General features: G+C 36.7%; 10 protein-coding genes across 36 annotated transcripts in view; 5 read left to right on the top strand and 5 right to left on the bottom strand.

Annotated features, from left to right (window-relative positions):
• Positions 1-12,897: 12,897 nt before the first annotated feature.
• LOC120426308 (adipokinetic hormone/corazonin-related peptide-like) lies at positions 12,898-15,293 on the bottom strand. Its single transcript, XM_039591056.2, has 3 exons — positions 15,154-15,293; positions 13,219-13,411; positions 12,898-13,137 (listed from the first exon to the last, which is right to left on the bottom strand). Exons 1-3 carry the CDS (start codon positions 15,165-15,167, stop codon positions 13,012-13,014), a joined length of 333 nt encoding a protein of 110 aa, XP_039446990.1. The 5' UTR covers positions 15,168-15,293; the 3' UTR covers positions 12,898-13,011.
• An 8,456-nt stretch (positions 15,294-23,749) lies between these two features.
• Positions 23,750-104,012, top strand: LOC120426314 (ecdysone 20-monooxygenase). 5 transcript variants are annotated; one of them, XM_052710284.1, is made up of 10 exons: positions 23,750-24,556; positions 24,651-24,796; positions 52,370-52,399; positions 98,121-98,637; positions 98,701-98,891; positions 98,951-99,152; positions 99,209-99,371; positions 102,487-102,720; positions 102,791-103,015; positions 103,504-104,012. In XM_052710284.1, exons 4-10 carry the CDS (start codon positions 98,147-98,149, stop codon positions 103,609-103,611), a joined length of 1,614 nt encoding a protein of 537 aa, XP_052566244.1. In that variant the 5' UTR covers positions 23,750-24,556; positions 24,651-24,796; positions 52,370-52,399; positions 98,121-98,146; the 3' UTR covers positions 103,612-104,012. The 5 variants fall into 5 exon arrangements, with proteins under 5 accessions (XP_052566244.1, XP_052566243.1, XP_052566242.1 ...); XM_052710283.1 differs by having other exon boundaries at positions 23,750-24,796; XM_052710282.1 differs by lacking the exons at positions 23,750-24,556; positions 24,651-24,796; positions 52,370-52,399 and adding an exon at positions 87,802-88,213.
• A 6,397-nt stretch (positions 104,013-110,409) lies between these two features.
• Positions 110,410-167,868, bottom strand: LOC120426302 (kinesin-like protein KIF3A). Its single transcript, XM_039591050.1, has 5 exons — positions 167,731-167,868; positions 167,459-167,671; positions 111,722-112,860; positions 111,244-111,661; positions 110,410-111,184 (listed from the first exon to the last, which is right to left on the bottom strand). Exons 1-5 carry the CDS (start codon positions 167,734-167,736, stop codon positions 110,927-110,929), a joined length of 2,034 nt encoding a protein of 677 aa, XP_039446984.1. The 5' UTR covers positions 167,737-167,868; the 3' UTR covers positions 110,410-110,926.
• LOC120426303 (uncharacterized) lies at positions 122,445-158,305 on the top strand. 2 transcript variants are annotated; one of them, XM_039591051.2, is made up of 6 exons: positions 122,445-122,733; positions 143,860-143,910; positions 144,293-144,429; positions 157,324-157,484; positions 157,555-157,683; positions 157,743-158,305. In XM_039591051.2, exons 2-6 carry the CDS (start codon positions 143,901-143,903, stop codon positions 157,849-157,851), a joined length of 546 nt encoding a protein of 181 aa, XP_039446985.1. In that variant the 5' UTR covers positions 122,445-122,733; positions 143,860-143,900; the 3' UTR covers positions 157,852-158,305. The 2 variants fall into 2 exon arrangements, with proteins under 2 accessions (XP_039446985.1, XP_039446986.1); XM_039591052.2 differs by lacking the exon at positions 143,860-143,910.
• A 1,629-nt stretch (positions 167,869-169,497) lies between the features above and the next one.
• Positions 169,498-172,065, bottom strand: LOC128093233 (uncharacterized). 3 transcript variants are annotated; one of them, XM_052709291.1, is made up of 3 exons: positions 170,649-172,065; positions 170,287-170,590; positions 169,498-170,187 (listed from the first exon to the last, which is right to left on the bottom strand). In XM_052709291.1, exons 2-3 carry the CDS (start codon positions 170,479-170,481, stop codon positions 169,870-169,872), a joined length of 513 nt encoding a protein of 170 aa, XP_052565251.1. In that variant the 5' UTR covers positions 170,482-170,590; positions 170,649-172,065; the 3' UTR covers positions 169,498-169,869. The 3 variants fall into 3 exon arrangements, with proteins under 3 accessions (XP_052565251.1, XP_052565250.1, XP_052565252.1); XM_052709290.1 differs by having other exon boundaries at positions 170,287-172,065; XM_052709292.1 differs by having other exon boundaries at positions 170,165-170,227; positions 170,287-171,120.
• Positions 172,066-173,974: 1,909 nt separating this feature from the next.
• LOC120426305 (protein OPI10 homolog) lies at positions 173,975-175,215 on the top strand. The gene is made up of 4 exons (XM_039591054.2): positions 173,975-174,150; positions 174,222-174,351; positions 174,411-174,643; positions 174,702-175,215. The coding sequence occupies exons 1-4, from the start codon at positions 174,112-174,114 to the stop codon at positions 174,897-174,899; spliced, it is 600 nt and encodes a 199-aa protein (XP_039446988.1). The 5' UTR covers positions 173,975-174,111; the 3' UTR covers positions 174,900-175,215.
• Positions 175,216-175,259: 44 nt separating this feature from the next.
• Positions 175,260-183,852, bottom strand: LOC120426304 (cysteine sulfinic acid decarboxylase). Its single transcript, XM_039591053.2, has 5 exons — positions 182,599-183,852; positions 181,586-181,773; positions 181,294-181,516; positions 175,561-176,307; positions 175,260-175,499 (listed from the first exon to the last, which is right to left on the bottom strand). Exons 1-5 carry the CDS (start codon positions 182,845-182,847, stop codon positions 175,317-175,319), a joined length of 1,590 nt encoding a protein of 529 aa, XP_039446987.1. The 5' UTR covers positions 182,848-183,852; the 3' UTR covers positions 175,260-175,316.
• Positions 183,853-187,053: 3,201 nt separating this feature from the next.
• Positions 187,054-191,262, top strand: LOC120426306 (uncharacterized). Its single transcript, XM_039591055.2, has 2 exons — positions 187,054-187,402; positions 189,883-191,262. The coding sequence occupies exons 1-2, from the start codon at positions 187,331-187,333 to the stop codon at positions 190,264-190,266; spliced, it is 456 nt and encodes a 151-aa protein (XP_039446989.1). The 5' UTR covers positions 187,054-187,330; the 3' UTR covers positions 190,267-191,262.
• Positions 191,263-196,290: 5,028 nt separating this feature from the next.
• On the top strand, positions 196,291-197,680 carry LOC120426309 (uncharacterized). The gene is made up of 2 exons (XM_039591057.2): positions 196,291-196,888; positions 196,942-197,680. Exons 1-2 carry the CDS (start codon positions 196,483-196,485, stop codon positions 197,586-197,588), a joined length of 1,053 nt encoding a protein of 350 aa, XP_039446991.1. The 5' UTR covers positions 196,291-196,482; the 3' UTR covers positions 197,589-197,680.
• Positions 197,681-203,624: 5,944 nt separating this feature from the next.
• The window catches only part of LOC120426310 (RIMS-binding protein 2), a 214,501-nt gene continuing 151,501 nt past the window's right edge, over positions 203,625-266,624 (bottom strand). For 8 of the 20 annotated variants that reach the window (XM_052710801.1, XM_052710803.1, XM_052710807.1 and 5 more), the window contains 12 exons: positions 260,710-260,900; positions 258,452-258,698; positions 258,230-258,393; positions 257,857-258,118; positions 249,219-249,535; positions 248,777-248,953; positions 239,185-239,625; positions 232,365-232,693; positions 231,809-232,101; positions 230,890-231,063; positions 227,100-227,167; positions 203,625-212,825 (listed from right to left, as the gene is read on the bottom strand). In XM_052710801.1, coding sequence (XP_052566761.1) covers positions 212,148-212,825; positions 227,100-227,167; positions 230,890-231,063; positions 231,809-232,101; positions 232,365-232,693; positions 239,185-239,625; positions 248,777-248,953; positions 249,219-249,535; positions 257,857-258,118; positions 258,230-258,393; positions 258,452-258,698; positions 260,710-260,900 — 3,341 coding nt within the window. In that variant the 3' untranslated portion in view covers positions 203,625-212,147. Of the gene's footprint in view, positions 212,826-227,099; positions 227,168-230,889; positions 231,064-231,141; positions 231,575-231,808; positions 232,102-232,363; positions 232,694-239,184; positions 239,626-248,776; positions 248,954-249,218; positions 249,536-257,856; positions 258,119-258,229; positions 258,394-258,451; positions 258,699-260,709; positions 260,901-266,624 lie in introns of those variants that run through there. The other 12 variants (XM_052710810.1, XM_052710820.1, XM_052710806.1 and 9 more) reach the window with 11 other exon arrangements.

The raw sequence follows: 266,624 nt of genomic DNA, 5'->3' as shown, positions 1-266,624 counted from the left end.
GAATCATGGTAGCTCACGATTGGTTGCGCGCTGACGATTCAAGCGATTGAATCAGAGTGAGTGATTTCTTTGAACCGAAAATCAGGACCCCTGCTGAATTTAGTTTTAAATATCTGATTGCATACTGAAAATGTCAAAAAAGGATGCAATGAAATTGATCAAGGACAATTAAGACCACCGATTTGGATTTTTTTGTTGTTTTTCGACAAAATTTGAAATCAGTCAATACTGTCGACAGATGAATCGACTTAATAGTCTCATTTCGACCTTGTCGTGCATCTTGTCGCTTTTTGACGTTCCGAGAAAAACGCATTTTTATGTTTGACCTTGAATAACCAAAATCTAGAGCACGCATTGTAAACAATAACAAACACATTCTGTTTGGTTGACCATTCTGTGCATTTGTCTCGATGTTTGATAGAAATTGGTTGCTTGATTCCCGAGTTATAATTAAAAATGTTTACGGTAGTTGGGCATGTACGTGTGTCAAACGCGTTCAGATCTGAAATCTCTTTGGCCAGTTGTCACAGCAATTTTTCGGGCTGTGTCAAGATAGCACGACATGATTTAAACTTCTTTCATATAAATAGTGACAACAACCCGGAGTTTTTCGGTCACATTCGGTGACATTGAATTTTGCGGAATCTGTGAAGATCAGAAGGTGAGGCACTGGGAGTTGCACAGAATAACTCAATTTGGCTTAAACTGTACGTGCCACACGATAGCAAAACAACGACGATTTTTAAGAATATTTATTAGGGTGTTACATCCAAACAAAAAAGTTCTAAGAATCAGGCAAACCGAGGTTCCTCTAGTAGAGGATACCCATAGGGACTCTCATGCCAAATATCAGCCCATTTGGTTGGGAATTGGCCTGTCCCCAGCGGTTCAAAGTTTACATGTAAATTACTATGGGATTTTTATGCATTTCGTTCAATCGTTCCTACAGGGTTGGGGACAACATGGATTCACTCCGAATAAGGACAGGTGTGTAGGGGATGGTCCAATGAGCAAATTCCAGAAGGAATTAGGGTTGGCCATTTTGCCCCAAGGTGCGCATTGGATCGACGTCCGTTGTCTCCAGAATCAACGATTCACCCTTCAAATGTACGCATTGTCCTTAGTATGCTATGACGGCTAGCTGAAAATTACTACGCCCCATGTCAGACGGTGAACACGTGGGGAAGCATCGATTGCATTATTATTACAAAATTATCATGTTACGTTATTTGGAATAGTTCAAATTGTTACAGGAACATCAAAAATTATAATTTTATTACTTTAAAGTATGTTTCTGAGCCAAAACTTGAGTGAATGCTCTGCCACGTGTTCACCGTCTGACATGGGGCGTCGTAATTTTCAGCTAGCCGTCATAGCATACTAAGGACAATGCGTACATTTGAAGGGTGAATCGTTGGTTTTGGAGACACCAGACGTCGATCCAATGCGCACCTTGGGGACAGAATGGACAACTCTAATTCCTTCTGGAATTTGTTCATTGGACCATCCCCTACACACCTGTCTTTATTCCGAGTGAATCCATGTTGTCCCCAACCCTGTAGGAGCGATTGAACGAAAAGCATAAAAATCCTATAGTAATTTACATGTAAACTTTGAATCGCTGGGGACAGGCCAATTCTCAACCAAATGGGCTGATATTTGGCATGAGAGTTCCTATGGGTATCCTTTACAAGAGGAACCTCGGTTTGCCTGATTCTGAGAACTTTTTTGTTTGGATGAAACACCCTAATATTTATTAACCCTTCAGCAGTCGCGTACTAATAGGGGGAGAGGGGGTAATATGCACCCCCGGGACAAAATGCACCCCCTGCTTTTCTCGGCATTGGGAAGAATTTTCCGGGAAAAAATCATAGAAATTGGAAGCTTACTATTGCTAAACCATGCTGGAAAAATTTTTAAGCATCGTATTATAAAATCAGCTTAAGTTTTTTGCAAAACTTTAAAATGTTGCTTTTTCGTCTAATTTTAATTGAACTTTCATTATTTTTTTTGGGCAACATAAAAACCATATATTGATATTGTAAGTGTTGAGGTATATAGTTTTTGCCATAATCTTCATTATTCTGTAGATAGATGAGTCCAAAAACATCAAAAAATGCATTTTTAATTAAATTTTCTGCAAAAAGCGTGGTCGGGGCAAAATGCACCGCTGTGAAGCTCCTTTGTAAAAACAGCGGTGTCATCTAGTGGTGACTAGTGAAAACTGCTTTAACCCGGTGCATTTTGCCCCATTGTTGTGGTGCATTTTGCCCCGTTGTTGTAGTGCATTTTGCCCCAATGTTGCGGTGCATATTGCCCCGCATGGTTGTTTGAAATGAATCAGAAATGTTTGCAGAAATTTGATATTTTCGAACAATTTTGAGGTTTTTTAAGACTTTTTTCACATGGATGACGAAGAATAATAGTTGTTTTAGAACATCGAACAAAATTCTTCCACAGTAATGCTGTAATGGTTGAGAAATCACAGTTTTCCCTTAGGGGGTGCATATTACCCCCTCTCCCCCTATTTTGTAACTTTGTACACTTTGTACACTTTGTAAGGACACTTGAAAGAAACTCCCAAACTCACGACAGCCGAAGGTTTTAATTTGAAGTCGCGATTGCGGTTTAGCCTGTTGTTTCGTCTTTTGATTTCTCGGGAAGCATAGACTGAAAGATTTTCATTGTATTTGTTCATGAGTATTCCTTGAGGAAAATCAACATTCTTTTCGAATTGATGTTAAACATTTGAGGATTTTCTTCTGTACTTGGACGCTATTGCCAAAACGCAAAAAAAAAGATTTTTCTATGAATCCGTAGAACCTGTTCATACATTTTCTACTGATTCATGCATTATTCATTACTCGTTTATTCGAAGCCTCGATTATATACAATTTCAAAATATTTGAAATATATGTTATTTATTCTCTTACTCTTTACCAGAGCCGTACCTTGGGTCCACGGCGCCCTTGGCGAAGCATCGATTTGGCGCCCCTCCCAAGTTTACAAGCATTTTGATAAATTGATATTAATTTTCAATGATTGCTTCAATAAGAGTTTTGATTTTATCACTGCAATTTGAGACCTTAATATGGTTAAATTCAGAAACACTATTATTTTTCAATTCAATTCGGTTTTATTGGTGAATAATCAAGATACAATATGTTCTTTTGAGGTTCATTACAGAGTTTTGTAGTTCCTTTCAGCTGTGTGTTACATCATAATCCATTTTGGAACAATTATTGCTTGTAAATAAAGGTGTCACCAAGAGTAAGAAAAGAACACGGTTATTTTATGATTTATTTTTCAAATAAATTGGTTGAATTGACAATTTATTAAGTTGGCTGAATATTTTCTCAGATTTCATTAAATCGACACTGATAGCAGGTTTTTGTTTTTTTTAAACGTATTTTTCAGATAAATGCAGAATTAAATGCCCCATTATGATAAATTTTGCTATAACTTGTTAGCCAAATTTATATTTTTGAGCCTGCATAACTTGATCTGATCTAGTATTAATTTGATTGTATAAGCAAAGAACTTTCCCGGACTCGTAAAATTTTTTGCTGATTTCGAGACATTTCGTTTATTACAACGAAAAAAGAAAAAAAATCCTTCTTCAAAATTGAAATAGTAGTTTATGCAACAAGTTGCAAAAAGAAGATTTTTTCAGCACGAGTTGTACATTTATCCAACGAGGTTTACCGAGTTGTATAAATACGACGAGTGCTGAAAAAATCAAGTTTTGCAACGAGTTGCTTACAATATTTTTTGCAATTCCGAAAAACGCTTATTTAATGGAATTTTATGTCAAACATTCATGTGTTTAGTAAATTCATCGTTCAAAACAAAACAATATTGAAAAATGTTACTTTTCGATACTAGTGCTGAAAAGTTCAACTTTTCAGCACCCATTTCAGTGCTGAAAAGTAGAACTTTTCAGCACTGTTATTGAAAGGTATTAGTTTTCCATTCTGTTATTTTTGGTAGCCGGGACCGTGGTGTAGGGGTAAGCGTGATTGCCTCTCACCCAGTCGGCCTGGGTTCGAACCCAGACGGTCCCGGTGGCATTTTTCGAGACGAGATTTGTCTGATCACGCCTTCCGTCGGAAGGGAAGTAAATGTTGGCCCCGGACTAACCTAATGGTTAGGTCGTTAGCTCAGTCTAGGTGTAGGAGTCGTCTCCCTGGGTCCTGTCTCGGTGGAGTCGCTGGTAGGCAGTTGGAATAACAATCCAAATGTCGTCAGTTCGAATCCCGGGGCGGATGGAAGCTAGGGTGTAAAAAGAGGTTTGCAATTGCCTCAACAATCAAGCCTTCGAACACCTAGTTTCGAGTAGGAATCTCGCAATCGAGAACGCCAAGGCAATGCTGTAGAGCGAATAATTTGATTTTGATTTTGATTTTTATTTTTGGTAGGGAAAAGTAAGCCGTTTCGTTTCTCCAGAAGGGCAGGAAAAGTTGACAGTTTCACAGTGGAATTGCAAAAAAAATAATAATGCGATACCCGTCTGCTCTCTTGTTCTATGTAGATAGAAATCCCAGCAAGCTTAGTTGAAAAGAGCACATCGATCCGATCGGCATCGAAATATAATTTTTTAACATGCGGCGGCAGAACAAAATTTCGTCAAAATCAATTTAGGCCTTTAAAATTTATGTCCCTCGATTCTGACCAAAAAAAAAAAAAAAAGAGAAAAAAAATTAAATTACATTTCAAGGTTTCAACATTTGAATGCAAAAAGTGTTTCAAAATGCATTATACACCTGTCCAGTAGACTGGCTCGTCGTTACATGGAAAATTTAAAAAATGATCAAATCAAACCAGAACAAAGTTTTTTTATGCCTTCTGGGCCTCAAAACAACCCCCTAAACTCTTCAAACCAACACAATAGCGTGCTCAAAACTGGTCTAAAACGTGTTTTTTGCTCGGAAATCACGATTTAGACTAGTTTTGAGCACACTGTATCTTTTGATAGCAGCAAGATAGCACAATACTTTCTTGGGGAAAGTTTTAGAGAATTTTCTCAATTTTAACGCTGTTGTGTTGGTTTGAAGAGTTAAGTGGAAAATATAAGTGATAAAAATCTAAATGTAAAAAAGAAGATTTTTCCATACTAATTCCCATATAAAATTGAAATGCTATGCGCAAAGTGTGGACGCAACAAATCGCTCCCAAATTTTCGGGAGTTGTTTAGAGACCTAAAAGAAAACTCATGTTCTTAAAAATTGACCATCTCGAGCCATCCTACTGTCCAGTTGTTTTGCAATCATAAGTTTCTAAAATTTCTCAGTATTGACAAAATTGTTTTTTGACAAAAATTGTTAAAAAAAATATTAAGATAACAAATTTTTATTCATTTTGAGTATTGGCAGATCCCATACGATATTTGAGAATATATTTCATAATTTATTTTTTTAAATTATCTTTTGTATTGATTTTTATTTTCATCAGTATTAATTTGTTTATTTTTAATTCGTAAAATTAAATTTTATATTGCGCAATACCCACTAACTTGGACTTTGCACTAAATTATTGCTATCGATCGCACTATTGCGACTTGTCAAACTGGCTTGGAAAATTCAAAATTTCCTGAAAAATGTTCAAAGCAAGCCGCTTGTTTTTTAGCTGTCAATCGAAATTTTAAAGTGCGAAAATTCAGTTTGGTGGAAAATGCGATTGAAAATGTAAATAAACAACAACTGGTTGCCTGGTTTTGGAGTTTTTGTTGTCAAAAGTGCGAAAGAATAGTGCGGGCAAAATCCAAGTTACAGTGCAAGGATTAATATTCTAGAAAAATATTTTTTGCGCAAAACTATACAAATGTTTCTAACCTTGATTAAAATATATTTGTTTTGTTCGTAACTGAAAAAAAAATGAATTGTTTTTTATGTGCTCTGAAAAACTTTTTTTTTTCTTGAACAAATATTGTTGGTCTTATTGGAGATACAGCAGTTTTCTAATTTCAAAACTCTAGTATTTTGAAAAACGAGTATGCAAATTTCAATGCACGAAGTTGATTATAAATGGTGAAATCGAGCTGTTTCGTCATCTATGGGACGACCCCCATCGTGTGTCAACTATGTGGGACATTCTCCGATACCTACTGTGTCGGTTAATGGAAGACCCCTAAAAAGCTAGTTCAACCAAATATTACACTTAGAATGAATGGCCCTTAGCTTCTTCACCTCCTTTCCCCTTATGTCTGGATCTATCCACCATGTGACAAAAGGTTTGAAAAAACTGTTGTCGCGATCTTCAATTCTGTCTCTCCTCTTTCTGTCCTAGGTTAGCTTAATATTTCTCGCCGCAAATTGCCAATATAAGCAAATAATTATAATTGACTTCCGGTGATCAAAACAATATTGTAATGACATTTTGTGATAGATCAAACTAAGTAGTTGGTACTATCAAAACATGCGAGAGTCAAGATCCTCATCAAAATTAGGATACCGTCATCTTGGGCGAATCGGGACTATAGTCTGAATAGGGACAGCAGTGTTTAGAGCACTGAAAGGTTTTAAATTTGGAAATTGATGTACTCATTTTGTTGGTCTGAGTCTGTTCTATCCGAAACCAACCAGAAAAATAAAAATATTGTGCTCTAACATGGTTTAAACTGCTGTCCTAATTCGCCCCAGTTGACGATAAGCCTTTTCTTGAACCACGCTTTTTTGTGATCATTGTGAAAAATTTCAAATTTGTGCAGGTTGATATCTTGAGAACCATAAGTCGTAAAAAGTCGATACAGGACTATTTTTTTTAGAAAATTGAAATAAAAATCAAAATCAAAAATATGTTAAAAATTAAATGGTTAAAAAGCTGTAAATATCTAGTTTATTACACTCAAAATTCAAAAACTCAGCCATTTCATTTGTCGGCACTTACTGCCGATCAAACGACGCCAACTATTGCTCACTAAAATCAGCAAAACTCCTCTTGAGGTAACGTTACCCCACTTGAGGGCGGCAAATGAAATGAATAAATCGAAGAAAAAAAGCCGAAAGCAAACGAATTGAACACTTGCTTGAGCATCTCCACCACGAGGGTTCACACTGAAGTTATTATTCCACCAAGCCGAGCCGATCCCGGGTGATGATTGATCTTTTGCGTGAAAACAGGCCGGACGGATGATTGACTACTGGTTAATATAATGAAGAGGCCCCTCTTTTTTGGCGGCTCTTTTCAATGCCGACCATCCAACCACCGCCATTTTGAATTCATTGCTTCTTGGAGCGCGGTTTTGACGAGATTTTAAAAACTGTGTTTAACTTTTGTTTGTGCCGACTCATGGCCACTGCTCACAGCTTGAGCGGCCCGAGAAGAAGATCCGCTTCGAGCCATCAACACCATCTTGGCATTAAGTAGATGATTCCTCCCCGAACCAACCAGACACCTCAAACGTACGTGTGTGTGTTTCTGTATGTGTCTGTTTGTATGTTGCACATTATGCAGCATCTCGTTCGGTTATGCTTCTGAGAGGACCAGAAGCCGAGTCGGAGCTGGAAATTTGTTCCACCATCATTAATGCTCATCACACTCATTCATCATTATCACTCCCCGTCTTTGTTTTCTCAAATAATAAATGTCTTGGAAAATAAATATTTCCCTTTGAAAACTATTCAATTACCGTACACTTCATATAGGTATGGAGCGGGGAAAAAATAAAAGAAATGTTCAAATCGACTCATCCGATGAGTTTGCTCTCGGGGCGGAGATGATTGAGTACATTGAAAACGTGAGAATAAGGTTTTTTTTTTTAACTTCATCAAAATGGAAGGTATGAAGCTGAAAATCAATATTAGTTTAATGTTATCAATTTTATTTGAATATCAGGAATATTTAATGAATACAATATTGTAGTTATTGAATATTTATGTAATTGTTAAGAATATCTGAGTTATCAGTTTAAACATTTCAAATTAATTGCAGTGAATATATGTTAAGCTAAAAAATTTAATTAAATTAAAAAATATTTTGTTTTCTATATTCCTGAATTGAATTTTATGAAGAAGTTTAATAACACCGACCAACAAAATTTCTGCGCAGGCTCAACTCAAGGAAAAGCATGAAGTTTGGGGTCCCCAGAAACACGTGCACTTTGAATTTTTGGAAAATATTTAGACAGGGCCGAATAATTTTTCTCCAAAGTTAGTGCTGTTCGCTACTCCCACATATTGCACGCAATTTTGGGATTTTATGCAACAGCAACGAACCGCCCCATTCTCCATACAAACTTTGGAGAATAACCATTCGGCCCTGTCTAAAATTATTTTTCGAAAATTCAAAATGCATGTGTTTCTGGGGGATTTTGGAACCCCAAACTTTGCTTTCCCTCGAGTTGAGCTAGCGCAGTCATTTTTGTAATTTTTTGTAGGTCAGTGTAATTTTTCTTCTTTGTGGACAATTGAATAAAATGATTATATGTTGATGAAATGCATCTATATTAAATGTCTCTGAACAAGTTTCACAAATTGTTATATTTTATTTTTAATGAATTCCTTGGATAATTTCCTGTACAATGCAACCAGAACCAGTCTTTTGGTCTAGTAGTTGGAAAGATACTAGTAAAAGAATGAAAAGTTTTTCAGAATATCATCAAATAAGAAGGCGATGCCAAATTTGGGATTTCTGTTAACTATTGAATTGATTAAACACATAGGAATTGGACTTGAAACATGTACTATTCAGAGGGTGTTTTTTTTAGAATTGCCAAAAATGCTGTGCAAAACTTGTTTTGTTGCAGTTCCACTGTGGAACTATCAACTTTTCCTGTCCTTCTGGAGAAACTAAACGGCCTACTTTTCCCTACCAAAAATAACAGAATGGAAAATTAATACCTTTCAATAACAGTGCAGAAAAGTTATACTAAAAAGTTGAACTTTTCAACACTAGTATCGAAAAGTAACATTTTTCAATATTTTTTTGTTTTGAACGATGAATTTACTAAACACATGAATGTTTGACATAAAATTCCATTAAAGAAGCGTTTTTCGGAATTGCAAAAAATGTTGTAAGCAACTCGTTGCTAAACTTGATTTTTTTAGCACTCTTCTTATTTATCCAACCCGGTAAACCTCTTTGGATAAATGTACAACTCGTGCTGAAAAAATCTTCCTTTTGCAACTTGTTGCATAAACTACTATTTAAGCACTCGTCGTATTAGTCAACTTGTTGCATAAACTACTATTATGCAACAAGTTGCAAAAAGAGGATTTTTTCAGCACGAGTCGTACATTTATCCAACGAGGTTCACCGAGTTGGATAAATACGACGAGTGCTGAAAAAATCAAGTTTTGCAACGAGTTCCATACAACATTTTTTGCAATTTCGAAAAACACCCATTGAGTGAAATTTTAAGTTGAATTTTTAATGTATTTTGTCAATAAATCGTTTAAATCAAAAAAATGTTGAAAAGTGTTACTTTTCGAAACAAGTGCTGAAAAGTTCAACTTTTCAGCACCCATTTCAGTGCTGAAAAGTAGAACTTTTCAGCATCTATTTTGAAAAGTGTTGCTATTCGATTCTGTTATTTTTGGTACAGAAAAGTAGGCTATTAAAAGTAAGTAAAAGTAAGAAGTTTCACGACGGAATTGCAAAAACTTATATTTTTGTTACTATTAACACTGGAACGCCCAACGCTTGTCCAACTTACACGGACGCCCAAGCCTCCCAAAAAAGGTGGAACGGTATCTTCAACTCGCTGGTTTTCGAGCATTACTCAACCAATCGGGACGATTCTTGTTTCCAGTGATTTGTAAGAATGTCTAGATGATCCTAAAATTTTGCAGAACTTGATTTGAACAAATCTGTAATTTCTGCGACCAAAAACATCGTTCCACCTTTTTTAAAACAACTGCCTCCGCGGAATTTTTGGCGAATTTTTTTTACACGCGAAAAAAAAAGTTGGAACGATGTTTTTGATCACAAAAATTACAGATTTGATCAAATTAAGTTCTGCAAAGTTCTAGAATCATCTAGACATCCTAACAAATCACTGGAAAGAAGAATCATCTTGATTGGTTGAGTTATGCCCGAGAAATATCGAGTTGAATTTACCGTTCCAACTTTTTTGGAGCCTTGGGCGTTATAATGTTAAAGAATTCTACCTAAGTCAAACTTGAACGTTTTTAAAATATTTCCAAAAATGTTTGATGAAAGTTTTGACGATATTTACTAGTTTCACTAACATTGAAACGTGTGAAATTGTTTTAATTATAAAATTTTTTGAACAAATTATTTGTATTCTAAAGTAAAAAAACGAAGTTGACTTTATAGCTGTCGGCCACCTTTGTTTATTGTTTATTGTAAAAAATATCATTTGACTACTTATGGTCTATATGATTAGGCTTATAAAAACTAGCGACGACACCGACACATATACATTAAAACTGACTAGAAAACCAGAGTCGAACACGTTGTTGAAACATGGAAGTGGAAATGTTTGGACGATAGAGTTGAGAAAAAACATTAAAACGACTACACATAAAACGAATCGGCTCATGTTGTCCATAGTTGGTGTTGCGACGTGCGAGCTGCAGGTATGGACGTTGGCGGAGCGGCCTTTCGGGAGCGTAAACTTGGATCTGCGCTAGGATCCAGGGACTGTCGATTTCGCCAGCCAGCACTTTGGCAACGAACGATGCTTGTGAGATGTGCCGCCTTTTTTCAAGTGTGTCCAACCGCAGGATTCGGCAACGTTCCTCGTACGAACTCCAACCAGCAGGATTGTGCGCACGGCGAAGGGCAAGTCGAGTAAATTTTCTCTGGACTGATTCGATCTTGGCTGTCCAAGTGCTTTGGTATGGACACCAGACAACAGAGCAGAACTCGAGGATGGATCTTACCAGCGCGCAGTACAGGGAGCGCAGACATGCGACATCCCGGAAGTCCTCAGCGATCCTGAAGATGAATCCCAGCTGGCGGTTGGCTCTGGACACGATGTCATGACGATGGCTGGTGAAACTGAGTTTGCAGTCCAGAGTAACTCCAAGATCTCGTACTTGGGTCACCCGCGCCAGTGTGCTTCCCGCGATGGCGTAGTCAAAGATCACAGGCTTCAGTTTTCGATGGAAAGAGATGGCGTTGCATTTGTCAATGCTGATCGTCAGGAAGTTACGCAAGCACCACTCGTTGAAACGATCCAGCTGTCTCTGCAGAGTTGAACAGTCCAAAACGCTCCTTACAACTGTGAATATTTTCACGTCATCTGCGTAGAACAGCCGACATCCTCCGGCTAGCAGCAGTGCCAATTCATTGACGAACAGGATAAACAGTAGGGGCCCTAAGTTACTGCCTTGGGGAACGCCAGACAGACTGGTTAATATGTCGGATTCAGAGTTCCCAATCCTGACACGCATAACCCGGTCGGTGAGGTAGGACTTCAACCAGCGAATGAGATTAGCAGAAACTCCAAGTACTTCCAGTCGTTTCAAAAGAACTCCGTGGTCGACCCGATCGAAAGCAGCCTTGAGGTCTGTATACACAGCGTCGACTTGCGCTCCGGCATCCATTTCCTGAAGGCAATAAGACACGAATTGGGCCAGATTCGTGGCAACCGAACGTTTCGGAATAAATCCATGCTGGTCTGTGGAAATGTAGTGTTTACAGTTCTCAAACAGGACACTGTTTATGAGGATTTCAAAAACCTTGGAGCAGGCCGAGAGGGAGGTGATTCCACGATAGTTCTTGATGCTACTTTTGGCACCCTTTTTGTGGACTGGAAACATAAAAGAGCGTTTCCACTTAGCCGGGAAGGTACTTTGACATAAAGACAGGTTGAAGAGGATAGAAAGAGGCAATAGGAGAACATCTGAACAACGTTTGATGACAGAGGAAGGAATGCCGTCGGGGCCGGCCGAGTAGGACAGTTTGAGTTTGTCAATGGCGGCAGTAACTTGGCCATTCCCAACCTTTGCTAGTACCAACCACTAGTGTCTTCCTTTTTATCTACAAGGACTTCACCGCCCTGGGCTCCTAAGTGTATGGAAGTATGGCACGGGAGACGGCGCCGAATACCCATATTTACACAAAGAATTTTAGAGCGCCCGCCGCGGGATTCGAACCAGCGACCTCTGGATTGTGAGTCCAGTGCGCGGTCCGATTGATCCACACGGGTGGGGATCAAAATATTGATAAATCATAAGTTTTTTTTTTCATTAACAAAAAATAAAAAAAAGATTAGCATATAAAAGTTTAAAATACACCTCAATTTTAAAAAAGGATAAAATCACTTTACAAGTAGTCAACGGGCCTATTTACATGATCATTCAAAATGGGTCCGCGGGCCACAAAATATCACCTCGCGGGCCACGTTTGGCCCGCGGGCCATACTTTGGTCACCCCTGTTGTAGACGGACCATCACTCTCTCAATCTCAATCGGGACTATTCTGCACCCAAAATTCCCAGTCGAGAGAATCGTTCCTTCAAAATTTATTGAGGGCTCAGCGCCAAAATCGAGAGAATAATGCTACCAACTCAAACCACCATAAAAAATGTGTTCATTCTTTAATTGAAACAATAAATCTCCAACAAGTGCCATACATCGACATCTGACCACTCCTTGTTCACCAAGCTGTGGTGGCCGAGGCAGTTAAGTCATTGGGTTAATATGTCAGAGGTCTCTGGTTCGATTCCCGTATTTGACACTTTTGGTTTTTTGTTTTGACGGATGAACTTTTTTTGCAAATGAACCTCGAGCGAATAATTCTCTCACCCATCTCAAGCTGTGTTCTATGACGAGAGAATAGTGTTACCATTTACGGACGGTAACACTATTCTCTCGTCTCGAGGCCATTATTCTCTCGGACGAGCACTACCCAATTTCAAAAACTTGTTTTATCCTAATGTGACCTCGTTGTTTGTAATAGAAATTTCGGATTAAAATTTGCTTAAAACAATATTTGAATCAAGTTGACATTTTATTATTCATTCAATTATTGAGGATTTTTGTTTGGGTTTGTTCTCGTACTCCATGATAAACTGATACTAGTGGCCACGTTGCGTCGGTTTAGTTACAAGTGATTGTTGGCAAAAATGGGTCCACCACTGCCGCTGTTGTTCTCCATGCTCATCTCTTCATTTTGCATGCTTTTCAACAGCGATCTGGTCTCGCACATGGTCAAGTGTTGAATGTTTTTCTGATGAGAGAGAAAAATAAAATTAAAATTATTTTCATTTTCTCCACCTTCACAAACACCGCCGCTGGTTCCGCCACTCACCGTAATGGCAGCACATAGTCCGGTAACCGAGCGCCAGATGGCGCCACAATCACCAGCCGGTTGGGCAGTTTCCACTAGTGACCGCTTGCCAGCGTTCCAGTCGCGCGAGAACGTGACCTGCGCTTCGGAAAGCGACGACGCAAGCACCACCAAAAGCATCGCGGCGCAGATGAGCTTTGCCAGGGATGGTTGTCTGGAACGGGATAAAGTTTATGCTTTTATTATGCTTTCTATGCGTATGTTTTTATGTGTTTGATGTTATATGTGGAATCATGAAAGTTTAAATTCTTTTGTATAGTTTTGAACGTTGTTAAAAAAATGTTTTTGAAATTAAAATTTATGATTAACAGTACATATTCAAATAATCTTCAAAAATTGTAAAGGCAAATTTGTTTAATCCAAGGTTAAATCGATCATGAAATATTATTACTGACAGAACAATTGAGATTTCATCATAGAAAAAAGACGACCAATTTTCAATACAAAAAGCGAAGCAGATTTGAAAACATTAAACTATACATTTTTTAAACAAATTGTCTCATATTTTTTTCTACGTCGCTACAGTAGAGAATCGTATGGCTGGTTGACATTAGCTGATTTCTGTCTATAATTTACTAATCAGGCATTTTCAATTGGAACATACAGTTCTGCTGTTTTGGTAATTGCAAACTGAAATTTTATTGGTAAATTTAACAGAATATATTACATTAGAGTGTAACAAAAATGACTTTTTGGCGGGCATTCGAGGGTTTGTTCCGGTGGGCATACTAAGCCCAAATCCAAAATATGAGCTTGATTGGACGTAACAGGAGCTGGCGCTCCGCCCTTCAATTTTAAATAGGATTTAACCCGTAAAAAAAGATTTTTTTCAAAAATGTCACTTTTTGAGGCATTTTGGCCACTGAAGCGTTTATTTTCAACATCATTGGCGTGTAGGCCAGATCCTTGCGTATCTTTTGGTATATATAACATTGAAATTTGGAGCACCCTGGAGCTCGGTACAGGCCTTCAAAGTATGGCATTTTTTCGAAAAATCGGCCCCGGCAAATTCAAATGGCGTCTAGGGCGTCGCGAGGCGCGACGCATATCTTTTTTGCCGGGGCCGATTTTTCGAAAAAATGCCAAACTTTGAAGGCCTGTACCGAGCTCCAGGGTGCTCCAAATTTCAATGTTATATATACCAAAAGATGCGCAAGGATCTGGCCTACACGCCAATGATGTTGAAAATAAACGCTTCAGTGGCCAAAATGCCTCAAAAAGTGACATTTTTGAAAAAAAATCTTTTTTTACGGGTTAAATCCCATTTAAAATTGAAGGGCGGAGCGCCAGCTCCTGTTACGTCCAATCAAGCTCATATTTTGGATTTGGGCTTAGTATGCCCACCGGAACAAACCCTCGAATGCCCGCCAAAAAGTCATTTTTGTTACATCCTAATATTACATTTTGGAAACGGCGGCCCCTCTTCATGTAATCAAGCATGAAAATATTTTTCAAAAATCATGAGCATTTGACTGTTTTTACTCTTTTCGATATTTCGTCTTAAATTCTTGTCATGAAAATCGTAATGAATGTTACGATTTAGCCGTGATTCCAGCATTTGAAGTTATTATGCAATTTTGAAGTTGTATATTTTATTTTTATTTATTTTCAAAAAGCGAATAGAATTGGATAAAAATCAACTAAAGTGTACTAAAATGCTCATTGATTGACATTCAAAGGGTTCAGTTAAGAAAAATCCAACTTAGAAAGATTTTGTTTAAACGTTTATCTGAATTTGCCCAACATTTTGATGGTATCATAACAATTTTCACTTAATTTCAGTTGGAATGATTATATCAGTTAGATTCTCGGTGTACAAAGTTTATCTCATTAAACTTGAATTTTATTTTTCAATCCACTCTGATGAACACTTCTAGTTTTACTTGTTGCATTCACCTTTGAATGAACATTGTCACTTCTAATTTGTTTGATTTCACTGAATACTGCACAAAACTGTTCGTCGATCGTAGAGCAAGATTTGAACTTTGCACTGTAATGTTTGCGATTGAACTGATGATTTCCGTTATCCTTCCGGTCCTTTTTATAGCGAAGATTCAAAGTACAGATTTCCACCACCGTGTTGACAACCATATTTCACCCGTGATAATAGGATATGTAAATACGCCGGGAGACGACACTCTTTTGTCCAGTGGGTGAGGGTCAGGAAAATCCGCCGTGGGAAAAACTTGACCATGGGAAGGTGCTGCTCGTAGGCGAACCCGTAATCGATGTGGACAGCTTTGAACTTCAAAAGAATAATAGGATCTGTTGTTATTTGGTCTCTCATCCCTCAGCGTCGTCTTCGCAGGACGCCTTCGACATCTATATTACGTCACAGAATAACAAAAAAAAAACATCTCATTGGCAGACTCTACAGCTAATTTTAGCAAATCATAAATTAAATGCAAATGAACTTGGATGCTGTGATAAGAGAACAAGTCAGCAGAATATATTTAAATATCATGATTTGAATAATTATTATTAGCAAGAGCAAGCTCACTTCCTGAGCAGCATAGATTCCAATTACCGTCTAGGTCTAGAAGCCTCAGCAAGGTGTTTTCCAGCCAACGAGACCGATAACGACGTGTGTCTGATGGCGAGAAATCTCACGTTACTTACACACGTTGTAATGATCGAGATGATCAAAGTTAATATGCTCCTCGGACGTGGCGAGGTTCTCCCAGCAGAGGTGGATCCCGTAACAAAGAGCAGTGTGGTCAGTTGGACGGTGCAGCCAGTGTCATTACAAAGTAATTGTTCAAGATTGCCCCCCCGCCCCTACCATCCTCACGTTTGATAAGTTATGTTGGAACCTGAAGCGAGCATAATTATGTCGGGAACACGGCACTTGTGCTGATTCGTCCTGTCGAGCCCGCCGGTCGTCGTAGAACGGTTTCTCTTGCGGCAATTATGATCAGCGAAAATGGTTCTTGATTGCAGAAGTAGTGCGGAGAGTCGATATTGCTGGCGACAGAAGATAACAGCACCTGGTGAAAATAGGTGTATGTAATGCTCGTCGGGGACTGGTTTATGTTCTGCTTTATTGATCAATTATATGCGTTTAATTTGTTGATCACCTGAGAAAAAAACTGAAGAAAAACTCATACCATAATCTGTACTGTGTATTTTTTGAAGCTATAATATTAAAAGTTTAAAGTGTTATAATATGCTAATTTTTGAATATTTTATTAAAGGAGAATGGGCGGATTTGGTTCAAGGATGTACACGAACGGAAGAAACTTTATTCGAAAGATCTCGCCGAGACATGAAAAAAAGTCTTCTGGACGAACTCTTTAAACTCCGGGGTTCAAATGTTACAAGTTGTTGAAGTTTGAGTATTTTAGGTTGAAATGTACAAAAAATCGTTTTTTTGCTATTTCTAAAATCACTCATAAAATCCTTATTTTATTGTGGATTTCGATCATCTTGACTTCATTCGACGCGTTTCAGCAAAAACTATAAGTTCTGATATGTCCTACCCAGACTGCTTCAGTTAGTATGGAAGGCTACAGTGCATTATTGTAATAACTTATTGAGATATTCTGGGTCGTCCAAGAACTCCTTGGAGTTAAGACCGGAGGGTCTACCGCCGTAACAAGCAAGAGGTCAGTGATTTTTTACTACTGATCATAACCGCATAGCTTCAGTGAGTATGGTAGACTACTTTGTTAATGTTTTGAAATGTTCAGGATCATCCTAGGACTCCCTTGCTTGTTACGACGGTAGACCCACCGGTCTTAACTCCAAGGAGTTCTTGGACGACCCAGAATATCTCAATAAGTTATTACAACAATGCACTGTAACCTTCCATACTAACTGAAGCAGTCTGGGTAGGATCCGTCTTCAAAATCTTCAAGTTTCGACTTGTTTCTATGGTAAGCCTCTTGCACAAACGGTTCAAACGTAGAAATACAAGAGAAGTCATGTTTCAATCATGCTAAAACATATCAGAACTTATAGTTTTTGCTAATACGCGTCGAATGAAGTCAAGATGATCGAAATCCATAATAAAATAAGGATTTTATGAGTGATTTTAGAAATAGCAAAAATACGATTTTTTGTACATTTTAACCCAAAATACTCAAACTTCAACAACTTGTAACATTTGAACCCCGGGGTTTAGAGAGTTCGTCCAGAAGACTTTTTTTCATGTCTCGGCGAAATCTTTCGAATAAAGTTTCTCCCGTTCTTGTACATCCTTGGACCAGCTCCCATACAAATTTGCCCATTCTCCTTTGTTAAAAATGCCATTGAAAGATTTTTTTGAATTAATATTTGGGGAAATCCGACCAAACCTGACTCATATTTGTCGTGAAAACTTGTCAAATAAGTGTGCAAAAAATCCGATGGTAAAATCGCTTGCCAAAGCATGCACACCACCTTTATGAAAACAGACACTGAATATTACACACTGCATGTACATTTTTTGTAAACCAAAAACTGGCTTGATTCTTGAGGCAATTGCAAAAAAAAAACATTTTCGTCAAAGGAATAAAATGTTGGAATTATTGGTCAAAAGTAACTACCATTTTAAGGTTAACAAGATGCAATTTTCAAACTCATGTTAAATAGTCATATAAACGCAAATAAAATAATGTGACTAAAACACTGAGGGTTTCTATTAAGTTGCTTGGATAAGCATGCCCAACGAATTAATAGAAGGGAAAAAACATAAAAATATTCTTGACAAGTTAGATTTTCAGAAACAGCCTAATCGTAATCCACAGTAATTTCTAGTAAATTTTTACCTTTTCCCGAAGGAAACTATTAAAGAGAAACGAGCCGGCATTTACTAGCCGGATTCAGTGACATTTTTTACTCAACTAAAACCCTCAACAAAATTAGAATTTAGCGAATCTATTTTCACAACCCTGAAAAAAAGTGTCGATTATGAATTTTCACTATTTTATCATTAACTTTCTTTTAATTTAATCAGTTAGAATGCTTCAGTCTTAATTATTCTATAATATGTTTTATTTGAACTTTGAAATTCGAATGAATTTTGCGTAAGTTATAGAAATTTAAAGATTATTTTGACCTGTTAAATATGTGTCTCGCTTTGCCCCGCTTTCTATTGACCTATTTTTTGGGGTTTTATTTTTATTTTTTTGGGGCTTTCCATTGATCTATAAGGCTCATATTTAGCACAATTAGATACCGATGCCAATGTGCTCTCTTGTACTGAGATTGTTGGGATTCCTATCTAGATAGTAGAAGAGAGCAGATGAGTATCGATCAAAAAACAACTTCTGAAAATTTCAGGTAAAAGGTAGTTGAAAAACAAACTTAATCCACCTACGAGTTGAAGTTGATGCCTTCCTCACTACTTACTAAAATATGATCTGGAAATATTTTTAATCTGAATTAAGATGTTTTTTTGAAAAGTACATCATAACTTAAACAGGGTTGCCAGATCTCCAAACTGTTGTGATCGTTTGGGAGGACTCTCGATTATCTATTCAACGAAGTACCGAATGATTGATCTGGACATGGTTTACAAACAGATATTTGAGATCCAGCTTTTTAAAAAAGTACATAAAAATCACCTAAGTCCGGATCCGGCCAGTGAAGCCATTTCCGCGACGGCTTTCTATGACCTCAGGCCCGGTCAGGCTTTTCATGAAATGCTCAATAAATAAATTGAGTGTCAAATTTTTCAAAATAATCTTGAGATCAAATTTACACATATTTCAACAAAACAACACGAAAAATGGTACAAGAAAACAAAATTGTGAATATCGTAAAAAAGTGAAATACATAAAAAAAAACTTGGATTGTTGTTGAAAAGTGTGCAAAAAGATAAATTTAAATTTCTTTAGGTTTTGACTGTTTTTACCTTTAATTTAATTGTTTTTTAATTTAGGGGTTTTGATTAAAATTTAACATCATTTTCATTGAATTATCTGAGATCCGGCCTCCAAAAAGTGTATAAATAACACTTAAGTGCCAATAACTTTTGATAGGGTTGTCAGATCCTTAATGTTTTAGGCTCATTTGAAAGGTCTTTCGATTATCTAACTAACGATGGGTAGCATGATGGACCCGGACATCATTTTCATTGAATTATCTGAAATCCGACCTCTAAAAAGTGTATAAATAACACTCAAGTGCCAATAACTTTTGATAGGGTTGTCAGATCCTTGATGTTTTAGGCTCATTTGAAAGGTCTTTGCATGATGGACCCGGACATCATTTTCATTGAAATATCTGAGATCCGGCCTCCAAAAAGTGTATAAATAACACTTAAGTGCTAATAACTTTTGATAAGGTTGTCAGATCTTCAATGTTTTGGGCTCATTGGAAAGGTCTTTTTAATACCTTTCTGAAAACATGTGTAACATGATAGGGTTTCTTGCAAAAACCACCCATTTTACAATCTTCCGGACAAACGCAAAAATCGTTTTTTTAGCATAACTTTTGAAGTACTTAACTAAACTTGCTGATTTTAAATAGAGACCTATGGGACCCCAAGACAGATCGAATGAGACTAATACGGTCAAAATCCGTTCATCCAGTTCGGAGATAATCGAGTGACATTTTTTTTGTCCACCCACCTACACACATCCACACAGACATTTGCTCAGAACATGATTCTGAGTCGATAGGTATACGTGAAGGTGGGTCTACGAGGTCGAATTAATTTTCAAATTCGGTTTTATTGGTGAATAATCAGATACAATAAGTTCTTTTAAGGTACAAAACAGAGTTTTGGAGTTCCTTTCAGCTGTGTGTTACATCATAATCCATATTGGAACAATTGTTGCTTGTAGTTAAGAGGTTACCGAAAGTAAGAAAAAGTTAAGAAAAAAAACTTACTAAAATTGCAAGGGAAAGGGGATAGAAGTAGAAAAAGCTTAAAACTCGATCACAGTTTTTTATCCTTTATAGATGTGCTTAATCATCAGCTCCCCGAGGGCCAGAAATTGCTCCGCCTTGTTACGGCAGGTCCGAAACCGCGTCATCATCTCCCCCGCTAGAGCAAAGAACTCCGGCAGGGTAAAGAGATCTTCCCCGGTGACTCCTTGCTGGGCCGCATCGCCGCTACCGGCAGCGACCACGCTTGCAAACGACCGCCCCCATCCAGGAGGGAACGCTGGGTTGTCCGCTGGAACCGTACACTGGCCAGCTGCAGGAACGGCTGCGCTCGTACTTCGTTGAGAAGGGTGGGATGCTGCTGCTTTCTTCTTCCTCTTTTCCTGCTCCTCGAGGTAGGACTTTCGCGCGACGCATCCGCGGTAATTACCGGTATGGTTACCGCCACAGTTCGCGCACTTTACGCGCGGCTTGGTTTGTTCTGCGTTTTCCCCCAAGTCCGCCTTTCGTGGCAGTGCGCACACCTCCGAGAGGTGTGACTCACCGCACTTCACGCAGCGGGGCCGGAGGTTGCAGTTCCGCGAGCCGTGGCCGAATTTCTGGCATCGGTGACATTGCGCTGCGTCCGTCGGATTTTTGGAGTAAAACCGCCAGTTTACCCAAAAACCGTCCAACGCCTTAGTCCGCCGCAGGTCTTGAAGTTTGACGGTGCCGCGATCGAAGTACAACAGGTACAGTGTGTGTGTACCTGTGACTGTTGTCTTCCGCGAGAGGACTTTTATGTCTCGCGGCGTTATTCCGACACCCGAGAGGTGCTCCTTGAGGACGGAGATCGAGCGGTCTTGATACCCCTGCAAGACGACCTTAACAGCAGTCTTCTGCACGGGGTCGAATGTGTAGAACTTGAAGTTTTTACGCTTCAATTTCTCCACAACCAGGTCGAAGTTCTTTTGGTCAAACGTGAACACTTGCACTGACGATTTACCTATTTTGAGGCAGTACACGAGGCCTTCCAGCTGCTCGTCAACATCGTCCGCCAACGTGTCCAAAACGAAAATTGGTGGTGGTCGTCGTTCCTTCGGAGTAATTACTTTTTTTGGCGAAATCACTTTCTTCCGTGTACGACCATCGTCGTCGTCGTCGTCGGTAGTGCTACCGTCGGTGTTGTTGTTGTTGCTTTCCTCGTCACTCAGTCTCGCAAACTTGTTACTGGTGGGAATGTTGGCGGATGTTGAAGCGCCATCGGTCGACGGATTGCCGGAAGTAGCTGAACGGAGTCTTATAGGGCTGCGGCCCTGGACACGGTAATTAGGGTGTAATAACTTGGGGTCGAATCCTTTGGCGCACACACTCCCCGGCGCGATGGCGGTCGACGCGGCGTTGGTTTGTTTACCTTTTTGCACACGTCCGGTAGACGAACTTCGCGGGTTTTTCGAGGCCGCACTCGAACTGCCACGGCCACGGCCGGCCCTTGGCATGCTGTTGGAGCAAACTCGCGGCTAATCTCGGTAAATTACGGCGAAAAATTTCGAAAAAACGATGGAGCACTGAGCACTTGACTGCTGCTTGCACTCGTGCGTACACGGAGGTGGAGGTCGAATTAAGAAGTTCATTTTTCGAGTGATTTTATAGCCTTTCCTCAGTAAGGTGAGGAAGGCAAAAACTATGCAATATATATTTTTCTACACCTTTTTTAAATTTTTTGTGTTCAACATCATTTTGAATAGTTTTGTAAAATATTTCAATAAAGGTGCACAACAACGCAAAAAATGTTTAAATGTATAGAAAACTTGAATCCAAATATCATTTCAACGAAATTTATCTTGTCTCGTTGATTTTTTTTTTAAATTTTGCTTTGTTGAGTAAAACTTGCTACGACGAAATTTTAATGTCTTTTTTACTTAATGATATCAATACAATTTTAACCAGAACAAAATAAAAAGAAATCAAATCAACACTTCTTTGAAAATTATTAATTTTTTATCTTTTTCAAAATCAAATCAAAATCAAATCAAATCTTATCTGCAACACTAGTTTATTTATAATAACCTAATAAAATAAATTTTATTGAAAATTGTTTGCTTTTTTAACTTTTAACAAACATTTGTTCCGGCCCGCCACTGCTACAGAAAAATCAGATTTGGCCCGCAGGGCTAAAAGGTTGGGCACCCCTGATTTAAATAAATTTGTGGCCATTTTTCTAACTTCTGGATATATAAGAAAACACATTATTATGCATACTTACTTAGGGGCCATCCATAAACCACGTGGACACTTCAGAGGGGTTGGGGGGGGGGTGATTTTTTTATGTTTCTGGAAGAATTTCAACTATTCTAAATAACATAAAATGATAATTTTGTGTTAATAATGCAATCGATGCCTCTCCACGTGTTCACCGTCTGACAGGTGGCGTCGTGGTTTATGTTTTTGAATGGTGAATTGTTGATTTTGGAGACACCGGACGTCGATCCAATGCGCACCTTGGGGACAGAATGGACAACCCCTTATTCCTTCTAGAATGTGTTCATTGGACCATCCCCTACACACCTGTCTTTATTCCGAGTGAGTTCAGGTTGTCCCCTGACTTGCAGGATCGATTGAACGAAAAGCACAAAAATCTCATAGTAATTTCCATGTAAATTTCAACAAGCTGGGGACAGGCCAATTCTCAACCAAATGGGCTGATATTTGGCATGAGAGTCCCTATGGGTATCCTCTACAAGGGGAATCTCGGTTTACCGTGATCAGAGAACTTTTTGTTTTGGTTGAAACGCCCTAATACACACATACACACACACACAAATAAATTTGTGCAGTTTTCGATTCTTAGTCAATATGTATACTTCAAGGTGGGTCTACGAAATTCTTATGAAAAGTTCATTTTTCGAGCAGGATTACAGCCTTACCTCGGTGAGGAAGGCAAACACTGTTGTGTCTACATTAGGTGCACGATGGAAATGCATGCTGTTCCCACTTCAACATTAGAAAACCGAGAAAATAACTCTACACAGTAAAAAAATGTGTAAATTTGGAAGGTTTAATTTTGGAAGGTTGAATATTACCTCTTTTATGATGTAATTTTACCTCAATTTAGACTGAAAAAGCGACATTACACCAGAAAAGTGGTAAAATTACACACTTTCAGAGGTAAAATTACACATTTTTTCTGACATAAAAGATGTACCCCTTCCCAGATGTAATATTACCATGACTTTTTTTTCTGTGTACCAAACAGTGCATAGTGCACATTGTCTTTGAAAATATTATTTTTCAGCGCAGGGCACTCCACCCCAAAATCTCCTTATCAACATTTGCGTGACCACCGAGCCTTTTCCGCTGCACGTCGTCATCGTTCTTGACGTTCCAAACCAAATCCAACAGCAGGATGCTGCGGTCCCATGCAATTGCAATGCTGCCGCATCAGAGAGAAGGAAAACCTCACACGCTCGACCTGCAGATAAGAAAAACTCGCGAGAGCACGCACTCGCAACACTGAGAGCGAAAGTGATTTTCTCTCTCCCTCTCCGCTCACGCTCTCGCAAGCTCTCAACTCTTATTGGAATCGGCGTCGTTGTTGATACCGGCGCAACGCCGAACAGCACCACGCTTTCCGCGCGCGCAACAAAACAGATGAAAAGCAAAGCCATCCGCCCGAACTCCTCGCAGTTCGCAACTCCGGACGACGGCGCTCGCTCGTTCGCTCGTTTGGCTCTCAAGAGTTTTATTTTGTTACTCCTTCTTTGCGCGGTTTGGTTTGTTTTGGTTTTTAACGCCGCGACGGGGTTCGTTTTGGCTTATTTTCTCAAAGTGCCTTCCGCAAGCCGGAGGTTATGGGATGAGAACTGATCGGAGTGGAGTTTTATTTTGTTTTGTGGTTCTTACTTTGTTTGTTCGTTTGTTTCGTGCTACTGTGTGAGTTTTCGAGCTTTTTTGGACACGAACGCGACGCGCCGAGCTGCGGTGTGTGTTTTGTATTCCTCGGCTAATTAAGCTTTTGTGTGTTAAGCAGCGTCGGCGGCGGCTTAAGTCGGAATTCTACGCCGCGGCGCAGCAGTGATAAGCCGGGCGCAAGTCGTGATGCCCTTGAAATCCGTGTCATTGGATCAGAGAACGCGGGTGCTGCTCGGCGAATGCCGGGGTTATTTTTAACCTTCACGGGCCCAGGAACCAAGTGGACGACGACGACGGCGAGTGATGATGCTCTAGGGTAGCCCGACCAACCTTAGGCCCAACGACAGCAAGGAAGCAAGCAAGGAAGGAAGTGACTTTGGGCTGCTCGAAAGAGGCACAAGAGAAAAGATCAAGTGCGAGATCAGGCGAAGGCGAAAAACAAAAGAAGAGACGCCCAGAAGATAAGCCACGAAAGATAAGTGATATATGTTGGTCGTGGAGTTGGGCACGACGCGAAGCATAAGCGAGAAGAAAGAGAGAACCTAAAGTGCAGAGAAGAACATCGCGCGTTCAAGAAGTGAAACAAAAATCAAAGGTAATTACGCGTACTCCGTGTGTTATTCTTGTGCTGGGAAAGAAGAACGCCGCGAGAGTGTGCGAAAAAAAAGAATATTGTTAATTAACGCCAGGTCAGCGCCGCTATTGATCAAAATTAAACAACCCCCCACCATCGCAGACCGCGTCCCACGTGGTGTGTTTACAAACAAACGCACGCAGGCCGGCATTTCAAGAAGACAAACGCAGCCGGTTGCGTGACGGCAGCATAAGAGTCGAGGTATGTAATGATAGTGCGCCACCGATGCAACGCGGAAAATGTAACATTGCTCTGGGTGTGAGACCATCGGGAAACAGAGGCATGGCATGGGAAAGGTGTGTGTGTGTGTGTGTTTGTCTATTAGTGGAGTACACCGGTTGTATTTATAAATCGGTGCAATTGTTCTAAAGCAGCGTCGTATGTGGTCGAGGTTGCGGCGTGTGAAGAAGGGCATCAGAATCTTCAAGAGCCGAAATAGAGGAGACGGAAGATGGATGCGTAACACGTGTAGTCTAGAAGTAATAGCTGTTTAGTGTTGTAAAGACAATTTCTTTTACGATATATGTGTCTTAACGTCTGAAACTTATTTCTGAACCAGCATTCAAGTGTGACAATAATGTTTAAGACAAATGAAATGTCCCCAAGTAACAATTAAAATTTGCAAACGATCTAGAAGAGATTATTAAGAGTCGATGGCCAAAAATGGTTATCAAACATTTTAGTCCTACATGCTGTATTAAACACGAGTTAAAGCTGAGTTAAGTGCAAAGTGGACCATTTTAGGAGGTTATGAAGATCAATTTTCATGGATGTTTTAAAACGTTATAATCTAGCAGATAAGTTTTAGCAATATCTTCAAAGACTATAGTTGACTTAAATAAATCTTGTGTAAATGATAAATGGTTTTGGAGTATCCTGGAAGACTTCTTAGCGACTGAAATAAATCAAGATATAAATGGAACAGCTCTTGAAGAAAACCAAACGTGCCTTAACCCGATCTTATTGAATTCAAAAATATTATTATAAAAACCATTCTTGATAAACAAGTATTGGAAAATTATACAAGACAAAAATTTACAAGGAAAATCTTATGATATTGAAAAATAAAACATGCATAATTAAGTAAACATATTCAAAGAGTTCATGCCATTTGAAAAATGATCGAATAATTTTTCAAGATGCCTCGAAAAAATACAGCTCGCCTTGATGAATCTTTAAATAACCTACAAGATTTTCATGCCAAAATACGTTTGATTTTTGATATCTCTCAAATGTTCAACATTTTGCCCAATTTCTTGCCTCTCAATATGGCGAAAATCGTTAAACCATTCTTTTCTTGATTAAAACCATGTTAAATGTAATTATTCTAAGCATGCTCTTGGTGGAGGCTTCTGAAGAACTGTAGGACTTGTGAAAGACTTCATATTGCTTTAACTAAATCACGCGTTGCACTGACCGTAGCGCATGCTTGTATCGATGGTGGAAAATAGATCCGGGTAGTGAGAATCTCTGGACTAACACGGGAAAAGGGTGGACAAAAATTTCCACTGTGTAGCTAATTTTCAGGTTCACATTACTCGGACAATCAAACAGCAGCTATCCTCTCCACCTATCTTCGGCAAAGGGGATTTAAATAAATAGTTACCTGTTGTCTAAGAACTTTAATAATTGTTCCAAATTTGTATGCGCCCTTTTTGATTGTTGCTCTGGATTAGTCATAATTTTCTTTATATAAATAAACACATTAATAGCTCTGTTTTTTATTCATATAACATTAACAATACTGCGGAAAAACATGCCACATGACAAGCGTATTCCAAAGTGTCAATTATTTGGTTTGGTCTTATTTCGTCACATATTCTATATTTCACTTGATCATGAACATGATCATGGTTTTTGTCACTTTTTCTATATTTAAGGTGAAGCCGTTGATCATTTTCGGAGATAATTGATCATCACTCTAAAATATTCTGTACAAAATTCAATTTAACGAATTTCTGCACCAAAATGAATCAGCATGTGCCGGTTGTTGCCTTCTTGAAGCCACTGAAGGAATTTTTGATCTAAATCAAATGTGTCTCAAAATTTATATTTTTTTGTGGAACGATCATTGACGTCCTTGTTGGCAATCATTGATTAATGACGATTTCCATAACTTGGCAAGGAATGGGATAATCGTTACCAAAAGGTATCACCATGTGTTGAGCACTATTTTGAACAACTTGTAGAAAGAATTTTGTCAAAATATTGATAGCGACGCAAAAATTATATCATTGAACGAAAAATCTTGGCAATGATGGAAGTCTTCACGTTAACATTCACATATACAATGTCATAAGTTTCATCCGCTACAAAACAAAATAAAGCACTTTTTATTCTCTTATTAATCGATCACCTAACCTCTAAACTGCTCTGAACACACTGAGCGTAGCAATACGTGCAACAAAATGGTTTTAATTAAACCATCTCTAAAACTCAAGAGTTTTAATCATATCTTCAGGAAGCCGTTATGAATTTAAAACATTCTTGAATAAATCAACTTATTCTTAGACAAGAAAATGTCGTTTTGGCAGTTGAAATAGTTGATTTGAATGCTAGTCAAGTAATAATAATTTAACAAAAAAAAAAAAACACATTTGCTGACTCGTTAGTTTTCACAAGGGTTTCCAGAAGCGTTTATTACTTGCCAGTCTGCCAATTAATTACTCAAATTACTGGTCAAAAATGATTAATTACATTAATTACTTAATTACTTTTCACTACGATAAAAAACATTTAATTTAAATTTAAGTATTCATTTCTACGGTTCTAAACTAAATTATTTATCACCTAAACTCCCAAGCTCGAGAAAAATAGGGAATTTGTATGGAAATTCCCCATTTTTCTCGAGCTTGGGAGTTTAGGTGTTTTAAATAGCTCATTCGATAGCTATTTAAAAAATTATGCTGTTTATTTTTTTTTGTGCCAATCTGGATATTATGAATTTTGCGTACAATTTTTATTGAAAATAGCTATAGGCGATCAAACGTCAAAAATGCCCTCCACTAGAGGGCGCTGAAACTTTGGGTGATGTTTACAAAATATCCTACAGCGAATGAATTGGTTTGAAATTTGGAATTGTTTTATTTTATTATAAAATTGACATTTTATTTAATTATACAATTTTCAGGTAAAAAATAAGTAGCTCAATTGATATTAACAATAATATTTGTTTTATGGCCAATTTAACCTGTTCATTATCTGATTCGAAATTCCATTATGTTTCACGTTTCCTTATCAATCAATTGCAAAAGAAGATTATTTAAGTTGACTTACGTGTTTTGAAGTCGTGTTTGTCATAAAAGCAAAAAATAAAAATACTGTACTGTTTAACTTCAATGTATGAATTTTAATTTAATTAATTAATAATTTAAAATGGTTTTCAGTTTATTGCAAATCGAATGCCATTAAAATATAGAAGTTGTTTGAAAAAAGGTCCCCTGATTTTTCGAGCCAAACATAAACTTTGACAAATATTTGCAGCAGCTCTTCATGAAAATTGTGAAATTCATCAAAATAATGTTAAGTTTTAAAATGTTTTTCAAACATTGGTTTGACATTACTTTGCATGTTTTTTTTCTCAAGCAAATTAAAAAAAATCCGTTACTGAAAATACGGATAATGTGAAATGTGACATTTACATTGGATTTAATTTCTGCATCTGAATATTGGTCGATTTTAATTTCACTGAGTTTGATTTTAAACATTGAAACATTTGTCTCAGAAATATTTGGAAATTTTTCGGGGAAATAGCTCTTAATAGAGAGATGTTACAGGACTGTCAATTCCTGCAGATTATGAAAAAATATATTTTTATTTTTATTGATTTTTAAATGGCTATCACTTGAAAACTTTGTTTTTATCAATGTATAAGTATATTTTGGTTTTAACTATTTGATCCACATTAACTTAAAATAATGTTGACTGCCTATTAGAAGGAAAAGCATAAAAAATTAATCAATTCTAAAGTAGTTCTTGCAAAAAAAAGAAACATATTTTCATAATTACTTAATAAAAATGAATAGATTTCGGATTCACAAAACATTTTTCACTGGGTAATATATCATGGCGTTGCCTTTTGTTGTTAATCAGCTTCGATAAACAACATGATTAAAATAATTTTTTGGGGAGTTTTAGGAGAGAACTATGGTGAATAAGGCCTTCCTCATACAGAACCAGTCTATTTTAATCTTTGTGTTTCACTCTTATTTGAAATTAATAAAATACTGTTATAATAGATAATATATAAAAAGCAAATAGTGTTGTTGAAGAAGTACAATTAAAAATAATCAATTACTTTAATTACTCAAAAATTACTTTAATTACCAATTAATTACTTTAAATTACTCTAATTGCATGAATTACTAAGTAATTAAAGAATTACTTAATTACCAGCTGAAAATCAAAGTAATTATTAATTACTTGCCAGTCTGAGGCCTTGCTGGAAACCCTTGAGTTTTCATCCAATGATAGATTACGAATCAGCATAGACATTGCACAACACTAATTTTCTTCAATCCTCAGAAAAAATCACAAACAAGAACGGCATGGTTCGATTACCTAACCACTGCTCCTTGAATAATTTTAACCGCAAATAAAACACTTTTCGTTTTAAACGGTTGTCACAGAGATATCAACAATAATGGCAATGGAATTTTTATTTCATAATCTGTAAATTCACACGAAATGTCAAAATTTAAAAAAAGCGTATTTTTTATCGAATACCCTTTAATTCTTTATGTATATATCATTTTTTGCCTTCCTCACTGAGGTAAGGCTATAATCCTGCTCTAAAATGGAACTTTTTATTTAAAGCTCGAAAACCCACCTTGATGTATACATATCGACTCAGAATCGAAAACTGAACAAATGTCTGTGTGTATGTGTGTGTGTATGTGTGTGTGTATGTGTGTGTATGTGTGTGTGTATGTGTGTGTATGTGTGTGTGTATGTGTGTGTGTATGTGACCAATAATGTCACGCAGTTTTCTCAGCACTGGCTGAACCGATTTTGACCAAACCAGTCGCATTCGACTTGGTTTAGGGTCCCATACGGTGCTATTGAATTGTTTGAAGTTTCGATAAGTAGTTCAAAAGTTATGTATAAAAATGTGTTTTCGCATATTTTCGGAAGTTGAATAAATGGCAGTAAACTGAACCAAACATCATCATGTTATACATCGTTAGTTAGGTAATTGAAAGACCTTTCCAACGAGTCCAAAACATTGATAATCTGGCAACCCTGTCTCGAGTTATAACCACTTAAGTGATAATTATGTACTTTTTTGTAACCGGATCTCACTTAAATGTATGTAAACAATGTCCGGATCCATCATCCGACCCATCGTTGGTTAGGTAATCGAAAGACCTTTCCAACGAGTCTAAAACATTGACGATCTGGCAACCCTGTCTCGAGCTATGACCACTTAAGTGACATTTATTTACTTTTTTGTAGCCGGATCTCACTTAAATGTATGTAAACAATGTCCGGATCCACCATCCAACCCATCGTTGGTTAGGTAATCGAAAGACCTTTCCAACGAGTCTAAAACATTGACGATCTGGCAACCCTGTCTCGAGTTCTGACCACTTAAGTGATATTTATGTACTTTTTTGTAGCCGGATCTCACTTAAATGTATGTAAACAATGTCCGGATCCATCATCCGACCCATCGTTGGTTAGGTAGTCAAAAAACCTCTACAACGAGTCTAAAACATTGACGATCTGGCAACCCTGTCTCAAGCTATGACCACTTAAGTGACATTTATTTACTTTTTTGTAGCCGGATCTCACTTAAATGTATGTAAACAATGTCCGGATCCACCATCCGACCCATCGTTGGTTAGGTAATCGAAAGACCTTTCCAACGAGTCTAAAACATTGACGATCTGGCAACCCTGTCTCGAGCTATGACCACTTTTTTTTTTTTTTTTTTTTTTTTTTCGTTTTACTACATTTTTATTGAATAATATTTTTTTGAGTTTTTTTTTTTTTTTTTTTTTTTTTTTTTTTTTTAAAGTTTTTTTTTTTCACTTTATTTCACAACATTTTTCTTGAATTTACATTTCACCACTTGCAAATAAGACGACAAATAAGCTCGGTAGAGATAATTTAACTTTGGATATTTCTAGAAGATGTTCAAAAAATGCTTAAAATGGCGCTCAAAAATAGCTTTATTATTAAAACGAACGATTCTTATGCTTTGTTTAAATTCATTCAAATCCCCAGAACCTCGTTTTTCTAAATTATAAACTATCGTTTGCACAGTCAGCCAAAGTGCTGCTTTGTATTTAAAGTCCCTATCACCGATACTCAATGATAGAAGCTCATCAGGATCTTTTACTAAAATTTTGAGTCTATTGTTCAGAATATTTTTTAACCATCTCCAAATGTCTTCGGATGTTTGACAATATTTTATTAAGTGACTAACTGATTCTACTAAACCGCAATTCTCACAAAACTCCGAGTCCGTCCCTCTTATTCCGTATAAATGCAATTTCTTTTTGTTTAAAACTATGTCCTTGAAGATGCAAAACAGTACGGTTTTACAATTTGAATTTAAAAAGTTTGAATCTAAATTGTTTAACAAATTTGACCACATTAAATTAGGCATGTCCTCCATTGTTTTACATTTGATGTTTAAATTGTGAATGAAAAAATCATAAATTTTTTTGCTGCTGTTTAAATGGCTTTCAAGTTTGAGTTCATCAGCTTTTACGATCCATTCTCGCATATTTCTAGTTAAAGTACAATTATTGATTTGTCCTAACATAAAGTTGTCCAAAGGTGCGTTTCCATCAGCGTTACTATAAAGAATGTTTTTAATAAAAAGAGACTTTGCTTTTGATTCTACATCTGTTAGAGCGAGGCCACCTTTAATAACCGGTAAATACAATTCATTTCTAGGAACCTTAAAGATAAAGCCTTGCCAAATAAACTGTCCGCAGATTGATTTTATCGCTGCTAAATGTTTATTATTTGGAGGAAATATTTGACAAATATACCAAATTTTAGACAGAACGTAAGTGTTCAACAACCACGCTTTCTGAAAAAGATTTAAAATACGTTTATGATGTAAACTTAATGTGTATTTCAATTTGTTCAAATAACTATCATAGTTAATTTCAACTAATTTATTGAAATTTTGGCAAATTAAAACTCCTAAAACATTTAGAGACTCCACTTCTTTAATTTGATGTGGACCAGATAAGCAACCATTTAAACGAAGATACTGAGATTTTGCAAAATTGAGTTTTATTTTAGAGTATATGCTAAAATAACTCACCAACTGCAAAACAGTATCAAACTCGTGATTGTTTCTTACTAAAATATTCAGATCATCTGCATATGCAACAACCTTCACAAAATTGTTAGCAATGAGACAACCAAAAATATTGTCATATAACATTCTGATGAGTGGTTCAAGGTAAAGGGCAAATAATGCCATGCTTAATGGACATCCTTGCCTTACTGAACATAAGATACGAATTGCTGAAGTGAGAAACCCATTAAACAAAATTTGTGAAGTTGCATTTTTATATAACTTTTTTAAACAATTTATAAAACTAGCTGGGAAGTTAAATTTCGTCAAGACGGCCCATAGGAAGTCGTGATCAACCCGATCAAAAGCTTTTTCTAGATCAAGGCTCATGAGAATTCCTTTGAATTTTTTTGATGCGTTTGCTTTAATGAGAATATTTCGAAATGTGCGGAGATTGTCAACGCACGAACGATCGGTGACACAAGCTGCTTGGCCAGGTCCGATAAGTTTATCTAACAGTGGCTGTATTCTATTCCATAAAATTTTTGTAAATAATTTACTATCTGTATTTAACATGCTAATTGGTCGTTTGTTGGATAAATCATAATTATCTCCTTTCTTCGGGATGAGTGCAATAATACCTGCAGAAAAACTGGCCGGTGGATAAGCACCATGGATTAGATACGAATTAAATAAATTTAAAAGGTCAATTTTCAAAAGTTCAAAGTGGTTTAGATAAAAATTATAACAAAGTCCATCGGGTCCGGGGCTAGTTCGTTTTGATGCTGTTTTTATAACCAATAGTAACTCTCCCTCTTCAATAGGTTTAAGAAGAGCTTGATGATCATCGTTGTCTAGACTAGTTTTAATGAATTTTAAAACGTTTTCATACTCTATATCAGAATTTGGCTGCTTTTGAAAATTGCATTGATAGTGATCAAATATAATTTTTTTTAATTTCGTTGTGTCGGATGTAATTTCCCCATTTATTCTTAATTTCATAACGTTAGAAGTCATGCTACGAGTAATTTTCGTAGAGATTTGGAACAAGCCTAATTTTTCGTCAGATAACAGTGTATTTGCTTTGAGTTTGTAATTGCATAAATTAATTCGTCTATTCTCAATTTCCATCAATTTTGATTTGACTATTTCCAGATCCGATGTGACTTCTGCACCAGATTTTTGTAAATCAAATAATTCATTTAAACAAACATAGTAAAAATTCTTCTCTCGATTAAACTGCTGATTGAACAAATAACTTTCATTCTTGTAAAATTTCTTAACACTCGCTTTAAATACTGAATTCCACCAAAAATTAATATCACTATGAGAGTTTCTTTTTTGCAAATCTCTATACAGACTGCTAAATTTTGAGTTTATTTCATCATCGTTCAATAGAGATGAATTTAATTTCCAGTATCCCCTTCCCAAGTAAGAAACATTTGATAAATCTAAAACTTTATATTTTGCAAAAACGCAATGGTGGTCAGAGAAGGCTGTTGGTTTGGTTTCAATTTTTGTTACAGAATCACAAAAATATTTGGAAGCATAAATTCTATCCAAACGTGACTTTGATCCGTTACGGTAAAAGGTGAAAAATGTATCGTTTCCCTTAATTTTCTTTTCAACATCGATAAAATCCATTGATGAAATCAAGTTTTTCAATCCCGTAGATATGTTTTTCACAGCACTGTTTGAATCTTCTGTGTGAATAATACAATTAAAATCGCCGAGCATAATATTCTCCCTACCTTCCTTGAAGTGAATCAGTGTGTCAACTGTAAATAATTGGTCTCGTTCTTTCTTAAAACCACTCCCTGAATGTGCATAAATGTTGATAAAATTCAAATTGTCGATACATAGCGATGTTATCCTTCCGTTGGTGTTCATTATAAGATCAGAATATTCAATATTGTTGCGTAAAAGCACTCCCGTACCTTTTCCATCAGGACTTATGTTGATCAGAGCTTTGTGAGAATTGATAAATGCGAAATTTTCAAATGCAACTTCTTGCATGAATATAATATCCAAATCGTTGTTCCAAACAAAGTCTCGCAATAGAAGTTTTTTCACCGTAGAGCAAATAGCATTAAGATTGATTGTAGCGATATTACGTATGAGAGCCATTAGAGAAATATGAATGAATTAGAACAAATTGCAAAAGAATGAATAAAATTTCGCGAAACCGACGGATAGAAACATTTTTTGAACATCCCTTCCACACCCTGACGTTGAATGTCTTAGTGATATTATCGTACCGAGTTATCAGGCGTTCGGGTCGATCCTCGTGACCGATCACCGATCGCATCGATCGGGCTGTCCAGCTTGCTCGTGTCTTCGTTCGGGATGGTCAGCTGCGGTTTTTTCTGCTTCGATCGGTCAACCAACGTGAAGGGCGAGTTCGCTTCGTCAGACGAGATGTCCGGATACGACTCCATTCCCTCTCCATCCCCTTGATCCATCGTGTTGTCGCTCAGGATCGTAATGTTGGAAACGCTGCGATCCTGAAGCGTGTTCGTCTCGGCAGCGCCTGTAGCCGCGAAACTCGTGCTAGCTACGCACGCATCGGCTACGCTCGTGCCAGCCGCGCTCGTGTCAGCTGCGCTCGTGCCGATCTGTTGTTCGGCTACAATCGGCGGTCGCTCGGGTCCACCGTCCTTGCATCCAGCACCTCTGTACGGCGGCACTGGCAGTAACGTCATGTTTAGCGATGGAACGTCCTGCTTTGTTCCCGACCCGATGATCGCATTTGCGAGCACATGGCTGTACTGTCCGCCATTTTGCTGCGCTTTGTTACTGGCTAGCTTGGGGCAGGTGGCCTTCAGGTGACCTTCCCCTTTGCAGTAAAAACATTTATTTTTAAGGCCCTCATAATAGAGCCGCGCCTTGTAGTGGCCGATGAACAGATTCGCTGGTATTTCCTTGGAAATCTCCATATGCACACCTCTTACGCCGCTGTACACGGAAAATCCGTACGCCGCCGGGTATTTCTCTCGAACATGTTGCCTGATCACGCCGAACTGTCCCAAAACCGTGGCAATGTCTTTATCTTCTATTTCGGGCGGCAGGTTGAAGATTCGCACGTACCGGAACAGGCTACTGGCCACATCCAGGCGAACGACGGAGGTGCTGAGGTCGATGTACTCGAAAGTGTACTGCTCTTCGATGGTGGCGGTGAACAGGTTGAACGCGACGTCATCAATGAACTTGATGTAAAACTGTTGTTCGTTTTCGTCCTTATAGATCGAATGTACGCTGGCTGCTGATATCTTCAACGTTCCTCCAACAAATCGCAATACGTCCATGTGCTGTGGTATCTTGGCCGCGGTCCCGAAAACTATTTTCAACGTGTTCTTCCTGGTTTTGTCCATTTTTGTTTCCGTAGTAAATTCCGTTTAGAAAAAGGAGGTTAGGTCACAAACGTGTGACAAAGCAACGCTGATGCCGGAGCACAGTCTAAAGCACTTGCGGTCGCTTCAGTGTCCGAGCGTCAACTGACCACTTAAGTGACATTTATTTACTTTTTTGTAGCCGGATCTCACTTAAATGTATGTAAACAATGTCCGGATCCATCATCCGACCCATCGTTGGTAAGGTAATCGAAAGACCTTTCCAACGAGTCTAAAACATTGAAGATCTGGCAACCCTGTCTCAAGCTATGACCACTTAAGATGCCACTTATGAGCCCTTGCGGGCGCTCTAAAATTCTTTGTGTAAATATGTGTATTCGGCGCCGTCGCTCCGTGCCATACTTTCATACACTTAGGAGCCCAGGGCGGCGTAGTCCTTGTAGATTAAAAGGAAGACACTAGTGGTTGGTACTAGCAATGGTGGCCGACAGCTATAAAGTCAACTTCGTTTTTATGAGCCCTTGAGTAATATGTGTGTTTTTTTGTATTCCGGAACTTAACGAAATCAGACGAAATTTGTGTCCAAACCCATCATATCACATATCACCCATTGTTGGAAAAGAGTGAGGAAGGCACCAACCACATAGGTGGATTAAGTTAGTTTTTTGAAATTATTCTACAACTTTTTAGAACATTGTTACACTCTAAATAATATACCGGCAAAGTAAGAAAACACACGAAATTTCAACATCAAAAATTTTGTTCTAGAAGATATACAGAGAATCCTCTTTTTTGCGCGGTGGCGTTACGCTTTTTATTTCGTCGATTTCTCTAAAACCATACAACATTTTTGCAAGCTTCAAAAAGCGTTTTGTAGATCTGAACAAAACCTACAAATTGCTTTTAAAAGATTGCAAAAATGTTGCGTCGTTCCAGAGAAATCGACAAATTAGAAAAAACGTAACGCACCGCGTAAAAAGAGGTTTTTTCGAAAAGTACATTAAATTTCCCTTAAAATCACATGTTCTTATTTTTTTTACATTTGAGTAAAGGAAAATGACAGAGTTTTAAAAACTACTTTTGTGTTTTTTTTTAATGAAAAATACGTTTTTTTTCTAAATTTGGAGTACGCCATCAAATCGGGCGTCCAATTTTACATAAAAGTCCCTTTGACACCAAATTTCCATCTCATCACCTTTTCAGGCTGCAAATTATTGAAAAACATGTCTTTTTTCGCATGTTCAAAAATTAAAGGGGTCGTACCGCCCCTCCGTCACGAGATATCAAAAAACGGACCTCGGATTCGTGATCAGGGACAAAAGTTACAAAGGACAAAGAATTCACGCAAATCCGGGGCAACTGCTGTACATACAAGCAGTGCACGGGCCACAACAATCGTCCAAAGGACCATTCTTATGCAAAATTAGCTGAACTTTTCGAAAAAAATGCATTAAAAGCACAGATCGAGATTTAGGGGTAAAAACTTCGAAAAAATTGTAAAATATGGTCAAAATCATCACTTTTTCGAAAAAAAACTTTGTTGTAAAATTCTGATGATTCGCGAAATTTTTGTTTGCTCTACAATACTGTAGAATAACCCTGCAAAGTTAGGAAAAAACCCGAAATTTTGAAATGAAAATTTATGTTCTAAATGCAAAAAGGTGGAGCAACTTGTCTACGAAAAACTCTCTTGTTTTTTTGTTTTCCTTGCTTAAATTTTAGTATTTTAATTTGCATTTATCATGTTTAGTTTATGTTTGTTTTTGATAGTATTTGATATATTCTACCACCTCCTTTTTTGCTCGTTTTCGCATTTTCTAAAACAGAATGTATCTAGTATCATTAATTTTTTAAACAAAATGTGTAGAGGCATAGTCAGAGACATTACAACAATTTCTGCATAATTATTCATACATAGCCAAAGTCGACCCCTGAAAAAATATTACTCGATGGAATCACATGCTGTTCCTGTAAAATCTCTTACATCAAAAATATTATTTGGATATACAAAATCCATTCATATATGTCTGCAACATAATACGTTTCGCTGAATTATCTTCTTCTTTAAACCCAACCAACATCGTTCTGCAGCAGGATTTATCTCCACAAAACAGTGCGAATATTTTGCTCAAGGTTCCTTGAACCTTCACGCCGGTATCGTTCGTTGACCGTATTGCGCACATTGCAAACTGGAAGATTACCCTAAAATTGCGCCAAACAAACACGCTGATTTACGTTCTCTTAAACAATGTGTGATATTTTTATCTGACGTTAAATACATGAAGTTTGCACCAAAAAATTTAAGATAAACTGAGGTACAACGCGTGACATACGATAACGAGTGTGGACTTGGCCCGGAAACCGTCGTAATAAATCAGCGTCATCCCGTCCAAAATGCAACCAATTACTACAGAAAAAATTACCCTAAATTATATGAGGCATTATTAGCTCCGATGTTCTGACACGTCCTTCCGACTGTCGACGGATGATTATTTCCATACAAGAACTGCGCACCAGTCGACCTCTGCCTGCCTGGTGGTATCGATCGAGCGTTCGTGTATGTGAGCTTTGAACGCCGCCCGCAGAACCAAAACGAAACCATTCTGCAACTCAGCATTGCGCAACAGTTTTCCTCCGTCAGCAGCATCTTCCAGAACTGATCCATCTCTCTACAGGGTTTTTTTTTTCAATAGGGTGTTTTGTTTAAGAATATAGTTGATGCTTCGCTGTAAAAATAGAACACAACTGATTTTTCTAAAAAAAATAGATAACAAGTATGAATTTAATTCTTTTTTGATAAAATGCAGATCAACCCTAATATTACACGAACTTCTACCGCGAAAAGTGGTCTGACAAGCATGTAATTTCCCGTATAAAATCCTCATTTCTTACACCAATAAGTACCCAAAACACACACACACCCGTTCACGACCAGCCATGATACTCCGCTCCCGTTGAAGTTAATACGTAGAAGCTCCTCCATTATCCACACGCAAAGTCGATCTCAAGAACGTCCATCGGCGGAGAAGAACTTCGTGATACCGCGCGCGCAGAACTTGATGCCGGCCGGTAGCTGCTGCTGCTTAGTCACGAATGTGTGTTTGCAAAACAGAGCTTTATATTATTTTTTTCCATGCTCGCTACAAATTGGTAATTTGTGGCGGGAAAATTGAGCGGATCAAAGACGGGCTGCTTGGGCTCACGAGTGGGGGAGACTGATCACGCATTTGTTTTTTTGGTATGATGTTTGGATCTCTTTATTATTTTTATAGACGTGTGTGGCTTTAACATATGAACATTTAATTTGTATTATTTTAAAAACTTAAATTATTCAAGCCCTAGCCGTCATTTTTTTGTGTTTTTTGTCATTTCTATATATCGTCAGCTGTGTGCTATCTTGTGACAACGACCATTTAGTATTATTCGAGAAAATCGATTTTTAAAGTTTGATTATAAATATTTTCAAAACTATGAATGGTAGAGCCAAACCTTTTGAAGCAATCGGTTCGTATACTATCGCTTAACAAACGCTCCAAGTTTCAACTGATTTGGTTACACCAGTTAAAAGATACAGTAAATTATGTAATCAAAAATCTGAAAAGCACGTGTCACAAGTGTGTTTCGAAAGTAAAATTGTACTACGTGTCACAAGTGTGCACAGAATTCCCATACAAACTAAAATAAACTCAAATCAATAGTTTAACCGACTTAATCGGTATATTTTCAAAAACAAAAGATTGCATTGCTTTTAGAAAGTGTGTATCAACATGAATTTGTGGAAAACAAAACAAATTTTCCACATTTTCCAACAACACGTATGACGTGTCACAAGTGTGCACGATCATTTTGATGATAAATTGGTCTATGTCACAAGTTTGTATTGCGATAGCCGGGAAACGGAAGCGAGTTTCCAAAATCGGGTTAAAGCATCTTGTAGTGTTTGTTAAGTATAGCAAAACGTCATCATCAACTCGTTTTCGACCAAAATGGTCTATGTCACAAGATAGCACACAGCTGACGATATGTGGAACTTGATTTTTAGGCTCGTAAATATTTTCTCTAGAAAACTAGTCCAATTTCACATAAGTTTGCCTTTGATCGCATTTCAATTGGAAGTAAGGGCTTATAGATATTAGTTTAATCAACTGAAAATATTCTAAAATGCATTTTTCTGCATTAATAATAATATTTAGAAAGTTTTAGATCGTTTAACACTGGAACGCCCAACGCATGTCCAACTTACACGGGTGCCCAAGCCTCACAAAAAAGTTGGAACGGTAACTTCAACTCGCTGGTTCTCGGGCATAACTCAACCAATCAAGACGATTCTTGTTTCCAGTGATTTGTAAGATCGTCTAGATTTTTGCCTAAATTTTTACAGAACTTGATTTAAACAAATCTGTGATTTCTGCGACCGAAAACATCGTTCCAACTTTTTCAAAACGACGTTTTGGCGATTTTTTTTTCACGCGAAAAAAAAGGTGGAACGATGTTTTTGATCGCAAAAAATACAGCTTAGATCAAATTGTGTTCTGCAATGTTCAAAGATCATCTAGACATTCGTACAAATCACTATAAAAAGAATTGTCCCGGTTACTTAAGTAATGTCCGAGAACCAGCGAGTTGAATTTACCGTTCCAACTTTCTGAGTGCTAATAATTTTCTGACCAAAAAAAAACTTCGGCAATACTTAGATAATTTGGACACTTATGATTGCAAATCAACTGGACTGATGAAAAAAATTCCGTGGATTCCCGAGGTTTCCCGGAAAAAATATTTCCCGTTTCCCGAGATTTTTTTGTAAAATTCCCGGGAATTCCCGAAATACAAGCGGAAGTATACATCTTCCTACCTTTTTGGCACCAATGTTTTGAAATTATACAACAAAAAATAATTAGAGAACCAAATTTGATTTGAGCTTGTCTGTAAATTTCGTGTCAAGGTTAAATTCTGATAATATTCAATTCTGAAGTATTCACAATAAGCAATATTGTTTGGTTATATGTTGCGCAACAAAAATTACGCTATTTCAAATTTCCCGGGAATTCCCGGGATTTCCCAGGAAATATGCTGAAAATTTCTCGTTTCCCGGGTATTTTGTAACCTTGGGAAATTAGACACTCTAACTTCTACCATTGAAATGTTGAAACCGTGGCTTGTAATTTCATTTTTTTACTTGATTATTGTGTTTTACCTTTTTGTTCCAATTTTGATTTATGAATAAAAATCAAAAAATCTCATGTAAGTGTATTTTTTCAGAAAGAAAATTTGACGGGCTTTCTGAAAAAATACACTTCCATGAGATTTTTTGATTTTTATTTAATCAAAATTTGAACAAAAAGGTAAAACACAATAAAAAAATTTAAATTACAAGCCACGGCTTCAACATTTTAATGGTAGAAGTTAGTGCGTCCAATTTACACTGAAATAAAAAAAAAGTATTTCTGCTCCACAAGTGAAAAACGGGTTTTGGGTTATTTTAAGCATCTGTGTAAATTTTGAGCGACATTGGATGAAATTAACCCATTGTTACCCGAGCCTAAAGTTGCTGAAAAAAATGATTTTCATACAAAAATTACATTTTTGCAATTCCGTCGTGAAACTACTTACTTTTCCTGTCATTCTGTTCATTGGGTGTTTTTCGGAATTGCAAAAAAATGTTATATGGAGCGCGTTGCAAAACTTGATTTTTCCGGCACTCGTCGTATTTATCCAACTCAGTGAACCTCGTTAGATAAATGTACGACTCATGATGAAAAAATCCTCTTTTTGCAACTTGTTGCATAACTTTTCAGGATCGAGTTTTACAGCTTTGGTATGTTCTACAAAGTTATAAAGCAATAAAATTTTTATAAGAATCTCACTTTTGTGAATATTTGGATGGAAGTAGCGGGCCATGTAGACCAAACAGTAAGAAAATTGTTTTTTTTTTCATACATTTTTTCAATTCTTCCCATACAAACTTCACCTTCGAGTATCAATAGGTAGATGTTGACCGACTTTGCTCATATTTTGCACAGAGTCCTAACGTAGCTCAAGGAACAATATTCAGCTTGTGGAGCGAGGTTTTGAAAAAAAATCCCTTATTCTGGGCACACAAGTTTTTCTTTGACCACTTTTTGTTTATTGAATTAGCATTTAATTACGAAATTACGAAATGGGTAATTTTTTATTTTAAAATTTCATGTTTTGTAACAATGTATTTTTAGAGTGTAACAAAGTTCTACAAAGTTGTATATCAGACAATTACAAAAAAAATGAGTTGTTTGTTTATTTTAAATCATCTGACCCGGTGGTCTCAATGAAGTTTGGTTACTTAAAACTAATTATGTATAACCATAAAGGTTTGTTTATAACCATCGCGAGTTATTATGATTTACGAAAAAAAAGTTTTGAAAAATTAGGTTGTGTCTAGCATGGACGTTCAAGATCACCCGCGATATGAACGACAAAACAAAGAGAGACGCAAAAAGTTACTAATCGATTTTTGTTTGGTAAAATCGCGGTAACTCGTATACACGCAAATCCCTTATGTTTAGATATGTATATTTTTTGTAATTGATTGTTGTACAATTTTGTCGAAGATTGTTACACTCTATAAAATCCCTGCAAAGTTACAAAAAAAAAAAAACGAGATTTCAAAATATGATGAAAGTATGACCTTTCTGGGTTATCACAGATTATAAAGGTACATTAAATTTTCCATAAAATGAATTGTTCCATTTTTTTTTCAAAGTGCAACTAAAAATTTAAGAGGTTTTAAAACTATTTTTGTATATTTTTTCAATGAGAGATAGTTGGATAGTGGATAATTGAATCTAAAAAAATAGTTCTCTTTTATAGGTCATTGAGCTCGATTATAACATCTAAATTGTTCTAAAGTGATCAGCTCAAACCAGGTCTGAAAGGTTTAAAAAGAACAACAGGTTATTACACCGTGCGCCTCCTTGAGAGTTTGAATTTTTGCAACAGGTTTATTTCTATTTTAAATGTCTTTTTATTTAATAAATAAAACCAAACCGATAAGTTCTCAATTCAAAATGACATTTCTAGTCCAAGGTTAGTCACCGCGAAGTGGTGCTTACCCCTACTTTACTCTACCTGCCTGCATATTCTACGCACAGTTTTAAGCTTAAGTTTGCCCATGTGCGTGTGCCTCTCCCTCTGTGTTATGCAAACAAGTTCTAGCCCGCCTAAGTATTACGCATTCGACGAACGGCAGTTTGCGTGGCGGCCAATTAGGGACACGATTCAGCATGCAGCGTGAGGCAAGGATTCGCTTCGTTCTCGACAGGAAGTCTCTCTTGTGTGCGCGAAAAGGGTTCTGATAATCTGCCGGTTCGTTCTCCATCTCTCTCGTTCTCTCGTGTTGCACCAGGAGATGCACTCGCCGGCGGTAAACAGTCGCGTGAAGGCTAGGAGAACTATCAGCAAATTGCAGCGGCTTCTGCGGGAATGTCTCGCGCGCGCGCACGAATCATCGAGTGTAAAGATGAGAAATTATATGAACACAAAAAGCGTTACAAGGTTCGCCCTCCTCGCGGGTTCATTCGCGTCCAGCTGAGCAAGAGAGAGAGACTTTATACTTTGTTGCACTCACCGACAATGCCCGCGTGGAATGCAGCAGCAGCGTCTTCTCGCGATTGAATTCGCCAATTATTGGAGAAAACAGAACAACAGAGAGCCAGCACAGAACTCTAATTAATGGTGGGAACGAAAAGCTCAGGGGAAAAGAAGAAGAAGATGGGCTGGTTTTCCACGAAGAACTTGCCGTGTGCGCTGAAGAATCGGTCGGGAATTTCGCATCTGCCAGCCGCAAGTTCATTGCCATCGTTTCGTGCAGACACACGAACATCCACAACGCACACACTAGCAAAGCTCCACCGTGGATTCGAGGAGGTGCGTTGCTGATAATTCGCAGAAATTGTGTACGGAGTTGAGTGACGGGTTCGGGATTTCCAGCATTACAGCTTTCTTCGCTTGCAAGCAAAGTTTACGAAAACATCGACTTATACAGCATCATCAAATCTTAACCAGCATAATATTGCGATTTTGTGATTTTTTTTTCAAATCTGAGGTCACTTCACAGTGATGCAATGTATTATAGTCGAAGAACTTCCTGATTTTGAATCAGTTTGGAGGATTCAATGAAGGTGCTTGGTTTCTTACAATGAATACGTAGCATTGAGTGAGACAATAAATTTGGGCTTGTTTTTTCTAGCCAAAATTAAACTTAAATTAAATTCTGTTGATTGGAACAGCTTAAGAAAGCTAAATTCTAACAAACTAATACGAAAAATAATCCGTTATTAACAGATGATCTGTTGTGTGCTACCCTGTGAAAATGACCATTTTGATCGAAAATGAGTTAATGATGACGTTTTGCTATACTTACCCAAATAAATCAGTGTACCTAACAACTAATTCCCCATATAGTGACAAAGTATTTGTGGTATAGTGAACTATACCTCAACTAGTTTTCACTATATGGGAAATTTGTTGTTAGGGTAACAAACACTCCAAGATACTGTAACCCGATTTTGGAAATTTACTTCCGCTTTTTTTTTGAGATTGTTTACATAATGTATTGTAGTCGAGATGGATCACAAACGGTCTTAGACGTCAACTGACACCGCAAAGGAAAAAAATGTATTGTATCTTTTCAATAGTGTAACCAAATCAGTTGAAACTTGGAGCGTTTGTTTAGCGATAGTATTGAGCAATTCCAGCTCAAATCAGGTATTTTTCTGGTACTTTTGTACCCGACCCTCTCCGATTTCAATGAAACTTTTTAGACATGTTATCCTAGGCCTATATAAGCCATTTTTGTGTATATGGAGCCAATAGTACTCGAAAATTACATTTGAGAAGGGCGTAAGGTATTTAAATATTTTTGTATTTTGTAATTTAAAAATTACTGTATCTCGAAGCCCGCCCGTGTGGATCAATCGGACCGCGCACTGGACTCACAATCCAGAGGTCGCCGGTTCGAATCCCGCGGCGGGCGCTCTAAAATTCTTTGTGTAAATATGGGTATTCGGCGCCGTCGCTCCGTGCCATACTTTCATACACTTAGGAGCCCAGGGCGGCGAAGTCCTTGTAGATAAAAAGGAAGACACTAGTGGTTGGTACTAGCAATGGTGGCCGACAGCTATAAAGTCAACTTCGTTTCGTTTCGTATCTCGAAGCCGTTGCGTCGTATCAAAAAGTGGTCAAAGACAAACTTGTAGGAAATTGGACGGGCTTTCTGAAAAAAATACACTGAAACAAAAATACACGCCACATCTATGAGATTTTTTGATTTTTAAGTCTAAAACTTAAATTTAAAGGTGATGTCACGATTTTTTTTCGTTCAAAATTTTTGAGGAAATAGCCTAAAATGTTACCAAAAGACTGACGAAAAATGCAGGATGGTATGTCTCTCCTAAAAAAAATACAAAAATCATTTACTAAAACTGTTTTTTTGAAAAGTGGTCTAAACGTCAAAATTTTTAAAAACCAGTAGTGGGAATCGATTCCCCAGACAATTTTACATAAAAGTCTCCATATTGACCATTGTCCTATGTCCAATCCTTGGGAAGATACAGCGGTTTTAAAAATAAAAATGTTGAAAAAACGTGTTTTTTGGTGGTTTTTGGCAATTTCTATATGACAGACTTGGTTTTTCAGTCTCGTAAATATTTTTACCGGAAAGCTCGTCCAATTTCCCATAAGTTTGCCTTTGACAGCATTTCAATTGGATGTAAGGGCTTACAGATATAAGCTTAATTACATTGCTAATAACTGAAAATAGAATATTTTTTTCAGTGTGGTAGAAACCAGGATAGTAAATTTGCTTACGTAAATATCAAAACGATATTAATCAAAAAACCCAAAAAGGCAAACTTATGGGAAATTGGACGAGCTTTCCGGTAAAAATATTTACGAGACTGTAAAACCAAGTCTGTCATATAGAAATTGCCAAAAACCACCAAAAAACACGTTTTTTCAACATTTTTATTTTTAAAACCGCTGTATCTTCCCAAGGATTGGTTATAGGACAATGGTCAATATGGAGACTTTTATGTAAAATTGTCTGGGGAATCGATTCCCACTACTGGTTTTTAAAAATTTTGACGTTTAGACCACTTTTCAAAAAAACAGTTTTAGTAAATGATTTTTGTATTTTTTTAGGAGAGACATACCATCCTGCATTTTTCGTCAGTCTTTTGGTAACATTTTAGGCTATTTCCTCAAAAATTTTGAACGAAAAAAAATCGTGACAACACCTTTAAATTTAAGTTTTAGACTTAAAAATCGAAAGATCTCATACAAGTGGCGTGTATTTTTGTTTCAGTGTATTTTTTTTCAGAAAGTCCGTCCAATTTCCTACAAGTTTGTCTTTGACCACTTTTTGATACGACGCAACGGCTTCGAGATACAGTAATTTTTAAATTGCAAAATACAAAAATATTTAAATACCTTACGCCCTTCTCAAATGTTATTTTCGAGTACTATTGGCTCCATATACACAAAAATGGCTTATATAGGCCTAGGATAACATGTCTAAAAAATTTCATTGAAATCGGAGAGGGTCGGGTACAAAAGTACCAGAAAAATACCTGATTTGAGCTAGAATTGCTCTATTGCTCTTTAAAAATATTAACCATCAAACTTTAAAAAACAATTTGCTCGAAAAGTACTAAATGGTCGTTGTCACAAGCATACAACAGACGAGATAGTGACTTTCACAATTTCGAGCTGCAATATTTTTAAGAGCGAGTTTTTCACCGATGTTAAACAAGTCGTATCGAGGTGCTCCGATTTGGATGAAACTTTCAGGGTTTGTTTGTCTATACATGAGATGAACTCATGCCAATTATGAGCCCTCTACGACAAAGGGAAGTGGGTTAAAACGGGCATTGAAGTTTGAGGTCCAAAAAACATGAAAAATCTTAAAATTGCTCGCATTTCCGTAAAACTTCATCAATTCCAACTCTCTTAGATGCATTCGAATGGTCTTTTGAAGCCCTTCAAAATGTGCTATAGACATCCAGGATTGGTTTGACTTTTTCTCATAGCTTTTGCAAATTACTGTTAAAAATGGATTTTTTTAAAACCTCAATAACTTTTGGCAACAGCCTCCAACACCCATACTCCCATAGGTCAAAAGTTAGGGAATTTCATGGACTATAAGCCTACGGTATTAACTTTTTGGCCAATCGCAGTTTTTCTCATAGTTTTACGATTTTTCTAGAACAAACATTTTACAACGTTAGTTTTTGCCCTGTAGGCCAAGAAGACGGCACTTTTTGGTCTCAATTTTGTCATATTCGGAATCCTCGGACAATTTCACGTAAGTTAGAAGTATTGGAGTTATAATTTTGATTTAAAAAATAATTAAATAAAACATTTTTGAAAAAAGAAATAGATCTTATTTACCCTATGATTAAGGCTACCAACTGTACGGATTTTTTCCTTACCATACGGATTTTCGAACCTCTTCGCGGATTTTTAACAGGCCGGAATTTTTGTAGGGAATTTTACGCATAATACGGATTTGTACGGAATTTAAAAAAACCTTTTAATCATTGAATTGCTTTTTTGATTTGGTCGAAGCTTTTGTTAACTAGAAATTTTTGGTTTCTGTGAGTTTGATTTAAAAAGGGAGAGTTTTCCGGGGTTTTCTTCAATTCAAACTTGATTATCAATAATTCTAGAGTTTTTAAACTATTGTCTTGCTTATGTTGATAGGACCTTTAAAAAAAACTCTAGAATTGTTCTTTTAGAAATTCCTTACTAAATATATTCCATTTCTAAAAGCTTTCTAAAACTTGTGAAAACATTTGAACATTTAACAAATCTAGAGTTTTTTTAAAGGTCCTATAAACTGTTGTGTTTCACATGCTATAGGACCTTTTCAATAAAAAAAAACTCTGGAAAAGTGTTCGTGAAAACACTAAGAGCGATATTATTCGTAAAAACAATCTTGACATTTCGTAAACTTTTAAACGTTTAACAAAACAAAATTGAAGAACATAATTATTTGATTCAAATCACGGTTTATTTTATGAATACTTTTAAACGTGCAAGTTATAAGCACTCTGATAGCATTTTGTGAAATTTGTTAGCTGTAAAAACGACACAGTTTTATATTTTTAATTCTAAGATTTATTAAATTTAATTTATCTAAATAATTCAATGGCAGTTTTTGTTATACCATGGTGGCATATCGGCATAGTGTATGGATTTTTGCTCAGCAAGAGTTGGTAGCCTTACCTATGATCAATACGTCAAATGCTGTATCAAGTAGGTGAAAACTTGTTTTACCCCTAATCCGACGAAATGCTAAATAATATTTTAATTAATTCAAAATGGCATTTTTTCCAATCAAATTCAAAATTCCAACACCTCAATCTATTGTAAAATTTTCTGAGGATTCCGAATATGTCAAAATTGAGACCAAAAAGTGCCGCTATGGAGGCACACAGGGCAAAAACTAACATTGTAAAATGTTAGTTCTAGAAAAATCGTAAAACTATGAGAAAAACTGCGATTGGCCAAAAAGTTAATACCGTAGGCTTATAGTCCATGAAATTCCCTAACTTTTGACCTATGAGAGTATGGGTGTTGGGGGTTGTTGCAAAAAGTTATTAAGGGTTTAAAAAAAAATCCATTTTTAGCAGTAATTTGCAAAAGCTATGAGAAAAAGTCAAACCAATCCTGGATGTCAATAGCACATTTTGAAGGGCTTCAAAAACCCATTCGAATGCATCTAAGAGAGTTGGAATTGATGAAGTTTTACGGAAATGCGAGCAATTTTAAGATTTTTCATGTGTTTTGGACCTCAAACTTCAATGCCCGTTTTAACCCACTTCCCTTTGTCGTAGAGGGCTCATATTTGACATGAGTTCATCTCATGTATAGACAAACAAACCCTGAAAGTTTCATCCAAATCGGAGCACCTCGATGCGACCTCTAGAACAAACCGAGCAGAATCTACAAATACTGCCTCTTAAAGATTATATTTCGCAATGCTGTTAATCGTTGAAATCAACGGCGTTTATATCATCGATGTCGTTGATCGTTGATTTAAACGTCATCGTAATCGTAGCCATCGTTGATTTAATCGTCAACGTCAACGGAGTCGTTGATTTAAACGGCATTGATCAACGCGTTGATTATCGATAATCAACGGCGTTCTTTCATAGTTTTCTAGAGTTTTATGAGAAAAGAACGATTTTTCATAAATCTTTTGATTGGGAAACATTCTCAAATTGATGTGGCATGGTTATTCGGGGATCCGGGTGTACCAAGAGGACCGAAGTGACTGGATTTTAAACGTAATTTAAGCCCTAGCTAATTGCTGGTCACTTCCATCTCCACTTTGGTTTCCAAGTCCAACCAGGATTTTCTTATGTAAATGACCCAGATTAGCCTACTGTTGTAGTAGTTCATTTTTTTTTTACTCATTGATCACCTACAGTAGGCTACTGGGTCTGTCACGAAGTTTGACATCTTGGCCAATCTTAATCTGGGTTCTGGAACATGGGTCATGTGGTCAATTCAGTATTGTATCATAGAAAAACAAATTCTGTCGATATTTAGCCATACGAAACTCTTACTGAACCCGCCGGAACAATAATTCCGGTGAAAATCCGACCATATCTCGGTTCCCATTTGTCCGTCCTCGGTGTCATTTACATAAAAAAATCCTGGTTGGACTTGGGAACCAAAGTGGAGATGGAAGTGACCAGCAATAAGCTAGGGCTTAAATTACGTTTAAAATCCGGTCACTTCGGTCCTCTTGGTACACCCGGATCCCCGAATAACCATGCCACATCAATTTGAGAATGTTTCCCAAACAAAACATTTATGAAAAAATCGTTCTTTCCTCATAAAATTTTAGTAAACTATAAAAGAACGCCGTTGATTATCGATAATCAACGCGTTGATCAACGCCGTTTAAATCAACGACTCCGTTGACGTTGACGAATCAATCAACGATAGCTGCGATTGCGATTACGTTTAAATCAACGATCAACGACATCAATGACGTTGATTCATCGATTAACAGCATTGATTTCGTAAGAAAAGTCAAAATGAAATTACGTTGGCTCTGAAATAGTGCGTCCATCCCGGGAATTCCCGGGACAAAAATCCCGGGATTTTTCCAAAACCGGGAATTCCCGATTCCCGGGATTTTTCATATTTTGTCCCGGGAATTCCCGAAATTGAAAACATATCAAATTTTGGTCTAGAAATTCAGATTTTGTTGTGGAAATTAGTAATCGATAAGCATTTCAAAGCATTAAAATTTGTATTCGGCATATAACAGCATTAATTTGGCAGGGAAAATTGTTAAAATTTTTGTTTACAGATCCGCAAAATGCTTTGCGCCTTAGATATTTTCTACTAAATTTTATTTATTTAAAAAAAAGACTCATTATTATATTCACGTATATTTATGACTTTAAACTTGAAAAAAGCATAATATTTTAAAAAATATCTTACTTTTCAGCATAAACCGGCATCGGGATCAAATCACGACAAAAGTAACGAATTAAGACAGCTGTTTAAGCTAATTTGTTTTTGAATAATGTTCTGATTGATTTCGATTACAACAGGAACAGATCAAAACAATTAGTACACCGATTTCCAAATTTATTGCTCTAAAATCTCCTGTACCATTCAGACTGCAGTCCCGATTATCCCCAGTTGGTAGTTGGTTGGTAGTGACTCAAAGATAATTTTTAAAATATGTTTTTAAATATAAAACATAAAATTCTAAACTTATTCAAAGTGTTACATTGTCTGGTTTAATTTTATTTCTTTTTGTTTTAGACACTTTCAATGAAATTTTATAAGCTTTTGTAGTTATATTATATAAATAAAAAAATAAAAGACATATATTCAAAATTCTGGTTCCATTAAAAGTGTTTTAAACTATCTAAAGACTGCTGTCCTTGTTCAGATTTAAGTGTAGCTTATCACCATTAACAGTTTTGAACTAATTCTATGATTTAAGCTAGAAAAACGTAACAAATATAATAAAAACATAGATTTTATGACTGCTGCAAAAATTTCCCGGGATCCCGGGAATTCCCGGGATTCAAAAATTATTTTTCCCGTTTCCCGGGAAATTCAAAACCCGGGAAAATTGGACGCCCTACTCTGAAATAAAGATATGACAAGCACGAATCTCTCTTCAAAATAAAAGGTCAATCAACCTTTCCACCCTTTCGCAGAACCTTTCTTCGTTTGATTGTGTGCTGTCAGGAGCGCTTGTGGTTGTCGTGGTATGCAATCTTGGCACTTTCCTCCTCCTTTCACCCAGCGAAAGATGACCAATTCTTTTTCTGCTTCATCAGTTGGTGGGAAGGGGGGGGAGGGGTGTAGAAAGGGGCAGAACAGAATAAACATTGCGCCAGCAGCAGCAACAGCAGAAGACAAACAACTGACCGATGAAATGCCGATCGACACCGACCAGAATGGAGAAGAATTACATAACACCTCACCACCTGCAGCACCACCCACCCACCGCAAGCCACCCTCCCCTCGAAGCAACGTCGCGACCAAGAACGTGTGAGAGATTTTTACTGTTAGCGAACAACAACAGCAAGAAGAACAACAAGAAGAAGAAAAAGGAGAAGAGGTGAGAGAGGCTTATCGTTTGGCCCCTGCCAGCGGGCGCAGTAGGCTGGGCAGAAGAGGCTTTGCATACCTTTTGCTTCGTGCTGACTGAGTGATGTTTACTCTCGTGGTTTGCCTGCCACAGTCAGTGTGGTTGTTGTTGTTGATGTTGTTGATGCAATTGGTTTCGCGCAGATATGTGTGTGCGCGCTGCAGGACGTTGACCTTGGCCGTGGGGAACATCTGCGCGGATTGGTGCGGTTTCTGGCTCTGATTTTGTTGAGGTTCTTGAACCTTGGTATTTATTTTTGTTTATGTTCTATTTTTAGCAAGATAGCATTTGTGTTGCGGAACTTCAATAATAAGTTCAGGTTTCTTATGCAATTTTCTATCCACTGTATTTAAACTTGATTGGATCATTGCAAATATTTTCTTAGGTGCTTTTGTATCTTCCAATTCTTCAAAATCTGAAATTTTATTTTAGAAAAGTTCTCCATTTTCCCATTTTTTTTTGTCTAAAAACACAATTTCAAATTTTAAGCCCAACCTTCAAAATTTTGATGTAAAAAGTATTACGATTTAATGTTAGACTTTAATAAACAAAATCGAAATCACGCAGTGTAAACAATAACAAACACGTTTTGTTTGGTTAACCATTCTGTGCATTGTCCAGAAAATTGGATGAATTTGGTTGCTGGAGTCCCGAGTTATAATTACAAATGTTTACGGTAGTCGGGCATGTACATGTGTCAAACGCGTTCTGACCTGATAACTCTTTGCGCTTTGTCGCACTTACATCAATTTTCAGGCTGTGTCAAGATAGCTCGACAAGATTGAAACTTCTTTCATATGAAAAGTGACAAAAATGCACGGAGTTTTTTTTAGTTTCTATTGAATATTTCAGCATTGAAATCGAGTTTTGGGAATCTGTGAAGGTCAAAAGTTGAGGAATTGTGAGCTGCACAAAATGGCGTTCTTAACTCATTTTGGCCCAAAATGCACGTGCGACAAGTTAGCACACCATCAACGACATGACGTTCCCTTACCCACATATTTCCAGAGAAATGTGTGACGTTTAACTAATAACTAGCAATTGCTGGACAAACGGTGAATGAAGGGGTTTAATCATCATTTAGCTGAGCGATAGCCTCTCCAATGCGGAGTAAAAGTACGAAATAAGAACGACGAAAACAACAGCAAAAACATAGTCCACAAACGTCAGTCGGCCCACGGAATGGGCCTGATGGTGGTGGCCACGGCCAATGAACTCCGTAGCACGTTTTCGTACTATAATCGTTGAACCCGCGCCCGCCCGCGGTCAATGGCCGGTTTTGGCACAAACACAAACACTCATTCACGGGGGAGAATGGGTTTGGGAGAATGATTTGTTTTGTTGTTTTTTTATTCGGGGAACCACAAGCGACGAACCCGAAAATGGTCATCTCTTCGATTGCGTTCTGTTTCTGATGTTGGGATAGGAATGTAGGCGTTTAAATCTAAATAGTTTGATATTTGTTGATTAAAGTTTAATTTTGTTTTCTTTCTTTCCAGAGACATCAACAACATTTTGACGGTTTGACGGTAAGAAATAAAAATTTGTTGAAAGTTCATTTTTGTATGCTTCACCAAACTTCCGGAAATGTGATCCCTGCTCGACCAAACAATAGAGCTCAACTCAGCATCGTCCAATTTTTGTGCACCATCAACCGTATTTTTGTTTTTGCGCCACCATTGGCTGATTCTGACCTACCTCAAAGATTTGCGACTGCCTGTTGGCGGCGGATGGCAACACAAACAGACAAATAATGGCCGTGTGCGAATAGTTCGATGAACCTCGCGGAGCTTTCGCGAATTTTTCGACTGCTCCACGATCTGAAAAATAGAAGTTGTTGCTTCCCTTTGCGAAGAGGGGGGGGTTTGAATGGGAGGGAAAGGCTTTTGGGGTGGCGCTTTTACGGTAATTGTTTAGTTTCTCCCGAGGGCCCCGAATGGAAATGACGTGCTGCGGAGACCATTTGGTCACAATGGTGATCGTGAAAATGGTTAGGTTGAATGACCTTTTTTGCATTAGGATTTTGCATTCACTCCCAGACTCTTGGATAGAAAGTTCAAGCTAAAGCAAAATCTTGAAGGTTAACATCTCACGAAACAAATAAAATCAGAAGCTAGACTGATGTGTTGAAAAAAAGATTGTTTTAAACAAAAATTAATGTGAAATATAAATGAAATAATGTAAATTTATAGAGCAAATGTGTGTTATCCATTTTTGGCTTTCATGAAATATAATCATCAAATAAGCACCAAATCTTCAAAAAATCTAGAGAGATATCAATTCAGTCTTTAACATAGTTACACAAGCAAATTCACTCTTCATCGCCATGTTTAATACAGAAAAGTTCATTGTTTTTTTTATTGATTTTTTCAACTTATTCATTAATTTAATATGAAATGGAAACTACTATACTGTTGAAGACGAAATGAAACTTACAGCTTCGTAGACTAGTGCCTGATGAAAATAAAAGAAAGTGTTATTTAGAAATTAAGAAGAAATAGTATGGAGAAGTATCAGTTTTAGTAATTTATGACTAGTTTTAATTTATTTTCACCTTTATAACTAGACAGGTTCCAAAAGTTTCAACAAAATAATGTATTTATTTTTATTTAATTGAATTAAATAATTAATAAAAGTGGATTAGCCTTCGAACGTTACGGCTGCTTTAGAGCAGTTCAACTTTTTTTTATAAATTATCATTTTTTTACAAATAAAACTTTGATTTGGAGAAATAACAAATAACGTCATGATTCGAATTCCCGGACGCTTCGAAACCCGGACACCTCATCTTGTTTTATCAATTATTTGGATATAAGTTCGCATTATGAATGTCAAAACTGTGTTATTTGATGAATTCTAACATCAACTTTCATTTAAAGTTTGTTTGAACGCTGTAGTTAATGTCAAAACAATTAAATCAAATAAAATTACCAAAAATGCAAAACATTTCACGTGAAATATTTCATAGGCGTCCGAAGCACCGAGAAGGCAAAGCAGAAATTTATGGTTTTGATTTCCTTAAATTCTAGCAAATTTTTATATAAAATATCGATTGTTTTGATGTTAACAGCTTATTTGAGACCTAAAGAATGCCATTTCAGTCCAAATTTGTGCGATTCATTAGCAAAAACGAGTGTCCGGAATTCGAATCAGCTTTTATCAGTGTCCGGGATTCGAAGCACAACAAGTCATATCATTTCAAATTCTGATGAAAAATTGTTAGAAAAGACATATTTTGCATGTTTTCACTTAAAACTGACTGTTCATACTACATCCTGATGATATTTCTTCATTTCCAACTTATTACATGATTTTTTGTCAGCTATAACGAAAATGATATGCTACTAAGTGTCCGGATTTCGAATCATGACGTTATAAATTATTACAGATGCAAAAAAAAAAAAAACAATATATGATATTTTGGAAAAGCATTTCTGCTAAATTGTGCTCCAAGGTGATGCGGCAAATTACTGAAAAGTTTTCGTTGTAACGACTGAAAACAATGTTTGGCGTCATCCATAAAGTACGCCATGCTCTAGGGGGAGAGAGGGGTTTTTGCAAGCGTGACAAAGTGTGACAAGGGGGGGAGGGGGGGTTTGTTAGACTGTGACGTCACGCTAGATAATTTCTTAAATACTGAAAAGTCAGTCTTAAAATAAATGAAAAAAGTTCAATGTTTGATAAACTTATCTCATGAATCCAACACGATACGAGGCTCTAAAGAAACAAAGTTTGTTTTGAATGGTAGATTCAATATGCTTGAATCATCAGATTTTCAAAACAAAAATATTGATGGTGATTTCTACCACTGCAACACTCAACAAAATTCGGAAAAATCAAAACACAACCTTCAACTTCGAATTTTAAAAATAATCATGTTTATAAATCATGCAAAATTGTTTTAAAAAAATCAAGAAGGCGGGGGGGGATCGACAAAACGTGGCGTACTTTTCGAGGGGGGTCGGGGGGGACGAGGGGGTTAATATTGGCCGATTTTAGCGTGGCATACTTTATGGATGACGCCTTTGCTTTAGAACTTTGTTAAGTGATTTATTATTATTTTTGTAAATTTTCCATCACGGAACGTTGTATACAATTTTATCTGTGAGTTTTTTTCCTCTCATCTCATGACATTCTAAACAGAAATTAAAAATACTTGTTGTTTTTGGAACTTTGTTGGATCTACATAATTCATAATATTTACATCTATTCCGAGTTATCATTGGGTAATTCTCTACCAACTCACACGAAATCACCTTTTCGATTTACGTGAAACTTTGTCCTAAGGGGTAACTTTTACCCTGATCACGAATCCGTTTTTTGATATCTCGTGACGGAGGGGCGATACGACCCCTTTCATTTTTGAACATGCGAAAAAAGAGGTGTTTTTTAATCATTTGCAGCCTGGAACGGCAAAGAGATAGACATTTGGTGTCAAAGAAACTTTTATGTAAATTGGATCCCGATTTGATGACGTACTCAAAATTCCGAAATTAAACGTATTTTTCATCGAAAAAAACACTACAAAAGTTTTAAAAGCTCTGCAATTTTCCGTTATTTAACTGTAAAAAAAATGGAACATGTAACTTTAAGGGAAATTTGATGTACTATTCGAATCTACATTAACCCAGAAGGGTAATTTTACATGCAGAACAAAATTTTTCATTTCAAAATTTCGTATTTTTTGTAGAGTGTAGTAATGTCTTACAAAGTTGTAGAGCAGACAATTACAAAAATATTGATATTATATAAACATAAGGGATTTGCTTGTAAACATTAGGAGTTAAAGCGATTTTACGAAAAAATGTTTTGAAAAAGTTACTTTTTGCGTTTCTTTTTGTTTCGTCGTCGTCTGTGTCTGTCGCGGGCGACGATGAACGGCCATGATCACCGACGACCAACTTTTTCAAAACTTTTTTGCGTAATATCGCGATAACTCGTGATGTTTATTAGAAAATTGCTCATGTTTATCTATCAAATTTTTTGTAATTGACTGCTCTAGAACTTTGTAGAACATTGTTACACTCTGAAAACTAACCCTGCAAAGTTACAAAAAACACGAAATTTTAAAATGAAAAATTTGGTTCTAAATGAAAAAATGACCCTTCTGGGTTGATGTAGATTTGAAAAGTACCGTAAACTGGGGTGACATTGATAGCCCGGGGTGACTTTGACAGGTTTTTCAAATGCCCGTCAAATTCATAGCTCAACATTTTTGAGAATTTCGAGCAGGGCTGCGGAGTCGGGTCATATTACAAGCGACTCCGACTCCAACTCCGACTCCGGCTTTCTGAGTTAAGCCGACTCCGACTCCGACTCCGGCTCCGGCTTTCCACAAATTGTTGACTCCGGCTCCGACTCCGACTCCGGCCTACCAACTCTAGCCGACTCCGACTCCGACTCCGACTCCAGCTTTTCACAAATTGTTGACTCCGGCTCCAACTCCGACTCCGACACCTAATCTTTATTTAAAATATTTTAAAAAATTGAAAAAATGATAAATACGAATTAAATATTCAAAGAGAATGGTATGGAACCATACTAAGCTTGGTAGATAAGTGTTCGTTATTCTATGTTACATGTTTTCAGCGTTATTGAAACAAAAATAAAAAATATTTTCAGATTTAAACGCATTTTCAGCACATTAGTTTTCTAAGTAAATTTTGATTATGTTGTTTGAAAAATTGGAACTTTTTATTAAACTACTTTAATTTTACATTCATTTTATTATGTTTATAAGCAAGCTTTATTAATGTTTAATTGTACTTTTTTAATGAAATATTAAAAGAAAGCTAGCCTTCATGATTGATTTGACATGTAAAATAAAAAAAAATCGAAATTTTAAAGAAACACAGTAACTATCAAAGATAGGTTTTGAAATAGACAATTTTTAAAGTAACTATTTTTTAAAGCTCTTATGAATTAATTTGAGAAGACGTACATGGACATTGTGTGATCAAGCCCAGTAAACACTTGAAACATATAAATCAATTCTAATATTTAAAAAAATAAATTAAAATTATGTCAAATATATCACCCCAATTTGAAGTTTAAAAAAAAAGACTTGTTCAACGATATTATTTAAGGATCAACACACAGTTTTTTAGAGAAATTGTAAACACTGAGGTATTCGATATATCTAAAAAAAACAATGATCAATTAAAAATTAGTTGCAACTTATTTTCGATATTTTTTGTCAGTTTCAAATGTTTTCAGCACGTTACTTTGATTTATTTTTATTTACATTCAAAATGAGAGGTAGAGTTGGTAGAGTTTTTTTCGTTTGACACTTTTTCAGTTTGTACCCTGTTGGTTGGTCAAAGTCAAACTAAAAAGTAACGAACTGTCACTTTTTACACGATGCTCACGAACACTATCAAAACAAAAGTTTGTTTGTGTTTGTGAACTCCGTGTAAAAGGGGTTTTAGTGTCAAACCCCGATGGTTTGACACCAACTGTTGTCAAACGAACGGGGTCACTTTTTAGTTTGACACCCCTTTTACAAGGAGTTCACACACACTATCAAACGTTTGTTTTGATAGTTTGCGTGAGCGCCGTGTAAAAAGTGACAGTTCGTTACTTTTTAGTTTGACTAAAAAAGTGTCAAACGAAAAAGTGACCAACCACCGGGGGTTAAGTGTACTATCAATTTTACAAATGTTTTAAAAACATAATTTATTTCGTTAAGTACTGATAGTGAACTTTTATTTATCCTATTCAAAAAAATTATCTACATAAAACCTCCAAGACATTCGCTATCGGACAAAAAGATGACGGTGTTTATATTTTTTAAGAAAGAGTTTGATAAAATTTGGTCAAATTTTAATTGAAAGAATATATAAATACAAGAAAAGATACAGTAAAGAATCATTTAGATATGTTTTAATTTTTTGACTACAAGCCACAATTGTTTACTATTTTATGAGTTATGACACTATAATAGAGTGTATACAAACATTGACAAGAGAAGATTAACAGATTTTCATTCCAATTATTTCCAATCTTAATAAAAATGCTTCGAAGACATCATGGCATGTTAAATATCTTGAACCAGAAAAAAAATAAATAAAAAAAATGTCAGCGCAGTGCACGCGATTCAATGAATAAATTTAAAATATAAAAAAAATGGGAATCAACCTGAATTATAACAAATATTAAACAATAAATAAGTTCATAAATTATATTAAATTTTTAGACAACTCCGACTCCAGCTCCGACTCCGGGTCTATCAGAAATTTACGACTCCGGCTCCGACTCCGACTCCAGCTCATACAATTTAGCCGACTCCGACTCCGACTCCGACTCCAGCTATTCGAGTTTTGACGACTCCGACTCCGACTCCGACTCCAGGTCCCCAAAAATACCCGACTCCACCGACTCCGGCTCCGACTCCGACTCCGACTCCACAGCCCTGATTTCGAGTATATTAGCACTAAGAGCTACCTTATTATCGAACATATATGCAAAAATGTGATTGTTATATTGGATGTATCCAAATTAGTGGCCAAATCAAATTTCTATCAATGTCACTCCGGGCTATCAATCTTACCCCAGTTTACGGTACATTAAATTTCCCTTGAAATTACATGTTCCAAATTGTTTTACAGTTGAGTAACGAAAAATGGCGGAGTTTTTAAAACTTTTTTAAGTGTTTTTTTTTCGATGAAAAACACTGTTTTTTCGGATTTTTTTTCGGTCGGGCAACTGCTGTGTGAGTTGGCGGAGAATTTCCCCTAATGTTTTTTGTTTGTTTTATTGTTAGTATTTTAAGTCACATTTTTCTTGATTAGTTTACGTTTGTTTTCTTTTGTAGTATTTGGCCTATTCTACCACCCCCTGTCATTACATTTTGCCTATCTTATTTTTTCATGTTTTTAAAGTCACCTGTTCTATTTTTTGCTTGATTTTCACATTTTCTGCTATAGAATGGCACCATTATTATTTAAAATGTAAATAAGGCAATAGTCTGGGACACAAAAAATTACTGCATACTTCTTTTTACTTAAAATATAGGAAATGTTAGTAAAAATCAGCTAAAGTTGACCCCTGAAAATGACATTTTTAAAAATTTCCAACTCTATTGTTTTTTGATTTTAAGAGTTCTTCTTTCAAGTGCTTTTTAAAGATCATAAATTTTGTTGTAAAGAGTTTATATGAATTTTTTTACTGTGCAATTAATAGAGTAAAACTGTTCTATAAGTTGCACATACAATTGATTTTTGGGAATTTTAAATGCCAATTTATTGATTTGCTAGCAGAAGTTTTAAATCGCAAAAAAATACAAAAAAAAAACATTTTTAACTGAAAAAACACGATAACTTGATAATAAGCAAACCACCAACTTTTTTCTTATGCTATAAAACTTGTTTAACTCGCAAGAAGCGTCCACTTCATCCAACCCGATAGAACAAGCGTGAGATCGGAATGCCGTTCTTGGCATTGAACCACTGCTCCCCAAGGAGAGGATGCATTCTATTGCAATAACCTCTAACAAGCACGAGAATCCTCGGCGTTCCAAGCAAACTCGCCAAAGTCACCGCCCATTAGAGGCGGAAGATTACGTGCCTGGCAGTCCCGGGGGTTCCCTTCGAGTGCACTGATTTGCTATAATTAAATTCTGCTTAATTAAAGCCCATCCAGCTGGGCAGCCAGTGGCGGCGAGGTCCGACTCCGAGGCCGGAATGCACTGCCGCCACCTGTGCGTCGTAGTTTTTCCTGTCTCGAAACGCATACGCAATGCGACGGCACGAGATCTGGTTTGTTCATTAACACGGCATCGTCGACGTACCTGTAACTGTCACCCGTCTCGCCGTTACATCATCGGCCCCGACAGGGCTCCTGGCCGATGCCCTCACAGAAAAATAATCCGTTCCTGTGAGTGTGATTGCAAACTAGAAATGGTCAGTTTTATAACAGTGGATAGAACGGAGAATGGTGATGCTAGAATTAACGTCCCTAACCTCAACCCGAAAGATTCTCCAACGCAGACGTCTAGGTGCAAAACTCGCGTGATCGGATCGGTCAGCTCAAGCCAGCCAGCCAAGTGTCAGAACCGGTTCCTTACGCGTTGTTTGAATGGCGTTTGCGCTGTTCACCCGTTTGAAGTTACGAAGGCAGCAACTCGCCGTCGTCGTAAGTACAAGCCCCAAACCGGAAGGATACAAACCGTTACAAGGTTTCCTTGCCACAAACAGACAGGACACGCAACTACCCATAGTGCAAGTTCTCGCCTCGAGAAGATCATGTTCTTCTGATCGTGCGGCCGGTGAGAATTTGCCTTTTGGAGGAGTCGTTAGTATTGATCGCCCGATATGGCAGTGCAGAGGCGACATTAGAATTTCAAATTCAATATCAACCGGCTCATTTCGCAGAACCAGGTCGCTAAGCGTGCTGAAATGTCGATGACACTGGCACATTGTGGGGGTAAGGATTCGGACAGGCTCGTTTCATTGCCGTTGGACGCACCATGTGGTGGCATACATTATCAGCTATTTGATGCGAAATTTACTTTTAAAAATCACCCAATATTGTGAAATTGATTAGTTGGTACTAACATAACTCAGCGATATTTTATTGTTGTCAATTAAATAGCAGATTTGTACTGATGTACTGAGTTTACATTGTTGATCCTAAAAGAAAACAAAAGTATAAAACTAGAGAAACCCTAGTCAAGTTCATTTTCCATGATGTACTCTTTGGTAAAAGTCTCTCTGTTGGTATGAACATTTTTGAGCGAAAAATGTAGCGATGGTTATAGCCTACAAACCTCGTGGATATGTTCCTAAATTTGATCACAAATCGACGTAATTGTGCTATCTTGTAGCACGTTGGGTTGACCGTTCTATATACATTGTCCCAATTTGGGTGCCCCTTTCAAGTTTCTCAAAAACATAATTATTGCCGATGATTGAAATCTTCATTCTAAAAAATTGTAAAATTGATGATTAACTTTTTTAACGGCGCGTTTTCTAGAAAAAACTTTACAGGAAAAAAATAGTCATCGCTACTTTCAAAAGAGTTTTATAGGAAATTTTCGCAGCTTTCTTATGTTTCAAAGAGCGAAATGTGTCATCGAAAAATTGTAGAGACATCTTTTTTTAAGTTTTGAAGTATTGAAAATTTAGTTTTGACTAAGTTTTTGGATATGTGGGACCGTTACGAAACATAATTTGGACAAGAAAAAATAGATTTAATTTAATGTTGGTTTACAAATATCACCTGTCTGCTCTGATTTAGCTGATACAACCAGAACTATCGCAGATTTTAGATTGTTAAGGGTAAGGGGGAGGGGGGATTTAGTGAGATTCAGAGCAGACAGGTGATATTTGTACACCAAAATTATGTAAGAATCTATTTATTCTTGTTCAAATTATGTTTTAAAATGGATAAACGAATAAATCCCTCATCTTCAAAAATTTCAAACAAAATTTTCAAAATGATAAGCGATTTGCAACCTTGTACAAAGTTTGTTCTTGACTGTATTGCATATTTTGATGAGTAATTGACAAATTAACACATCCTTTGACAAGTTTCCTTTAAATTTGTTTTAAAGTTTCCAATAAATAAGGCTGGTACAAATTTTATTTAAAGTTTTTGTCAAAGTTGGCCTGAAAAATCAGGGGGCATAACATAATTTTTCAAAAAACTTTAAAACATCAATGGAAATTTAACCCTCTACAACCTAACCCCGCCTTTAGGTGGGCTTCGGTCTAAAAAATCGCCAAAAATCAATTTTCCAACCAATTTGTGATCTTTAACACTGGAACGCCCAACGCATGTCCAACTTACACGGACGCCCAAGCCTCCCAAAAAAGTTGGAACGATAACTTCAACTCGCTGGTTCTCGGGCATAGCTCAACCATTCGGGTCGATTCTTGTTTCCAGGGATTTGTAAGAATGTTTAGATGATCCTAAAATTTGGCAGAACTTGATTTGAACAAATCCCTAATTTCTGCGACCAAAAACATCGTTCCAACTTTTTCAAAAAGACCTCCGCGGAATTTTTGGCGATTTTTTTTTACACGCGAAGTTGGAACGATGTTTTTGATCGCAAAAATTACAGATTTGATCAAATTGAGTTCTGCAAAGTTCTAGGATAATCTAGACATCCTAACAAATCACTGGAAAAAAGAATCGTCTTAATTGGGTGAGTTATGCCCGAAAACCAGCGAGTTGAAGTTACCGTTCCAACTTTTTTGGAGCCTTGGGCGTTGGAATGTTAAAAAGCATTGGAAAGAAGAACTCTTAAAATTTTAGAAAATTTTAGGGTTGGAAGTTTTACTTTGCCTGTGTTTTTTACTAAGATTTCCTGTATTTTCAGAAAAAAAGAAGTATGCAGTAATTTTTGTAGTGTCCCAGACTATGCCTCTACGCATTTTTTTTAACAATTTAAATGATGATGGTGCCATTCTATAGAAGAAAATGTGAAAAACAAGCAAAAAATTGAAAAAGTGACTGTAAAATCGTGAAAAAAAATTAGATAGGCAAAATATAATTATATCAGGTGGTAGAATAGGGCAAATACTACCAAAAACAAACATAAACTAAACAAGATAAATGCAAATTAAAATACTAAAAATAAAACAAGAAAAACATGCTCAAATGACCTCCTGAACACGGGAAAAATAAAAAAATTCGAAAAAAAAATTTAGGCAGTTGAGGGTTAAGTGCAATCAGCTGAAATTGATTTTAAAATACATTCCCCTTGCGTTTAAAATCAGTTTTAGCATGTTTGGGTTACTTAAAACATCTTTTAATTTTTTGAAAATTTTCGATGTTTAGAATCGCAAAAAGTATTTTTTTTTCTTGCAATTTTTTTTGCTAGGGTATTTTAACCATTAGTGGACCCCCTAGTAGAGCCGAAGCACCTTTTTCACAAATTTTCAATATTTTAAGCACTTTTTCATAACCTTTTGTACGAAACAATGAAAACTGAAGTCTTTTGAACAATTTTGACTATTTGTTTCATCAGTTTATAAGTTTTTGAGCAGAAAAATAGCCATTTGAAAAAAAAATGCCACTTTTAGGATAATTTTGAATTTTGAAATTAACAGTTCGTCATGAAAATGTAACAAAACAGTCCTGACCGAAATTCCCAAGGTTATTCTATGCCAATTAACATGGCATCAACCAAAGTTGAACCGACCCACCTTTGATTTGCGTGAAACTTTGTCCTAAGGATTAATTAAGGTCCCTGATCGCGAATCAGAGGTCTATTTTTCGATATTTCGTAATTGTCTGTTTTACAACTTTTTGGATCATTGTTACACTGTAAAAAATAATCCCTGCAAAAATATGAAGTTAATTCTAAGCAAAATGGGTTATTACAGATTCAAATGGTCTGACCCACTTTTTTCAGTTGAGTTTCAAAAAATGGCAGAGGTTTCAAAACATTTTTTTTTTTTTGATAAATTATCAAATCTATCTGACATACAATTTTACATAATAGTACCTTTTATACCAAATTTCCAAAACATCACCATTTTGGAAAGCAAATTATTGAAAACACGTCTTTTTTAATGTTCCATAATGAAAGGAGTCGAACCGCCTATCCTTCACCAGATCGAAAAATTACCCTCGGATTCGTGATCTGGGACCAAAATTTGCTCTTGGGACAAAGTTTCACGCAAATCAATGAGAGGTTTGGACAACTGTTGTGTGAGTTGGCGGAGAATTACCCATGGGTTACGAATTATTTCGAATAACTTAATTATCAAGCAAACTTCATTCGAAAGCTTGCGACATAAACTGATTGTGCCCAAAATTTGAAACTTTTTCAAAGTTATAAAAATTAATTCAAAATTGACAATGCATCCCTTTCCGTGTGAAAATTTGTTACACTAAAAAATTACATTAAATTATTCGGGTAACCCCACGGTACACACATCTTCTGAACAATAAATTGATTACAATCTTGTTATCCCTCTTCATAACAGGGAAAATTTCCCAGGAAGGTCCAATTGAAACGTCCCAACCACCACCAGACCCGGTCCAGACCGGGTCGAACCCTTATCCATGCTTGCTCCCCTCAAAGTGAAAGTGATAAGATCATAAACCCGGCCGGGCCCCGCGCGCTCGTGGTGGCGCGAGAAACTCTTACCACTTGACCCCGCGCTTAATTGAGTTCAAACGTGACAAACTTCCGCGATGCGTCGTCGTCGTCCACAGCACGCAACATTCACAGCTCGGCTTAGAGTGCATTCACTACACTGACTGCTTCAATGACTGCTTCATACGATTTATTGTTGCGCTCATTGAAAGGGAAAAGGCTCTTGACACCAATTTATCTAGATTGATGTCAGATCGCGGTGGTGGCGCGTAAATTGATAAACTGCCACCACGACAACCGTTGCGTTGAGACGTGTGAACTCGGGATGAGTTGTGCTTCTTGTAGAACTTTCTTCTGGAGGGAGGAGAAAACGCACTCTTGATGAGTACCAGCAGCATAATCAATAAAATGATTTGCTCAAAAGTGAAGAAAAGTTTTTGGAATGCTGATAAATCTTGTTAGTGGTACTATTCAGGGTGCATTAAATATGTTTGAAGTTGAACCCAATTTAAAATGCTGACGCACACGCCGGCAGGGATGCCAATCTTTGAGTCTCTTCAACTCTGAACATTTATAAATTTTAAGGCTTTGTTTACATATGGTTCCTTTGCATCTAATTTTAAATTCATTTAGCTAATTTAATCAAATGAAAAAATATACGCTCTACAAATGAATACACTGATCCTATGTTGTAAATTTTGTTATGAAGATTCTACGCCCAAACATGAGCTGTCAAATATTTTGACAAATCTGTCAGAGGTTTTGCAAATGGATGTCAGCAGATGATGCTTTAAAATCCGAATTGACCAAGGTTCCACTAAGTTTGCAGAAATTCTATTTCAATCCCGTTCATCATACGTTTTTATTTATAGTATTTAATACATTCAAGCGGTGCATGTGCTTCAACAAACGTCCAATGGATCATCCTTATGCAGAATTTGCTGAACTTTCCGAAAAAACCTTTCAAAGGCACACGATAAAGTTAAAAAAACTGACACAAAATGGTATAAATCATCAGTTTTGGGTATCAAATTGGGTGTCCAATTTTAAACAAAAGTCCTTTTGACTTTAAATTTCTATCGTTTAACGTTTTCGAGCTGCAAATCACAAAAAATGTGTTTTAGTAAAAAATCAGGAAAGATGAACACAGAAAAAAAATGATGGTAATAGATTTTGTGGCACAAAAAATGATTAATTTTACCCCAGAAAATGATGAATTTTCATCAGTTTTTGATGAATATTCATCAGGTTCACATTTTTACACATATTTTATGTAATATTACTCAAAAAAGAGGTAATATTCAACCTATCAAATTTTCAACATTCCAAAATTCAACTTTTTTTTCTGTGAAGGGGATCGTACCACCCCACCGTCACGAGATATCTAAAAATGAGCTTTGGATGTATGATCAAGGACCAAAATTACCCCAAAAAGTTTAACGTAATTCGCAGAAGGGTCGGGCAACTTTTTTTCTTGTGAGTTGGCGGAGAATGACCCATATCTTAACCAGTTTTAGAACAAATTTTGATTTGTGGAAAATGTATATTCAAATATATTTTAAAGAGAGTAATAGAATATGAATCGTTCTCTACGGCTTCGCATATTTTTAGAGATTTTTTTTTATTTTTCAATTGAGAAGGGATTTTCCTATCTTGGTGTCATGGGCAAAGTTAGAGGTTATTATTTGGATTTTAGGAAAAAATAGGTTAACGGGAAAAATCCGATATTTAATGTATTTTTTATCACTAAAAGTTAAATTCCCAAAATACGTACAATACAAAATACGGATTATCAAAACATCGGATAATCTAAACATGAAAAAAGTGTTTTCGTTGTTTTATTTATGACTGTTGAGTAGGGGAAATTTTGGTAAATCTTATGAGATACCCCCTGGTTCGGTTCTTTAGGTAAAAATAAGTTACTGTGCCAATTGTGAGCCAAATCGGTTAAGGTTTAGGGGTCGCTTTTTATCGTTGAAATATATGTGGGGAAAATTACAAAAATTAATGGGAAATAACATCGCTTCAAGATTTTGGCAGCAGGTCTCGCCCAAATTTGTGCAAGTGTGAGATTCTTGTAGCAAAACTTGAAAAAAAAAAATTGCTAAAAAAACAAGATCCGAGTTGATCCTGATGAGTTATTAGCAATGCGATAAAAAAATAGTAAGTATATACGAAAATAAATTTAAAAAAAACACCAAAAATCAGGATCGATCACAGTTTTGCATCCTTCGGCAAAGTTGTAGGGAATTGAATTTTCTACAAGAATCTCACACTTGGACAATTTTGGGCGAGACCTGCGCCACCTGGCAGAAAAATACTGAAACGATGATTTTCTGTACACATTTTCGCGATTTTCCCCATATTAACTTCAACGATAAAAAGCGACCCCTAAACTTAAACCAATTTGGCTCAAAATTGGCACAGATACTTATTTTTGCCTAAGTAATCGAGTCAAAGAATATTCCTAATGTCGTTTTGTTTTATTGTCTCCGTACTGTTGAGCTCTAATTGAGGTTTTGCAGCGCGACTGTGTTTCAAATGTAGGTGGCGCCAAAATTAGGTTACTTGCCAAAAATCGCATTCCTTTCTGCTGGATTGAAGAACAAAATCGCTTATTTCTCATGATTCCCAGCATCAATCTCAATGAAACTGGTTGCAAAAGACGAGAAAAATTTTTTGCTTTAAAGTAATGAACATCAATTTTTGGGCGCGCAAAAATTTGTGAACTTTTTCTTTAAAAAACATGTTTTGGAACACGAAAAAAATAGTTTCCCGGTATATATCAACGAAATAAGCATTTATATAGTTGATAACAGATGTGTTAACGTATATTCAACAATTTCTATTGATTTTTGATAGACTTTGTTGCCAAATAGTCCAAATAACTATCTTTTACTAAATTTACAATTTTCTCATAGAAAAATCAAACAAATATTGGAATGTTGTACACCAAATTGTTGGAAATAATTTTTCTCATCCGAATCAAGAATAAGTTTTATAAAAATGTTGATTTTGAAGGTAAAAACACATTTTTTCGAAAAATCATAGGTTTACGCTACTTGTTCATAGGTGGCGACATGTGTTTTTTAGCTTTGCTGCAAATCCTCTATGGGATTTAGAATTTTTGAATCCAAGATGGCGGCTTAAATTGGCGGCGATAAACTATTAAAAAATTGCATTAATTAGTTTTTATGGCCTAAATTAGGGTAGCAAAACTCGAATTTAATGTTAAAATTAAGAAAATAAAAAAAACACGAAAAACTTTTTTTTTATCGTGATTCGATTATCCGAAGTCCCATACAACCCTTAGGATAATCAAATTTCTGATAATCGATTCTGGAATGTGTTTTTTTATTTTAAAAATTCTTTGATAGTTTTAGTAGACTAAAAAAGACTTCTTCTGACCCATAGTGCGTGATGGTGAAAAAACTGGTTTAGGAGATATGAATTTTTGAATAAAATCGTATATTTTTAAAGCATAGATAACCTTGACTAAAAATAAATTTTTTAAAGTACAATCGAATAGAACTGTCATTTTTATTTGATAAAATGTAACGTTTTCAAGTTATAGCTACTTTTAAGTTTACAATTTCGTTTTCTTTTTATTTTGCATTTTAAAAATGCTACTTGAATGAAAATCCACCCAGAAAAAAAATGTTTGATAAGCTGAGAAAATTTCCTGCAAGTTTGTCGCTGGAATACTGAAAATCGGGCAATTAGTTTTTAAGGATACAGCCTCACAAAGAATTCGAATCGATGAAAATATTTTTTAAGCGTTTTTACGGGTTAAATCCCATTTAAAATTCAAATGCAAAGCGCCAGCTCCTGTTACGTCCAATCAAGCTCATATTTTGGATTTGGGCTTAGTATACCCACCGGAACAAACCCTTGAATGCCCGCCAAAAAGTAATTTTTGTTACATCTTAATAACCACTCTTAATTAAATTTAACCTCTTGGCCACTCTTAGAAAATAAGATTGAAATGGTATAACTACTTAATAACGAAATACAATCTATTGATGGATTTTTCTTGAAATAATAAAATGTGAGATTTTAAATTTAAGTTTGAAAGGTATGTTTCATGTAGGGGGATTATGCTTTTTATTCATTTAAAAATTTCTGTTAAAATGGCTAATGTCTGTTGGTAAAACATTGTGATATTTTCATTACAAATTGCAATAACCAAAAATTTGTTTTATTTGTTTGGTAAAATCTGGCCTCGCTGCACCGCACCACGAGAGAACCCCGCCTTAAGTGGCCATATCTGAGTCGCACGGTTGACCGTCGTGGCCTCGACGTGGCCAGCCGCGACCCAGTCAGTCTCGTCGTCGTTGAACCTCGTTTATGCGCGATGATCATTCTCTCTCTTTCTCCTGGACGGACATTGTACCGACGATTGGGGCACATTGAAAGAAGGGTGGGAGGGTGGTGGATGCGTCGCACTTTAAACGAACTTAAATCTGGGTTTATGTCGGCGCTCATTGATGTCAATCGTCTGTGGAATAGTTTATTCTTTGCCGGCTGACCCAAAACTGGGTCAACGACGAGGGGGGGGGAAAAATGCTCAAATTTGATCGTAAGTGTTGGTCGTCGTCGTTTGCTGGACGACCCAACTCGTAATCGTAATCAACTTTCGCTGCTGATTTGACCAATTTTTGAATGCGTCTGCTGGGCTGGGCCCAGAGTCCAGAGGAAGTACGCAATGTGACGTCACGAAGCGCTGAGCTGGGGCTTAATTTTTTGGTGCGTTTCCTCGCAAAGCTGGGCCATCGACGTTTCCAGAGAAGCAAAGTTCAAAAAGCAGCGTTGAACAAATTTTCGGGGAACGCATGCAAAATTGAAAAGGTACGCACTTTTACAGGTGGCATGTAAGGACTCAAGTTACGGATTTGTTTTGGCTCCAATTCGGCGGAACCTCCCAAAAAGTGATCGCGCAGCCATCGTTGCGAAAATAAATTGCAAAATGCGTTTTTCGCATGAATTTGCTGAAAGTGCATGCCTCGTTGCTGGACGCGTGCTCATTTTTAAATTTACCTCTTTTTTGTGATTTTGGCTAAAGTGAAGGTGCAACATATGAATGAGGGGATTTCGGTTACAATTTTTACGAGGAAAGTTCTACGTGAATGAAAACAGCTGTTTCGCGGAAATGGACGAACGAACTGCGATCGAATGTCGTCAGAGGTGCAGTTTTGGTTTGTTTGTTTTCTTCTTAACAGATATTTTTTCAATAAACTGCACTTTGATTGATTGAAGGAATCATTTTAATATTTCTTAGCATTTTTTGCTGTAATTTGTCCGATTCGGAGACAAATGACTTGCAAGATCCACCAGTACATTTCACAAAGGACAAGGACACTAAATATTAAAATATCACTAAATACATAAATTTATTTTACATCCAGGCTTGAAAGGTCTTTCAAATACCTTTCCTAAAAAAATTAACCCATTCGGCAGTTTATAACCTATCGAATCTCCTGTTCGACATCGTCGTGCTATCTTGTCGCACCCGCCATTTCAACGTTCGAAAAACGCGTTTTAATGTTTGACCTTGAATAAACAAAAACGCAATGTAAACAATAACAAACACGTTTTGTTTGGCTGACCATTATATGCATTTTCCCGAAGTTTGGTTGAAGTTGGTTGCTGGAGTCCAGAGTTATAATTACAAATGTTTACGGTAGTCTAACTTGAACGTACGTCAAACGCGTTCTGACCTGAAATCCCTTTGGCCAGTTGTCGCACTTACATCAATTTTCAGGGAGTGACAAGATAGCACGACAAGATTGAAACTACTTTCATATGATTAGTGACAGAAATTTTCGGAGCTTTTTTGGTTTTCATTGAATATCGAATTTTGGGGATCTGTGAAGGTCAACAGATGAGGCATTGTGAGCTGCACAAAATGGCGTTCTTAACTCAATTTGGCCCAAAATGCACGTACGACAGGTTAGCACGACGGCGACGTGTTGCCATAATGTCAATACAACATGCTCCCTTCTGCTCTTCTTAATATTTATCTCTTAGTAACTTAGATGCCCCAGTACAAAATTTGCCACCCCGTGACATGGTCACCACCTCACACACCAGTCCACAAACTATAATTACGTAAATTGACCGCGACGACCAAGGCAAGGTCCAAATCAACCAGCCTACCAAGCAATGTCTAGCCGTCGGCGGCAGCCGATCCGATTGATCACCGACAGTCACGTTGTCTGGGGAGGATCCAATCTTCTAGATTGGCGCCGTGGCCGGAGAGTTCACCATTTTTAGTTGATCGAATTTCATAAACATCCAAACACAAAAACCATAGCACGCAAAGGCACAAATACGCTGGCTGTCTGGTGGTCCACAAGAGGGCAAAAAAAGCTCTGCGAAATTGTTGCCGACCGGGAAAGGTGATATTGGGTCGCCGCACAGACTTTGTCGTTCGCGACCGCACGACGGACAGGAAATCACGTAGCTCACCGTTTGACATTAGAACGAACTTTTGGAAAGGAACCGGACGGCGATTATTGGCGGAACACTTCATGAACGAATGTTTAAGGTTTCCGTAATTAATGGGGAAAAGTAACTTTCAACATTTGCAGGTATCGTGCATAAATCCCGTGGAACCAGAGCGGTGATGCGACGTATTAACAGAGTGGCCTTGATCAAATTTCAAGATCAACTCGTACCGTACCGCACATAATTCGTGGAAAATAAGACCTGCAGGTTCAAGATTCGCCACGTTCTTGCCCAAGATTATCCAAATGTGCGGAACGTGATTTTGAAACGTTCATTACGGAAACAATGCTTCACGGCGAAATGCATTCTTCCCTGTCCGCGCATATAGTCCTACATCGTGTATAATCAAGTTCAATCATCATTATGCTTCATTGTTTTATCCTTCGGGCTTTGGTAAAGTGCACTTCTCTGGCATCGACGACCACAACGATATTGTTCTGCAAGTTCTAGAGTTACTCAAAAAAAAAAAAATGCAGTGTAAATAAGTTAAATTACTTCCTATGACCATTTGTGTCCCGGTGAATTTTTTATTTCTAGTCCAGCACTAAATCACAAAAATAAGGTAGCAAAATGGTTGAAATTTGCTCCAAAACGAACAAAAAACACCTAAACATGATTTCAGGACACTTAAAATTTTGGTAACTTTTAAACGTTAGAACGATTAACGTGAAGACTTCCATAATTGTCATGCTTCTTCGTTCAAAGATATAAATTTTGCGTCGCTTTCAATATTTTGACAAAATTCCTTCTACAAGTTGTTTACACGGAGAAAAAAGAGTTCCCAAAATCGTGAACAAGCGTTCATGAAAATGGGAACCAGGAACAAAGTGTTCAATTCTCATGATACGATTTTGAAAAACGTACCATGGCATTTAAACACTTTGTTCGTGGTTCCCATTTTCATGAATGCTTGTTCACTATTTTGGGAACTCTTTTATCTCCGTGTAGAATAGTGCCCTACACATGCTCATTCCTTTTGGTAACGATAATCCCATTCCTTGTAAAGTTATGGAAATCGTCATTTATCAATGATTGTCAACTAGGACGTCAATGATTGTACCACAAAATTATATAAATTTTTAAACGCATTTAGCATTAGCATTAGCATTAGCATTAGCATTAGCAATAAAGGTCGCACAATTCCGGATGGCTGCACAACGCTTATCTTGCTGTTTAACTGTAATTAAACGTATAATAGCACTAGACTCTCATCCGGTTACAATATTCCAACACGGGAGATACCATGTTTTCATCGTTAGATGAGCGTGTAATACTACCCAGTAAGATAAGGGGCTCCTGGCCGGTACCTTGCTAACCTCGGGGATTGGAAGGCATGTTAGTAAACATCTATCTAGAATGCGCAGAGATCTCTACGTCACCTAGTGGTATAGATGTTTGTAGGGAGGTTTTGGACTCAATGTTAGTAAATTGAATGTTCTTATTATTTAACACCATCACCACCACCACCAAAAACAATTCCATCACCACAAAGAACCAAGCTAGATTTTAACACAAATACATTACAAAACGAACACGACAATAAAACCATCATCCTGGTACTGCTGCTCACACGATACTGACGCGCAATAATATTCATTAGCACAATGATCCCCCACCGCATGCATGGCATGAACATGAACACGAACACAGCACAAAGAGAACACCACAAAAATCCATCTCCCCATCACTACTGCTTGCACGATACTCTTTAAACGCATTTGATTTAGATCGAAAATTCATTCAGTGCCTTGAAGAACTTCACAGAAAAAAAAAATCATGGTAATATTACATCTGGGAAGGGGTACATCTTTTATGTCAGAAAAATGTGTAATTTTACCTCTGAAAATGTGTAATTTTACCTCTGAAAATGTGTAATTTTACCACTTTTCTGGTGTAATGTCACTTTTTCAGTCTTAATTGAGGTAAAATTACATCATAAAAGAGGTAATATTCAACCTTCTAAAATTACACCTTCCAAAATTACACTATTTTTTGCTGTGATTAACACCCAGCATATTGCTGATTCCTTTTGATGTTGAAATTTGTTAAATTGAATTTTATACAGAAAATTTTATAGTGATGATCAATTTTCTTCGAAAATAATCAACGGTTTAACCTTAAGGGAAAAGAAAGTACCTATTTCAAAGGTTATCTATCATTGCACAGTGGTCCACATCGAAAAATTAAACGGACAATTATTTTTCCGAAAAATGGCGCAGTTCTGAGCTTTGGTGTATGCAGACGAGTTGTTGCAAATGGGATTAGACAACTTTTGGCTTGGTTTAAAAATAAAGGTGGTTCACGATTAGGGTGTTTTCGAAACTCTCCAGCAATATTTTAAAGATTTTTTGTTGTCTTCTAGAAAGTTGTTGGACTTGCAAATCCAAGCAACTCTGTCGAAGGCACCAACATTTTATCTCGCAGTCTACGCCTTCTTCGACCAAATTTGGAGAAAGCATCTGAGCAAACCTTCAGGGTTAAGTTTCAGAGACATTGAGCCAAAGTGTCTATCTAATTTTGGTCATATTTGAGGACCGAGCCAGGTAGCCCAGTGGTAACGCTTCCGCCTAGTAAGCGGTAGATCGGGGTTCAAATCCCAGCTCGGACCAACACAACTGGTGATCTTTTCCTTTCTGGAATTGATTGCTTAGTAAAGGGAAGGTAGTGTATCGTCACAAACTAGACCTTATCACGACACCTTAGGGAGGCGACCTATGGAATGTTAACATTAACCGTAACATGTTAACATTAAGTTGAGAATGAAACTGCCACTGAATCCGCTTTGTAAATGCCGGCCCCGATACTCTTCAAGGGTGTTCCCTTCAGGAACTGGGAAAGATTTACTTTACTTTACTTTGAAGTTTATATGATAACTTTAGATAGAAACCCAAAACATGACCAAAACACTTTGGAAAACATCTAGTTGGACAATTTTCGAATTTGGTTACAATAGTCCTTTACAAATTTGCCTTGAAAAACTGAAATTATCAAATTTATCGCGAGGCTAAAGAAAAAAATCCCTGCCATTTTCAGCGTTTGTATTACTATATCTCTGCGCTTTTTCAAGATTTGGAAAAATGTCAGAGATTGGTTTGAGCACACACTTAAACTTAAAAAAAAATTGTTCATTTAGTAACAAATTTTATTTCATAATTTCATTTATTAACAAAACAAATTTGAAGACATTTGGTTGTATATATGCCGAGATGTAATTTGAAGTTAGCAGTTTCGAAAAACGGGTGCTACAATATCTCAACAATGCTTCGACCAAATCGGCTCAAAATTTTGATAAAGACTCTTCAAAAAGTCTTGCGTGCATGACGAAGGGCGATTTTTAAAAAGTTTATTTAAAAAAAATAAAAATATTTTTATGTTGTTCATAGTCCCGCCCGTGTGGATCAATCGGACCGCGCACTGGACTCCAATCCAGAGGTCACCGGTTCGAATCCCGCGGCGGGCGCTCTAAAATTCTTTGTGTAAATATGGGTATTCGGCGCCGTCGCTCCGTGCCATACTTTCATACACTTAGGAGCCCAGGGCGGCGAAGTCCTTGCAGATAAAAAGGAAGACACTAGTGGTTGGTACTAGCAATGGTGGCCGACAGCTATAAAATCAACTTCGTTTCATATAAAAAAATCACTAGTTATTTTATTTTTGCTATTTTTTTAAGTTTTCAAAAAGCAAAATTTCATAATCGGACTTCGTCATGCACACGGCATATTTTATGAGAGTCGGCACCCCAAAATTTCAGCCAATTTGGTTCATCCCATCATATCGATATCGTGGCAAACGTAAATCAACTCGGAGATTTCCAAAAAAGTGTCCACATGATTTATGAATGGTCCCTAAAATATCTTTATCAAGCTTTCAGGAGTGATTTAGAATAATCTTTTAATAAATCCACTTTTCTGTTTTATGAAATTTTGTGATTTTCTACATGTTCTACCCTTAAAATGGCTGAACTTTTGACCCCTTAGTCCAAATTGACTATTCAAAAAAAACGATTTATTTTATTTTTTAGAGCTTTTAAAGCCCCAAACATCACTTTTCTCCTAAACTTACCCCTGAATTGATACGTTCATAAAACTGTTATTGAAGCTTTGCTCAGATGCTTACGGTAAAAATATGGACGAGACTGAAAAATCAAGTTTGGTCTGAAATCATCATATTTATTTTTATAGGCCAATATAGAGACTTTTATGTAAAATTCCCGCGTTCGATTTTTGACAAATTTGGACGTTCAGACCACATTCAAAAACGGTTTGAATTAATGATTTTTTGTTTTTTTTTTTTAGAAGAGACAACATCTCATCTCCCAAAAAATTGCACGGAAACAAACCACATTTGGAACTATGTAACTGCTTTGAGATACAGCTATATTGAAATTACGATGTACAAAATTATTGAAATAACTTACACCTTTCTCTAATGTTATTCTCGAGTGCAACTGGCTCTATGTATACAAATATTTCTGAAATTGCTCAAAAGCCTTAATATTTTTATTTATGCTTGTTTACTTCACCCTATCACCAAGGATCCAAGCTACAAATTTCTAAAAAAACATGTTTTTTTTTAATTTGACAATGATGAGACTGAATGCTTTACGAGATATCAAAAAATTGTCAAAACATCTCATTACTGCTATATGAGTTAGTAGACTTTAACTGAATGATAATGATTGAAATCGATCTTTTCCAAATCATAACTTTGTTTCTAAGTATCAACACGTTTCCTTCACAGTAGGGCAACAGTAGCAGCCCACAGTTAAACCATAAAAAATCACCGGGAAATAAAAGCGAAATCTCACAAACTTGTTTCAATTTCCTCCGCTCAACCCCACTGCCTGAGGGCCGGTCAACCCGGCAACAAATTTACGTATCCCCTCCTAAAACTGGTGCCCACTACCCGGCTTGGCTCTGACCGGTCCAGGTCGGTTGGCCCAGAGAGAGATCGGGACAGTCAAACGGAGGGAAGAAGTAAAAAAAAAATCTATGTAAATAGGGTACGTTTACGGGAATTAAAAATGTGGTAACACGATCGCCAGCGTGGTCCACGCGAGTGTCTGGGGCTGGTTGGCTGGCCACCAAAAGATGTTGACGGAATCACTTCCTACATTTGATGGTGGTGGCAGTGGCCTACCTTCTGTGGAGTCAGATACTGGCCGGCGGCAACGGAGGCACGAGGGTCGCTAATTGGGCTCCGATGAAGTCTCTGGTTAGACACATTTCGCTTTCATTTTCGAGACGCAACTCAACATAAGATTTGGAGTTGCGCTTCTTGTAGGGGAAAGATTTGAAGTTGCACAATACATAAAAAAGGATAGTCAAACTTCTCAGGTGAGCAGTTATTTACCAAAACCGGAAATGGATTTTATTTGTATTATTTGATTTAGCTCAAACTTTGTTGGAGCCTTCCCTATGAACAAAGAAGCTATTTTGTGTAATTGGTTCACAAAAACAAGTCTCCATACAATTTTGGTAGATCTCCATACAAAAATGGTACGTAAATACAGTCATGCCTCGGTTTAGCACCGCATATGGGGGATGCAAAACCGAGGCGTGCATAACTGGAGCACAGAGCTTATGGGATTTTGGCTATATGAGTAAAAATGACTATAATCCTATAAAAATTCATCTAAACTTCCTTCCATCTATTTTTCCTATGTTTTTAAAATGCAATTTTTTTACGTAATTTTTTCAAGGTCATATACATTTCAAAAATAATAACATAAATTTTTGAAAAAAAAGAAAAATTTCACAAAACTACGTATCTTCGAACAATATTTAAAACAGTCTTTTACAATATGGGTCTCAAATGATCTAGATTTTTTCTTACATTTCGAAAGAAATAACTTTTTTTTTTGAAAATACTCAAATTTATCACAAAACTACGTATTATCGAAAAAAATACTCGAAATTTCAGTCAGTTCAGTTCAAAACAAAAATGTTGAGCATTTTTTTTTACAATGCTTCGTAGTTTTGTGAAAAAATTGAGTATTTTCCAAAATATGTGTTATAATTTTTGAAATGAATGAAAAAATCCCAATCAATTGATACCCATGAGCAGTTCCAGCTCAAATCAGGAATTTTTCTGGTACTTATGTACCCGACCCTCTCCGATTTAAATGAAACTTTTTAGACATGTTATCCTAAGCCTATATAAGCCATTTTTGTGTAAATGGAGCTAGTTGCACTCGATAATGACATTTGAGAAGGGCGTGAGGGTTTTAAATAGTTTTGTTATTTGTAATTTAAATATTGCTGTATCTCTAAGCTGTTACATCGTATCAAAAAGTGGTCAAAGACAAACTTGTAGGAAATTAGACGAGCTTTTTGAAAAAAATGCACTGGAAGAAAAATACACGCCAATTCTATGGGATTTATCCATTTTAAGGTTTAAAAGTTAAATTTTAAGGTGTTGTCACGACTTTTTTCGCTCAAATTTTTTGTGAAAATAGCCTAAAATGTGACAAAAAGACTGACAAAAAATGCAGGATAGTATGTCTCTCCTAAAAAAACAAAAATCATTTACTAAAACTGTTTTTTTTTTGAAAAGTGGTCTAAACGTCAAAATTTTCAAAAACCGATAGTGAGAATCGATTTCCCAGACAATTTTACATAAAAGTCTCCATATTGACCATTGTCCTATGTCCAATCCTTGTGAAGATACAGCGGTTTTAAAAATAAAAATGTTGAAAAAATAGGTTTTTAGTGGTTTTTGGCAATTTCTATATGACAGACTTGATTTTTCAGTCTCGTGAATATTTTTACCGGAAAGCTCGTCCAATTTCCCATATGTTTGTCTTTGACTGCTTTTTAATTTGACTCGTTTCAATATTTAAGTAAGCTTATTTCCTATCCAGGTTTCTACCACAATGAAAAAAATATTCTATTTTCAGTTATGAGCAATGTAATCACGCTTATAGTCAAGGCACGAAATCGAAAAAGGACTCATTTTCTTGTGTCTAACGGCAAATCGTGTAACAGGCCAGGTTTTGATGGATCTAGACCAGACATGCATCCGCTCTAACTCCTCTTTTAGAAGAACTTGTTTGGCATTTCGCGTAGATGATTCGCAGCATGTTGTGCCAGTGATTAGAGTATACTATTTACGCTTATCTTTAAAGCTCCCAAATACCCTGAGAGGCTATATTATAAACCTAGTGAAATATAGGGTAAGAACTGTTAAGTGCACTCAAAGAGCTTTTAAGAAGTTCTTCTTGAGAGCTTAAGAGAACAATCACATGAAAATATACCTTAAATCGAAAGATTCTAGACTAAATCGACCCTGGCTGAGTGTTATGTTATGTTAAGATTCTCTCTTCGCCATATTGGACGCCATCTTGGATAACACGACCCTGGGTCGCCGTGACCGATTTTCATGGTCATATTCGGGTTCAGCTGCCCAAAATTAGATAAAATTGACACGTCGACAATCTCCATACTGTGATATTGTTGACTTCTTTATATAGCAGCCATATTGGTCGCCATCTTGAATATCTCGCTTCCCTTAAGGAATCCGGCTTCGTGACCGCGATATTTGGTCTCAGCAAGGTCGATTTAATCTAGATCCATCAAAACCTGGCCTGTTACACGATTTGCCGTTAGACATGCTATTTTTGGGTTTTCAGCCTTGACTATTATATCTGTAAGCTCATACTTCCAGTTGAAATGCTGTCAAAGGCAAACTTATGGGAAATTGGACGAGCTTTCCGGTAAAAATATTCACGAGACTGAAAAATCAAGTACACGGAGAAAAAAGAGTTCCCAAAATCGTGAACAAGCGTTCATGAAAATGGGTACCTCGAACAAAGTGTTCATATCCCATGGCACGATTTTGAAAAACGTACCATGAAATTTGAACACTTTATTCGTGGTTCTCATTTTCATGAACGCTTCCTCACGATTTCGGGAACTCTTTTTTCTCCATGCATGTCAAACAGAAATTGCCAAAAACCACTAAAAAACCTATTTTTTCAACATTTTTATTTTTAAAACCGCTATATCTTCACAAAGATAGGACTTAGGACAATGGTCAATATAAAGACTTTTATATAAAATTGTCTGGGAAATCGATTCCCACTATCGGTTTTTGAAAATTTTGACGTTTAGACCACTTTTCAAAAAAAAACGTTTTAGTAAATAATTTTTGGTTTTTTTTTTAGGAGAGACATACCATCCTGCATTTTTCGTGAGTCTTTTTGTCACATTTTCGGCTATTTTCACAAAAATTTTGAGCGAAAAAAAAATCGTGACATCGCCTTAAAATTTAACTTTTGAACTTTAAAATTGAAAAAACCCATAGTATTGGCGTGTATTTTTCTTTCAGTGTATTTTTTTTCAAGAAGCCCGTCTTATTTCCTACAAGTTTGCCTTTGACCACTTTTTGATACGATGTAACGGCTTCGAGATTCAGCAATATTTAATTTACAAAATACAAAAATATTTAAAACCCTTACGACCTTCTCAAATGTCATTATCGAGTGCAACTAGCTCCATATACACAAAAATGGCTTATATAGGCCAAGGATAACATGTCTAAAAAGTTTCATTGAAATCGGAGAGGGTCGGGTACAAAAGTACCAGAAAAATTCCTGATTATGAGCTGGAATTGCTCTATTGCAAAAAACTGAAATTTTGAGTATTTTTTCGAAAACACATAGTTTTGTAAAAAAAAAATAGTATTTTCAAAAGTTGTGTTATAATTTTCGAAATGTATGAAAAAATCACTATCATTTGATACCCATATTGTAAAAAACTGAAATTTTGAGTACTTTTTCGAAAATACGGAGTTTTGTGAAAATTTTGAGTATTTCCAAAAATTTGTGTTATTACTTCCGAAACGTATGAAAAAATCCCGATCATTTGATACCTATATTGTAAAATAATGAAATTTTGAGTATTTTTTCAAAAATACGCAGTTTTGTGAAAACCTTTTAGTATTTTGAAAAAATGTGATATAATTTTCGAAATGTATGACAAAAATCCTGATCATGTGATACCCATATTGCAAAAAAACTTAAATGTTGAGTACTTTTTCGAAAATACGTAGTTTTGTAAAAAAAAATAGTAATTTTTCGAAAATACGTAGTTTTGTTAAAAAAATTTAGTACTTTTTCAAAAATACGTAGTTTTGTAAAAATGTTGAGTATTTTCAAAAAAAAAAAAACTTTCGAAATGTATGATAAAATCCCGATCATCTGATCCCCATATTGCAATAACAATAATTTTGAGTATTTTTTGAGAAACATTGCATTTTCAAAATACTAAAATAAAAATACGTATTTTGTAAAAAAAATACATGTGATTATAACTGCAATGGATAGCTGACATCATCCCGATTCAAAAACACAATATTTTTTTTTTTGAAGTTTTGATGATTTTTCATGAGATAATAGCCAATGTCTCCCATATAGCCAAAATCCCATAAGCTCTGTGCTTCAGTTAAGCACTGGGCCGTGCTTAACCGTGGCAGCTGTACGAATCAAAACCGGGGCAGTGCAAAACCGAGGTTTGCAAAACCGTGGCATGACTGTAGTCGAAAATCTGTAACTTTTGAATTAATTTTCTGATCAATTTGGTGTCTTCGGCAAAGTTGTAAGTATTGTTGAGGAATATCCAGAAAAAATGGTACAAGGAAAAAAATGGCTAATTTTGAATCAATTTTTTTTTCACAAAAACTCAATTTCCCAAAAAAAACATATTTTTTGATATTCGAAATTTTTGATATGTTTTAGGGGACCAAAACCCGCAACTTTTGAAGCATAGAGAAATATGGTCAAAAATTTTGCCGCTGAGTTATAAATTTTAGAAAAAATAGTGATTTTTGTAAAAAATCTAAATTTCATTCATAAAATTTTTTGGACCATATTTTTTCATGTAAAATTGAATTTGCAATAGAAAAGTACTTTACAGATTTTTTGATATAGGGCCTTGTTTTCAAGATATAGCCACCGAAAGTTGAATGATTGACCATTTCTGAAAATATTTTTTTAGAGGTTCAGAAAATTTGCACATTGAAGATTGGACTTCTCGGTGCTGAGATACAGCGGCTTAAAGAAAAAGAAACAGGAAAATTTAAGTTTTCTAAGTCTTTTCTATTCTTAGAGGTTCAAAGAATCCAAAATTGCATCTGATTCGAACTCGTTTTATTTCAGTTTCAGTAGAATTCAATAAGCAAATCCTGATTTCACAATAGTCAGAGTACATATCGTCAAACTAAATTGGTGAATATCGGAACAAGGCTCCTAAAAATGATGTGGTATACTATAATCGGCATTCAGGCTTATTGCGATTGAAATGAGATTACGAGATGGTGTTTGTCTATCGGATGCCATATTTATAAATATTATTTTCAAATTATGTTGTTTAGTTAACTGATATTTAAGGATGAGTTATTCACTAATTAGATGAACTGGCCAATCATTTGTAAGGAACAAAACTTCTTTACCTGTTGCAAATATATCACTCGTTCTAGATTCAATAATTAGCCTAAAACTAAAGAGTTAAATACAGAAAATGTAAAATTCTCAGAGGACTCTCCGAAAAGCTTATTACGTGGATCAATCAGTGCTTTTTTATGAACTCAACTTCCCTGTCTCCGCAGCCAAAACCATGACCAGCCTCCACGGTGACGGCGGCGGTGTTGGCACGGCTGTCTGGAGTTGATTTCCATCGAAAGCATGAATTTGACCGATTTTTTCACCTCTCCACGGGCGCCAAATGTGTGTCACGCATCACCGTCGTCGTAGTCGTTGAGGCCGGGGCCGTAATCCAGCTGGATTTGCAGAGTGACGAACTTTTTAAAGCTTAAAACCGTTAATCTATGCTGGCCGGTGGGGGGCTGGGTTGGAGGAGGGTTGCCAGGGGAGAGTGCCACCACCAGCTGATGCTGTGGGGGAAAGTGACGTCCAAACTAATGGGATGGCTACGACGAGGGGCACGATCGTGACGAGGCTGTTGGAGAAGTAGTGGCCGATCAGCTGAGGCTATTGCGGGGATGAGGTAGGCTTGTGGAGTTGACGGGGAACGGGAACCTATGATCACATTCATTCATCCATTCCGGTCGATGCACTGTGAGAATTTCGAAAGAGATAATCTGCCAAATTTATTTTGTTATTTTTGTTGCTTTAATTTGAGCTGAGGAATTGCAAAATAAAAAACACATAACTATTTTAAAAAAGTTTATTAAATTCATGAAAAACATAACATATGTCTGAAACAGATTAAATCGTAAAAAAAAATTAAAAATAAACTAAAATGTTTGACAAAATTTCCCACCATTTCACCCACTATCCACGGCCAGCTGCCACCGTCGTTCATCGATCCGATAGAAAACCAGATTTCATTTTCATTTCTTGTAACATCACCGCCGTCGTCACGTTTGTCCACCACTTACGAGCATTGCGCAGTGCCAGTTTTCCCTTTCACGTGGGGTCGATTTTCGTAATGAAAATGAAACTCGTCTATAATGTCAGGCCGGGCCACGCGGGACTGCCTGCTTTTCCGTCTTATCGACTGAAGTCTGTTTTTTTTTTGCTTGTGGTGGATGGTCATTTTTTACTTTCAATTGAGAGAGCCCATCGGTGGTGCGCCCAGCAACAGCCGGAGAGGTGAAATTATCGAATCAAATTAAATTCAAAGGAAAGTTTGAAACGTCACCGTGTCTCCTCAGTTGAATTGAACGCTTTTTTGGGAATAAAACCATTACAAATAATCTAAAATTTGTTGAAAATATGACTAATGACTCATACGAATTAAATAACAATTCATTGCACAATCTACGCTTGATAAGCTTGATTTCCCGAAAAACAAATGTTTCATTTCATTGACTCTTCTTATCAAGCTACTATAAACAAATACGGTGTTTATTTCCGCTGCATTTACTACGCTTCAAATGAATGCACCTTGTGAGTTGTGAGAGTTTATGAGTGAAACATAATGCTAATTATGAATCAAACGCGTGACGCAGCCGTAATCTGTTCTCGTAAACATGTCGATTACGTCGCTTAATTGGCTGTGCCAGCATAACAGACCGCACTGATTACAGAGTTCATCGGGTTCAACTCGCAACTCTGGAGCAACATTCTGGGATTGGATGGAGAGAGCTTCCACTTAACTGATGGTCAAATATTTGTAATTATACGGTGTGGATTTTTTTTTGTTGATAAGGCCATTACAATTATTTTTCAAAGTTAATGTCTCTACCCCCCTTCAAAATTTGTCCAAAAAAATTAGAGGACAAATTTTTTTTTTCAAAAAACTTAAAAATTTTGATGAAAAAAGAAGTCGAATCAATTGAAAACAATTTAAAATGCCTTTTTCTGCATTGATAATCATATTTAGCATGGTTGGGCTGGATTAAAAATATCTAGAATTTTTTATAAAATTTCAATACACAGCAGCGCAAAAACTTTTTTTTTCGCAAAAAAAAATTCCTCAATACTTATATATTTTGAAAACTAATGATTTTAATCAACTGGACAGGGGTATAATGCATTTTAAAACAAATTATTCATTCAAATGTTGAAACCATGGCTGGTAAATTAAATTTTCAAACTCCCCCCCTCCCCCCTCGACTTTGGTCAGAGGCGAGGGACATAAACTTCAAAAAATATTTGCAACGGCCTAATACTTGTTTGACCAAGATATTTCGCAATCCGGCAACATTTCAATACCAGTTTTTGGGAAACAGGACCATTATTTTCAGTTCAAATATGCCTTTATACTATATAAACATTACTTAATTCACCTTAAACTGGTTGGTGCCTTTCTGATCTTTATATATTAATTCCGTTTGAAATTTAAATTTCCGATTTCAAAAAATTGCAGACTTTTTGTCAAGAAAAAAAACATCGCCTCTGAAGAAAATGGCAACCCTCTACACGGCTCTTTCGTGGTGATTTGACCCGGCCATTTGAGGTTATGTTGAAAATCACTCTTTTTTATACGTCTAAATAGTTTTTTAATAAGAACTTTTAAACAACTTAATGAAACTTTACGATGTTCAATACCAGGCTGTGGGACCCGAAACTGGACCGAGTAAAATACTTCCGGATGAAATTCGTTCAGCCAAATCTGAAAACAATTACGTACATATTTTTTTTAATAAACATCCCCACATCTTTTAAAAGTGCACTTCTTGAGTGATTTAATAGCCTCTCATCAGTCATCAGGAAAGCAAAAAAAAATCACATGCATTACATGCGTAACGTAATTTCCGAATGATCACACTTTGTTTACATCCACACAGGCTGAGGCTGTTCAAGCACAAGCATGACTTTTTTCCTACGTGTAAATGAGCTACTTTATAATACTTTATAAGTGTTTTATTTTGACTAGTTTATGACATTGTTTGCTGGAAAATTGTGAGTTCTGCAAGATTTGATCGGATAAAAGGGTTTTTTTTTCTTTTTTTACGGTGGCGAAGAACAGCATGTGGTCGAAAGCTCCAAGATTTGGTGTTCACATTTTAAAGTCAAATATTCTGTAACTTTTTGTACAATATAATGTGAGACACAGTTAATCTACAATTTGTACACGAATTGATTAGCGCTGAGTTTTTGTCAATTAGCTCATTATTTTGGTTTAATTTTCTGACGTCTTTCGCCGTCCCAAGATGAAAATTGAATGATAGGGCTAATTGATTAGATAAATTACTAATCAACAATCACCGACTGTTTGCATCCTTGAAAAAGCCGTCAATTTTTTTTTATTGATTTTTGTAATGGTCAACAACAATACTTGCATTTTTTTGACGAATGGAAAAATGGTCCCGCTTTGACATTTGAGAATGGTGCCGCTTTTCACCACCCAGTTTTGACCTCTTATACAATTCTGTGGTCTAAAAATACATTTAAAAAAAGTGCTCTGCAAGCGCTAAAGTGATATAAAATTTTGAGTTTTAAAAAAAAAAAAAGTCCTATAAGCTATTGTGTTTCCTTTAAAAGAAACTATTTTTTTTTTTTCATTTAAGATTAGTTTCTTCATGAAAGGTATAAAAGTATATTCTTAATTTCAACCATATTGTATTAGATTTAACTTTTGTTGGAATATGGAAAACAAACGAAAAAGTGAGGTTTTCTAAATAATTTTAAAATTATTTGCAAAAAAACGGGTCTATACCGATCGCTCCACAAACACCCTATTGCATATCTGCTGACCATACATATTCGCTTGAAAATTTGTTTCTGTAATGTATAAAAAATGTACTTTTAAGATAAGAAAATCAAACCTTAGTAAATAAAAGTAAATTTAACATGAGATTAGTTTCAGACTTGTCAAAATTCAGGACCTGTGACAATTATAAGCCAAATTTGTATGTGGAAATTGTAAAAAAATATTCTTTTTAAGTTTTTTCTGTTGATGGAATACAATTTGGAACGTTTAAGGGCTTTATAAAATCGCTTCACAGTCTCAGCTAATTTGTTCACTCGAACTAGAATTTTAAACTCATCAGGAGTGATTCGGGGACGAATTGAGTTATCCGTTTTGCGTTTTGTTTTAACACAATATTTTGATATTTTAATACAGAATGCAAAAAAAGTATTTACACCCCTTGGGCACAATGCACATTTTGTAATGAAATTTGCAAACAATTTAAAGTTCAACAGAAACGTAGTACACTAAATCCCCTAAATACGCTCCCCCCGATTGCGCCTCCCCCGTTTTGCGCCCCCCGAATTGCGCTCAAACCCCGAAATAACGCTCCCCCCAAATAACGCTCTAATTGGCGCAAATCGGGGGAGCGTTATTTCGGGGTTTTGGCGTAAAATGGGGTTTTCTTTTTAAATGTACTCTATTTATATATAAATGAAACATTTGTATAAGGGGTTATCCACAAAACACGGATAAGGGGCCATCCACAAATCTGGGTATCCAAGACTTCCCGGAAGTCATGTCCAAGATATCTACCTGATCATCGAGGGTCTATATGGGTCTATTAACCATCGGTATAGCTTCAGGTAGCTTCAGTAAACCACGATGGATACTCTGGGGTACGTTGGATTGTTATGGGTCCTCCAGGAACTCCATGGAGTTATGACCTGATGATCTACCTGATCAACGGGGGTCTATATTGGTATATTAACCATCGGTATAGCTTCAGGTAGCTTCAGTGAACCACCATGGATATTCTGGGGTATGTTGGATTGTTATGGGTCCTTCAGAAACTCCCGGGAGTTATGACCTGATGATCTACCTGATCAACGAGGGTTGCTCTATATGGGTCCAACAATCCCACGAACTCTAGAGCATCCATCGTGGTGCAGTGAAGCTACCTGAAGCTATACCGATGATTTTTACACCCATATAGACCCCCGTTGATCAGGTAAATCATCAGGTCATAACTCCCGGGAGTCCCTGGAGGACCCATAACAATCCAACGTAGCCCAGAATATCCATGGTGGTTCACTGAAGCTACCTGAAGCTATACCGATGGGTAATTTATGCATATAGACCCCCGTTGATCAGGTAGATCATCAGGTCATAACTCCATGGAGTTCCTGGAGGACCCATAACAATCCAACGTACCCCAGAGTATCCATCGTGGTTCACTGAAGCTACCTGAAGCTATACCGATGGTTAATATACCAATATAGACCCCCGTTGATCAGGTAGATCATCAGGTCATAACTCCATGGAGTTCCTGGAGGACCCATAACAATCCAACGTACCCCAGAGTATCCATCGTGGTTCACTGAAGCTACCTGAAGCTATACCGATGGGTAATATATGCATATATACCCCCGTTGATCAGGTAGATCATCAGGTCATAACTCCCGGGAGTTCCTGGAGGACCCATATCAATCCAACATGGCGAAGGGTATCCATCGTGGTTCACTGAAGCTACCTGAAGCTATACCGATGGTTAATACATCCATATAGACCCCCGTCGATCAGGTAGATCATCAGGTCATAACAACCGGGAGTTCCTGGAGGGCCCATAACAATCCAACGTAACCCAGAATATCCATCGTGGTTCACTGAAGCTACCGGAAGCTATACCGATGGTTAATATACCAATATAGACCCCCGTTGATCAGGTAGATATCTAGGGCATGACTTCCGGGAGTTCTTGGATACCCGTGCTTTGTGGATGACCCCTTATATAAATATTTCATTTATTTGTAAATAAAGTACAATAAAAAAGAAAACCCCATTTTACGCCAAAACCCCGAAATAACGCTCCCCCCGTTTGCGCTCAAACCCCGAAATAACGCTCCCCCCGTTTGCGCTCAAACCCCGAAATAACGCTCCCCCGAATTGCGCTCTCCCCCGGTGTGCGACCCCCCAAAAAGAGCGCACATGGGGGATTTAGTGTACTACCCGAGCAGACGGAAATAACTTGGAATATTTTTTTTACAAATTAAACTTGGCTTAAATGGCTCCAAGATTAGGCCCAATAATAGAAGAAAAAATTCAAATCTGGCAGTGCGTGGCCGAATGGTTACGCTGTCCGCTTTGTAAGCGGATGATTCTGGGTTCGATTCCCATCTGCTCCAACCTTCCATCGGATGAGGAAGTAAAATGTCGGTCCCGGCCTTGGTTATTAGGCCGTTAAGTCATTCGAGGTGTAGGAGTCGTCTCCATGCCATAAGTACAAACAACACACCAAACCAAGCCTACTCCGGTGGAATCGCTGGCGGCGGTTGGACTCGCAATCCAAAGGTCGTCAGTTCAAACACTGGGGTGGAAGGTTCCTTGGAGTAGAAAGAGGTTTGGGTGCTCTCCCCATTCAAGCCTTCGGACTCCTAGGTTCGAGCAGAAACTTGCAATAGAGACCACAAAAGACCCGGGGGTCGTTAATGTGGATGGTTTGATTTTTGATTTTTTGTTATTTTGCTCCTTCCCCCTCCCTTAAAAATTGGTCTGAAAAAATAGAGGGCAGAAAATATTAGTGATTGCAAAACAACTGGCCAGGTGTATGAAACATTTTAAAACACTTATTTAATTAAAGTTTTGAAACCATGGCTCGTAATCTCGACTTTGATCATGGTCGTGGGACATATATATAACTTAAAAAATATTTGCAACGGCAAATGATGAAATAAAATAAGGATGTTAGCTTTAATATTCAAATATATTTGGACACACATAAAATATTTTGCTATCTTTAAAACTCGTCAAACGAAGGTCGAATTGAAAAAAGAGCTATGAAAATCATTCTTGTATATTCTAACCAAAACCTGTCAAACACGGGATCCTCTGAAATGAACGCTTTATTTGCGTGAAAGTAACGCATCTGAATATTCTCTTCCGCTCACATTCACATGCGCAAATTGCGCGCTTCTCTGTATTGCGAGTGCCTCCACTACACATTTAATTGCTAATCTATTGATAAGCCACTCTTCTCCTGCCAGGGAAAGGCAAAGCATCATCTCGTCACCGCATGCTGCCTGATAAGGAGCAGCATAGCATCGCGTCACATCACACACGCACACACAGCCTTAATCAGTCTTAATCGGCGTCTTGCTTTGGTACCACGGGCAGAAGTCAAACGTGAGCGAACGCGCGCAGCCACCAAAAAAACGAAACAATAGAGAGCAGTCGCCGGGTCGGCTTATCACCGTGCGTGACGTCACCGTTTTTGGTGACTTGCCGAATAATTGAACAAGAGTCTCTTCTAAGGTGTGATAAGCGCGAACTTGAAGGTGGCCAGCAGAGCGGCTAAGAAGCCGATTCAGTAGTGATAAGCGGGTTTGCCTCGGAGGTTGTGTGTTCCTTGAGCGATTCTTATTACGAGGTGAAGATTTTTGTTCCTCCTTTGGCCAACAGGATTCACACGATGGGTAAGTCACAGTCGGCTAGTTGAAGCCACTATCGCGAGGGTCGGGAGGCAGGCAAATTCCACACACGAGCGCACACTTGAGCCAAAACAAATCAATTGATTACCGCGGGTTCGAGCGCACGCGAAGGGGCCTTCCTGAGAGATTTTCTTCGTGAAATCATAATTTGTTGTCCCTGTATAAACATTCTGAATTATTTTGTGCATTCATGTCAAAAAATAAGGTGAAACGTGACGCCAGTTCTAAGCCATTTTCCTATAACCTAAAATTAATTTCCTTCCCCGTTTCACATCGAAACAATTACATAGAATCATTTTCTCGAGCGGTTTTTAGTCTTTGGTAAAAACTTGATGTGAATTAATTTGTTGAAATTTCCTAATTTTTATATAATAACTGTTTAGGGCACTATTTAAAAAACTTCTAGAATGAATTCTGTGAAAATATTGTAAACGAAGAGAAATGTATATCCTGCCAATGATTGAAGTCTTCACCTTAATAAATTTAAACCAAATGTCAAACTTTATGTTCAGTTTTGAAAATGTTCATGCAAAAAGAATAACAAAATATAAAAATCCTGTTAACAATTCTGTTACTGCATAAATTTAAAAAATATCATAATATAATGAACATCCCTAAAATTTTCTATTTTAACAATCGTTTAAAATGTATTTATAACAATAATTATCGATTTTATGTTCCATTTCATGTTTTTTTCTATTTCCATCCAAACCGCCGACTGCCACTTAAAAAAATCTTATCTACCAATACTTTTGTGGAAAACTTGCTTCTCATTAAGCTATGTATAACATGATTTCTGGCGAAAACGTATTTTTGAAGCTGTAATTGCATTTTTGATTGCTTTTGTATTATTGTTTACATCGATAATAGTAGTTTATGCAACAAGTTGCAAAAAGAGGATTTTATCAGCACGAGTCGTACATTTATCCAACGAGGATCACCGAGTTGGATAAATACGAAGAGTGCAGAAAAAATCAAGTTTTGCAACGAGTTCCATATAGCATTTTTTGCAATTCCGAAAAACAACAATTTTAAGTCAAATTTTCATTTATTTTGTCAATAAATCGTTCAAATCAAAAAAAAATTGAAAAGTATTACTTTTCGAAACAAGTACTGAAATGGATGCTGAAAAGTTGAACTTTTCAGCACTTGTTTAGAAAGGTAATACTTTTCAACATTATTTTGTTTTAAAAGGTTAATTGACAAAATACATGAACATTTGACTTATAATTCCACTCAAAGGGTGTTTTTCGTAATTGCAAAAAAAATTGTATGGAACTCGTTTCAAAAGTTGATTTTTTCAGCACTTGTCATAATTATCCAACTCGGTGAACCTGGTTGGATAAATGTATGACTCGTGCTGAAAAAATCTTCTTTTTGCAACTTGTTGCATAAACTACTATTTTGTCACCATATTTTTTAATTGAAGGAATAAAGAACAAATTCCAGTGAATAAATTTATTAGTTAATTTGATAATATATTTTTTAATTACCCATATTTTATTATTTAAGTCTATTTTCAAGTTGCTTGTTTTCAAAATGGCGCAAAACCAAACAAAGCATCTAAAAGTACATACTTTCTGAAAATATCTCCGTGCCTTTCGGTGTCTGGTTTTAGATATCTCAATTTGAATTTGGCGGGTTTCAATCAATGTATTTACAATTTTAACACTGAAATTTATCGAAAATGAGTTGATTATCAGTAAATCGGTGGGTATATTGATTGATGTTTATGGAAAATACATTATTTATAAAGTTCTAAAATGATAAATGAAAACATGTTTAGTCCAAAATATAATAAGGCCGTTGCAAATATTTTTCAAAGTTTATGTTATTTTCGTCAATACCTACTAAGATATTTTGAAAACTAATGATTGCAAAAACACTGGACAGGTGTATAATGCATTTTAAAACACTTTTTTCCATTCAAATGTTGAAACCACTCGACTGGCCGGGGTTCAGGGGAGGGCAACAAAATATAAAAATTTAAGTAACAAGCCATAGTCTCAACATTTGAAAGAACAAAGTTTTCTAAAATGTATTTTAAACTACTTCAGTTACAAATGCATTCTGCTAAAACGCTCAACCAAACAACAACTACTTCAGTTGTTTTGCAATCATTTGTTTTCATAAAAAATGCAAGACTTGACGAAAATAAAAATTTTAGTGAAGAAAAAACTTGTTGCGGTATTGTTCATCGAAAAATTTACAAAATTTCTTACTCAAATGATTCTAAACGCAGGAAATGAATTTTAAATTTATTTAAGTTGATTGTACTTGAATTTCCACTGATTTTGATTTTTTTAGTTTTTAGAAACAAATTGTTTTGCCAATCGATTTTTCGAGCCGATTTTGTAGGGTGGGGGGGGGAGGGTTGAAAAAAAGTTTTAAAATATTTGTACCAGCCTGATACGGCTTAATTTTGGAATTTAGTTTATTCTGCCTCTTTCTTATTTTTATTTTCTTATTTAATCAAATCCAAGTTCTGCAACCCGATTGTTGTCAAATTCCAATGGTTGACCGTTTAAAATTTTAATTTTTTTAGCATTTTAGGGGTCATATTTTAGGTCCACGACCCAAAATAAGACATCGAAAATACCCGCATAACCGAAGGGACATTTTTCCAGGTCCTCGGATAATCGAATTAGGACTGTATAATAAATATTTTTAGAAATAATTTAAAAAAAATTGAAACTTTGAATTAACATCGAAATCAATCAAAAAACGTTACTTAATCCACCCTTAGGTGGTTGGTGCCTTCCTCACATTTAGAGAGTAATGCTATCCAAAATAGATACAAAAGGACGGACCTTTCAGTGTTCTATCAACTTGATTCATACCATCAGATTGGGTAGTAAGATCATCATAATTCAGGGCTCTTATGTGCCTATAACTTTTGATAGGATTGTCAGATCTGCAATCTATTGAACTCGTTGGATAGGTCTTTCGATTACCTATCCAACGACCAGTCGCATGATAAATCCGGACAACGTTCTCGTCAAAATATCTGAGATTCTGCCTGAAAAAAATTCATAAATAACACTTAAGTGCGTATAACTTTTGATAGGGTTGTCAGATCTGCAATCTATTGAACTCGTTGGAAAGGTCTTTCGATTACCTATCCAACGACAAGTCGCATGGTAGATCCGGACAACGTTTTTATCAAAATATCTGAGATCCGGCGTCCAAAAAGTGCATAAATAACACTTAAGTGCTTATAACTTTTGATAGGGTTGTCAGATCTTAGATGTTTTTGACGCGTTGGAAAGGTCTCTTTATTACCTTTCTAAAAATGTATAGCATGGCGGGTTTTCTTACAAAAACCACCCTTTTTACAATCTTCCGGACTTTTGTCAAAATCGTTTTTTTAGCATAACTTTTGAAGTACTTAACTAAACTTTATAATTTTCAATAGCGACTTATGGGACCCCAAGACGGATCGAATGAGACCAAAACGGTCCAAATCGGTTCAGCCAGCGCCGAGATAATCGAGTGCATATTTTTTGGTGCACAGACCCACATCCCTACACACACAGACTTTTGCTCAGAATTTGATTCTGAGTCGATATGTATACGTGAAGGTGGGTCTAGGAGGTCAAATTAAGAAGTTCGTTTTTCAAGTGATTTTATAGCCTTTCCTCAGTAAAGTGAGGAAGGCAAAAAGGCAGCATTTTCCTATAGAATCATGCCTTAAGAGATAGTGAATAAACTCATGCTTAAACGGAGAGGAGGCTGCGCCATAACTGGACCAACGACCGCGGAACATTGACCGTGACAGTGAATCGCTTCCACTCACAGCACGCGGAACGCGTTTTCATCCGCGCTGGTGTTCGTCATTATCAGGCGCGCTTTTGTTGCTCAGTCGCGCAAGCTCCGAAGCTCTTGAATAATCCGCGCATGAAAATACCTACGCAAAGGAGCACGCGCTTGCTTGCGTGTACTCACGCCTCTCATCGGGTTGAGAACTGAGCGGAGCGGAGCGCAGAGCAAAGAGAGTGAAACGAAAGTGCAAGTGCAAAACAAAACACGGCGGCGGCGCAATCAACAACAAGTGACCAGCTGATTGCTGCTACACTTGCACACTCACACAACCAAGCGTTGCTCTCGCTGACCGGGGGACGCCGTAACACGTTTGGACAGGTTTGCCCAATGAACCATTGTTTGCAGCGGGTCGGGCAGTTCTATTGAGTCAGTAGTACAAGTGGCCTCAAGTGGACGACACGCTGCAGCGCGACTCAAGTGTAATACTATCATGTGATTTTTTTAAGCAATACAATTTACCCGAAATAAGACGACTATAAAGTGGGATGATAACGACGTTGGAGGTGGAGGTACAGCTGATAACAGGTGATAATGAACTTGGATGGGGTATGAGTGTGTGATTACAAAGTGTTTTGGTTGAGCGGTGTTAATTAATGACAACGGGCTGACTTGCAAATAAGAGGCAGCAAATAGAGTGGGTTATTTTGTGGAAGGAAGTTTATCAACTGGACTGAACTTTGCGTAATGTGCTAAAAATATACTAATCGGTGTCACTTGATCACTGTTATGTGGGTTTTATGGTGAAGTATTCAAGGTCGGATAAGGAAAATCAGGATGGTGTACGTGACTGAACTTGTTGCAGCTTTTGTAATTTCAATTGAGTAGATCTACAATAAGTTTTGCCAGATTGTTGAGCAAAATGATTGAGCTTATTTCAATTTTTTCTTTTGAATTTTTTAATCATTATGTTAAGTATCAAAACGGAATTCTTCTTTGTCAATTTTTCAAGTAGAAAATTGAACAGGTTTGTTTTTAAATATTATAAAATTATGCATACGTGTCAATAACATCTTTTTTGTAGGCTTTAGAATTTAGAAAAAATTGTTTGAAAATCGGAAAAGTGATAACTTTTTATGACAATGTTGCATTTCGTACTGATGAAAATTTAATCCTTTGATTTCGTAAAATTTTATATTTTGATTATTAAGAGCGAGTTTTTCACCGATGTGAAACAGGTCGTATCGAGGTGCTCCGATTTGAATGAAACTTTCAGGGTTTGTTTGTCTATACATGAGATGAACTCATGCCAAATATGAGCCCTCTACAACAAAGGGAAGTGGGTTAAAACGGGCATTGAAGTTTGAGGTCCAAAAAACATGAAAAATCTTAAAATTGCTCGCATTTTCGTAAAACTTCATCAATTCCAATTCTCTTAGATGCATTCGAATGGACTTTTGAAGCCCTTCAAAATGTGTTATAGACATCCAGGATTGGTTTGACTTTTTCTCATAGCTTTTGCAAATTACTGTTGAAAATGGATTTTTTTAAAACCTTAATAACTTTTGGCAACAGCCTCCAACACCCATACTCCCATAGGTCAAAAGTTAGGGAATTTCATGGACTATAAGCCTACGGTTTTAACTTTTTGGCCAATCGCAGTTTTTCTCATAGTTTTACGATTTTTCTAGAACAAATATTTTACAACGTTAGTTTTTGCCCTGTAGGCCTCCATAGCGGCACTTTTTGGTCTCAATTCCTCAGAATCCTCAGAAAATTTTACATTAGATTGAGGTGTTGGAATTTTGAATTTGATTGGAAAAAATGCCATTCAGAATGAATTAAAATATTATTTTGCATTTTGTTGGATTAGGGGTAAAACAAGTTTTCGCCTACTTGATACAGCATTTGACGTGTTGATCATAGGGTAAATAAGATCTATTTCTTTTTTCAAATTTTTTTTTATTTAATTATTTTTTAAATCAAAATTACAACTCCAATACTTCTAACTTACGTGAAATTGTCCGAGGATTCCGAATATGACAAAATTGAGACCAAAAAGTGCCATCTTCTTGGCCTACAGGGCAAAAACTATCGTTGTAAAATGTTTGTTCTAGAAAAATCGTAAAACTATGAGAAAAACTGCGATTGGCCAAAAAGTTAATACCGTAGGCTTATAGTCCATGAAATTCCCTAACTTTCGACCTATGGGAGTATGGGTGTTGGAGGCTGTTGCCAAAAGTTATTAAGGTTTTAAAAAAATCCATTTTAACAGTAATTTGCTAAAGCTATGAGAAAAAGTCAAACCAATCCTGGATGTATATAGCTCGTATTAAAGTGCTTCAAAAGACCTTTCGAATGCATCTAAGAGAGTTGGAATTGACGAAGTTTTACGGAAATGCGAGCAATGTTAAGATTTTTTATGTGTTTTGGACCTCAAACTTCAATGCCCGTTTTAACCCACTTCCCTTTGTCGTAGAGGGCTCATATTTGGCATGAGTTCATCTCATGTATAGACAAACAAACCCTGGAAGCTTCATCCAAATCGGAGCAACTTGATACGACCTCTAGAACAAACCGAGCAGAATCTACAAATACTGCCTCTTAACAACTTTTAGATTAAAATGAATGAGTTTAAAAAAAATCGAAAAATTTCGTAAATAATTATTTTTATTAAAATGTAAATTCAACCTTATTGTGGCCGCAAAATTAATTAAACCATTTGAAGTCAGTATCAACTTTCAAAAGGGCGAATCTCTCAGATGTAAACAAACTTTTGAATTTATCCTTGTTCTCACTCCTATTCCTCATTTCTAATTGTCTAATTGTTGGATTTTGGGATTATTTAGAAAGTTTTTTTAAGTTCAACTAATTTTGCATAATTTTGTTTCTTTATCTTTTATCCGCTGCAACCAGTGGTCTTATCTCCAATGTTTCGTAGACGAAATTATAGGATATTTTCAGGAATGGACAATCATGGACACTATTTGAAAAAATATAAAAAAAATTGAATTTTTTGAAAAAAAAAAACTTTTGGAAAAATTACATTTTCTGTTTATTTTTGTTTCTTTTTGAAACATATTCAAATTTAGGCGACCCTTGGGCACCTCATACTCTTAAAATAAAGTAGATAAAGGTTGATTTTTATTTATCAAAAAAACCTGACTAGCAAATGAAACCCAAACGTTTCTAGTGTTTGATGAGCATGAGCATGAGCATGAGAGACCACCCATGGTTGCCCCTCCGTTGCTGAACAGAACCGTAATATCCTTTCAGCACTACTGATCATAGGTTTCGACTATCAAGTGGTGTTTCCCTTATCAACAGCATGTATGAATGCGCTGAAAAGATAAAACACCATGATTGCCAAAACAAAATCAGTTGCGAATAAATAACAGTCATTGGCCACCAACGGCGCCCGCCATGTCAGTTTGTAAACCTCGGTTTTAAGGGACGGGAATGTTAGTTAGCGCAGGTTGCTACTAGGGCAGCTGATTTACTCTGTGCTTACACCCCACGAGCGCGAGGAACCTGAAAACTTGTTAGTAGGATAGGGTGTTTGGTCAGGATTCATCATAGAAGATGATGATGCGACCCAAAATCATAGTGTTTGTTGAGAGGTTTTATATTTTATTCTCAAGGCAAACAATCGGATGCTGCGGATGAGACATTTCCCGTTTAACTATTGTTAAATTTTTAATGAAATGGTTTAATCTTAGACAGCCCGCTGTGTTATTTATTTATAAAATGAGGTGTTAAACGCAATGCTGCAGTGCTAGCGTAGTCTGATTTTTAATTATATAATCATTTAGTTCATGAATTTGTTACGGAATAGACGCGACGAACTCAACCACCAAGTGCCTTCCGATCTTCTTTCTGTTAGCTAGATAAGGTATTGATTTTCGTTGCCTCTCGAGCTACGATGCTATGGAGAGGGCTTAACACACAAACAACCGACGTCGAGCCCTCCGAACTACGGAGCTATGGGAAGGTCTTTTCAACACAAAAAAGACTCGCGCACCACACGACGTTCTTGATGAATCAAAATAATTTTGCTACGCGATAAACCTAACGAACTCAATCGTCAACTTGCCATCCAATCAGCGATGATGAAGAAAGGGCTTTAAGCACACAATAACTCACCGATTAGTATGAATAATTTTCAAGATCGATCTTGTTTTATAACTACAGCGCGACTCACTCCTGATTTTCACGATCCCGAATACAGCACAAAACGAACACCGTAAAAATCCATTTCACAATCCTGATTTGTTTTTTTTTTATTTTTTTGCTTTTTTTCACTTTGCACACAAACACAACCATCCGCTTGCACTGGTGGAACATAATTGAATAATTTCCCCCAACCAACGCGTCCCTTCACTCACCATTCTTGCAGGCACAATCCTGATATTTTTCTTCACTTTATTTGAAGCCATTCAAACGTAGAACAAAACATAAACAACGTTGGATTTAAATACTATCGTTATCCCGTTTCTAGTGTTTGATGAAAACAATTGAAACCTTTTTTTTGCGCTTTTTGAAAATACCAAAACATAATTGAAGGTATTAAAAATGATAAATAGATACAAGACACTTTTTATTTATTCTATTAAAAAAATCGACTAAATTAGAGGTTAGGTTATTATTTAACTGGATTATTAATTGAAGTAGAATTGAAAACATTAAAATACTTATAAAATAATAAATCAACATTGATTTTCAAAATTGTATAGAAACCTGCTAAACAAATTTTGCAAGCACTTTGATATTCGATTTTCGCAAAAGAATTAAGGTGTTGCATTGCATTTCTTGAAAATAAAGTGATAAAATTTAAATTTAAGTTAGTTTTAAATTTTCGCCATTTTCTTTTCTTTTCCTATTTAAACCAAATAACAAAAACTGAATAATTGAAATCTAGAGTTTTTTTTAAAAAAAAGTTCCTATAAGCTATTGTGTTTCATATCTTTATAGTACCTATTCAAAAAAAATCTAGAAATAAGTCATAACATTTCATGTATGTTTGAGCTTAATTTTTTTTATTATTCATTGTTTATGTTCACTCCTTTTGTCGAAATAACGAGTGCTTCAATGCCTCAAATACTTTTTTATATAAAATAATTATTTTAATTTTTTAATGAAATTGTTAATAGTTTGTTGTTTTTTCAGAAATTATTTTTGGTGGTAAATGTTTACTTTTTCATAAACAGTTTTGGTAATCATTTTTTTTGGTAAGAAAACCCGATTGTATAAGGTTCTGGAAAATTCTGAAAAAAGTCGGGCATTTGAAAATGGGATTTAAGTAACTACCCTGAGTCTTCATCAAAAAAATTGTAAGATACTTTTCGATTGCAAATTCGATTTTACATAAAAACAATTAAAGCACAAGATTTATTTTTTTTACATAAATCACTATTTAAAAAAATACAACTGGTCGGCAAAATTTTGGTCCAGACTTCTGAATGGTTCAAAAGATGCGGGGTTTTGTCCTCTAAAATATATATAAAAAAAAATCATGAAGTAAAAAGTACGGATTTTGGGAAATTGTTTTACGTGTACCTGATTTTTCCTGAATAGTTCTCATCCATACCTATAACTTTGCCCAAGACACCGAATTGATCAAAAAATTCATTAAAAAGTTACAGATTTTCGAATATTTATGTACCATTTTTGTATGAACAGCTGCCAAAATTGTATGGAGACTTGTATGGGTGAAGCAAAGACACAAAATGGCTTCTTTGGTGATAGGGAAGGCCCCCACAAAGTTTGAGCCAAATAAAAAAATATAAGTAAAATCCACTTTCGGGTTTGGTGGAGAATTGCACATTACCTGTTGTTTATAAAAATGATTGATGATGTTTAAAAGATCTTTAGAATTGTCATTTCTTGAATAGATTTTTTTTTGTAGTCACCAAACTGAAAATAATGTGGATAAATAAGAAAGCAAACAAAACAATACGATCATGCGTCTCCATCAACACACAACATTACGCCTTTACATATGCAACATCGATCCCACATAATGTTGCACCACCCCACGCAACATGTATTTTGTCACACCCAGCAGCCAACATTATGCAACATCTTCTCACGATTTTCTCTCTTCTCTCCTCTCTCTCTCTCTCTCTTTCGGCAGACATTTTCCGCCCGCCGGACGAAACCATGTCGGTGACAATCGTCCTCTTCTACGTGATCATCACCGCGTTCATGCTGATGTCGTACAGCCACAAACCGCGCAAGATACTGGAAACCGCCAAGGGCTATCTGTTGCAGCTGCTCCACCTGAGCAACAACAACGCACCGACGATGATACACGTGCCGCCCGATGATGCCCCGGCACCACAGCGGGTCAACAACGTGTGGGACATTCCGGGCCCGCAGCGGTGGCCACTGGTCGGGACCAAGTGGATCTACATCACCGGGCGCTACAAGATTGCCAAAATGCACGACGCGTTCGTGGATTTGCACAAGCGGTACGGCAACGTCGCGCTCGAGGTGGACCGCGTTCCGGTGGTTCATCTGTTTGACCGGGCCGACATTGAGAAGGTGCTGAAGTACCCCAGTCGGTACCCGTACCGACCACCGACGGAAATTGTCGAGCACTATCGGAGAAGCCGGCCGGACCGGTTTGCCAGCACGGGAATCGTGAACACGTGAGTTTGAAGAGAACAACTTGGGGATTCAACATTTTTAACCGATTTCATTCCGATTTGCAGACAAGGCGAACAGTGGCACGAACTCCGGGTCAAGCTGACTTCCGGCATCACGTCCAGAAAGATTCTGCTAGCGTTCATCCCCTCTCTGAACGAAATCTGCGACGACTTTGTGGAACTGATTCGACGCAAACGTGACTCCAACGGCTGCGTCAAGGACTTTCAGGATCTGGCCAACACCGTTGGTCTTGAAAGTAAGTCATTTTAAGATCCTGAAAACTCTTAAACACAACAATCCCATTCAAACAATTAGTAATTTGCTGCCTCGTGCTGGGCCGCCGGATGGGCTTCCTGAGCGGCGATCGGCAGAGGAACGAAAAGTTTGGCAAACTGGCCGAGGCCGTCAAGTCGACGTTCGTGTACATCAGCCGCAGCTACTACGGGTTCAAGCTGTGGAAGTACCTGCCGACGCAGCTGTACCAGGATTACGTGCGCTGCGAGGAGATCATCTACGAGTAACTTCTCAATGATCTTGTGGTGTACAAAAACTAAACTTTTTTTTTGCTTTTAGTACAATTGCGGAAATTGTGAACGAAGCGCTGCAAGAAGAGCAGCAGCAGTGCTCGGAGGATGATGTGCGGAGTATTTTCCTGAGCATTTTGCAGACTGAAGGGCTCGACACGAAGGATAAGATTGCCGGTATCATCGATCTGATTCATGCGGCGATTGAGACGGTGAGTGTGGAGAAAATTTATGCTACCCTTTTATCTCTTCTATGTAAAAACGTTACTTAAACCACCGTCATCTGGGACGAATCGGGACACATGTTGCAAAATGGGACAGTAGTTTTAACTATGTTTTAGCCTAATACTGTAGTCCCGATTCGACCCAGTTGACGGCACTTTAGTGATTGATGCCTTCCTCCTACAATAAATTGAAAAGGCTTTCTCTTTTTGTTGAAAAGCTTAGGCTAACAAGCTTCGTGCTTCAACCTGTTGAAAGTTTGGAGAATCATCTCAAAAAGCACTGCGGTAAAAGATCTGACTAACGTCATCAGCCGGAACTTTTATAATTTTCACCCTTTTTTGTTTTCGTTAAAATTTTGTTAAAGCAGAACTTTTGAAGCTTATGGCGCAACGCAACAAACCCAGCCAAAATCCGTTCAGTTGCCGAGAATGAAATACAGCTTTACTTCTGAAAAGGTCTACAAATAGTTTCATGTTTTAGACCTAATTATATTTTTTTTATATATTTTTATTCAAAAAATCAGAAATTTTCGCAAAAGTTACATTTTTTTACATTGAAAATCGGAGTAATAGAGGGATGCTTTTCTTTCAAAAGGTATTTTAAATTAAAAAAAAAAGAAATCGTAAATGTATAACTATAAGACGCTATAACTTGAAAAAGGTACATTTAAACAAACAAATTGTAAACTAATTTTCGATTGCCAATTTAATTTTGCTTTAAAAATTCTTTTTAATATTTTTTGTCCGAGTTTTCGGTACTTTCCAAAAAAAAAAACAAAAAAAACATACCTTCTAAACCTGATTTTGCACCAACACGCACTCTTGCTCTGAAGGTGTCTATTTTAGTCTTGTATGACACATCAAAATAAAACAAAAATATCCCCAAATAATTATTTCGGGAATTTCGATTTAAGTGATAACATCGATTTTTTCGTGAATTGATCAGAAATCCCTTTCATACCCATTTTGTATCACCAGCCTCCAAAATCGTATGAAGAATTGTAGGGAAAAACTAATGAAGCAATATTGCTTACTTTGTAATAGGGAATGCATTAACAAAGTTTTATTCAAATCCAAATATGAAAATTCAAAAATCACGAAAAAAAATTATGGATTTGTTGAATTTCATAAATTTTCACCAGTTGAAATTTTTTGAACAAACTCGTGAAAAAATTTAATTTTTTGTCCTCTTATGTTTGACGACAAAAAATCCAAAAAATATCTCAAATTAAAAAAAGACTTTATTTATTCAAATAAAAAAAAATATTAGGCTTGCGGGCTCACGCGATTTTTTAATTCAAGATATTGTTTTCGAAAAGATGGGAAAATTTCACGACTGTTTACGGGACCCGTGGTGTAGGGGTAAGCGTGATTGCCTCTCACCCAGTCAGCCTGGGTTCGATCCCAGAAGGTCCCGGTGGCATTTTTCGAGACGAGATTTGTCTAATCACGCCTTCCGTCGGACGGGGAAGTAAATGTTGGCCCCGGACTAACCTAAAAAAAGGTTAGGTCGTTAGCTCAGTCCAGGTGTAGGAGTCGTCTCCCTGGGTCCTGTCTCGGTGGAGTCGCTGGTAGGCAGTTGGACAAACAATCCAAAGGTCGTCAGTTCAAATCCCGGGGTAGATGGAAGCTAAGGTGTAAAAAGAGGTTTGCAATTGCCTCAACAATCAAGCCTTCGGACACCAAGTTTCGAGTAGGAATCTCGCAATCGAGAACGCCAAGGCAATGCTGTAGAGCGAATAATTTGTATTTTTGTATATTTTTTTTTTAATTTTTTAACATTGAAAATCGGATCACTAGCAATCAAACGCTCGGGTAGTCCTTATTTTTTTTTCTTAAAAATCTTATAACTTTTGGTAGAATTGACCAAATTAGATGCTTCCGGCTGCAAAAGATCCAGATTTGTCAAAAAACCATATAGGAGGACCGAGGTACTCCAACGGAATCCGGAATATCTCCAGTAAAAATGGACAAATTTTTCAATTACACAATTTTATAGCAAATTTTCCGAAATTTACAAAAAAAAATCAGGGATTGTCACTATTTTTAAAAATCGAAAAACAGCAAATATTTCGCTGAAATCAAACTGTTGGTAGCTATATTCAAGATATTTTTTTTCAAAACAGCCAATGTGCCATGAATTTCCTATGGACATAGGCTCATTTGAAAATGTAAGCGAAATATCTTGAAAACGAGGCAATTTACAAAAAAGTACTTTTCGATTGCAAATTCAATTTTACATTATAAGGCCGATGCAAATATTTTTTGAAGATTATGTCCCTCTACTTTGACCAAAATCAGGCAAAAAATTTACACAAAATATACGATTTTTTTTTCGCTGAAAAAAAATCGCAATACTGCACAACGGAGTTTCACAAAGTTCAAAATATTTGCGATCGATCCCAGTCATGCTAAATATCATTTTTGCAATTCCGTCGTGAAACTACGTACTTTTCCTGTCATTCTTGAACGATGAAATAGCCTACTTTTCTGTACCAAAAATAACAGAATCGAATAGCAACACTTTTCAAAATAAATGCTGAAAAGTTCTACTTTTCAGCACTGAAATGGGTGCTGAAAAGTTGAACTTTTCAGCACTTGTTTCAAAAAGTAACACTTTTCAACATTATTTTGATTTAAACGATTTATTGACAAAATACATGAAAATGCGACTTAAAATTTCACTCAATGGGTGTTTTTCGAAATTGCAAAAAATGTTGTATGGAACTCGTTGCAAAACTTGATTTTTTCAGCACTCGTCGTATTTATCCAACTCGGTGAACCTCGTTGGATAAATGTACGACTCGTGCTGAAAAAATCCTCTTTTTGCAACTTGTTGCATAAACTACTATTTAAACGCTGGAAAATTCATTTTCAAATTGTTTTTAGTTGATTAGACTTCTATTTTTATTGGAAGTTTGAAGCTTTTAGAAAAATATTTGTTATTGCCTTAAATGTCTCGAAAATTAGAAAAATCAGATGTTGGGAAATTGAGTTTCGAAAATTTACGTACCATTTTTCCATCATTTATTTATAATCAAAAATCGGGTTTGGTTCACAAAAATATAAAATTCAATTGTTACTATATCATTTCTTTCCACAGTTCTCCAATACTCTCTCATTCCTGCTGCACAACCTGAGCCACCTCCCAGAGAAGCAGCACAAGATATCGCAGGAATTTGACTCGGTCAATCCGGTCACCAGCACCGAGATGTCCAACGCCACCTTCACCAAGGCGTGCATCAAGGAGTCGTACCGGATTTCACCAACCACTCCGTGCCTCGCCCGGATCCTCGAGGAGGACTTTATCCTATCCGGCTACCACCTAAACACCGGGGTAAGTCGTTTAAACGGTTGACTCCTTGTTTTAAAACTATAAGCGATCTCTTTCTGCTCTCCTAACGTAGACGGTAGTTATTTGCCATACGCGCGTTGCGTGCCAGAACGAGCAAAACTTCCGCAACGCGGACAAGTTCGTGCCCGAGCGGTGGCTCGAGCAGGTCGACGAAAACCAGAACGTCTACAAGCTGGACGAACCGGGAGCTCCGCTGGTGCTGCCGTTCGGAACGGGCCGCCGAATGTGCCCCGGCCATCGGATTATCGACATCGAGCTGACGCTAGTGATGGCCAAGGTAAAGATTACTACCCGGATAAAAAATTACCATTTGATTACCATATTGGATCATGCAATGACACTTTGAGAAATGGTAACTATTTCTGAAATCGTTTTTACAAATTCCCAAAATTAAAATTTAACTATATTAAACTATTTGTGAACTATTTGTTTTAAGGTTACTTTTTGCCAAATAGTACTTAAACCATTTCTTAACCATACAACAAACAGTTTTTAGACAAAAATAGTACTGAGTTTTTTAAGGTTACCATTGCTAACCACCGTTATGCCAGATGGTTAAACCATTTGAGAGATAGTAAAAATTCATGCCAACCATATATATACCATTTCTAAAATAGTAGTCAAACATTTTAGGAAATGGTAGTAACAATATAGTTTAAAGTTCAATTACCATATGAGAAAAAGTTTTGATATGATACTTTTTTATGCGGGTAGTCCGCTAGCATGTCAAGCAGTTGACCTATAATCACACTTTTCCACTTGCAGATCTTCCAGCAGTTTGAAGTCGAGTACCACAGTGACCTCGATACGCAGTTCCAATTCCTGCTGGCGCCGGGAACCCCGATCGAGGTTATTTTCCGCGATCGAAACTGAGTGCTCAGTGCCGCCCTGCCTCACGCAAACTCAGAAACCAACCTCCTAATACCTGTTATCTATTGTGATTAAGCTTAGTTAAGACTATTTTGTGTACAAAGCTAACTATTACTACTCCTTGATACGAAAACGTAAGCGACGAGAGAGAAAAAAGAAAGAGAGAGAATCATATTGATTACATCCTATATTGTTGAAGCAGATCTGTCTTGATCCGTGTACGATTAGTGACCGCGTTCCTTGTGCGGGATGCAACCTGCAACTGAACGAAATATTTACTACGATAGGCTATCTCACACAAATCAACTGGTATAATTTATTGCATTTTGTACAGACTTGAACGATTATATTAAAAAAGAATACTTTATAAATACGTAATACAAACTATGACTACGACTACGAAATTGTATTCCATTATGAGAAAAATCCATATAATTTGTTAAATCTTTCGAAATCATTAAATGTAAATTAAACTTTCCTAACAATGTACAAATAAATCATTTATTTCTAAAAATTGACAGTTTATTCAAGTGGTTTCATCCAATATACCGATTTTCACAATTATTTTCACTTTTGACATAAACTTGCTTGCTCAATTCCCCTTACAAGTCCAGAGAGGGCGGTACGACTCCTTTCATTACGAACATTCGTAAAAGACGTGTTTTTCAATAATTTGTTGCCTGCAATGATGATCATTTGAAATGTTATGTGGGTCCCTAAGGGACAATTATGTAAAATTTAACGCCCGAAAAAATCACATATCACAGTATTACATAAACTCTCTAAAAACCTCTGACATTTTTCGTTACCCAACTGTAAAAATCGTGGGACTTGATAAGCTACTGAATGGCAACCAAAAAGAAATTTTTGTTACATCCTATCGTTTTCCATACAAATTTCGCAGTTGTCTATACAAAAATGGTTTGTAAAAATCCGAAATCTTTTTTTTTTGAGGAAATTTTTGATTGATTTGGTGTCTTCGGCAAAGTTGTACTACATCGAAAAAATTATACACTTTTTTACATTTTTTAAATAAAATTGATTTGTACAAACATATTTAAATTTTTTGTTATGTTTATGATAAAAATATCATAAATGGAATTCATAATAAACCAAAAATATTTCTCTACTTGGCAATATGAACAAATACTGCAATTGACTGTATTTTGTTAAACCCTATACTGCCCAAATAATTTCGATTTTTTTTCCATTGTGGTCATTTTAAGCAACTTTTGTTCTACGAAAAACTTTACTTCTCTTGTTTTATGTTATTTTTGTTTTATTTTGAGTATTTATATTTGCATTTGTCTTGTTTAGTTTATTTTTCTAATAGTATCTGGTTAAATCTACCACCTTTTGTCTATTCAGTATTTTCATGTTTTTACAGCCCACTTTTAATATTTTTTGCGTGTGTTTTACATATTTTACTGTTGAATGAAACCAATTGTTTAGAAATGCTTAGAGGCATAGTCTGAGATAATACAAAAATCACTGCATACTTATTTTTACTGAAAATATTTGTGAAAAACACAGCCAAAATTGACCCCACACAGAAAAAAAAGTTGAATTTTGGAATGTTGAAAATTTGGTAGGTTGAATACGAGGTTGAATATTACCTCTTTTTTTGAGTAATATTACATAAAAAATGTGTAAAAATGTGAACCTGATGAATATTCATCAAAAACTGATGAAAATTCATCATTTTCTAGGGTAAAATTCATCATTTTTAAGCCACAAAATCTGTCACCATTTCCTGATGAATATTACCATCATTTTTTTTTTCTGTGCAGAAAAAAATACATTTTCATAACCATTGGCAGTCACCTAAAACAAGCCACACCTCCAACCAATAAAATTTCTAAATTTTTAAGAGTACTTCTTTCCAATGATTTGTAAAGATCGAAAATTGGTTGAAAAATTGATTTTTTGCGAATTTTTAGATCGAAGCTAGCCTAAAGGCGGGGTCGGGTTGTAGAAGTTTAAGCAAAAATGGTAAATTTTTTGAAGTCATAGTAACGTTTTCCAAACAAACAGCCAAACAAAACGTGCCTGTTATTGTTTACATTGCGTGCTCTAGTTTTTGTCTAGCAAGGTCAAACATTAAAGCGCAATTTTCAAAAGTCTTTTAAATATCTTTCTAAAAATATATAAAAAACGGGTTTTCTTACAAAAACCACCCTTTTTGCAATCTTCCAAACTTTTTTTTAGCATAGCTTTTGAAGTACTTTTCTGAACTTCATAATATTAACTAGGGGCTTATGGGACCCTAAGACGGTTCGAATGTGACCACAACGATCCAAATCGGTTCAGCCAATTCGGAGATAATCGAGTGCATATTTTTCGGTGCACGAACTTAGAGACATACACACGCACATACATTTGTTCAGAATTTGATTCTAAGTCGATAGGTATACGTGAAGTTGAGTCTACGAGGTCGAATTGAGAAGTTCATTTTTCGAGTGATTTTATAGCATTTCCTCACCCAAGTAGCACTCATAACTTGTCGACTGTTGAATAATAGTTAGACAGCTGTTTTGGATCAACATACGAGAAAAAATATCAACGTTAGTTAAATAAAAGTTTGTTTCACTACTTGTATAACTGACTTATGTAACTGTTGAGATTTGTGCCACACAAGTGTTACACCCAGTTAACTTCACTCTTTTCCAACTTTAACACACAACATAGGGAATATTTTCACATGTTTGGGAGTGTAAACACTCGGTCCAATTTGCTGATTTTCACTATTAAAACAATTTATGTTGGAACACTTTAGATAGAAAATGGTTGCTCACTTCCTATTAAGCTATTTATCACTTCATTTCACTTGAAAACACTTTTTATGAGCTGTAATTGAACGTCAAAGTGCTGATATGCCAAGATGCTGTTCCCTCATCTGCAATGTTTCACTCGAAAACAGTTTGTTGAATAAAAACAATATATTGCACTGTTTGTTTCACTGCTTATCTAACATTGTTATGTGACGGCATCTTCTGAAAAATGGGCGTGGCCAACCATTCTATAAATAGCCTAAGGTTTTCTCGCTTTGTTACACAAATGTTATCGGAGAATAGATTATATAACTGATGCTCAACATACATATTCAACTTGACATTGCGTGTTGTTGGGTGGTGTAAATTTGTACATAAGGAATTCAGAGTTTCAATAATGTTTATTTATCGAAGATGGCAATAATTTGAATTGTTGACCGATTAGTTTGTAAACATATCGTCGGTAAAAGCTACAAAAATTATTAGTTTATAGAGTTTATGATAGAGAAAACAACAAATCAAAATCATATCAATTTTCAATATAACTCCGTGGTACGGTAATCGAAATGACAGTTGAAACGGTTTGTTATAACAAAGTTATATAATGGAGTGATAAAAACTGATTTGAAACATACTTATATAACTTCAATTCCAATGACAGCCTTCGTTGGAGTTAAGTTCTTTAGCTAACAAAACAGACAGCAGACTTCTTATTGACGCTTGGGCCAGCTTGTTTACTATGAAGCCCCGTGGAGAGATGTGGAAGCGCGCCTGGACCTGCCGTGGAGATAACAACAAATCGTCGAAGTCATCGGATCGAATCTTGGGAAAGAGGAAGTTCATCAAAAAAGGAAAATCTAAAAGTTCGCCATGCAGGGAATTTCACACCTAATCACTGGTAGACTGCGCGCCATGATTGTTTTTCTTTTTTTAAGTTCAATTTCGAATTATTTTAAATAAATCTGGCAGAAACAAGCGTACTTTTTTTTATTAGCTTCGCCATTGCTTAAAATTCTAATAAGAAATGTTTGTTTACATGTAAGTTAGTCAACGGTTAGACAGCTGTTTTCAATCTAACTTTCCTTTTCAGTGTGCGCTTTGATTTGACAGCACAGTCGTAAACCACGCCCCCTTTTTTTCGTTGAATCTCTCGTTAGCTAGCACAGTGTTGTCAAATACAATTGTATAACTTACTCTGATAGGGGAACAGCATCTAACTCCAACGTGCCTCTAATGTTGGCAGGTCAGAACTTTGACATTCAATTAAACCTAATTAAAAGCGTTTTCAACTGAAATCGAGTGATAAATAGCTCAATAAGAAGTGAGCAATCATGTTTCTATCAAAAGTTTTCCAAAACTAGTTGTTTAAATAGTGATAATCAGCAAATTGGATGAAGTTAGCAGCGTGTGCTTAACCTGCCAAACATACGAGAATTTCCCCTAACTTGCATCTTTTTTTGGCAAGTTATACAACAGAAAAAAGTGCGCTTTTTCCAGTTCACAGGAGTTGTAGAACAAGTTGTGACAACGAGGCGGATTGGTTATACAACCAGTTAGGAAGTACGTTTATCTGACAAAGTGTGTTGCTTGGGCAGTAAGTTGAGAAAGGCAAAACGAAAGCAATGAAGCAACACTAATAAAACTAATTTTTCCTTTATTTTTTTTTTTATTTTTGTTTGGGTAATTCTCAGCAACCAAAGGCAAAAAAAATCAAATAAACAACATGCAGAAACATTTTTCAGCTCTTTAAAATTATTTTTACAAAATTGTCTATTAAATGGGTTTATAAGAATAATTTACATAGAAACCCAAACTATGATCAATGATCCCTCTTATTTCCAACCAAGTCAAAAGTTGTCCCTCCCCATTTCGACGTTTTCGTGCACGAGCACGGTAGTCGGGCATCTACGTGTGTCAAACGCGTTCTAATCTGAATATCTCTTTGGCCATCTTGTCGCACTTACAGCAATTTGCAGGGTGTGTCAAGATAGCTCGACAAGATTGAAACATCTTTCATATGAAGAGTGACAACCATTTTGGGTTTTTATGAAATATCTCAGGATTGAAATCAAATTTTGGGAATCTGTGAAGGTCAAAAGGTGAGGCATTGTGAGCTGCACAAATGCTATTTACATATAACGAATAGAATGAAAAGTTGCATCGCTTCTGAAAAACTACTTAAAGATCCGTCAGCGGTACACTGCACTAAGTGCTTGATGGATTACTGCAGAACACAGACACACTTTTTCGACGGAAGATGACTGAGAAGGGTTGACCAAGCAAGAGGAACAGGATCAGGACGGCGCTTATGAGAAGGAACTACAGCACCTAAGCGAAATCTATAGTTATTAGCCAAAAATATGACTTTTTTATGACCGGTGCGACGCAATACTATCAACATCGCAAAGAAAAAGTGCTTTGAGAACAATCAAGAACAATAATATGCTATTGAAAAAATAATATGTTATTGAAGGGCAACCCAAAATTTACAGTGTAAAAGTTTGAACAAACAGTTTGTTTGCCTGCAAACTTGTTTGCCAAAATCGCAAACTGTTTGTTTACAAACTTTTCCGCAAACAATATGACGGAGCAGGCAAACTGTCAAACGCCAAAAAGGTGCGTGTCTTGTCTAGTTTGTTTGTTTGTTTGTGATAGTGTAATAGCGGCTTTACTCTATTTGGTCCAAAATGAACGTGCGACAAGATAGCACGACAACGACGATTTGCAACAACTATTCTCAAGACACCAAAGCTTCAAAACTTAACAATTTTTCGAAAAATTAAGTTTTGCCGGGACCCGTGGTGTAGGGGTAAGCGTAGTTGCCTCTCACCCAGTCGGCCTGTGTTCGATCCCAGAAGGTCCCGGTGGCATTTTTCGAGACGAAATTTGTCTGATCACGCCTTCCGTCGGACGGGAAGTAAATGTTGGCCCCGGACTAACCTAAAAGGTTAGGTCGTTAGCTCAGTCCAGGTGTAGGAGTCGTCTCCCTGGGTCCTATCTCGGTGGAGTCGCTTGTAGGCAGTTGGACTCATAATCCAAAGGACGTCAGTTCGAATCCCGGGGTGGATGGATGCTTAGGTGTAAAAAGAGGTTTGCAATTGCCTCAACAATCACAAGCCTTCGAACACCTAGTTTCGAGTAGGAATCTCGCAATCGAGAACGCCAAGGCAATGCTGTAGAGCGAATAATTTTTTTTTTTTTTTGTTAATTTCTTTATCTACTTCATAAATTACTATCTTCCTTTAACTATTGATTCTTTACATAGTATATTTCCTTCACTGTCCATTGTTTTGAAACTTCACCTTTTTCTTAAGCAAGTGAGGTTCGAGCCCTTACTCAATTTATGGAATGATTAAAGGATTAACACAAATATTACTATTGTACTTTTGAAAAACTTTTCTAAAATGCTTAGAACCAAAATATTGTAACAAAACACCGCGACAAAAGAAACAGCAACAGATAAACATAACTCAACACTAGGGAAGATTTCAGGAGAAAACAATATGCAGTAAATAACAATTAGTTTCTGAATTCAAACTAAAAATAAAACAGTTTTTGCTTTAATGAAAGTTGATAGGCACACTATAAATGGTTAGGCGCTTATACTTACATCAAACCCTACGTAATGTACCACCCCCGGCCGAGTTAAAATGCGTAACCGGAAAAGAAGGTGTGCATGCCTGGCACGAACACTCAAAGCGTGTTCTAGCGTGCTGCTCGTACTGACTCAGAGCAAGGGTGAGATGTAGGTGTAAGGGCAGTGCGTGTTCGTCGGGAACCTGGTGCATAAGATCGGTCAAGGCCCGTTCTTACACTGAAAATTGCGAATTGCGAATAATGCAATCTGGACCACTGTTCATTGGTAATAACTCCTGAGGATCAAATTGAATAAAAATAGGAATGTCAAACAAGGAAACAGATGTGTTGAACGACGTGACTTTATTTGTTTCTTTTTTTTCTACACATAATATGCATACAAATATCTGGTGTGAGTATCTTTGTGTGCTAGAAAAAAATGTATCCTGCTGAGTTCTTCATCTTTTGCTACTTATTCCTACGTTATGCTTGTGTAAGTAAATATTTAAACCACTGTTCACTGTTGACTAGTGTTGTTAGCGTGCATGTTACATAAAGTTAAACAAAGACAAAACAAAACAGAAAAAAAACATATTTTAGGCAAATTTGGTGGAAAGCAACGACAAAGTTTATCGATATTCAAAGTGTTATGTTTCCTTCACAATTCCTTGTGCCTATCAATCGTTGATGAAATAATCGCATGAGAAAATTGTATATATGTTTTCACTGGGACTCAGTTGTGTAGTGGACTAGTTTATAAATTGCACATATTTTGAATGTAAAGAGAGAGAGAGATTTCATTGGGATAAATTGGGTGAAAGCCGGGTGCAAACAGACTTAACCTATTCAGCAACAAATGTACAACAAATACTAAGTGCATTTTGAGTGAGCAAAAAATAAGCCTCCTTTCAAGCTGTGAACGAATAGCTGTGCGTTCCGAAAGCCGCCGCCAGTGCGCGGCATTTCCTTTTTTAGTAGTACTTTCTGGCCGTCGTTGGGCGCGCTATCCCGGAGGTGCGCGGCCGGGCCGTTTTGGCCCGTACCGGCTCCGACACCGAGTCCGTGTTGTAGCTCAGATAGACGTGCGACAGGTCGATCAAATCTGTCTCCTTGGTGTTGACTTTGGGCTCGGCCACGTTTTTGCGCATGTTGTTGCCGGTGTAGGCGACGCACTTGAGCTGCCACTCACCGATGTCCTCGTTCCAGTGGGTGAACTTTTCAATCATGTTCTGAAGGAGAGGAAATGATGTTTAGTGGTCATCAACGTGTCAACTTCTTCAAAACATACCTGATACTCTTTGGGAATGTACGAATTGATGACGAGCTCGCACAGGGCCAACTCGCGCGACAGGCTACGAATGTTCTCGTAAATGCCTTCCTTCTCGCGCTGCTGCTCTTGCTGCTGGTCCGCCAGCTCCGACTTGATGCCCATCAGCATCGACATGACGCGCTGCAGCTTTTTGGTCTTGCCGACGCACTCCTCCTGCAGCGAGCTGTACCGCTCTTCGATGTCGATGCGCTCGGCCTCGATCTTCTGCAGCGTTTCCTCCAGCTCGCGTTCGGTTTTGGTGCTGCGCTCCAGCTCGGCGATCGACTTTTCCAGCAGCACCTCCTGGGCTTGGGCTTTCTCGAGCAGGTTTTCTCCGCCGACGAGGATTTTGTTCTCCAGCGAGGAGAGCTTGGCACGGAGTTGGTCTTGCTCGGATCTGGAAAAACGTTAAAAAAAGAATTATAAATATAATTTACTAATGGCTAGCTCTACTCACTTTGCCCGGCTGATCTCCTGCTCGTTCTCCATCGCCTTCTTCTCCATGAGCTCCTTCTCCGCGTCGGCCTTTTCCTTCTTCTCCTTGGCCTTCTCCCGACGATGCTTCTCCTTCCGTTCGGACTTTTCCTTCTCCTGCTCCTCGTCATCGTCCTCAATTTCCTCCACCTCATCCAACTCGTCTTCTTCCTCATCGTCCTCGTCGGTTCCGAGCCCATTCGCGAAAACGCCTTCCTCCAGCTGTCGCTTGAGTTCCTTGATTTCCTCCTGGAAGTGTCGCAGCAGAGCGTCCTTCGGCTCGTCGTTGATGTGGGCCAGATTCTGAATGCTCTTGGCGCGACAAGCGTAACGCAGCGTGGAAATCGTCTCCACGTAGTTCGAATCAGCCGGGCTGACGCTGGCGCACATTACGGTTTTGCTGTTTCCTCCGAGCGAGTCCTGCAGCAGCCGGGTCAGCTTTGAGTTACGGTACGGAATGTGGGTCGATTTCCCGTCAACCAACGCGCTAATCACATTTCCCAGCACCGACAGCGACAAATTAATCTTGGTCGCCTCCTTCAATCTCAACCCGGATGACTGAGTCTTGCTCTGCCGCTCCGAACCGGCCAAATCGACCAGCTGCAGCTTACCCATGCGGACATTTTGCTTACCAGTTTCATCAGTCTCGCTGGACTCAATCGTAATCGAAAAAATCGCATGCGAACGCGACGACTCAGAGTTCATCTTGGTAGCCCCAACAACCCTATTCTTATTCCCCAACTTCATAATATTATCCAAATCGTCCGCGTTGTGCACCACATAACCGCTCAAATCCTTCACAAACACCCCAATGTCGGCCCGTTCCTTCACCTCCAGACTCTTGTTGAACTCCTTCCCAAGCAAGTCGCGCACCTCCTCGTTGTAAATCTCCATATAACTGACGCGCACCAAAAACTTTTGATTTTCCTTGCCGCGAGCAATGTGGCCGAAGATGTGCGCGAACGTGTTCGGGATAATGCCCTTGGTTTGGGGCGAGTCCGGGTTGCCCGACATGGTGTACGTTTTGCCGGTGCCGGTTTGGCCGTACGCCAGGATCGTGCCGTTGTAGCCCTCGAGCACCTTGTCGACGATGGGCCGGGCGGTGTCGACGTACAGGTCAATCTGAAGGAAGAGGAAGAAGATATGGTTTAGTTGAAGTATTGGTTTAGTTGACGAATACAACACAATTTGAAACAAAATTTTAAAAAAAGTTTGCCTAATTAAATACATATTAATCATTGGAATCCCAGTTTGTGTAGAGTACGACTCGGTTAAAGAACCGGTCAAGACAAAAATATCAAATGGACAGCAGTGGTGGCGAAACCTAGTCCCATGGACAAGAAATCGCTCGCTCTCTATTTCGTTTCTTGACAACTTTTCATTTTGGCTACTGTGGTGAGTTCTTAACATGGGGTCCAGACTTTTAACCCTCTACAACCCAACCTCGCGTCTAGGCGGGCTTCGATCTAAAATTTTTCCAAAAATAAATTTGTGATCTTTTACACCTAAACTCCCAAGCTCGAGAAAAAATGGGAATTTGTATGGAAATGACATCGAGAAAAAATGGGAATTTGTATGGAAATTCCCCATGTTTCTCGAGCTTGGGAGTTTAAGTGTTAAAAAGCACTGAAAAGAAGAACTCCTAAAATTTTAGAAAATGTTAGTGATCTGACTTGTTTTATGTGACTGCCACTGTTCTAATAGTATTTTATGCAACAAGTTGCAAAAAGAAGATTTTTCAGCACGAGTCGTACATTTATCCAACGAGATTTTCCGAGTTGGATAAATACGACGAGTGCTGAAAAAATCAAGTTTTGCAACGATTTCCATAGAGTAAACCGGGGCAAGAGTGCGCACTAGCCTTTTCTGGCCTTAATTGCAATGAAAATTTCCAATATTTGGCTGGTGAATGTGTCTATGGGTATGCTAATTGCCCGTGAAAAAGAAATTGAAAAAAAATTAAGCATGTTATTTTTGAGGGCAAAAATTATTTTTTCGATATTTTGATAGTAAATTTCATGTTTCAAATACAAGGTTGACAATACCTAAGATCAACCAAATAAAAAAAAAAACTATTATGCAGCTTAATAGCTGAGGTAATTACTAGTAAAATCGTGTAAAGATATTCACTGAATTGTTTCTCTAAATTGTACTACGACCATATCAAAAATGAGAAGGTGTACGGGGCAAGTGTGCGCACTTAAATTTCCCATACAAATTTATTCGCAATTCGCAATTTTCAGTGTAAGAACGGGCCTTGACCGATCTTATGCACCAGGTTCCCGACGAACACGCACTGCCCTTACACCTACATCTCACCCTTGCTCTGAGTCAGTACGAGCAACACGCTAGAACACGCTTTGAGTGTTCGTGCCAGGCATGCACACCTTCTTTTCCGGTTACGCATTTTAACTCGGCCGGGGGTGGTACATTACGTAGGGTTTGATGTAAGTATAAGCGCCTAACCATTTAAAGTGTGCCTATCAACTTTCATTAAAGCAAAAACTGTTATATTTTTAGTTTGACTTCAAAAACTAGTTGTGTTTTTACTGTGTATTGTTTTCTCCTGTTGAGTCGTGTTTATCTGTTGCTATTTCTTTTGTCGCGGTGTTCTGTTACTATTTTTGGTCCTAAGCATTTTAGAAAAGTTTTTCAAAAGTACATTAGTAATATTTGTGTTAATCCTTTAATCATTCCATAAATTGAATAAGGGCTCGAACCTCACTTGCTTAAGAAAAAGGTGAAGTTTCAAAACAATGGACAGTGAAGCAAATATACTATGTAAAGAATCAAAAGTAAAAGAAAGATAGTAATTTATGAAGTATATAAAGAAATAAACAATAGTTAATAAATAGAGGTAACAAGCAAGCTTAGATTGTATTGAGGGCAATTTACAGGGAAGATGAGAAATTATTTAAATAGATAAATAAAGAAAAGGCACATGATAAACAAAATTGACATCACTGCCAAATTAAGGGAAAGCAGACAGTTTGTTACAGCAGCATCAATTGGTAAAATAGAGTGGAAAAGCGTTGAGAAATAAGAGAATCAAATAAGTAAAATCGAAATCAAATGGATGATAGTTAACAGAAGCCGTTTTAGAAAATCAGTGAACCAAAATAAACAGAAGATAGCTGTTAGCTAAAATGGAAAGAAGAGAAACCCCGTTCTGCGATGCTCAGGTACATGGTACATCCACAGCAGTTGACTCAACATACTGCGAATCAAAACAATACCGTCTACAATCACAAATTACTTCCCTTTCCCACATTGACGCGCCCCTTTCTTCTAGCCGTCTCAGCTCTGACCCTCGCTGGTCAAAGGTTTACGAGTCGTTTCCACAGGCCGCCAGCTAGGTTATACCTTGTCATCATGATGACTAACCAAGCCAACGTGGAGGTAAGAAAATAGGACACTTGCAAGGAACCAGAGCCATGCTGTTTTGTCCAAACAGCACTACGGATGTAGTTGGGCTCCTGTCAACCGACGAGTATCATCAGTATCATGCACCCTTGGCTTGCAAATTTCCCATACGAATTTATATGATGAAAATTAACCCTCTACAACCCAACCCCGCCTCTAGACGGGCTTCGATTTAAAAAATCGCCAAAAATCCATTTTTCAACCAATTTTTGATCTTCAAAAAGCATTGGAAAGAAGAACTTTTAAAATTTTGGAAAATTTTAGGGTTGGAAGTTTGACTTGTTTTATGTGACTTTGCCAATGTTTTTAAAAATGTAATTTTTTTAGGGGTCAACTTTGGCTGTGTTTTTTACTAACATTTCCTATATTTTAAGTAAAATGAAGTATGCAGTAATTTTTCTAGTGCCCCAGACTATGCCTCTACGCATTTATTTACAATTTAAATGATAATGGTTCCATTTTATAGCAGAAAATGTGAAAAACATGCAAAAAATTGAAAAAGTTACTGTAAAAACATGAAAAAATTAGATAGGCAAAATGTAATGATAGGAGGTGGTAGAGTAGGCCAAATACTACCAAAAACAAACATAAACTAAACAAGATAAATGCAAATTAAAATCCTTAAAAATGAAACAAGAAAAACATAAAACAAGAGAAGTAAAGTTTTTCGTAGAACAAAAGTTGCTCAAAATTACCTCCTGAACACGGGAAAAATAAAAAATTTCGAAAAAAAATTTTTGGGCAGTAGAGGGTTAAAAGTTGTTCAAATCGATTGATTCATAACAAAAATATGTTAAAACGATGAAAAAATGACATCCATGTAAAAACATCAAAGTTTTTAACAAATAACTTTAAATATGAGTGTTTTCATATATTAAAATTATCGAAACTTTAAACTACTTCTATGCCGTTGCAGATATTTTTTGAAGTTTATGTCCCTCGAATCTGATCAAAGTCGAGGGGGGTGGGGGGAGGCAAAAAAAAATTAAAAGTTAAACAATTTTGCGGTGATGTACATTGGAATTCCATAAAAGTTTAAAATGTTTTCAAACGAGCCCAATCATACTAAATATCAATGCAGAATAGGGCATTTTAGATTGTTTTCAGTTGATGAGACTTCTATTTCTATTGAAATTTTCAAGTTTAAAAAAAAAGGTGCAGGTGGTTATGTTACACATGACCAGTATGACAAAGAACTTAGCAGAAAAGCTTTTAAAATTAAACCATTTTGTTGAATTATGCGTCAGATAAAATCAAAACATTAATGGATTTATATTTTCGCTCCATTTCTCTTTATGCTCCGTATAAAAAACCATGATATCTCTATGATTCGATGTTTGTCCCCCATTCGAAACAATCGTGAGGTAGCGGCCTCTCCAAACTGTTGCCACCTTTTTCGAAATGGCCAGTACTGAAAACCATGAGTTGTGATACCCATATTGCCAAAATTCGTTGGTTCAATAGATGTCTCCCCGGGAAAACTTTCCTTTAGGGCACCGGCCACTGCAGCTTTTGGCCAATTTTTTCTAAATTGCCATTTTCATTACCAATATCAAAAACCATGAAAATTGATACCCATATTGCCCAAAATCGTTTAGTTCGTTAAATGTCCACCCGGGACAACCTGCCTGAGGGCACCGGCCACTCCAGGTTGTGGCCAAACTGTCAAAATGGCCATTTTCATCACCAGTATAAAAATCCAAGAAGTTTGATACCCATATTGTCCAGTCTCGTATGGCCTTCCATCGGAACACCCCTGAGGGTTCTGGCCACTCCGGGTCTTGTGGCCAGAATATTCCGGCTGGCCTGCCTCCGCTTGGGCTGCACCTTGCTCCAGGCCAGCTGCTTTTCGGCCAACTGCTTCTGGGCCTCCAGGCCATCTGCTTCCAGGTACAAGTTGTTGTTTACTCCTCGGCGTCCAACGTAGAATGATTTCCCTGGGCTGATCGAGCGGGGTTTATATTGGCTCGAAATGTTGACGGATGCCCCGCCTCTTTGCGCCGGTTATCCCAAACCTCATCATTCGTTTTTTGTTGCAACTGTGTGGAAAACTCCACGCAACAGTGCCTTGTTGCGTTGCAGACCCCTTCCCCAGTACCAAGCATGCAACATTTTCGTAACGCGCGACATTTTTCGTTTTTCTGGATTGACACCTCACCAGAATAGATCCCTTAGGACAAAGTTCTTTGTCAAAATTGTTTGCCCCCTGATTTTTGGACCAATTTTGAAGAAGGGGGGGGGGGGGGGGGTTTGACATAAACTTTGAAAAATATTTGCACCGGCTTTATCCGAAGTTTCAATTATCTGAAGTTCGTGATTCGATTAACCGAAGTGAAATTCTTCCGAGGCCTTTGGATAATCGAGTCTAGACTGTTCATGTTATTCCAATGAAATTATGGGGATATTATTGTTTGTTTTTTTTAGCTAGAACGATTTATTATACCAATTTGCAATACTAATTTCGTGAATAATTTTTAAAAATATCTTCGTATTGTGGTTTGAACGATTTTTCTCAACACAGAGTGAATCATGTTTTAAATTCTCAAAAATAATGTCCACCAAAAAACAAATTTGTCTAATTTTGTTTACGACAGGTCACATCTGTTCAAGTTGGTACTACGAGTTATTCGAATGTTGAGAAATGGTTCCCAAAAAAAAACACGGGTGCAAATAACTTCAATTAATGGTTTACTAGCCATGTGCTCTGGAAAAGTAGTCGTAACAGTTCCAAGAACGGTATGATAATTAAATTAATTAACGCCCATCCTGTTTTTAAACGTAGCAACAAACGAAAAAAAAACCGTTTTGACGATCGTCGCTGACCTCGGAGATCAATTCAATTTGAGGCTGGATCTTAACTAAGTTCTACGCTCAGATCTCTGCTAACTCTTAGGTGGTGCAATGCGTTCAAGCTCATTCATGATTTTGTCACCCACATAGGAACGGAATGTTGTGTTTGTTTTAGAATAAGCGACATGTCTATGACCAACTGACTGGCTGGACAGACATCAACTTCACTCACCCAGTCAGTGGTCATCACGCTGTCACTGACCTATTTTAGCAAAGTTGCGTGTGGCAATGCACTTCTGCACCACACTCGCCGCCAACGCCGGACAACACCCATCCTAAACCTATATCGGTAGTAAATATTGAATGGAGCACATATGTGGGAAGCAACAATCCATAATGAAAAGAAATTTGATTGGATGTGTATCGGTTTCGTATGTGGTGTGGGGGAAAAGGGGTTCATTCTGGTGTGGCACTCTCTGTTCAAATATGGGGGGCCTCTAGTTAGTTGTGAGCAATTTGGGATCGATTTAACGTGAATCGGAGAGTCTGAACAGATGTTTATAATTTCCGATATCACTATCGACACATCAAGGTTATTCTCACGAACAGGAAGATTCGTTGTTGCAACTGAGAGCTTTGCTCTATCGATGATACAATGCCACATGAATTTGATATCTTTTGTAAAAGCTCAAAAGATCTAATCTCAAAATATCCAAAAATGAAAGCTTTAAAAAAATGCGCAATTTAAGCTTAAAAATGGGTTTGGCTATTTAAGTTACTTATTATACGAAGGTTTGTATAAGACTTTATATAATCGACAGCTCATGACCCGGAGGTTGTACGAGCAGTAAAAGTAAAGTAAGTATAATCGAATCATGAAAAAAAAATGTATTTTCGAGTTTTTTTTTATTTCAGGAGTGACAAGTCTGGAGGTGAGATTGAGTCTTACAAAAATGTTGCAATTTGTATGACCCAATCTCACCCCCATTCCCAATGACAGTACATTTAAAATCAAAGTTCTGTGGCCTCATTTCAGTCAAATTTTAAGAGTTGATAGCCTATCAAATAAGAAAATGCTTTTTTTCAATATTTCATCACCGCCATTTTGGCCGCAATCTTGAATTTACAAATTCTAAATCACTTTATCGAAGTCATACTAAAGGTCGACAATAAAAAAAATAAACAACGATTTTCTTGTTGTGTTTCGATTATCCGGATTAAATTTTTTTAAAGGCGTTCGGACAATCGAGTCTGGACTGTAAACAGTTATTTTGTAACGCCTTTAAATTATAATTCAAATTAACGCGGAGAATTAATAAAATACAACATTAAGTAATGAAAATATACAAGACTAAAAGCTTAAGCAATAAATTTTAGGGGTCATTCTTTGCCAACTCATACAAAATCGGAAAAAGTTGCCCCAACCCCTCTTCGATTTGTGTGAAACTCTGTCCTAGGACGTCATTTTAGTCTCTGTAACCCAGTAACGAAAAATGACAGAGGTTTTAATACTCTGTTCTTTTTTCTTTTTGTTCTTTTTTCGAAGAAAAATACGTTTTTTCGGAATTTTGAGTACCGTAAACGGGGGTGACATTGATAGGATTTTAATTTATTTTGGGAATATTTTTCAACTGGTAAGGTTTTTCTTAAGATTATTATTTTTAAAACATGTATTGGGGTAGGCCACACAAGATCCATGCACGATTTTATAAAAAAAAAGTTTTTTCAATAGTGTTTCAAACAAAAAGTTACGTTAAAAATTCTTAGTTTGAATTTCGGGGTGACTTGATAGTCATAGTTTTTCTTGTTAAAATCAGATTTAAGGTGTTTCAACTTTTTTTTACGTAAAATGTACCATCAATAAGGTTGCTAATATAGTTTGCAAGGAAAAAATCAATGTTTATATATAGTTAAGGGGTTACATACATGTAAATCGACAAAAATGTAAGAGGTTGGTTTGGGCACACACTTAAACTTTTTTTAAATCTATTTTAAGGGCATTAAAATATATATTTTCAACTATTATCAAAATAAATTTGAAAATATTTGGTTGTATTATTGCCGAGATATAGCCATTTTAAGTTAGCAGTTTCAAAAAACGGGTGCCACGATATCTCCACATTGCTTTGACCAAATCGGCTCAAAATGTTGGTGAAGTCTCGTTAAACCGGTCCTGTGTGCATGACGAAGGCCGATTTTCAAAAAGTTTGTTTGAAAAAAAAATAAAAATATTTTTTTGTTTTTCATATAAAAAATCGCCAGTTTTTGATTTTTGTTTTTTTTTAAAAAAGCTAAATTTCAAAATCGGGCTTCGTCATGCACACGGGATTTGTCTAAATTGCCTAAACAAACAGGAACGTGAGCGGGGGATCCCCACGTTTCTTCCTCCCCTGTCGATTCAGAAATGTGTTGTTGTTTGAACATTCGTGTTCAAACTCAATCCAATTCAAAGAATCATCTTTGCGGTAAACTTTACGCAGTTGGCCTGGCCGCTTTAACGTTTGTGATGTTTCAAAGCAATTTATTGCATTGGGCACTGCAATTGTTAATAATGACAAGAGGATGCTAGGCGTTAATCAACCTAAGGCATTTTCCAGGGTGCCCTCGAAAGACTGGCTGCGCTAGGGTTAGATTAGATTAGATTAGATTAGATTATTAACAAAATACATATACATTTTAGGTAAAATAGTTGAAAAGTCAGAATTTTGCTTGAAATTCATTAAACTAATTTTTTTAAATAAAATTATCGATTAATATTGCATTTTCAACTTAATATGAAGCACGAATCAAAAGTTTTCACATTTTAAATTAAATTTGTTCAACTGACAGTGCCTGGAGATTTTTTAAAACTATGTTTCAAAACACCTATTATTTATTATTTACAAACATCTTTTACCTTCTCCTAGTGGAAAATTGTCTAAAGAATCGGCATTCCGTTTTCGATTCTAAATTTTGATCGTTGAGAAAATCATTACACTTTGAGAATATAAAAATAATGCTTTTTATCAACATTTTCTTAATTATAGTTAACTAACTTTTTAAACTTTTCAAAATTGTATGAAAAGTTTTTTAAACTTTTCAAAATTGTATGAAAAGTTTTCTTAAGGTACTTTGAACACTTCTCTACCACGGTCAGCATGATTCCAAACCATTCCGTACGTATTTAATTTGTACTCTTCATTTAGCGGAAAAATCTCAAACCTATCAAAGTCATCCCATTTTACGGTATGCGGTATGTAAAATCAGACGATCATATTTTACATAAAAGTCCCTTTGACACAACATTTTTATATCATCACCATTTCAGGCTACAAATTATTGAAAAACAAGTCTTTTTTCGAATGTTCAAGACGAAAGGGGTCGTACCGCCTCACCGTCACGAGATATCGAAAAATGGACTTCTGTCAAGTCATCAGGGACCAAAATTACCCAAAATTGTTCAAAGTATCACGCAAATCGAAAAGTAGTTATGGCAACTTTTTTCGATTTCGTGCGAGTTGGCAGAAAATGGGGAACCCATGGGGAAAATCACTTTTTTGCAATTCCGTCGTGAAACTACTTACTTTTCCTGTCATTCTTGAACGACGAAATAGCCTACTTTTCTGTACCAAAAATAACAGAATCGAATAGCAACACTTTTCAAAATAAATGCTGAAAAGTTCTACTTTTCAGCACTGAAATGGGTGCTGAAAAGTTGAACTTTTCAGCACTTGTTTCGAAAAGTATCACTTTTCAACATTTTTTTGATTTAAACGATTAATTGACAAAATACATGAAAATTCGACTTAAAATTTCACTCAATGGGTGTTTTTCGGAATTGCAAAAAATGTTGTATGGAACTCGTTGCAAAACTTGATTTTTTCAGCACTCGTCGTATTTATCCAACTCGGTGAACCTCGTTGGATAAATGTACGACTCGTGCTGAAAAAATCCTCTTTTTGCAACTTGTTGCATAAACTACTATTTCATTTAGTAAATTTTTTAGACTGTTAACCCTTTTTTTGCGATTCATGTCAACATCTCAGGCGTATAAGCCAATTTTTTTGAAAAAATTTGGTGTATGTAACATAGGAATTTAGAGCTTTCAAAATCTTGGTACAGACATAATAACATAAAACATAATAAAAAACAAACTTATGTGTAATAACAAACAAATACAATCAAGACAGAAATTAACAACCAAACTGGAAGCTCGAGATCACCAAAAAATTAAGACAATATAGAAGGTCAAAGGTAAGCCTACAGGAGCAGCACGATCTTTTACGATCTTCACTACATTTCAAATGAACTCCCTCAGCCAACATTTCCAGTTCCAGCACTGGAAAGGGTTCACGCGCGCGATTCATCCACTGAACAACAAAGTGTTCACTATGGGGAGTGTGCAGAAGACGACTCCCTTGCCGCGTCCCACACGTGGATGGCATGAACAACGTTCCTCGCCAGAGACAACCAACCCCAGCGACCGACGAGCACGTCGCGTTCAGTACTTTGAGCGCGTTCTCCGACATCGGTCGCATTTGGTCTTTTTCTCTCTCTTTTGGTTCGTCTCTTCCAGAAAACAAAAACAAAATTCGGTCGGTTCACGACGGTCGCGTGTACACAGGTCACGATTCCCGCGCGGTTCAACATAGGCTGTAGCATAAAATCGCGTGCTACTGAACCACAACAAACAACACAGCCAGGCAGCAGTAGCAACAACAACAGCAGGTCACGGGCACAAGTCTTTGTTGGACTTTACGACGACGACGAACCACCTTCGCATTTGATAGCCCCCCTCAGCAGGTTAGCATTGGATAGTTTGAGGAGTAGCACTACCAGCATAAAACAGCAGAAGAAATCGAGTAGCATAGTCGATTAGGGTGTGTCTCCTCAATCGACTTCGATGACTATGGCGGCAAAGAAGAATAAGAAGAAGAAGAGCAGGTTGTTTTGTAGGGCAAAGTCACTGCCACAATCAACGGTGGAGAATATCGATGTTGTGTTCTGATTGAAACAAAAAAAAAACTAAGACAGGTGAATGGGGAAAATGCCTGCTAAAGTGACTAAAAAAATCATCGTACTAAACGTCACTTGGCTACACTCACGCGTGTATTTGATAATAACAGTGGAATTTCGAGCAATCGTGGGGTGAAGGAATGTCTACGAAGAGAACGTGATTATCTAGCATTTATACAAATGAAGAAATATTTTACTTTGCTACAAACAATACCAAATGATTATGATAACATATTTACACCGAGGACACCAGATATCTCAAATTGAAGTCCACATTAGTCGCACAAAGAAGATGAAACATTTAAATACAGAAATTAAAAAAAAAAAAAGATTCAGTATGATCAAACATGTGGAGGAGACGCATAGTCCTTTATTTTTTAAGTTTTATCAATCGAATTTTCTCAAACGTCTTGAATAACTGTTTTTACAAGTTAGGGTGCCTACAGAGTGGACGCTACAAGCGATGCTACAAGCGACGCGACTAATTTGACAGACCAAGCGACAACGCGCGACTGGATTTTTGCCCCAGAGTGGACGCGACTAGAAGCGACTCCAAGCAACGCGACTGAAAGAAGCAATTTCGATGCAAACATAATATCTTTTGATGTTAAATGCAGTATTTGTTGTGCTCTAGTTCCAAAAATGGTTCTCCGAAATAATTTGGTGGCCACTGGCCACTCCAGAACCGATACTGAATGTCCCCCGGGGAACCACCGAAGAGGCCAATATCTGATCAGAGCAAAACCTGTCATTATTGGAATTTTTTTTTTTCATTTTGGAAGGACATCTCAGACATGGACAACCTAAATAATTGAATAGCCACTGGCCACTTTGGAACCGGTTCTGAATGTCCCCCAGGGAACCACTGATATGACCAGTATCTGATCAGAGCAAAACCTGTCAAAATTGGTACCGTAAAACGGGGTGACTTTGATAGGATTTCAATTTGTTTTTGGAATATTTTCCAACAGGTAAGGTTTTTCTCAAGATTATTATTTTTAAAGCATGTACTGGGGTAGACTACACAAGGTCCATGCACTATTTCGGAAAAAAAGTTTTTTCAATAATGTTTAGAAAAATAGTTACGTTAAAAATTCTTAGTTTTAATTCCGGGGTGACTTTGATAGTCATAGTTTTTCTTGTTAAAATCATATTTAAGATGTTCGAACTTTATTTGTACGCTAAATGTACCATCACTAAAGAAGCTGATATAGTTTTTAAGAAAAAAATCAATGTTTGTATTTAGTTAACTAAGTGTATGAACTTTTTAGCATTTAGCATTTACATATAAATTTTAGGTAAAGTTGTTAAAAAGTCGGAATTTTGCCTGAAATTTGTTAAAACTTGTTTTGTTTATAAAATTATAGATTTATATTGCATTTTATACTGAATTCAAAGCACGAATCACAAGTTTTCACATTTTACATGAAATTTGTTCAACTGAAATTGCCTTTATATTTGGAGATTTTTTTCAATTGTGTTTCAAAAACACATATTATTTATTATTTACAAACTTTTTTAACCTTCTCCTAGTGGAAACTTGTCCAAAGAATCCGAAAATGCATTCCGTTTTCCGATTAAAAATCATGTTCATTGAGAAAATCATAACACTTTGAGAAGTTTAAAATAATGACTTTCATCAACATTTTCTTAACTATAGTTAACTAACTTTTTAAATTTGTCAAAATTTTATGAAAAGTTCTTCTTGGGGTACTTTGAACACTTCTTTACCACGGTCAGTATGTTTCTAAACCATTCCTTACGTATTTTAATTGTACTCTTCATTTTGCGGAAAAATCGCAAACCTATCAAAGTCACCCCGGCTATCTAAGTCACCCCGTTTTACGGTATTGAAATTCTTTATTTTAGAAGAACATCTCAGAAAAAAAATATTTTGGAAGAACATTCTTAAAATTTAGATTGACTTGGCCACTCCGGAACCGGTTCTGAAACACATAAATTTAGAAATTCAAAAATACATATACAGAGCAAATGTTCGCTAACTGAAACGAATTCGAATTAAAAAGCACTCAAACGTTATAACCAGTTGTCAAACTGGCTTCGACATTTCAACCCCATTGTTCGACGATATCCGAGCACGTTGTTTTGCTTTTTAATTATCCGCACAATCCGTACTATCCGGATATTTGTAACAAAACATAATAGTTTTAGAGATTTTGCCTAATATTTTTTACTTTGATCATTATCTGGGGTGGATATGGTAGAGCACCCAGAAATCGCCATGCTCCAGTATTCACCCACTCACAGAGTTTAAACTGTGTTTAACTAACTTATACCATTTTTGGATAGAATGCAGGTACTTAGCCGGGTCCGGTGGCGCAGTGGTTAGCGTGGTAGCCTCTCACCCCAGTATGGCCTGGGTTCAATCCCAGACGGACCCGGTGGCATTTTTCGAGACGAGATTTGCCTAATCACGCCTTCTATCGGATGTGGAAGTAAAACGTCGGTCCATTAGCGTAAAAGAGGTTTTGAGTGACTCACCACGCATAACCTTCGGACGCCTAGAAATGAGTAGAAACTTGCAACAGAGCCCACAAAAGACCCGGGGGTCGTTAAAGTGGATTGCTTTTTTTTGCAGGTACTTATTTATTGATTTCCAACACTTATCAAACCTGAACTAATTAATTTATTCATGAAACTGGTAGAGGGGTAATTTATGAAACTTGTTTTATGCAAAAATGGATATTTTATATCGAATTAACACAGCGTTGCTCAGTGGGTCAAAGTATCTCGAAAAGATTTTACAGACTTTTAAAATTTTATTTACTCCACTTAAAGTTTTTGCTTTGAAGGCACAGTCTACCTTATTTTTAAATTTTTTTTTTAATTTTTAAATTTACAAATAAAAAAAATATTAAAAGAGGAGCAAAATAATCAAAAGTTTAAAATTTTCAAAAAATTATAGGTTTAGAACATAAAAATTAAATTTTTTATCAATGCTATATAAGAATTAAAAAAACGAAGAAATTATAATTTCAAAAAAAAATTAACTTTTAAAAATCAATATTTAAAAAAAAAATTAAGTACATTCAAATAATAAGAAATCTCAACGTTTCGTACTCCGTAGTTAATTTAAGAATTTAAGAATTTAAGAATTTAAGAATTTAAGAATTTAAGAATTTAAGAATTTAAGAATTTAAGAATTTAAGAATTTAAGAATTTAAGAATTTAAGAATTTAAGAATTTAAGAATTTAAGAATTTAAGAATTTAAGAATTTAAGAATTTAAGAATTTAAGAATTTAAGAATTTAAGAATTAAAGAATTTAAGAATTTAAGAATTTAAGAATTTAAGAATTTAAGAATTTAAGAATTTAAGAATTTAAGAATTTAAGAATTTAAGAATTTATGAATTTAAGAATTTAAGAATTTAAGAATTTAAGAATTTAAGAATTTAAGAATTTATGAATTTAAGAATTTAAGAATTTAAGAATTTAAGAATTTAAGAATTTAAGAATTTAAGAATTTAAGAATTTAAGAATTTAAGAATTTAAGAATTTAAGAATTTAAGAATTTAAGAATTTAAGAATTTAAGAATTTAAGAATTTAAGAATTTAAGAATTTAAGAATTTAAGAATTTAAGAATTTCAAATGTTTAGATTTTTAAAATTTCAGGTTTTAAAATTCTATAGAATTTTAGAATGATGATCTCGATGATGATCTGTTTTCCTTGAGAATTAGTGACGGCTTCACCTGAATTGCTTACTACATTACCACACCAGTCCTACATTTTTACCATTGAATCAAGATTTTGCATTGTGTCCAATGTCCATACAAAAATGTTTTCAAAATAAAAATTCAAAAGACGCTTACTGAAAAGTTTTCTGATCGATACGATTTCTTTGACAAAGTTATGCAGTCCAGCCTCGATTATCCGAAGGTTTCTATGGGATTTTGGGGTTCTATGTGGACTTCCGATAATCGTATGAAATTTTTGTTTTGTTTTTTTTTGTATTTTGTTACTTTGAACAAATTTAAGTTCTGCAACTCCATTTTATTAAAATTCAAATGGTTGATTGTCATCCAAGTACATTTTCCTTATGAACGCCATGGACCATTTCCGAGATGTCCTTCCAAAATGAAGAATTTCGATACCAATATTGACAGGTTTTGCCCTGATCAGATATTGGCCACTTCGGTTGTTCCGGAGAACCAGTTCCGGAGTCACCAGTGGCCACCAAATTATTTTGGTGGACCATTTTTGAGATGTCCTTCCAAAATGAAGAATTTCGATACCAATATTGACTGGTTTTGCTTCGATCAGATATTTACCACTTCGGTGGTTCCCCGGAGGACATTCAGAACCGGTTCCGGAGTGGCCAGTGGCCACCAAATTATTTTGGTGGACCATTTCTGAGATGTCCTTCCAAAATGAAGAATTTCGATACCAATATTGACCGGTTTTGCTCTTATCAGATATTGGCCACTTCGGTGGTTCCCCGGAGGAAATTCAGAACCGGTTCCGGAGTGGCCAATGGCCACCAAATTATTTCGGTGGACCCTTTTTGAGATGCCCTTCCAATATGAAGAATTTTGATACCAACATTGACTAGTTTTCTTCTGATCAGATATTGGCCACTTCGGTGGTTCCCCGGAGGACATTCAGAACCGGTTCCGGAGTGGCCAGTGGCCACCAAATTATTTTGGTGGACCATTTCTGAGATGTCCTTCCAAAATGAAGAATTTCGATACCAACATTGACTAGTTTTCTTCTGATAAGATATTGGCCACTTCGGTGGTTCCCCGGAGGACATTTAGAACCGGTTCCGGAGTGGCCAGTGGCCACCAAATTATTTCGGTGGACCCATTCTGAGATGCCCTTCCAATATGAAGAATTTTGATACCAACATTGACTAGTTTTCTTCTGATCAGATATTGGCCACTTCGGTGGTTCCCCGGAGGACATTTAGAACCGGTTCCGGAGTGGCCAGTGACCACCAAATTATTTCGGTGGACCCATTCTGAGATGCCCTTCCAATATGAAGAATTTTGATACCAACATTGACTAGTTTTCTTCTGATCAGTTATTGGCCACTTCGGTGGTTCCCCGAAGGACATTCAGAACCGGTTCCGGAGTGGCCAGTGGCCACCAAATTATTTTGGTGGACCATTTCTGAGATGTCCTTCCAAAATGAAGAATTTCGATACCAACATTGACTAGTTTTCTTCTGATAAGATATTGGCCACTTCGGTGGTTCCCCGGAGGACATTTAGAACCGGTTCCGGAGTGGCCAGTGGCCACCAAATTATTTCGGTGGACCCATTCTGAGATGCCCTTCCAATATGAAGAATTTTGATACCAACATTGACTAGTTTTCTTCTGATCAGATATTGGCCACTTCGGTGGTTCCCCGGAGGACATTTAGAACCGGTTCCGGAGTGGCCAGTGGCCACCAAATTATTTTGGTGGACCATTTCTGAGATGTCCTTCCAAAATGAAGAATTTCGATACCAATATTGACTGGTTTTGCTTTGATCAGATATTTACCACTTCGGTGGTTCCCCGGAGGACATTCAGAACCGGTTCCGGAGTGGCCAGTGACCACCAAATTATTTCGGTGGACCCATTCTGAGATGCCCTTCCAATATGAAGAATTTTGATACCAACATTGACTAGTTTTCTTCTGATCAGTTATTGGCCACTTCGGTGGTTCCCCGAAGGACATTCAGAACCGGTTCCGGAGTGGCCAGTGGCCACCAAATTATTTCGGTGGACCCTTTCTGAGATGCCCTTCCAATATGAAGAATTTTGATACCAAGATTGACTAGTTTTCTTCTGATCAGATATTGGCCACATCGGTGGTTCCCCGGAGGACATTTAGAACCGGTTCCGGAGTGGCCAGTGGCCACCAAATTATTTTGGTGGACCATTTCTGAGATGTCCTTCCAAAATGAAGAATTTCGATACCAATATTGACTGGTTTTGCTTTGATCAGATATTGGCCACTTCGGTGGTTCCCCGGAGGACATTCAGAACCGGTTCTGGAGTGGCCAGTGGCCACCAAATTATTTCGGTGGACCCTTTCTGAGATGCCCTTTCAATATGAAGAATTTCGATACCAATATTGACTGGTTTTGCTTTGATCAGATATTGGCCACATTGGTGGTTCCCCGGAGGACATTTAGAACCGGTTCCGGAGTGGCCAGTGGCCACCAAATTATTTTGGTGGACCATTTCTGAGATATCCTTCCAAAATGAAGAATTTCGATACCAATATCGACTGGTTTTGCTTTGATCAGATATTGGCCACTTCGGTGGTTCCCCGGAGGACATTCAGAACCGGTTCCGGAGTGGCCAGTGGCCACCAAATTATTTCGGTGGACCCATTCTGAGATGCCCTTCCAATATGAAGAATTTTGATACCAACATTGACTAGTTTTCTTCTGATCAGATATTGGCCACTTCGGTGGTTCCCCGGAGGACATTTAGAACCGGTTCCGGAGTGGCCAGTGGCCACCAAATTATTTTGGTGGACCATTTTTGAGATGTCCTTCCAAAATGAAGAATTTCGATACCAATATTGACCGGTTTTGCTCTTATCAGATATTGGCCACTTCGGTGGTTCCCCGGAGGAAATTCAGAACCGGTTCCGGAGTGGCCAATGGCCACCAAATTATTTCGGTGGACCCTTTCTGAGATGCCCTTCCAATATGAAGAATTTTGATTTTTTTATTTTTTATTTACAATTTAAAATTCATTTCGAACCATTTTGCAATTTTTTAATTAAATGTACTTTATTTATTGCATTAAACAATTCTTCTGCGCATTTTGTTCGAAATTTTGAATAGCGAAAAGCTGAACAAAACATCAGAATCAATTTAAATCGCTTGATTTGCAAGCGACTGACCTCGGTTTGCACAGGTCGGTCGCGCGACCAATTTGACAGTTGCTTGTTCGTCGCTTGTAGCGCAGCGAAAAATCGCTTCTACTCTGAATAGGCGAGCGATTTCTGCTGGCCGCAAATGAGTCGCGCGTAGTCGCTTCGCCTGTCAAATTAGTCGCGTCGCTTGTAGCGTCGCTTGCAGCGTCCACTCTGTAAGGGCCCTTAAGCATTTTGAGACACTTTTTCTGATTGATTAGCCTTCTACCGCTTAAATGTTTGGCCGGGTCCGGTGGTGTAGTTGCTAGCGTGGTAGTCTCTCACCCCAGTAAGGCCTGCTTTGCTTTGCTTTTTTTGCTTAACTCAAGCGCAAAATATTCCAGTAAAAAAAATATATATATATACAGCAATTCCATTTGAAAAGAGCCTAAACCGAAAAAAAAGTTCTCCGATCGGGCTCAAAATTTTTCTGGGGGTTCCTTGGCCAAAATAATTAGACCCGTATTTTTTTGTTTGGCCATTAGGGTGACCTACATCGTGCTAGGGTGGTTCGAAAAATTGCAATTTTCGTCATTTTTCGCAAAAACCACTTTTTTCAAAAAATCATATCTCCGCGTCATTTCATCCGATTTTAGCTGTCTTAGACGCAAAAGAAAGGTGATTAGTTTGGCTATTTGAGAAAAATAGTAAGAAGTTTCAAAAATCTAGCTTAACATTTGAAAAAGTCGTATGAAAACTTAAAATGGCGTTTTGACCGTGTCTGGACCAAAGAGCCTATGTCTGAAAATATTTTTATCGGATTCCTCGGAAAATTTCACATAACATATCAAAAAATTGGCGATGTCGAACCGTACGTTTCCGAGATATGATTTTTTGAAAATAAAAACTGAGTTTTTCGACGCGCCACGCGCAAAAACAGGAAAATGACGAAATCGGCAAAAAATCAACTTTTTTCACTAAAACTGCGATAACTTAAAAATTTCAGCGATGACCTATACATGTTAGGGTACCAAAATTTTTGTAATTAAAATACGCAACTTTTGGTACCATAACATCTATAAGTCATCGCTGAAATTTTAAAGTTATCGCAGTTTTAGTGGAAAAAGCTGATTTTTTGCCGATTTCGTAATTTTCCCGTTTTTGCGCGTGGCGCGTCAAAAAACTCAGTTTTTATTTTCAAAAAATCATATCTCCGAAACGTACGGTTCGACATCGCCAATTTTTTGATATGTTATGTGAAATTTTCCGAGGAATCCAATAACAATATTTTCAGACATAGGCTCTTTGGTCCAGACACGGTCAAAACGCCATTTTAAGTTTTCATGCGACTTTTTCAAATGTTAAGCTAGATTTCTGAAACTTTTTACTATTTTTCCCAAATAGCCAAACTTATCATCTTTCTTTTGCGTCTAAGACAGCTAAAATCGGATGAAATGGCGCGGAGATATGATTTTTTGAAAAAAGAGGTTTTTGCGAAAAATGACGAAAATTGCCATTTTTCGAACCACCCTAGCACGATGTAGGTCACCCTAATGGCCAAACAAAAAAATACGGGTCTAATTATTTTGGCCAAGGAACCCCCAGAAAAATTTTGAGCCCGATCGGAGAACTTTTTTTTCGGTTTAGGCTCTTTTGAAATGGAATTGCTGTATATATATATTATTTATATATATTTTTAAAATTTGAGTTTTAGTAGGTAAAAATCGAATAAAAATATCAAGAATTTTCTTTTTTCCTGAAACTATTATTTTCTGCCAAGTCCAAACCATAACCTACAACTTTGCCGAAGACACAAAATCGATCAGAAAATTGATTAAGATTCTCCAATACACACTCTGATTATCATTTTGTATGACCAGCCCGCAAAATTGAATAGAAACTGGTGATGCAAATTGCTTCTTTTTACGTAGAGAATGAATGGGTAAAAATTCATCCAAATGCAAAATTTCGAAAAAGTTTGCGAAATTCTAGAGAAGTTATACATTTATCTATAAAAAGATTAAAACGTAAAAAAATTATAAAAAATATCTGAAAATGATTTGAAACGGCAAAACAGAACAAATCAAGATTTTCGAAAATCAATGGTTTTTTGAAAATGACCTGAACTTGGAGAAAAAAATTTAAGAAACATTTAAGATTGGTGCAAAATCTGGTACTGAAGATACATTTTTTCGAAAAAAATAATGAAGAATTGTCTAACAAAATTTCAGAATATTGTTTTGATGCAAAATCAAATTTGCAATCGATAATGACTTTAAAAAATTGTAATGAAGTGATCTTAATTTTGCAACGATGCCTACAACTTCCTTTCTAGACTTTGTATATCGGCCGCATGGTTGCTGAGATACAAATTTTGAAGTTTAAATTTTATGAAAAAATATCTTTTTTCAGTCTAACTAGCCCTCTTTTTTCAACTTGTGATGATAAGAAACTATTGGTTCGATTTTCTATGTAAAATTTTTCGCTGTTTTCCATGAACATAATTTCGCAATTCAATAAGTCAAGCCCATTTTAAAAGTTTAAAATAAAGAATTTGAGCACTTTCAAAAAGTTTTTATTAATTCTTAAAATTGAAAAAAAAATATGATAGAGAGCAAAAATTGGTTTAAAAATTGATTTCTGGAAGCTAGTCTGAGCAATTTTGCATCTTCAGTTTTTCGTACAAATCCCAACACGTTTTTACGAAAATTTATTTGTTTTTTTTTATCACTGTTTTGAGCTACGGAATTATGCAAGAAGTATCTAAGTACTATATACTTGTACTACTACATGTACTTACTTTCAACTTTGTAATGGATGAGGTCGGTCGTACTGTCCCTCCGAAACGAGACATCGGCAAAAAATCAGAGGCGAACTCAAACTTTGAATCAAAATTACTGCCATTTAATTCCACTTTTGAGAGTATTTTTTATATTTTTTTTATCTGGCAACTATTTGATAAGATAAAATTTTAGAAGAATGAAATTTAGGAAAAATATATTTTTTGTGACATTTTCAATAAAAAATAATAACAAAATTTAAGAACCCTCAATCTCAAATGTAGTAAATTGAAAATGAAGTAGAAAACATAGGTACCGTCAGTGGGGGTGACATTGGGTCTGGGGGGTGAGAATGGGTCAAAGTGATTTTTTAAGGAATTTACCTTTTCTCAGGATCTTCTCAATGAAACTAAATCCTGTTAAAAGGGTTGTGTAGGGGACATCTTAAGGTGACCTCTCGAAAAATCAAGTTTTTAAAATTGTTGTTGGAATTGATCAAAAAGTACCCAAATGTTTGAAAATCTCTACTTTAAACATTTTAGCATGTCAATACGATTCCCTCGAACAAGAAACACTGTTGGATGACTTGTTTTACCATATCTTTGTATTTGAGCATCATTTTAGATTCATTAGACCCAATGTCACCCCACTCTAAGAAGTGAGAGTGGGTCAATTTTCAAATGATTGCCATTTAAGGTGAAGCCGTTGATCATTTTCGAAGAAAATTGGTCATCACTGTAAAATATTCTGTATTAAACTCAATTTATCGAATTTATACACCAAAATGAATCAGCATGTACCGGTTGTTGCCTTCTTGAAGCCACTGAAGGAATTTTTGATCTAAGTCAATTGTGCTTCAAAATTTATATAATTTTGTGGTACAGCCATTGCCGTCCTAGTTGGCAATCATTGATTAATGACGATTTCCATAACTTCGCAAGGAATGGGACAATCGTTACCAAAAAGTATCAGCATGTGTAGGGCACTATTCTAAACAACTTGCAGAAGGAATTTTGTCAAAATATTGATAGCGACGCAAAATTTATATCTTTGAACGAAAAATCGTGGTGATGATGGAAGTCTTCACGTTAAGGTAGAGTCCATCTAAATCCAACATATTTTGGGAATATGTTAGTAAACTATCTAAGAACAAATCTACGTTGAAAGATTTTCGATGTTATTTAAATGTTTTTGTTATTAAGAAATTACGAGAGGTGTATCGTTTTTTGACCCACAGTCACCCCCACTGACGGTACCTTAAATTTTACCTCAATGTCAAGTTGAGTTATACTTAGTTAACTCTTTGGATAATTTCAATGAGTAAATTTAGATTAACGAAACTATTGGCACTACGCCCCCCGGGGCATGGCCTTCCTCTAACGTGGGATTTCTGCTCCAGCGCCTCTGACGAGACAGGAGAAACCGGGACCGACGTTTTACTTCACCATCCGATAGAAGCTCAGTGGATAAGGCGGGAATCGAACCCGCGTCTCATAGCATCATCGGGATCGGCAGCCGAAGCCGCTACCCCTGCGCCACGAGACCCAGCAATTTAGATTAATGTATATCATATTTGAGCTTGCTGAACAAATAATGTTTTGTTTGCTTGAGTTTAAAAAGAAATAAAATTTCTTTGAAGATAAATCCAGTAATTCAGGATGATTTTAGAACTGAAATCTCAATAAAACAATTAAAAACTTGTAAGTAACATTTTATTTATTTTTGGCGCATCTAAAATCGATAAGTTCCAGCTTTCTTTGGCCTACATCGCAACAAATTGACATGAAATTTGATTTGTTTTTGACGCCGGAATGTCAATTCAAGTCAAGTCTATTTTTGAACCAGTCTCAATAAATAAAGATCGATAAACAAAATTCCATATTTGCTTCCCCCAAAGTGATAAAAAACGCCACTTTACACGCGACTCTACTCCACCACTTTTGTGTAACCTATTTCTTTATGTAACACCTTCACAGATTCACAAAGTGAGCCCCATATTCTTTTGTTTTATTGTTTACCTTTTCCCCCGCGTGCGGATGGCTTCGCAACGTGAAAACAGGTTTTTTTGCTGCAGGTTTATGCTGAACAAAAAGTCTTCGATGGGGACTGATGTGCGTGTGAGATACCTTCTTTACTACGCATTTATTTATGTTGGAGGAGCCGGCAGCGAAAGCCAAACCATGTGAACAAGTGATAGTGACAAGTTTAAACAAAAAGCTGAGAGGGACAGAAAAACAAGCTGAACGACAAAACCGATAAACTACTTCGTTTGTTCAGTTGAAGCAACAAGTCTCGAAATTTGTTTGTAGGGTTTGACTGCTTTGTTGAGTTTAGATTTCCAAAATTCGAAACAGGAAAGTGAACTGGGTCACTCCCTTTTCGGGAAGAAGTTAAAATGCATTTTTTATGTCTTTTAGAACAAAACTATTTTAGTGCAATTATGCTATCTTGACACAATCAACAAGTGATAATCGGAAAAATCAATTGATGGATGCGTTTATTGCTAGATTCAGTGTGGATGGATGAAAACAAAACAAGTTTTCGTCAAGAGAGAATAACTCTTACTTTTGGCGGTAGATGAACGAGCAAACCCATATTTGTCACGCGTTTGCAATTTCGCTCGCGCGGCACTGAGAATCGTGTGTGTGTGTGTGTGTGTGTGTCTTGAGCATTTAAGAGCATAATTAATAACTTTACTTCATACCGAAAGGCAGCCTTTTGCTTGTGTTTAGATCAATTTGTACGTGCACGCGTGTATGTGTGTACATGTGCGATTGCCAATCGTAGAAATTTACGTCACATGCAGCTCAAGACTAAACTATGTTGGCATCGCTGAGCATACTTGTTGGTCTTAAATGGTGCGACATATTTCCTAAGCGTATATTTGCTAGTAGATGCTATTGGTGGGAATAAAGTTTGGAATGCATTTCTTTTTTGCTGATTGAATCGAAAGTGGTTGCAACTAATAAAACATATTTTTTGAAAACAGAAATCATACTTCTAATTTGATTTTTTTCGTTTATCAGCTGGTGGCGCTGTTGTTTATGGATGGTCCCATAACAATTTTGGGAAATTGAGTTTTTGTGAAAACAAAAGTTAATTATAAAATCAGCAAGATTTTTTCTTCGTGTACCTATTTTTTCCTAATAGTCCTCATCAATACCTACAACTTTGCCCGAAGACTTGGTGTCTTGATTTTTGACCGAGCCACGTAGCCCAGTACCCAACACAACTGGTGATCTTTTCCCTTCTGGATTCGATTGCTTAGTAAAGGGAAGGTAGTGTATCGTCACACTGGAAACTGGATCTTATCAAGACACCTTAGGTAGACAACCTATGGAATGTTAACATTAACCTGGCTCTTACTTTGTGGGGGCCTTTTGCATAGAATTTCGATTTTTCCAAAAATCACATTTTTTTCAAAAAATCATGATTCGACGGCAGAATTTTTTACCATTTCTCTATGGCTGAAAAGTTCCGGGCTTTGGTCCCCTAACACATATAAAAAAATCTCGAAAATCCAGGAATACAAATTTTGAGAAATTGAGTTTTTGTAAAAAAAAAAATTTAAAAATCGGCAATTTTATACACATTTGTACATATTTTGCTGAATATTCCTCAACAATACCTAAAACTTCACCGAAGACTTGGTGTCTGACTTGATTCATTCAAAAGTTACAGATTTTCGAATATTTACGTATCATTTTTGTAAAGACAGCTGGCAATATTGTATGGAGACTTGTATGATGACAAAGTTAGAGTCAAATAAAAAACTACAAAAAAAAAAAATGTTGAATTCGGCCGATTTCGTAGAGAATTGCTCAGCTTTAGATTTGCAGGTATTTTCAATAAAACGAGTTCATAATAATTTTTTTTTTATTCATCAAATTGGTTTTGGTGGGAACTAAAAGTCATATTTTTTTTTCCAATATTTGAAAAAGACCTGCCATCAACAAACAAATAAATTTAGAAGTATTTTTCAAAAAAAAAACTTCTGCTGTTTGGGATATTTTCCTCAAGTACGTGGTTAGTAAACAAATAGCATTGAAATGCCATAATTTATCAAGTTCTAACCATCATAACTTGTAACCTTTTACGCCGAATCCCTGGCACCGGCTTCAAACAGCTGCATTTTTCTGCATCAGTAAGCTGGAGATGCGTTTCGTTTCGAAGCACAGATTTTGAGATAGACTTAAATGCACCATGCTTCGCACATGATATACGGTGAAAACCAGAATGCAAATGCAGTCAGATCTTCACACATGGTAATGTTGTGTGCCTATCTTGAAAGCCTAGAGGTGCTACTGGGACATAGATTAATATTCAAGACCAATTGCAAAAGTATTACTATTTTCTTCAAATCTCAAACTTGATTCAATTTGTAAAAAGTGATCAAATTTTTCAACGAAATTTAGATTGATTATCTTGACTGCCGGTCTATGATCATTTTAAACCCCACTCTAACACGAGATAGCTTTATGATGGATTGGTGTGAATTTAAATATCGCGCCACAAATTGCAATTAAAGTTACCAGCACTTTTCAGTGATGGTAGACTAGCCCAATACTAGCAAAGCACTTATATACCAACTTGTGTGGAAGACACGATCAAAACAAAACCCCCGTGAAACCTACTAGGCGCATGTTCGGAATCTCGAATCAAAACAAAACTCGCGTAAAAGTTGCGATGGTCAGCGTGTGGGGAAGAGTTGTTGTTGTGGTTTTAAATTGGGATACTAAATTGAATTTCCAGATTTAAAATATATATATATTAAGTTTTTGAAACAATTTGTATATAAGTAATTTTATCGAAATCAAACAGTACCTCAAATGCTTTCCCCAGTTGCAAACAATTTCACACTAAAGCAGCCCCGTTGCTGTCAACTATCAACAATGAGTGCTTTGTGCTCGCTCAAAGAAATGATAATTTTAGCACTAAAAAAAGTCTAAGCACGACATAAACCCCCTTTTTAGGTGCCCTGCCACGCCCGTCCGCCTGTTGTTTTGCTGGTGTGACAGCCAAAGGCGACAAAGTGAAATGCATGAATTTAGCTATTATGCTGCGAGGAGTGGCGCAAACTGGTGTGAAATGTGTGTGTGTGGGTGGGTGGCACGGTGGAGGAAGCAACAGACTGTCATTAGTCTGCACGATCTACTTTGTATTGCGGGGAGAGAGTGCTGTTGACTTCCTATTTGACTAGGTATCTATAGTTTGTAGAACAGCAAGGATCGAAAGAAAGTGGAATGTTCATTGAACCTATGGTTTTACGATACAACAATTTTCTATTGCATTTGCACTCAATGCTTTTTAATTTTATTAATTTAAAAATAAAGTATTTTAAACATCAATTTATATTCGTTCGCGTTCGTTTCTTCACTACCGCTCAAATCGTTCCAAAAAATTACCGAAAGAGATTGTCACCCGTTTACACTTGTCTCAATAGAGTGTAAAATGAAGTCTCTTCCAAAGTACGCAGCAGAGCATATCGAATAAGGTGACGAAACTTAACGCCTCATCGAGCGCAACGCCCTGGCAGCGTTGGAAGTTTGAGAAGAAAACATATAAAAACGACCGCGATGTCGCGATGGCGATATGCGTTTGCAGCATAAATGCTCTACCCCCATGCTGCTGCTTGGCAGGCATCATCTCAGCAATAGTCAGTTGAGTTATAGTGAGCATGTTACATAAAAACCGATCTCAACGCACCACGCACTGCGGTGTGGTTTGTTAAAATTTCTGTTTCGTGCTGTGCGAGGTGATCAACTTCTTTTTTGCTGTATTTCCTTTAGCGACATTTTATTACGATTACTACTGGAATTGAACATAACAATCCTACATGAAAAACAAATTGGTCTTCATGAAATTGAAATCTTTTCAAGATCATTTCTTGTCTTGTTTAACAAGTTTCCTGAACTGTTATTTAAAAATTCCCTATAAATAATAAAGAAATTTAAAACAAAAAATAAATAATAATAAATATCTCAGAAGTTTCTCGATCCTTCCGCTCTTTGAAACATTACAAAGATGAAAAAAACTAAAAGACAATTTTGAAAGTAGCAATGGTTATTTTTCTTCAAGTAGATGTCCAGAAAACACGCCGAGAGGGCTAATTAGATTAAGCCCTCATGTCTTCATCCATAAAGTACGTAACGCCAAAATCAGCCAAACTTTACAAAAACGTCATCTTTAAATCGTTAATAACTCGGCAGGGTTAACTCGGATCGTTTTGCGGTCTTCGAGAAAGTTCTTCGTCATACAATTTTACATGAGAATCTCACACCTGACAATGATCTTGATTCATTTAACGCCACCTTATGATTGCTTTTCTCTATGAGCAATTCTCTACCAAAACCGGAAATGGATTTTATTTGTATTTTTTGATTTGGCTCAAACTTTGTGGGGGCCTTCCCTATGACCAAATAAGCTATTTTGTGTGATTGGTTCATCCATATACAAGTCTCCATACAATTTTGGCTGCTGTCCATACAAAAATGGTATGTAAATATTCAAACAGCTGTAACTTTTGAGTAAATTTTCTGATCAATTTGGTGTCTTCAGCCAAGTTGTAGGTATTGTTGAGGGCTTTTGAGAAAAAATAGGTACACGGAAAAAAAATTGCAGATTTTTTAATCAACTTTTTTTTCACTAAAACTCAATTTCCCAAAATACGTATTTTTTGATTTTCGAGATTTTTTGATGTTTTAGGGGACAAAAATCCGCAACTTTTGAGCCATAGAGAAACATGGTCGCCATCTTGAATATCTCGCTTCCCTTAAGGAATCGGGCTTCGTGACCGCGATATTCGGACTCAGCAGGGTCGATTTAGCCTAGATCCATCAAAACCTGGCCTGTTACACGATTTGCCGTTAGACATGCTATTTTTGGGTTTTTAGCCTTGACTAATAGGGAGGGCCCCACAAAGTTTAAGTCAAATAAAAAAATACAAAAAAAAAATGGTCGATATCGGCCGATTTCGTAGAGAGTTGCTCCTATACATTTTTTTTTCGATTTTTTGCATACAAACATCAACGATAAAAAGTCTTAACCGATTTTAAGAGCCTTGACCGATTTGGCTCAAAATTGTGGGAGGTTGGTGTGAGCACACACTTAATTTTATTTAAAATCTGTTTTCAGGGCATTAAAATGTACATTTTCATCTATTATCAAAACAAATTTGAAGACATTTGGTTGTATCATTGCCGAGATATAGCTATTTGAAGTTAGCATTTTAAAAAAAAAGGGTGCCACGATATCTTAACACTGCCTAAACCAAATCGGCTCAAAATTTTGGTGAAAACTCTTTAAACCGGTCCTGTGTGCATGACGAAGGCCGATTTTCAAAAACCTTATTTAAAAAAAGATAAAATTATTTTTGTGTTTTTCAAAATTCCAAAATCGGGCTTCGTCATGCACACGGGATATGACTTGAGAGTTTTCTCCCCGAATTTCAGCTAATTTGGTCCATCCCATCTCGAGATATCGTGGCACCCGTAAATCAACTTGGTGTTTCGAGAAAAACGCTCAGAGAGATAGCACGACGACGTCGATTTCCTTTTTATGATTGAGTTAACCCTCTACAACCCAACCCCCATCTAAATGGGCTACAAAATTCGTCAAAAATCATATTTTCTACCAATTTTGATCTTAAAACAGCATTGGAAAGAAGAACTCTTAAAATTTTAGAAAATTTTAGGGTTGGAAGTTTGACTTGTTTGATATGATTTTGCCAATGTTTTGAAAAAAATAATTTTTAGGGGTAGGCATGTGATTTTTACTATCATTTGTAATTTTTGTAGTGTTCCAGACTATGTTTCTACGCAATATTTTTTACAATATAGATTCTATAGCAGAAAATGTGGAAAACAAGCAAAAAATTGAAAACGTGATTGCAAAAACATAAAAAAATTAAAGGCAAAATGAAATGATAGGATGTGGTAGAATAGGCCAAATACAAAAAAATAAAAAATAAATAAATAAGATAAATGCAAATTAAAATACTAAAAAGAAAACAAGAAAACATAAAGAGAAGTAAAGTTTTTCGTAGAAAAAAACATACTCAAAATAACCTCCTGAATAAGGTAGAAATAAAAACCCTAAAAAAAATTGGGCAGAAGAGAGTTAACTATCCTATCATTTTTTGACTGATTATTTCGCTTCAGTATGTTGGAATAATGTAAATTTAAGGAACTTGACTGAAATAACTCCAGGAACTGCTTAATTTCGAGCAAAATTAGGGGGTTCAATATAGCACAACGAAAATTATTAATTTAACCTACACAAATGAGGAAAATTGCGTGGTTTTATCAGCAACTGTAAACTCATCTTTTGTTTTATTTGAGTGAACTTATAACTTATTGACATGCAAAAGTTTACTTTTTTTATTCATTTATATGCTTACAGTGATTTTTGAAACGTCTTCTGTGATCATTTTTGGAAAAAATGTGTTAATAATGCTGTACATTTTTATGTTGTTTTAGCCCTTTCAGGTCTGATGGGTCATACAGGACCCAAAAATTAAAAATATGAAAACTAGCCAAAATGTGTTGTATGGTAACAAAACATATATGTTTACAATGGAAAGTGAGCAGCGGCCCTTTTTGCCTTCCTCACTGAGGTAAGGCTATAATCCTGCTCTAAAATTGAACTTTTTATTTAAAGCTCGAAAACCCACCTTGATGTATACATATCGACTCAGAATCGAAAACTGAACAAATGTCTGTGTGTATGTGTGTGTGTATGTGTGTGTGTATGTGTATGTGTGTGTATGTGTGTGTATGTGTGTGTGTATGTGTGTGTGTATGTGTGTGTGTATGTGTGTGTGTATGTGACCAATAATGTCACGCAGTTTTCTCAGCACTGACTGAACCGATTTTGACCAAACCAGTCGCATTCGACTTGGTTTAGGGTCCCATACGACTGCTATTGAATTGTTTGAAGTTTCGATAAGTAGTTCAAAAGTTATGTATAAAAATGTGTTTTCGCATATTTTCGGAAGTTGAATAAATGGCAGTAAACGGAACCAAACATCATCATGTTATACATCGTTAGTTAGGTAATTGAAAGACCTTTCCAACGAGTCTAAAACATTGAAGATCTGGCAACCCTGTCTCGAGTTCTGACCACTTAAGTGATATTTATGTACTTTTTTTGTAGCCGGATCTCACTTAAATGTATGTAAACAACGTCCAGATCCATCATCCGACCCATCTTTGGAAAGGTAATTGAAAGACCTTTCCAACGAGTCTAAAACATTGAAGATCTGGCAACCCTGTCTTAAGCTATGCCCACTTAAGTGACCTTAATGTACTTTTTTGTAGCCGGATCTCACTTAAATGTATGTAAACAATTTCCGGATCCATCATCCGACCCATCCTTGGTAAGGTAATCGAAAGACCTTTCCAATGAGTCTAAAACATTGACGATCTGACAACCCTGTCTTGAGCTATGACCACTTAAGTGACATTTATTTACTTTTTTGTAGCCGGATCTCACTTAAATATAAGTAAACCACGTCCGGATCCATCATCCGACCCATCGTTGGTTAGGTAATCGAAAGACCTTTCCAACGAGTCTAAAACATTGATAATCTGGCAACCCTGTCTCAAGCTATGCCCACTTAAGTGACCTTAATGTACTTTTTTGTAGCCGGATCTCACTTAAATGTATGTAAACAATGTCCGGATCCATCATCCGACCCATCGTTGGTTAGGTAATCGAAAAACCTTTCCAACGAGTCTAAAACATTGAAGATCTGGCAACCCTGTCTCGAGTTCTGACCACTTAAGATGCCACTTATGAGCCCTTGAGTGATATGTGTGTTTTTTGTATTCCGGAACTTAACGAAATCAGACGAAATTTGTGTCCAAACCCATCATATCACATATCACACATTGTTGGAAAAGAGTGAGGAAGGCACCAACCACATAGGTGGATTAAGTTAGTTTTTATACTTTATATCTATCATCATCGGCTAAAATTGAAATAAAAATAACAGTTTTCCTACAGTAGACCCGGGTCCAATATTGGATTATGGACCCGGGACTACTATAGGAAAAGGGGGTCCATTTCAGGTCCACTAATGGTTAACATTACATAGCATGGGCCTGTTGCAAGTATTTTTTTAGTTTATGTTATTTTAAAATGTAGACAAACATATATATTTAATATATTTAAATTTAAATGCAAAGCGTATTTAACAAAAGCAGTCATTAAAATTGAGAAAAACAAACAATTCTTGAATTTGAGAATGCAGTCAAATTGAGAATGTTCAATTACCTCATTGTTTTTATTTTTTTTAACATTTGTGAGATTTGAATTATGATCAGTCGATTAAAAATACTAGAAAATAGGTCATTCCATACGACCCAAAACGATTCATTTCACGCTTCATCGACCGCCAATCACAATCTCCTATCTCGCAATCGTCAGTTCAAGACCTTGTGAACCGCGTGTGACCTTCCACCAGGTGCCACTGTTCTGGCTGCCTCTAGCTGTCGATTGACGGCAGCGTGACAGGTGACCGAGGCTTCAACAGGTGTGCACAACAAACCAACCAACCATTCAATCTCTGCAGCAGCACCGCAGTAGGGACTGGATGTGCAGCGCAATAAATCTTAAACATTAGATAACCAAACCAAACGAACTGAATGAATCGGCATCAAACCGGTTCCAGACTCGTTCTGCGGCTATTCTAGCCCGCACACACACGTTTGGAGTTGTCATTCGAGTACATGCGTTCAGCAAAAGCAAAACAAACACACATTTTGCAGATATACGCTGAATGGATTCCATGAAGAGGGTAATGTAGGTCAGTGTGTGACGCGACAAGAGGGTGTGAAGGGAACAAGATTTGTTTCACTGATAAGGTATACAATTGACACACGTGTGTTGGACGGATTTGTTTACATAAATGCATATAAACTGTGGGAAAATGTTTAGAGTAATGACACGGACTCGATGTGGAAAAGGAAAGTTTTCCGGAAACATCTTCGCCGTAAATGATACGTAACGTAACAAGAGTAAAAAGTTGAACGATAATTCATTCGGTAAATAGCAATGCTTCACGATGTCAGCCATCATTGATTGGACACGAATGACAAATTGAAGTTACTAACCACAGAGGCATATTATAGCCTCTGTGTTATGTTAGAAAGTGCAGCCGCAAGTACCACAGAATTACATTGAACGGAAAGCCATACACTGAGTTCAGTTGCTCCAAGTCGTGACTTACGCATTAGTTCGTTTCAAAAGTCGACAGCTGATGTATATGAAAGCTTTCAATTCGATCGACTAAACATCTTGCATTATTCTATAGGTTTCGTCAAATAGTACAAATCTCAAATACAGTCATCAATCATGAACATAGGTACAGTCAAAACACAGTAATTTTATACGAATGAAGTTAACCCAAATAATCCAATAAAGCACCAAGTCGTGACAACCCAGAAGGCCTAAAACCCAAAACAAAATTATGCTCACACAACCTGTAACGACGAACACCCCTCAATTTTCGACAAAACCAGCCTCGACTAAAACCACGAAAACAATAGAATAGTTAAACCACAACCGCTCACTTAACTCAATTATCACAAAATGTTCACTAGATACACACACAAGATGATGATGACTGACCAATTAGCAATTACCAACTGTTTCTGCGCGCTTTGAAGCATGCAAAGTTACTTAGAATATCCCAAAGTCTAAAAAGACGTCAACTAATGACGATGTCGTTTTGTGTCTCTGCGCAGAAATCTCCCGCCTCACGATGGCCAGCGCAGAACAGGGAGCCGGGACCGACCAGACCGACCGGGGCATGCGGAAGGAGTACTTCGGCAGCAGTGGCGTCACCAAGTTCCTGCCGCCGGTGTTTAAGCTGCTGGAGCTGGTGAGTTGCAATGGTTGGCAATTATGTGTAAAGATTATTATTTAGTAAATTCATAAATCGCAATTTAAAATAAAATAAAATGAAGCAGATAAAAAACATATTGACCTTTCATGAAGGATTATTTTTACAATAATATATCTGCTATCGTAAAATTGCAATACAAGTTAGTGTTAACTATTTGTTTATGTTTATGTAGTAATTTCATAGTATCTCATCTTGACTCAATTGTAGTTTATAAAGGAAGAAGTCAATTTTGATCAAAAACTTTTTTTGAATCTTTTGACAGTTATTAAATATAGATTTTAACAGAAATAACTTTAGATATTTAGTCATATTTGGGATAATCGAATCACGAAAAACAAACTTTTTTGTTGTCTAACTTTTAGTCGTTGAGTTCAAATGTGATCCAAAAATGCTCTAAAGAGCAATTCCAGCTCAAATCAGGAATTTTTCTGGTACTTTTGTACCCGACCCTCTCCGATTTCAATGAAACTTTGTGGACATGTTATCCTTGGCCTATATAAGCCATTTTTGTGTATATGGAGCCAATTGTACTCGAAAATGACATTTGAGAAGGGCGTAAGTTATTTAAATATTTTTGTATTTTGTAATTTAAAAATTACTGTATCTCGAAGCCATTGCACAGTGGGGCGAGGTGGCAATCTAGCGGGACAAAATTAATAGCGCTCTGGGGTTACGTCCTAGAGCTTCGGTGTCTTCAGCAAAGTTGCTCAGAAAAATCAGGGCTACATTTTGGTACTAAAATGTAGTTCTAATTTTGGCCGCATAGGTGGCGCTGAAATCTAACTTTTTCCAGTGACCTCCTAGCGAGTTGGTGTCTTCGACAAAGTTGTAGATCTCGCCAAATTACGTATAGCCACGGAACATGTCAAAATTCTCAAAAATAACTGCGTAAAGTTACAGTTAGTTAAAAAAATAGTTATAATTAAGCTATGAATATTCAGTCAATCTAGCAGGACAAAATTAATAGCGCTCTGGGGTTACGTCCTAGAGCTTCGGTGTCTTCAGCAAAGTTGCTCAGAAAAATCAGGGCTACATTTTGGTACTAAAATGTAGTTCCAATTTTGGCCGCATAGGTGGCGCTGAAATCTAACTTTTTCCAGTGACCTCCTAGCGAGTTGGTGTCTTCGACAAAGTTGTAGATCTCGCCAAATTACGTATAGTCACCGAACATGTCAAAATTTTCAAAAACAACTGTGCAAAGTTACAGTTAGTTTAAAAAATAGTTATAATTAAGCTATGAATATTCAGTCAATCTAGCAGGACAAAATTAATAGCGCTCTGGGGTTACGTCCTAGAGCTTCGGTGTCCTCAGCAAAGTTGCTCAGAAAAATCAGGGCTACATTTTGGTACTAAAATGTAGTTCCAATTTTGGCCGCATAGGTGGCGCTGAAATCTAACTTTTTCCAGTGACCTCCTAGCGAGTTGGTGTCTTCGACAAAGTTGTAGATCTCGCCAAATTACGTATAGTCACGGAACATGTCAAAATTTTCAAAAACAACTGTGCAAAGTTACAGTTAGTTTAAAAAATAGTTATAATTAAGCTATGAATATTCAGTCAATCTAGCAGGACAAAATTTCTTATAAACTTCGTCAAAATTACTTAGTACTTCGTCGCATCCGAACCAGTATACGATTCAAAAAGTTTATTTAGCAATTCTATGGTAAGATATTGACATTTAGTTAAATTAAAAGTATGCAAAATTAAGTTTAGATAAGTTTTATATAGAATTTCCAGAAGTATATAAACATTTATACTAAGTAGTTAGTAAACTTTATATTCAATCCAAATTATTTTTTAACCAGTCAAAGATGCCTATTTGGAGTTGGGAGACTGGATTTATGGTGATATGTCAACAAATAACTTTATGTATGTTAATTTTTCGAAAAGTGTACACATTTTTTTCGCACCATTTTTGATTTTTGTAATAGTATTTGTTATATAACTTTTTATTGAAATCATCTTTTCATGAACTTTTTGTAGAAAAATATTCGGCATGAGTTTCTGAACAAAAGGTACTAGGTTTCTGTCAAACTTTAAATTGTTTACATGTTTCATCACAATTTGTGCATAGTGCCCAAGGGGAGTAAACATACTTTTTGCCTTCCTCACTGAGGTAAGGCTATAATCCTGCTCGAAAAATGAACTTTTGAAAAACAGCTCGTAGACCTATATTCATGTATACCTATCGACTCAGAATCGAAAACTGAACAAATGTCTGTGTGTGTGTGTGTATGTGTGTGCGTATTCACTTTGGTGCTCAAAATTCTTGCCAAGTTTTCTCGGCACTGGCTGATCCGATTTGAGTCAAACAAGTTGCATTCGATTTGTTTTGGTGCCCCATACTGCACTATTGAATTGTTTGAAGATCCGATAAGTAGTTCAAAAGTTACGTATAAAAAAGTGCCAGAGTTGCAAATCAGGTGCTGGAATTTTGATGCCGGATCTCACTTATCTATATGAAAACTATGTCCGGATCTATCATCCGACCCATCGTTGGTTAGGTAATCAAAAGACCTTTCCAATGAGTCCAAAACATTGAAGATCTGGCAACCCTGTCTCGAGATATGACCACTTAAGTGATATTTATGTACTTTTTTGAAGCCGGATCTCACTTAAATGTATGTAAACTATATCCGGATCCATCATCCAACTCATCGTTGGTTAGGTTATCAAAAGACCTTTCCAATGAGTCCAAAACATTGAAGATCTGGCAACCCTGTCTCAAGTTATGCCCACTTAAGTGATATTTATGTACTTTTTTAAAACCGGATCTCACTTAAATGTATGTAAACTATGTTCAGATCTATCATCCGACCCATCGTTTGTTAGGTAATAAAAATACCTTTCCAACGAGTCCAAAACATTGAAGATCTGGCAACCCTGTCTCAAGTTATGACCACTTAAGTGATATTTATGTACTTTTTTAAGCCGGATCTCACTTAAATGTATGTAAACTATGTCCGGATCCATCATCCGACCCATCGTTGGTTAGGTTATCAAAAACCTTTCCAATGAGTCCAAAACATTGAAGATCTGGCTACCCTGTCTCAAGTTATGACCACTTAAGTGATATTTATGTACTTTTTTGAAGCCGGATCTCACTTAAATGTATGTAAACTATGTCCGGATCCATCATCCGACTCATCGTTGGTTAGGTAATCAAAAGACCTTTCCAATGAGTCCAAAACATTGAAGATCTGGCAACCCTGTCTCAAGTTATGACCACTTAAGTGATATTTATGTACTTTTTTGAAGCCGGATCTCACTTAAATGTATGTAAACTATGTCCGGATCCATCATCCGACCCATCGTTGGTAAGGTTATCAAAAAACCTTTCCAATGAGTCCAAAACATTGAAGATCTGGCAACCCTGTCTCAAGTTATGACCACTTAAGTGATATTTATGTACTTTTTTGAAGCCGGATCTCACTTAAATGTATGTAAACTATGTCCGGATCCATCATCCGACTCATCGTTGGTTAGGTAATCAAAAGACCTTTCCAATGAGTTCAAAACATTGAAGATCTGGCAACCCTGTCTCAAGTTATGACCACTTAAGTGATATTTATGTACTTTTTTGAAGCCGGATCTCACTTAAATGTATGTAAACTATGTCCGGATCCATCATCCGACTCATCGTTGGTTAGGTAATCAAAAGATTTTTCCAATGAGTTCAAAACATTGAAGATCTGGCAACCCTGTCTCAAGTTATGACCACTTAAGTGATATTTATGTACTTTTTTGAAGCCGGATCTCACTTAAATGTATGTAAACTGTGTCCGGATCCATCATCCGACCCATCGTTGGTTAGGTAATTGAAAGGCCTTTCCAATGAGTCCAAAACATTGAATATCTGGCAACCCTGTCTCGAGTTATAACCACTTAAGTGATATTTATGTACTTTTTTGAAGCCGGATCTCACTTAAATGTATGTAAACTATGTCCGGATCCATCATCCGACCCATCATCCGACCCATCGTTGGTTAGGTTTGAAGATCTGGCAACGCTCAGTCTCAAGTTATGACCGCTTAACTGACATTTGTGTATTTTTTTTATTGAGAAATAGATGGAATTGGTGTCCAAACCCATCATATCACCAAATGTTGGTAAAAAGTGAGGAAGGCGCCAACCACATAGGTGGATTAAGTTAGTTTTTCAATTTCAATTTGTGTTTTTATTAGAATTTAGCAGTTCTGTTCCAGGATGTTACATTTGCAATTCAGAGATTTGGAGAACCTTTCACTGAGATCAATTCATAAGCCTTTGCAGGGAGGATACATATTTCTACGTTTAGATTTTGCTAGCTGAGTGCTCTTTTAGGGAAAATATTTTGAGAAAAAACCCTAGATCTATGTTTGGCTTAAAACATACTTTTTTACATACTGTATGTTTCAATGCTTTTGTCACCACCCCCAAATCAGAGGTAGAGCATATTTGTTCCAAAAAAAAAAATCAAACTTTCAATGGAAACTTATGTGCAGTCAGCTGAAATCCATTTAAAATGAATTGCTCTGCGTTAAGAATAATTTTGTACATGTTCGGGTTTATTCAAAAACAATTTTAATTTAATTAAATTTTAGATGAACAGTATCGCTAAAATGTTTTTTTATTGCCGAATCTTATATTTTTTGAAAATAATGATTGCAAATCAAGAGTACTTTTGTATAATACATTCTATAACCATTTTTTTTATTGAAATGTTTAAATTCTGGCTTGTAATCTCACTTTTTATATTTCTTTTAATTTTTTTTTGCCTCCACTCGACCATGGCCAAAGTCTAAATGTTGCAAAATAACGTCCAAAACGTTACAATTGATTGAAAGATAAAATTACGCCACTACATAAATTGTTCAGATTTTATGTCACCTAAAAATGGTCTCAAATATCAATAAAAACACAAGAACATTAAACTAAATACCTTTTCAAACACCTAAAACAATAAAATCAACAAAACTGATAGACAACTGTCATTTTCTGTTTTCTATTATTTTTAAATACTAAAAATTTCCAAAAAATAACAGAAATTAAAAAAACTTCAAGTGATACATAATTTTTTAGTCTTTTAAATGAAAATAACGTAATTTCATTTTTTTTGTACATTTGGCCCGCAAGCTAATTTGTTTATTTTTGAAACTAACTGTTTTTTATGCACAGTTATTTTTAAGAATTTTGACATGTTCGGTAACTTTACGTAATTTGGCGAGATCTACAACTTTGTCGAAGACACCAACTCGCTAGGAGGTCACTGGAAAAAGTTAGATTTCAGCGCCACCTATGCGGCCAAAATTGGAACTACATTTTAGTACCAAAATGTAGCCCTGATTTTTCTGAGCAACTTTGCTGAAGACACCGAAGCTCTAGGACGTAACCCCAGTGCGCTATTAATTTTGTCCTGCTAGATTGACTGAATATTCATAGCTTAATTATAACTATTTTTTAAACTAACTGTAACTTTGCACAGTTGTTTTTGAAAATTTTGACATGTTCGGTGACTATACGTAATTTGGCGAGATCTACAACTTTGTCGAAGACACCAACTCGCTAGGAGGTCACTGGAAAAAGTTAGATTTCAGCGCCACCTATGCGGCCAAAATTGGAACTACATTTTAGTACCAAAATGTAGCCCTGATTTTTCTGAGCAACTTTGCTGAAGACACCGAAGCTCTAGGACGTAACCCCAGTGCGCTATTAATTTTGTCCTGCTAGATTGACTGAATATTCATAGCTTAATTATAACTATTTTTTAAACTAACTGTAACTTTGCACAGTTGTTTTTGAAAATTTTGACATGTTCGGTGACTATACGTAATTTGGCGAGATCTACAACTTTGTCGAAGACACCAACTCGCTAGGAGGTCACTGGAAAAAGTTAGATTTCAGCGCCACCTATGCGGCCAAAATTGGAACTACATTTTAGTACCAAAATGTAGCCCTGATTTTTCTGAGCAACTTTGCTGAAGACACCGAAGCTCTAGGACGTAACCCCAGAGCGCTATTAATTTTGTCCTGCTAGATTGACTGAATATTCATAGCTTAATTATAACTATTTTTTTAACTAACTGTAACTTTACGCAGTTATTTTTGAGAATTTTGACATGTTCCGTGGCTATACGTAATTTGGCGAGATCTACAACTTTGTCGAAGACACCAACTCGCTAGGAGGTCACTGGAAAAAGTTAGATTTCAGCGCCACCTATGCGGCCAAAATTGGAACTACATTTTAGTACCAAAATGTAGCCCTGATTTTTCTGAGCAACTTTGCTGAGGACACCGAAGCTCTAGGACGTAACCCCAGAGCGCTATTAATTTTGTCCTGCTAGATTGACTGAATATTCATAGCTTAATTATAACTATTTTTTAAACTAACTGTAACTTTGCACAGTTGTTTTTGAAAATTTTGACATGTTCCGTGACTATACGTAATTTGGCGAGATCTACAACTTTGTCGAAGACACCAACTCGCTAGGAGGTCACTGGAAAAAGTTAGATTTCAGCGCCACCTATGCGGCCAAAATTGGAACTACATTTTAGTACCAAAATGTAGCCCTGATTTTTCTGAGCAACTTTGCTGAAGACACCGAAGCTCTAGGACGTAACCCCAGAGCGCTATTAATTTTGTCCTGCTAGATTGACTGAATATTCATAGCTTAATTATAACTATTTTTTTAACTAACTGTAACTTTACGCAGTTATTTTTGAGAATTTTGACATGTTCCGTGGCTATACGTAATTTGGCGAGATCTACAACTTTGTCGAAGACACCAACTCGCTAGGAGGTCACTGGAAAAAGTTAGATTTCAGCGCCACCTATGCGGCCAAAATTAGAACTACATTTTAGTACCAAAATGTAGCCCTGATTTTTCTGAGCAACTTTGCTGAAGACACCGAAGCTCTAGGACGTAACCCCAGAGCGCTATTAATTTTGTCCCGCTAGATTGCCACCTCGCCCCACTGTGCATTGCAGCGTATCAAAAAGTGGTCAAAAACAAACTTGTAGGAAATTGGATAGGCTTTCTGAAAAAAAAAAAATACACTGAAAGAAAAATACACGCCACTTCTACGAGATTTTTTAATTTTTAAGTTTAAAAGTTAAAATGTCACAATTTTTTTTTCGTTCCAAAATTTTTGAGGAATTAGCCTAAGATGTTACAAAAAGAATCACGAAAAATGCAGGATGGTATGTCACTCCTAAAAAAAACACAAAAATCATTTACTAAAACTGTTTTTTTGAAAAGTGGTCTAAACTTAAAAATTTTCAAAAACCGATAGTGGGAATTGATTTTCCAGACAATTTTACATGAAAATCTCCATATTGACCATTGTCCTATATCCAATCCTTGTCAAGATACAGTGGTTTTAAAAATAAAAAAATGTTGAAAAAATAGTTTTTTTTTGTGGTTTCTGGCGATTTCTATTAGATGACTTGATTTTTCAGTCTTGAAAATATTTTTACCGGAAAGCTCGTCTAATTTTTCATAAATTTGCCTTTCACAGCTACAAGTTTCTTCAAGTTTCAAATATTTTTTTTTGCATTTTTTTTGTTGCCGCTGCAAATATTTTTCAAAGTTTAAAAAAAATATATTTTTTTTAATTTCAAAATTTTAAATGCATTTCCCGCGTTTTCAATTTTATTTAGCATGTCTGAGATCAATCAAAAATATTTTAAATTTTTGTGGAATTCCAATGTACAGCACCGCAAAAAGTTTTTTTCGGCGAAAGAAAATCTCTTCAATACTTGAATATTTGGAAAACTTATGTTTGCAAAACAACTGGGCAGGTTAAAATGCATTTTTAAACACTTTGTTCATTCAAGTTTTAATACAATGCATTGCAATGGCCTGTTATTTAAATTTTTATATTTTTTTTATTTAGTTGCATTTATAAAAAAAAATACAGTAACTTATTGTACGTGTAAAGTTCAAAACGAATTAATATTTGTTCGCATCAACATTAATTCATAGAACCGCTGTCAAAGCTACGTTGTATGATTTTTCTTTTTTGCATACATTGAATGGAGTGTCTGATACCAAACTGAAAACTTGAGAAAAAAATAATGCGCACAACAGATTCCAAAACAAAATATTCAAGTGCAAAGAAAATGTCACGCTTGTGCTTGAACCTCCTCCTACATTTTTGATGTAAACAAAGTGGGATCATTCGAAAATCACGTTACGCATTCTTTTTTTTAACCTCTCCATTACACTGACCTACAAAAAATGACTAAAATGTCTTTGCACTTCGAACTAAAAAAAATAGGCAGGGCCGAATGGTTTTTCTCCGAAGTTTGTATGGAGAATTAAAACGGTTCTTCACTCTTGCATCCAATATGTACAATGAACGAACCGCACTAATTCTCCTTACAAACTTTGAAGAGAAACCATTTGAAAAAACGAAACTATTGGCACTACGCCCCCCGGGGCATGGCCTTCCTCTAACGTGGGATTTCTGCTCCAGCGCCTCTGACGAGACAGGAGAAACCGGGACCGACGATTTACTTCACCATCCGATAGAAGCTCAGTGGATAAGGCGGGAATCGAACCCGCGTCTCATAGCATCATCGGGATCGGCAGCCGAAGCCGCTACCCCTGCGCCACGAGACCCACCATTTGGTCTCGTCCTAATATTTTTGAAAAATTCCAAATGCACGTGTTTCTGGGGATCCCAAAATTCATGCTTCCCCTCGAATTGAGAATGCGCAGAAATTTTGTTGGTCGCGGTTATATGCTTTTTTAAGTTGAAGTTTGAACATTATTAAAATTACCCGAAACTTTGATAAGGTCTTACCCTAATCTACATGACATTTCCATCAACATCTTACGTAACGTGTGTAAGTTACACTCATCTCACGCTATTATTATGGAGCGGCAGATAGTGCCTGAGAAAATTCTACTCTAAAGACCGGCCGGCTGCGCGCGAACAATCGGATCGTTAATTATAAACGAGATTCCGACGATGCACGATGGGTGGGAGAGGTCGGGTTAGACCCGGCAGGGTAATTAGTTTAGTTAGCCGATAGATCGCAAACATCTAGAGGGCGTGATTCATACGCCAACCGGCCAAGTGATGAGTGAGTCATCACAAACACACACAATTTTTTTTTGATCATGCTATCTTGTCGCACGTGCATTTTGGGTCAAATTGAGTTAAGAACGCCATTTTGTGCAGCTCACAATGCCTCACCTTTTGACCTTCACAGATCCCCGAAGTTCGATTTTAATCCTGAGATATTCAACAAAAACCGAAAAAAAAAATCCGTGCATTGTTGTCACTTTTGATATGAAAGAAGTTTCAATCGTGTCGTGCTTATCTAAAACAGTCTGAAAATTGCTGTAAGTGCGACAACTGGCCAAATGGATTTCAGGTCAGAGCGCATGAACATTTGTAATTATAACTCGGGACTTCGGCAACCAAATTCAATCAAACTTCGGGACAATGCAAAGAACGATCAGCCAAACAAAACGGGTTTAATATTGTTTACATTGCATGCTCTAATTTTTGGTTATTCAAGTTAATCACCAAAACGAGTTTATCTCGGAACGTAAAAAAGCGACGTGCGACAAGATAGCACGACAACGTCGAATTGACGTGCCGCCCTCTGCTGTATGACGCTCAACGAGAGTGTGATCACGACGTTACATCACACTTCACTTGATGCTTGTCTTCTAGAATGTGTTCTTTTCATGTCGTTAAGGGCTGTATAGTTTAACACATTTATTATACGTACGGAGATGGTGATTTTGCGTCTTAACTTGGAATTCTATTACGCTTTAGGAAACGTAAGGGGCATTACTCAGAGTCGGAGAAAGAAAGGCGTATGTAAAATTTAATAAAACAATCTTTGATCATTCTTCTCGCATATCAAATCTCCGATAATTTATTATTATCAATTCGTTGCATTTCAACTAGGCTCATAGGGTGCCTAGTGACCACTAAAACCCATTCTCAAATTTCCGACTTTTCCAGAAACTGAAATAATAGGCATTATGGTTTTAAACAAAAAAAAAACTCTTTATAAAAGATTCAATATCAACCATCAAAAATAAAATCTGAACAATTTTGAAAAATCAAACTAATTTAACAACAAATTCCTTAAAAAAAATACTTCAAAAATGGAAGCAATTCTCGATTAAATTTTCAAAAGGCCCTATCTGCATAGGAAACCCATGAGGGATAGGTTGTTTTGAAAATTTAATCTAGAATTATTATTTTGATTCAGAGTAGAACAAAAACAATTAATCTTCGAAAAATAGCCGAAAGCTTACCAATAGAGCAACTCTCTACGAAATCGGTCGATTTCTACCATTTTTATTTTTTGTATTTTTTTATTTGGCTCAAATTTGTGGGGACCTTCCCTATGACCAAAGAAGCTATTTTGTGTCATTTGTTCACCCATACAAGTCTCCATACAATTTTGGCTGCTGTAACTTTTGAGTGAATTTTCTGATCAATTTGGTAACTTCGGCAAAGTTGAAGGTATTGTTGAGGACTATTGAAAAAAAATAGGTACACGGAAAAAAACTTTTTTAATCAACTTTTTTTTTCACAAAAACTCAATTTCCCACACATTTTTTGATTTTCGAGACTTTTTGATATGTTTTAGGGGACAAAAACCCGCAACTTTTGAGCCATAGAGAAACATGGCCAAACAATCTGCCGCCGAGTTATGATTTTGGAAAAAATGGAAATATCATGCAAAAGCTAATTTTGACGTAATTTTTTAATGTAAAATTTAATTTGCAATCAAAAAGTACTCTACAGATTTTTTGATAAAGGGCTCCGTTTTCAAGATATAGCCACCGAAAGTTTAATTTTAGCGAAATATTTGCAGTTTTTCGATTTTTAAAAATAGTGACCGTGAGTGACCATTTCTAAAAATATTATTTTTAAAAAGTTCAAAAAATTTGCTGTAAAATTGCCAAAGAGACATTGAAGATTGGACCTCAGGATTCTGAGATACAGCCGCATTAAGAAAAAGAAACAGGAAAATTGAAGTCTTCTAAGTCTCGCCAAAACAACCCACCATTTTCTAATGTCGATATCTCAACAACTAATGGTCCGATTTTCAATGTTAAAACTTGAAACATTCGTGAAATTTTCCGATCTTTTCGAAAAAAAATATTTTAAATCAAGACTAACATTTTAAAAGGGCCAAACATTGAATAATACGCCCATTTAAAAAGCTAGTCTTGATTTGATTTTTTTTTCAAAATATTTTTTTTTAAATTTTTGATAGAAACGATTAAAGAATTCATTTAAAAAAAATGTTTTTCGATTTGGTAAATTTTGATATTGAATTTTTTAAGCAATGTTTATTTATCTAGTTGTTAGTATTTAACTGTTTTGATTTTTTTAAATGTAAATTCAGTTTGATGAGACTAATCTTTTACCACTTATTTAATGCCAAATGTTTGGTTACACTAATTCTTTAAACATATTTGCAACAACGTAAATCAAAATTTTTTGGACTTATATTTTTTGCGATTTCAATATTTTTTTTTATGTTTCCAAAATGTAAAAAAGTTTTTTCATTCAGAACGAACAACGAATGGATTTTATTCGATATTTTAGTTTTCCGATAACTGAAAATCAAGCTTTATATTTAGTAATTTAACCATACTCACAAAAAAGTTCAAGGGAAACAATTGGATTCCTTTGTAAATGATTTCAAGAATTGAGCTAAAAAATTAAACATACTTACAATAAAACAAAACCATTGCCAAACTCAAGTTTGAATCTCTTTTTTTAAGATTCAATCATTGTGACAAAATGAAACAGAATCATTAAGTCATTAAGAAATCGTTAAAATTATGCTTTTTATATTAGTTTTTCATTAACTTCCATGTTGTCAAAAGTTAGATGTTATCTTTTGTTTAATAAACAAATATTAACAAAAATCTCTTGATTAATAAAAAATATATGAAAATCTGTGTCAATTGCACCCAATATTTATAAGGATTGTTAATGTCTCAAATAGCTTTTTTAAAGTAAGTTACAAAAGAAGAATTGAGTGAATTTGATTTGAAAATTGTACAAAAAATAACACAATTATTCAAGAGTTAGAAAATAATTTTCAAACAATTATGCTTGGGATTCCCGACTTTTCCCGACATTGTTACAAAAAATAGCAAAATCCCGACTTTTTCCGATTTCAATAGTGCTGGCCTTATAACTTTCCCAGAAATTCTTTAATCATATTAATTCCTGAACTTAGCACCTTTCAAATCAAACTGTATAAATATTTTAAAATGAAAATATTTAAACATTTTTTGTATCAGTTTTGGCGCGTTTTTGTATCATGTAACGCAGTTCAGGGGAAGAGGTTTGAAGGCTGTGTAACGGCATAACATCATACTAGAATTATCAAAATTTTTAAAAGAACGGCCACACGTGCGACTGTTTCTCTTGTCCCATCTTCCCTTATATTAAAAGAATATCAAAATTACTAGCAAAGCAATACAATACTGTACCGTTCCATACCATACATACATACATACACATTGCCCACGTCCTGCCAAGCTAAACTTGATTTTCCTAAATTCTATTTCTGATGGAATCCAAAAATTGCAAATAAAAATTGAAAAATCAAATTCGCTTTCATGAGGTTGGTAACATATCCAAAATAACACTATAATAACTATTGAAAAACTTATTTAGTCCGGTGGCAATTACCACGCTCAACAGTCGCTTCCAGCTGTGGGTGTCGTGAAGAATGTTAGAGAGCTAGTGGGCATTTCAAAGCGTGTCAGCAGCACCTACGTAGCATCTACACTCCAAATGTGTATGTTCTGCGACTAATTATACGCCAGAGTTGCCGCAAGACACAAAACGCTGTCTACGCCGGTGATAATTTAAATGTTGTGTAATTGCAGGCTGTCGCCATTATCTGCATCGGACTGATCGACGACCCGGCCAACAACTCACGATTCCGCGTGTTCTTGGCCACACGCACGGCCTCCCTCGCCTATTCCACCTTCGTGCCCTTTCTGATCTTCTCCGTCATCTATCTGTTTGGCAAGGTCATTCGTGAGAAGTATGTGCCACTGGACGGACGAAGCTTCGATTGCCGAACTAATTGTCTCGTTTTGTCTCCCCCTCAACAGCATCCCCTGGAAGTTGCAATCGCTGCTGAATCTGACGGCGTTCATCCTGTACCTGGCGAGCGCTGCCTGCATCCTGAATGACTGGTCCGAAACCAAGACCCGGAATTACTGGCCACCAAACACACAGCGGTGAGTAGGCTAAAATTTGTTTGCTCCAACTCAAACTAATCGAATCGACCACCTTGCAGAATGGACTACATGTGCGGTGCCGGAGCGGTCGCCGTCATTGGGGCGCTGATCTACCTGCTGGATCTGATAGTCACCGTCCGGCTCGGAGTGAAGGGCGAGATCGAGTAATTGCCAGCCCGAGCTGGTGAAACATTCCTCCGTCCATCATTGCATTGACAGCAAACATTATCATAAGAGTTTTATTTTTTAATCTTTATCTGAGCCAATCCAGTAGCGAAAACGTTTAAATCTATGGACCAAAAAGTAGCTTTAAGAACAACACATTGAGAGAGAGTACCCTATTTTAGTTATGTTGTAGATGTTTTATTTTAAATTATTCCTACTTTTTATTTTGTTACGCGTACTAACAAGTCTTACTTCGAACATTTCACATCGATGATTTGCAAAAGTTATCAGGAATAATAATTGGTAGAATCTCGAGCAGAACACCCTTACTAGATTGGAAAGCCATATTTTGCGTTTTAGCCTTAGAATCAAATGTACAAAAGACAAGCGACTATAACTAATTCGTTTAGTTTCAAGAAAAAATGCCAATAAATATGTACATGCCATTTCGAATTAAGGTTCACATTGCTATTATTTCGTATGACATAAAGTTGAGTCTTATGTGCAAAATAACAATTTTAAATATCACAGTTCTAATCAAATTTCAAATTATCACAGTCCTGAAGATCCTCGAGAATGAAGAGTCGACATCCTTATTTGCAATGTTGTCACACTTTTGTTATCCTTCCAATTGGTGGCACATATTCCGTCATTTGACTATTTTAAATTAACTGCTCAACGCCCTTGGGCATTCATCTCGTTGTCCGGCTTCAGAGTTATATTCGACACCGGTTACGCCGAACCGTCCCCGTGTACTCGTAGCGATGCATTGAGCTTTAGGCCAGCTTATACGAAGAGAATCAGTTGTCGGCGAAAATTCGATGGTGCATTCCCTCATCAAGTGTGATTTACAATTTTATGACGATGTCCCCGCTGACACCCAGCGAGCTCGGTTCACATCCACTCCATTCCTCATAAACTTCAATATTTTGTAGAATATTGCCGATTTCTGCCCTTCCGGTCATCTTTTACCCAAACTTACGGGATTAGTTTGAATTAAACTGCCATGTGCAGTCGAGCTTTTGACGGAACATAATTCCGACGCACTCTTCGATCTTTTCTGCAGTTATGTGAGGGTTGAAGTCGCTCTGCTGTTCACAACATTTGTTGCTCTCGGTAACGATGTCGGTGATCATATCACGCGTGAATAGGTTTTGCAAAATACTGGTACGGCGTCGTGCTGATCAAATCCACCCACTTGGGGTCATCAGCTTGATGGTGCCCTCCGTTTGACCACTTCCGTGGCTATTTAGCTTTGTCGTCAGTCTTTCTGGGAGTTTGCTTCCGCTTCTTGGCTACATCGCTCCGTGGCATTTCCGCTCTTCCGTTTTCAATGTCTTGTCCATCGTCTCCGCGTCCCTCTTAAACAATCCAAAAAGGGTGAGAGTGGGAGACTTTTCAGGGTTCAAGCACACGATGTTAATTGCTATGATAGACCTGTTTACAACCACACATCTCTACGTCGATTTTCTCAGTTTCGGAATCGAAATCTTCAACCTCGATCGACGATGGCATCGGGAGTTCGAAAATTCAAAGCCAGTCAAGTTCATCGCCTTCTCCATCGTCCAAGTTCCCGTGTTCCGATTCCGTTTCGTCGGGAACGCGAGGCACTGGTAATAAGTTGTATTCTAACTTTGGCATAATTAACGCTTCGTAAAGTTCAACATTCTTCTTTTTTCGTTCTTCTTCTTGACAATGTGCTGCGTTGCACCGGAGTCCACGACCATTGGAAAAGTACGGGCTCGCTAGGTGGCTTGGCAACCAACGCCACGATAGCTCTTTCCTGGCTGAACTGACGACAAGCTTTCCTGGCTGAGAATCTTTCTCGCTCTTTGACGAATCTAACGATGCGATGACTCGTTGCCGACATCGGGGTTGGTTCGAACTCAGCACGCTCCTCGCGCACTGTGCCTGGTTTCCCCACAGTGATTGCAAACAATTTTGTCCAGCCGACATCGCCGCCTCAGGTGCTTGACTGCCATGGCCAGGTTTTTGTCTTGTTTCGTTTCAGCATCGTCATTAGAACCCAAATCTCATCGAGCGTTACGCTAAAACAGCTAATGCATCCATAGTTTGTGAAAATCCCTCGTGGATTGCCGCAAAGAGAGTCTTCCTCTTTTCGTCGTCTGTCACGATAACTTCCGCTATCTCCATATCACGGATGATAATTTCATGAATTGAGAACAACTCCGAGAGAGAACGAAACGATTTGGAGCCAAGAGGATACGCGCGGCTAACAGAATCATCTACCTTTTCCGGTTGTAAACATTATACATTGCATCGTTGTCAATGGTAGTGTCACGTTGGGCAGCAACGTCGATCATATTTCTCTTGTCGATCCGATTCCTCGCTCTTGTCCTTACCCTTCCCATCAGCATATTCCTTCATCGGGGAAGTTCGCTCCAGGCAATGGAGTAGCCCTTCCTACTTCAAGCAATGAAGCAGTCTAGCCCTCCAGAACGGGGAACTCTTTCGGAGCATTCCCGCAGCTGCTTCTGCTGCTGATGGGACACGTGGTCACTCATGTCTGCGAGAGGGGAAAAAAACAAGAGAAAAAAATCTCGTAAAACAGCTGAGAATACTCTCACGCTTCTTCAAAACTAGTCACATTTTGTGATTTGATGTTGGCCGATGACGTCCTCTTCTAAACGCTTGGAGATATCGGGCTGAAGTCTGGTTTCTAGAGGAAGAAATCGTCTCTTACCCTCTTTTTACTGAAAATGGTTCTTCACCTCAACTGGAGATGAATGAACCAGATCTTGGGACGAGAAAATCTGACTTTCGTGGTTCATTTATGGATCAACTGATCCAAGGTTTAAAATGGTGCTAATCTATTGAAAACTTGCTCGAAAATTATTAAACTTCTCTCAACTTTAACCAGAATTTATAAGTTATTGTTTTTGAATAATGTAGCTAAAATTTGTAACAAACTTTCTAATGTGGTTAATGAATAATCCTTTACTGCTGTAAAGCATATCTACAAAATGTAATTTAATGTAGATCAAAAACGATAATTAACCCACCGTAGGTGGTTGGTGTCTCCCACATATCCCACATATTCGGAACAATTTACAGATCGGCCAATGTTCAAAAAATCTTAAAAAATATGCCATAATAAAATTTCCATACAAATAAAAAAAAAATGTATTGAGCGTAACACGGCCTCCAACTTAACGCAATAAACCCAGACAAAAATCGTTTGGTCAGTGGTGAGAAATTCGTGTGAACAAAAATCATGTTTACACACATCTCATGCCTGAAATTTTCAGGGAGTGTTTGTACATATAAAACTAGCATCTGCCCAAAATATGAGCACTCTAGGTCAAGGGGAAGTAGGGCAAATCGGGACACAAAGTTTTATGGTTCAAAAAAGTCAAAAATCTTAAAAGGCTGTAACTTGGGCAAACCTCAATTAAATTTCAAAATTCAAAAAAGGGCTTGAAAAATCCAACAGAATGCGGGGTAAAGCAGAACAATTGTATAAATCTATAGCGAATTATTGGCATTTTAGTGAAAAAATAGCACAATTTTCAAACTCAAATAAAAAAGTGTTCCATCCAGATATCAAGTCAATTCGACCTGGAGCTTGTAGGGGACATCTGGGACTACCATCTGAGAGTGATAACGCTTTGGGTAAAGCAGTTTAACACATTAAACAGACACTTAATTGGTTGTTAATTTTTGCTCAGGAGACCTCCTAAATCCCATTTTCTGGTGATAATTTTATCACATTCGTGTTTCTGAGGCAATTTCACAATAGAAACATGCATGAAAACGTTTATTTTCATCAATTTTCCAAATGCCTATGCCTCTATGCATTTTTTACGATTTAAATGATAATGGCGCCATTCTATGGCAGAAAATGTGAAAATCAAGCAGAAAATTTAAAAAGTGTCTGTAATAACATGAAAAATTAGATAGGCAAAATGTAATGATAGGAGGTGGTAGAATAGGCCAAATACTACCGAAAACAAACATAGACTAAACAATATAAATCCAAATGAGAAAAAAAAAAAACCAAAAATGAAAGAAGAAAATCACAAAACAAGAGAAGTAAAGTTTTTACTATAGCCACCTTTAGGTGGTTGCTGACAAAATATTTTTTAAGGTTCTTTACTCAATAAAACTTAAGTGATTATAACTTTTGATAGGGTTGCCAGTTTTTTCATAACTTTTGACATGGTTCTCAGATTTTCAATAATTTTGGCTCATCTGATTTGTCTTATCATTACGATGGGATCTGGACGTTATTTTAATTATAACATTTGAGATCTGGCTACAAAAAAGTGTATACCGTCAGTGGGGTGAGATTGGGTCAAAGTGATTTTTTACGGATTTTACCATTTCTCAGGTTATTCTCAATGAAACTGAATTCTGTTAAAGGGGTTGTGTAGGGGACATCTTTAGATGACTTCGCTGAAAAAATCTCGTTCCTAGAACAAATCCTGTTCGATCAAATCTACGTTGAAAGATTTTCCGATGTTATTTAAATTGATTTTGGTATTAAGAAATTTCGAGAGGTGTATCGTTTTTTGACCCATAGTCACCCCCACTGACGGTCGTTGACACTTTAGTGATCATAACTTTAGTAAGGGTTGTCTGATTTTCAATCTTACTTGACTAAACATTATAATTTTCAATAATGACTTATGAAACCCAAAGACGGACGGAAAGAATGAGACCAAAACGAAACAAATCGGTTCAGCCAGTCCCGAAATTATCGAGTGACATTTGTTTGTTTAACATCAGTCACGCACAGACATTCGCTCATAATTTGATTCTGAGTAAATATGTATACGTGATGGTGAGTCTAGGGAGTCTAGAAAAAAAAAATCAATTTTCAAGTGTTTTAAAATTTATTTTTTTACAAAATCTAAAAAATGAAAAAATATAAAAAATAAATAACAAGCAATCGTCTCAACATTTGAATGAAAAAAATGTTTTAAAGTGCATTTTACACCTGCTCAGCTAAAGTGCATTTCTTGAGTTTTTTTTGATAAGGTCCTATAAACAAATGTAAACATTGAGAGTATCCCGCTTACTCCGATGGACTTTGACATAAGGTGTGAAAGGGATACACTCAATGTTTACATTTGTTTATAGGACCTTATCAAAAAAAAGTCAAGATTTTACACCTGCTCAGTTGTTTTGCAATCATTACTTTTCAAAATGTCCAATTATTGAAGAGATTTTTTTTTCGTCGAAAAAAAAACTTTTTTATTTTTGATCGATCCCAGACATGCTTAATATGATTTTAAACGCAGGAAAATGCATCTCTAATTGTTTTAAGTTGGGTAGACTTGTATTTCCTTTAAAATTTTCCCCCTGATTTTCGAACCGATTTTGAAAAGGGGGGCGACATAAACTTCGAAAAATATTTGCAACGACCTAAATACTAGCGAAAAAATTCCAATTACCGTCATACTAAGCTTTTCGATTCGATTTCTAAACTCATCACTTTTACAGCTTTCCACTATTCAAATGTTCAATTTCATCAATAATGAGGAGTTGCTTGCTCATTATATTTCTCGCTTCCTTTTTCAAATAATCCAATCTACAGAGAAACGTAAATAGCCTTAAATGAGACAAAAAGACTCACGAAAAATGCAGGATGGTATGTCTCTCCTAAAAAACAATACAAAAATCATTTACTAAAACTGTTTTTTTTTAAAGTGGTCTAAACGTCAAAATTTTCAAAAACCGATAGTGGTAATCGATTTCCCAGACAATTTTACATAAAAGTCTCCATATTGACCATTGTCCTATGTCCAATCCTTGTAAAAATACAGCGGTTTTAAAAATAAAAATGTTGAAAAAACAGGTTTTTCAGTGGTTTTTGGCAATTTCTATATGACAGACTTGATTTTTCAGTCTCGTAAATATTTTTACCGGAAAGCTCGTCCAATTTCCCATAAGTTTGTCTTTGACAGCTTTTTAATTTGACTCGTTTTAATATTTACGTAAGCATATTTACTATCCTGGTTTCTGCCACACTGAAAAAAATTTACTATTTCCAGTTATGAGCAATGTAATTTAGTTTATACTTGTAAGCCCATAAATCCAATTGAAATGCTGTCAAAGACAAACTTATGGGAAATTGAACGAGCTTTCCTGTAAAAATATTTACGAGACTGAAAAATCAAGTCTGTCATATAAAAATTGCCAAAAACCACTAAAAAACCTATTTTTTCAACATTTTTATTTTTAAAATCGCTGTATTTTTACAAGGAATGGACATAGGGCAATGGTCAATATGGAGACTATTATGTAAAATTGTCTGGGGCATCGATTCCCTCTGCCGGTTTTTGAAAATTTTGACGTTTAGACCATTTTTCAAAAAAAAACAGTTTAAGTAAATGATTTTTGTATTTTTTTAGAAGAGACATACCATCCTGCATTTTTCGTGAGTCTTTTTGTCTCATTTAAGGCTATTTACACAAAAATTTTGAACGAAAAAAAATCGTGACATCACCTTAAAATTTAACTTTTAAACTTAAAAATTGAAAAATGTCATAAAAGTGACGTGTATTTTCCTTTCAGTGTATTTCTTTCGTCCCACCCGTGTGGATCAATCGGACCGCCCGTTCAATTTCCTACAAGTTTGTCTTTGACCACTTTTTGATACTTCGAGATACAGTGATTTTTAAATTACAAAATACAAAAATATTTAAATAAGGGCGTACCTTCTCAAATGTCATTTTTGAGTACAATTGGCTCCATATACCAGAGGCGACTCGTCCACCTGTTCAACCTGTTCATTGAACAGGTAGCCGATTTCAAGCGGATAATTTTTTTATTTAAGTACCGCGGTGCTTTTTCAACCAGCAACATACAATTACAATTTTTGTTTGAATATACGTTAACAAAATCGACGCCCTATGTTCAGCAGCGCTGCATGCACCAAAAAGCATTGGCCCGCCACCCTTTACTCTTTACCTCTCTTTACAACCCACCAATACTAAAGCGAGCCAGCCTGGCGGGCCACGCGCAAATGCTCGTCGCGTTCACACCGACCCTCTGAACGTCGGGGAAAAAATCTCCATACGGAAAAAAAACAACACATGTAAAGAGCTTCCTATTCATACGCAGCGGCATTATCGATGTGTTTGTAAATCTGGTTCAATCTGAGAGCGTGAACTGACAGCATTTTTGGGAGAGAGCGAAATGCCACCCCCAGGCCCCAGCTGACTTAGCTCGCTCAGCTCTGCAGGGAGCTGCTTGCAAAAGGTAAACAAGCCAGCGCGTTGACAGCACGTTGAGAGCATGAATAAATGAGAGAGCGCGAGAGCACCACAGATATTGCTCTATATTTGGCGCACTTTTAGGCATCAGGCTGTTTTGCGCAGACTGGTGATGGCTTGTTTTAAAACTGGAAAGTTCAACTGCGCGCGTTGAACCTCTTCGATCTTCTTGGTTACTAGTGGATTCTTGCTCTACTGGAAAGTGATGTAATGTTAAGTTTAGATAGTTTGATTGATAGATTGAATTGAAACAATTGAAACAAAAAAAGTACTGTGTTTTTCCAGACTCGGGACACATGAGAAGAATTATGACAGTAGATTCAACCATGATCGTTATTTTATTTTCAGGATGGTTGTATTTAAAGCGGTATACGCACTTCGGAAGGAATCGGTCAAGAAAAATTTCAAATAGGTAACAGCGGCATAGTAAGCAAGTCAGAGAGGGTGAAGAAAAGTCCCAAGAAATCGCTCCCTCTCCTTTGTTCTGCTGTTCGTAAAGCTGTTTCTTGACCCCTTTCCTTCCGATCAGCGTACTAGCCTTAAAGCGGATGCAGTCCTAAAAAGTTTAAGATTTGATGCCTTTAAATGCTCCAAAAACGACTGTGTTTATTCAGACTGTTGGTCCGGTTCACTCTAGTTGAATATATTATTATCATATATTGTAGCATGAATTTGTTCTGAAAACTTTTTTTTCACTGATGCTAAAAACAAATATTTTCATTATCTCGGATTCATGTCAATATAGTTTTGTTTTTAACATCAGAAGCCCTTCTTTTTATTCAGAAATTGAATTCCAAAACCATGAGGACATAACAGTGAGTAAATTCAATTCTCTAAAAATTTGACAAAGGATCAAAAGCGATACGACCTGGTTCTAAAAAGTATAAAGTAAAATGTCAATTTAATTTTTAAATAGTAGCCAAGTTAGCTCAATATTAGTTGGGCCTAAAAAAGCCCAACAAACAGTTTTCCTTTGTGAAGGATGTGGTATTTTTTCTGAACATCCTGATGAATAGTTTTGAAATTTAGTACAATATTCAATAACTTCCCTTGAATTTCGATAAGGATGGCAGAGCGATTGCTCTATTTTTCCACATTCGCCACGCTAATGATTAAGTCTTAAAAATACATTTTAACGAGATAAAAAAGTCTTAATCATACGTGTAATTAATTATTTGCATAAACAGAAAATTATAATAGTATAAAAATAATAAAACGTAAAAATAAAAGCCATTGGAAAGAAAAAAGCTTCAAAAACATTTTTTAACATTAAGATTCAAAAATTTACTACGATCTATAATCAATATTTATTAAAAACAACATTGTAACCGGGTCGACTTCAAGCACGAAGTCAAATCATCCAAAAGAGTTGAACCAGCCTCCGGCTGAAAAACTCTATAATAAAGAATAAAAAAAATAACATTGAACAGGTACTACATTCGGGCACGAGTCGCCTCTGCCATATACACAAAAATGGCTTATATAGGCCTAGGATAACATGTCTACAAAGTTTCATTGAAATCGGAGAGGGTCGGGTACAAAAGTGCCAGAAAAATTCCTGATTTGAGCTGGAATTGCTCTGTAAAGGTATAGCTGAAAGGGTATGTTTCCCATACACCAGTACTTAAATTGTACAGCAATGAATAGTTTTCAAAAATCTTTGTCTTAACAAAAACAAAATTGGCGAAAAAAACTGTTTACAGTACTAGGTATGAATACAATGAAATGTTACTAAAATTCCAAATACTAGACAGGTTTTTTTCTGAACATAGAATTTTATCCCATTAATTATTTATGAGTAATGACTATTGTATGAGTAGTGTATTTTACGTTGAAAGCTCAAGACTTAGCTATGTCAATTCGCTTACCGAGAAAAGAAGCAGTTGCTTGCCATAATAAATAGCGAACAACAAAAGCAATTTTCGAAAGAAAAGAAAAATAAAAGTTGAAAGCCCCATAATAACCCGATTACACGAGCATCGATGGTAAAAAGAAAGAAAAAGCCAAATCACTGCCTTCACTGCTGCATGCACTTGCTGGTTTTGAAGAGGGAGGGTGGCCCAGAAAAACACACGGAAAAAACGGAATCGACGTAACACCTTATAATGTGGCCCTCTTAAACCTTGCGGTTTCGTCAACGGATCCACAGGCGTGTATCGTTCTTTTTGCGACAAGACTCCGCCTCCCGGGTCTCCTTAGTGTGAAGGTATGGCACGGGGAGAGGGCACCGAATACCTATAATAACACTTAGAATTTTTGCGTCTGCCTCGGGATTCGAACCGGCGACCTCTGGATTGTGAGTCCAGTGCGCGGTCCGATTGATCCACACAGGCAGACGTAGAAAAACACACACAAATCTGATTACGCACCTGAGTCGATTCCTCGCCGAATACATTGTCGAAGAAGTATACCTTCGGAGGTTCGCTCGAGTTGGCGTTCGGCTTGTACACCGTAATGCACCGGTTGCTTTTGTCCGTTTTGATTATGTTCTGGGAGCCGGAATCGAGTTCGTTTTTGTCCATCGGCCGAACCCGGACCACAACCCGAACATTTTCGATTTCGCCCTCCGACTTGGATTCCTCCTAAAAGAGAGAAGAGTTTTAATATTTCTTTATTCAATAGCCTTATTTTCACCACTTACAGGCATTATTGCAAAGTTTTAGTAGAAACGGACACGATTTTAGCACTAAATTTATCACATTTATCACCAGACACGATTGCACAAACAAATCCGACCTGAAATTTCGATCCGTTTTGGAAAATTTTCTTCTCTTTTGCTTGTTTTGTTTTGACAACGAAAACTAGCTGAAGGGTGAGGTAAGCCCGTGAATAGAATTTGGCAGACAGCGGTGCCAAATAATTGATACAGACAAATTCGAAGCTGACAGACATTTTATGTACGCAGCATGTATTTACCGCAGATTTAAACGCAACTGGGGGAACATGTACATAATATAATTCCATAGTACTCCTATTGTTAGCATATCAGCACTTTGACGATCAATTGGGTACTAAAGCCCTACGTAAATTTTTATGTAAAACGGTAAAAAAACACGATTAAAAACCATTTCGGATCACTTTTTTTCATTTTAATGCAATTTTTTTTTTTTGACTAGACAACATTTTTTCGATGGATTAACTATGGTCCCCTTGGAACGAGCTGTCAAGTAGGAGCTTTTCTGTCAAAAAGGACCACGAGGGTAATTTTTCAAAATTGATTTAAAATTCAATTTTAAACTCTTTGTGGTCGTACAAACGATCATTGTACTCAGAAAAATAAGCTTTATCGCTGTAAACAAAAATATCAGCAATCTAAGCTTCATTTTAGGACCCAATTAGAGCTCCTAAAAAAACGAAGTTGACTTTATAGCTGTCGGCCACCATTGCTAGTACCAACCACTAGTGTCTTCCTTTTTATCTACAAGGACTTCGCCGTCCTGGGCTCCTAAGTGTATGAAAGTATGGCACGGAGCGACGGCGCCGAATACCCATATTTACACAAAGAATTTTAGAGCGCCCGCCGCGGGATTCGAACCGGCGACCTCTGGATTGGAGTCCAGTGCGCGGTCCGATTGATCCACACGGGCGGGACAGCTCCTAAACGGCGACTAAAACTGAACTAAAGCGATAAATAGCTCAGTAGAGAGTAAACAAGCAAGTTTCTCACATAAGTTTTGCAAGTAAGTTGATCAAGTCCTGATTCAAGTAGTTAGGCAAATTGGATAGAAATAGGACGGAACACATAACGTGCCAAAGATACGAGAATTTCCCAACACTGACCACCATTCACAACGAGCTTGTTGATTCATTCCCGATGGATGCCTCGATGCCGGGTTCGGTGGAGTCAAAGAGTATTGGTGGAGTAGTGGTTAGCGTTAGAGACCCGTAACAGGGAGACTGGCCAGACTTTGCTAAATCGAACTGGCAACGTATGTTTTGAGCATGTTTTGCTGGGCGTAAAGGCAAATGCGTTTGGATACGTCAAACTCGTGTCTGTTTGGATACGTCAAATTTGCATCGACCAGTCTCCCTATTCAGGGTCCCTTGTTAGCGTGCTAGCCTCTCACCCCAGTATGGCCTGGGTTCAATCCCAGACGGAACCGGTGGCATTATTCGAGACGAGTTCTGCCCGATCACGCCTTCTATCGGATGGAGAAGCAGTCATGCTTTTGAACGGGTTCTTCGTTCGTTCAAGTTCACAAAGCTACCCGCAAAATAACAGCTCTGAGAACGAACGCTTGTCTCGATATCTCAAATGCTCTAGATTTTATCTGGAATGCATTTTTATTTGCCACGCCTTAGACCCGATTCGGTTGCACAATACATACCGTTGTGGTATTTAGCATAAATCATAGTAAACCATTGTTACACATGATCATTGTTTTCACTAAGCAACCACTGATACACACACAAAGAAAAAATACTCTAAATTTAAAAAGATCGTTCGTTGGATTAAAAGTTCGCGTTGGTGAATATTCGTAGAAAGTTCAAACTTTTCAATTTAAAAGTTGGAAAGTTTTTGATACTACCATGCATTTATGGAACAAAATCGTTGTATCGGTAAAAGTGTTTTACTTTTAATTTGAAAAGAAACCTATTATAGCAAGAATAAACTACATTTAATACTACAGTGATAGTTTCAGAAAAATGGGCTTGATTTTATGTTTATTTTTAAAAGTTTTAAACAGTATGTTAAAAAAAAGACATTTTGTTATTATATTTAACGCTTCTGGCCAAAATCCGAGTCCAAGCTGTACCGATTCTTATGGTACGCCACCGGTCACTTCCGAAGACCCCAAGTTGGACAGTTTCGGATGGACGTTTCGAAGCGTGACAGCAAAGTAGAGAACAGGATAGTCACGTTGCCGGCCTTCATCAGGACAGGTTTGGAGAAGTTGATTGTAGATTCGGCAAGGGTGATCGACGTTTCCCGGCTGGAAAGTGAAGTGCCTGAACGGGGAGTTCCAGATTCTGGAAGCGCATCCGGAACATTGGGTTGATGAGGCCCTCGGAACGGAATTCGATTTCGAGCACTCCATCGTCCTTCGAGAATGACACAGATTTTTTCGGCACGCTGTCCAGGTTCATTCGGCTGGAGCTGCGCCGTCGCGAGATGAGCATTTGTGGGCGGTTAGTTGCTAAAAGAGATGGAAGTTAGTGAAGTTGGCAAGCCACTGCACACATTATCATTACTCACCGGTGTTGTAAACCGCCGGCACCGAGTGCAACATCCGCTCTGGCCACCTCCGATTATCCCGCTTCTCGTCGTCCTCCTCTTCGTCGGCTCCTTCTCCTCACCGTGAAAATCACCTGTCTCGTACTTGTCCAAAACCCGGATGTTTATCTTCTTCAACGCAATCTCGTTGTTCACGCAACTCTTCGGCAGCGCCATCTCCTCGATGATGTCGTTACAGTCCTCGCGGGAATTGACCTTCAATCACCAATCCCGGGCCACCACCACCGAATACAACCGGTGCGAATCCACATTCCTACCTCCCATCCTAAAAAACAAACAAAATCAATCACAAGCCCCAAAAAACACCCAAGCTTTCTTCTTACCCATTCCGGTCGTGGAACAGCTGCTGTTCCTGCAGGAAGCTCGCCTTGTCCTTTTTGAGCACTTCACCTCGTGCCGCACCCGCACCACCCTCCTTCGAATGCGTTCCGCTGCTGCTGTTTGGTTCACGAAGGTTTCCGCTTCCGATTCCTGGCTGCTGCCACCGTCGGCTTTGCTTTACGTCCTAGACTCACCAGCACAACAGGACCCACCAAAGTGTTTGTTTACATTTGCGACTTAGGCGTACACGGTTACACGAGAACGTCAAAATGAAAGAAATTTTACAGTCGAATTAAAAGGAAAAACTTTTAAATCAGTGAGCAATGAGATTTTCAAAAACTGTAGCAGTAAAAGTTTTCATTTTCAAAACAAGAAAAAAACTTTTAATGTAGCAAATTTTAACAACTTTTTAATTCGAAAGTAAGTTACTTTTGTGATTACCGTAATATTTTTTGGTGTGCAGTTGACATTCTGGAGAATGTTACATTGGCGACGAGGATGAAAAACAGAAAATTTCTTGGAAAATAGTGAAAATTTTCAGTGTTTTACAAGATCTTCAAAAGAAATTTTACCTGAAACATTTGGTGGTGTTGGAAGACATGGTGTTTGAAAGTACCATTTGGTAATTCGGTGAAAAATAGTTGTAATCTTTTTAATCGTTTCAAGCTAGGCAAAGCCAACTTTTAAAGCCAACCTGCTGAAATTGAAATCAAAAGAGGTGCTTCAATTTATACTAAAAAACAAGAGGTAATTGATTTCATGAAACGGCGAGACTCCGGTCTACCGGGGTTGAAACGATCAGTTCGTTTGACCTTGATTGTCGAGACTCCGGTCTGACAAAAAAATCGATGAGACTCCGGTCTGTCGGGACTGGAACGATCCAGTCGTTCAGTCTATTTTGTCGAGGCTCCGGCCTGGCAAGGAATCGGCAAGACTCCGGTCTGTCGGGATCGAAACGAATCCGTTCGTTTGGTCTATTTTGTCGAGACTCCGGTCTGGCAAAGGAAATCGGTAGGACTCCGGTCTACCGTGTCGGAACGATCCTGTCGTTTGACCTTATTGGTGAGACTCAGGTCTGCCAAAGTTACGGTAGTACTCCGGTCTGTCGGGATTGGAACGACCCTGTCGTTCAATCTAATTTGTCTAGACTGCGATCTAACAAAGGAAATCGGGGGAAATCCATGTTCACCGTGCCAGATCAATCCGTCGATTGGTCATGTTGAGTCGTTAATAAATTAGACGTCGTTGGAACTCAATTAAAAATATGGTGTATACAGATCAAAATTCAGTTTAAATGAAGTTTCAGTTTACTTTACATATTTAGTAAAGATGAAGTTATTTTTTTTTCGGAAAGGAAAATATTGATGTAAAAAGGCAGTAAGATTGAAATGATTGATAAAACATTCTTATCTATAGTTTCTTATTGTGTTCAGCATTTCATAGTAAAAAAAAAGTTATCCCAAAATATTATTTATTTTAGAAGGAAAGAAGAAAAAAAAGGAATCAAGCATAGAAAAAAATAGATTAAAAATGTTTACTCAAGCAACGCAATTGGTAACTTTGAGACAATGTTGTTTAACTGATTATGAATGATATGTTGAAGAGGATCAAACAAAAAAAAATATGTTCAAGTAGGTATGTAAATTATTTCAAATTAATTTTAAACAAGAAAGAGATGTGGTATTTAGCATAAATCATAGTAAACCATTGTTACACATGATCATTGTTAATGTTACAACCGTCAACATTGGGTCTGGGGGGTGAGATTTCAGCATTTTTGTATGACCCAATCTCACCCCCTAGACCCAATGTCACCTCTGATGACGGTACTTTACATCCTACACGCACGTTCAAAATCACTCAGTTTCCGTCAAAACCGAACCTACTCAGAAATGAGTAAAGGGGGCATCTGTCAGATTTGAGTGAATTTCACTCGGATCCGGGTGAATATCACTCAGTTTTCGTGGAATTCTGAGTGAAATTCACTCAAATCTGACAGATGCCCCCTTTACTCATTTCTGATTAGGTTCAGTTTTGACGAAAACTGAGTGATTTTAAACGTGCGTGTACTTTAGTTTATACTCTCCCGAGTCCCGATCCTTTCCAGCTACACGCACAAAAATAAAGACATTTGAAACAACAGCTCTAGTCATTAGGTGGCAATAAATACATCTATGAATACAAAGAGACGAGTTGACGAGTTAACGGTGGTTAAATTTATACATAACGGTTGTACAAATTGAAAACTCAAAATATTGTATGACTTATATTTTAAGTTTTCAATTCGTATAACAGTTATGAATAAATGAAACGCACCGTTAATAAAAATACATATTGCACACTTTGCACCAAATTCTCCACCCTTGCAAATCATAACTGCACACCAAATATTTGCACACTTGAAATCCTACCCCTTCTCCCTCCCCCCCCCCCCCGCTCGCCTAGAGTGGTGCGTGTCTCGACTGAGCTTTGTTGCTTTCGAACACTTTAGAACAGTTTCGAACTAGGGTGTGTGTCTTAGACAGTTTTTTTTCTGCTGTAGTTTGAGGTGTGCACTTTTGTATCCAGGTTTTTAAGCGAAGATGGCGTTCGAATGTTGAACGTCCGAAATGTCAAAATCGCGCAAGAGCACCAACATTAGAAAAAAAAATGCGGCTGTCATGCCATGGCACACTTTTTTCGTAATGTTGGTACCACTGCGTGATTTTGACATTTCGGGCGTTCACCATTCGAACGCCATTTTCGCTTAAAAAGCTGGATAGAGCTTTCCACAAGTTGCACGATTGTCTAAAAATCGCTGCAATCTGCAATATACTATGTAGTAATAGTTGAACAAATGAAATAACAATAAATCTCTGCATTTTGTTTAACAAAACTGCACCCGATGTTTAACGCTAAGGCCTTGGGGTCTGTTGGGATGGTGTCACGTTTGAACTAGCGTTTGAACTTATTAGCTGTGAAAAACAGTTTTCAAGATTATTAATACTTGAATGTTATACCAGGTCCTATAATTTTTGAAAGGTACAAAGCTGTTTTTTTATATTGCAATGATTTTTCTTAAAAAAATAATAATTTGACAACTTATAATTATTTTCATTTTAAAAATGGCAAAAATACCAAAATTATGAGAGTTTAAAGAAATAAAGAAATAAAAACTAAAAAAATTCCAACGAAAACAAGGGGAGGGGGGTCACAAAGTTTGACATAGGGGGAGGGGGGGGGGGGGGTAAATTTTGGCCGATTTTTGCGTGACATACTTTATGGATGACGCCCAATTCAATTTTATATTTTGGTAGGCTAACTTAGCGCACACAAATGTCACATTGATTTGTAAACATTTCCTTTCGATGCAGCTGAAATCAAACTAATTTCTGCAACAATCTTTCAAAACAAACTATTGAAACAACTTGATCTGGTGTTTGTAACGATAATTAGAGTGTTATTTGAACATATCTACATTTAAACATGTTGAACGCTTTAGGGGTAATCGTTTCTGGTCGGCTGGTGAGTAAAAAGAAATAGCATGTGCCGTTGCAATTTCCGATTTATGTACTTTTTTGCACGACTTTCCACAGGTGCAAACCGATTTCCAACAAATAACCGACTCACAATTCCTGATAAACATCCCCGAGGCGGACAACGTCAACCATGTCGTGGTGTTCCTTACGGGAACGGTTCCGTTTCCAGACGGGATGGCCGGCGCAGGTTGGTTAAAAGGATTTCTATTATTTTCTTGACTTAGAAGTGAAATTTGTTTTTTAAAGTTTATTTCAGTTGGCCGGATCCGAACGCCCCTCCCTGCTGGCAACTTCTAGGCTACATTTCCAACACCAAACCGTCGGCTATTTTCAAGATTTCCCAGCTGAAGAAGCTCGATGAAATGGCCACTAACGGACCGACGAACGTCTTTGGCACGAACCTGCCCATTTCGCACATCGCCCAGATTGGGGTGTCAATCGAGCCGGAAGCGTCACTTTTGCAGCAAACCCCCGCCACGGTTAGTCCGACTTGAATGCGTTTCTTCCAGACATCTAACGGGTTTCTTTCATGCTCAGACCACCACCGACACCTACTACCAGTTCGGCCAGAAGATGATCCAGAACTTTTTCAACTTTGTGAGCAGCTTCTCGTTGACCCAGTCCCAGATGGTGCCGAACCCGAGCGAAACGTTCGTGCCTCTTTCGACGGTGCAGACGTGGTTCACCAATTTCGAGCGGCGGTTGCAGCAGAACCCCAACTTTTGGAAGAGCTAAGCCGAGGGTCATGAATTTAGTCAGTCAGCCGGGTTTCCTGGCCTGGCCACTCTCATCATCATCATGGAATACAGGGGACGACGACATCGAAACGACCACACGCGGGACATGAATATTAGCGGTAGAGACAGGATTGAATTTTGATTCCGTTTTGATTTTTCAAAACTCGCTTGAGGATTTTTGTTTCTACGCTTGGACCAGTTTTAAAACATTTATGGTAAACATATTTACTAAGAACAATATTGTTAGCCTGCTTTTTTTTCAAAATTTGTTCTAGAATATTTCTTATTGTGTTTGAATAAAGTAATTGTGCGTTGCACATATGGATTTCTCGTTTGAAGGAAATATATTTGTTTTGTATTTTTTTATTATTTAAATATGGTTTATTCCTGTCAATAAGGAAACTCGCAACCTAACTCAAAGCATCTCACCGACCCTTTCAATTTCATCGATAACAAATTTCATTGAACTGTGAGTCGGCCTGGGATGACACGTTACGACCATCCGGAAGAAATTTCCAATCTTCTTGTGTGGCCTCGGAACGTACCCAATCAGTACGCTGCCCTGTTTGACCAGTCTCTCTTTGATAATGGCCGTTACCTGAAAGTAGAAATCAACGTTAAACAAATGAATTCGAAGTATCATTCGAAATTGTTCAAACCTCGTAAATTTTCGCCCACCACGCGTCATCTTGTTGCTCCTCGAGCACCCGCAGCTTCTTCGGAACGTACCAGAAGCCAACGTTGGTGTACTGGATCTGCTCAAGCACCAACCTGAACCCGTCCCGCTTCCTAACCTCCCCCGTAAAGAACTCCGCACAGTCAAACGCGTTCTCAACCAACTCCGCAAGTCCGCCATCTCCACGTGCTTTGAACATGAGCCAAATTTTGAACGCATCCACCTTCCGGCCACACTGCACACTCTTGTCCCCCGTGTCGTACGAAACGTCGTAAAACTTGTCCTGCTGAAACAGATAGTCCGCATTAGCGGAATTACACTCGTGCAGCAGTCCCTTGTGCTTCAGCAAGAATATCGAACACTGCAGCGGAGCCCCCAGCGTTTTGTGCGGGTTCCACGCCAGTGAGTCGGCCCGTTCAACGCCGGCCAGCAGGTGCGAGTGCTTCCGGGACAGGATGGCACTTCCGCCCAAGCAAGAGTCCACGTGCAGCCACAGATTGTGCCGCTCACAAATGGCGGCGATTCGCTCGAACGGATCAAACGCACCGAGTACGGTGGTGCCGGCCGTGGAGTTTACGAAGAAAGGTTGGCGGCCGGAGGCGAGAACCGTGCCGATGGCTTTCTCCAGCTCCTCCGGAATCATGCACCCTCCGGGGTCGGTTCGGACGAGCACCAGGTTGTCGATGCCGATGCCTAGCCAGTGGACTGCCTTTTTGATGCTGTAGTGGGCCTGTTGAAAAAAGGTTCGGAATATTTCATTGATATAATTTTTAACACTGGAACACCCAATGCATGTTCAACTTGCACGTACGCCCAAGCCTCCCAAAATAGTTGGAACGTTGACTTCAACTCGCTGGTTCTTAACCGATAAGACCTTTCTCATGATTTATATTTTTTTACCATGTACGTTTTTTTCCAAAAACAAATGTCTTCAGTGGTGCTTTAAAAATAGTGTCGTTGAAAATCGTTATTTTAAAAACCGGAATGATTGAAATATGTAAGACACACAGTTACTATTAACACTGTGTTTCTTACATATTTCAGCCTAAAGTGAGCAAATTTACGTCAAATTGATCGTTAATAAGGTTTTTTTTTAATGTTTCATAAGAAAAAAAATACAATTAAATATTTATTGTACTAAGTTTATTAAAATTTCGCAATTCGCAATTTTCAGTGTAAAAACGGGCCTTGACCGATCTTATGCACCAGGTTACCGACGAACACGCACTGCCCTTACACCTACATCTTACCCTTGCTCTGAGTCAGTACGAGCAACACGCTAGCTAACAAAAAAAATAAAAAAAATGTGTTAAGTTAATGTAAATTCCAAGTTCTACCAACACTCACCAGAAGTTGATTTTTTCATAAAAATATAAACTTTTTAAAAAAGATTTAGGGGCGCCAAAATCAATTGTATGAATATTTCTACCGAAGTGTTTTTAAAAATGCTACTTAATACTTAATGCTAAATTTATTTTTTTTTCATCAAAGAAGGGGCGCTCAGGTGGCAAAAGTTGAGTTCTAGAAGAGCTTTTCAAAATAAACACATCATTAAAGATTGGACCGTTGCATAATTAAGTTTAGGTAAGTCATACCTTCTAGACAAAACAAAATTGTCCAACTATATGTTATTTTCACGTTTATTTGTTTGTGAATCACAATCAGCAAAATTGTGAAAAAATATGGTCATATTTTGAGCTTCTTTGAAATAGGAATTATTTTAACATTAACAGTCTTTTAAAATACAGTAGTTGTTCGGTAACTGGGCTGAGAACGTAGCCCAGTCACCGAATGTTGCTCGTTAACTGGGCTGAGCAAAAAATAACGAGGGGACCACTGATGCATAATATTTTCCAGATGAAATATAATAATCAAAGTTACTCAAATTTATTTACAATGCTTACTTTTCATTTTTCTTTAATTGTAACTTGAAATTAAACAAAAGTTTGAAAAAAGTTTTTTTATTTATTGAATATGATTTTTGCATCCATTGACCCCTCGGTCATTTTGGTTTGTTTTGGTTTTGTGACGTTTGTCTGCTTTTTAACTAGGCTACGGCCCAGTTATCGAGCGCCCAGTTAAAAAGCAGCCCAGTTAAACAACGCCCAGTTACCGAACAACTACTGTATTGACATTCTCGAGGCCTTTGATTTTTTTTCAGCACGATTTCTCCTTTTAAAATGCAACTTCGTGCATTGAAATTTGCCTAAGCTTTTTTAAAATACTTGAGTTTTAAAATAGGAAAACTGCTGCAAATTTTCACCAATAAGACCGACATTATTTCTTTAAAAAAAATATTTTTCAGAGCACCCAAGCTGTTTTGAACATAACATTTTCAGTTTTAGCTCAGCATATAAAATTAGCTAGCATGTAAAATCTAATTTTTCGCATCACTAAAACTTAATAAAAATGTCTTAATTGACGAATTTTGGTTCTACCGCTGCATGTTGAAAAAATATACTATTATTATTTTTTAATTTTAAGGAAGGTTTTATTTTCTGATTACACGCAAATGAAATCCAAAGCCAAATCAGTTAATTATTTTACGAATCCTGGCATTAAATTGAAAAAAAATATATCAGAATTTGTTTTTAAGCGTGGTTTTTACCGTTGTACATACAAATTTACAAAGGGCTTTAGGACCCTATTCAACCTATCTCATATTATTTTAAAAATAAAACATAAAATAACTGTGTTTCTGAATTTATTTATATTAAGGACTCCAATTGCAATTGAGCCGTTCTCTACGGAATCGGTCTTTTTTCTTTAATTTTAATTTTTGTATTTTTTAATCCGACTGAAACTTTTTTGGTGCCTTCGATATGCCCAAAGAAGCCATTTTGCATCATTAGTTTGTCCATATAATTTTCCATACAAATTTGGCAGCTGTCCATACAAAAATGATATGTAAAAATTCAAAAACCTGTATCTTTTAAAAAAAATTTTTGATCGATTTGGTGTCTTCGGCAAAGTTGTAGGTATGGATATGGACAACACTGAAAAAAAGTAATACACGGTAAAAATTTTTTTGGTGATTTTAAATTTAACTTTTTGTCACTAAAACTTGATTTGCAAAAAAACACTATTTTTATTTTTTTTTATTTTTTAATATGTTTTAGGGGACATAAAATGCCAACTTTTCAGAAATTTCCAGAATGGGCAAAAAATTTTGACCGAGTTATGATTTTTTTAATCAATACAGATTTTTTTAAAAAATCGAAATATTGGTCGCAAAAAATTTTCAACTTCATTTTTCGATGTAAAATCGAATTTGCAATCAAAAAGTACTTAAGTGAAATTTTGATAAAGTGCACCGTTTTCAAGTTATAACCATTTTTAGGTAACTTTTTTGAAAATAGTCGCAGTTTTTCAATTTTTCAAATTAGTGCCCATGTTTGCCCACCTTTGAAAAAAATATTTTTGAAAAGCTGAGAAATTTCTCTATATTTTGCTTTTTCGGACTTTGTTGATCCAACCCTTAATTACTGAGATATTTCCATGCAAAGGTTAAAAAAATGGAAAATTGATGTTTTCTAAGTCTCACCCAAACAACTCACCATTTTCTAATGTCGATTTCTCAGCAACTAATGGTCCGATCTACAATGTTAAAACATGAAACATTCGTGAAATTTTCCGATCTTTTTGAAAAAAATATTTTCAAAAATTTAAATCAAAACTAACATTTCAAAAGAACGTTATCTTAAATGTTTGGCCCGTTTTAAATGTTAGTCTTGATTTGAAATTTTTGAAAATATTTTTTTCGAAAAGATCGAAAAATTTCACGAATGTTTCATGTTTTAACATTGTAAATCGGACCATTAGTTGCTGAGATATCGACATTAGAAAATGGTGAGTTGTTTTGGGTGAGACTTAGAAAACATCCATTTTCCTGTTTTTTAACCTTTGCATGGCAATATCTCAGCAACTATGAGTCGTATCAACAAAGTCCAAAAAAGCAAAATATAGAGAATTTTCTCAGCTTTTCAAAAATATATTTTTCAAAGGTGGGCAAACATGGGCACTAATTTTAAAAATTGAAAAACTGCGACTATTTTCAAAAAAGTCACTTAAAAATGGTTATATGTAACTTGAAAACTGTGCACTTTATCAAAATTTCACTTAAGTACTTTTTGATTGCAAATTCGATTTTACATCGAAAAATGAAGTTGAAAAATTTTTGCGACCAATATTTCGATTTTTTGAAAAAATCTGTATTGATTCAAAAAATCATAACTCGGTCAAAGATTTTTTGCCCATTCTGGAAATTTCTGAAAAGTTGGCATTTTATGTCCTCTAAAACATATTAAAAAAAAAATTAAAAATAGTGTTTTTTTGCAAATCAAGTTTTAGTAACAAAAAGTTAAATTAAAAATCACCATTTTTTTTTACCGTGTATCATTTTTTTTTCAGTGTAGTCCATATCCATACCTACAACTTTGCCGAAGACACCAAATCGATCAAAAAATTCCTTCAAAAGATAGAGATTTTTGAATTTTCACATATCATTTTTGTATGGACACCTGCCAAATTTGTATGGAAAATTATATGGACAAACTAATGATGCAAAATGGCTTCTTTGGGCATACCGAAGGCACCAAAAAAGTTTCAGCCGGATAAAAAAATACAAAAAAAATCGAATGACCGAAATCTCAGAGAATTGCTCATGTATAGGTGACATCATCTTGATTTCAAAACACTATATTTTTTAGAAGTTTGGATGATTTTTCATAGGATTATAGCCAATGTCTCCCATATAGCCCAAATCCCATAAGCTCTGTGCTTCGGTTAAGCACTGGGCCGTGCTTAATCGAGGCAGCTGAACGAATCAAAACCGGCGCAGTGCAAAACCAGGGCATGACTGTATTTGTTTTTAAATCCAGACAAATCCCTTTCATTTGCGTCCAAGACCAAGCGTAAATCGGGTAAATTGACGGAAAGTTATAATTTCAATTTGTATGATGTGCAAATTTGTGTGATGAAATGTTTCCAGTAAATCCACCAAAATTGTTTGTTTAACATTACAACTCTAGACTAGACTGAAATTGATTTTAAAAATAAAATATTCATTTCTAAGGGTTTGTCCTATCTGATTTGTAATCTAAAAAATCAAAATTAGTCAAATGTCTTAAAGTACCGTCATCAGGGGTGACATTGAGTCTGGGGGTGAGATTGGGTCATGCAAAAATGCTGAAATTTGTATGACCCAATCTCATCCCTCAGACCCAATGTCACCCCTGATGATGGTATACCCACACTCAAAAAAATGAGTTCGCGTAAACGTGAACAGAGTTCATGCCAACGGGAACCAGGAAGAAAACTGTTCACTTTCATGGTGCAATGCACTATAAAAGTTGAACAGTTTTATTCCTGGTTCCCGTTGGCATGAACTCTGTTCACGTTTACGCGAACTCATTTTTTTGAGTGCATTTAATTATCGATACAAAAATAAACATTGAACAATTTATCCTGAATGTTTTACAGTCGATTATATAAGGTTTTTCTGGAAAATTTCTACTTGGAGCATCAATTATTAAGAAACATACATTGAAGAATTATTGCGATTTTGATTCATATTTTATTACGAGCTAGCTTTCAGCATGGTTTTTTCAAAGAATCTTTTAAACCTTAGTGCAAATCGGGATTCATGGAACTAAATACAGGTTCGGGAATATTGAAATTTATGGAAATAATTTTTTAAGGCATTTCATCAACTTACATCCTCCGACGTGAACGCCACCAGCGTTGGTTGATTGGCCAGCCCGGTCCGCTTCACCCCCGGCAGAGCCCGATACCGTGCGGCCACCATGGCGTACATGTTTGAAATGGAACCACCAGGGGCCAGGATCCCATCGCCTTCAACGAACCCGAATAGCTGCAAACACTTGGCAATGAGGGCATCCTCGATCAACGTGAAAGCGGGTCCAACTTCGAATGTGTATCTGTTGAAAACGAGTTGAAAGTTGCACTAGGTCATGGGATGAGGGGTTTCGTTACTCGTCTACACTTACTGGCTGGTATTGAGGGCGTCCGTAATCCAAGAGCCGGCAAGGCCGTACGGATCAACGCCGGCAAAAAGCTGATTGTGGAAGTTGGCGTGTCCGGTTCTGACCGAGTATTGCAACACTTGTTTGATAATCTGCTCGACGCCAGCCTGGTCGCGTGGCTCATCGCTGTCCAGTGTGAAGTCTACCAGTTTCTAGCAAACATAAAACCGATTTAGATAACATACGCTAGGCTGTCATATACTGATAAGGTTTATGCGTTCATTGATGAATGTATGCCGCGTTTGCGCATCAGGAAACGTGATCTGCGTTAGCACACGCATCGTGCATGCTCGGCAGTTCTCTGGAGAAAAATAGCAATATCGCAACTCAACAAGAATAGATTTTTTCCCTAAGTTTTTTAAAAAGGTTTTTCTTAGTACTAATAAAACGACTCGAAACGATTTTTTTTTTGCTAAAAGTTTACACGTAGCCTTTTGTGTTGGACTTGGAAATAAGTACAGTCAAGACTCGATTGTACGAAGACCTCGAAAAAATTTCACTTCGGATAATCGAAACTTCGGATAATCAAGACTTTGGATAATCAAGTCTTGACTGTATTATTTTTTCGGTTTTCGAACACATAATCTTTTGCTCTTTGATAATTTGCAGAAAATCAAATCAGATATGATTCTCCTAAGTCCCAGTAATAGAGATATGAAAAATTGTAGAAAATATGCAGGATGTTGTCAGTTGCATGAAACAATTTGGAAATATTTTCACCATTACGTCAATTGATTCTCGTTTTCATTTAAAATAAGTCATCAATTAACTTCTGCTTTCAGAGATTTTGCAGCTTTTTCTAAATTTTCGTGCTTTGATACAAAACTAAGATTTTCAAATGTTTTCTTAGTCAAAATTACCCTACTAATATAAAGTCGATCAAAAATAGACATACTGATCAAATCTCGTCCGATCGATGTTGATTGATCCAAACACACAGATAAAACACAACGCGCCAGTTCCCGTAAAACGCTCACCTTTAAATCCTCAGGGAACTCGAATCGTACGACTGGTTCATTGTCCGGCACGCGCACGAAATGCTGTTCTTCCAGTATTGCCGGTATCTTAGACAGCAGACTCCATTCATCACTCATTCTTGTCTTGTCTAATTTAGCAACGCAGATAACACTGTCTTCTCCGTTGAACACCTCGCTCTGAACACACCTGCACAGGTCAACACTTCTTTCACTACTGTTGGCTACTGCAACGGAAAATTCCTCTTCCATGAAACTATAAATGGTTTAAGCTCATCCACACCTTCAACGGCGGTGGGGGGTATGTCAACCGTGCAGTTAAGAATATCCAATATTTGCACAGTCACGCTGGCACATATGCGGAACTTTAGGTTCAAAAACGAGGACAGGACAGGTGCTGCCTCTCGCGGTGGAGAGCTGCAACTTTTCTACCAGTTTTTATGGCAGTTTTGCACACCGATGGGTCGTCCATAGTGCGTGTAGTAAGAATATTTTGAATTTTATAAAATTATTAAAAGTAGCAAGTTATGTATTTTTAGTTTTGGATAACAGCATGTATTTCCATCCAGCACATAATGTTGACTCAAAGGAACTTCGGCGTGCAATTTAACTTCATCATTTTTGACTGAAATCTTGTAATAAAACTCGGAAACTTTTATAGGGCCAAAGTGACCGCCTTGGGCGTCATCCATAAAGTATGTCACGCTAAAATCGTCCAAAAATTACCCTCTCTCTCCTATGTCACACTTTGTCAAGCTGGCTACATTATGTAACCTATATGTTTTTCTTTTCCTACTTACTTAAAAACCAAATTTTAATTTTCTAGTAAGTTTCCTTATATCCAACATTTTTAAAAGTTACTCAAACGGCAACATCCCATTTTTCGTTCAATTTTTCAATTATTATTTTTTTACAAAATTTTGGTAATCGTAAACAGATACCGGCTACATGAAATATGCATTGACCCCTCATCCGATCAAAACTGGTATACTGAGAAGATGCCTCAAGTAAACAAAATCGCAGCATGCCATGATTTGAATTTTCATTTTTCTTCTCGCGCGCCTCGCGTGTCAGCCGTTTGTTTTGCAATTTATTTACTTTTCATGCTCCAAAATGCCGGAAAAATCTGTGCAGTTAAAAATTGCATGTTCAATAATCATGGCTCATCATTCTATTCGTTTGGGAACAGGTATTTAGCTAGTGCTGGTAAAATGGCTTGAATTCTGTGACATCGAACAAAAATATGGGAGGTCGTCTTCCTCCCATCCCCCATTCGCAACTGCACAATCTGCTCCTTTCATGTTTAAAACCACGATTTTATCAACCCACCCCCACCCAAGCGCCACTAAAGCTACATAATCTCCACAAATCGATCATGTTTGAAAACATTTCTTGAATTACGCAGAATTGGTAAATAAAACGAAAACAAGGTCTGTCTGTCAATCTGCGAGTGGTATAAGAGATTCAAATTTAAGAGTTGTTTATGCTAAGTAGGCTGTGACTAGCTTGGACAAATTTACACTATACCAGCGACAGAACTCAACAATCGTCACACTTTTTGGGCTAATAGGATGTATGGAGTTCCAACCATGTGACGCTGGTTACCGGTTTTGGGTCTTGCGGGAGACCTCGAGACTACTTGCTTAAGACGAGCTTGTAACGATGACTGAGCGGCTCTAGCGTGATGTACCGGGTCCCTAGTCATGCGTGACGCACCACCTTTCACTTAGCTGAGCCGAGGTTGAATACAGGCGATAGACAACTGAATGCCTTCACTCAATAAAAAGAAGAGAGAATACTCCAAAAACGAGAAACAGCTGATCGCTCTCTTGTGTGAGATACGGCTGAGCTTGAGAATGGATCCATTGAGTGATAAAAGCATAACAAAGAGTGAGCGAGGCAACTGATAGGCGATAATAATGTGCCAAAATTAAATGAAAAATACGGCTTTAACTTCATCAAGTTAACCGAATGACTTCTAATTTGGCTTATTCAAATTGCCAACATATATATTTTCCATCTTAGGGCCTAGGGTGCTTTTTATGACTCAGTCATTATACACTATCGAATCATGAATCTATTATATGGTTAGTTACGCGTGACAATTTTCTCAAAATCTTGTGCAAATAAATGCTGCCCTAGCATAGTATAAGTGTTTCCGACACCTTACCTTCTAGTTCGCTTCGTAAGATATTTGCGGATTGCAGACTGGATTTCGCCATGTGATGTGATGATTGACTAAGCCCAAGTCACATAGGAACTGATAATTGGGAATAGAACCAATTCCACCTGAACCAGATTCTCACCATCATGACAGTCGTCCAGTGCCAGCTGCTTCCATTTGGCACCGGCTTCGATTGATCGCCTCCCTTTTAGACCTCCTTGAGCGTTTCCCTCACGTAGAACCGGATGGCCTGGTTCGAGTCCTGCTTCATGATGGTCACCGTGAGGCCCTTGTACACTCCGTCATGCCCACGCCGTGGAAGAAGCCCAGGGACTAGGGAAGGGTTTTGGAAGACGGCTCCTAGGTATGCGCCACCTTTTGAAGGGGATAAGGGAAAATCTCCACGGTATCCCCAAATATGTTTCGACAAGTTTTATATGTCGCACGCCTAGTTTATGAGGTTTGCCATATATACGGTTCCGGATTTCGGCCATCGGAAATACGTGGGACCGTTCTTTAGGATTGTACGATTTTTCCCAACACTTCAGCATAGTTTCGCAAGACGACTTTTTTAAAAACGAAATGGAATAGCTCATTTATGAATACATCTGATGAACGCGAATATTACAATTCATATTCAGGTTTAGCGACCCAAAATTTGTTAAATTTGCCCTGTTGATTTCTTGTTATATTTTTGTATAAAAATGCACATACTTGTTATGGCAACACTGAGTCGACGAAGTCGACATTAGAATTGTTGAAAAGTCGATGAGCTGAGCTCTCCAATAAATATCGTTCTCTTTTGCTGCGAATCGTCGAACCGCAAGGTCTTGTTTCTATTCCCTCATCACTCACTTACAAACATTAAAGTGGCGACGACGGAGAAGTCTTATATTAAAAAAAGGTTATTTTTTGCCAGCGGCGGTGGTTCTACGCTGTTTTTCTGCACCAGCTGCTGTGGTTTTTGGTCATTATTTTTGACAAGATCTTCGGGTTTGTAGCTGAATAACAAGTAAGTTTCACGTTAGCAGTAAGGAGTTCGTTTGTTTGGACGCTGAAAATAATTTTCTTTATTCGAGACACGTTTGGTAGTCTCCGAGTTAGCAAATTGGACACCATTTTGTTTTGCCATTGTGTGTTAAAGAATAAAGAGTTTTTTGTTTTGACGCCATTGTTTAACACACGCGGTAGTCATCAGCTTTTTGACGCGACACTCGTGTGTCTGCCAGTGTTTAATAATTTAAAGTTGTGTGACATCGCATCGGGCTAGACATTTTGCGTTTGGTTGCCCCTGTTGCATAGTTTGCCAAATTTTAATCGGCTGTGTTTTATTTTTCAAAATGCCCAACAGCATGACGCTTGTTAATCAGATTGAACAATTCATTCCCGGGACCATCCCGTTTGCACAATACCTCGAGCAGTTGGAGTGGGTTTTCGCTCACCACCAAGTGGAGCAGGATGAAGATAAGAAGAAGGCGTTTCTGGCTGCGAGCAGATGGGAGGTATACACCGAGCTGAAAAAGTTGTTCCCCGGGAAAGACCTGAAAAAGGAAACGTTCGTGTCGATAACCACTGCGTTACAAAAAAGATATGACAAGACTGACAGCGACATGATTAAGCGTTTTAAATTTTTTCAGCGCAAGCAGCGGGAAAACGAGAGTGCTGAAGATTTCATCCTAAACGTGAAACAACAAGCGGAGCTTTGTGTTTTCGGGCAGTTTAAGGATCAGGCCATCCGGGACCGTCTTGTGTGTGGGTTGAACGATGAAGTGCTTAGGCAGCGGCTCTTTGACGAGGAAGATCTCACGTTAACAAAAGTAGAAAAATTGATCGTTAACAGAGAGCTCGCTACGGTGCGGGCCAAGCTAGTGTCGGACAATGATGTTTATAGGGGAAACGTGCTTAATCGTGTTGGTGACCGTGACAGAAACAACAGAGGGCACGGTGCGCCCAGTTTCCGTGGTCGATCGCGCAGCAGGGGGCGTCCTGGAGGTAGAAGAGAGAGAAGCCGTTCGTTTTCTGCGGGCCGCAGGCATCGTTCTCCGACGGCGAATAAGCGTAAATTTTTCTGTACTAATTGTCGTCGGCCTGGTCACACGCGCAGTTATTGTTTTGATTTACCGGAAAATAAAAAAGCGGTGAAATTTTTGGATGAACCTGTTCCTAAATCTACTGTTAATCGTCGGTTGGTAAACTATCGAGAAGACGACGTGATTATGACGAGGACATGGACTGTCTAATGATCTCGTCTATCAAGAAGTTGAGCGAGCCTTGCTTGCGTAATGTTTACGTCGACGGAAAGCGGCTGGAGATGGAGGTGGATTGTGGAGCAGCAGTTTCGGTGATCAATTCGGTTGTTTACGAGAAGAAGTTTAAGCATATCCCTTTGATGAAGTGCGACCGGAAGCTGGCCGTAATCAACGGGAGTCGGCTGAATGTTGAAGGGCAGATTTCTGTTGAGGTTATTTTCAACGGCATCAGGCGAAACGTCAAGCTGATCGTGCTTCGTTGTAGCAGTGTTTTTGCTCCTCTTCTCGGGCGAGACTGGCGTGTTCACTCCGAGCTGGAGAGATGCTTTTGGAATCAGCGCTGGGATTAAGCAGCTGGACGATCATCATGATCGTATGGTCGAGGAGTTTAAGCGTAAGTTTCCTAACATTTTTGATAAATCTCTGGCTTCACCAATTAAAGGATATGAAGCAGAACTTGTTTTGAAAAGTGACACACCAATTTTTAAGCGTGCTTATGATGTGCCATTAAGGTTGAAAGACAAAGTGATTGATCATTTGAAAGGTTTAGAACGTGATGGTGTGATCACGCCAATTGATGCAAGTGAGTGGGCATCACCAGTCATTGTTGTGATTAAGAAGGACGGTGGTATTAAAATGGTCATTGACTGTAAAGTTTCTATAAATAAAGTGATTATTCCAAATACTTATCCTTTGCCTTTAGTGCAGGATATTTTTGCGTCCTTGGCTGGTGCTAAAGTTTTTTGTTCCCTTGATCTTGCTGGTGCTTATACGCAACTTTTGTTGTCAAAAAAATCACGACAAATAATGGTAATCAACACAATTATTGGTTTGTTTGTTTACAATAGGTTACCACAGGGTGCTTCTTCCAGTGCTTTTTTCAGCGCATTATGGAGAAAGTTTTGTTTAATCTAGATGGAGTATATTGTTATTTGGACGATGTTTTGATTGCGGGCAAGGACAAAGAGGACTGTGTGTGTAAGCTTGAATTAGTGTTGGAGCGTCTCTCTAATGCTAATATCAAGGTCAATCTGCAGAAATGCAAATGGTTTGTGAATAGTTTGCCGTTTTTGGGTCATGTTTTGACCGATAATGGTTTAATGCCTAGCCCAGATAGAGTTGAAACTATTCGGAGGGCTAAAATTCCGAATAATGTTTCTGAACTTAAGGCATTTTTGGGTTTAATTAATTACTATGGTAAATTCATTCCCAATTTGTCCACACGCCTCAGTTGTTTGTATCGTTTACTTAAGAAGGAAGTACGTTTTGTTTGGAGCCCTGAGCGTAATCGAGCTTTTGAGCACTGTAAGCAATGTTTGTTAAATTCAAAATTGTTGGAATTTTTTGACCCTAGTAAACCTGTGATAGTTGTGACTGATGCTTGTAGTTATGGTTTGGGTGGAGTTATTGCACACCAGATAAATGGTGAAGAGAGACCAGTTTGTTTTACATCTTTTAGTTTGAATAATGCACAAAAATCTTACCCAATTTTGCATCTCGAAGCGTTAGCTGTTGTTAGTACCATTAAAAAGTTCCACAAGTTTTTGTTTGGCAAGAAATTTACAGTGTTTACGGATCATAAGCCGTTAATTGGAATTTTTGGCAGAGAGGGGAGAAATTCGTTGTTTGTGACAAGATTACAAAGATATGTTTTGGAATTGAGTATTTATGAGTTTGATATTGTGTACAGGCCCTCTGCCAAGATGGGGAACGCAGACTTTTGTTCGCGATTTCCGTTGCCTGAAGAAGTTCCAGCTGCGCTTCAGCGAGAGTATATTAAATGTTTGAACATTACTAACGAGTTTCCTTTGGATTTTGCCCTTATTGCTAGGGAAACCAAAAAGGATAAATTTTTACAACAAGTTGTTTATTTTATGAAAAATGGTTGGCCAGACAAATTAGATCGAATTTTTCGGGATGTTTACGCTCAGCATCAAGACTTGGAAGAAGTTGAAGGTTGTTTGCTTTATCAGGATCGAGTTTGTATTCCAGTTTGTTTACAAAAGCGGATTTTAAGTTTGTTGCATAAAAATCATTCAGGTATTACTAAAATTAAGCAATTGGCAAGAAGAACTGTTTACTGGTTTGGCATGAATCATGATATTGAATGTTTTGTTAAGTCATGTAATATTTGTTGCGAAATGAACGCTGTTTCAAAACCTGTTCCTCATTCACCTTGGATACCGACAAAAAAACCATTTGCGCGTATTCATGCAGATTTCTTTTATTTTGATAAGAAAGTGTTCCTGGTTATTGTAGATAGTTTTTCAAAATGGTTGGAAGTTTATTACATGAAGTTTGGAACAGATGCCAGGAATGTTAAATCAAAATTTATGAGTTTTTTTTGCCAGTTTTGGTCTGCCGGATGTTGTTGTTACGGATGGTGGCCCACCGTTTTATTCTCGTGAGTTTATTGATTTTTTGGAGAGAAACAACATTAGAGTGATGAAGAGCCCACCATACAACCCATCCAGCAATGGGCAAGCTGAGCGCATGGTTAGAGTCGTCAAGGAAGGGTTGAAGAAGTTTATGTTGGATCCCGAGATGAAGGGGATGAACATAGAGGACGTAGTTTCGTTTTTCTTGTTTAATTATAGAAATACCTGTTTGGATAATGGTTTGTTTCCGTCCGAGCGTTTGTTTACTTTTAAACCCAAGACATTATTAGATTTGTTGAATCCACGGAGCAGTTTTAAGAACAATTTGACGATTAATGAAAAAGCTGAAAGTGTACCTGTTGTTCCAGTGAAAAGAGATGAAATTGACGATTTACGGCCCGGAGATTTAGTTTACTTTAAAAATTTCAGATCGACAGAAATTCGTCGTTGGTTGGAAGCAAAATTTCTCAGACGAGTTTCTTCTCATACATTTCAGGTTTCCGTTGGGGGCCGTGTTTACCTGGCTCACAGGAATCAGCTTAAGGTGGCGCGTGGCGGCATCACGCGGGGCGGTCTGCTGGTGACGTCGCGGTACGAGAGTATGCGGAATCGAAAGAGAAGTCGTGAAGAAGAAGAAGACGACACCGACGATGAATTTTACGGGTTCGTCTCCGATTCTTTCGTTTTCCACGAGCCGATGGATGTTGACCAAGAACCATCTCGCGAGTTTGATCCCCAAGAGGGTTCATCAGGAAGTAGAAGATTCTCTGAGAATTTGCGTTCAGAAAACGAAGGTCATTTGGATCGTTCAGAATTTAATCCGCGTAGATCGAGTAGATTGAAAAAGGCAAAGAAAGATAGCCGTTTTGTTTATTTCTAATTTGCAATGTTAGGTTTTTGAAGATTAATTATTTTGCGTCTTTTCGTTTGGATTCATTCATTCAGAATTATTGTTAGGATTGAAAATAAAATTATGAATTGTAATATACTTTAACTCTAAAAGGGAAGAACTGTTATGGCAACACTGAGTCGACGAAGTCGACATTAGAATTGTTGAAAAGTCGATGAGCTGAGCTCTCCAATAAATATCGTTCTCTTTTGCTGCGAATCGTCGAACCGCAAGGTCTTGTTTCTATTCCCTCATCACTCACTTACAAACATTAAAATACTGACATTGGGGGTAACATTGGGTCTGGAGGGTGAGCTAGGGTCAAAGTGATTTTTTACGGATTTTATCATTTCTCAAGTTCTTCTCAATGAAATTCTGTTGAAAGGGTTGTGTAGGGGACATCTAAAGATGACTTAGCTGAAAAAAACTCGTTCCTAGAACAAATTGTCATTTTGGCAGCTGTCTAAAGTTTAGGTATGAGCAATTCTCTGAGATTTCGGTCATTCGATTTTTTCTGTATTTTTTAATCCGATTGAAACTTTTTTGGTGCCTTCGGTATGCCCAAAGAAGCCATTTTGCATCATTAGTTTGTCCATATTTGGCAGCTGTCCATACAAAAATGATATGTGAAAATTCAAAAATCTGTATCTTTTGAAGGAATTTTTTGATCGATTTGGTGTCTTCGGCAAAGTTGCGGGTATGGATATGGACTACACTAAATAAAATGATACACGTAAAAAAATTTTTGGTGATTTTTTATTTAACTTTTTGTCACTAAAACTTGATTTGCAAAAAAACACTATTTTTATTTTTTTTTTGTTTTTTGATATCTTTTAGAGGACATCAAATGACAACTTTTCAGAAATTTCCAGAATGGGCAAAAAATCTTTGACCGAGTTATGATTTTTTGAATCAATACAATTTTTTTCAAAAAATCGAAATATTGGTCGCAAAAATTTTTCAATTTTATTTTTTGATGTAAAATCAAATTTGCAATCAAAAAGTACTTTGGTGAAATTTTGATAAAAGGCACCGTTTTCAAGTTAAAGCCATTTTTATGTAACTTTTTTCCAAATAGTTGCAGTTATTGATTTTTTAGAAATAGTGACCATGTTTGCCCACTTTTGAAAAAAATATTTTTGAAAAGCTGAGAAAATTTTCTATATTCTGCTTTTTTGGACTTTGTTGATACGTCCCTTAGTTGCTGAGATATTGCCAACAACTTTGCCCAAGACACCAAATCGATCAAAAAATTCCTTCAAAAGATACAGATTTTTGAATTTTCACATATCATTTTTGTATGGACAGCTGCCAAATTTGTATGGAAAATTATATGGACAAACTAATGATGCAAAATGGCTTCTTTGGGCATACCGAAGGCACCAAAAAAGTTTCAGTCGGATTAAAAAATATAAAAATTAAAATTAAAGAAAATAGACCGATTCCGTAGAGAACTGCTCGTATGTTTTTGGCTAAAATGACCACTCTAAAAATCAAATTTTTAATATTTTTGTTGAATTGCTCGAAAAGTACCCAAATGCTTGAAATTCTCCGCTTCAAACATTGTAGCATGTCAATACGATTCCCTCGTACAAGAAACACTGTTGGATGACTTGTTTTTACCACATCTTTGTTTTCCAGCATCATTTTTCTGATGATGATGACTGTTTTCCATACTTGAAAAATAAAGAAAATAATGTTTTTTTTATAAAATTTCAACTGCTTATTTATAAAAAAATCGGGTATTAAAATGGCAAAATTCCTCAGAGAGCATGTAAAGCTAAAAACCCTTAACTGATTTCCATGCTTGAAAAAATAGGGTTTTATCTATTTAATTTCAATAGATTACTGTTTTTAAAATATAGGGATTAAAATGGCAAAACTCCATAGAGAGCATTTAGAGCTAAAACTCTTTACCGATTTCCTTGCTTGAAACATAATGAAGAAATATTTGTTTCCTTTTTAATGAATAAAAGAAAAAAACTAAAATAAAATTAAAATAATAGTTAGAAGATTTTGTTCTCGTTTTAACCCTAATTTTTGAATTGGTTTTTTATTTAATTTGTTGTATGATTTTTGTAATTGATTTTAATTTTTTACATTGCATAGTGGTCCAGATCGCAAAATTAAGTGGAAAATGGATTTTCCGTAAAATGGTGAAGTTTTGGAGCCTTAGTGTCTTCAGAAGAGTTGTTGCAAAGATGAAAGGGGCATCTTTTGGTTTGGTTGGAAATTAGGGTGGTTCACTATTAGGGTGATTTTGAAAATCTAACTTTTCAGGAATATTTTAAGTTTTTTTTTCATTTCTAGAAAGTTGTTGGGCTTGCTAATCCAAGCAACTTTGTCGAAGACACCAAAATTTTATCTCGTAATCTACGCCTTCTACCACCAAATTTATAGAAAACATCTGAGCAAACCTTCAAAAATCAGTTTTTTGAACGTGGCAATTCAGGGTTATGTTTAAGAGAAAAGTTCGGGGCACTTTTAGAGCTCTAAAAAACAAACATTTTCATTTGTTGACAAGTCAAACTTTCTAGAAGAGAAAAAAATTCCCAAAAATATTCCTGAAAAGTTTGATTTTCAAAATCACCTTAATAGTAAACCACCCTAATTTCCAACCAAACTCTTCTCTTCTGAAGACACCAAGGCTCCAAAATTTCACCATTTTACGGAAAATCCATTTTCCACTTTATTTTGCAATCTGGACCACTGTGCATTGGTATAATCAAAAGAATGTAATTTTATAAACTTTTATAATTTTGTATGTGATATTTCATTCAAGAATCCAGACGAGAACATTTAACACAAAAACTCTCTATGAACACTCTGCTAAAATTGTTTTCACTTCAGACGTTTTATACCAAACATGCTTGATATTACCTGTGCCTACGACGCGGTAGTTTTGTGCTTGTTGGAAGCAGTCTTTATTTTAAAAATAGTTTTATTTTTTTATTTCGGTATCTATTGAAGGAAAAGCTTTGGTTTCTTCGATAGAGTTGTTCATTTTTTTAGTCGAGCAACTTTGTCGAATAAAGAAATTTTCTATCGAGAATTTAAAGTTAGAGTGTGTGCGTTACAACATGGAATTAAACTTTTCGAAGTGAGATTCCTGTTAACTATCGATAAATGAACGTTTTCCTCCAAGTCTATTCCAAATCGGAAAATATCGAGTTCAAAAGTATAGGTACTAGCCTGTCCCATTTTGAGGTCATGTCGAGGAATTTCAGGTGCTCACTTCTTAAATGATAGATTATGATGTTAGGAACAATGTTTTCTTAGACAACAAAAAATAATAAAATACTTTCTCGCACCCCCTAGTCGATTTACTGAAAAAAGTCACTTTTTTAACAATTTTTCTAAAATCGCTTGGAATCAATACAAAAACTGTTTCGATCAGGTGTGTATTATCTTCAAACGATAGGTTTTTGTCCATAGATTAAGATACACTGTCAATATTGGAATTTTTTTTTCAATCAAAGTGGTACGAAAACCGAGGAAAAAGTATGACCGAACTTGCAAGCTATTTAAATTGCAGCGATTTAAACACGCAAATAACATTGCAAAGGGGTGTAGCTCCAAAACATCACTGTTTACACGAAATTTGATTTCAGATTCGGATTCAGCGGCCAAAATTACTATAAGAAAGCATACCCTGACCTTTGCGACACATGCTTGCAACATCGTGTAATTAGTAGGCCTTGCTTCTGAATTCTGAGAAATTTTGAAAATTGGCACTTTTTTTCTCACTAAAACTCAAATATCTCGGCTCTGGAGTGTCGAAGTTGCATTTTCTCAGAGAGAAAAATGTTTGCCATAAAATTTACTACAAGCTCCATGTATTGGTTTTACTGGGAAAAATAGGCTACCTAAAATTAAATGAGCATTTCTGTTTTTTTTTTCGAAATAATGCGATTTTTTGACATAAATCCGCCTGGGAGAATCCAAAAACTTAAGTTTTGGTCCAATATTGATAGTGCATCTTTATCTATAGACAAAAACCTATCGTTTGAAGATAATACACACCTGATCGAAACAGTTTTTGTATTGATTCCAAGCGATTTTAGAAAATTTGTTCAAAAAAGTGACTTTTTTCAGTAAATTGACTAGGGCAGCGATTCTCAACGGGGGTACCGAGCCTACTTGATTTACATGGCAGGGGGTACCGGCCTAGAAGAAGGTTGAGAATCGCTGGACTAGGGGGTGCGAGAAAGTATTTTATTATTTTTTGTTGTCTAAGAAAACATTGTTCCTAACATCATAATCTATCATTTAAGAAGTGAGCACCTGAAATTCCTCGACATGACCTCAAAATGGGACAGGCTAATAGGTACTCATTATGGTGCTCATAATATGGGACTTTTTCTCAAAACCTCGCTCCACAAACCGAATATTGTTCCTTGAGTTATTTTAGGACTCTGGGCCAAATACGAGCAAAATCGTTCAACATTTCCAGAGTTTTTTTTTTTGAAAAGGTCCTATTGTCTTTCATATGTTTATGGACCTTATCAAAAAAGACATAAGATTTACCCATTGATACTCGAAGGTGAAATTTGTATGGGAAAAATTGAAAAAAATGTATGAAAAACTCAACTTTCTTACGGTTTGGTCTGCACGGTGCGCTTTTTCCATCCAAATATTCCCAAAAGTGAGATTCTCATTGGAAATTTAATGCTCTACAACTTTGTAGAACATAGCAAAGCTGTAAAACTTGATCCAGAAAAGTGTCATTTTTGTATGAATTTTTTTTCACTGAGTTAATCTCAACCAACTTAAAATTGCTCAAAATGTGCACACATGCTTAAAATAACCCAAAAAACCGATTTCCGCTTGTGGAGCAGAGGGTATTTTTTTCTGGACACCCTAGTACTCATTAGACATGAAATGACTATGACCAAATTTTAATATACAAGGATAGAGGAAACTCAAATAAATGTTCGAATAGTACATAATGCTATTATGAGGCATTGGATTTGGTTATGACATGTCAATACCAAAATTTGGTTCCATGCAAAAATCATCTTTTCTGTGTCTTTATTAGTCGAGATACACACTAAAAATTTTGGAATTTTGCATTTGACGTGATCGTATATTAAACCTAATACTTAAATATGTAATCGCATATTCGATGAAAAATTATGTTTATTTTGACGTAACTGACGAAATTCTCGTTGGAATACCATAACCTCATGCGAAACCTAAAATTACATTTCTTATAACCCAACTTCACGAAACCTAATTTCACGAGCTTTAGCCGTTACACTTTTGTCTGAGTGGCGAAACGTCAAAACGTTCGCCTAATTGACGCCGCAAAAAAAATATTGTTGCATCAGCGTTTTTCGTCAAGATTATCTTATTTTTTTTTCTTTACTGGCCTGGACCTACTCTCAGCAGTCAAATCTACGGGAAGGTAAGTTTAAGCATTCTTGAGGTGGCAAAATAGAACACTAACAGTTTTGGCGTTTTCTGTTTCGTTGCGGTTTGTCGCAGGTTGCCGAAATCATCGAGCTCAAAGAAAAAATAGGCGATGTCCCAGTTCCAGTTCTGTCCACTGAAGAGGATTTTCCCGGAGTGGACCAAAACCGTAGTGGCCAAGAAGTGAGTTCCTTCAAGCATGGCAACATCTCCAGTTGTGTGGCCAACACACTCCAAACGGCATGCCGGAAAATTTGTAATGGAACAAAGCCACATAGATGAAATTTCGGTGAAAATGCGAGAAAGAAAAATAAGACAATTAGTGTGAGTGAAATTGTGTGATGAATTGAAACAAACGTTTCTTTTTATCCAACAAAATTCCTACTAGAATCATTCTCCACCAAACAATATGTTAATGTAATTTTACACGAACTTGTATGATTGTTGGTCGTGTAATTTTACGTCTTATTTAACACAAATTTAGGTCTGATTAAATGCTCCAGTTATGTGCATCTTATTTAACCGAAAATTACACGTTTTTTTCTTAGTGTGTAAGATTCACCAGACCAACCTTGCGTTTAACCACTCCTATACTCCATTGAATGTTGCACTTCAACCAATTGTTCATTTTTCTCTTATCAGCTTTCATCCACTCGCGATGCTCGATTCAACAGGAAGCATAAATCGAATTATGACAAACTGATTGTGGCGCTCATCGAAGTGGAAAATTGCTTCAGATGTGAAACTTTTTTCTTCCCCCTTCATGGATATCGCTTAACTCCATTTGCCATCAGAATGTCCGCCCAGCCGAACGTGGTTTCCCTCGAGCAGCTTGACAAGGACTTTCAAAGCATTTTGGAGTCCGTCGAACAGTTGAACCTCCCGAAAGTGGACGTTTACAGTGTATTTGCACCTCTCAGGTGGCATTTGTTTAGAAGGAAGTGGATTAAACGGTTTAAATGGTGTCTTTTGCTTGTGGTTTTGTCGTTGGCGATTTATTACGTGCCAATTTTGAACTGGAACGCGTCGGCAGTGGGAAGACTAGTGATGGTTCAGGTTCTACCGTTCTGGGATTGGAGACCGCTGCACAACGAAAAATGCTTGGTGAAGTCATTTTTTAGTTCAAAAGTTGAAAGTCGCAGTGAATCTCGGTTTGAAAATTCCCCTTTCTTTGAGGAGTGTGCAGTTTGTGAAAATATTGGTATGTTTGTTTAACATTATATCAATGACAAATTAATAAGTATTATTTTGCAGAATCCATCTCGAAACACGAAAAAGTTTCTTATGATTTCCTGTACGAGAAACATATGCTAAGAAGTCTACCGGTGGTCATAACGGATTCACATCGGCACTGGAAGGACAGATCGTGGGAAAATGTGTCAAATTTCTTGGAATCAATCGAGCCTATTCTGCTCAACAACCCTTGTAATGTGCAAACCAACTTGATTCTGGACCAGGGCCGAAGAAAGGACAACAAATACGCAAACTTACTCGACATCCTAATCTCATCCACCAGCAACGATTCCTGGTTTCTGCACTTTAGAAATTGTCAGCTCAAAACGGTCAAAACCACCAGGCTTCTCTTCGAAAGACCATATTTTTACGCGCCCCACCTGGAAATGCCCTACACCACGTGGTTGTTACTCTCAAGCCAATATCACTCAAAAGGTACGAAATCACTGAAAATGGACGGATTGGTCATCGTGATGCAGTTGAAGGAAACGCTCAAAGTGAGGCTGGTGCCGAAAGGGGAGTGTGTCGAGGTTTGCAGTGTGCTGGATGTGGAGCTGAGCGATGGAGAAGCATTGTTGTTTTCGACCAATTTGTGGAAATTTCAGTACAAGCCGTTTATGGAGAATGGTACCGCGATAACGTTCATTACGGAAACGTATGAAAATTAACGATAATAAATATGGGTTGTGTGTCGATAACTACTTACTTACTTACTTTCACATTCTTTAAAAAACCGATGACGCAATAAATTCAATTGTTACACTTACAATTAACTTTTTTTGTAAACAACCAATAATCGCTATCATGTCCATGGTTTCCCTGATTGATAAAGTGTCACCATCAGCAGTGGACGAGCACTATGGCGAGCCATAGCTGCGAGGTTTGCGGCACAGTTCCGCTTGTGAGCAGTTCTCTAGATTTTCGTAAAAAGTATTTATTTTTATTCTTTTATGAATCTTTATCCCTAATTCATGCATTCCTTTTGTCAAAAGAATGCATTTTGTACCATTTGTTTTTCGGCCTGTTCATGCAAATTGTAGGTTATGAGAATTTATGATGAGAACTTTCCAGAAGAAAATAGGTACATGTCTTGACATTTTATTTGACTTTTAAACATTAAAAGCTGAATTCCCAAAATACCTTTTTCTTAATTTTAGATTGTTTTTATATGGTTTAGACCTGGGTGATGAATAGAGAGAATGCGTAACGTGATTTTCGAATGATCCCACTTTGTTTACATCTACAAAGTAGGAGGCTGTTCAAGCACAAGCATGACTTTTTTCTTACTGGTAAATGAGCTGTTTTATAATCAGTGGTTGTGTTTTATGTTTTCAAGTTTCGATCGGTTAGAAGAGGTTTTTCTTTTTTACGGGTGACGAAGAACTGCGCCGAGAGTGTCATTTTGTGATGTCGCAGATTAATTCCTTGGCTGATTTTGGAATCCTGCAGCTCTTCCTGGTCCAGCGAAAGAACATCGCTAATTCTAGCGAAGCTGATCCAACAAACAGATGAGATTTTCAGGTTTCAAACGGAATCAAACAATAAAGACAGCTTATGGATGGATACAACGGCATCGACTCCATAAACAACTTCCATTCATAATTATAATAAATGACGATCTCGCCTTCAAAGGAGAATGGGCGAATTTGGTCCAAGGATGTACACGAACGGGACCAACTTTTTTCGAAAGATCTCGCCGAGACATGAAAAAAAGTCTTCTGGACCAACTCTCTAAACCCCGGGGTTCAAAAGTTACAAGTTGTTGAAGTTTGAGCATTTTGAGTAAAAATATACAAAAAATCGTATTTTTGCTATTTCTAAAATCATTTATAAAATCTCTGTTTCATTATGGATTTCGATTTTCTTGACTTCATTCGACGCGTATCAGCAAAAACTATGAATTCTGATATATCTTAGCATGATTGAAACATGATTTCTCTTGTTTTTATCCGTTTGAACCGTTTGTGCAAGAGGCATCCTATAGAAACAAGTCGAAACTTCAAGGTTTTGAAACCGGATCCGAACCAAACTGCTTCAGTGAGTATGGAAGGCTTCAGTGCAATGTTGTAACAACTTATTGGGATGGTCTGAGTCATCCGAGAACTCCTTGGAGTTAAGACCGGTGAGTCTACCGCCGTAACAAGCAAGATGTCGGCGGTTTTTGACCACTGATCATACCCGCATAGCTTCAGTGAGTGTGGTAGACTACTTTTCTAATGTGTTAGGATGTCATGGGTCATCCAAGGACTCCCTGGAGTTATGATCTGTGGAGCTACAGCCTTAACAAGCAAGAGGTCGACGGTTTTTGACCCCGGAACATACCCGCATAGCTTCAGTCAGTATGGTAGACTGCTTTGTTAATGTGTTGAGATGTCTTTGGTCATCCTAGGACTCCCTGGAGTTATGATCTGTAGGTCTACGGCTGTTACAAGGACTCCCTGGAATGGTCCAGAACATCCCAACATAACAGCAATACAGTCTGCCATACTCACTGAATCTTTGCGGTTATGATGCGCGGTTAAAAATCGTCGACCTTTTTCTTGTTACAGTGCCCCAAATATGTTAACTCCAAGGAGTCCTAGGATGACCAAAGACATCTTAACACATTAAGAAAGCAGTCTACCATACTGACTGAAGCTATGCGGGTATGTTCCGGGGTCAAAACCGTCGACCTCTTGCTTGTTACGGCTGTAGCTCCACAGATCATAACTCCAGGGAGTCCTTGGATGTCCCAGGACATCCTAACATATTAGTAGGCTTAGTGATTTTTCACGCTCGAAAATAGCTAATTTCACGGGGACCTCAATTTCAAAACACTAAATTTCACGCAAATTTCGCGGAACGTGAAAAATGCTAAAATAACTCTGAAAATCTTTTGTTTTAATCACAGAAATTAATATTTATACTTCATTCAATAAACTAAATAAATCTTCACTAAATTTGAACCTGACACAAAAAAAATTTAGTAATTTTCAAAAATATTTCCACCTGGTCAATAGATGAGCTTTATTTATATTTTAAAACAAAATGTCATTTAATGAACTACTTTTTTAATATTCGACTAATAAAGCAAAAACGTTTTCGCTGATTTGCTTCTGTTTTATCAGTTTACAGTTTATTGAATTTCATATCACAGCAAGATTCAACAATCTTGTCCAGCCAAAATGAGTAAAATAGTTTGAATTTTCTGCGACATTCAGCCCATTCAAAATAATTTTTAAGGATTTCATCTCTCTCTTCAAAAACTAAATTTAACATCAATAGGCAAAAAAATATAATTTGTAAATGATAACAGAAAACAAATAACAGGTGGCATATTGAACTTTCACGGGAATTATCCACCAAAATAATCAAATATCGTTAAAATTAAACAGGGCTTCGAAAAAAAATCTGAAATGCTTTCAAAAATTAAAAAGTACTCTTCCTATAATTTTGGATAAAACAAAGCTTATTTCTTCTAATTTTTTTTATGAAATTTTACATTTTAAATAAAATTGTAGTAAAATTTTACTAAAGCGAAAAAATATTACTATATTTTGTTTGTTTCTAAAAAACTGAAAAATCTAAACAATTCTTCAAATGGTTCATATTAAGCTTTTCAATTGAAAACTTATAAAATTTACAGAAATAGTCTTTATGGATGAAATATTGAAAATGATTTGAAATTTTTTATAAATTCATCGAAATTCACTAACCCTGTATTAGTAATTGAACAAGGGTATTCGCTCGCTCAATTCTACAGTAGTTCTTAAAATTATGTTTATTCCTATTTAAGTATAATAAAATATTTTGAGATAAATCGTTACAGTTTCACACAAACATAAAATTTCACGGGATTTCGCGGAAAAAGACTAATTTCGCGGAAAAAGACTAATTTCGCGGATTTCACGCTGTCCGCGAAATCGTGAAATTTCACTAACCCTACATATTAGCAAAGTAGTCTACCACACTCACTGAAGCTATCGGGGTATTTTCCGTTGTCAGTTCAGTGCGCGGTCCGATTGATCCACACATGCGGGTATGATCAGTGGTCAAAAACCGCCGACATCTTGCTTGTTACGGCGGTAGACTCACCGGTCTTAACTCCAAGGAGTTCTCGGATGACTCAGACCATCCCAATAAGTTGTTACAACATTGCACTGAAGCCTTCCATACTCACTGAAGCAGTTTGGTTCGGATCCGGTTTCAAAACCTTGAAGTTTCGACTTGTTTCTATAGGATGCTTTTTGCACAAACGGTTCAAACGGATAAAAACAAGAGAAATCATGTTTCAATCATGCTAAGACATATTAGAACTCATAGTTTCTGCTGATACGCGTCGAATGAAGTCAAGATGAGCAAAATCCATAATAAAATGGAGATTTTATAAATGATTTTAGAAATAGCAAAAATACGATTTTTTGTACATTTTTACCCAAAATGCTCAAACTTCAACAACTTGTAACTTTTGAACCCCGGGGTTTAGAGAGTTGGTCCAGAAGACTTTTTTTCATGTCTCGGCGAGATCTTTCGAAAAAAGTTGGTCCCGTTCGTGTACATCCTTGGACCAGCTCCCATACAAATTTGCCCATTCTCCTTTAACGAATTTTTCATGTATTAACAATGAAAATCGGACCATTAGTTGCTGAGATATGGTCATTAGAAAATGGTGGGTTGTTTTGGTGAGATTTAGAAAACTTCAATTTTCGTGTTTCTTTTTCTTAAAGCGGCTCTATCTCAGCAACCCGAGGTCCAATCTTCAATGTCTCTTAGACAATTTTATAGCAAATTTTCTGAACTTTTCAAAAAAAATATTTTATGGTCACTATTTTTAAAAATTGAAAAACTGCAAATATTTCGCTAAAATCAAACTTTCGGTGGCTATATCTTGAAAACGGAGCCCTTTATCAAAAAAATTGTAAAGTACTTTTCGATTGCAAATTCAATTTTGCATTAAAAAATAATGTCAAACTTGTTTTTGCATGAAACTTCGATTTTTTCCAAAAATCACTATTTTTTCAAAAATTTATAACTCGGCGGCAGATTTTTTGACCATGTTTTTCTATGGCTCAAAAGTTGCGGATTTTTGTCCCCTAAAACATATCAAAAAATCTCGAAAATCAAAAAATACGTATTTTGGGAAATTGAGTTTTAGTGAAAAAAAAGTTGATAAAAAAATCTGCAAATGTTTTTTTTCGTGTACCTATTTTTTTCTCAAAAGTCCTCAACAATACCTACAACTTTGCCGAAGACACCAAATTGATCAGAAAATTCACAGCTGTTGGAATATTTACATACCATTTTTGTATGGACAGCAGCCAAAATTGTATGGAGACTTGTATGGATGAGCCAATCACACAAAATAGCTTATTTGGTCATAGGGAAGGTCCCCACAAAGTTTGAGCCAAATCAAAAAATACAAATAAAATCCATTTCCGGTTTTGGTAGAGAATTGCTCTAATTATAAAATATCATTTCAAACTGCAATTAAAATACTTCAGTTAAGTACAATTTACTATAGTTTTGATTAATTATAAATTCTTACGGCTTCAGCATTTTTGGTACAATTAACATGAAAACAGCAATATTTATACTCATAATTGAAAAAATATGTGTTTAGGTTGATAACAACAAGCATTTATTGTATGTTTAAGAGAAACTTTTGCTTAAATACACAGTTTTATTCATTTTTGAAGGTTAAATTAATTTTTGCTCGAAAATGAGCAGTTCTTCGCTTGATTTAGTAAAGTTCCTTAAACTTACATTATTTCGACTTGCTGAAGTTAAATAATCAGTAAAAAAAATGATTGGATAGTTAATTCAATCGTAAAATATAAATGCAGTTTTGTTGTGAAAATACTAGTGGCCATGGCTGATTTTAGATGTCGAACTCAAAACACTTATTTTGGTGAAAAGGACAATTCAATGTCAGTCAACATTGTTTTAAATGATGCTGAACATGCCAAATAAAAGATTTGTAGACAACAACACGCTTGGAATTGTGATTTTATTGAATTTTTCATCAAAAATCCTTCAGAGGGTCCACTATAGGAAAGGGGATCCATTATTTTATGTTAATTTATACAAACAAACTGAACTTCAGATTTAATGGAGACGCCTGGTACTTCATATAATTTTCAAATTATGTAATTTCATGTGACCATTAGCCCATTAGGGTTATATGGAAAAAATGCTGTCCAATTTTTTTCCGGTTGTTTTTGAATTCCTTAACAACATCCCAAAGTGTGTACGATTGGGAAAGTTTGCACTTTGCGCAAAGCGATTCAATTTTGTATGGGAAGACCCAGGAGCAAGTTAGTACCATACTCACTTCGGGAAAGTTCTAGAGTAGCTTTCAGAGCAACCAAAAATGAATCCAGTTAAAAAAAATCTTCATGTGAATTCCAATACAGAGAATCGCTTTGCGCAAAGCGGTGACCAATCGATCCCAAACATTGAGGAGTTGTTTAGAATCCCAAAAGGAACTGAACAATTGTTGTGCTGGAAAAACGATTTTGTTATTTCACCCTGGTGATCATGTCCGGTGGCATCTGAAAGTGTTCTGAAGAGTTTTCCACTGTGGTTTTCCTCATGTAACAGTCTGAAAGGAGTACTGTTTTGTAGTAGGTATTCTGAAAGTTTCGCCAGTTTACTGTTGTAGTGCGGTGATATGTGCTTTGGAACGCAATGAAAACGAACTGACCCCTTCAGTGAGGAGGTCATGATGTTTTTTTTGGTTTTCATTTACATTCACGATTTTATTGTATTTCTCTGCTTGTAATGTTTTCTCTTAATTTATAACCGTTACAAAGATGTGTTGTTGTTGTTGTTTTTTTCTTTCTTTCTCTGTCAGTTTCCGCCTGTTTTATTGTTGTTTTTCTTTGTTGTAGTTGTTGCTGTTGTTTATTCTGCTCTGTTGTTTCTGGTTCTGTTTACCACCAGTGAGTGTGTGTGCTTGTGTTCTTTATACTTTTTTTTCGTTTTGCATGACATCCTTTGCTGTTGCAGTCTGTCTGTCTGTGTGTGTGATTGTTTGTGTGTGTTTTCGCGCAAATAATTCTCGGCTAGCACGTTTTTTTTTTGTTTGCTACGCTTTTCACTGTTTTGTTTTTTTTTGCTTGAACACCCCAACAAGAAAAACCGCTGCCAGCCCTTAGAAGAAGAAGAAGACAACCAAGCCTCGCTCTGCACACAGAATTAAGGGCGGACGCACACATGTTTGTAACGCCATTGGAACGAGATAGAGAAAGGGTTCGAAAAAGGGGGGTTTGGGTGGGGTGGAATGGACTCTGCAAGCTGCAAAATGAAACTGACGTTTGTGTGGGTGTGTGTGTGGGGGGTGATTTTGTGTGTTTAGTTCTTGACCATTGCGAACGAACGAACCGTTTTACATGATATGTGTGTGTTTGTCGTTTTTTTTTTATTTTTCGTATGAAACAGTGAAGCTGCAAAAGAAAGTAAGGAAACGATTGAGACGAAATTTATTTTTGTTTTTTGGTATTTTTTCGGTTTTCTTTTTCGCTTTATTGATGTTTTTTTTTCTTTTTGTTCTCCGCACCGACATCGTTTGTTCGGTGAACACTACATTACCTTGTTTCGTGACAACTTTTTTCTTGGGTTCTCAAATAATTAAAGTATGCAATATTTAACAATTATGCCACTTTCTAGTGTAGGTGTGTGTGTGTATTTTTGTGTCAGTGTGTCTGTGTGAGTGTCTTTGTAGGCTTGCTAAACTATGTTTTTGTCTCAGTTTCATTCCTTTTCTAAACTAATTATTGAGAGATGAAAGGTTGAATTTGGCTGCCGTTTAGTTTTTTTCTTCTTCTTTTGTTTGATCATTATAATTAATTATTGTATTTGTTCTCCACTTTTTTTTAGATTTGTTCTATACAGATGGATACAGCATATTGTTGTTGTTGTTGTTGTCTTTGGACAGAGCTTACACCGTTCGAGATATAAGAGAAAAAGAGAAAATAACACGTGTGAAGTGTGAAGAAAGATAGAGAAAGAGAGTTGTTCAGCCAAATCGAAAGTTGTGGTTTGTGGAATTAGTTCATCTGAGATGGTTTTCTTAAGCCCTTCGTGCCGAGGGCATTGTTTTTCCTTAAAGAGAAAAGCGTTTCGAGGCGTTATTGCGTAATTCAAAATTTAAACGGTTTTTTGTGACTTTTTTTTTCGTTCTTTCTTGTTGTATAACATGGGTTTTGTCTTGGTTCTGTGTATAAAGATAGTCATAGCTTTTAGCTTGTTTTTTGCATTTCTTTTGTTTGATAATAGCTATCTCAGCTTATCTGAAAATAGAAAATGAAGAAGTTTCCGTCGTAATTTATGTACAAAAAAGCATGAAAAGCGCATTTGTTTGGAATAGTATCGTATTTGTTATTTGCTCATATTTTCTTAATTGTATATCTACGGTTTTTTCTTCTTTTTTTCTCAATTAATGTACAAAGTACTACGCGTCTCCTCCACCTCCACTAGTTGTCGCGATCTTTTTACACCGTTTTGCGCTGCGTGAATTTTGCTTATTGTAACTTCTTTACATTTTCACACACATTTCCTTCAACTTTGCTTCTCACACCTGTTTCCAAGCAGTTACCCTTTGCAGAAGATTTCTTTTTAGTTTTTTAAACTTTTTGTTAAATTTTAATACGACTTAGCTAAGATCTTGCTTTTGTAACACGACGACGGTTCTTTTTTTTGTTTTTTCTTTTGTTGTAACTCCTGTTCTTGCTCAAGAAAACAAACAATAATAAGACAAGCGGAATCGAATCCAACAACAGTGTGTTTGTGTCGCGACAGTAACATGTTTTTTTTTCGTTCTTCAAAAGGTTAAGTTTCTGGGGGATGTTTTAGGACGGTCAAAAACGTATAAACTGTACGGAAAAAACACGGAGTTCCACGTATAGGCAGAAGCGGTTTTGAGAAAAAGACACGAATCACAATATACGGTTTGAGGGGGAGGGGAAAAACTCGTTGCAAGTTGGTAGGAAAATGTCGGGAAAAGTGGTTTTCCATTAAACAAGAAAATCAACGATTTTTTTATTTACTCCAAAAGCGAGGACATGAAAGGTAAAAACGGGTACGGAAAAGTAAATTCCACGCGTCAAACATTCAGAAGGCACCGAACTGAATTTTATTATTTCAATTTTATTTCTCTTTTTTTTACTTTCTTTAAATATAACAATAAATATTCATTTATTTATATTTTTGCTACACTGCGCGCGCGCGTTCCCTTTCTTGCTGCTCCTCAGTATTTTTTCTTCTTTCTTTGAAAACCGCATGTTTTCGTGTATTTTCTTGTTTGTTTGCTCAAATGCTGGCTTCTCTTAGTTGATAGTTTTACTTTTGTTAACAGACATTGCGTTTGTGTGTGTGTGAGTTTGATAGGGATGTTAGTTTTCCTGTTGTATTTGATGCATCGTGTACGTGTGTTACTCTCTGTTTGTATGTGTGTTGTGTTGTGTGTGTGAATCGTTAGTAGTAGGGTTTGAAAAAGTCTGTAAAAAGTTTGAGGTGAAGTACAAATATTAGATTTCCTTTCTTGTTTGCTTTCTTTTTTTTCCTATAGAGAAAGAGTGTTCTGTGAAAAGTAACGACAGATTTCGTAGAGAACTTTTGTGAGAAAATCAAAACTGACAAAAAATACTCTAAAACCCAACCCAAATGTGAGAGTCTATGTCACGTTCGAACGACGGTCTTGCCGGTTAGAAAGAGTTGAAACAGGTTAACAGGTATACAGGCTGTACAACTATATGCGACTAACTGCTACGGTTAATTGTAAGGGAGGAGGTTTGTGTCTCTGCTGTTCATTGTCTGCTTTTGGGAGGGGGTGTTGCCATGGTGTCGAGTGTGATTTTTTGTTTCATTCTCTCAATCTTGTATACTGTTCGGCAAGCGATTCTTGCCGGGTTCGTTTCTCCTTAAATAAATAATACCGATTAATTCCGTTTCATTGGTTCCCAAATTTCAGTTCTACGTATTCGATCGGGCTATTGCTGGGAGAGGTTTGTCTCCCGGTTTGGTAAAAATCACCGGTTATTCGTTTTAAACTGTTCTGTTGTGTAACTGGTGCTTGGAATGAGCTTAAGTGACGTTTTTGTTTAGAGTTTGGAATGAATTATGATTATGACAGCGTTGAGCAAATTACAAGGAAGATACAGAATATTATATTTCTCACTTACTTTTTCAAAAGGTCTTATGTATATGGGAAACCCATGCTCAATGTAATAAAATATATTGTTTGACGTTAAAGAGCGATGGAAAGTGAAATTATTTTAAGGTTCTGAAAGGCATCATTCCCGATCGGCCATTTGGCGGCCATGTTTGTTTTAGAAAAAAACATTCAAATCTTGATTCAGAATGTTTCAATCAAAAAGTTTTACTTGGTGTTGTTTATACTATTTCTGGACCCTGAAATCAGAACCATCATTGACAATTATTGCCCCAAAAGTGAAAGACACCATTTACCACCTTAAAACGATTGTTTGCTCAGATGTGCTGAGCAGCGATGGTAGAATCAATCTTTTGAAAATCTTTTGACGCTCATCAAGAGAAAAAATCGGAAGCATCATGGCTCTCCTCTCTCGCGCACGAAATATTGATCAAAGGAATCTCAAAAAATCATCGTCTTGATTTTTCGGCGCACTTCGAAAAATTACCTGTCACTTTTTGTAGATGGGCTATGTGTGCAAAAAAAAAAAAATGAATTATGTTGTTTAAAATGTAGCAAAGGAGGAGATTAACAAACAATCTCCACCTAACTAAAATTCTTCGAGAATTTCGGAAGCGATTATTTTCTTTTGCGTTTTTCGCCTCCTCTTTCGTGGGTGAAGAAAGTCCTCAATCAAAAATGAATATTTTACAATTATTCCATCCCTGGTACTGAGAAAAAAATAAAAAAACAACGTTTAATATCATGTCCAAAATGATTTTTTTTTAATAAATTAATTTATTTTCAAGTCTATTTTTTACCATACAAAAAATACTGTAATTTCAAATTTATTTATGTTTACCTTTTTAACTAAGAAAAAACAAACATAAACTAAACAAAATCTCATATCGAAGTTGACTTTATAGCTGTCGGCCACCATTGCTAGTACCAACCACTAGTGTCTTCCTTTTTATCTACAAGGACTTCGCCGCCCTGGGCTCCTAAGTGTATGAAAGTATGGCACGGAGCGACGGCGCCGAATACCCATATTTACACAAAGAATTTTAGAGCGCCCGCCCCGGGATTCGAACCGTCGACCTCCGGATTGTGCTGTCCGATTGATCCACACGGGCGGGACGATATATCCTCAGATCTTTAGCTGTCTAAGCCCGCCTGTCATAGGGACGTGGCGTTACATCGTGCTGCCATCTGGTTTTTTAGGTGCAAGAGTGGAAAAGTGCTGAGTCATCGTCTAAAAATAGACGGCGTCCTATCTCGCCCAGCAAAATGAAGTCGATAAAGTAGTCGGTTTCGATGAGAAAAAGTGGAAAACGTGGTCTAAAAATAGCGACGCCATCCCCCTATGGTCGTCATTACAAAGAGACAGTTCGGTGAACGCACACGAAGTTGAATCGAACGAAAGCCTAGCTCGACACTCTAGCAGCCGCGCGACGTGATCTTGATCTTTTTTCTTTTTCTTTTTTCTCTTTCTTGCTTGTGTGGTACTGCGTGGTGACAGCAATCATTTCTATGCAGTCAAATGATCTGAATTTCGGTAGATTTCTAACGAACGAACACTGCGCGTGTGAGAGGTAGTGAGAGTCAAATGACTGTGTGAGTGACTTTGCGTTGCGCTCATTCGTTTGTGTGTGAACGAACGAAAGCAGAACATCAATTTCAGGTTGGCGAAGAGAAGGTTAACGAAGTACTCTGTCATGTATAATTGTAAAAAAACAGATTATTTATCATTGAAAGTTCCTATGCTTCTCAAGATGCTCTCTAACATTTTTTTAAATGTAAATACCAAAAATTTACAAGAATTTAGACGAGTAACTCACAATCTATTTTCTATTCAGGCGACCAGGTCCCACCAGGGACTCTTACATGTCAAATGTCATTAGTGGTGACTACAACTATTATGCCGAAATCTCATCGTCCAACTTTCACTGCCCTTCTTTCCGTCTTGAAATTCTCAGCAAAAAAAAAAAAAAAAATGCCGGTCTCTATTTCATGATTACACAATCCCGTGTGACATTCTCTTTTTCGCTCTCATTCCCACATTCAAAATCATCGCCCCTCAACAGACCGTAGCCACAAAAGCCGCCATAAAACAAAATTTGCGCGTTCTTTCATTGCGGTTTTCTGAGAAACCAAACGAATCTTCGGCGAATGAGCGTGAACGAGGAAAATAAGGAAGGAGTGATAGAAAGCGAACGCTCTTGCTGGCAATCGCGAAATAAAAGTTGAGAACTCACAAGCTATAGTGACACGGTCGCTAAAGCCTCTGATATTTTGATGCAAGAATCATCAAATGATAGTTTTTTCTATCAAAATCGATGCCCTTAGGCTCTGAGTGAATTGTTCAGTATGAACTTTTTTGAGTTATCGAAAATCTTCATATTTGCTCATTGCTCAACGATGTAATAATAATAGCAATTTGTTTTTATTTGTAAGTAATTGAAATAAGGTCGCGTACCTCTTGCTCGCGGAAGAAATTGAGAAAAAAATCCTATGCGAGACAGCGTTCATGTCGATGTGTGCGCGGGTGTGACCGTATGTGTGTGTGACTGTTTCTATTGGCAGCATTGATTAGAAAGTGAGAGTGTGAATCCGCGGTATGAATTTTGTGTATTGTTCTGGTGGTGATGTTCTGGTGTGTATGTGTGTGTGTGCCTAACTTCGTGCGCTTCCCTACGCCACACTACAATCGCCGGGCCCTAGAATAGAACATATACCAGAAGGTGGGGATTACCAATTAAAACCATAAAGCAAGAGATCGTTGCAGTTTGATAGGGGGGAAGGGTTGTGCTTTCAGTAGGGGAGGGCGGGGACATTCTCGCGCGTGATTTTTTTGGGAAGCCGCATTCAGGCGCAGTCTTGGATGACGTTTTGTTTCCGAACGACTTTGCAGGGAGGAGGGGCTGAATTTAGGGGAAGGCAGATGCGACCAATTGAAAAGTAAAATAAATTTTAAAGATTTGTTTGTTGAAAATACTTACGATTGCCACATTACGAATACTGAGCCATCTTGTGTGATTGTGAAATTACCTCACCTCGTTCTAGCGAAACGGTGCACACGTGTTTTCCTGTGATGTAATTGTGTGTGTGTTTGTGTGTCATTGTGGAGAGATTTGTAACCAAAACTTAAGTGTTTCTCTACAGACTGTCACTTGATTGGTAGCCCCCGGGGAACCCGAAGCTTTTTTTTTGTTTTATATCAAGATTGTTCGCGAGTTTCACGGTTTGGTTTTGCAACGTTGGTTTTGTCTGTTTTTTTTTGTTTGTTTTCGTTTTCGCGGTTTAGTTTGATTAGACTTGTCACGAAATAGGTTAATTTTGCTGTGTTTTTTTTTGTTGATTTTCCTTTGTTTGTCGTTTAATTTTAAAGATTGATTATTAACTATAAATATTCTCAATTTAATAATGGTGGGTAAACATTTGTGGTCGTCGTTTTTTCCTCTCTTCATCTTAACATTTCACCTGGAATTTTATTCTTCTTGTGTTCGTGTGTAAGTGTTTCTGTGTGTGTGTGTGTTGTGTGTGTTCAGCTAGTTCCGGGCTAACACAACTCGCCTGCACTCGCGCGCTCGATTTTACACTCTTCAATTTGTTCGACCTGGTTCCGATATTTACATGCCAATGTTGTTTTTGTTTTATTCGCCTAGTCGATTCGCTACTGTTTTCTTTTGTTTTGTTTGTTTAAATCCGATGCTTAGTTGTAGTTGTCAAGTCAATAGCTACTCAGCATTGAATTGAATTTCTTTCTGATTTTTTCTTTTCTTTTCTTCTGTATAATACACTAAATTTTTCATTAGCTACATTATTTCCTTTATGATTTATTAGGTTCTTGTTTCAATACAACAATTTAGCGACTTTTTGTATATACGAACAAAAATAGTAACAAATTATAACACTGTTTTAGTTGATATTTGTTTTACTCTTTGATTCATAATCTAAGTAAGGTGTCAATAATAAGATAACTGTAAAGATTATTTTAAGTGTTTTGTTTGTTTTTTTTTTTTGTTAATTAGTCAAAGATATTTATTGTTAATATTTTATGTTGTGCTAAAGACGCGCGCCGACTCAATTCAATAACTTCTTCTTTATTTGCTAGCATGTAATGATGAGAGTTATGAGGGGGAGTAGTTGAAAAAGTGTGTGAGTGAGTGTGTGTGATCTCGGTGAAATGTAACTCTAATTTTTGAACAGCACTTTGAAGCATGAATGTCTTTTTTGTTCATCTTTTTTTTGTTGTTTTCTTTAAATATATATGATATATTTATAATAATATTTATATGGAATGATATGGGTAATGATTTGCTTTAAATGTAAATATCACCTTTTCATTCACTTTGTTTTTGATCACTCATCTTAATGTTAGAACTTGTCTTTTACGTCTGGTAATTTATATAACTATAACATTGTATAATTATACAGAGCTCCATCGTTTCACCAAAAACCATCGGTCACCAAAAACCAAAACCGAAACTTAATAGAAACTGAACAACAATGCTCAAATATACGTTCTTTTGTCTAGAGTTACACAACTACACCCTCGAGAATGTAACACAAACAAATGCTAATTTGAGAAACGGAACTTTTTTGTTTTCATTTTCTTATAACTCTCTCGGTGAGATTAAACCTAAATCGTTCTCGTCCCGAAATGCCGCGGAAAATACGTACGTGTGCGTGTGTGTATGTGTGTGATCATGTCTCTTCTTTTACTTGACTAGTTTTTTGTTTGTTGTTCTTGTAACCTTTGTAGAACCCCTAAATAATCGTCATATCTTCCCGCTATGTACACCAGACGTCAACGTTAGCGTGTATAAACAAAAAGCTATCGACAACAGTTTTTGTTTTGGTTTTAACAACTTCTTCGTCTTACTAACCTATTATTTGTTCCTTTCATTTGCGGACAGGTGCGCCTGGCTGCGCGCTACTGTTGCCCGTATTGTTTGTGTACGTGTGTGTGAGTGTATGTGTGTTTTTATGTCTTCGTCTTAGGATCTTGGAATGTGTAACTTTATAGCAGTAATAATGTACAGTATAGTCTAGCCTCCACCCTCGAATAGTGATAATCGTAACTAAATGCCTGGGGTTATTTACCACCGAGACCAAATTTCATAAAGATTAGCTCTTTGCCTTTGGACAGGATGTCACCGCCGGGTGCCGCCATCTCCTGGATCTTGCCCATTATTGCCCCGCCGGGCATCTGCTGCTGCTGCTGCTGGCCAGGTTGACCCTGTTGCCCGGGTTGCTGCTGCTGCTGGTGTTGTTGCTGTTGTTGTTGCTGCTGTTGCTGTTGCTGGCCACCTCCCATGCCAATGTTCATGCCTAAACTACTAAATGGACCGGATGACTGTTGTTGGGGTTGTTGTTGCTGCTGCTGGTTGTTCATCTGACCGCCCATGCCGGGCTGTTGTTGTTGCTGTTGTTGGGGTTGCTGCTGTGCGGCCGGCTTCTTGCCGAACAGACCCCCCGTTGCGGCACCGGCGGCCCCCGACAGGAGGTTGCTCGCCGTCGAAAAGACACCACCGGACGAGGCTGTGGTCGTTGGTTGTTGCTGCTGCTGCTGCTGCTGTTGCATGTGCGGTTGTTGTTGCATCATCATCGGCTGTTGCTGTTGCATCATCGGTTGCTGTTGCTGCTGTTGTCGCATCTGTTGTTGCTGCTGTTGCTGTTGCAGTGGCGTCTGCTGCTGCATGTTACCCATGCCGCCGACATTACCACCGATCCCTATCCCTTGACCGATCATCCCTCCTATCCCCTGCATCCCCTATAAAAAGCGCATTGGCTACGATTAGTCTACTGTCGAACAGGCCCACCAAGCCCACTTGTAACTCTAAACTAAAGGTCAAGTATAAAATAGGAATACATATCAAAAAAGGGTGCGCGCGTGTCAACGAATGAAACGGAACGGAAATATGGGAGATCAAGGGTGGGCGGGGAGAGGTTGGTTGGTCCTCAAATCTCGGGAGAAGTAACTTTGGAAAATCGTATTCAGAGTTGAGAGGAACCAAACAAAAAAAAAAATCGGAACGGAAATTACGACACTACGTGTTGCGAGGGACCTCTAGAAGGGGGAGGGTACGCGGGGGAGTTTAGAGACGTGCGTGCGTTTTGGCTCGAGCTGCTTAATTTGCGTGCCATCTAGAAAATATTCAAATCTCGCTAACTTTTCAAAAGATCCTATGTACATAGGAAACCCATGCCGCATTGGTTGTTTTGAAAAAGTAATCTTGAATTTAGAATATAACTTAAAGTCCTGATATCGTGTTTAAAGTTTTTTATACGTCGTAGGGTATTTTAACCATTAGTGGACCCCCTAGTAGAACCGACGTGCATTTTTCACAATTTTTCAATATTTTAAGCACTTTTTCATAACCCTTTGTTCAAAACAATGAAATCTGAAGTCTTTTGAACAATTTTGACTATTTGTTTCATCAGTAATTTGTTTTTGAGCAGAAAAATAGCCATTTGAAAAAAAAAGTTTTTTTGCCTGTTATGGACCCCCTTTTCCTATAGTGGACCCGGGTCCATAATCCGATTGTGGACCCGGGTCCACTATAGGAAAACTGTTATTTTTATACCAAATTTAACCGATATTTGGTGTTTTGATGCATGGTGGAGGTCTTATGATACATATAATGAATAAAAGATGGATTTTCCATCATAAACAAATATGTTTTGTTAACAAATTTTGCTTAAAACAACAAAAAACCTAACAGACATTTAAAAACATTTTTTCCAAAAAAGATCAAAGAAAACGTTTCAAAAACAACTGTAAACATTAAAATGATTAAAACAAGTAATTTTGATGCACATTTTCCATATTAATTACATAAATAGTTGACCGAAACAAAACAATAGATTTGTTTACGATTGCTGATAAAACTATGCATGTTTATTTTCAAAAAATATTTTGTTATTGATTTATACTTATAAAATAACATTTCAAACTTTAATAATGATGCTTCAGTTAAGTAAAATTAACTATAGTTTTTTATTAATTATGAATTCTTACGGCTTCAGCATTTTTGATACTTTTAACATGAAAACAGCTATATTTATACTCATAATTGAAAAAATATGCAATTAGGTTGATTACAACAAGCATTTATTGTATGTTTAAGAAAAACTTTTGCTTAAATACACAGTTTTCTTCATTTTTGAAGGTTAAATTAACAGGGGTCCACTTTTGGAAAAGTTAGGATTTTCGTTGTCCTATATTGGACCCCCCTAATTTTTGCTTGAAAATGAGCAGCTCTTCGCTTTATTTTAGTATAGTTCCTTAAACTTACATTATTTCGACTTACTGAAGTTAAATAACCAGTCAAAAAATGATTGGATAGTTAATTCAATCATAAAATAGAAAAGCTGTTTTGTTGTGAAAATGCTAGTGGCCATGTCTGATTTCAGATGTCGAACTCATAACACTTATTTTGGCAAAAAGGACAATTCAATGTCAGCCAACATTGTTTTAAATGATGCTGAACATGCCAAATAAAAGATTTGCAGACAAAAACACGCTTGAAATTAGGATTTTATTGAATTTTTCATCAAAAACCCTTCAGAGGGTCCACTATAGGAAAGGGGTCCACTAATGGATAACGTACCCTACTCTAAGGTACCGGGTGCCATTCCAAAAAACTTGGGTTGCTGGCAAAAAATAGGATTTGAATGCTCATATCTTCTTTCAGACAAATCAAGATGGCATAATTTTCCCACCACTTGGTTTTTTGTTGTTGCGTTGAGACCGTTGCGACCATGACTTTATCTATTGTGGTAACCATTTGTTTCTAAATTTATTTAACAATTTTCTATTAAATTAATACGTTTCCAAAAAAGTTTTACTATACAAACGATTAATCGTTGTCACCAATCGGTTCTTTTTAGAGCCACTTATTTGCGAGAGAATTATTCTGTAAAGTCTCTCGCTGATTCCTAAAAAACTAAGATAGAAATTCCTATGTTAACAATATAACTTTACCTAGTCCTACGTCATTCCAATTATGTCTGTGACATAACTACTTGGACTTTTTACAATTTAAAAAATATGACGTTTTTAGAATCATTGCCAAAGTCTTGTTAAACAAGTCATATCACCAAACCCATTTTTTAAGATCGGTAAATAAGAGGAAATATACCCAGCACCTTGCCCAGCGCACTAAGGTTGCTGACCAATTTTCATCACTTTTGTTGTTTTCTTTTATCAAATCACCAGAAAAATCAACAAAGGGAAGTGTCTTGCTAGCTTTCATTTCAAATTTGCAAGCATTACTTTGAAATAGTCAAAAACACTTTACAGTATGACCCATAAACAAATTCGACATGTGCAGTTTTTCACAGAAAATTGGTTCCATTCTAAAATGTATTTAACAAACTGTTTTTTTTATGTGTCATGGTGTAAAATTAGTATGTTTTGAAGATATTTTCATGACAGTTTTTTGCAGTTAGCCAAAACTGGGTATTGGCGGGCTACAATAATGGATGTATTTTTGGTACAAAATTTACCTTTATTTCATATCTTATACCTTAAAACTGGAACAGTTTAAAATTTCCAACCCTGTGCCAAAAGCATCGTTAGAAGCCCCTCTTAAATACACCCAATCGAAAAAGTTTATAAATTTTGATAGAATTTTTAATTTTAGAGAAAAATGCCACACAGTAAAAAAAACATGGTAAAATTACATCTAAAAAGGGGTACATCTTTTATGTCAGAAAAAAGCTTTAATTTTACCTCTTATAATGTGTAAATTTACATCTGGCAGACGCTAGGAAAAAATATCTGTAATCCTAAAATAATATCAAACCGGCGATAGTTATATCTAGCTTACTAAGTCCGCGCCCCAACCCGCACGGCCAACTCGCCGCTGTGAAAACTGGACGATCAAAGCCGATGTACCTCTATGTACCGTATATGCAGTAAATACAGTATAAAATGTACGGAGCACATAGTGCTACATTGGCTTTGATCGTCCGGTTTTCACAGCGGCGAGTTGGCCGTGCGGGTTGGGGTGCGGACTTAGTAAGCTAGATATAACTATCGCCGGTTTGATATTTTTTTAGGATTACAGATATTTTTTCCTAGCGTCTGCCAGATGTAAATTTACACATTATTAGAGGTAAAATTAAAGCTTTTTTCTGACATAAAAGATGTACCCCTTTTTAGATGTAATTTTACCATGTTTTTTTTTACTGTGCATATGGATTATCATCTTGAGTGATTCGATCAAAATAAATTAATAACTTACAACCTATGTCGATGGCTCTAAAGGGTGCCCAACGGCTCTATACTGTTAAAAGTCATATCAGGGCATCTGTTGGAGTCAATTACCATCATTTGCTGCATTATGTTTTTCCTTGAATCATTGCAGGCTCCAAAAACTCCTAAAAAATGAACCTTTTTCAGAGTCGGGATATTTTCAAAAAGTTCATTGTTTTAGTATAACTGGTTAATAGAATGCGTAAAATTCAGTGTAATTAATTGATTCAACTCTTCAGATCGACCAACATAGAAAAGTCATTTTTCCTTTATATGGCCTGGGCTTGAAGCAAATTGGAGAATTTTAAGTTTAAATGTGCTATGACATTTTTTATAGCTGAAGAAAAGGTTTTCAATGCATTATTTGTTTGTTTGGAACCTATGTGTTCATCGTAAATAGTCAAAACTCAAATAGCCATACTCTATGTAAGCTGTAATTTAAGATCAAAGAGCTAATTGGTCGATAATAGAAGTGTGATAAAAAAGGATGTATGGGCTAACTATGGGCTAACAATTGTCTAAAATGTGATGATTGATTGAAGTTATGTTGAGTTAGTTCCAATTCCCTCACTTTTGTCTGAGAAAGATCTCACTAAAACTCAAATAACTCAGCTTTGGAGAGTTGCAATTGCATACTAGCTGCATTGATTTACTGGAAAAAAATCGGCTACACAAAAAAAGCTCCGAATTTTTTTTCGAATTAAATCCGCTTGGGAGAAGCTAAAAACTTCAAATTTTATTGATAGTATATGATGACTCTTAGATAAAACCCTTTCATTTAATGACATAATCAGCCTTATTAATTCTTTTAATATATTGATTCCAATCGATTTTCGAAAATTTATTAAAAATATATTTTTCCAGTAAGCATGTTGTAAATATACTAACCGTTTGAATTTGACTGGGAATCTGCCTTAGTGATTCTGGGATGATGGTTTCTGACAACCGGAGGTATTTTGGGGTTTCTGAAGAAGGCTTTGAAATTATTTAACATTACAATAATGGTTAACAATGTGGCATTTTAGACCAATTAAGTTTCTACTTCACTTGCGCCAAAGTGAAGTTAAAAAACTTCTTTGTTTTGTGTAAATTGGTTTTTTATGCTATGACTTCTATGTAGATAACGTTTACAAAAAGGTTTAATTAGGCTTCATATTGCTTATTGCTCAGGGATCAAACGCACACATTACAAATAATTTATGTCATAAATGACATTTTGTATCAATTGGTCACACGCACTTCTCCAAACTCGTTCCCGTCGAGTTTGTTGTCTATTAAGATAACTTAAAATTCAACTGCAGGGGGACGAACAAAAAAACTTCCTATCTAGTGTGGAGTTAACCGTAAACGAATGAGGGAGGCATCTGTCTCTAGTGTATAATAACATAAACAATTAACAAAAAGTATAACTTGTCACAAAAAGACACAACCAAACAATCCAACAACCGAACGAAACGAACCCAACTAGGTCAAAATGTTGAAACTAACTAAAAACTAACTAAAATAAAAGATGTAAAAAGAGTGAAAGATATACAGAAAAAGGGGGAGCCTTCCAGAGTGTAAGACAAGAAAGTTTAGTCAAGAAAGAGGCACTAGGAACGAAACTATGCTGGAGTTAACTGAAAGGTGTGTGGACAAAGCAAAATTGAACTGTTGGTTTGTCTTGTTCTATTCGTGGACAACTGTACTATCCTATTCGTTTTTGGCTGTGAAATTGTGCAATTATTCTCGGCTTCATTTATAAATCTCAATGAGAAATTTCTGATTTAGTTGACTTTACATGTGACTTAATTGTTAAAAAAAAATAAAAATGTATACATAAATATTAAAATTTTGGTGTTTGAAGCCGAGAATCAAGTTCAAAGTTAGAACTGTTTTCTCTGTCCTTTAAAAATAAGTTTGAATGATGTTTTTTTTTTTATAACCAAATAATAATGCGCTAGATAAACTCAAGATGAACCATGGTTATTTTACCAAAAACTTTAATCAATTGCTTGTCAAATTTAAAATATCTACAAATAAATTTCATACCTAATGAAAAAAAGCTTCAAAATTTTACTGCATATTTTTTACAGTGGAAGATTATTGATAGTTTATCGAAAAAGTACCAGAAACTTCGAAAAAAAATTGCTTTTTTTGTTTTTTTAATGCTTTAATTTAAAACTGCAATAAATCACATCCACTCTCCGTATAAGCCAAATCTCGAGACAAAACCACTCGAAAGTAATCCACAATCCACGATCTTTATCTTTTAATTTTTTTATTTTTTTATCCGGCTGAAACTTTGATGGTGATTTCGGTATGCCCAAAGAAGCCATTTTGCATCATTAGTTTGTCCAAATAATTTTCCATACAAATTTGGCAGCTGTCCATACAAAAATGATGTATGAAAAATCAAAAATCTGTATCTTTTGAAGGAATTTTTTGATCGATTTGGTGTCTTCGGCAAAGTTGTAGGTATGGATAAGGACTACACTGAAAAAAAATGATACACGGTAAAAAAAATGGTGGCTTTTAATTTAACTTTTTGTCACTTAAACTTGATTTGCAAAAAACACTATTTTTATTTATTTTTTTATATGTTTTAGGAGACATCAAATGCCAAATTATTTTTTTTTGCAAATCAAGTTTTAGTGACAAAAAGTTAAATTAAAAATCACCATTTTTTTTACCGTGTATCATTTTTTTTCAGCGCAGTCCTTATCCATACCTACAACTTTGCCGAAGACACCAAATCGATCAAAAAATTCCTTCAAAAGATACAGATTTTTGATTTTTCATACATCATTTTTGTATAGACAGCTGCCAAATTTGTATGGAAAATTATTTGGACAAACTAACGATGCAAAATGGCTTCTTTGGGCATACCGAAATCACCATCAAAGTTTCAGCCGGATAAAAAAATACAAAAAAAAAACGAATGACCGAAATCTGAGAGAATTGCTCAACTAGTATTGTATCATTTGTCGTTTGTTTTAGATATAACCGGAAATAAAAAAAAATCCATCAGATCTTTTAACCCAACCTATTATTTACAATTTTAACATTGAATTTCTGGTACCCTTTCGCACAATACTGAAAGCGAAGAAAATACTAAATCTAAAAACTAAACGTAAACAATATGTGTGAATGAAACTAACACATCTTCAGTCACTTTACATTTTCTCTAGCAGGAGATGTTAGAAAAGCATATCGGACTCGAGGGGGGATTACTTTGCAAATAGAGCTATTTACTGGTCGATTTCGCTACTACGCTTGATTGCTTTAACGAATAGAGTAACATAAACCAAGGAATAACGTCCTATTCTACGAGAGGAAAACTTTGAACAAAAAGGGTTAAGTAAAAGTATGTGGCACTAGGGAACTCAAACAAACAACCAAATATCAGGCTAATAGATGAGATCATTGCCGTCACTGTCACAGTTACATGCTATCCGCAAGGCTCGGTAGGTGGCGCCTCACCCAAATACAAGTACAGGTACAAATTGAGAGAAGGATAGATGTATTATGTATAGTACACAGAGACAACATTCCCATACAAGAGAGATTACTGAATACTTGGTTGGAGAGCAGCAGCGAATAGTTAGTAGTTAGTACATAAGATAGGAAAGCCGAAATTTCGTATTTACTGTAACTGAGCCGAGCACTAGCGTAGAAAGTGTAACTATATCAGGGATTGACGCAAGATAGTAGCGATTAAATGGGATTGAGTATGGTATTTTGCTTTAAAGATAACTGTGCTGTACTTAGTTCGCTGTCCTGATGCAACCTAATGTTGGGGTGTTGGTGTATTTCGATGTATGCTAACTGGATTTTTTTTGGATGGGACATGAGTGATTAGCAACTTGAAGCCAAGTGTGCCGTCTTTTTTCTATGGACCCACAAAATTGGGATAGAGTATTGCAATTCCCAATAAGTTAGCGTACCACACAACTGAGCTAAATCACCTTCTGCCAACTGTCGTTCGGACAAATCTGACGAAAACGGTGAGATTTGCTGGATTTGCTCTTTACGAGGCTGGAACACAAAACGATCCCCACAGGGATTCCACGCTAGAGCTACTACATTTACACGAAGGTCTTGATTTTTGTACAAAATTTACATCGACACACATTTTTACGCTAGGGTAGTTACATTGGTTACATTGACATAGAAAGAGACAGAGACATACAGAGATGGTACAGGAAAAACAAGTTTTTTATTAAGGGACGACCCAGATCGAGTACACACACAAACAAAACAGTCATTATACGAAGGAAAAGTAAGTAAAGTTGCTCGTTTTCTGCTTGGTACAGGTAACGAAGCTACAAGTTTTCCAAGGGATAGTTTGTCATTTGTTTTTCTTTTCTTTGAGAAATGAAAATATCTACAGGATTACTTTGTACACATTGAGATACAGTGACAGAAGAAGTACCGGTACCAATTATACAAACACACACACAGCAGTTATGCGCAATAGAAGGGGAGTCGGAGAGGAGGGTCGAAACCAGCGTATTAGTGTCATACTGTGATGCCAACTAGTGGGTTGAATGGATTTCAACAAGAGACTGAAGGGTGGAAGAGAGAGATACAGTTTCTACGAAAGATTCACTAAGACCAGACATCCCTGCCCGTAAGAGCCAATGTAGGTGTTTTGAGGCGTCCAATATTCGAACTAGTTTTCTTTAATTATATTTTTGTTCTGATTTGATGCTGTGTTTGCCAACTATTTGAGCGCAAGTGTGAGCTTCGAGTCGTTCGTTCGAATTCGAACCAAAATCCGTTTCAAAAATCAAACCGAATCGCGTGAAAAACAAAAATCATCAACCAAAACATATATGTCTCGTTCTCTTTCTATCTCGCTACACAGTTATCCGGTCGAATTGTGTATGCAGTTGTGGTGTTTGTTTTTTTTTATGTTGAAATATCGGTAGAATTTGGTGGGGCCGAATCTTACTGAAAACTAACCAGCTCTAGGAGAAAATCGTTGAAAAATCATATGCATTATTAAACGTAATATTTCGTGAGGGCAGGTGAGTTTTAACTAACAAAAGAATGAAAATAAAACATAAATCAATAGAAATAACACAAATTTTTGTGAAAGGTTGAAAATTATATTCAAAGAGTGCAAATAGTAACCGTGCGACATTTATACTTAACCATTTAATAAACTTTAATTCCTTTTTTATAATAATTTTAAGTAGGCTAACCTCTACAATCACACCGTGAAACACCAATTTGCGCATCAAGACAAATCATGTGGAAGCATGGAGGTTAAGGTCTCCAGCATCACATATTTTTGGCATTGTACAGACATTGGTGTGCATCCCCAACAGAAGGACGAGGGAAACTTTAGCAACATTAAATGAGGGGATATAAACTTCTTGTACGCATACCAACAAAAAATTGAGTTCATTCTACTATAACAAATTCATTGAACAGTGGTGGCAGATATGGATAATAGTTTGTTACGGACTTTGAAAAGTTCTCAGATCAAGTTCTGGTGTGGTTCCCCTTGTAGGGCATACCCATAGGGACTCTCACACCAAATTTCAGCTCATTTGGTTGAAAACTGGATTGTCTCAAGCGAGTTCAAGTTTACATGGGATTTACTATGGGAAATTTTGAATTTTCGTTCATTCGCTCCTACAGGCCTGGGAAAAACATGTAGAAACTTCTAGGATAGCCAGAAATGAGCGGAATCGTCTGGAGAACAATTTTCCCTAAGAGACCAGGTCGATTCGTTCAACCCTCATCGAGCTCAACGGCAATACAGCCGGGGTTTTCGGAACCAACGGTTTTCCCCAGAAAAGCATCAAATTTTCCTTAGCATGCTATGAATGCTTGATGAACACCGCGACGCCACGTGTCAAACAGCTACCACGTGATTGTAAAATTTGCACCATAACAGTTTTTTTCTTATTTGGAGGTTTAGAATACAGCTAAATAGTATCAGGTGATTCTATAGTTCAAAAAGTAATAAAAAGTATTTTTTATAGGCGATGCTAGTCCACGTGGTAGCTGTTTGACATGTGGCGTCGCGGTATTCATCAAGCATTCATAGCATGCTAAGGAAAATGTGATGCTTTTCTGGGGAAAACCGTTGGTTCCGAAAACCCCGGATGTATTGCCGTTGAGCTCAATGGGGGTTGAACGAATCGACCTGGTCTCTTAGGGAAAGTTGTTTTCAAGACGATTCCGCTCATTTCTGGCTATCCTAGAAGTTTCTACATGTTTTCCCAGGCCTGTAGGAGCGAATGAACGAAAATTCAAAATTTCCCATAGTAAATCCCATGTAAACTTGAACTCGCTTGAGACAATCCAGTTTTCAACCAAATGAGCTGAAATTTGGCGTGAGAGTCCCTATGGGTATGCCCTACAAGGGGAACCACACCAGAACTTGATCTGAGAACTTTTCATAATCCGTACCCACACTAATGGATATGGTACAGTAGGGTGTAATATGGTTGTATGGAACAAAATAAAGTTGTTCAAGTTGTTGTGAGCACAGCAACTTTCCAGTTCCTTTTGGGGTCCTAAACAACTCCCCAAAGTTTGAGAACGATTGATCAAGTCCCCACTTTGCGCAAAGCTATTCAATTTTCCATATAAATTTGTATGGGGAAACCATTTTGTTGGATTTTGATATTTTAAAAATCCTCGTTTCACGCTATATTCGGTTGCTCTGGAATGTGCTCTACAATTTTCCCGAAGAGTGTATGGTGCTAACTTGCTCCTATAAAATGATACAGCGTGTTCAAAACTGGTCTAAAACGTGTTTTTTGCTCGAAAATCACGTTTTAGCCGAGTTTTGAGGACGCTGTATCTTCTTTCAGGAGCAAGTTAGCACCAAACTCTCTTGGGAAAAGTTATAGAGCACCTTCCAGAGCATCCTAATATGAATCCGGTTTTGATATCGTGTAAAACGTGGATTTTTTAAATATCAAAATTAAAAAAATGGTTTTTCTCATACAAATTTCTATGGAAAATTTAATCGCGTTGCGCAATGTGAGGACTTAACCAATTGGTTGGTTGGTTTTTCAGAACAAGATTTTTCGGTGACCTTTAGGCCAAAACACAACTTCCCAAAATTTGAGATGGCATTTTAATTTTATGTGAGAATTCGTTTGGGAGAATAGGGTGCCCAGTATATGGGACTTTTTCTAAAAACTACTGCTCCACAAGCTGAATATTGTTTCTTGAGCTATTTTTAGACTCTGGGTCAAATATGAGCAAAATCGGTCAACATTTACCCATTGATACTCGGAGGTGAAGTTTGTATGGGGGAAAAAAACAGAAATAAAACACGAGAAAAAATAATACAAAAAGTGGGATTTTCCATACAAAATTAAAATGGGTTAAGTTGTTTTTAGGCCGATGAGCACAACAAAATGTTCTGAATTGATTTAATAATTTTTAAATTAAAAAAAACATCAAAGGATGAGATTTTTAGAAGCCAAAACCTCATGCTTCTACATGACTTGTCTTGAAGTGAAAACTCTTGTCCCTCTTAGTTGCACGGTGTTATCTATTAGTAAATATTCTTTCTTGAGCAAAACTATAAATATTATTTGTCGATTAAAGGCTCAGTCCAACCTACTATTTGCAGTCTTCATTCATATACTTATAATAGTAAATATACAAAAAAAACTAAACCCACTTACAGCTATGTTACAAAATGCAAAATCATGAGCTGAGTTTTGTTTGACATGAGAAAAAATACACTTTAAACACAGTGTATAGTCGTCTAGTTAGCAATTTAAAAGCATTGGTGTTACTATGATTGGGGTAAATTACTTAAAATAATTTTTTATCACGGTAGGTTTAAAAAGTGGAAAAAAACTTTTGTCGTAGAATCATAGAGGTAAACAGCACAAATAATTTTGACCTGTTTATGTGTATCCATTTTTGCTACATAAATATTAGAACGAACATCAATCAATAAAACTTTGAAATGATCCGACAGTCTGACATCTATTGGAAAATGCATAAATCACTGTAACTGTACAGCTCGACAAAACTTATTGCGGGAATATTTATAGCTTTGATAACACAAGGTGCAATTGAACCAACTGTGGTCAGGGCTTTTTTTTGTCAAGCTGTGATATCATTTCAAGTGATTTTTAACCGCCACATCTGTCTGTCAAGATATAGTAAGAAACAACAAAAATGAACTAACTAGCAGCAACACACAATCAAAATTCATGCATTTTTGGGGGAGATGAAGAAGTTAAGAAATCATATTTGGGGGACTTCCATGAATCAAGCCGTTCGTTGAGATTTTGAACATATTTAAAGCACTGTGACTGTTCTAAACAGTCCATTCACAGTAAATTTTAACACTGTGGTCCGCTTTGTGCAAAGTTTAACGGGTAAACAAAAGATAATCATTGTGCGCTTCAGTTTTGTTAAGGTATGATAGATTTGGGCATCCTTAACACGCTCCGATCGATAGAATTGTACTTTACGTGAATTTCTTTCCAATAAATAAAATTGAAATTTTCGGGTATAAATGCTAAGAATTTATCTTTAGTAACCATGCGCACCCACGTGTATCTGTGTTCATTGCAAAAATAATGGGTTACGCATGGTTCCTTAAGTTGATTCTATTGGATTTATACCCGAAATTTTGAATTTTATTTTTTCTCTGGAAAATCACAAAAAATCAATTCTGTCATTTGGATCATGTTCAGGTAGCCCAATTGTATCATACCTTGACGAAAATGAATCGTTTACTGACATCAACTTCAAAAATGTCGAGTTGTGTTATCTGGAGGTCGAGATTAATTGCTATTTGCTATTTGGCTGTTTTCACAATCAATTTGTATCAATAAAACACAACTAACAAAACAATCAGAGTATGAATTATAAGTAATATTCAAGCTCCGGCAGTATAACGATAAATCAATCTAGGAAGGTGTACACAATATTGGTGCACCGAATTCCGTTGAGAAATTAATAAAATAAATTTCGAAAACAGGATTTTTTTTGATTTTATTTTTTAGATTTTTTTATTTGCTTGAAATTTTGTGGGTACCTTCCCTGTGACAAAAGAAGAATTTTTTTGTCATCGGTTCTTCTATACAGTTATCTATTCTTATTTGCAAACGAAAATTTTTTGTTCAGAAACTGATTTTGGACTCACTGGTTCAAAAAATTTCGGGTACAACTATATTCAAACAACTATAAATCAAACTGGTACGTTTCTTTAAATTTAGGATCCCTATTTTTAAAATGTTGAATTTAAAATAAAAGTAATAAATGATTACCGTGCTAACATTTTTTTCAATGACCGAATGAACTTTCTATAGAATAAAAGAAAAGGAACTTCATTAGTTAATCAATGAATCAATGGAAAGTGAAACTTAGAACTGAAATGATCAGAATTGATATTGAAATTTAAATTTAAATTTATGCTCATATTGCAAGTTTGGAAGAAACTTTGTAACTCTATATCAAATATCAAGGCCATGTAATATAAAAATTAGATTTATAACCTTACATTTCCTTCAAAATTGTGAAAATAATTATTTATTTTGGCAGACCCCTTTTTAAAAGTTTTTAGATGCAGTTCTTCATAAAATGCTAATTATAGCAACAAATCTTTAAGTAATTTACCACAATCAAAACCAGCTGCTGAGTTAGATATGTAAAAAGTGATGTAACATCGTTTGCGTTTATTACTGCCATTGATTAACCTTAAAAAACGAATCTTTTAGGAATATCTACTAAAAACACAAAAAAAGAACAGCGAAAAGACTCAAATAGAGTAAGAGGCTCGACTGTTTCGTGGGTTGTTGCTGCCGACTGGTCCGTTTCGGGCAATTAGAAATGCTCACCTTGCACAACACAACAATGAGTTTAAATGATACAGCCAAAGAAAGAAAAGAAAACGATAGCTTTTCATCCGAGACACCGAGACAGTTTGATTCTAAAGTGTTTGCTGGAACTAAATTTTAGAGTGTTTTTTTTTGCGACGGTTTTAAAGAAGTTCTACGGTTTGCAACATAAATGAAAGAACGGGAGAATCATTCGTAACGCAAAAGAGGTTTTTTGTTATTTTTTTTTGTTTTCTAGCAACAGTTAAGATGAAGATCTAAAGTGAAAATGTTTTATTTTTATTTAAAGAAGAAAGAGAAATATTGAGTCTAAGACAACAAACAAACTGAAGGTTTCGAACGGAAAGACGAAAACTAAAGTGACTAAATAAAGTTTCGAAACTAAAACAGAGGTACGATTTTTCAACGTTCAACAGTTTTTGATACTAGGAATTGATTTTTATTTTGTGGGATGTGGATTGTTTGGTTTACTCCTAGGTCACCCTAAAAAACTAAATCGTTATTCGTCGTGGAAGTTACACGTTAGCGTCCAAGGACGGTCGTCGTTTTAAACAAATGATGGAGTGTGTGTGTGTGTGTGAAACAAACGTTAACGAATAAACTATTGCTTCCAAACAACTAGGACAAAATGGAACAAAAACTGAACTAACTGCCTTCGAAAAAGGGGTGGGGTGGTTGAACGCATTATTATAGAAACGTACTATTGATTTGAAAATAGCTCATATAAAAAATTCGAAACCAAACTTTTCTTACTTTTCAAAAAACAGTGGGCAGGTGGGTGTGTATAAATTGAATATTTTTTCAACGAATCATCGTTCTAAATCATGAATTTCAATCAACTGTTTGTTTTTTTGCTTTGCACATTGGCACAAATAGTTTGTTTCATTATTGTTCTCTTTTTTTTGTAGCTTATTGTTGAAATTCAAAATTTATGTATCTTTGCGATGTTTTTTTCTTCGGTAGTTACCTGCGTATGGTGATCGGGGGCAGGGTGGCCCGTGTTGTCTAACAGTGTAGGGGAAGAAGGGCGAGCATCTAGCAACAAACAACATGAAGACTTGACATTTACCACAGCAGAGCAGAACTTGGACGCTTGAACTGGTGGTCGGGCAAGTCTCGACTGGTGGCCGAAACGTCGATACACACACACACATATACGTTAAACGTACATTGGGATGACACTTACACAACACACACACACATACAAATTTTGAAGGGGGGGTGGATGGGTTTGCCGGATATTGGCACAGATCTAGGGACGGGACGGTGGCTAGTTCCAAAACGATCCGCTAGGTGGTGCTGTTCGGAGTGTGTATCAACTTTCAGCTCAGACCAACTCTCGACTTGCCGTCGCACCATTCAAACGGATTTTTTTTCTTATATCATATTATAGGTTTACTTTGGAACTGAAGTTAGGTTATAAAAGTTGGAAATGTGAAATTTTACATGAAAAAAGAAACCAAAATCTGGAGCAACTGAAACTCGAAATGAACTCATAAAAGTACACGTAGGATAGAAATGTAAAGATATCTTTCTCAAGTGGTGCGCACACTGAACATTTAAAGCTTTCGGCTTAACCATTATCGTATACGTTTTTCCAAAATATATGGAAAAGAAATCATAATCGACTTTCTAATGATGCACTCAACTTAATATCATATCTCGCTAACTCTAAAACTTTTTAAAATTCGAAAAGCAAACCAAAGGAGAAAAATCGAAAGCAAGAAAATATATGTTTTTTTTCAAAAGATTTCGAAAACTATAAAAGACAAACTGTGTGTAGAAGAGTAAAAAAGGTATGCAAAATATAAACCGTAACGCAAATTCTTAGAAACGCAAGATTGAAATCAAACTTTTGCCTTCTGTTCTACGTTTATAATATGTATTCATTAATGCTGTGGGAAATGTTCAGTTTCAATAGTAATGAGAATGCACTGTGTTGTTGAAAGAGAACTTTTTTTTTTGTAAAGAAGAAATAATCGAAAATGAGCTGAAATTGTATGAGCGGATGGTGTTGCACCCAAAACTGACGCCAGACGTTAAATCTTAAAAAAGCGTTTTTTTTTCAAATTATTTAGTACATCAGTTGTGAGTGCTGTTACACTGCGCGAGTATTATGGAACACAACAATGAACGGAATTCTGCTTGCTGCTTCAGTTTTTGTGCGTGTTGGAGTGTTTGCGGAAGAGTAGAAATGCAAAAGCATGCAAAAAAGGAGGAGGGTAGTATTATAGTATAATGTTGTTTAGAGTATTTATGTACAAAAAAAGAAAATAAAGTATTTATTTTGTACATGGGGTGTTGTTGAATTGATGTGATTGTAAGGGTATTAAGATTGTTTTGAAATTTATTTGAACTTGACGAGGATTTTGTTAATTAACTTTTATTTGGACATTGATTGGACGTGATTTTACGTTATTTACCTTACACTTTTCAAGACAAGTATAAGATGAGAAAATTTCAATAACAATTTGTTTGGATGCTTTTTAAAAAAAATAAATAAATGCAATTTGATGCAATTATTGTATCCCAATTTCAAACAAAAAAAATGTTGAAGGGTTGTTGAATTGAGCAATTGAACTTTTTTTATCTTGTTTGTCAATGAAGATTCAGGTTTTAAAAAATGTAGTTATTTTGATTTTATGTGCAAATTCATTGAATCATAATTACCTTTCAAATTAATGTTATGTATTTTTTTAATATTTTTTAATAATGCAAGAAAATAGACAAGAAACATTGTTTTGGGTATGAAATTCAATCAAAATTTAAACATTTATCAGTATTTTCTGAACTTTTTTCTGAACTTTTTTCTGAAGACAATTATTTAGCTGGAGCTTAGTCACATTAATTTTTATTTTAATGATACAGAAAGTATAAAAAAATCACTTAGGTTGTTGCTTATAATTTTCAAAGTTTATGTCACCCTTTTCATAAAACATAAAATGTTTTATGATAATAAAGATGCAGTCAAATGAAAGCAATTTAAAATTATTTTTTCTGCATTTATAAAAAAATAGCACGTTAGGAATGGTTCAAAAATATTTTGTATAACTTATGAATATCTAGCGTATGCAGAGCAAAATGTTTTTCGCAACAAATCTTGGTTATTTTTTTTTTTAAATTTCAATTTAAATTTCCAAGGAATCTGGAATTTATCATCAACGCAAAAATAAAAGGTGTTAAAATCACCCCTACCTTATGAAAAATTGGACGAGCTTTTCGGTAAAAATATTTTCGGGCTGAAAAATCAAGTCTGTCGTTTAGAAATTGGCAAAAACCACCCAAAAAACTATTTTTTCAACATTTTTATTTTTAAAACCGCTGTACATATCTTAACAACGATTGGACATAGGAAAAAGCTCAATATAAAGACTTTTTTTGTAAAATAGTCTGGAGAATCAATTCCCACTATCGGATTTTGAAAATTTTGACGTTTAGACCACTTTGCAAAAAAAAAAAACAGTTTTAGTAAATGAATTTTGTATTTTTTTAGGTGAGAGGTACCATCCTGCATTTTTCGTGAGTCTTTTTGAAACTTCTTGGAATATTTCCTCAAAAATTTTGAACGAAAAAAAAAAATCGTGACATCATCTTAAAAATCAACTTTTAAACGTAAAAATTGAAAAATCTCATAGAAGTGGCGTGTATTTTTGATTCAGTGAACAAATATTTAGAAAAACTGCAGAATAACAAAAAAAAAAAGTTTTTACTATTTTTTTTATAAATTAAAAACGTTTTCAAGATTGTAAATATTTTTTCTACGTTGTCCTACTAAAAACTTACAACTTTGCCCAAGATATCAAATCGCTCAGAAAATCCGTTTTCAAGATAAAGGTTTTCAATATTTTCATTTGATTTTCATGTAATTTTTTTGTTGTTTTTAGATGCAAATAAGGCCGATGCAAATATTTAAAAAAGTTTTTGTCCCTCGGCCCTGGCCGAGGCCAAGGGGGGGGGCAAAAAAATAAAAAAAATATAAAAATTTAAATAACAAGCCATAGTCTTCACATTTAAATGAAAAAAGTGTTTTAAAATGCATTTTACACTAGTTCAGTTGTTTTGCAATCATTAGTTTTCAAAAAATCTAAGATCTGACAAAAACAAAAAAAAATATCGAAAAAAAAGATTTTGCATCGAAAATTTTCAAAAAATCTTAAGAATTTTTAATAAACCCAAACATGCTAAAAATGATTTTAAACGCAGGAAAATGTATTTTAATTTGATTTCAGTTGGTTGCACTTGAATTTTCATTGAAATTTTGAAGTTTATTGTAAAAATATTTTTTTTGCCCCCTGATTTTTCGGGACAATTTTGAAGGGGGGGGTGACAAAAACTTTTATAAATATTTGTACCAGCCTAAACTGATTATTTAAATATTTGGTTTTTGCGATGAAAAATACACAAAAAGCCTTGTGTCAAAAACAACCTGTTCATATTCGAAACAGAAATGCTTCGTTCATTTGTTGAATCTATAAAATTTCCCTCATAAATAAGGTTTTTTTCTAGCTTTGCCAGAACTAATAAAATCGTGTGCTCGTGTTGGTGTTTCGTGTGTGACAGTGTGTCGTGAACTTCTGGGTGCTGCACAGAGAGAAAGTGTGAGAGACATTGTGTGAGACAGAGAGTTCAACGAGAAGCAAGCAGAAAACGATTTGTTTTATATTTTGTTGTTGAAACTATTGCTCCAGCACAACACTACTACTGCCGCCACCCTACACCCACTTAGGTGGGGTGGCGATCTTTGGGCACACATTTACGTTCTGGCTCAGTGTTGCTGTTGGCGTTGTTTTTGCCGTTGTTGTTACTATTACTGTTGTTGTTTGGCTGATTATTATGGTTATGCGTGTGGCGAGAGCTTTGATTAGCGTCATGTTGTGCCATGTTCTTTGATGGGTTGTTGTTACTGGTGGTGTGAGTGTTGTTAGCTTTTTCTTTTTGTTTGAAGAATTTAGAAGTGATCGAAAACAGCATTTTGTTTTATGTATATTGAAAATAAAAGAAACGGAAAACGTGTTAAGAACGAAACGTAAACAAAGAATTAAAATATTCTTATTAAAGAAAGAAAACACATTGAAACAATAGCCGATTGGAAATGAGAAAAAGAAACGAAAGGAAATGCTTCTGTGTTGCAAGACTGCCATATGCCAATTCGGTTCGCGGTGCTCTTAAATCTGCAGATATAGCTTTTCTGATGCTGGAGAAAATGGAATGGAACTGAAAATTTGCCGTTTTTCGTTTGCTGACTGTTGCGAACGTGTTCGAAACCAATTGTGAGTGTGAATCGATTAATAAATAATGTTAAACGATATCTGCAGACCAGCTTTTTGCTTGGTTTTCGATGTCATACATAGTACTGAGAGTAAAAACGAAACGCAACAATTTGGTACTGAACAAAAGCCGAACTTAATGTAAGTGGGGTGGGGGTGGTTAAACAACTGATTCCTGAGATGAGGAAGAAGTTAGATGGAAACCAGATAAACTTTCTCTCGGATGAGTGAGAGTGAGAGAGAAACGAGGTTAGAAGATCCGCGAAGGAAATGAAAGAGAGAGTGAACGAAACGAAGGTTGAGTAGTTTTGAGAGAGAGAAAGAGTGAGTGTAGAAAAGTAGAATGTAGAGAAAACGTAAAAAGGAAAGAAAAAGGAATAAAATCCGGACTGAACTAGGGCGAACATACCTTTCCGCTGCGGGCCTCGCTGGTTCAAACCACCCAAACCTCCCGACGGGGGTGGCGGTCCACGTCCCCCGGGACCAATCCCTCGGCCCCGATTGCTGGCGTTGTTGAGCGTTCGCTGGGCCAGATTATTGGCGTTCGGACCTTGATTGCTGTACTGGTCCGGTGCCTCGGTCAGGAAGTTCGACGGCACCAGACCCCGTACGCCGTCCAGTTCACCCATGAAGAACCCGTCCTCGTCCATGTCGCCATACACGAGTATGACGGCGCCGGTTTGGAAACTTAATTCCACCTGCAGTGGGGGGCGTAAAAGAAATCGGGGTAGAGCCACATAAGTTAATAACGTATTCCACTACTTTGCAAAAGTGTCCGTTTTTTCTGCGAGGTTTTTCTTCCTCTCGCTACACATCGATATTCTAAACTTTGGTGAATTCTGTGTTAGTATCTTGGTGGGGACAACATGCAACATGCAGTTAGTTTAAAAAACTCAAAATATCGAAGAAAAATAAAACTCAAAAAATCTTCAACAACACAACGTCAACTATACTAGCGGCTCACCTCGGCGTCCACGTTCGGGCTCAGCTCCTGCGGATCGTAGTCGTACAGGGCGATCATTCGCTTGACCGGCATGTTGGCGTAGATGTCGCCCCACCGATCCCGGCTGATGCCCCGCACTGAAGGGCCCACCCCGCCACCGCCACCAACACCGACACCGCCCACTCCGCCCACGCTGCCCACGTTACTTACGCCAACGCCAACGCCACTGCCACCGCCGACACCGCCCTGGGCACCGTCCTCGATCTCCTGGACGTGGTTTTCCGGCACGAAGCCCCGCCGGCCGCGCAGCTCGCCCCAGTAGAAACCGTCCTGGTCCTTGTCACCGTACACCTGCAGGGGGAGATTGGTACAAGATAAGCAACTCGTTGCGGGAATTCGGATTGACAATCTACTGAAGAATTAGCCACCTAAGTAAAATGATCTGCAAATCTTAGAAATCATACAACACAATGCTCCCTTCAATGTTATGTACTTTATTTATGAAAAAATACTAAAACTATGTTAATGCAGTTACCATTCCGTATAATGAAACATTCAAAAGTGATTGGAAATAATTCCACAGACCTTCCCAACATAGAGAAATTCTCCTAAGTATGGCAGGTTAAGCACTAGGGTGGCTTGAAGTTGCATGGAAAATTTTTAAAATGGACTAATTCAATCAGAACAAGCATTTTCCGGTCCCATTTGGGCCCCCAAACAACCCCCCAAAATTTGGGAGCGATTGGGTTTGACCCGGCTTTCCGCAAAGCGAATCAAATTTGTATGGAGATTTGTATGGGAAAACCCTCTTTTTTACATTTAATTTTTATCATTTTCATTTTTCACTCAATTTAAAAACTAACACCGTAGAAGTATAGCCCTGAATGTCCTCTAAAACTTTCCCGAAGAAAGTATGGTCCTATCTTGCTTCTGGAAAAAGATACAGAGTTTTTAAAAGAGGCATTTCAAAATAAATGCTGAAAATTATATTTCTTGCCAACACTGCCAGTACTTCGGTAGATATTTCGAAATCTTATTTTTTAACGTAATAAGGAAGTTACCTAGCAAAATGGTGTCTTAGGAAAAGTTGTTGTATATGAATGTGGCTTTTATTTAAAATTATTGACATGCAGGGTGACACAGTTACAGGGTGTCAACCAAGCCCTAACTTCTACTAGTGACCTTTTAAAGCGTTGGTGTCTTAGGAAAAGTTGTTAAGCTACTTATTCGAAGAAATTTTGACATGGTTGGAAGACAGGGTGGCACATCTACAGGGTGTCAACCCATTTCTCGTTTCTATTTAAGACCATTTTGACCACTGTAAAGTGGGCGAAAAAGGGCACAAATCGCAAATTAGGCCTGCCACGCAAAAGGAGGCTGAACAAAAATTCGTCAAAAGTCATTTTTTCACGTAAAATTTTCTGGGGAATCGATTGCACATGATAAAAACACGGTAAAAAAGTTAAGATGCTAGTTTGGCAACTTTCTGATACGTTTTATTTTTTCTATAAATTGCTCTATAAAATAAAAGGAAGCTGAATAATGGATTTTTTTTTCTGTAGAAATGTTCAGGACATTTGAGCAATCTCTACAAAATCGGCCGATTTGGCTCAAACTTTGTGGAGGCTTTCCCTACATTAAAGTAGCCATTTTGTGTTATTGGTTTACTCATACAAATATCCATACAATTTTGGCAGCTGTTCATACAAAAATGGTACGTAAATATTAAAAAATCTGTAACTTTTCAAGATTTTTTTTTATTGATTTGGTGTCTTGGGCAAAGTTGTAGATTGATGAAGACTATTCCGAAGAAATAGAAACATGGACAAAAGCTGGGGATTTTTTTAATTAACTTTTTTTTACAAAAAATCTGTTTCCGAAAATCCGTATTTTTTAATCTTTGATCTTTTTATGTTTTAGGTTACAAAACCCCGCATGTTTTAAGCCATTCAGAAGGTACTTAAAATTTGTTTACCTCATTTTTTATGTAAAATTAAATTTGCAAGATCAGAAACTGTTTTTAATCATGCGCAATCGATTCCCCAGGAAATTTTATGTGAAAAACTGACTTTTTACGTTATTTTGTTCCTTTTGCGATTTGTGCCCTTTTTCGCCCACTTTACAGTGATCAAAAAGGTCTTAAATAGAAACGAGAAATGGGTTGACACCCTGTAGATGTGCCACCCTGTCTTCCAACCATGTCAAAATTTCTTGGAATAAGTAGCTTAACAACTTTTCCTAAGACACCAACGCTTTAAAAGGTCACCAGTAGAAGTTAGGGCTTGGTTGACACCCTGTAGGTGTGTCACCCTGCATGTCAATAATTTTAAATAAAAGCCACATTCATATACAACAACTTTTCCTAAGACACCATTTTGCTAGGTTACTTCCTTATTACGTTAAAAAATAAGATTTCGAAATATCTACCGAAGTACTGGCAGTGTTGGCAAGAAATATAATTTTCAACACTTATTTTGAAATGCCTCTTTTAAAAACCCTGAATCTTTTTCCAGAAGCAAGATAGGACCATACTTTCTTCGGGAAAGTTTTAGAGGACATTCAGGGCTATACTTCTACGGTGTTAGTTTTTAAATTGAGTGAAAAATGAAAATGATAAAAATTTAAATGTAAAAAAGAGGGTTTTCCCATACAAATTTCCATACAAATTTGAATCGCTTTGCGGAAAGCCGGGTCAAACCCAATCGCTCCCAAATTTTGGGGGGTTGTTTGGGGGCCCAAATGGGACCGGAAAATGCCTGTTCTGAAAAATCGATCATGTCGAGCCACCCTATTAAGAACTCACTTCTTACTCCATCGAATTTGCTGATTTTCACTAATTAAACAACTTATTTTGTTAAAAAGTTGATAGAACCTATTTATAACTCGATTTCAGTTGGAAATGTTTAATGAGCTGTAATTGAATATCAAAGTACGATGAAGTTAGATGTTGATCCGCTAGTTTCTTTAAAGTAAGAACACTTTTGTAAATATTCTAGGAAATCTTATAAACTGAATATATCGCTATTCTACAAATAATACTCAAATAAGTAGAAATCGAAAATTACAATAAACGTGACTTTTTCAGTTGAAAGAGGTTGAAATATCCTCTGACGGTGACCAAACTCTTAGCTTGTTGTAGGCGAAAATTTCTTGTAAGTCATTGGAACGATCGTTGAAGTCAACGCCACCAATCAGGATCAACGTAGATCGTTTCGCTTTCTTCCACAAAGTTGCAGAGCACTGAACTGCCGATCTACGCATAATTGTCTCATGTATTTTTTTGACGATTTTTACTCTTTAGCAATCAATCTAGTACATCTAGTACTTTTTCCGGAGCTGATGTGTTGGGCTGACTTGGGTTATCCAAGGACTCCCTGGAGTTAATCGTGGCATTCATAGCTGCACAAAATGGCACCCTTTACACAATTTGGCCTAAATTGACGTTCAACAAGATGAAGACGAAGTTTAAATCTCTGGCCACTTCTAAGTCGATCAACACAGTAAAAAAATCGTGGTAATATTACACCTGGGAAGAGGTACATCTTTCATGTATGTATGTATGTATGTATGATCCCCATACCCGCAGGCAACTTGGTCCCGAAACACATGTGAGCGCTAGGTGAACAATTCGATCATCTTTTACTTTTTTTTTGCACGAATTTTAATGCTACAAATACCGGCGCATAGATCAAAATGGTTTCCCGCTTCCCTCCCCAAGCGCCGGAAATTTGTAGCGGGTGTAGGGACACTTCGCATAGACGCCCTTGCTCCCATCACGTCACTGAGGGTATGGAGCGACGAGAAATTAATAAGCATGCCCCCCTAGTCGAACCTTCATTAGAGAAGTAGGCAATCCACAACTCACAGCGAACGACCAAGGGAACACCCTACCGCGTATATAGTTAAATTGGCGTGGTTTGTCTTTATTGATCTGAATGAATGTTAGTATAAGTGAAAGAGTATTTTGATATTGAGCAATTCCAGCTCAAATCAGGAATTTTTCTGGTACTTTTGTACCCGACCCTCTCCGATTTCAATGAAACTTTTTAGACATGTTATCCTAGGGCTATATAAGCCATTTTTGTGTATATGGAGCCAATAGTACTCGAAAATATCATTTGAGAAGGGCGTAAGGTATTTAAGGGTGCACAGCAACGAAGGAAGTTGTTGTATTCTTATTCCAAAATTGTCAAACTTACGGACCCAATCCTGCAATAACGGGATTGTAAAATTAATCAAACTTTGTTGTAAATTACTTTGTGGACAGTACTTTAGGGGATGAATAAAAAAATATTTCGATAGTACCTGTAGTTTTGAAGATACTAAAATGTCTGTAACAAAAATCTGGGTGCAAGAGCTCTGGTTGATGTGCACCGTTAAATATTTTTGTATTTTACAATTTAAAAATTACTATATCTCGATGCCATTGCGTCGTATCAAAAAGTGGTCAAAGACAAACTTGTAGGAAATTGGACGGGCATTCTGAAAAAAATACACTGAAACAAAAATACACGCCACTTCTATGAGATTTTTAGATTTTTAAGTCTAAAACTTAAATTTAAAGGTGTTGTCACGATTTTTTTTCGTTCAAAATTTTTGAGGAAATAGCCTAAGATGTTACCAAAAGACTGACGAAAAATGCAGGATGGTATGTCTCTCCTAAAAAAATACAAAAATCATTTATTAAAACTGTTTTTTTGAAAAGTGGTCTAAACGTCAAAATTTTGAAAAACCCATAGTGGGAATCGATTCCCCAGACAATTTTACATAAAAGTCTCCATAATATTTTCAGTCTCGTTAATATTTTTACCGGAAAGCTCGTCCAATTTCCCATAAGTTTGCCTGTGACAGCTTTTTGATTTGACTCGTTTTGATATTTACGTAAGCTAATTTACTATCCAGGTTTCTACCACACTGAAAAAAATATTCCCTTTTCAGTTATTAACAATGTAATTAAGCTTATAACTGTACATCCAATTGAAATGCTGTCAAAGGCAAACTTATGGGAAATTGGACGAGCTCTCCGGTAAAAATATTAACGAGACTGAAAAACCAAGTCTGTCATATAGAAATTGCCAAAAACCACCAAAAAACCCATTTTTTCATCATTTTTATTTTTAAAACCGCTGTATCTTCCCAAGGATTGGACATAGGATAATGGTCAATATGGAGACTTTTATGTAAAATTTTATTTTTAAAACCGCTGTATCTTCCCAAGGATTGGACATAGGATAATGGTCAATATGGAGACTTTTATGTAAAATTGTCTGGGGAATCGATTCCCACTATGGGTTTTTCAAAATTTTGACGTTTAGACCACTTTTCAAAAAAACAGTTTTAGTAAATGATTTTTGTATTTTTTTAGGAGAGACATACCATCCTGCATTTTTCGTCAGTCTTTTGGTAACATCTTTGGCTATTTCCTCAAAAATTTTGAACGAAAAAAAATCGTGACATCACCTTTAAATTTAAGTTTTAGACTTAAAAATCTAAAAATCTCATAGAAGTGGCGTGTATTTTTGTTTCAGTGTATTTTTTCAGAAAGCCCGTCCAATTTCCTACAAGTTTGTCTTTGACCACTTTTTGATGCGACGCAATGGCTTCGAGATACAGTAATTTTTAAATTGCAAAATACAAAAATATTTAAATACCTTACGCCCTTCTCAAATGTTATTTTCGAGTACTATTGGCTCCATATACACAAAAATGGCTTATATAGGCCTAGGATAACATGTCTAAAAAGTTTCATTGAAATCGGAGAGGGTCGGGTACAAAAGTACCAGAAAAATTCCTGATTTGAGCTGGAATTGCTCTATTTATATAGGAAAGATCTCACCAAATAAGAAAAACTTCACGGGTTGGTCCATCCCGACCGATTCGCCACGAGTCTTCCAGCTTCCAGCATAGAAACAGATCTCGCCTGAACGGATACTGCTGGGGTGTTGATGTGCTGCTGCAAGCCTTGATGAATTTCTTTAGTAATCGATCCTTGGTCCAAATCCAACAGCTCGCTGGCATTGATGAGAGCTCGCAGTTCCCGGCACCTTCGCCCCGACGAATCGTGGAAACCGTATTTTCAATGGCACCATCCCTTAATTTGCCTTCAAATTCCACTACACCACACTTTTTTTCAAATTCTAGATTTTTTTCACAAAATGACAGCGAGAAAAATTTTGAACGTCCGAACCCGCGCATAGCTTGCTTCGATCCCCCACCTGGGAAGAGGTATATTTTTTATGTCAGAAAAAAAAGTGTAATTTTACATTTGAAAATGTGTAATTTTACCACTTTTCTGGTGTAATGTCACTTTTTCAGACTTAATTGAGGTAAAATTACATCATAAAAGAGGTAATATTCAACCATCCAAAATAAAGCTTCCAAATTTAAACAATTTTTTACTGTGTACCTGAGTGGACATATTTTGACAAAATCCTATCGATAAAAATTTAAATGACTTATAGAGTAACTATCTGGTGAACTCTACGATGTTTGTAGTGTCGCTTGAACATCTTTGGGAATTTTGAGAAAAAGTCGCATGGAAACCGATATCCGGAACATCGAACTAGACACAATCTTGTCAAGGACATTTGTAATGAGTTTTAGAGTAAATATCTGGCAGACTGAAGTCAACAACGATTGAAGTGGCGCTTTGAGAATTCTGAGAGATTCTAAAGAAAGACATCCGCAGTTGCCACACTTTTCCAGAATCTTGTCGAGAATACTAGACAAAAGTTGTAAATAATTTCCTCTCGGTTTCCCAAAGCAAAAAGCCTGACAAATTAAGATTTTCTTGTAGCTCCTGCCTCAAAAATTCAAATTAAAACTTCACTTGAATTACTTACCCGAATGGTATCGCCCTCGTTGAACGGCAGCTCCTCCTCGCACGAGTCCGGATTGGGGCTCATGGTGGCCGGATCGTAATCGAACAGGGCCATAAAGTAGCGCGGCTTTTTCGATGCACCCATGAGGTGCGATGGAAACGGTGGCATCGTCTGGGGCGTCATCTGCTGGCCGGGCAGCCCGGGGCCACCCATCCGTTGGCCTTGGCCTTGTTGCTGCTGCTGAGGTGGCATCGGTTGGTTCGGGTTCATCGGTCTCACCTGGTTCTGGTTGCGGCCCATCTGCTGCTGCTGTTGGGCCTGTTGCTGCTGTTGCGTTTGCTGCTGGTTTTGCTGCTGGTTTTGCTGATTCGGATTGTTGTAGTACTGCTGCTGCTGGTTCTGGCCCACCTGATTCGTCTGGCGGCCAGTTTGGTTCATGGGCATGTTCTGGTTCCGGTAGCCCTGCGTGTCGGGGTATGGAATGGTACAAACACAAGCAGAGAGAAATTGACACATGTTAGACGTGGGACACCCTAGTACTGGCTGTGTAAAGGGTTGCTGATGCAAAGTGCCGACGACAATTTCAGCACAAAGATACAGGAGAGAGTATATCGAGAGGCACGACATAAGCACATTCACGTACTCCAACTTGCAGTGTGCACCTGTGTTAAGAAGAGAAATGGTTGGCAGCGTTCTGACAACGCTTCTACGCAAGAGAAGTTTATGTACAACAGCTGTACTGGAGGAATACTTTAGTTAGACTACTCGCCAAGTGACATGAAAGGTACTGATCCAAGATTCTACGGTGAATTCGACTGTGTTTCAAAGTTATGCTTTTATTTACAAAATATACAATATGAAATGGTGCTAGCGTCTTCCGTGGATTTGCTGAATATTAGTGACTTTAAGTAAACTTTATTTCACTTTAACATATTGGAAAAAATATCACCGAAAAAAGTAATGTTTAAATAGCTGTTCTATTTAAATTATGATTAGTTTCACGAAAGTGGTTGAATATCCCAAAGCTTCTTTAATCGATAGTATAATCTACCGAAAAACAACAACACTGAAGCTCACAGCATTAGTCATCGTTCTCTCACTGTACCCCGGAGCTTCGAAAGTCAAATCCATTCCAAAGCATATACGATTTTCAGATCTAAAAACAGCACTATACTGGAGCTTTGGCTCATAAATTCACTATTCAAGTTCAAAGTTACTTTCAAGAATCATATTCCACTGTTAACTTGTATTTTTATCAGCGAAAAAAACACTTACAAACTATAAAACTTCACGTTCTTTGCACACGGATGCGCGAACTCTCACTGGTGATGGTGTCGCGACAAGAAAAAGCTCGAGGCAAATGCAAAGAATCAACCCACTACAGCGACGGTCGAACAAGACGACGATGACGATATAGTCAGTGGTGACGTAAACGATCGTCCAACGATTCTACGGTTCCGGTGGTGCTTCACGTATACTAATATATACTCATTCAAGACATCGGGCTCGGTTCGGTTCTGATGGTTCTGCGCACATTGTGTGTGATTGAACGATTGTTCGTGGATGTTGTCCAAAGAGCATGATAGATGAAGTTTGTTTTGTCTTTTATTTTTGTATGAGTCATTGGTGTTACGTGATATTTGAACGAACCCTAGTTGAGAAGGGTATTTATTACATAAGCTAAAGGATTTGCTTCTAAAAGCATCACAGAATGCTTGGAACTTGATTACAGCTAGTGTAGCATTAATTGTTTAAAAATAATATGGTTATATAGCAATTTCATTTAAAAAGAGCATAAACCGAAAAAAAAGTTCTACGATCGAGCTCAAAATTTTAAAGATTCATTCGTCCTTTTTAAATGTAAGGCTTGGAAAGACAAACTTATACCCTTTCATTTGCGTCCAAGACAGCAAAAATTGGTGAAAATGGCGCGGAGATATGATTTTTTTGAAAAAAATGTTTTTTTTTGCAAAAAAAATATGATAATGGCCATTTTTGTGACCACCATAGCACGGTTTAGGTCACCTTAAAAGACCAAACAAAAAAAAAAACGGGACTAATTATTGCGCAATTCTCACTAACTTGGACTTCGCACTAAATTATTGCTATCGATCGCACTATTGCGACTTGTCAAACTGGCTTGGGAAATTTTAATTTTCTCAAAAAATTATCAAAGCGAGCCGATGTTGCTCACCTGTTAATCGCAATTTTAAAGTGCGAATGTCCAGTTTGGTGGAAACTGCGACGGGAAATGTAAATAAACAACTGCTGGTTGCCTAGTTTTTGGTAATTTTGTTGTCAAAAGTGCGAGAGAAAAGTGCGGGCCAAATCCAAGTTACAGTGCAAGGATCAATATTTAGGACCCCCAGAAAAAGTTTCAGCCCAATCGGGAAATTTTGTTTTTTGGTTTAGGGCTCTATTCAAATGTATTTGCTGTATATACAATGAAGATCAAAACATCAGAGTCAATATATTATATATATATTAGTCAATATATTAATTTATAATGGCTGATTTTTTTTATTCAAATTTTTAAACATTCCGTCAAAAACTTGCTGAGTTATGAAGAACACAAGTTCATAAATAGGGTGCCATCACATTTCATCTCGGCGTTGTCAAAATTAGTAATTTTGAGGTGAAGGCTTAATAAAATAATTATGTGGTTTTTCATGTTTTAAAAACGCCAGTCATTTTTTTTGTAGAGCTACGTTGCAATAGGCAAATTTTCACAATTTAATTATGAAATATCTTGTTGAAGCTTTCAGTAGCGCTTGAATCGCTATTGTATTATTATTTTTAGCATAGGGGAAAATGATATAAATTACATTTAAAGATTCATTATGTGATCCATCCAAATAGCCGATTTTTACATGCGATTTTGAACAAGCATTTTTTCTGAAAAACGCAATTTTCACCGATAGAATATTTTGAATCGAACATATTCTAAATCAGGAAGGTGAACCACAACTTTCTACTATAAATCTATCATGGGATATCTCAATTTATAATATTTTGCTTCTTCCGTGCGATATTAATGAAACTTTGTTAACAAGTTTCCAAGGATCAAATAAGCCGTTTTTTGTTTATTCTGAGTCAGTTGCACTCGACAATGTTTTTAGCGAAGGGCGTTAGTTATTTAAATATTTCTCTATATCTTAATTCATATATTGCATTATTTCAAAGCTGTTGCATTGTATCTAAAAGTGGCCAAAGAAACACTAGTAAGAAATGTGGCGCACTTTCTGAAATACACCGAAAAAAACATAAAAACGATATTTCTGTGAGATTTTTTGATTTGTAGCTATAATCGAGACATTTAAAAGAACTATTCATGTAAAATTTTCTGCAGAACCAATTTCAAAGGTAATTTTATGAACATTTTGACATTCAGACCACTTTTTATCAATATGAAATATCATAGAAATTACGTAAAATTTTCTTTCAGTGTTTTTTTTTCAAAACGCCTGTCAAAAGACAAGTCTTTGACCACTTTTTGATACAATGTACAATACAATTTGATACAAAGGCTTTGAGATGAAACTTTTTACTCGAACTTGGGAAATCGAGAAATGGACATCAGATTCGTGATCAAGCACAACATTGTGCAAAGTTTCAGAAGAATCGAAGAGAGGTTTGGGAAATTATATTTCAGATTTCATGTTAGTTGGTGGAGACACCTAGAAAGCTTAAGAACGGTGCTCGAAACACCATTATTATAAAAAATGGCAATCCGATATTTGGTGTCTACCGATTCCTTACGCCATAACGCACCTCTGAGCAAAAAAATAAAACATTCTCTGAAGTAGTTTTCCAGATACATCCCATTTAAGATGTTACATCCGATTTTCAATAAGAAAACCCATACAAGCTATACAATTCAAGCATTTTGGGTCAGATGGTTTGCTGTTGTAATTTTCAAGATACAGCCTTTTTACAATGTTATTTCCGACTTTGGAGATTGGTTTTCTTATTGAAAATCGGATGTAACATCTTAAAAGGGCGAAAACGTTGCTTAAATGTAGCTTTAGATATTAAGAAGAATATTTTAGCATAAAACTATCTTCAACTCTAGATGGCTTTCGTTAATGAAATGTTTACACTGTTTCAGAACCGTGAATGTCAGATGTTTCGTTTAACGCTTCAATTCAGATGTTTCGTTTATCTATTACTGTTTGCTTTACGGTTATGGCCGTTAATGAAAAGGTGACAACTATTGTGAAAGTTCTTGACGACGGGCACGACGATGCAGACGAGATACAGAGGAAAGTAGAGAACGGAAATGTACCAAATTTGCTAAAGAGAGTATGTGTGTGTGTGTGACAAAGAGCATAAGAGAGAAAAGTGGTGATGAGAGGCAAGAAAGAGCTTTGCTGCAGAATTGGTAGAGTTCAGGAAAACGAGAGGACATGGAACAACACGATACAAGGTACAGTGATGAAGGCAACATGGGCTAAAACACGATGGTGTGGCAAATATATATCGAGATTGGACGCTGAATACACACACGAAAGTTACAGGTATTCAAGTACGGAACGGAAGTTTGTGCTGTTTTCGTGGGCCGGATTATTTGAGCTAGAGCAAATTTGATGAGCTAGGTTATTTTATATTTTCATTATAACATCAATTTTGTTGATTTGTAACCCACAAATTCTACATTTTTCATTTTATAAACGAAAACTTCTGAATTTACATATACAGCAATTCCTCACGAAAACAGCATGATTCGAAAAAAAAGTTCTCCGATCGGGCTCAAAATTTTCTGGGGGTTTCTTGGCCGATATAATTAGACCCGTATTTTGTTTGTTTGACCATTAGGGTGACCTACGCCGTGTAAGGGTGGTCCGAAAAATGGGAATTTTTGTCGATTTTTGCAAAAACCACATTTTTTTTAAAAAGTCAACTCCGCACCATTTCAACCGATTTTAGCTGTCTCGAGCGCAATCGAAAGGGTATTAGACAGGCTTTTAAGGAAAAATAGTTAAAAGTTTCAAATATCTAGCCTAACATTTGAAAAGGTCAAATGAAAACTTAAAATGCTCTTTTGAAGGTCTCGGGACCAAAGAGCCTATGTCTGAAAATATTTTTATAAGATTCCTCGGAAAATTTTACATAACATATCAAAAAATGGTGAAGTATATTCCGAGATACGTTTTTTTTAAAAATAAAAACTGTGTTTTTAGACGCGCCGCGCGAAAAAAAAGGGATAATGACGAAAACGGCAATAATGCGACTTTTTTCACTAAAACTGCGATAACTTAAAAAAATTAGTGATGAGCTATACATGTTAGGGTACCAAAAGTTGCGTATTTCGATTACGAAAATTAAAAAAAGTTATCGCAGTTTTAGTGAAAAAAGTCGCATTATTGCCGTTTTCGTCATTTTCCCTTTTTTTTCGCGCGGCGCGTCTAAAAACACAGTTTTTATTTTCAAAAAATCGTATCTCGGAATATTGAAAACATAAGTTCACAATTTTTTAATATGTTATGTAAAATTTTCCGAGGAATCTTATAAACATATTTTCAGACATAGGCTCTTTGGTCCCGAGACCTTCAAAAGAGCATTTTAAGTTTTCATTTGACCTTTTCAAGTGTTAGGCTAGATATTTGAAACTTTTAACTATTTTTCATAAAAGTCTATCTAATACCCTTTTGTTTGCGCTCAAGACAGCTTAAATCGGTTGAAATGGTGCGGAGTTATGATTTAAAAAAAGGTGTTTTTTTTTGCAAAAATCGACGGAAATTTCCATTTTTCGGACCACCCTTACACGGCGTAGGTCACCCTAATGGCCAAACAAAAAATTACGGGTCTAATTATTTCGGCCAAGGAACCGCGAGAAAAATTTTGAGCCCGATCGGAGAACTTGTTTTCGAATCATGGGGAATTGCTGTATATTAAATTAATCCTCAACCATAAATCGGTCCAACATAATATTCCGTCATTAGGAGTAACATTGGGTCTGGGTTCTAAACTACATGTCTTCATTAATTCTAAATAGATATAGTTATTCTCCGGTAAAAATGTTACAGGATAATTGAAAATTCTTTAAAAAAAATGCATGTTTGGTCGATTGTGTTCAAAACTATCAGCAATAAATAAAATATATGTTTGCAGCAATTCAATTTGAAAAGAGCATAAACCGAAAAAAATATTCTCCGATCCGAAATGCCGAGGGGACCAGCGCATTTTATCTATATATCGTCAGCTGTGTGCTATCTTGTGAATAGTACCATTTTGTACTATTCGAGAAAATCGATTTTTAAAGTTTGATGATAAATATTTTCAAAACTATGAATGGTAGAGCCAAACTTTTTGAAGCAATCGGTTCGTATACTATCGCTTAACAAAAGCTCCAAGTTTCAACTAATTTGGTTACACCAGTTAAAAGATACAGTAGATTATGTTATCAAAAATCTGAAAAGCACGTGTCACAAGTGTGTTTCGAAAGTAAAATTGTACTACGTGTCACAAGTGTGCACGGAATTCCCATACAAACTGAAATAGGCTTAAATCAATAGTTTAACCGACTTAATCATTATATTTTCAAAAACAAAAGATTGCTACTGCCCATGTTCGCATAAATGTCCCATATGCAAAAACAGCAAACTGAGAAAAACGCATTTGAAGTTTGTCCCACACATAAGGCTACGTGTTAAGTTTTCACTAAAAAACTGGATTTCCTACCGATTTCTAGAACAAAGTACTGGATGTTATGGGCTAATTATAAAGAGCACACGATTTTGAACCAAACTGCTTCAATAACTCAAAGGTGATGAAAATGCATATGGGACATTTATGCGATCATGGGCAGTGCACTGCCTTCAGAAAATGTGTATCAACATAAATTATTGAAAAACAAGAAAAAATTTCCACATTTTCCAACAACATGTATGACGTGTCACAAGTGTGAACGATCATTTTGATGATAAAATGGTCTATGTCACAAGTGTGTATTGCGATATCCGGGAAACGGAAGCGAGTTTCCAAAATCGGGTTAAAGCATCTTGTAGTGTTTGTTAAGTATAGCAAAGCGTCATCATTAACTCATTTTCGACCAAAATGGTATATGTCACAAGATAGCACACAGCTGACGATATATAAAAAATTTCGACGGTTTTGTTCGAACGCGAAATAATTCAACACGGAACGTCGGATCGAGGTGCTCTTTGTTGCGTTGGGTTCGTAAAAGTTCAAGAAAGGTTTATACGCTAACTAATTGACACTTTGTCCACTCTGGAACCTATTCCGGAGCATCGGCAAATTATATGGAAAAAGTTACGAAAATCAATTTTTGATCACAGGAGGCTGAATAAGCAAAAAAGGCTAAAAGGTCAACAAACGAAAAATGGCAGAACGAAGTTTGTCGGGTTAGGCTTGTTTTTAATAAAATATAAAAAAAGTTACTTAAATTTGTGTTCAGAGCTGTTTTTTCAAGTTTCCTTCAAAAGGGTCCTAAAGTTATATGTGAATTTGTATATACAACGGTAAAAACACGATTTAAAACAATTTCTGATCACTTTTCAATGCACAAAAAATTAATTGGCAAGACAATCTTTCTTAGATGGATCAACTATGGTTCCCTTGGAACGTGCTGTTAAGTAGGACCTTTTCTGTCAAGAAGAGCCGCGAGCGAAGTTATATTTTTTAAATTGATTTAAAAATCTATTTGTAATCCTTTGCGGTTTTACAAAAGGGTCACTGTACTCAGTAAGATAAGCTTTATCGTTGTGAACAATAATATCAGAAATTTAAGCTTGATTTTAGGACCCAATTGTGATTTGAAATATCACAATAAAAAGCATCCATTCTAAATATGGCGCCATCAGGAAAGTTTTTCCAAAATTAATGAAGATCATAGTTCTGAGAATGGGTAAGAATTGAATAGTTATTGCGCCTTCCACAGTTAAAAACTGAAACGGTTGCTTTTCTATGTACATTTTGTAATTTTTCCCATATAAACTTCAAGTGATTAGAGGAAGGGGTTCCCGTGATCAGCATGAGCTCAAATTTTGAATTTTGCCTGGTGACGGATCAATCTTTGATTTCAAGGGGTAGCCCCGATGAAGCTCGGATTTGGACCACCCCAATGGGCAGTAGTAAGTAAAATAATTCTTTCCCTGTTCCTGAGGGGAACACCCTTGTAGAGTATCGGGGCCGGCATGTACAAAGCGGATTCAGTGGCAGTTTTTAAATCAACTAATGTTAACATGTTAAGGTTAATGTTAACATTCCATAGGTCGCCTTCCTAAGGTGTCGTTGATAAGGTCCAGCTTGTGACGATGCACTACCTTCCCTTTACTAAGCAATTGAATCCAGAAGAGAAACGATCACCAGTTGGTCCGAGCCGGGATTTGAACCCCGATCTACCGCTTACGAGGCGGAAGCGTTACCACTAGGCTACGTGGCTCGGTCAATTTTTCAATCTTTGATTTCAAGGGGTAGCCCCGATGAAGCCCGGATGTGGACCACCCCAATGGGCAGTAGGGAGACAACAAAAAAAATTGACATTTGGGATATCCTTTGACTCGACTTTTGAGGCAAAAATTAATAACTGTGCTAATTTTGAGTCCAATTGGTTAAGGTTTGATGGTCGCTATATATTGGTGAAACTAATCTTTTCATACAAAAACATCTTCTTTAAAACGCTAATCTCGGATCGTTTTGCGGTCTTTGAGAAAGTTGTTTGTCATAAAATTGACACACTTGACAATGATCTGACATGTGTTTTTAAATTGTTGCTTTTCTTCATAATTTTTTTGCGATGTTTTCCATATAAACTTCAATGAGCAATAGCGACCCTCAAACCTTATCCGATTAGGCTCAAAATTGAAAAAGTTACTTATTTTAACCAAAAGAATCGAGCCAGGGGGTATCTCTTGATATTTTCCAAAATTTTCAATTTTTCTTGCCACCCTAATGAGCAGCGATTTAAGCTCATAAACCTCAGTAAATTTGATCTAGCACAAATATCCGCGTGATTTTGCTTTGCACTTTCAAATCTTACGTAGAAAGAGGACAGACGACAGCACAAAAAGGCTTGAGGCATTAGAGTATTACGTTTACGTTTCGTTTGATACTACAGTCGACTCTCTGGTTGTCAATATTCAAGGGACCGTCGAGGAAGAGAATCATCAGTTTACAGAACGATGCAAAATGAAGACTCGATCGAAAATATTTTTTTCTTGATGCCCAGCAATGAGAGAGAATCATGGCAACGTCCATCAAACAAAAACAAACTAATGTCAAACACTCTCAAAGCTTCGTTTCGCCAAGAAAAATGTCTATGCAAGCCATGAGAAAGTGAAATTATTGACAACCGGAAGAGATTTTTAAAGCAAACAGAATCCAAGGGACCGTCGAGGAAAAGATCCTTCAAGCAAGGGAAAATATCGAGGAATGAAGATAATTGAATTAGCAGATTGAAGGGACTGAAGAATTCATCGATAGATGGAGAATTATTGATATCGAGAAGATCGACAGCCAGAGAGTCGACTGTAGTTCAAAAGATACGATCACACAGTAGAGAGATAGTAGTTAGTGGGTAGGAAGCGATCGATCGATAGAGTTGGATTTCGTTTGGTGTGGTTGTGGCCCCCGGGAAGGGGGTTCTTCTAACCTGCTGCTGCTGTGGCGGAGGGCCGCTACGACGACGCCCACTTCCGCCACCGCTGCTACTAGCGCCATCTTGGTATTCGCTGTCGTCACTAACGTACGTGACGTCGGTGGCGGACTCTTTAGTGATTTCGATCGCCGGAATGCCGCTGCTATTGGAATCGCGCTGGGAACGTGACTCCTGAGTTTGTGTTTTTGTTGGTCGAAATTCGAAAGGACATGGCCAGCCGGCCGGAAAAAAACACGTCCCGAATCAATAAGGGTTGGATATTTGTGGGGAGGGAACCCCCTCGATAGAGGGAGCTCATAATCTGTGGTTACATTTCAAAAAGGCGGGTTTTTGAATTGTAAACAGCCAAATTCAACTATATTCGCTTATGGTCTAAGTCTACAAAAACATCAACAAAACGGGGTCGTCCCCCTCACCCACTGAATCGGGTAATTACCTGCTGGTGCATCGATCCCGGGTAGATCTCCTTGTCGCTCAGGTTCTCGTCGTGGTCGATCACCTGGTTCGGGTTCATCGGCTGCATCTGATTGTTCATCATCTGGCCCTGGTTGTTCATCATCTGCTGCTGCTGCTGCTGATTGTTCATCATCCGCTGGTTCCGCATGTGCTGGCCCGGCTGCGGCTGCATGGCCCCGCCCGGATTTCGGTTCCTGGCGGCGTTGCGCACTTGATCTTGATTGTGGTGTTGCGATTGTTGTGATGATGATGGATAGTTTAGTCCATTTTCAGTATTTGATTCTGGGTATCCAAAGCCAATAATTTCGAAAATTTGTTCGCAAAAGGGCGTAAAATATGGGCGACAGCACGCAATTTTGGTGTGGGTTTTTGTTTTCGTGATGAATGAGTTTTGTTTTTGTTTGATTGTTGTTGTTTGTGTTGTGTTTTTTTGTTATTGGTTTGTGTAGAGCACGTTCAATGTTGATGGTAGAACGAAAAATGATTTCATGTGAAACAAACAAAGAAAAATGGGAGAAAATTTGTAAATTAAAACTGTTTCATTCAACACTACTGTTGACGACAATAAGGGACATTTTGGTTATCTAGTTATTTGAGTTTTATCATATTTATCTTTGGCAGTGTTTAATTACATTTGCATTGCATTACTCTGTGTTTTTGTGAACTACATTTGGGTTGTGTAAACTTTACAATGAATATATCTGTATCAAATCTGTCGAACCCTATTGGTATTGCTCACTCAAGTGTGCTAGATTGGTGATTATCTACGAAAATGTGCTTTCCAAAGTAGTGTATAACAATAATATTTTCATTTAGATAGAAATATGTAAGATTGCTTAAAATATTCGTATGACATATATTATTCAGAAAATCTTCAAAATCGGATTATTTGTCTCTAATAGAATACTAGTACATAACAGGTTAATGTTTTTTTTTTATTATTTATTCATTTAACAATATTCTATAATATATTATAGAATATACAATAAAATATCAAATATTTTTATAACTTTTCGGAAATTATTACGATCCTAGGATTAACTCACTTTGAAATGCATTTTTAGCTGAAAAAATAACCGAATATCAAAATTTTGCTATATCTGGGAGCTCTGAGAACTTTCCCATGAGTTCTTTGATAACGTTAGAACTGTTTATAAGTATTTTAGAAAATCCTCTAGTCCGTTAACTTCAACTTATTGTTTTTTTTTAATTGCGAAAATGGGTTTTGGTCATGGAATTTAAATAATTTCAAAAAACCTATATATTTTTTGATTTTAGATGATTTTTAATATAACATTTAATTTTATTCCACATTTCAATTCTTTCCTCACTTATTTGTTTGAAAAAAGTGGTGGAATCGACAGTTTCTTGTACAAACCATGATTCAACAACTTACATTTATTAACACTTCTTAACTTTTTCATTTTTTTTAAACTTTTGGATCTCAATTCAACTGTAATTAGAGATGAATGTTGTTAAACAACACATTCCAGTAAACTTTTCCTTTCATTGTCTGAGAATTAGGCATGTGTGCGTTTTTTCAAACTAAAAAACGGGTAATTTTCAAAATAAGAAATTTTACAGTTTACAATCATGATTCCAATAGAGTTTTAGTTTTTCAAGTAGCTGGATGTTTAATCAATCAAACATCTTAAACCTAGGGAATTAGTTCAAAATTTCGTATTGAGTGTCAAATAACGCCAAGTCTTATTTCAAGAAAAATAAAGTTTCTTTGAGCAAATGAATAAAAAGGTTTCAATTTGGTTAAACTTGTGCAACTGTTTGCAGAAAAAAGTGATTTATATTAAATTAAAGAGAATAACTTTAAAACTCTTGCCAAAAATTAAAAAAAATTGAATTTTTCTGAATTTACCATTTCACCATTTCAATTTAATATAAAAGCATTTTCATTGCTTTGGAGTTTACAAAAAAAAACGAAGCAGAATTCTTCCTTTATGGAAGTTCTCGGAAAGTTTGCAAAATTCTTATTCTTGGATTATTCTTGCATTACAGTATATATGAATTTGTAATATCATAGAAATAACTTTGTAGTTACTTAATTCAAAAATGAATGAAATATCATTAATAAATAAAAAAAATGTTTTACATGGTATAGTCTTTAATGTAAAAGTACGTGATCTATATTGATTCTTTTCCCTTGGAATCCATTTCCCTTGTGTTGATTTGCTCCTTTGGTCACAATTTCGAGCTTCGTTAGCTAAAAATATTCATATTTTCAATATTGAATGTTGTTTGAAAGTCTATCACTTTACAACTGAAAATACCATATGCTTATTGAGAATTGTCTCACTTATTTAGAAGATTGTGAAGAAAACCATGCGTGCATGATTTGTATAGAGACAAATTTAATTTGGAAAATATTGTTTAAAAACAATTGACCTAGTAAAATGAGACATTTCTGGAAGAAACCATACCACAACTCGACATCTTTGAAGTTGATGTTAGTAATCGCTTCAGTTTCGAAAAGGTATGATAGATTTGGACTCCCTAAACATGCTTCAATCGACTGAATTGAATTTAAGTGGATTCCCTGCCAATAAATAAAATTGTCAATTTCGCGTATAAATGCTATCTTAGGCAACCATGCGCACCCACGGTTATCTATAGGGGTAGCAAACATAAAAGGGTGCGCATGGTTGCTTATAAAAGGACAGAAAAGGTTGTCTAATATGATTTCATAGCATTAACACTCAAATTTACAATTTTAATTATTGGCAGGGAATCCACTAAAATTAACTTCTGTCAATTGGAGCATGTATCATACCTTTTCGAAACTGATGCGTTTACTGACATAAACTCTTATACGTTTCTTAGATTAGAGATATTTTTACTGTTTTTATTTTGATTTAGTAAATTTTATGCATATCATATTCTCATAGATAAATAGTTTTTGAATTCAATCATCAGTATGTTCGAATAACATTAAAGGTTGGTCCTGTGTATGTCTGGTGAAAACATATAGTTTGGATTTATCTTAATTCTATCATGAACACTCTTTCTTGAGATAAGTTTTTAAGTATACAACGTGATCTTAAAGTCAAATTGGTCACATTGGGCAGTTCAGTTACACCCAACTTAACAGAGAGTAATGCGATTGCATTTCAAGGTCGGTAGAGTTATTTATGTATATGTTTTTGATTTATATTTAGTACATAGCTTATCATTTTAGCATTTAAGTTCCAACACATTTACCACCGAGTAGATTTACACGCGCACTACCTCCAACTAGTCACCGAGCATAGACACTCATCATACGCAGGACACACAGAGACACACAATGATTACAGCAAGACAGAGCGTGTCGTTACATTTATAATGGCAGAGAGAGAGAGAGAGATAGAGCGAGAAAGTGAGATTGATACAGGTCTGTACACAGTTGTAGAAAGTGACTTTGTTGTTTGTTTTTAGTAGTTGATGTATTTTGTTATTTTTGATGTTTTTGTTGTTCCCTTCTTACAGAAAGTGTTGCCAACACTGTTGTCTTTTTTTGCTGGCTTACGTTAAGATTGTAAGTGCACGACACACACACGCACACACAAACACAGTTTCACAGTGTAAGAAACACGACTAAGTAGAAAGAGCACTATTTAGTGGGTTGGTGTTTTATGCTCCACCAAGGTGTATGTACGTTTTAGTGATGTATTATGCTGGATTAGATTTGGCAAGTCGTGTGCTCCAGGCGAAATGTCACCATTTGTCACGTGTCGGATGAAAGGAGTGGTTTACTGTTCATGTTTGTGTGTGTGTATGTGTGTGCGTACACACGAATTCTGCCAGGGGCTTATCAAGGAAAGATTCGTTTAAGAGATTGGTAATTTTGTCCTACGGATGTTTACGTTGAAAAACACAGAGCGCGAAGGTGTGTTTTCGGTGGAACTAATGCCACCCGAGAGGGGAAAAGTTGAGGAACGTAACGACGTAATGGTGGGCGGGATGAGTTAGGGATGTAATCAGGGAGGGAGAGGTTGAAGGTCGTAAAGTAGAAAAGGGTTGAAAATACACACAAATGGAATGAAATGGTGGATGAATTCAGTGTGCAGAAGGATGCTTTTACGGCAAGAGTCTTGGTTTTCTGTGATAGTGTTGACTGTATCCTGGGATTGCTTGGGAATGTGTAAAAAAAGCGACAAAGATGGAAGAAATGAACAATGAACAACGAAAGTACCAAGCTAGGATATTACGAAGTAGTGAGTAGAGTAGTACTATAGGATTCGATTTTATTGATACTTGCGTCGAAGAAGATGCCCAGCAGTAGATTTTTTATTGCACTTTTGAAAAGAAACTTCCCGGGTGAGTTGGAATCTGCTGCACTACTGGGAATCTACTTCAACGGAAAAATGTACAAACAGAAGAAGAAACGTGATGTACTTGGTTTGACAACGATTACGAACACCAACGAAAAATGAAGAGAATGATTTGCTTGTTGGCAGGTTGAATTGAACATGATTATCGGTGTTATGTCAGATATAAAAAAGTTTAACATTGCTTCACAAATAACCGTCAAAAATAATATATCAAGATAAAAAAAAACGAAAATGGCATAATATTGTACCTGACAAAATATGACATAGTTAAAAATCGTTTTTTAATTTAAATAGGAGGTGAAACTCAATTTAAAAACATTATTTTTCTGAAGTTTACCCATTGTTTTTCACCTTATTTCAAAGGAAATATGTTTTGACCTCAAATTTACTTTAAATTTTCATAACTCGACTTATATTGGAGCTCTACAATTTTCAAACAATATTTGAAATCGGCTAGATATAGAACGCTACCAAACAAAATCTTAATCATCATAATAATCACATCACATCACATATCACTAGCACAGAAAATCTTAATCATCATAATAATTGGAGAGGTGAGAATTGCTTGTATATTATGTTGTAATCTCAATTAAAAATATTCAAAAAATATTTAAAGTTTTTGCTGTTTGGCTCTACTCTAAGTCTAGGTTGAGTCAAAAAAACTATGTTTCATATTTCAAGTCTTAGCCTTAACAAAAAGCGGAACCAAAATTCAAAATGTGTAAAAACCTTAAGGTTCTCTTTTCGATTAAAATATAAAAATAAACGTTGTTGAATGTATCGTGAATAATTTACAAACAAAAAACTTTTTTTTGCCCTCTTATTTTTCAGTAATTTTTAAAAACTCCATTAAAAAAAATCATTTTCTAATTCACGTAAAAAATGTAAAATCATCAATCCTAAAATTATTTTAAAATTATAGAGTTCTCCTTTCCAGTGCACAGTTGTCCATATCTCAAAACTAAGTGGAAGTTGGATTTATCAAAAATCGTGAAATTTTGGAGCAAAAGCAAATGGGCAGTTGGCTTAGTTAAAAATCAGGGTGGTTCAATATAAGCAAGTCTATCGAAAACAGCAACATTTTACCTTACAATCTTATAATCTACCTGCGTCTTCTACAAATGGTAGATCTACAAACCAAAACTTCGCTTAAAATATTAGGGATATTCTGCATTTAACAAGAGATATATTCGTTTGAAAACATCTAATTTTCATGGGAAAAGTGAATGGAATCATTAAAATGAAAATAGAAAATTGTCAATCTATGAGCAATTCTCTACGAAATCGGTCTTTTTTCTTCAATTTTAATTTTTGTATTTTTTAATCCGACTGAAACTTTTTTGGTGCCTTCGGTATGCCCAAAGAAGCCATTTTGCATCATTAGTTTGTCCATATAATTTTCCATACAAATTTGGCAGCTGTCCATACAAAAATGATGGATGAAAATTCAAAAATCTGTATCTTTTGAAGGAATTTTTTGATCGATTTGGTGTCTTCGGCAAAGTTGTAGGTATGGATACGGACTACACTGGAAAAAAATAATACACGGTAAAAAAAATTTAGTGATTTTTTTATTTAACTTTTTATCACTAAAACTTGATTTACAAAAAAACACTATTTTTAATTTTTTTTATTTTTTGATATGTTTTAGAGGACATAAAATGCCAACTTTTCAGAAATTTCCAGGTTGTGCAAAAAATCATTGACCGAGTTATGAATTTTTTAATCAATACTGATTTTTTCAAAAAATCGAAATTTTGGTCGTAAAAATTTTTCAACTTCATTTTTTGATGTAAAATCAAATTTGCAATCAAAAAGTACTCTAGTGAAATTTTGATAAAGTGCACCGTTTTCAAGTTTTAGCCATATTTAAGTGACTTTTTTGAAAATAGTCGCAGTTTTTCATTTTTTTAAATTAGTGCACATGTTTGCAAAAATATTTTTGAAAAGCTGAAAAAATTCTCTATATTTTGCTTCTTCGGACTTTGTTGATACGACCTTTAGTTGCTGAGATATTGCAATGCAAAGGTTTAAAAACAGGAAAATTGATGTTTTCTAAGTCTCACTCAAACAACCCACCATTTTCTATCGTCAATATCTCAGCAACTAATGGTCCGATTTTCAATGTTAAAATATGAAACATTTGTGAAATTTTCCGATCTTTTCGAAAAATATATTTTCAAAATTTTCAAATCAAGACTAACATTTTAAAAGGGCGTAATATTGAATGTTTGGCCTTTTTGAAATGTTAGTCTTGATTTGAAAATTTTGAAAATATTGTTTTCGAAAAGATCGGAAAATTTCACAAATGTTTCATATTTTAACATTGAAAATCGGACCATTAGTTGCTGAGATATTGACGATAGAAAATGGTGGGTTGTTTGGGTGAGACTTAGAAAACATCAATTTTCCTGTTTTTAAACCTTTGCATTGCAATATCTCAGCAACTAAAGGTCGTATCAACAAAGTCCGAAGAAGCAAAATATAGAGAATTTTCTCAGCTTTTCAAAAATATTTTTTTCAAAACTGGGCAAACATGTGCACTAATTTAAAAAAATGAAAAACTTTTCAAAAGAGTCACTTAAATATGGCTATAACTTGAAAACGGTGCACTTTATCAAAATTTCACTTAAGTACTTTTTGATTGCAAATTTGATTTTACATCCAAAAATGAAGTTGAAAAATTTTTACGACCAAAATTTCGATTTTTTGAAAAAATCAGTATTGATTAAAAAATTCATAACTCGGTCAATGATTTTTTGCACAACCTGGAAATTTCTGAAAAGTTGGCATTTTATGTCCTCTAAAACATATCAAAAAATAAAAAAAATTAAAAATAGTGTTTTTTTGTAAATCAAGTTTTAGTGACAAAAAAATAAATAAAAAAATCACTAAATTTTTTTATCGTGTATTATTTTTTTCCAGTGTAGTCCGTATCCATACCTACAACTTTGCCGAAGACACCAAATCGATCAAAAAATTCCTTCAAAAGATACAGATTTTTGAATTTTCATCCATCATTTTTGTATGGACAGCTGCCAAATTTGTATGGAAAATTATATGGACAAACTAATGATGCAAAATGGCTTCTTTGGGCATACCGAAGGCACCAAAAAAGTTTCAGTCGGATTAAAAAATACAAAAAAAATCGAATGACCGAAATTCTAGAGAACTGCTCCTATATGTTTTTTATTTGAATTTTGCCTGCCGAATGTCGATTTTGGGTAACGTTTATTTAATAAAATTAGTCCCTTTTGCAACAATTCTTCTGAAGACTTGGTGTTTTTTCGTTGTTTACAAAAAAATAAATAATTCCACTTAGTTTTGTGAACTGGACTACAATTTCAAGAAATATTTAGTATAAACAGAGGCGTTTGATTTCTTATAATGATTTAATTATGTCGAAAAGGAGCCTAATTCTTAAAAAAATCTACAGTTTCACAGTAACTATTCAAAATGGCGCAATCTTCAAAGTAAACAAACAATCTATTCCACTTCGTTGTTGTCGTGCTATCTTGTCGCACGTGCATTTTGGGCCAAACTGAGTTAAGAACGCCATTTTGTGCAGCTCGCAATGCCGCACCTTCTGACCTTCACAAATCGCCAAAAAATCGATTTCAACCCGAGATATAAAATATAATAAAATAAATACCAAAAAACTCCGTACATTGTTGTCGCTCTTTATATTAAAAAAAATCTTGACTATCTTGCTATGCTATCTTGATACAGTCTGATAATTGTGCGACACCTGGCCAAAGGGATTTCAAGTCAGAACGCGTTTGACACACGTACATGCCCGACTACCGTAAACATTCGTAATTATAACTCGGGACTTTACGGTCGACCAAACAAAACGTGTTTGTTATTGTGTGCTCAAGGTTTTGTTTATTCAAGGTCAAACATTAAAACGCGTTTTTCTCGGAACGTCAAAATGCGACGTACGACAAGATAGCACGACAACGTTGACATGCTCTAGTGACAGTTCACGTTGAGTCTAAGTGGGATAGGCTGCTTGTTTACATCCAAGGTTTCGCCCTATTAAACAATAACGGCACTTTAACTTACACTTGTAAAGTTCATTTTGCTTCATATGTCTTAACAAAGTCCTGACAATCATATTCAATTCATTCAAACCTCACATTTTCGTTACACGTAAATGCAATGTTTACAAGGTAACTCTTTAAAAAAATACAAACAAAAACCAAAACTTTACCAAAGTAACAAGTACACAAACGAAGGGTTCAGGCTTAACAAAACACCGACTGGGAGAAGTGTGTAGCAAATATTTACTTGGTATCATGGTAGGGTTGCTGTCCGCCGACTGGGAGTCACGGGACTTGGTCCGCACAGTCACTGCTCGGGGATTGAGTCCGACCAGTTTGCCGATGTCGATCAGCGCGTGGTCGCCGGTGGGCGAGTCCACGTCAGTCACTTTTTTGCCGTCCGCGTACACGGCGTACCCGGTCACCGGTCCGGACGAAGGGGGTCGCGTCACCGGCTGCCAGGTCACGAGGAGGGTTCCGTCCTGTGGTCCGGCTTCGACTTGGATCTCCTGGGCGAGAAGCGAGCGGGTTGGGGGGGTATTCGAAAAGAAGAAGAAGACACTCTCACTAGATCGATCTTACGCGGATTTGCGGGGTTTTGCAAGGGAGTTTCCGTTTACCTGTGGCGGGTCGGGCAGACCTTTGGCGAGGGTCCTAAAGTCGGTGTACGCACCGGGTGCCTCTTCTGGCGGAGGTCCGGTCGTCGCAGGGGTGGTGGTTTGGCCGGCCGCCCGCAGGTGTTTCGCTCGTACCGTCACTCGATATTGCGTACTGGGGGCCAGCCCTGGAAAGCGGTAAGTGTGTTATGCTTGACCATCAACAGTGCCTTCGGTGGTTCTTACCCGTAATCGTGTGCCGGTAGACGCCGGGCTTGACCGTCCGCACCTCCACGTTGTTGACGCACACGACGTGCTGGTGGTTGGAGTTGGCCGGAAGCCACGAGATGATCGCACTCGAGCAGGTGATGTTGTTCGCCCGCACTGCCGATGGTCCGAGGTGTGCCGTGTCGCGTCCGATGATCATTGTGCAGGCAGCGTCGCGCGAAGTTCTACGATTATGGGTTACACTACGTACGCTTATTCTATGTGGCTGCGGAAGGGAAAGAGACAGATATTAAAACGAATCCCACGGGTCCCCCACAGACCGTTATTATAAATAAAAAATTTCCACCCAAACCAATGATTGGACATGGTTCCTGGGACCATTCTGAACCTCTGGCCCGAGTTTCAAAATATTTGCCGGCAGAAATTTCGAATACGGTCAGTTTTAGTATTTTTAGTTGAAATTAAGGGGAAATCGCATGTAAAATGCATAGGAAAACTTCAAAGTTTTAATGTTTTAACTCTAAAAAGTTACTGGTCATGGTTTTAAATTGTACTTACATGTAGTAGAATGATATAAAACGATTCACGGAACTGACTTAGCCGGATTAAGCCTTAGTTAAGTGACTTAAGTGCATTATTTACAAGTTTATATCTAAATATTTTTTAAAAACTCCTTCATTAGGCAATTTTAAGTCTAGGAGATTGCATAAAAATAACTAAAATGGGGTAACTTTGAGCCAAGGGGTGACAATGTACAAAAGATTGTTTTGATAAGCATTAAGTTTATGTTAATATTTGTTTGTAGACTGCTTAATTTGGTCTATTTATGTTCCCAACCCCAACAATAATTTGATTATATTGCTTCGCAAATCGCAAATTAATATGTTTAAAAAGGCCTATTGATTTTAAATCACCTATAAGTGACAAATTTAAAAATGATGCGCACATGTTCCAGTTCTGAATCGATTCCTTCTGAATACAAATAAAAGAAAAACAATTATGTGACGTGGCAAGTTTGTAGCATTGCATTAATAATAAAATTGTTAATTTTTTTGTTTTAAAACGTTTAGAAACTTGAACCATACGAACGAAATGTAGTGAGTATTTCAGCTATCATTTAGCTCAAACATTTTTGCTGCCCTGTGTAATGATTATAATTAGCAAAAGTTTAATGGCACAACTTCCCACAGGATTAATATTTCAAACCAATTATAAATTTGCAAAATTGCAGTTGATCATCATAAAAACTGTATTTTATAATTGATTAATGTATTGTTGATACAGTTTGATCATCGTTGAAATTCATCAAAACATATTAATGATCAGCAAGTACTTTTACTGATAATATATTCAGCAAAACAAAACCTACTCCAGAGACGAAAACATATTATGTAAAGCCTCTTTAATCTTCAATAAAAAAACCTGTCTCCTCCTCCTGTCTCATGTGAAAACACAACCACTCATCTACTATTTTAACAAGCCTGGCATATATTAAGAAAATGTGAAAAAAGTTTAGTCTAATATGTATAGGTTATTAATCTTATAAATATTTACATATGAAGGACGATGTAAGTTCTAATGTAGTTTGTGTCCTAAAACTCTTGTCAGGGTACAACAATAAGGCTAATAATCCTTTGTAGTTTTTTTCGTTCTTATTCAACTTTTTATGGAATTTTTCAAAATTGTGGGAGAAGACAACAATATTTGCAACGAGTAATCCTTACAATTCAAGCTTATCGAGCTTATTGTTAAGCTATTTAGTTATTAAACAAACGTAAAATTTGGTACAATGTCACCCCTTGGCTCAAAGTTACCCCATTTTAATTATTTTTATGCAATCTAGTTTTCCTAGACTTAAAATTGCCTAATGAAGGAGTTTTTAAAAAATATTTAGATATAAACTTGTAAATAATGCACTTAAGTCACTTAACTAAGGCTTAATCCGGCTAAGTCAGTTCCGTGAATCGTTTTATATCATTCTACTACATGTAAGTACAATTTAAAACCATGACCAGTAACTTTTTAGAGTTAAAACATTAAAATTTTGAAGTTTTCCTATGCATTTTACATGCGATTTCCCCTTAATTTCAACTAAAAATACTAAAACTGACCGTATTCGAAATTTCTGCCGGCAAATATTTTGAAACTTGGCCCAGAGGTGCAGAATGGTCCCAGAAACCATGTCCAATCATTGGTTTGGGTGGAAATTTTTTCTGCATAATAACGGTCTGTGGGGGACCCGTGAATCCCGGATTACGAAGAGGGACAATACTCACTCGATTGGAATCTACGCCCTCCACCAGTGCTCGTGTGCGTTCGGTCGCCTTGACAGTCACCTTCAGTACGCCGTCCACGTACACGTGGTAGCTTTCGATCGAGTTGCACCCGGGTGGATCCGGGGGCGTCCAGCCGATCAGGACGCTCTTGTTCAGCTGCCGCTCCAGGGTGAGGTGTTTCGGTGCAGGAACTAACACGGAGAACATTAGAGCGGCGCCAACTTCGGGGGTTGACCCCGGGCGGCGGCAGTGGTGCCAGTGACCACCCCAACCGGCAGAGCGAGAGACACAAGTTTCATATGGTTTGTGTGTGTGTGTGTGTGTGTGTGTGTGTGTTTGTGTGTTAGTGTGAGAAAGATTATCGAGCGTGAAGAGAAAAAGAAGAAAACCCGGTAATACTAGAGAGTTATATGTACGATACGAAGAGAATACTTGTTAGGTAACTCTGGAAGACCTGTCCAAGGGGAATACCTACTGGGGACATCGAAGATATACGTACAGAAAAACGGTTGACAGGATACACAGAGTAGAGGTTCTGGAGCAAGGTCACATCTAACACAGACCAACAAAATTTCTGCGCTTGCTCAACTCGAGGAGAAGCATGAACTTTGGGGTCCCCAGAAACACGGTTCTTTTAAACACCACTGGATTTGATTTACATCTACAGCACATTCATCAGCGCTCGTAGTCAAACTTGTTCTTTTACATCAAATATTATTTAGTATGTCACTGAAGTAAGTTCATGAATTAAAGCTGATTTTGTTCACTTGGCATATCATTCCCTCCCAATGTTAAAAAAGTTTATTGCTGATCCTTTATCTACAACCCACAAAGCATCGTAAGACCAGCTACCAGGCTATCACCACCATATGCGCAATAAATTTGTTATTGGCAAAGTTTTGTCCCCTCTCCGTGAAAAAGACCACACACAATCCTGTTTGCTTCAAACTTCTTCGCAAACTTTTACAAAAGGGTTTCAATAAAACGTGCCTCGTCATCGGAACCATACGTGCTGAATAGTATCTTTGAATTTAAAGTTATAAATAGTATGCCACACGGAGAAACTGGCCAGGGCGAAATTAACAATCGGCGGGTAATTTTTTGTTCCGACTAAAGTTTGAGCCCCGACTAAAGTTTGAGTAACGTTTGGTAAAAAACTAGTACATATCTCTAGTTAGTAACCGCCATCACGACCTCTGACACTTATTTGATTTTTCTCTGAAACAAAGCAAATTTTCGTAGTTTTTCAGCAAAAACATTTAAAGGACGTGCAGATGAACAATCTAAAACATTTTTGAAATGATTTATGCATAAGTTGAACGAGCACTGATAGAAAAAAAACAGCTTTGTTTACAAATGACACTTAAGATCCTTTTGAAAACTAGCCTGTGATATTTACCAATGATTTGGTTTTATGTTAAGAAAGAGTACCATATTTCAACAAATCTTACTAAAATAGTCATAATAAAAGAATCTCATCAATTATTGTTCTGATTCATCGTGTAAGATGTTCTACACCCCCCCCCCCCCCAACAATTTTCATTTTCTTCTCATTTTTCCTTTGAATAAAAGTTATCATAACAATTTATGGCTGCAGGGCATCAGGCATCCGTCGTGTGTTCCGAACGTTTTGCTTTAATTTTGCCGTTGCCGTGGCGTGTGTGTGCTTATGACTTTGAGAAGCTTTATGATTATGGTATATTATGCTGTCGAAACTGAGAGGATATTTCAGCACAAACAAGCATTGTTGAATGGTGTTTTCATAAAATTGCTCAAGTTACTTGGTGTTTGGGTTATTTGTGGGAATATTGAACGTAGCTGCACATCAATAGATTCATACAGCAATTCCATTTGAAAAGAGCCTAAACCACGGGTGCCCAACCTTTTGACCTTGGGGGCCAGATTTGATTTATCTGAAGTTGTGTCGGGCCAGGAGTAATGTTTGAAAATGTAAGCATTTTTTTTCTCATAAAATTATTGAAATTATTTTTTAAGTAAAGAAATAAATAAAAAGTGTTGCAAATATGATTAATTTATTTTGATTTTAAGAAAGAAATACAAAATAACTTGCATAGGTTGATGTTGATTCATTTATTTTTGTTTAAAATTTGTTTGAATACCCACGGGTCCCCCACAGACCGTTATTATGAAAAAAAAAACTTATCCAGATTAATCCGAAGTTAAGTGACTTAACTACATTATTTACAGGTTTATACAAAAATATCTAAAAAAAACTCCTAAATTGGCCAATTTCAAACGAAGGAAAACTAGATTGCACAAAGATAATAGAAAATGGGGTGATGGAGCCACGGGGTGTGATTTATTGGTTAAGGAAGGACTTTTTTCAAGCGAAACTATATCATTGAAAATTGTTTCGAAAAAATACATAATTCCTTGCTCACTCATTTATTTAAAAAAAATCAATCTTAATCAAGTTCCTCAAGTAAAAACATTAAAAACTGATTGAAGTTAAAATTAAGTGTATTTCTGTACACTTTTAAACAGCAATCCAAGTTGTTTCAAGCTAAAATAAAACTCAATGTTTCATTTGAAATTTGATCTCAAACATTTTTTTTAATTTGGACGCTGAACTTATGTATTCAGTATTTCAAGAACAGCCTTAAGGGCCAGCCATAGAAATATTTTGAAAAGCCGTCGCGGGCCGGATGAAACGACTTCACGCGCCGGATCCAGCCCGCGGGCCTGACGTTTGGCAGGCCTGGCCTAAACCAAAAAAAAAGTTCTCCGATCGGGCTCAAAATTTTTCTGGGGGTTCCTTGGCCAAAATTATTAGATCCGTATTTTTTTGTTTGGCCATTAGGGTGACCTACATCGTGCTAGGTTGGTTCGAAAAATGGCAATTTTCGTCATTTTTCGCAAAAAACACTTCTTCCAAAAGATCAAATCTCCGCGTCATTGCATCCGATTTTAGCTGTCGCAAATGAAAGGTGATGAGTTTGGCTATTTGGGAAAAATAGTAAGAAGTTTCAAAAATCTAGCTTAATATTTAAAAAAGTCGTATGAAAACTTAAAATGGCGTTTTGACCGTGTTGGACCAAAGAGTCTAGTCTGAAAATATTTTTATCGGATTCCTCGGAAAATTTCACATAACATATAAAAAACCGGCGATGTCGAACCGTACGTTTCCGAGACATGATTTTTTGAAAATAAAAACTGAGTTTTTAGACGCGCCACGCGCAAAATCAGGAAAATGACGAAATCGGCAAAAAATTAACTTTTTTCACTAAAATTGCGATAGCTTAAAAATTTCAGCGACCTTATACATGTTCGGGTACCAAAATTTTCGCAACTTTTGGTCAAGGGTCCTGATTTTCGGTTCAATGAACAGAAACCACTCACTCATCGCCTATCCATTCGTAGCCTATTCCAACCCGCTAACATTCATGAGCGAATGAGTCTCGCAAGCAGTCAGCGAGTGGCCCGAACTGTTCACTTAGCGAACAAATACATCGTGAAAATATTTGCCTACTACGTCGCTCGACGACACTCACACACTAATATACTCAGCGAAGAGCCATTCTCACAAAATGCCAGCGCGGCAGTCTTTTTGTATTCACGCCCTCAGTTTGCCATCAATTTGATTTTTTCTTGGTGGAAGTTTCTTTTAATGATGTCTTTAATGTTATGAAATCAAAATAAATGCACAATTTAAATGATAACAATGATTTTAAGACAACCCAAATCAATGAGTATAACGCAGCGCATCACAGAAAAAATGTTTTCAGTTCAGAGTGATCGGAGATGATCGGAGATGATCGGCCTGCCTGAGCCGTTCGGAGGCCGATCAGAGAGAGAAGGAGAGTAGAAGAGAGAGTGTTTGGGAGAGAATGGTGAGAAAGTGACAAACGGTAGGAATTCATCAGGGCAGTATCGCGTCGCCTGCTATTTGTGCTCGCGAATGGAGTGGTTTATTTTGAGCAATCAGGACCCTTGCTTTTGGTACCCTAATGGTTACATGTTTGACCAACATTTGAGATTTTGAAATAGTAGAGTGAGCGATTTCTTTAGTTTTTTTAGATTTGGATTTTACGACCAATTAAGGAATTCTAGATTTCAGAGAAAAAAAGCTTATTCGTATTTAACCCCTTCCCGCCCAGAGAAAAATCGAGATTTTTTACGTTTCACATTATTACAAGACACTGAATTGACCAAAATGGATGAAATTTTAATAGCTGACAGATAACATTCTTCACAAAGCAGTGCAGGTTTAATCAAGTTGAAAAATTTCCTGGTCGTCGAGATATTTCATTTTGAAGTTAAAAATGAATGGTGCTCTGGAGTAACCATGGGCGTTAGAGGGTTAAGAATCAGATTTTCACGCCATATAGCCACAACGTATTATAAAAAACTGAATTCATAAAAAAATATTTTTTTTCGAAAATTTTCGCAGTTACCAAAAAGTTAAATCTTTGGCTGTAAAATATTTTATAATTCTCACGTCTCTCGAGAATATTCCCACATATTCGGAACACCCACAAATTCGGAACACTTTTGTGCTAATTTGTCAATAGAATGCAAAATGCAATTTTTCTGCCGACCCTGCTATATTTAGGGCCTTTAATTGGACATTCTCTTGCTATTTCACTAGTAAAAGTAATACTTTTTCAACAAAGACTGCATTTCAAGACTATTTTATCCAGAGCAGCAATACACTGCCTCCAAATTGCCAGTTCCATGATTGTGGGATGTTATTGTGTCTCCCACAATTGTGGAACACCTGAATTTAACTGATATTTTCACAAAAAAAGTTATCAGACCATTCATACAACATTACTAAGCATGAGTTTTATTGGTTTCAGAGTGCAAAGTCATTATTTTGTAAAAAAAAATATGTACTCCTGGAGAGAAAAAAAAAAGTTTGTTTACATCGTAAGAAAAAAGTGTTCCGAATTTGTGGATTTCAAGGGTCAATTTTTTTCTTTGAAAACATAATATAAAATGTAAAAATGTACAGCCGGTCTACACAGAAAAAAAATCATGGTAATATTACATCTGGGAAGGTTATGTCATAAAAAATGTGTAATTTTACCTCTGAAAATGTGTAATTTTACCACTATTCTGGTGTAATGTCACTTTTTCAGTCTAAATTGAGGTAAAATTACATCATAAAAGATGTAATATTCAACCTTCCAAAATTACACCTTCCAAATTTACACAATTTTTTACTGTGTATACATCAATAGAAAGATCGCAAGAAAAGCTTTCACATGAAGGTAAAAGCAAATCATTATGTTCAATTATCGATTTTCTATGATTTGTTGAATATTGGCCGATCTGTAAACTGTTCCGAATATGAGGGATGACTGTACCGTTCACGGACACAGAGAACACAGCTCGAGATGAGAGAGAGAATTAATCCCTCGAGGTTCATCTGCAAAAAAAGTTCATCCGTCAAAACAAAACAAAAAAAAAAAACAAACAAACAAAAGTGTTGACTACGGGAATCGAACCAGAGACCTTTGATAGACTAACCCAATGACTTAAAAATCTCGGCCACCACAGCTTGGTGGCTAAAGAAAGGTCAGATGTCGATGTATGACACTTGTTTGAGATTTATTGTTTCAATTAACGAATGAACACATTTCACGATTCTCTCGAGCCTGAATTTTGGGTGTATAATGATGATGTTTGCATTTTTAACCAAATCGGGTATTTTAAGACAATTTTGCGTTCCTCATTTGGGTGTCTTTTCTACTCAACTATCAACCCTGAGCCTGCTTCGGTGTAGTCAATTGTCGGCAGTTGGACTCACAATCCAAAGGTCGTCAGCTCAAATCCCGGAAGGAAACTAGATGTAAAAAGAGGGTTGGGTGCTCTGGATGGGGAAACAAACATTAGGATGCCTAAGAGAAATATTGCAATAGAGACCGCCAAAACCTGTGGGTGCTAGAACA

Source organism: Culex pipiens, chromosome 3 (assembly GCF_016801865.2).
Source record: "Culex pipiens pallens isolate TS chromosome 3, TS_CPP_V2, whole genome shotgun sequence".
NCBI lineage: Eukaryota > Metazoa > Arthropoda > Insecta > Diptera > Culicidae > Culex > Culex pipiens.
The sequence above is the reverse complement of the archived record's forward strand: the minus strand, read 5'-3'. Positions and strand labels throughout refer to the sequence as shown.

Bases quoted from the DNA above. Each gene is read 5' to 3' on its own strand.
- LOC120426308 (XM_039591056.2), bottom strand. The intron at 13,138-13,218 runs GTGAGTGGCGGA...CTCTCTCATCAG, and splicing joins GACTATGTGCTGCCATTACG to AAAAACATTCAACACTTGAC.
- LOC120426314 (XM_039591073.2), top strand. From the start codon at position 92,536: ATGATAACGACGTTGGAGGTGGAGGTACAGCTGATAACAG. The intron at 98,638-98,700 runs GTGAGTTTGAAG...TCCGATTTGCAG, and splicing joins AGCACGGGAATCGTGAACAC to ACAAGGCGAACAGTGGCACG. The intron at 98,892-98,950 runs GTAAGTCATTTT...TCAAACAATTAG, and splicing joins CAACACCGTTGGTCTTGAAA to TAATTTGCTGCCTCGTGCTG.
- LOC120426303 (XM_039591051.2), top strand. The intron at 144,430-157,323 runs GTGAGTTGCAAT...GTGTAATTGCAG, and splicing joins TGTTTAAGCTGCTGGAGCTG to GCTGTCGCCATTATCTGCAT. The intron at 157,485-157,554 runs GTATGTGCCACT...CCCCCTCAACAG, and splicing joins GGCAAGGTCATTCGTGAGAA to CATCCCCTGGAAGTTGCAAT.
- LOC120426302 (XM_039591050.1), bottom strand. The intron at 112,861-167,458 runs GTGCGTAATCAG...CTCTTCCTTCAG, and splicing joins TCGGCGAGGAATCGACTCAG to ATTGACCTGTACGTCGACAC. The intron at 111,662-111,721 runs GTGAGTAGAGCT...ACGTTTTTCCAG, and splicing joins CAGGAGATCAGCCGGGCAAA to ATCCGAGCAAGACCAACTCC.
- LOC128093233 (XM_052709290.1), bottom strand. From the start codon at position 170,481: ATGGCGCTGCCGAAGAGTTGCGTGAACAACGAGATTGCGTTGAAGAAG. The intron at 170,188-170,286 runs GTGAGTAATGAT...GCGACGGCGCAG, and splicing joins GCCGGCGGTTTACAACACCG to CTCCAGCCGAATGAACCTGG.
- LOC120426305 (XM_039591054.2), top strand. From the start codon at position 174,112: ATGTTGAACGCTTTAGGGGTAATCGTTTCTGGTCGGCTG. The intron at 174,151-174,221 runs GTGAGTAAAAAG...GACTTTCCACAG, and splicing joins TAATCGTTTCTGGTCGGCTG to GTGCAAACCGATTTCCAACA. The intron at 174,644-174,701 runs GTTAGTCCGACT...TTTCATGCTCAG, and splicing joins TGCAGCAAACCCCCGCCACG to ACCACCACCGACACCTACTA.
- LOC120426304 (XM_039591053.2), bottom strand. From the start codon at position 182,847: ATGGAAGAGGAATTTTCCGTTGCAGTAGCCAACAGTAGTGAAAGAAGT. The intron at 181,774-182,598 runs GTGAGCGTTTTA...TATGTTTGCTAG, and splicing joins AGTTCCCTGAGGATTTAAAG to AAACTGGTAGACTTCACACT. The intron at 175,500-175,560 runs GTTTGAACAATT...TTCTACTTTCAG, and splicing joins GGTGGGCGAAAATTTACGAG to GTAACGGCCATTATCAAAGA.
- LOC120426306 (XM_039591055.2), top strand. From the start codon at position 187,331: ATGCTTTTGGAATCAGCGCTGGGATTAAGCAGCTGGACGATCATCATG. The intron at 187,403-189,882 runs GTAAGTTTCCTA...CATACATTTCAG, and splicing joins TATGGTCGAGGAGTTTAAGC to GTTTCCGTTGGGGGCCGTGT.
- LOC120426309 (XM_039591057.2), top strand. From the start codon at position 196,483: ATGTCCGCCCAGCCGAACGTGGTTTCCCTCGAGCAGCTTGACAAGGAC. The intron at 196,889-196,941 runs GTATGTTTGTTT...ATTATTTTGCAG, and splicing joins TGCAGTTTGTGAAAATATTG to AATCCATCTCGAAACACGAA.